Source organism: Anthonomus grandis, chromosome 13, assembly GCF_022605725.1.
Source record: "Anthonomus grandis grandis chromosome 13, icAntGran1.3, whole genome shotgun sequence".
NCBI classification, from domain to species: Eukaryota; Metazoa; Arthropoda; class Insecta; order Coleoptera; family Curculionidae; genus Anthonomus; species Anthonomus grandis.
This window is the reverse complement of record NC_065558.1, coordinates 15,857,459-16,145,816: the sequence shown is the minus strand read 5'-3', so window position 1 is coordinate 16,145,816 and position 288,358 is coordinate 15,857,459. Positions and strand designations below refer to the sequence as shown.

The following is a 288,358-nucleotide window of genomic DNA, read 5'->3' as shown; positions in this document are numbered from 1 at the left end:
TTATCAAGGCTATGGTTATTTGTAAAACATAATAGCTTAGTCTTTTGTGGAATGATAATGTCTTCCGCAAACAATGTAAATTTTCCCTGGATACAGAGTTGGGTAAGGTGATTTATATATAGGAGAAAGCGTATTGGTCCCAATACATAGCCCTTAGGGACTACCCAGTCGACAGTTTTATATTTAGAAAACTTGGACCCCACACACACTCCTTGACAGCAAACTTTTCGATATGAAGAAAACCAGGTTGCCACAAGGCTCCTGAAGCCATGGTGGAAGAGCTTTCGCAGCAAAATCTCGTCACTGTCGCAGTCGAAAGCTTTCGACAAGTTACAAAACGCAGCAGCAGAAACTCCTCCACTATTGATCTGACAGTAAAGATCGTTCAAAAGACAGGTGCGTATATTCTCCTGAAAGCTAAACTGAGAAGCACTAAGAATATTATTGGATTCTAAAAAAGATACCACACGACCTGACTGATCCTGATCATCTTCTCAATGAATTTTGAAAGTGTGGACAAAACCGATATGGGTCTAAAATTTGATGGTTCATCAAGAATGCCCGTCTTATGAACTGGGATAACCTTAGCCAACCCATGATGCATCAATAGCTTCAACAAGGACATTCAAAGTTATATCTGGTAGATGTTAAGAAATATTTTCTCATGCTCTCCAGCTGAGTTTATTTTTCATTGAAAGTAATATTTGTTTACGCTCAGCCAGGGCTGTAGGTCTAAACAAATATGAATCCTGATTCCCATTATCAGGTAAAAAATAACTTATGGGATCTGCTGATGGCGGACCCAGATCTTTGTGGATTTTCTCAGCAATTTCAGTAAAAAAATTATTAATGTCATAAGCAGGGATGTTAGGTACAGCCTTAAAATGATTGCTGTGTGCTTGTCTAATGTCGTTCACAATTCGGCAACTTTCTCCCGACCTGTTTGTAGCCTTAGATAGACGAATTAAAGGATCGTTGAGTAACGCCATTACTTTTGTTGTTTAAATTTTTTAGCTTTATCTAATAATTTTTAGGTGTATACGATTTTGTCACTCTTTTGAGGTTTTATTATAATCAGCAAAGTTTGCCTCAAGTAAATTAAATATGTTTGGTGAAAAAATATATTACAAAGGAGACAATAAAAAAAAATTACATTCCCTCTGAGTAGTTGTGCTTTGTCATAAGATGAGAGGTCCGTAGTTCTATATGTATCGCTATCAGTTAATATCGAATAAGCTTCGATTTACGTCAAATATGACGTAATTTAGTTGTTAACCGTAGACATTTTCAGCATGGCCAACTGCCTATATAAATTTAAATTTCCCGCCTCTGACTCTGTTGATAACAAATAGTCATATTGCTCTGTGTTAACCAAGCTTCATTTGTTATGGCATTTAAGATGTGCATCTGACAACGATGCTTAATCGTATATTTATATATTAAGAAATATTTTCTGATATTGCTCTTCAGACTGAGTCTCTTGGAAAGTGATAATATTTATATCTTGATGACGTGCATCGAAGTTTATTTGGTATGAAGTATATATGCTTAACTTAAGTTTCCTGCTTAAAAATACGAACTAATTTCAATAACTTTTCAGTAAATCAGATTTAAATTTTTCAATAACCACTTTGGGTCAACAATGATATACTTTTCTCTATTCCTCTTAAGGAGTTCTAAGAAAAATTATAATGCAGTGTAAGAAATATTCAATGTAGGTTAAAGCCGATATGGCAATTATAAGAAAAAAAATTAAGGAAAAATTTGATGATGGCAAAACTTCTTAAAAAACCAAGGAAATATTTTTATGAATCATTATGCCATGATGCAGCATATTATATAATTTCTAATCACTTCTTACCTAATACTTTTTTAGTCTAATTTACGCGTAACCAAGCAATCACTGTCAAGGTAATAAGGCAACAAATTACCTTGATCGTGCACAAAACGATTATTATTTATTAAAAAAAAAGAGAAGATATTCAGCGTTCTCTCTATGGCAATTAATCATCCGGGGCAAAACGTTCCTGTCCTCCTTAGGGACCGTCTCCTCTCTCCATACTCGGATCCCGGTCTGATTGATTACTGAGTCGAGTTTACAAGCGTGGTGTTCCTTGTTTTATCGCCATAGTTTATTATCAGTTACAAATGAGTGCGTTCGGAGTTATTTTGTTCACAGAGCTTGAAAGATTGACAGTTTTATTGTTTTTTTTTACCATTACAGCTAAGGCCTTATAAGTGTTTTGAAAACTTTTAAGACAAATATAAATTTTTTAAATATTGTATAAGTGTTACTATTCCTAATAGATTTACTATCTTCTTCTTTATGTTTCGGATATTAAAAAAAATATTTAATTTTTTAGAATATTTATATATGAAATAGCTTATGCATTTCATAAAATTAATTTACCTCATCATACCTAGATGTTTATTTGGCAACTTCTAGTTTTTGTTTTCTTGTCAAAATTTGTTTAAAATATTTCTATTTTTCAAATTTTTGATATTTTCGTTACTTTTTTTTCAAGTTCCTGCTAATCAAATTCTTATTTTTAATATATTTTTAAGTTTTGTTTCATTTTTGTCGGGTTTTATTTAGTCTTTCAATATTCAATTAACCCTTTCTCCCTTTTTCAAATTTTCTTTCATATAAATTTGGTTTTTCCATTATAATATTTACACATATTATCTCATATTTATGTTATATACATATTACATACTTTTCATGCTCAGAAAGCATAAATACATTTACAGGTATTTATGCTTTCTTTTCTGGCATAGACTGCAAACTTCTTTCTCTTTTAAGTTTCTAATGATTAACTTTTATAGTGCTATTCTCCAATATGTCTTTCTTTTTATCATTATTAATTATAAAGTAAGTACCTGGAATTTTTTACAATTTCTTACACCATAATCACTCACTTGGTTGTTAATTCGAATAGGTAATATGCAACTTCTCCAGTTCCATATCATATATAATTAATCTATATTATCTCTTTATAGATATCTTCAGATATTTCTCTTAAGGCTAAGACTATTGGGAAGCGATCATATTTACATCTTTTATTATTTTTCCTAATATTTCCTTTCATATTTTTACTCAATACTCTTAGAACATTGAAAGACTAGAATTAGTAAATAACCACTTTGTTTAAGTTCAATATATGCTCTATCTAATTTTGTTTAAAAAACATCAATACTTTGACGAACAACATAACATGTTTAATAATAATAAAATACTTATTATTGTTATTAAACATAACACATTTGAGTGTTTTTGTAAATTTATATGATGGTAATAAATGTGAGTTGTTTATGCCACACCATGGGAAAAAGGCGGGAGTTCAAGCTGATCTTTTCACAAGTACATACTGTGAATGTAGTAATAAGTGTAATGTCATAACATCATATCAAAGGAGAACCGGCATCATAAACGTAGAATAGGGAATCATAGAAATAAACCTAGTATGGATTTCCTAATGAGTAAAAACAAAAGTACTCATCTAAACTAAAGTACAAAATCTATAATAATTATAAAATATTTAATTTTCTTAAAAATGCTTTTTAGGCCTTAGCTTTACTCTAATCACAGATCTAAGAACACAATTCGCGTAGCGTATGCTCTAATGAAGTATGTTAAAAAAACGCACAAAGAATTCATAAATAGTAATATTGTAAACAATTTAAAGCATAATTTATTTATTATTAATAATAATATTTATCATATAAATATCGATGCTTGAAAGGAAAAAGGTCATAAGCGACATTTTTTACAAAAACAACTTTTAAACACTACTAAATGCGATTTTTTTTCCTGCGTCGTTTGGACTACTTTTAAACATGCTACGATTATCTTTGTGTCGCTTAAGTCAATCATGAATTTTGAAGAGTATTAAATCTTTTATTTACCAAGAGACCATATTTGTGACTTATTTTATTATAAGTGTTACTTAGGTTATCTACCAACAAAAAAAAACAGTTAAGTCTTTTTAAAAACCCAAATTTTTCCCATGTGTGGCGTTTATCCTGGTTTACCTTGAAAACATTATTCAAAGGGAAGGCACTTGAACTGTTTTTCCTTTATCGTGACAAAAATCTATGAGTTACTACTTAAGTAGTTTTACCTAAATTAAAAATTCAAGAATTATGGCGCTTATCCTGTTTTACCCAAAGGTAATTCCGAACTAAATGGTTTTTAAGTCATTTTATTTGATATCATAAAAGAACTATGTGCTGGTTAAGAGATTATTGCAGTATTGTAGGGGCCTGTTTTTTTAACAAAGTACATCGGTTTGTGTTCGGACTTGTCGTTTAGATAATATGCCTTCGTTGTCCTGTCGTAATTAAAGAATGATTGTTTAGTCGCTTAGTACGTTGGCAGCAGTGGTAGGTGAATTTTGTGGAAACGAATTTAGGAAAATACCTCCATGAATGTGATATCCTTAGGCTTAGTGAAGTGAAGTAAGTTCTTTTTTAATATTAGTGAAGAGAATTTAACTATTAGATAACTTATTTTATTATTTATTTAATAAACAGTGTGATTTTAGAAAACAATGAATAACGTTAGAGGGAAAATGTTGGTGGATTTAGCCAAACGCTCAATAAAACCTTGTGAAAGCAAAGAGAAAATTCGCAAAAATCTACTAAATTCAATTGACTGTCACAAGGTAATTATCATTATTGCATCTATTTTTTAAAGAACGTATTCCCAAAGCGCTATAAAGTCATAATTTGTTTTAACTTGTAATTATTTCAGAATACTCCTGAAGAAATTTGTTCACCTACGTTAGTATGTGAAAGTGCTTTTTAATTTAAATTATCCTTTCAGAGGTTAATACCGACAATATTTATGGATTCCCAACAAATTGTTTTTGAACAGTTTGGTGATATAGAATATTCCATCACAGAACTGATTGATGATGCTCCTTCATCCGCAAAAATACCGGTTACCTCAGATCATTAAGCAGAATTACTAACAAATCAACCCACTAATAGTTCCTTTCTAACTCATAGTGAACAAAACGTCTTGGAAACAAACAACATTTTAAACAGTCCTGGTCCTTCAACAGTCATAGAAAGAAAATCACTTCGAAATAAAAAACGAAAAACTTTGGCATACATGGATTATTTAACTGAAGACGAAGCTTTCTTAGCAGAGGTTTATGGAATTGATGATTCGGATTTATGGGAAGGAGAATCTGATTCTTCATCTAGAAATAGTTGTGAACGTTTGGAAAAGAAGCAGAAGCAAAAAAATGACAATGAAGGAACAGGTAATGGGGTGAAGGAAAGTATTGTTAACTGGGCAGTGTTATTAAAAAAGAAAATAAAAGGAGAGTTAAAAAGAAAGCCAAACAATCCGGTCAGGAATATACAAGAAGCGACGGCACTTTAGTCTCTGCCAAAAAACTAAGGTCCCATCCATGTACAGGTAAAAAATGCGGCAACAACTGTGAAATTGTGACTGTAGATAAAAGAAAACAAATTTTCGATCATTTTTGGAGCCTTTCTTCAGGACGACGAAAAGACTGGATAGTTGGCTTAACGCAGAACTTAATCCAACTATGCTCGAAAATATTCAAATCGCGTGTATTTGCCGCAGGAGTTTAAAACTTATCTAATTTATATCAAGTGTACAAAAAGGTTCACCTTACACAAGGAATAGACGTTGTTGGGGAGAGGGTGTTTAGGAATGTTTTTAACGCAGATTACAATATTGGATTCCACATTCCTAAAAAAGATAAATGTCTTCAATGTCTCAGATTTGAGAGATCAGATATCACTGATGAAGTTATGCAGCAAGCAAAGATAAAGCATTTAGCTGAAAAGGAACATTCCTACAACCGTTTTAAAGCACACCAGAACATTTTCAAAAGCGACTCTGGAACTCTTTGTGTAAGTTTTGATTTACAGAAAGTGTTGAATACACCCAAAGGCGAAAGTATGCTTTTATACTATTCACGCAAGTTATCGGTGTATAACCTTACTTCTTATGAGAGTTGCCCACGTAATGTATTTTGCTATTATTGGGACGAATTAAATGGAAAACGTGGAGCAAATGAAATGGCAACTATTTTACACAACTATATTTGGTTGGTTGACAAACGTGAGTCTGTTACTCGCTTGCTCTTATACTGTGATTGCTGTCCTGGCCAGAACAAGAACCGGACTATTCTAGCTATGATACATGCGACCCTACAAAATTGTAAATTTATTGAAACTATCCAAATAAACTTTTTACTCACAGAAAACTTTTTACTTTGTTGAGAAATACAAAACATTCCATAATTTGGGCTCCTTCCCAGTGGTACACAGTTTTCGAGACAGCAAGACAGAATCCAAGACTCTATAAAGTACAATATTTGACCTATAAAGATTTTAATAAGTGGGATACGCTAGCAGACAAATATTTTAAAGGAAACCTCTCAGGAAAAATAAGCAAAATCCGTATATGCACATTTAAGAAGAAAGATAATACAATAAACCTATATACAATAATAATTAAAAATTCTATGGATAAGGAGGCATCAAGCTTTGATATTGAAGTTCAGTCAAAAGTAAGAGTAACTCCAAAAGGTTGTTATAAATCCCCTATTCCCATATCAAGGCTAAAACATCATGATTTAGTTAAACTATGTACGAATAAGGTAATTCCAGCCCTGTTTCATAATGAATATGTCAACATTCCTATTATTAATAATGTAAGGGATACATTGAATGAAACAGACATAGAAGATGAAGACATTTTCCAAATGTAATTTTTTTTGTTTATTACTTTTTTGCTTTTGCCAGCAATTCAAGAATCCAGTGTTTTTTCTACCATAGATTTTTAAAGTTAAAATTCATTTACCAAACGTGAAAAGCTTATTTTGTTTATTATTAGTTTCTTACTTTAGTTTTAAGATTTGATATTAAAGAATTCAATGTTCTTTTTTCTGCATTTTTTGTCATAGATTTGAAGATAAAATTTTAATGGTTTTTTGATACTTTTCAATGCGTTTCAAATAAAGCACAACTTATATTTAGACCAATTGAAATTTACTATTATAACCAAACTAGCATGTGTTAATTATACGAGTACCATTGATTGACCACGATTTATTTATACACCCCCGGAGAGTCATTTACATAGGTCATCTTTAATTTTTTTTCATGATGGTTATCTCACATTTTTTCTTGCTTTGCGTTTTCTATGTGGCACCTAACCTGTTTTACCTGCTTTAAATACGAGGTCTTATTGGTGGTTAAGACTTTTTACATCAATTCATATTTCATAATTGTTGGATTTAAGTCTTTATACTTGAATGTGTTTTAATAACTAATTTACTTAACCGACTTATCTCGGCCTCATATGGAATTAATAATTATTTAAACTAAGGAAAAGAGAAAGAATGACCCAAAACTTAAAATTTTATTTGCAGTTGCCAAAATTATAAATAGCATGAAAAGTTATAAATAATTTTCAAAAAAAAAAAATGCTTAAATCGTCCTGCTAGAAAATCAATAAATTGTCGCTTATGACCTTTCTCCTTTCAAGCACCGATATTTTTTGACGACGTCACTGGTAAAGATTCCTTGTGTCGGTGGAATCAACAATGTGATCGAGCCGCGTTACGATGTTGTTGCCTTTTTCTCTAATATGCGTTATCCGCATTTATTTAACTTTGAATAATGACTTCTTTATAGATTATCTTAACATGTTTTGTTAAAAAAAATGCTTCATATTTTATTAAAAAGGAACATATTAAAAAGTGTTTTTTTGCCATTTACACATAAGCATTTGGCATCATTACATTAGAGATGTTGCAAGCAAACAAACTGCACATAGTTTGACGGCAATGCTATTCCAGCATTTCAATGTTTTAAATCAAAACTACTTAAGTAAATAAATTGTTAGAGTAACTTCTTATACTACTTCCTTGTATTGTTGTCTTGTTCGTTATTTTTCTTAATTTCTTTTGTGTCTGTGTGGTATAGTTTTCATTTCTTATATTTGCTTTATTAGTTATAATTGCCTGTATGATAGTTTTCTTCATGTTTATCTGTGACATTTATAAGATTTGCTTTTTCTATATTTTCCAAGTATTATTGTTATTATTTGGATTGGTTTTACATTTTTTCCATTTTATTCATAAAGCAAATCACCACATGCCACATTTGTTATAAAAGGGAAAGTGATGACGAAAAAACTTGATAACGAAATGGGGCGAACAATAATATCACAAAGCAAAAATTTAAAAACCTCATCTATATTTATAGTAATATTAACTTATATTATTATTTGAAGAAGTGAAATAGTATGACCTCTAACAACAGTAAGGATTCATAAAAGTGGAGATTAACTTCGAATGATATCAAACTTTCAAAAGAAGCATGAATCGCCGAATATATCACTTCAGATAAGAAGTTATGTGGCGAAGACCGTTTCATAGCTCCAGGTAAAAAAAAATAGTTTTTACAATGGCACCAAAGCCATGTTCAGAAAATTTGTATATTCCAGGAAACATCCTCGTATATACAAAATTTATATGTCGAAGAGAAAGAGAAAAATAATGCCTTACCTACATATTATTCGTATACTTGGGATTCATCAATACCTCTTGTGACTTTACAGCACCATATCGTCAAAGATATCACAGGCTCCTTCAAAAATCATCTTCTTTACGGTGACGGATAGCGTGTGTAAGTAGTACCTTTTGAGAAGATTTGAGTAAAACTTTAGTTTTTCTTTGTAAGTGACACTGCGTTGTATGAAACCTTAAAGATACCGCTTCAGACATAGTAGTAGTAGTAGTAGTAGTAGTAGTAGTAAGGGTGGGGGAACTAGAGCTCGGCAAGTAGGCCTGAGCAGTTCCTTTTCGCCAACCCCAGAATCACCCACCCCTACGCCTCCACTCCCAATGCGTGGTCTCCACTGAGTCGGCCCGTGCTTTTAATAAAGGCTTGCACGTTGTCCCAGTCCAGATCTTTAAGATCTTCCCGCTGGAGTGTCGTTGCTCCGAAAATTTTCTTTCTAAGGCGACTCCACCTATCACAAATACCTAATATGTGGTATGAAGTTTCCTCCCCTGTACCGAAATTCGGACAGAGTGGGCTTTCTCTCATACCAAGAAGATGTAGATGCCTGTTTAGACTGTTGTGCCCGGTCAGGATTCCCACAAAGTCTTTGATTCTTTGTAGGGTCTTTGTTAGCAGTCGCCTTGCTTTAGAGCCGTCATGGTCTGGTATCATTTCCTTGGCCTGTTTACATCCTTCTGTCCTTCTCCAATTCTTCCTTGTTTTTTCCCAGGCCCAATTATCAAGTGCCTGGGAGATTTGTTTTTTGCTAAGACCGAGACAAGGTTCGGGGCCTACGAAAGGGTTAACGGAACCTTGTCTTGCCAGTTCGTCGGCCCACTTATTGCCCTCAACACCTTGGTGTCCTGGGACCCACCTCAGTCTTACTTCCTTGTGTGCTGCAAGCCTTTCCAATGCGTCTCTGTATTCCTGGACTAGCGCTGAGCTGACCCTGGGATTCTGAATCGCCTTGAGGGCAGCTTGACTATCGGAGTAGATGCAAATCCCCCCATTACCATTTAATGCCTCTCGTTTGTTCGCTACTTCGAGTATAGCAAACACCTCCGCTTGGAAAACTGTGGTATGTTGCTCTAGCGGGAAGGATTCCCCTGTGTTCGTTTTCATCCTGTACTTTCCGGCTCCGGCTGAATTGGTGCTTTTCATCCATGATCCATCTGTGTACCAGGCCTGGAAACCACTTGGCTCTTTAGTTTGGTTCGCTGACCATTCTTCCCTTGTCGGGATTTCGACTTGAAACTCCTTCTTTAACCTTAGTTTGCCACTTTCTGTAGTGCATGTTCTTACACATCCTGAGAGCAATCCCCTCCCTCCGCTCTCTCTCATCCTCTTATACGCCGCCATGGCCTCCCTCTCAATCCAGACTGGGAGGTCCGGTAGCCCAAGAAGAATATTTAGATATAACTTTTAAGCCGAAAAAAGCTTTACAGCTATTACTTATAATAGCCCTGATGTAGTTACAAAAAAGTAACTTAATGGATGATTATAGTTTAGCAACATCTTGGAGCCGTTGTAACTAAAATCCCTTTTACCCGTGCAGACCTCCTTGAAATCTCCATTAGTAGTTTCGTTCTTGCTTTAAAGCGTATATTACAAAATTTATTAAATTCAATTTTCAACGCGTCCTATAATTAATAAAGAAAATCACTAAAATAACAGTTTGCATAAAATCCAAAATACTTTATTTAAAAAAAATAGATACACAAGCTAAGTTTTATTTTCGTCACCACTTTTACTATCCTCCTTACTACTATAACTAACGTGAAAATTACTGCCTTTACTCTCCCTGATATTCTGGCGTGTCTCGGGGTCATCCCGAAAGATTAAATTATAATACCTCACTTCCATATTATTTACATTCATGAGCTCTACCAATAATTCTTTGGGCCTACCAGTACCATTCCAGTGAACAACTAAAGGCACCAGTTGTTCCTCTGAAAACACGTCGTTTATGGTAAGGGTTGGTGAGGGTGATGAGTAACCTTCAGGAAGATTTATGTTAAACTCTGCTTTGTCTTCGTAGATGATGCTGGGCAGCATGAAACCTTGAGGGTATCGCTCCAAATAGAACCTCATAAGACGAAATACAATCGGAGTGTCTGTAGGAGTATAATTGGTTAGTTGATTGTATAAAATCATTCAATTAACTTACCAAAGTACTTCTCAAAAATCTTTACAATTCCGGGTGTAAGGAATTTTGTAATCATGTTCTTTGTGCAGTTCCAGAAGGCTAAATTCTTGCAGGGTATGTAGCTCAGTAACATCTTGGGACAGTTGTAATTAAAACCTCTTTTGCAAGTACATGGCTCTTTGAAGTCTCGATTTTTTAAGTTTATGGTAATAATTTCTGCCTTATTTTTATTGGTGTTTGCAATAATGGTAACTAAAACACAGAAATCGCCCACGGTTTCGTTACAAAAGTAGAGATAGAAACGCATGACTCCATGGGATAGGAAACAGGTACGTAGAATTATATCGGCTTGACCTAGAAAGGAAATATTAATAAAAGCATTATATTATGTTTAGAAAGTTATGAACAAGGTTAATAAAAAAGATAATAGATGTGAATCCGACTGGATTTAACCTCGATTAGTTATTATTATAATGATTTAAATCACGGTTTGTGCCGTTCTCAACCGTTGAACATTTTTCTAAGACTTTTTTTTGATTTAGGATGCATACTCTTGGACGCTTTCTTGTATTCTTAGCATTGCTAACTGATTTTTGGATGGGCCGGTATAGGCGCCGATATTATTTTCAAAGATAATTAGGGTCGCAAGAATTATCCGGTTTCATACATGAAATATTCGGAAGTTTACTTTATGAAAATTAAATAATGTTAGTGAGAATCTTTAAGGCAGGAGACAAAAGTCAACTCACCAACTACAGACCTATTTTAGTGATAAATATGTTTTCTAAATTGTTTGAAAAGTGCCTTAAGCAACGATTTGTCGAATTTTTTGAAAAAAAAATATAATAACCAATTTGGATTAATATATCTATAATTTAACTAATATTACTAACTAATATATCTACGGAAGACGCTATGTTTACACTAATTAAAAATGTTTATTCCCACAATAATAAAAAGACTCTAGCAAACTTCTTAGATTTATCAAAGACGTTTGACACGGTTGCGCACAATATACTTTTTGAGAGGTTAGAAAAAGTTGGTATAAGAGGGAGGGCACTGCTTCTAATAAAAAATTATTTAACTGGTTGGAAACAGAAAGTAAACATTAACAATGTTTATAGCGAATATGCGACCATTACTACGGGGGTGCCCCAGGGTACGGTATTAGATCCTATATATATCCTTGCAATGTGGTATCATATGCTGATGACAGCAGTTATTTTCAGCTAACAATTGGAATGAAGTATATGATCGGGCAGAGTTGAGGTTAAACAGAATTTACCGTTGGCTAGGTTTAAGTAAAATCAGTGTAAATTTTGAAACAACTAATTTTATTGCTTTTTCCCCCACAAATGCAGATCAACCGAAAGATGAATATTTAATACTCCATGCGTCAAATTGTAGTAAAACCAAAAACTGTAACTGTGTCAAAATTAATAAAGTCAATTAAATAAAATATTTGGGTTAGTTATATATAGTTATATATAGTAATTATAGATAAAAATTTAAAATGGAATGAACATGCTGTCTTTTTGACCTCTAAAATTAGAAAATTAATTTACAAATTCATTCAGCTTAGAGATATATTTAACAGAAAATGTAACAGAGATACGGGATTGTTGTTTGGGGAGGCTTATATGATGCAAATCTGAAGGTTCTATCAACTTGTCAAAATAGTATTTTAAAAATTTTATCGAAGAAACTTCGTAGATACTCTACATTGTTATTGTCTGAAGAGTTAAATGTCTTTAACATTAGAAATTTGTATTTTTTTTCCTTTTTAATATTACATTATTTAATTATCCACTTTTTCGTTTTAGTGTTGGCACCTCTGTCGTCTGGCCAACTTTGTCCATCTTGCCATGCGCGTCATTTCGTAAACAAAGAGTGAATCGGTGCACACAAATTGATTATCAATTTAGTCTCGATCACTCTCCTCCAAACAAAAAATAAGTAGGTACATATCTGTACCTCAGAGCCAAAGTATGTTCAGTCACAATTTGGCGTTTTTGCGATTACCACGCCAAATTTTTAAATGTTAAGTCATCTATACATAGCAATTTTTTACCACTTGATAGCATTTTCCGTTACAGAGTTAGAAATTTTCAAACTAAATTAAGTCCACAGTTTAACAAAGGCCAAATCCAATTAAGTCTACTTAAAATAGTTTTCCTTTTAGAAAATATCAATCCACATTATATTAAGTGCCTTAAAATTCTTTGGCTTAACAAAGTTGGCAACATTGCACTATGTTAAATTACATGCAAGTTGTAAACAGTTTTATTCAGCCAGTTAAAGTGTACGCACTGTTTTGAAATTTGCTCCTTAAATAGCTTCCCCAGTGTGTAAAAAATGAATTCTAGAACCCTGGAAATGTTATCAAAGTGTGTTCCAGAGAAAGTTTTAGAGAAGAAAATGCAAGGTTTTGGTAAGTATGATTTTTTTTTAGTATCTATAATACAATAAAATAAAATTTAGGCCAAAATTATATTAACAATCATTTTAATTTATTATTAAGTAGAAACTGACTTATCTGAAAAGGACTATCCTTTTTACTGACTTAATATTGTTTATAGAGTTTTATAGGGTACATTTTTAATTTTAAGGAAATGCAGGACAGGCCAAAAATTGCAGTGAAACTACTGATTTGAACTCAAGCAGCATTCTTACTGACACACGATTAGAAACTCAAGGTTTGTATTTTTGTGTATTACTTTTTTACTGACTTAACATAGTTTTGGCTTTTTTTATACAAACTTTAGTCATGACTTAATATCCTTTTCGTTAATGTTTTTTTCATAAAGTCTGTCTAATACAGTAAATTTTAAGAGTAGAAATTCACCCGTTATTTATACTTTGTATTCGTTTATTAAAACCTAATTTATTAAAACAAAAACTTCTAGAAGTTAGTTTTTAAACTAAAAACAATAGGAGGTTCGATATTTTTTTAAAATTTTTTAAAACTATCTGATACAATTTTTATGTTTTGCAGAGGTCTTAACGAAACCGATACAAGTTTTGGAGCCGTTCAAAGAAAAGGATCAGTTCAAGGAGACCGGACCTGTCCAAAACCTGTACTTCAAGAAAAAAACCAGGACCTACGACAGGAAAAATTAAGAGATTTTTTTTCTGGTGGGCAGATACAAAATGACGACATATTTACTAATCAAACCATCGTCCATCATCCTAAACAGGATTTTAATACACCTGAATGCAGTTATTTTAATGTAAATGATGCATTACTATCACCAAGTAACTCGGAGAGTAGGAGAGCTCAAAGAACTAAAAAAAAAAGTTTTTGTATCTTTTTTGTATCTTTGGCAGTGACGACAGTGTTATTGACCCAAATTTCGAAGGTGATGTTGACAATGAAATAAACAGCGATACCGAATATGAAAATGAACAAAATACGGAAAATCTAAATGAAAAAAGAACAAAAAAGAAGAGACCAAATAAACATCTTTGGGAAAAAAATATTCAAAAGCGAAAACGACTATCAGGAGTAGAATATGTAACCGTTTCCAAAAGAACTATTAAAGAAAAAACTTTAGGACCTGCATGTGGTGAAACATGTAAATTGAAATGCAAAAACCGAATAAATGAAGAAATGCGTAAGACTATTTTAAGAACCTTTTGGAACAAAAAACAAACAATTGATATGGGAAGACAGTTTATTGCATCTCACATTCAAAAAGTATCTGTTAAAACCAGACGGGCAAGAAATAATGTTCACGAGGGTAAAAGGCAGCATGCAAACAATTATGTTTTTTGAGGAAAACAATGAACGCATCGCAGTATTCAAAAAATTCTTTTTAGATACACTTGCTGTATCTCAACAAACTGTTGATACTGCATTAAATAAAAAGAGATGTGGGGGCATGATTTCTCCAGATAAAGAGGAGATCATATTCCAAGTAATAAAATCCCAGAAGACGTTCGCCAAGGTATACGCAATCATATTGTGAAATTTCCCACTTACACCTCCCACTACTCCAGAAAAAGAACCGAAAAAAAATACCAAGGAAATCACCTTAATTTATCTAGAATGTATGCATTGTATGTTGAAGATTGTAATGATATGACCTTGCCATCAAATCAAATAGGTAAAGAGTGGCTTTACAGTGAAATTTTTAATTTTGAGTTTAACTACTCGTTTAAATTGCCCGCAAATGATACTTGTGACCTTTGTGATAAGCTAAAAATTCAACTGCAAAATTCAGAGTCACTAGAAACAAGACAGAGTTTGCAAGCCCAATACGATGAACATGAGAGAGATGCCAATAATCGGTACAGGTTAAAATCCAAAGACAAAATACGCTCAAGAAGTCGAAATACTGAAGAAGTTGTTATGGTTGATTTGGAAAAATGTTTGCCCAGTCCTGACTTGACAAACTCACAAAGTCTTTATTCACTCAAGCTTTGGACATTTAACTTTACGGTACATGATTCAACTTCACAACAATCTTACTGTATGATGTGGGACGAATCTGTATCTGGTAGAGGGGGAAATGAAATTGCATCCTGTATAACACAATTTGTAAAAATATGCGACTTATCAGATAGTATTCAAGAACTAACAATTTGGTCAGATAATTGTCCATCCCAAAATAGAAATCTGCTGATAATAATGAGTTATTTTTGGATTCTAAAACAAAAACCCACCTTAAAAATTTTAAACCACAAATTTTTGGCTAGAGGACATATCCATTTGGAAGCGGACAGTGATCACTCGATCATTGAAAGGGAATTCGCAATTCAAAATTATTACTCCTTGGGATTGGCAACAAATGGTCCATCTTTGTGGTACAAAAAAAAATTCAATGTTGTTGGAATGCAATCCTTCGATTTTCTAAACTTTTATTTTATTTTCTAAACTTAAAGTCCTTGTATCCTCTGCTCCATTTCGTTTGAATAAAAAAAATTCATCTAGGGAGGATTTTCTTATTTCAAAAGTAGTGCAAATACAAGTAAGACAGGGAAAACCGGGGATTTTGTACTATAAAAACAGTTTTGGTTCAGAATTTTTAGAAGTCGATTTAAACCGACAAACTAGGATAAAAAATATCTTCCCAAGCAAATTACCTTGCCTGAAAAATGGTCCAAAACCGATTTCTAAAAAAAAATATGATCATCTACAAAAATTACTTCCATGGATACCAAATCAATTTCACGAGTACTACAGGACCCTTAGACACAATAATACAGTACAGGAAGAAGATGATGACTCGGTGTAAACTTTATAATTATTTGTGTTGTTTCCTACAGACATTTAAGTCCTACTCTAATAATTTTCTATTTTATAATATAACTTGAAAAAAAAGTAACATTTTTGTTAACTAACATGGTTTGGTTTGAGTTTTGTTTCACTGTTTCGACTTAATATTAGTGTTAAGTCTTAATATTAGGTTAGTCACTTAACAAAAAAACAAAAAAAATTAAGGCAAAAATCAAAACAAATTTAAGTAGATAATATTTTTTGTAACATTTGTGTGAAATTTGGAAAAAATTGCTGAAATAGTTACAGATATATGATAAAATAAAGTCACAAAACAACTTAACATGGCTTTCCTGACAAATGGCAATTTTTGACTTAACGTAGTTTGGCACTGGGGTACTGATATATAGGTATTTATTTAGATTTATTTAGCTTTAATTATTGGGTAAAATATTGTTTATTATTATACTTATTAGTTATAGTTATAATTATGAAGTTTTGAGGTATTATTGTATTCTAATTTATAACTTATATGTAATATATTTTGATTTGATTTGATAATATATAAAATAATTGCGGTAATTCCTGAAGTTTACTATTTGTAGTTATACACATAGTAGAGTGCAATTATTTTACTATGCTTCAATCTTGGTGATCTGTTTTGAATTAATCTTTCAAATATTCAATATTGGAATAGTTACTATTTGCCGTCGTCGAACACATTGTGCGACATATCATTGAAAGCAGCAGAAAATTGTCTATTTAACTGGGCTAACAAAAATTAGATCGGTTGACCTACAACTGAATAGTAAGCAAAATGTATGGAAATAATGAATATTTTATAGACCTCAAACTTTGGTATGTCAAATATCTAGGGGAGAGTGGTACACAATGACACAATTTTTAGTAAATCCACTCTAGTGTGCGATTTTAACGTTTCAAAAATATGCATTTAAGATGTCGTTATGCGTATATATATTCCTATAAAATTTAACAGTTACTGAATAAAAAAACACAATTAATTACATAGAAATTATTAAAAATATTTATTTCTGCATTTGTATCAATGTGTACCGCTAGTGGTACAGTTTGAAACATAAGGTAGTTTACAATAAAACACATTCGAATAAATATATTAATACGAAAAATCTTTATGTTTTTACGTTTATATCAGTGTACAATCATATTGTTAAACTCTAATCCAAATTTATAATAAGAAAAAAACCTTTTGTTCTTTATACTTATAGGTTTCGGTAATAACATAACGAAATCCGATTTCAGTCCCGTATGAATATCAGGAATATCCGGAAAGTAAAATGAATTGGACACCTTAGCACTTCTTCTTAAATATGAAATTTTAAACTCATTAGAATTTATGACTTCCAAAATTTTAGCGACATAGTGGATGTTATTTTCAAATTTCACTAATATAAATGAGTCTTCTAAAATTGCAGTTGTTTCGGTAATTGCAGTAATCGTGTCATCTTTCTGTTACTCCATCATATGATATTGGAGATCATCTAAGGTTAATTCATCATCCGAAGAGTCCGCTAACTGTAACTCTGAACTTTCATATTCCGTTTCTGATTCACTCTCACTTGTCTTTTTCTTTTTTACTTTGTACGTCCTTTTTATACTTTTTCTTGTCTAAAACTTTCGATATATTTCGCTTTACTTTTATCACTGTCTTAATATTTGGGATTTTATTTTTTTCTGTTTTGTAAGTAAGCTCTTTCATTTCCGGCGTGCTGGTTAAAATAACACTTTTCTTCGATTTCCGTGTTCGATTTGAATTTTTCCTGGGCGCAGCCTTTGGGAATCCTCGAAACTCAAATGACGAAGTAAAGGAACTCTCTGATGTCGACGCTATTTCAAACGTTGAGTTTTCCTCATCTAGTCCACATTCCCTAATTTTCGTTGCACTAGATAAATCAGCGCTGGAGGTAGCTGCAATGCTTGCTGACGATATATCATTAATAATAGTAGCTTGTATTACCACCATTCCTTTTTGTGTATCGTCGTTTTCTAAATCATCTTTTTGTCTGTCAGTAAACGAGGATGAAAGAAAATCAGCTTCCATAAAAATATTTTTGTTAAACGGGTAGATTGCTGTAGATTTGAAACCGTTTATAATATTTTCAGGAGTCATAGATTTTGAGTGAGCTATACCGACACATTCTGCAATTTGGTATAATATCATAGGAACTCCAGGATGGTTAAGAAGCCACGAATCAATTGCACTGTTGTAAAAAATTTTGAAAGAATAAAATACTGACTTATCTAAAGGCTGCATCTTGTTGCTTGTGTGTGGAGGTAGGGTTAAAATAAATATGCCATTCGATTTTGCTTTCTCTGCTATTTCCAAAGACATATGTGTTTCGTGATTTATATGTGTTTGATGATTTGTGTTGATATGTGTTTAGTATTTTATAAGGTTGGAACTTTTTTATTCAAATTATCCGCTATTTTACGGATATACTGTATAATGTGTAATATGTAATTAATGCTACTTAAACAAGATCTGTGAATCAAACTATTTATAGAAAAACTCCAGTTTTGAGCGAATTAGTGAAAGAAATTATTTGTGAGATATCGGGGAACAGAGCATATTTTTTCTGAAAAGGATAGAGTAGTGTACTGGAGTGTAGCTAAGTATTAATGCTTCTTCAGAAGCAAGTGATGAAAAATTATTGCTTTTCTTATGAATTCATTGCCTTTCATGAGGCTAGCAAAAATTAAGCTCTCTCTGTATTTTTCCTCAAACTTTCACTCAACCATTTATTTTAACGATTGGAACTAACTTTTATAAGAATTAATCAATGAAGACTATTTGACAATCCACTGAAACTTTAGATGCTATTGTGGTCTAAACCATAAAACTTTAATATGCCAAATGCTTTTTACACTGGATAATAACATGGACACTACAAGAATCCAAGTTTGGTCTACCACAGGCCTTTGGATTTTACATCTGCTTAAAGACCTAAAGTTCTTCTAGCAAAGTAGATCAATATTTCTAAAAAATATTTTAATAAGAGCGCGAAATTTAAATTGCGTATCACATTTAACAAAACGACAATCAAAATGTCATATGATTATGATGTGATAGATCAACAGTTCAGAGATAGGGGGTTAGTAAACACAGTGGAACAAGATGTCCCATTAAAAATTATTTTCAATACAATGAAAGTTTAATTGACACCTTTCGTAAAATTCATCCAGTGAAGAGAATAATTCATAAATTTTACTGGTTCAGTTGTGAGGTTCTAAAGTAATGTCCAGAATTTAACTGACTTAACAATTACGGTCAGCAAACCATTAACAGCGACAAGAATTCATCAAGTGGACCAGAGCAATCTACGGATTTTGCAGATAAAACGCCATGCCAATTTGCACCTCCATGGCTTCGTTAATAGGCAAAACTATTCATTTCATTAGATTCATGAGAAAGAAATATATCTATAACGTATTACTCTATGATGTGCATTTTGTTATGCACGAGTTTGCTCGTGTCCATGTCACTGCCTTATTTGTTGACCAGAATTGGCTGTTACCGTTGATTGAATAATAGGTACTCATAACTACTATTATTCAATCAACGCTGTTATGCTTTTGCTTGCTTAAACGCCTTTAAACTGCTGGCTTTAGAGTTATTTGAAGTCACCGATTTATGTGACTGAGGTCTATGTATTCAAATTTGATAAATGTAATATAATGAAGTGACAATCAATATAGTCTAAGTCTGACATTTTCCGTCATATATTTAAAGTTTTCTATTTTTTATCTCTCTTGCATACATACAATTATTTTATAAGTTTGTTTTGAACAGCCTCGCTTCAAGCAGCGCCAGCGGTCGCGGGCATATTCAGAGCCGTAGTGTTACGAATTTTACACAATTTTGAATTAACTTCCTTAATTTAATTATTTTCATCATATTATTAAAAATTATAATTCTAATGCAAATTCATTGCCTACAAAACGATCAATTGGATCTGATTTACCTGTTTCATATGCTAGCCGTAGGTACTTTAAATCCCGCTGAACGTAACTATTCTACAATTGAAAAACAACTTTTATCTAGTATGGGCTACAAAGTAATTTCGTCCTTACCTTTGTGACTATAAACCACTTTAATGGTTATTCTAAATTTAAGAGCTTTACTCAAAATAATCAAGATGCAGACTCAAGCTTTATATATGAATTTACATGAATTATGTATAAATTTATAATTTAATATAAGAATGCACTTTCACCACCAAAAAAAGAAAATACCTCAGGGAAATCAAGAAATTCCCTTCTACTTATACAAATATATTCTCTATGTATAAGTAGTAACTTGTTACCAAAAATCACTTATATAAGTATCATGTACAAAAAAAAAACAGACAACCGGATACGAAAGCTGCATCTATAACTGTGATACTAATATTCTACACTTTTATATTAAAAATATGTTTGATCCTCAATATGTAATTTTTCATTACACTTAGTGCGTAAACTTCATTATCATGTAATGCACAATAATGCCATATCTAATTATTGATTCAATCAATGTTTTGTAGATCATAATAAGTTTTATATTATTAAGACATTTTCGCAGCTCATAGAATATATGAATAAAGCATCTAATCTTTTTACTAGAAGTCACAGCTTAATCATGCTACTTAAAGTTCTTGTCAATTTGTACTTCTGAGTAGATTAGTAGGCAGAATAGTCTTCTGCTACTATTCAGTTCAAGCACATCAAGCAATTTTTGATGCGGCACTATATCAAAGGTCTTGGCTAGGTCCAAGAATACTGCAACATATATGTTATAATATATTCAACAATAAATGTCTACTCCGCAAAAAACCGCAAGTTGTGAAATATGCAAGCTCGGTTTGGCCTCTATACTATAACAAACATAAATATTATCTGAAGAGGGCGTAACGAAGATTTCTAAGACATGTTGCATTTAAACAAAAAATTCTTTAAGACATGGTTAGTTATTCAAAAACTTGCAAATACTAGTGCAAAGGAGAGGTCAGCAGGGATTGTGTATTCTATATAAGCTGCTAGTTTTATAGATTCTCCAGAATTGCCTTCTTTAATAGGGTTAACTAAACATCGCAACAATGTGAAAAATAATAATATATTGTAAGTTAGATGTCATCATACCAATTATACTGCTATTATTCTCCTGTAACTATACCAACGTAAGTGTAAGTGTGTTCAGTTTACACACTTTCCAGGGTATGTAAAGTTTCACTTTTTACGCACTAGTGCGTATAATTTATATTTTGTCAGCAAATGTTTCGAGTTTTTTTTACCGTAAAGTCGTTTAAGTACGTAAAGTAATTTGATATTTTTGATTTTTTTTATGTTTTCTTCGGTAGTAAAAAAAATGTTGTATAAGTGTGTAAATTTCTCTTTTTTTAATCATGGGAATTGTCAGTTTTTTTGCAAAGTTTCCCATTCATCAAAAAGGACCATTTTACACACTTGTTATATAAATAACTATTTTGGTATTAATAACTTGATAATTTTTGGCAGAAGATGAAACCTCATTCTTTATAAATGCAATCAAAGACGACTGCATTTTTGCTTGTATGGCCTATATATAGTCATAAAGCCAAAACATTTGTACAATAAAATTAACAGATCTGTCAAAAATTCACATAAAAAACTATCAGCATATTCAACAATCAAACAATAATTCACTATTTTCACATTACAAAAACGTACCTTTATCGCTAAACTCGCACTCGCCATTCAGTATATCGATTTCCCTGGGTATATAATTTTGTTGCAGCGAGGCGAACGAATGCATATCGGCATACGATTTGGGTTGTTCCAGGCAATAATAAATTTTCGCCACGTAATTTTTTCGCCCGTAAGGGGTTTTAATGGGGATCTTTTGTCTCGTCCATTTGTACGTTTCTACCATTAATTTAATTTCGTCGGAAGAGGAGGTTTGAGGCATCCCTGTGATGGATACGGCTTGACTTTGGGCGTATTGGTGCCCGGTCGTTTCGCCCGAGAGGACGAGTATAATCGAGGCCTAATGTAAAAAAAGGATAAAATCATTAGTCAATTATTTTTTTTTTCAACCAATTTATTATGTTTTTTAAGGAGTACAATATTTATTTAGGTTCAGTGAAATCAATATTTATTATTAAAGGGGCACCTATAAAAAATTTGATACCTATTTTTTCCCGGGAGTCATTTTAAGATTCATGAACATATAAGTTAGCAAAAATAGTGTTTTGTTTTGAGGCAGTAGAAGTCGGTGTTCTCGGTGAAGTTAGTATGAACCCTACATTAAGTACCAGAAAACTTTCTCATGTAACAGGAGTCTCGCGGACCACTGTATATTATTAAATAATCCCAACTATCTTTTAAATGTTTGCTTCTCAGACGGATGTTCATTTTTTCTCAATGACACTGACAATCGTCGTAATTGTCGATACTGGTCCGACACGAATCCAAGGATCTACCATGAGGTTCATACTCAACACCCTCAAAAATTAAACGTTTGGGTTGGTATTTTTGCTGATCACATAATTGGAGTATTTTTCTTACCGGGAAATGGAGATACGTACTTAGACCTTTTGGAGAATGCCGTTAACCCAGCATTGATTGAAATTATGGAAAACGACCAACGCAAACTGAAGAAAAATGCGATATTTCAGCAAAACGGGACTCCTCCCCATTATGCATTACCAGTACGGCAGATTCTGGATGAAACTTTTCCTGGTAGATGGATTGGAAGAAGGGGTTCTATCGAATGGCCCGCGAGGTCACCCGACTTATCTCCTCTTGATTTCTTTTTGTGGGGACATTTAAAATCGAAAATTTGTGCCACCCAACCTGAATCGTTACAAGATTTACGGAACCGCATCATTCATGAATGCCAACAAATAACACCCGATATTCTTCACAATATCCGGGAACACTTTAAACAGTTACTACACTATAGAAGTAAGCGGCGGACATTTTTAACACTTAATAAGGATATGCGCAAGGACTAAACAACGAAATAAAATTAGATTTCTCTGGAACCCGCAGCTCAAATTTAAAAAAAACAAAGCGTCATTGTAAAGAAAATTAAATGCCTTTTCAAAAGATGTATCACAACACACCTCCCATTAAAAAAAGGGTGTGTGTCGCCCCCACTAAAGAGTTGAAGTTGTGGGGTTAAAAATTTAAACAAAAAATCGTTTTTCTAAAATCAAAAATCGCCGGATGCGAGCATTTTTGTTTTGTAAATCAAGAACCTCTAAAAACTAGCGCTAAAAGTATTAAACAATGGTATCGTTTCAAAATCTTTGACAAGCTGTCATACTGCGAAAACTCAAGTTAGCAATTTTAAACTTGGCAGTTATAACTAAAATAAAAAGACCTTTAAAATAAGCTTGACACTTGACCCCCACTCCTATTTAAAATTTTGAGGGTGGTTGCAACCACCGCCAAGAGGTTAATGTTCAGGGGTTGAAAGTATTAAAAAAAATGTCCTCCTAAAAAAAAGTCCCTTTAAGAATTGTTTCGATGGGCCGTAGGTGTAAAAATATGTATCTTAACGCATATATACATATATATGAATAATAAAAGATCATCTTTCCATCTATCTTTATCGGAAAATTGAGTTTCGAAAAGATGTTCCATAATTTGAATATTCGTTTCAGCGGTATCTTGACGCTGCCTCTACATAGAACGGCAATGTATGAAAGATCTTTTACATAATAAGTTCGCAAAGTATAACATAATATATACCACTCTCTTATTCTCTCTGTTCTCTCTGTTCCTCCCTTGTCACGGGTTTATTGTTGATAGATGTCAAGTTTTAGAACTAATGGTTTCATAAATATTTGGCGAAGTTCAGCAGTGCTGTTATTAACGGAGTATACAAGCAAAAGTTAACATAAGTTACGGCAACTAATACCAAAGCATCAAAAACAAAATAAAATTTCCAAATAATTAAAATTATAAAACTTAATAAATATAATAACCAAAGTAAACAAACTATAAATTATACAAACAATTTGAACAAAAATTGTAATAGATGCACTATTTAAACATTGTTTACATTTTCTTTTAAATGTTAAGTAAAGGAAGCTAGACAGTTACAAAAAATATCGGTGTTGGCCAACTTAGGTAACAAGTGGGAAAATGAACGTTGGAAAAATTCTTTCCCATGCTAAGGAATATTTAAGAACCGATTAAACCGCTTCGCCAGCCCAGGTGCAAATTTGGACGATCGCGAATTTTCAACTACCCAATTTCACGGTATTTTGCACTAATATGCTCTTTAATATTTATACCACATGTAAATCGTACACCAGCATTTTGTACTTTTTGAATGAGTTGGTAAGTTTAGCCGTTAAATCTGTCCCAAGAATTTTTTTATTTTGGTACAAATTTTTTAATGCGCCAAAAGACCTCTGTACCATTTTAACAATTTGGTTTTCAACCCTTAGGTCTTATCTCTATAATAATTAAATTATTAATTAATTTTTATACTTATTGGCGATTAATAATCGTTGTACTATTTAAAGTAAGATTAATCCTATTTTACAGTGTATCTTTGATGGGTCCGAGAAACCTAATTGCTAATTTATTAGGATTTATTATTACTGGTTCACAAAGCTTAATTATTTCAAAAGATATTTTATCTTCCCCAGAAGCTTTTGACTGTAAACTATTTAAGAAAAATCTAGTTTTAGTTTCAGTTACCTCCCTTAATCAGAAATAGCTATTAATTTTATGTTTGTTTCGATGATATTTTAAAGTAGTATCATTGTTTAAAAGGGAAACCTGGAAACGACATATATAAAATGTTTATTAATATGCTCTGCATCTTTTAAATGTAATGGCAAATTTAAATTGATTTTTTTCTTGTTACAGACATTCATTTGGTTTAAAGCAGCGTTACTCAAAGTGTGCTCCGCGAAACCTCCGGTAGGGCTCCGCCAGCAGTCATAATAAATGAATGCATGTATTAAAGTGGACCCTATAAGAATAAAATTACCTAAGATAAAAATAAACAACCAAAACAAGACGTCTACTTATAGGTGTTACTGGTACATATACGAAAATTTAATATATGTATTATTAAGTAAATGCCCGACCTATTATATCGAAATGTTACGAATGAACAGCGTTACTCGTACGCCGCCATTCGCCCCCGGACTATAAGCAAACGAATGACCTCGATTCGTCGCGGTGTTTCTCGTGCTCGTGCGTCGACGCGTACTTCGGCGAAAATCGTCTGGCTCTCCGAAGTTTCTGAGGAATTCGAAATAATTCGATGGTTGCTGGTATAATATAAAGGAGGATTGTTTGGCGCGGAGAATTTATTAATCAAGCGACGTACCACAAAATTTACTCACACCGCGCTCAGTATTTTATGTTCGCTTGTCTTGTTGTTCGTAATGGTTGTAAAATCTTGTGTAGCAAAAAATGTGGTTCGCTTGGAATACTTGGATGATGCGTCAAATTCAAATCAAGGTGATATAACGGCGTCAAGTTCTAGTTTTATGGTTTCAAGTTCAAGTAGTAAAACATTTAATGACACACTGAAGGTGAAAAATTAAAGTATGACAAATCATACATTAATCTCGGATTTGTTGATTCCAACCGCTCACCTCTTTGTATGTTGTGCAGCAAACTTCCTTCCTAATAGTTCGATGGTACGTGCTAAGATGCGCCGACATTTAGAAACTGTACATCCCGATTTCAAAAACAAAAGTAAATAATTTTTTCTACGTAAAAAAGAACAATTATAAGAAGACAAAAAACTATGACGTATGCGACTCAGACTGTGAATGAAAAGGCCACGGAGGCATCGTATTTGGTTAGTTACCGCATTGTCCAAGCAGGAGAAGCGCACACTATCGCTGAAAAGCTAATAAAACAATGTGTAGTAGACGTAACAAAATGTATGCTCGACGAAAAATCTGTAAAGCATCTTTCTACAGTGCCGCTTTCAAACGATACAGTTACGCGCCGAATTGAGGATATTGCAGCAAACAAGAAGTGGTTTCACGGCTTCAAAATAACAAATTCGTCTTGCAAATGGATGAGTCAACTGATGTTGCTGGACTGGCCATCTTGCTAGTAATTGTGCGATATCCATATAAACATTCACTCGAAGATGACTTGTTTATGTGCTCATCGCTGCCTACTAATACAACCGGAGAAGGCATTTTTAACACGATTAACATATTTTTTGAAGAAAACCAACTCGATTGGAATGATTGCAATGATATTTGTACCGATGGAGCCAAGGCAATGACAGGTAGAACAGCAGGAGAAATATCACGAATAAAAATGACAGCGCCAAATTGTAGTTCCAGCCACTGCATTCTGCATAGACAATCACTCGCGGTTAAGAAAATGCCGACAAATCTAAAATTGGTTCTTTATGAGTCAATAAAAATAATTAATTTTGTTAAGTCACGTCCATTACAATCCCGATTGTAATGGACCCTCAATATTATGTGAAGATTATGATAGCGATCATAAAACAGTATTGCTCCTTACTGAAGTGAGATAGTTGTCTCGGGGTAAAACTTTGATAAGGCTTTTTGAACTAAGAATAGAATTAGAAGCTTTTCTTATAGATGTTCCTTTTAATTTAAAAGACCGTTTGTTCAATTAAAGCTGGTTATTTAGACTAGCATTTTTAGCAGACATGTTTGGAAAACTTAACGAATTAAACCTGTCACTGACAACAGTTTTCAAGCTAACAACAAAATAACTGCCTTTAAAAGAAAATTAGATTTTTGGATTACTTGTTTTGGTAAGAGAGAAATTGAAAGCTTTTCATTGCTAAGTGAGTTCCTTAGTCACCATAGTCTTAGTGATACAGAAATATTTCAAAATGAAATATTTGTTAAATTGATGCAATATCTCAATGATCTAAAAGGGACTTTTGAATCTTACTTTCCTGAAGAACAGAATACAAAACTGAAAATAAATTCATGGATTCAAGACCCTTTTTCATCTAAATTGCAGAAGCCTGAAAATATATCAAGTCAGATCTATGAATCATTTTTAGAAATGACATCGGATACAAGCATAGAATAATTGTTCAAAACAATTTCACTAAATGATTTTTGGTGCAGGGTTCGTGATGAATATCCACAACTTGCCATAGAAGCTTTGAATGTTCTTCTGCCGTTCCCAACAACGTATTTGTGTGAAACGGGATTTTCAGCATATACAGCTACAAAAACAAAATACCGCAATAGACTGGATGCCGAACCAGACATGAGAATTCAATTCTTTCTTCTATTAAGCCTGACATTAGCCAGTTGATGAGGAATAAAAAAACAATTACATGCCTCGCATTAAATAAACTTAGTGTTATCATTTGCTTACTAACTCACTTCTTACTGAATCTATCTTTTTTGTATGATTATTAATAAGCAATTTACATACAACTGCTTTTGCTTTTAGTTTAGAGTTTCGGATTCCGATAAAAATTTAGTTTTTTAAAAGGGTTCCGTCACAAAAAAAGTTTGAGTAACACTGGTTTAAAGTATGCCAAAAGACTTTCTAGTTTTGGAACCATGACACATATTATGTATGTTTTTTTTTCGTTACGTGTAGCCTTTGTAAAAATATTGTGCATTCTTTTATACTCTCCTAACCAAAAAGGTTTTTGTCTGTTTATACTTAGAAAATAATCTATTTCGTTGTTTTTTTCATAGGACATAGGTTAAAGTTATTATTAATATTTCTAGGTGTTTTTATATGTATACAGGTTGGAGAATCATAAAGTATAGATCATAAAGATCATAAAGTATAGAGAGGTATGGCAACATGCACGCATGAATTTTGAGCACTCTGCTACTCGTCTGCTACGTCGTTGTTTTTCAGTACGATCTTAGTAAGTGATTTTAATAACTTGGTAATTGATGCAGATTTACTTACATTAGTGTACAACCCACAAAGAATCGTAATATCAAAATTCTAATATAAACCCTGATAAAAATTGAAAAATTTAAACACTAAACAAAAATAAAACTAATACTTTTAAAACTTAAAAAAAATTACTTCTATAAAAGCCTCAAACTTAGTCTAAACTTTAATATTTGGATAAATAATAAGTTAACCTATTAAAGCCATTTCGTACTTTCAAAAGAGTTTCTGGTAAAATGGAATTGGCATATTTAATATATGTTTATGTCTAATGTATGTCTCGTAACTCCACTAAATTTGTTGGCCTACTAAATTTGTGTTTTTAAATGGGCTTCTTAAGATAATCTCAAAAATAAAAGACATTTGAGGACAAATATGGAGATTTAGTAGGCCATAAGTATTTGTTAAAAATTGCTTCACCATAACCACATTATGAACAGGAAATCCGCCTTAATGGCAGCAAAAAACATGATTTTGAATTGAAAACGTCTGTACTGATGTTCCCAAGACTAACAACGCACAACGATATTGGTTGGATAAGGATCATGTTCCCATGTAATGGAAAAGAACATTTATCTGAAATTTGAATATTTCATAAAAAAATTTTCATTTGCTTCTCCAGGTTTTACAAATTTTCATTTTTCGCCACTGATCTTCAAGGAATATCTCTTGAGTTTTGGAATATTTGAAATATTTGTATCCACATTTTTTCCAAATACTGGTAATAGCATTATGGTTCATATCCAGTTTCTCTCCAACACAAGTGGATTCAACACTTGATTGTGTTGAATACTACAAACCTTTATTCCAGTCGTTGTTACTCCTGAGCTCTTTCATGTTTTTGTACTACAAGGTGGCATTTATGAAACTCTTGAAGAAGACAAAAGGATGTCTCAAAATTTAAAACCAATTTTAAAAATATTTTTGGCAAGTAATCGGTCTATTTTCAAATGTAATTAAAAACAAATCCCCATATTGTACTGCCGAATTGCCTCCATAAAACCAATTGATAATTTGAACTTGTTCTAAAGGAGTGTAAACAGCCATAATAGATAATAATTCAATAATGCAGCAAAATGAGGCATGCCGATATTTTTATTGTAAAAAATAAGAACAGCAGCTACCTATCATAAGACCGGAGGTGGCCGCTCATCGACGAGAGGAAGCGGTGCTGTCATTACTTAGGACAATGCGTAATCTTCAATTCCTCAACATGTATATTTGTCATTTTGTGGTTGTGTTGTATAATATTAATATATTGTTACAACCTATTTAGATTTCGGATTTGCTTGGTTGTTAAAGGATTTGTTAAATTATTTTTGAGTATTATTTGTTGAAAGGTTAGATGGAAGACCCCTATATGCAAATTTGTTAGTTAACTGTAAGTTACTGTTATTGTTTGACACTTTCACCCCAAAGGTTTAATAAAATAGCTACTAATTAATATATGATTTTGTCATAAATATGTTTATATAAATACAACATAGTCATGTGCTTAAGTTTCACTAAAGAATCTAAGTTTAATTAAAAACTTACTTTAAGAACTTTTTTTGCAAAAAATGTAAGGTTTAAATTCTTGCTTTTCTTGGGTGGTATGTTTAAGGATTGACTCTCCAACTCAAACAAGCTCTCATCTTCACCATAAAAAAAGGCACTGTAACTCACAGGAATCTCACCGCAATTTTGAATTGCTAGACTACAAACAGCTGATTGTGATAGAGGCGCCTCTACTGACACCTCATTGATAGGATAAAAATGTGGCAAGACTTCATAAAGATAATTCACTAAAAAATTATATCTGGCAATTCATGCTTTTTTTAATAAAATATTTAACTACCTATGAAGATGATTTTAATGATTTTAGCATCAACGAGGGTCTGCGGATGAACCTCGAAGCTAAGCTTCAGAATTTTCCAGGCTTGGGTCACCCTGCATGCGTTGTGCATGTTCTGTTCTAGAGTCTTGGGAAAAGCGTACATATCATTCAGAAAATCTATTAAATAGGGACAGTAAGCCAGAGTGAGGGTGCCTAAAGCCACACTGAAACATATGGAGCAACTGAAAAAAATCAAAGTTTTAAAGGATAATATTACCAAAACCAGGTACTTACTTACCTCTTTCCTAAATTAAAAAAACTCTTGAATAGGGTGGGGTTTTTAAATTTTTCGTTGGGCCATAGTAACTGTCTTTGACGATTATAATGGTATTCGAGCCACAAAACTATTTTAGCGTCACAATCCAATAATTTAGGGAACCGGTTAATGTTATCATTATAGTACTGATGAAATTCTTTACTGTCTTGTTTAATAAAATTAGTCTCTCCTGCAGCGTTACATGACATTAAGTCATTTTTTGGATACAATATTCTTATTTGGACTAGGACCTAGGATAGAAAATGCTGTGAGATGTAAAGAAAAAAAATCCCATTTCAGTGAGATCAGCTTCACTCAGGCTAATCCAGGCAGACTGAGAGCTTCATGACGCCCATATTATTTTTTTTTTCAGGAAATAAGAGTATTTTTTAAAAGTATTAAAGTTTTGGTTGGCAATTTTAGCTTTTGTATTTTTGGAATTTCCTATTCTTAGGTTTGTATAATTTTCATATTTTTTCAAGAAGTTTGGCTTCCTCGAACTTTTGCCCTTTTCGATACAGATTCCTTAAGAAAATAAAGTCATTACTTTAAAAACTTTGGATTTTGGTGCCTTTGAGTTTATCCATCTGGATATTGAATCCATTATAGGTTCACCTATTCTAGAATACGCTACATGTTGGGATGCTTTGTACTTGTGTTCCTGAACTTATTATTAGTTCCATTTTGTATTATTAGGTTTGCCTAAATTTTAATTTTTAACTAGGGTCAGATGAATTCTTAGGTCTAATGTTCATCTATTTTTTATATTTAGCCTAATATTTAGCTATTATGGGTTAGTGTTCTTGAGCTTTTATTTTTCAATTTGTGTGTATGGGTTTATTTTTCAAGTGTGTCATTTAAGGTTATTTATTTTAATCCACTATTTCAGGTAGTTGATGGGGCTTGTGTGTCTTTCAATTGAAATATCTTTATTGTCTGATTGTGCTTCTTATCACGTATGTTGTCGAATTTTTATTGTTAGGTTTAAATTCGGGCATTAATTAATATTGATTTTTCATCTAGCATTTGCAACAAGATTTCAGAAGAAAGTTTTTTGGGATTTTGTCCTTAGACTTAGAGTTCGCTTGGCGCAGGCATTTTGAGCATTACCTGCTTTTAAATTTATCAATTTTCATGTATAAGCCTATAATAAATAAAAAAAAAATTCAGGCAGTTTTTTTTTGTATCAAAAATTAAATTCTGTGATTTTTATTTAGAAGTCTATAAAAAAGCCAAATTGAAAAAAAAAGCCAAACACTTGGCCACAAGCCTTTGTACATACATCACATGTATAAATCAAAAAGAAAAATAAATAAATTAATATGGTCATTAAGTCTTGTGCATAACACAACATTTTTGACAACTTTTAATCCCTTAAAATAGTTTTTGTATCTAAACTCTAGTTTGGAGCAATAGCAAAAATTGCCAGGATTGGGATCCGACATATTCTTAACAAAGTGGGAGTGTCAGCCTGCAGGGTAGTAAGAGCCCAAGGTGGCCGTTCCGGAAAGGATGAAGGATTATGATGTCCATGGCTGTTGCAAAATACTTGTTTCCTGATATCCGGAGTAATACTTTTAGAAGGAAGATTGATGTTTTATGATTATTAGTGCCTCGAAAAGCTTGCTGGAGGTGAAGGAGGACATAAAGATTGGATTCTGATCGAATATATTGCTGAGGTACTTGGCATGGATAAAAAAAAATTACTTGCATCTTCTTGGTATTGACTGTTATTACCAATTGGTTTATCCATTGCTCGAGCAGTCTTTCTGGAGCAAAGATTCTATTTATGTACTCGTTGAGGTGGTTGGAAATCAGTTTTGTAGTGGGTTCTGATGTTGATGAAAGGAGCTGAGTTTAGAGTGCGTCAATAGCTTTCCATCTCAAAACATGCTTTCGAAGTTCCTCTTACTATGCGCATGCCCCGTTATTGCCTACTTGTTCGTTTCTCTCAATCTGCAGATTCAATTGGGATTTTTATTTAAAATTACGGAAGGATCTTTCCTTTTCAGCCAGTTACACTAAGTATAAAAAATAAAAATGCCTTTGCGTTGGTTGTTTGCTGGTTCTTCACCTGACTGTGTATAGGAGTTCTATGCCTCACGAGCCTTTCAAACGACAGGAAGAATTTCCACTAAACAAAAGCCTTTGATCCCGATAGGAATCCTAGGAGAATCTATTAAACTTCCTTTAGTCCTTACCAGATACCAAAGAGATCAACTAGATCAATAGGGTACGTAAGTAACCCAGAATGACAACCAACACCTGAATTGTGTCATTTATGAGTTAAGATAAAGTCTTTTAATAACAATAAATATTTTTTGAGCAATATTGTACAACCTACTTTATAGATAGTAAAACACAAGTCCATCCAGCGTTGCTTACTGAACCGAGAAAATTCTTCCTGTCCAAAATCCTCATCATCCTCTTCACTTTTAAATCCGTTTTTATACTCAGTATAGTCGGCAAACGTAAGCAAATGCTGAGGCTTTAATCCGGCCACACGAATCCCTTGACTTTTCATAAAAGAAATCGCGTTTCTGTAGGTCACATAGCAGAAAAGAGCCTTGTTTTGAGGGTCTTTGGACGGCATAAGACTGCAAAAAAAATATATGTAATTTGCGTATATAAATGTAAAATTTTTTTTTTACTTATTATCAATATATTTCATAATAGATTTGTTTATTAAATTAATGAGCAATTGCACCAATGGTAGGTTAGGATACTCTTTTTTACCCAAAGGTCCTGCAGCAGGTTTTTCTTCAGATGCCTCAACTGGGTACCTGCAATGTTCAAATCTATAAATTTGGTCAAAAGATATTTCTTTTCTAACCTAGCAATGGTATCCGGAATAATATAATAATTCGTGTAAAAAAAACCTTGAGTAAAAATCCATCTTTCCATGATGGAAACCAGGTTGCGCAACATTTCTGCATAAGGTGATTTATCTTCTTCGATTGGAAAGTATGGATAAGTGGAATCTTTAATTATGCTAGACTCTGACATAAAATTTACTACAGCGGCTTTGTCTGCACTCGCATAAATTTTGACTTTGGTTTTTACTGAACAAGGGCATGAAAATATAATTGAGGTTTCTATAAAGCAGTCTGAAAACAAATAAATAATTTTTTAAGGTTGTATTGTAATTACATGTAAAAATTTACCTTTAGTGGGCGCAAACTTAACGACGTACCGAAAAACGCTTTTGGATTCATTGTGCTCCTGTCCTTTCAAAGAAAATTCAATTTCTGAATGATTATGTTCAAGCATTATGGCATGATTACAGGTATGACCCAACAGATCCAAAGTAATCGTTCTGAATTGTTTAATGCCATATTTCGATGGTATGAAATAAATCGAATTAACGTCACTAATGGTACGAGGCTTTAAATTTTTTCCATTTAAAGTCAAATGATTGAACGGTTTAGTTTCTGAATGATCTTTTACGAATATAGGGACTTCTTCTGCAAACGTTCCGTATACTTCCGGTACAAACCGAATATTTAAAGACCAACTTTCATTGGGCTCCATAAACCGCTTTAATAGGTTATTTTGAACAGTTTCATCCTTACAATCTGTGATGATTTGAAACGGTTCCAAATCTTCTAATTTAAACCATATCTAAAATCGGATTACAGATTTTATACAAAGTGTTAAATGTACCACCCTATATAGTATTTTGGCCACTATAGAAAACATAAAAATGTACTTAAAAACTAGACACAATAAACCTATTTTTAGGAGCCAGTTTGCGTCTATTTCATTGCCTAGGTTTCAATTAAATATACGTTAGCATACGTAGGATACAAATACGTTTAATTAAATTACTTTAATCCTTTGCAGAGGTTAAAAAGAATTTTAGTAAAATATTGTTATTTATAGAGATAACTATTATTTGAAATAAAAACAAAAACACGTAAATTCTATACAATGTTTTTATGTGATCCCAAAACTAAAAATTGGTAGAAAATATTAAACTGTTGCATTTAGAAAAGGCTAAGTTTGGGTAATCACTTTTAAACAACGCCTCTGATTTTATATTCAAGCACACTAATGAATTCTGCGTAAAATATCTATCTAAAGCAGTCTTCATCTTTTTTCTATCTAATACACGGTGAGAGCTAGTAATTTAGAAACTGAAACTTTTCCTTGTCACTCAGAGGTAAAACGAGTTGTTAGACTAATTCTGTTTGTAGCTCTCTTAATTTCACAAAAATGTGGTGTCGGTTCGCAAAAATCGTAAAATTCTATAAGGAAAAATTTAAGAGATGCAATAAGGTCTAAAATGGGACACAGTGTACATATTCAATATCCTACAAAAAAAGTTTAAAATTCACAGTTAATTTATAGACCCTCAACGAGCTTTACAAAACAATTACAGTCTCACATCAGCGTCTGTGTGTACTGTAACTTTTCTACTAAATTAGTCTAATGAACTTGCCTAAGACGCTCTGGTAACAATTGCCGATTCTCAAAAAAAAATCTATTGCAGTTAAAATTTCTCTGTCTTTTGTCTTTAATGTAATAAAACCAGTAATAAATCGCAGTTATTATATTATGTATATGGTGGCCCACCGAAAAGTTCAGCAAGGTTTGGGGCCCTTTTTTAAAAAATAAAAAAATGCTCGGATCCGTCAATTTTTGTTTTTAGGGAGATAATTTTTTTTAATACTTTTAACCCCTTGGCGAGGGTTGCAACCACCCTCAAATTCTTAAATAGAAGTGGGGGTTAAGGGGGAAATTCTCTGGATGAAACTTTTTCTGGTAAATGGATTGGGAGAAGAGGTGCTATCGAATGGCCCGCGAGATCACCCGATTTATCTGCTTTTGATTTCTTTTTGTGGGAACATCTGAAATGGAAAATGTATGTCACCCAACCTGAATCATTAGAAGACTTATGGGACCGCATCATTCATGAATGCCAACAAAAAACACCCTATAAGTATTCTTCACAAGGTCCGAGAACACTTTCAGCATTTACTGTACTATTGTATGGGGGTAAACGACGGACATTTTTTTTTTAACATTGAATAAGGTAATGCGTAAGTACTAATCAATAAAATTAAATTAGATTTCTCTGAAACCCGCAGCTCAAATTTAAAAAAACAAAGCTCTATTTAAAAGAAAATTGAATGTCCTTTCAAAAGATGTATCATAACACACCCCTTCCCATTTAAAAAATAAGGGTGAACGTCGCCCCCCGCTAAGGAGTTGAAGTTGTGGGTTAAAAAACAAAAAATCGTTTTTCTAAAATCAAAAATCGGGTGCGAGCGTTTTTGTTTTGTAAATCAAGAACGTCTAGAAACTAGGGCTTAAAGTATTAAACAATGGTAGTGTTTCAAAATTTTTGACAAGCTGTCATACTGCCAAAACTCAAGTTAGTAATTTAAAACTTGGCAGTTGTACCTAGAATAAAAAGACCTTTAAAATAATCACTTAACCCCCACTCCTATTTAAGATTTTGAGGGTGGTTGCAACCTGCAGTTACAGTCCCGTAACCTGCTTTACAGGTAGAATTTCCAAATTGTGAGCTCTTCAACGAAGCCGGAATTTTAGGAAAATTAGATTTTAAAGGCGTGACACTAGCTTCTACATATTACTGTTTAATTCTGGGTTGCAGTTTCCCAAATTCTAACAAACCCAACAAAGGCTATTGTCTCTGATTTTTACGGTTATCAGTTGGCATTATTTTTTAATCTTCATTGGTTATTGAGCCGTCTGTGTATTTTGCCTGTGCTTTTAATATTGTGTATATTTTAGTATTAAGGAATGAAGAAATCGATTTGACCTATTAAACGTTTTCTATTTTACAGCTTACAGCTTTTATTTACTCTTGTTCTATGGAGATATGGATTGGCAGTAGATCCAGAAGTAACTCCATCTCCCTAGAGGTTGTTCTTATTTCTCCGGTTATACACAAGCCACAGGCATGCTAGTCTTTGGACCTTCCGCAGTGTCCTGATTGCTGTATCTTGTGAATTTTTTTCAGTAACGCTTATTAACAGTAACGATTAACTAATAACTGATTAAATACAGCTTTTTCTTTAATCATATACCTAATAAACCTACATATAAAAGTTTAAATTCTAAATTTGACAGTTTAACATCAAGCAAAACAATACACATTGCAAACACCCCAAAAACAGATTACATTTTTTGTTAAATAACAAAAAATAGAAAAATTATTACAGTAAATAAATAAATAAAATGATCCCAATACCAAAAATTGTAATAAATTACTCAAGAAAACAACCATTCAAAAAGTTAAAAAAGAAGAACCTAAATATATACAGGGTAAGTCGGGAGGAACCCATGAAACTCCAGGTGAGTATTATATATATGAGAATAATTAAAAAAAACCCATAATATACTCTTGCATAATATGCAATTCTCAAATAAAAAACAAATGTTTTCAAAATATAGCGTAATTACAAAGAAACAAAATTTTCTACATTAACATGGTTTTAATTATAGCGGTGTTTTAACAAATGTTCAAAAATACTTCGAATAACATTCTACTAACATTCTTTACTTCGTCTGCGAAGGGCTCTTTTTGCTTTTCTAACTGATTCATGCCTTTCTTCTGACAAACACTGCCGCATTTGTAATGCGTTGAATTAGGGTTCGGACATGTCGAAGATACATGGATGAGCGCGGTGGAGGTCGTGCTCAAGGCTTACATCGATGAAGCGTAGATGTGAATATACCGAAGATGCCTTTCGTTCAGTGTTCTTTAGGGTTTTTTCGGGCAAGTTAACTTTAAATTATAACTATGTATAGAAGGAACAGTAGTGACGACAGTGATTGCATGCCTTTAAGTGAAAAGTGGTGAATCATTTGTAATTTCTCAAATCGCCAGTTTTCATCTCATCCTATAAACCGAAAAAGGCAGTACCTAGGAAAATACCATCATTTATTTAAAGGGATTTCACTTATATTTCAGAAACACCAATTAGACAGACTTTATGCTTCCATTAGAATAAGTCTAGATACATTTCAATATATTTTTGATAATACAAAAATGAAAATTGAACTATACAATTATTGCAACTATCATACAAACCCTATTTCAGCTGAAGAAAAACTGGTAGTGATTTTAAGGTAAGTAAACTTTTGATTTATAGTTTAATTTACCTAAATGTAATGTTATTCACATCTCAACAAGAAATTGTTAAGCTTCGGCGAACTTCACATGGCTTGAAAATCAACAATAAACCTGCACTTTACCACGCGATGGACAGCTCAATCGCGATGCAAAACAAACTACTCGCTCTTAATGGCGGTGAGGGTGAAAGGATGCAATATCTTTGGTATGTGCGATCTCATAAGAAAATAAAGGTTTGTTTTGACATCGATATAGCGATTTTTTAAACCAGTCCCACAAACAATAGTCCAATGGTGTGAGGTCTGGAGATCTTGGAGGCCAACTAATAGGACTACCGCGACCAATTCAGTAAAGTATCGGTAACAGTAACGCAAGTTCTGTCGTGACATTGACCATACCACACTCCCTATTTATCGAAAATTTATGCTTCTATTTGTGTTTGAGTTGTGAGTGTTATTGATACCATCACAGGTGAATGTTTTGCTTTATTGGTAACAAGTATACGCGATACAATAGGATTATTATTTATCCATCCACAAAATTGCATATGCCTAACATAATGTTCCGGTTGTAGGTGCTGTACACACTGTACATGGTATGCATATAGGTCTTGATCGCGGAGCGTGTTCTGCGGAATGACCAATGATGCCATGTTGCATCATCTTCTACCAACTTCAGAATATTTTCTGCTTCTTTTGAGCCATGTCGAGTGGCTCGAACAGATGTTATGTTAGTAATGGATAGAGTTCCGGTCTTGTAAAGTTTATTAAAAACTCTTAAAAATATATTTTTGTTCGGATTTCTTTGTTGTGGAAATCGTCAACAGTATTCTTAAACAGGAGCTGTAGAGTTTCAATGTAAAACAAATTAACAAAAACCATATTGGCATATTCTAAATTTGATAAGATGTGTGGTATTTCATACGACTTTAATTGTACGAACTCGAGAATAGGCGCGTCAAACCGTAGCCGATCGATAGTTCTAGCCTGGACATTTATCCCCGCTTCCATCGATACCTCACAACAGAAGCCGAAATCATGCGAGGCGCCGACCGCATCGCGATGGCAAAAATTCCGCGCTGGGGCACGTATTTTGCATTGATTCGAAATAATATTTTACTGCAGTTATTATTGTAGTTTATAATAAGATTATGCATTTAAAATTTTAAACTACCAAACTATTTTGATACTCGCTTCGAGTTTTAAAAAGAATAAAAATTCGGTATTTAAATTAGGTGGGTAAATTAACAATTTTAATTTTAACTTACATTTTACAATCTTAATTTTATTTAGAATAATGCCTATCTCTTGCTGCATTCCTGTTTAAGCTCGGAAAAAATTAAAATGGATTTTACATTTTTTTTTTTGGTTTTTTTTGATTATCTTCCGAATCATTCAAATTTTCGATTTTTTAAATAAGCAACAAAAATTTGGCGTAGGTACCTACCTAATTTCGTTTTCGGCATTAACATTTTTACGAAAAAGTAATACAGCAATGCAAAAACTTTCCCATAGCAACCAAGATAACCCACAAAAGTGTCAAAATAAGTTTTTGAAAATTTGTTTTCTTTTTCAATAATCTTTAAAACCACATAAAATATAATATATATTTTTTTATATGGCATATTCTTTTACAAGTAAATAATGTGCAACTTTGGGGTAAATTATCCATTTTCGTATTTTGAGGGTAGACGAATTTGAAACACCATTTATGTATATTTTTCCAATAAAATAAATAATAAAAAATATTTAAAACATTTATCATATACCTAAAAATACGTAATAATAAAAAAAAATATTATCTTGTAAAATGTAAAATATTAGGTCCCGCGGTATCTCCACTTCGTCGTTCCACTGTACGGCGTGCGCCACCAAATCTCGGCTTCAATTTTGACGCTACGAAACCAGTGTCACGGCTAGAAAGGTCGATCGGCTACGGCCAAACACACTGACACTGAGACTAGCACATGTTAGAACAACAAAACGGACCAGACAAAAATATTTGCGATAAACAGTAAAATCTTTAAAACATTTTTATTACGCTATAACTTAAAATCAAATGACAATCAGATAAGAACATAGGAACATGAGTTCTTTAAAATGATTTTCACGTGTACGATACTTACATGGGGTTTAGTGCGTTTCTAAAAGTAGTAGTAGTAGTACCAATAAAGCAATTTTTTCTACTTTTCAGTAGAAATGATGTAAAGCTCATAGGTTTGTATGTCTTTACCGTTTGACCTAAAGTTCTAGTACGTACACTAGACAAGCCTTTCTTGTACTCATAACCCTTAACCATGTAGTAGGGATGTAGTCTTATAAGATGCTCTAAAGATTCTACATAGGTATGACCGAAGGACAATTATATCTTTATTTTTATGTAGTTGAAATTCATGCAGCGCCAATTTCGTACTCCCATACTTAATTATTAATTTAGCAATCTTTCAGTCAGATTTAATTGGTTCTGTTTGTCTATTCTATTTCGTAATGAAGGTCGAGTCTAGAAAGTGCAGATATAAAGACTCTTCAAGGCTCTCTTCTGTAGACTTTGTAAGAATCCCATCGGTTTTCTTTATACCTAGTTCGTTTGGTAGACTCCTCTTTGTCAAGAATTCTTTGTGCTCTAGCACAAGTGAAAATATCTGCGATTTCCTTTGTACCTTTATAATAAAGTTAATAATTGACATATTTTCTTATTTATTGACTCTTCGGTTTCAAATACTTAGAAAAACGGAATAATAAATTAAAAAAATATTTTAACTGCCTGAAAAATGCGTTCTTGCTATTTTATGGCGGCCTCTATCATTTCCGGTGCTTCTATCTGCAAATTCTTCATCCGAGTCGGCTTATACTAATAAAATACTATCGGGCGCAGTCAAGTGGCATCTAAGGAGTCAGGAAGAAATTGGGTTCTGGATTGATTTGACTATCCGGAAGATTTAAAAAAAATGTGTTTCCCGATCTCGCAAATGCCGGTTTTCGAACCAATCACATTTTTGTTAATTCCATATATTATATGAAAAATATTCACATAAGTGAATATTTTTTTCAGTTTAAACAATGACGAAAAATTATAAAAAATTCACAAAATATTGAAATTGAAAAATGGAACAAAATCAATATCTTTAATATAAACATGCCATATTCTTACCTCCTGAGATGTTCCACTAACATTCTCAATCACAAATTCGTCCAACACTTTCTTTGGAGTTTCAAATTGAAACTCCAAGTCGCTAAACTTAAGCCACCTAGATCCTGCGGTGCATAATATTTTCAAGGTTTTCAGCTTTTCTGAAACCGGTCGACTTATACGACTTTTATAAGGGCTTTCTTCCTTTCTCATATAGGTATCGCATAAAACGCTTTCTTTGACATTTAGCTCCACGGGACCAAAAAAATTATTAAGCATATAAGGGAGATAAATGCAATAAACCACTGGTTCTTGAGGGTGAAACTCTAGATATAGGTCACGACGCTCTTTTGAGGCTAAATTTAGCTAAAATAAGTTAGGTTTTAATTTAAGGTCTATAGATATAAAACTTATTTACAGATTTATCAGTGATACATTCTCCTGCTCTAGTTTTAATATCAAACTCAGGATAATCTTGAAGCTGAAAAGTGACCAAGCTTGCAATATCCCCAGTGTTCATTATTTTAAACGGGATACTAAGGGTGGCACCGCTGGGAATTTTTGGAATTTTTAATAAATCTGGTTTGAATGATATTAAGGATGACACCACATTACCCTTAATGGTAATATCCTTCTCATATTCAGATTGTAGGATTAGCTTAACTGGAATCGTGAATTCGACTATCTAAAACAATGTAATATTTGTTTCAGCAGTACTGTACAAAAAAATTAAAGTACCTCTTTAAATAGAACGGTGACAGCCAAAGTAACATCCCCTTTCTGTAAAATTATTGCTTTCGAAGGATTAATTGTTAGCTCAGGCACAGAAAAATCTTGTTCGTATTCAATAGTTAGTGTAACAAGTTGGTCAGACCTATTAAACACAACCAACTCTTGAGTTATTGGAGTATTTAATGGGATATCCTTGAACGTAAGAGTTTCATTGCTTACTTGAACATTAGCTTTCTTATGACTGAAACGAACCTAAGAAATAAATTTTGAAATCTATCAGTCGTAGTTGGCTATAGCCGTTGACGTTTTGCTGATCATGCTAGCGGCTTATTTTCTGTACAACGTTAAAAAACTCAGTAGGGTGAGTCTTTGCAATCTTGGAAGTTAAAAAGGAAGAGTTTGAGGTAGGCTATTGAAACTCTTTGTCCAAAAAATTGCTTTAGAAGAAGTTGGATTTTGGGGGTAGTAGCTGGAAGGGCAGTTTTCATGCAAGGCAAGTGTTGTCTTAAAAATTCAGAGATTGGATGGACACAAAGTCAATGGTCTCAAATTATGTTTATTTTTTAAAAAACGATTACACATGTTCCGCCCTAAGGCATCATCAGATCTAAAAGAAAATAGAAAGCAACCCTAGTATAAAAAAGCAACAATGCATAGACACAAATTACAATGTTGAGATATGACTTACCGGTAAAGCTATTCGTTTAACACCACAAACATTTAAGTTAAAACAAAAAATTAATACATAAAAAATAAAGCTGACTGTGTATTATATAATGTTTTGAATTTGGGAGTTGTTTTGTTACATGCGTCTAGACTTGGAACTGACTAGTAAGTAGTCCTTTGGCTGTGTTTTGGATATGGAAGGGGTAACTGTGGGAGAAGTTATTGTCAATTTTAGTTAAAAGATCTTTTTCTCTTCTTTTCCTCCTTTCAAGCAAATATTACAGCAAGAATTGCAAAATATCATTAAAATATTAAAGAAAGAGATTCTTTAAGTATTAAAGTACGAAGAACAATACTTTTCGAAACAAATAAATAATATTTATACTGCAAATATTGCAACTGCTACCGACGGGGTCTGTGTGACCCGGCGTTAGTGTTAATACGCACTTCCTATGTAACCTTGGTGGTAGGGGAGCTGTACGTCCAGCTATTCTCCTATTAGTGCTTCTCTCGGAGATATGGTAGGTTTTGTTGATTTTGCCAAATTCGAAATAATTACGTAGTTGGGTCTCCGTGACCCGTCTGTAGTACTTACGTAAACAAAGTGTTATCTCATTACACAGGTATGTACTCGTTTTTGCTATTATTTTTTGTGTAAACTTTTGTTAATTGTTTAGGCAATTTCTAGATTTAAATTCAGATATGTTATTTTACTGATAGACTTTTTTTTCTAGGTAAAATGGCTTCTACAAGCAAGCAGCTAACTTCAGCGGAGCTGGAAGACATTCTAAATAGCGAAGAGTTTTGGGAAGAGTTGAAAGATGTAAATGAGGTGGCAGAAACTCTTCAAGAAGTAGAAAATGGATCGCAAGCCGCACAAACATTATTTGATCATGCAGGCGAAAGTGATTACGACGAAGGTGACGACGAAATTTACAGTGAACACGATACGGACAGTGAATTTGAGACTGAATCTGTGCAAGAAAATACCTCGTCTAGTGACATCGAAATTGAAAATGCTTCGAGTAACCAACAGCCACTTTCAACATATCAAAGTCAGCTTGGTATGGAAAAGATTCCACAAAATGGGCCAAAGAACCTCCACAAAGATCTAAGGTAAAATCCCATAACATTATTAGGGTTTTATCCGGACTGAAAGGTCCTGCTCGACAGAAGGAACCATTGAGCCCCTTAGAAGCTTGGAAATTGTTAATAACTGATGAAATGTTGAAAATTATAGTTGAGCACACAAATACAAAACTTGACATAATAGCCTCAAAATACGCCACCTTCAAACGACGTAAAAACTCTCACCAAAAATTTGCTTCATTGGTAAGACAGATAAAATTGAGATAGAAGCTTTCATCGGTCTTTTATTCATGCAGGGTATATTTAGGTCAGGCCATGAGGATTTAAAATCATTATGGGCAACAGATGGAACTGGGAGGGATTTATTTAGATATACAATGTCCCTTGCACGATTCCTCTTTTTGTTAAGCTGTTTAAGGTTTGACAATTATCTTATAAGGTCCGAGAGAGTAAAAACTAATAAGCTAGCTGCAATATCCGATCTTTTTGAAGCTTTTGTGAAAAACTCTCAGCAGAACTATATTCCAGGACCTCACGTAACTATAAATAAAAATGCCGGTTCCGTTCCGGGGAAGATGTGCATTTAGAATGTACATACCTAATAAGCCTGCAAAATACGGGCTAAAAGTGCAGATCTTGGCCGATTCCCAAACACACTATATGTATAACGCTGAGGTCTATACTGGAAAAAATATCCAACATGAAAAAAAATCGCCATTTTCACATCCAACTGATGTCGTTCTTCGGATGATCAAACCTTTGACCCCTGATTGAGAAATCCAACCGAAATGTCACTGGAGATAATTGGTATACATCAATGGAGTTTACTAATGAGTTAAAAAAACAAGGGATTACCTATGTAGGTACAGTCAAAAAAAATATAAGCATGATCCCTCCAGAATTTTTACCGGACAGAAAAAGGTCTGTTAAATCTTCAAACTTCGGATTTACATCGGACAAAACAATAGTATCTTTCGTCCCGAAGAAAGGAAAATCTGTTGTCTTAATATCGTCAATGCATCACGACAGCACTATTGATGGAAGTACTGAGAAACCTAAAATAATTATGTTCTATAACAGCACCAAAGCAGGTGTAGATGCTTTAGATGAAAAATGTGCAACGTATTCCACTTTTCGGCGAACCCGTCGATGGCCAATGGCAATTTTTTACTGTATTTTGAATGTGCCTGGTGTAAATAGTCGTATAATATATCAGTTTACACGTGGAGAGGAAATAACTCGCTACAACTTTCTGAAACAACTAGGTATTGCACTATATACTCCACATATGAAGCAAAGACTTTACAACCAAAAAGTTCCCCGGAGATTTCGTTGCATCGCCGTCGATATCTTGGAGTAGATATGGAGGATACACCTACACAACCGCCAACCCAAAATTTATCAAAGAGAAAGAGGTGCTCAATTTGTCCTGGAAAAAAAGATAGGAAAACAAATACATGTTGCATTGTGTGCAAATTACCGGGTTGCTATCGACAAGTCAGAGTGACCCGTCGATAGCAGTTGCGGGAAAACTATTTGTCAGTAACAGTTACGGGTTAATCCTTATATTGAATGATACCACTTAACTGAATCTTTCACCTTATGGATGCATGGATGGACGTTGAAGCTATCTCTCTCTTTAAACCTTTAACTTCTATAAAAAAATTCTATGATTTTCAATTTAAAATAATACTCTAGCAAGCGCCAGGATTATCAGCAAAATGTCAGCGATTCATATACTGAAAATTTTTCTTTAACAAACCTCGATAAGTTCTTTGCATCCACTCTCAGAAATAACAGATATTTCCTTAACAGGACTGTAGCCAACTGTAGGATTAAAAGTAATCGTTATAGCCATGTTTCTTTTAGAAGGAATTACTCCAGTTCGGGGAAAAGCTTCCAAATGAAAGAAGGCAGTGTCAATAGTAAATCCCACGTCACTATTAATGGGGTTTCTTAGTTCCAAAATTGCTGTTTTCTCAGTTGGTATTATGTTAATGTTCTTGGTTACACACTGAACAGTGTTCGCCACGATTGTAGCTAACACCGTCACAACCAGAACATGAAAAAAATTAATGTGAATAAACACAGGAATATGATATGTGCCCCCGGGCTCTGAATGGAAAATAAACTCCACCGTATGTTGGGAGTTTGCTTCTAGAATGAACTCGTGGTCAATAATGCTTATGGAACGATATTTGGGTTTGACTAAAATGTGCACGGCCATTTCGTTTTTGTTTTCTATGGTGAATTGATCTGAGCATTCTGTAAAGGCTGCCAGCTAAAAAGAGATTTAAAAAAATGTAGTTAAAATACTTTACTTTGTGCCTGTAATTATAAATAAATAAAATAATGCTGACTTCATTTTTTGAACTATTGATTATCTTAACTATATTTGCGTCAGCGAGTGTCAATTCGCAATTGAATGGACATGTTTACTAGAAAAAGCATATGGTTTATGCAAAAGTATAGGCCATTCATATTAGGTCGGAGCTACAAATGGATTCAGATTGTGAAGTACAGGAGTGATTTATAGTTCCTCTAGGAGAGTTTTTAATTTTAAGTCCTAACTAAGGTTCTATTGGAAGAATCCAGTTTTGAGCAATGTCATACTTATTCTCAGATAGGTGAGACTTGACTAAGCCAACGTCCGTCTGGCTAGTCCTTATAGTATATCTACAGAGAGGAACTAAATAGAAAGCTTTCTTGACCTCAAGATTTAACTCAAAGATTTTAAAAATGAAAGACAATACTAATAAAACAAGGAGCAAAGAAGGGACAACAAGGTTTAGCAAACGTTTATAAAATTACAAGACTAACAGAGCAAAGTTGTTTTGGCCAGGTGAATTAAAATACTTCTGAAATATTTCCGGAAATCTCTTCAATCATCTCTTAATGAGGCTTCAAAATTACGGTATCAAAGATGTTTACCTAATTTTAATTTACAGAAATGGATTGATTTTAAGATAATGATTTTAGATCGTATCAAGTTCCATACTTCTTCCCTTCTTCCCTTTTAATCTGGTTCGAGGGAATGCTAATAGTAATATGAAAAAAGTGATTATTGAAATTAGGAATTGTGAACTCAAACACGTACACGTACGTGCACGTGTTTGCACAAATACGTACTAAAGACGTATTTTGTACGTACTCCACAACATAATGTACGTAGACAGTACGTACCCCAAGAGACGTATTACGTACTATGGACGTATATAGAAAGTCCACTTTCCGCAGGATTCTACTTCATATGTACGTAATTCTAGGACTTTTTAAGTCATGTTTTGGACATAATATGACGTATTTAGATTGTTTACACGACTTCTTTTTTTGTGTGGTGAAATGTATTTGAGAGAAAAAATAACTCATTTATGAAAAACTGAAAATATATTGATTATAAAAAAATACATACAAATATAAAACAAAACATGTGTATGTCTAAAAAAACAAAACAAAAAATGAACGTTTAAGAAAGTGCATAAAACAAATATCATTATTGTTCTTCACAACTATTGTGGAATACAGTCTTCAATTTTCTTTGTGCTTCCAATACCTGCTTGTAGTGCTGAACTTTAAAATAATATTTTAAAATAGCAAATTATCAAATAATTAATATAAATGCTCTTACCATGAATTGGGCTAGATCGTAGTAGATCCTTCCTATCACTGCGTGAACAGTAAAAGTTAATTTAAATGTAATAAGAAAATATTATTTTAAGCCGCATTTTGATAAATCCTAAATTCACGGGAGTGTAAACTTCCCTTCGTCGGCCTTAAAAGCCAACTAAAAGAAGGGAATGTTCTTGCTTGCTAGGTTATTAGCTTTGCTACTAGGCAATCTGCCAGCACGATTTGGAGATTCGGGAAAACCGTCGGGTATGTACCCTGTTTCCCGAATCGATACCTTTCACAAAATTTAATACTTAAATAGTAAAACGGCAAGGAGTAGGAAAGGGTTTTAGAAAGGAATCTGAAGGATAGGAAAGGAAAATGAACGACTACGTGTTGACTGGGTGAAGGATGACGCGGAAGTGTGAAGGGAATGTTCATTTTCGCATCTGCCACTTGTCTTAAACACTGTCAACAGTGTCAACTCTCTAATGTTGCCAATTACTTATTTGACAGTCAGTGGGGACAACAAAAACACTGGGTTGCTTTTGCGATTGATCTTGATAATTTTGATATATTACTATGACAAATACTTCATTATCTATAAATATAAGGTGTTTTGAAAATAAATCCTATACCTAATCACTTTTCGACCAGATCAACATGTAAATTAACTAAATGTATAGGGTATGTTAGTCCTTTGGAAAGAGGGAATCTCGATTTGACAGTTGTTGTCTAATTTGTATCGAACTCGTTGACTTTTTCTATCAGAGCAAAGAAGCATGGAAATGGTAATTTTTAATTTAGAAATATTGAAAATAAAACTAGAACCATAGAATTACTTAAAAATATGTATATTTGAAAAAAATCTTTCCTAGCAAATAGTTTTCTATACAGTTTTTCTGTATAGTTTTATATGTACATGTATGTGCGTCAGCGAGACGTAATTCATGTACGTACGAACTACGTTTTCAAAAGAACGTACTTTATTTTATATACTTTATTTTTATAACAATGGACGTATGGACCTAAATATGACCTAAAAATTACGTACCCAGGACGTATGATGCTGTTTGAGAAGAACGACTCTTGTACTTTGATTCTCTCTTGTAGATTGAATAGAAACAGATCAAAAACAGAGAACTCTATCGATGCCAATTTAAAACTGACAAAGTTCATTTGAATAGAAATATCTAGAAAGAATAATGATCAACGAAACATTAGTTAAAAGGTATTGGATGTAAAATTTAGAAGAAGAAGAACAAATGAAGATGACAAATAAAAAAAGTTATAATAAAATATTGCAAAAGTTACATAAAAGTGAGAGTAGGATGAATTGGAAGGAAAATAAGTAGCAGGATATACTGATATCAAAGGTAACGTGGTGCGGATTCATTATTGACCATGATGATGAATTCATTTAGATTCCTCGAAGAAAATCATTTTCTATGACAAGTCACATTTTTAACTAAACTTATATGTCATTAATCAGAACTGCCGAACTTGAGGTTCTGAAAACCCTCGTAGAAAGAAATATTTAGATTACCTGTATGCTAATTTTTTAGCATTTTTAATACTGGACTTATAACGCCTTGACGAAAATGTCTGTTCCTCATATTCATTCAACCATTCCACGACATCTTTTTCATGTTTCTTGTTGCCCCTATACAAATTTTCGGTAACTTTTATCAGTCTCTCCATAATTAATTAATTATTACACTCCAATATTGCACGAATTGTAACGAAGTAATATTGCACTGTAATACTGCACGAACAGAGAACGCATTAACGGATTGTTGACACGTGGTCAGCCTATTTAATAGAAAAACAGCGCCAACCACATTGCAACAATCCGACTTGTGTTTTAGCACAGTCCAACATTCTGACCCTAATTTTGGCACTTCGCATTTATTGGCGAAACGAACTTAAATCGACCAATACATCTCCATTTGAACTAGCGGAGTGCTTGGAACCTCAGCAGGATAAAATTCATGTGAAAGAAATATGTTTCCAACAAGCCGATAAAACCATCTATACAGTACGCCAAACAGTGGTGTTACTTTAAATCAAGTTTCCAGACCCTGTCGGCTTGGCAAAGAAAATTGCTCATCATGATAATGCAATCTAACGTCAATAAGCTTCTTCCTGGGTTATTTAAAGGAAACATATATGTAAACAAGCCAAGCGTCAAACAGTTTATTAAAGTTACATGTCTTAATGAAGTGATGTGATCCGTTATCGGTGAAATAGAACCACATGAACATGTTGTCTGGAATTTTAAGAAACAAATGACCCTATATCAGATGTTTCATGGTTACTACAACTATTTTATTTTTAATAGCAACTGTTCCTACTTACGTTAAAATACAAATGCTCACTTAATTCGAAAATAAATGTGTTTTACTTAAAAATCCTTATTATTGATTATAAAAGTCTTACCCGACCAAGTTGAATAAAGGGTGCAGACACGATAACTTTCTGAAGCTCATACGGTGTCAATGGAATAAAGAGATTATGTTCTTGCTTTTTAGTTTGAGATTGACAGTCTTTATTCTTGTATTTGTATTCCAGTAACAATCTTTTCTTATTTGTAGTTTCATAATCATCAAGGCTCTCTAAAGTTAATAGAGGCTTTTTTTTAGAGAGATTTCTGATGTAATTTAAATAATAAGAATCTTTAGTGTCTTTTAGACGTTGTTGTTCTGGAGTCAAATCATAGTCCACGTCTACGGGGGTAATTAGTCTTGGAAGTTGAGTGAAAATAGTTTTACAGCTAAAAGATTTTAATAAATATACTTTAATAAACATATATAAAATTGCTTACGGTATAGGATTTTTCCAGGGCCTCAGCACTTTTGGACGATCATTAGGAAATGCTATTAGAGCATCGTTATTTTTATTAAATACCACCAACTTCTCATCAATAATCGCAGTCTTCGGCATTTTCATATTTGTATTAAATCTTACGTCTTCAACTAAATAGCCAACCTCGTTATGGTTTTTCGGCACGATACCCGGCAAGAAGCCAGGTTTTCGTTGCTGATTTCCCTTATATTCCCTTTCATAAGTTACAGTATATAGCACCGGTAAATAAATAGTTTTTAACTTAATAAAAGTTTGTTTCTGCTGAAATAAAACATCGAAAGCAACTCTCGTTTTGGCATCTCCAATGGCGGTGGGTTTCACTGTCAGGGTGGCCTGAACGATTTCTTTAGGGGGAAGCACAAAGGTTACTGGGTCAAAATCTATATTTGCCACCTAAAAGTTTAAGGTTTTTGTTAACATGATGATTTATATTTATAAAAATATAAATGTGTTATTGGATTATTGTATCATTAAATTGTCTTAATTTTCTTTCAGTTTTTTCTCTGCTGCTTCTACTTGCCTGTTTGGTTGACGTTATTCACATTGTGTTTTTTTTAGTATTCATTTACATTTTAAAGCCTCTTGATTTTAGAAGGATTTTTTGGCCTTCAATTCTTTATTAAAAGTCTTACATTATTTACTTCAATCTTAATACTTTTTCTATATGTGGCTGTAACTTCATTCCGAATTTTGGTTTATTGACTCAGTAATACCCGAAGGCGGCTTGTGGTTTATTTAATGGGCGGTCAAATAATAATGTCTTTTTAAGCAATTTTATTAATCTATGTATTAATTCTACATGTTATTTTTTGTGCCATTGTCCCTAGTATTTTCGAAAGAATTAAAAATAAGATATTTCCTTAAAATATACAGTGACCGCCTAAAGTTCCGCATAAATTCGATAAAAATTAGAGACATGATTTTTTGAAAAAACGCTCGGACCCGTTGATTTTTATTTTAAGTTGCGCATTATTTCACATAAGTTTTTGTATACAGGGTAAAACAAAAAAAAGATATGACGTCATCGGGTATTTTTGTAAAAGGAATGCTATATTTTTTATTGCATTTATGAAATATAGGTGAAATTCCAAGCAAGTTTCGTATAACACACATTATCTCAAAACTCAACTGTTTGCGAAATATTTACATTTAAATAACAAGAAAACAAATAAGTACGTCTATTTACAAATTAAGGTAAAATCGAGGATGAAAATAATGTTATAAACACTGCCAATTGTTTCTATTTCCACGGTTGCACTTGTAAAGAATCTCTATTTTCGAATGTCACTGTCAGTTTGAAAATTAATAGTTTTTATCAGAATGAATTATGGCTGATTTAACAAAAACTCCCCAATACCCAAACCATCCTATTTCTCAATCAACAGTTAGCCGAATAGAGCACAAATTCATAATTTCAGGTCATGTTAGGGATTTGCCAAGATAAGGCCGTCCAAAAATTTCTGAAGAAACAAAATTAAACGTTCTGCTCCCGTCAAAGAAAATCCAAACAATGCAACTTCACAAATTTCAGTTGATAATAATATAGGCTGAACGTCAGTAAGACGCATCTTAAAAGCAAATGAATACCACCCTTACAAAATTAGACTAATACATGAATAAAATAAGGACGATCCTAATCGAAGAAACTAATTTTGCGAGCAAATGATGAATATTTGCAATAATAACCGTTAATTTGTGTTACGAGTTTTGTTTTCAGATGAAGCAACTTTTTGTTTAAACGGTGTCGTAAATCGGCAAAATTGTCTGTACTGGTCGGTGTCAAATCCACACTGGGTAACTGATGCTCGTAAACAGTACCGTAAATCTATTAATGTTTGGGCTGGTATCGTGGAAAATAAAGTAATAGGGCCATACTTTTTCGAAGAAAACTTAACAGGACAACGCTATTTCAATTTTGTTCAAGAAGATCTTATCCCTGCTTTGGCTGCCCAGACGAACAAAGCCCTGCTGTCCCGACAGATAATTTGTGGTTTCAGCAAGGCGGCGCACCGCCAAATTTCTTTCGAGATGTCCGTAACTACTTGGATACAGTGTTCTCAGGAAGATGGATAGGGCGAAGAGGGCCAATAGAGTGGCTGGCCAGATCACCAGACCTAAACCCCTGCGACTATTTTCTATGGGGGTACCTGAAAAGTAAAGTTTATATTGAGAAGCCAAACAACGTAGAAGATTTGAAAAATAGAATTAGATATGAAATTAGACGTATATTACCCGAAATAATTGATAGTGTTTTACACGAGTTTGTAAACCGTCTTGCTTTCTGCCAAGAAGTAAATGGGGATCCGTTTGAACACTTGATACATTAATAAGAGTTTTCACAGTTTATAACATTTTATCCTCCATTTTATCTTAATTTGTAAATAGACGTGCTTACTTGCTTTCTTGTTGGTTAAATGTAAATATTTCTGAAACAGTTGAGTTTTGAGATAAGGTGTGTTATACGAAACTTGTTAATTATACTTGTGTGATATACTTGGAATTTCGCCTATATTTCATAAATAAGCGTTAAAAATGACCGTTTACGTCATATCTTTTTTTTGGTCCACCCTGTATATAAACATTTAAGTGAAATAATGCTCAACCTAAAATAAAAATCGTCGGGTCCGAGCGTTTTCTCAAAAAATCATGTCTTTAATTTCTATCGAATTTATGCGGAACTTTAGGCGGTCACTGTATTAATTGCTGGTTTAAAACTATTGTTTTTGTTAAAATCAGCTACGGATTTAGGACCTAGCTGATGCTCCTTTAATTTTGGAATTCATGTCTTCGAGGCATTTTGAACTATGCTCATGGTTCTTCAGCTCTCATGGGTATAAAGTAATTTTTTATATGTTTCAGACTTTTGAACCAATGTTAAAGTCCTTGCTTAAACTAAGGAAAAAGGAAAAAAAAACCTAAGCGTATTATTTGTTATTTTATGATGAGATTTACTCGTTTAATTTTAACTGTACCGTTCTATATGTGCTTTTGTTTTGATAAATCTCGTTTTTAACAATGTAAGTATGCCTTAAAATTTGTTTTTATTCAATATTTTACCAATTTTTAATAAGCGTAGTATCTATGTAAATATTTTCTTTTACTTTTAGTCCTCAACCTGATGATCCGATAAGATTGTAATCACGAAACCGGTCGTCAGAATAAAAACGAATTTCTGGTGAAATAAGACCTTTATTTTCTACCCTATTTGCTTGCAAATACCTATAAAAAAGGAAAAAAGTCCGGTGGTGCCAGATCTGGACTGTAAGATGGTGAGGCAACATGCAAACCTTGTGCTTTGTATGAAAATTGCTTCTAAAAGCTCGTCACTACCACATCTAAGTGTTCTATACGCTTTCCCGATAGACCAGCAGAAAGAAGTTTCATAAGACCTCATGCCCGTCTGTGTGAGACTGGATCTGTGAATGCTCATGCTGAGCGCGTTGGTAGACCGAGGGTAATAATGACGCCACCTAGAGGAAGCAATTCTGCAAGCAGTGGAAGACGATCTGTCAACTAGCACGCGAAGATTATCGTTACAGTTTAACATCAGCCACGAAAGTATTTGGAGGGTTTTGCAACATATTTTCCTGCACGATTAGAGTTTTGCCAGTGGTTTCTTCAAAAAACTGCCCAGAATCCAAATTTTACGGCTAAAATTCTTTTCACAGATGAGGCCTGTTTTTCACGGGAAGCCATCAGAAACTTCCACAATAACCATCTTTGGGACTTTGAAAATCCCCATGCCATTGTAGAAGGTGGACAGCAGTTTTCCGAGAATGTTTGGGCCGGAATTATCGGTGATCATCTTATCAGACCGCACTTTCTCCCTCCTAGGCTGAATGGTGATATCTACTTACAGACAATTTTTAGAAGAAATATTGCCAGATTTATTAGAAGACTTACCACTAGCAACAAGAAATACCATGTGGTTTATGCACGACGGTGCACCTGCCTATTTTAGTCTTGTCGCTCGAAACTATCTAAATGATACTTTTGCTCAGCAATGGATCGGTCGGGGGGGACCTCAGCTATGGCCAGCATGATCTCCAGACCTGAATCCTCTGGACTATTTCTTTTGGGGATATCTGAAATCGCTTGTTTATGCCACGCCAGTTGTGGATGAAAACGATTTGAGAAACCGGATTGTAAACTCTTCTAATGTCATACGCAATACACCAGGAATTTTCGAACGTGTGCTTGTGTGTGATATCTGAAATCGCTTGTTTATGCCACGCCAGTTGTGGATGAAAACGATTTGAGAAACCGGATTGTAAACTCTTCTAATGTCATACGCAACACACCAGGAATTTTCGAACGTGTGCGCCAGTCTATGGGAAGAAGATTGCGTGCTTGTATTGACAGTCGTGGCTCTCATTTCGAGCATTTGATTTAATAAAATTTTGATGATATTTAAAACTAAAGTAAGTTTTTATTATTTTTTACGAAAATTAAGCGATCGTATTTTTAATTGCTTAAATTTGTACAAATATCTCGCACAAAAAAAATGGTGGCGTACACAAACAACAAATAAATTTTGTATAGATAACCATTTGCGACGCCACTGCATTAAAATTTAAACATCAAAAATAGTATCTTATTAATTTTTGTTTTCTGTCAAGTATGCGTTTTGCAAAAAAAATTATTTAAGGTTTTTTCTTAGTTGTTAAATAATAAACATGCTGGTAATTTGTCAGTTAATTTTAAAGCAATTTATTTTTTTTATGGAGGCCCGAGACGTGCTGAGATATGATTTTTAATTATTTATTTCTAAACGAAACAAAAAATTCTATGTTATACGCAAAGAATTTAAGAGATAAAAAAGTTTCATTTTTAGATGCTTTATTTAAAACAAATATCATACTTACAAAAAATGTACCGGGCGATATTTTTTTTACAAAAAAATCATCCGACTTTACCCTTGGGCACGTCCCTGACATTTCTAGGCCAGATGTGAGAATTCAAAAAGGTACCTTATAAAGTGACTAACCAAATGTAAAGTTTTCAACAAATTCGGTAAATGCGTTTGTGAGATATTAATAAAAAATCGATTTAAAAAAAAAAGTTAAACACCCTGTATCTCGAAAACGAAGCATTTCCGGACACATGTTTATATGAACTTTTTTACTTAATTATGACAAGGAATCACCCCTTCAAATTAAATTCATCACTTACACCCTGTATACAATAGTTATGGCATATACGATTATATGCCTTTGATGTTATTTTTATTATGTCTTTTAGATATACGTCTGTTGCGTTAGGTAAGATAAAGTTTTAAGTTTTTTTTTTTGGACACTCATTGCCAAAGTAACGTAATGAAGAAGCCGCTACTACTAATAACAAAGAGAATTAGATAAAACTAAGCTTTGTTCATCTTTATATTCGTAAAACCAATGCATGGTCTACCTAATTAATTTCACTTTTTATCCTCATTATTTATTTTTCTATATTCTAATTTTCTTTATCATTTCTATCACTTGAGACTACAAGACTGTGGTACTAAAGTTTTTGCTGCTTTTGCCTAGTTTATTGATTTTTATAGCTTTGTAAATTCTTATGGATATGATATAAAAAATTTAATCATTTAAGGATTTTCAACAAGATATAGATTCTTTGCAATTAGGGTAAAAAATACTACCTATTATTTGGAAGAGTCGGCGTGCTTTTGTTCTTTCTAATTTCACATTATTTTCTTCGTGTAAAGAAATAGAGTTTTGAATTCTGGAAGAAGTTTTTTCGTATTGGTATAGAAATCCTTAAAAATAGAATTTTTCAAACAATTGATTCAAGAATCAGAAGTCTATAAAGAGCGTTTACCAAATATTTCAGGAAACGAAACAGAATACTGAAATGTCTCTAAATAGTAACACTTTAGTAAACAAGTTTTCTTCAAGTTAAAAAGAAAAGTTCTTCTTAAAAAGGATACAAGCCTTCTATTAATCATTTTTATATTGCAACAAAAAATATCAAGTAAATATCAAAAAAATGCCTCACGTAGCAAAAAAAGTGTGTTAATTTAGTACTCTTTTGGGAAAACAATTTGCTTACTTTTGTAAATTGTAATATCAGCGGCAAACTCTTAGAATTATTAATAAACTGCACCGGCTCTTCAGTACTTTTATATAAAATAAGATTAAGCAAATTTAGTTTGGAGGGTACAATGGTGATATCTGGCAGTTCAGTTTCACCATAGAGTATCATAGTAAGAGAATCGCCCAACAGATCCATGCCTGATTCTTGATTAGATTCTGGATCAATTGTGGTCACAGAGATTGATTCTAAATAAAATACGTTAATTAAATAGATAATTGTTTTTCAATTTAGATGTATTACCTAATACTTGGCTTTGATTTTCATTAAAACGGTTCTCAGCGATTATAGATGCCTCTGAAGTTTGGAATTTCTTAACGTCCACTATGGCATTACACATATAATAGCCTAACTTGTTCTTGGGTTTTTGGGGACAAAATCTTTAAAAAGTAAAATAAATTTGGAATTCAAAAAAAAACATTCGAAGTACTTACTTTATATTCAATATAAATCTGTAATCTCTTATCAGCCGCCCTTCCAAGGGGGTAATTTCAAACTGCCTCAAATTATAGTCATGTTCTTCTGCTTGTTTATAAGGCTATTTTATAGTTTAAATCAAATAATTAATTTAAAAAAAAAATATAACTTACATATTTATTAAGCTTAACTCTGCCATTGACGCAAAACACTGCTGATGTCGAACTGTGGTTCTGGATAATAACGTTTCTATGCAATTTCACCCCCACAAACGTATTAGGGAAATTTAGAATTAACATGTTTTTATTTGAGAAGGGATATTCTATATCCAACATTGGTTCAATAAAGCGTCCTTGAACATTAACCTTTTGTAGTGGATCCGTTTTAATCCAGAACTCTTGGTGAAATTCTCCCTCGCAGGTACCAAAAATTTCCACGGTAACACATTTTGTGTCACCAGGCTATTAAAAACAAATTGAATTATGAAATCAAGGTTTGATAAACTGCTTTAGAAACTGAGTCAGATAAACATAATAAATTATGTTGCTCAGTATTAAGAAGTCGTAGAGAAAGTTTGCTTTAATATGCTTAAAACCAAATAAGGAAAAGACTATTGTACATAAACAAACATATTGTACAGTAACATAATAGAAGGGATAGTTGTCAAATGTCGAAATAGAGTAAGAGGTGAAAGAAGGCGACTGTTCATAAGCTACTGAGAGACATCACCATCTTACAAGATCTCAAAGCTACACCCCCAACAGATCACCTAATAAAGTTGAAAGATAAGAGCCTAGTCACTGCTTTGATTCGGATTACTTACTCCACTCAAGCTTTCCCCCCAAATGCCCTCTGGCGTCTTCTGAGTCAACCAGACTACTAAGATTCTACGACTACAACTTTACGGTAGTCACCTGAATAGTTTTAAGTACGATAGAGAAATAAAAACGTATATTTTATTCTACTAATAAATTATGAGTTTCAGACTAATCATCATGTCTTTGGTCGTTTTGATTACGTATTGGCGTGTAATGGGTAAAGGCAATACAGAAAAGCCGACCCAAATTACAACTTTACCTGCATGTGGTGCTACCTGCTAGATAACCAACGAGGCTCTGTCTCTCCAATGTCCGTCGGAATAAACGGGCGCCTCTAAACAATCAACAGCTTTAGGTGATACATGAGCTGTAGATAAACAGGGCAATTCCATGTCCTTGGATGAAGAAATTGGTCCAAAAGGCGGATGAACTAAATAAAGTCAACGGCATGGAAATGCAGAAGGCAACGGGAGGCCTCTGCATTAAAGATCTATACTGATATCCTTAGGACATTCGTCCAAAAATCTTATAATGCTGGATGAACTAATAGTCCTTAGTCCTGGCAGAACATAAATGATAAAACAGGTGCGAAGAATTCTCCAGTTTCAGCTAAATAAGATTACAAAAATTGCTACCTGGAATATTAGAACGTTATACGCAGCAGAAAAACTACACAACCCAACACAAGAAATTAATAGGCTAAAGATCAATATTTTGGGAGTAAGTGAAGTCCTATCCTATCACTATATTAGTTAGTTACTTCTCAGTTAAAGTTATTTTACTTCTCAGGAAACAATAATGACGACCCAAAACACTGACATGGAGTCGGAATACTCGTAGTTAAGACAACTTGAGAACTCAGTAAGAAACTTTATTCCTATCTCTGAAAGACTTTAGCTGTGAGGCAAACCAATCAATATTAACATTGCTCAGGCTTAGGACTCAACAACGGACAAATCAGATAACGAGATAGAAGACTTTTACAAACAAATAGATAGAACCGGATGAAATCAAAACAGTAATAGGAGACTTTAATGCCAAAATGAGTGGGGGCGGAGTAGAAACTGGAGACCATGGCCTAGGTGACAGAAACGAAAGAGGAGAAAGATTAGTCCAGTATTGTGAGGAAAACAATTTAATTACTAAAAGAAGGAAACGATTGCGGAATATTAGATAATAGACGGGAATAAGTAAAGGGTCTACCAATAAGAATGATATAAGTAAATTGCTAAAAAATAAAAACGAATTGGTTAATTTCTATGATTGATGTTTCATGTTGTAGTTTATTATGTAACATTATGTTTTAAACAAAATATCATTAAGATGCCCACCTCGGCTACGGCGGCAGACGTTTAGACGATGAACCCAATTTTCAATCACTTTTTCTAACAAGTTGGGCTGAATTTCGCGAATAACCCTAGTTATGTTAACTTTCAACTCATTGATGGTTTGAGGATTGTTAGAATACACCTTCGACTTCACATATCCCCAAAGAAAAAAGTCCAGGGGAGAAGTCTACAGGACCTTGGTGGCCAGTTGATATTGCCATGTCGCGAAATTATTCGAACTTCAAAACGCTCTCTTAATAAATTAATTGTGGCTCGGGCGGTGTGTGATGTTGCTCCGTCCTGTTGAAACCAATTCTGTTCAAAGTCTCCACCATCAATTATTGCAGGCCAAAGAAAGTTTGTTATCATGTCGTGGTAGCGCTCTCCGTTGATTGTCACAGTCTTCATCTGAAAAGATGATTTGTTTTCCAAAATCGGCATTTTGTTCCAACTGCAACAGGGCCCAGTCGGTAAACGTTCTTCGCAAACCATGGTCAGCAGGCTTCAATTCTTGAGTTAGAACCATCTTATATGGATGTAGGCCTAAGTCTTTCTTCAAAATGGCCACAGAGACATTGGTGAAATGCCTAATTACTGAGAACGGCGCAAAACAGACACATTGTTATTCGCGTCAATACTTTCTCTTGCAGCGGCGATATTTTTAGCGGTCCTTGCACTTTTTTGTCGCGTTGGTGGCTTATTATCCAGAAGAGTGTACTCCCGTTCAAACTTATTAACTGTGCGCCTTATTGCAAGCTCAGAAGACCGTCCACGATGGCCAAAATCTTCTCTAAGAGCACGATAACAGGCTCTAACCGATTGTGCATTTTCGTAATACCGTTTCACGATAGCTATATGTTGCTCTTGACTTAAACGATTTATGATGAAATATCAAAGTATACTTAACACAACTGACGCTTGATCCGCGTTTTGACACATACCATTTTGCACACATGGCCCACTAAACTTCTATTACTTCTTTTTCTTGGTAGACCCTATAGTTTTCAAGAGCTCCAAAATGCTGCAATTAAGAGTAACATATGATAAAGGCTTAAGCGAATTTGCATGGTACTCGAAGAAGAAGGTCATGCATTTTTTACTGGAGATCATAACAGATTTTCTTAAATACTTGATACTGGTTCGTGCATGCCTAGATAAGCATTGAAATATTAGTTTAGTATTTTAAAGAGAGTTAACACAAGCAATAGCAGAGAAAGTTTGTCGGGATACTGCGTAAGACGGGAAGCAGGAATATTAGCAGAAGCTCTTCTTATTGGAATCATTGGAGAATTATTCTTTGATGACATGATGACAGAATTGAAGCAAAAAATATGATTTTTGCGAAGAATTATAGAGTTCTCGATTAAATAGTGTGATTATTTAAAACCAAGATGGCCGACGTGAGTAGTTGTTGTAAATGTCGTCGTGGGTTTTCATCAAACTCTAGTTCAGTTGAGTGTAGTTTGTGTAATTCTTGGTTCCATAGGGGCTGCACGGGCCTTTCGGTTCCCAGTTTTAATAAAGTTGTCGCACAAGCTAGGAAGACTGGTTCACACAATTGGTGTTGTGAAAAATGTGCCGCCGTTAAGGTTAGGTGCCGTGCATCGTTGGCGCCATCCAATCTGTTGAGTGACCCGGATCAGGTTCAAGATCAGCAGGCATCTTTGTCGGGTCGAATAATGTCTGGTCATCAGTCCGACTTGTTGCCGTCGCCTGCGATCGCCAACAGCGATTTCGTTACAGCCCGTAAACGTGTTTCGCAGCCGTATGCTTCGAACAGTGCACAGGATCAATTCGCTGAAACAGCTGACGACTTTTCGAGGTTAGGAGAGAAAATTCAAGATCGTCTAGTAAACAAACAGAATATTGAGATGTCGGATGTTGTTTTGATCATATTAAATATTTTTAATGCTATTAACGATCAGAACACTAAGCTGACATGTCTGTTGGATGAAATTAAGGCTATTCAGACAGGCGACCTTGGCTCAGTGGTATCTGAGCTTAAATCTGAGGTCCAAGACCTTAAGTATGAGTTGGATCAATTAAAATCTCAGGGGGTAAGTAAGACTAACATGGCTGCTGAGCAGACCCCTGCAGATATTTACGAGGAAATGCACGAAAGAGCTTCCAGATCCAAGAATGTTATTTTTTATGATGTCCCTGAGAGTAATGCCGAAGAATCTAAAGTTCGTTTAGATCACGACAAGAAGTATGTAACTGAGTGCTTTCTAAGACTAATAATATTACCTGTCCAAGTTTTAAAGCCTATCGTCTAGGCAAATTGAACAAAGACAAATTGAGACCTTTAAGAGTGGTTTTCCCTAATACTGAGCTGGCATCCTCTGTTTTAAAAAATCGTAAATCACTTGATAACCTTCAAATTAAAATAAAAATAAAAGCTGACCTAACACCTATTCAACGTAAGCAAGTAAAAAATGCTTATGAAGAACTTACTTTGCGCTCACGTACAGAACAGAACTTATGCATACAATATTTTAATGGCATTCCTAAAGTGGTCCAACAAAAGAGGAATAATGTTATTAAGCAGACTCCAAAAAACTAGATGTATACTTTCATAATGCAGGTGGTTTGCGAACTAAAATAGCTGATCTGCGGAATGCTGTCAACAGTTGCATATATGATGTTGTGATTTTGGTGGAGTCTTGGCTTAATGAAGATTTTCTAGACTCGGAGTTAGGGTTCACTGACTTCAATATTTTCCGTCAGGATCGAAGTTACACAAATACAGGGAGGCAAAGGGGTGGTGGCACTTTGATTGCTGTTCGTAAATGTTTTAAAGCCAGGTTATTACAGACCAGTGATTCAACCCTGGAACACATCTTTGTGCTTGTATCATGCAGTGACAAGAATATCATTTTTGGTGCTGTCTACATCCCTCCTGCTTCTCCTTTATCAATTTATGAGGAATTTGCCTCTACATCCATGGATCTTGTGAGTATTCATACTAGTTGTGATATTCTATTTTGTGGTGATTTTAATCTGCCACATGGAGGAACACTGTGAACGGACTGCATGTTGAGACGGCTGAGTCTATAACATCTGCAAATGTGCTATGTAGTTGTTGTAACTATCTTAATCTTAAGCAGGTGAATGGCTTGCCAAATCTGTTTGGTACTTTTCTTGATCTGTTTTTCTCAAGTTTGTCAAATGTTAAAGTCATATATGCCACTGAAAATTTATCACCGGCATCAAACCACCATCCTGCTTATGAAATAAGTATTCCTATTAATTGTGATTTTAGTCTTAAGTATGATGTTTATTATTATGATTTTGTAAACTGTGATTTTGTTGCCATTAATAATTACCTTGCTTGCATGAATTGGGATACTGCTTTTAATCAGAAGGATATTAATAAATGCATTGATATTTTTTACAATGCTCTGTATTTTGCTATTGAGATGTTTGTTCCAATTAAACATTTTAAATCATCTAATTTTCCCACTTGGTTTAGTAGAAAATTACAGAATCTTGTTATTCAAAAAAAGATTGCTCACACAAAATTCAAAAATAGTAAGAATCCATGGATTATGTTAATTTTTCAAATTTGAGGAATAAATGTAAAACTCTTCGTGATGAATGTTTTAGGTCATAGATTGAAAGATTAAATACTGAAATTTCTCATGATCCTTCTTCATTTTGGAAACACATTAATAGATTACGTAGGTCTAATTCATACCCCAATAGCATGCATATGGAAGCCGAGGTTGCTGGTAATGGTCAAGATATTGTAAACTTATTTGCTAGGTATTTTGAAACTACATACAGGCAACCTGTCCGCAAGGCTCCTGACTATAAATTTGATTACAGTCTGGATTTAAATCGCATCTCTTTTTCTTTATTGGATATATTTGATGAAATCTTACGCCTTCCGAACAAACATTCTTTTGGCCCTGATGGTATCCCATCTGTTTTTCTTAAAAACTGTGTGTGCACTCTGAGTAAGCCTCTGCATCACCTTTTCAATCTTTGCTTGACATCAGGCAAATTTCCTGATTATTGGAAGGTAAGCTTTTTAACGCCAATTCATAAAAATGGGGATAGAACTGATATTTGTAACTATAGAGGTGTGTGTATTCAGTCTGTAGTTCCTAAACTGTTTGACAGGTTGTTTTCTGTGCAATTTTCGTGGCACTGTAGGCGATTGCTTACTGATCATCAGTATGGTTTTTGTCAGGGTAGATCTACGGTGACTAACCTGTTGACTTACCAGTATGATTTGATTGGTGCTTTTGAGAGGTCTGTACAGGTCGATAGTGTGTACACAGACTTCTCAAAGGCCTTTGATAGGGTTGGTCATGAACATCTGGTTCAGAAGTTTGGGGCTATGGGCCTTGGTAGGACTTTGGTCGAGTTTTGTCACAGTTTTTTGACTGGTCGCACACAGTTGGTCAGGATAAGTAATTATATTTCTAATGGTATTGAAGTATCTTCAGGCGTGCCTCAAGGTTCGCATATTGGACCGGTCTTTTTTAACTTGTTCATAAGAGATTTGAGTGATGTAATTGTTCATTCAAAACATCTTGCTTTTGCTGATGATTTTAAACTGTATAAAGCCATTGAGTCATATCTTGATGCTGAGCTACTTCAATTGGATTTAAATAGTGTTGCTGAGTGGTGTAATAGCAATAGTCTGGAACTGAATGTAAAGAAGTGTGTATGTATTTCGTTTGGTCGTTCTAATAAAATTATTAATTATCAATACACAATCAACAATAACGAACTCAAGTCAGTTGATACAGTTAAAGATTTAGGTGTTCTTTTTGATACCAAGCTAACTTTTTTGCCGCACATTTTGGATATTATTAACAGGAGTATGCGTAGTCTTGGTTTTATCACTAGAAATAGTGTACATCTTTCACCTTATTGTTTCAAATTACTTTATTACTCTTTGGTACGTTCCTTGCTTGAGTATGCGTCTGTAATTTGGTCCCCTTATTATGATTCTCATATTGAACACCTTGAGGCTGTACAAAGAAGATTCTTAAGATCCCTTGCTTATAGAGCTGAAGTTAATATTTTTCGTAATTATTACATCGACTATAATGCTATCAGTGTCCAATTTAATATCCCTAATCTTGAAGTCAGACGGCATTATTTTGATGCTTTAACGTTTTATAAGATCTTAAATGGTTTATATCATTGTCCTACCATCTTGGAAGCAATTCCTTTTAACACCTGTCAAAGAAGGATCAACTCTTCTATGTTTCGTTTACCCTTTCCTTCGGCCAACTATGGGTTTTTTTCTCCACTGACTAGGACTTTGCGTTTCTTTAATGAAAATAGTTTGGATCCATTTTCCGGCGGCTTACGGTCATTCAAATCAAAAATAAATAATCTTACACTTTAACCTACGTTCCTTGGATAGTGCTAAGTTTTTAGCCCTGTTGATGACTGTTTTTTCAGAGGTTTTATCTTGGTATATATATATTTTTTTGTAATTCTAGTATTGTATTTATATTGCTATATTGTTTAGTATTTTGTATTATCTATTTTGTTTTTGTAAACTGGCTCTGCCGTATATTGAAATAAATAAATAAAATAAATAAATAAATTATTTGGGTATTGGTCTCATTATCTTGCTCTCAACTTGGTCTCATAATGAGATCAAGTTCAGTTTCAGTTGTTCATGTTTAAATAATAAATAGAAAATGGTAAGATAAATTTATTTTTGGCGCCAATTTGGACGGTAAAATCGGCTTCTAAGAAGAATTTAATAGCACTTTTAGCTCCTTTTGTGCATAAGCAGAGCAATGCACAAAACGAGCCGAAACAATGACGAAAATATGAATTTATTAGGGAACAGCGTATAGAGTATTGATATTAGCCTAATTCGGTCATTACCAGCTGAAAATCTGATTTTGCAAATTTACAGCGGATTATAAATTTCATTCTTTCGCAACATTCTTTGACGACTATTAATTCAGAAAACGTGACTTTAGTGTAAAACTAAAGTCTAAAGATATTACTATACAAATAAATATCTATAAGACAAATAGGTTACTAAGGTAGAGGTTACTGAGGTTTGTCGTTACTTATTCCTTTTTTCCTAAAATAATGAGATTTTTTCTTGCTTCATGACTGAGAATATATAAAAAATGAATTAAAGGAGGATGGAAATATAGAATATAGAGAGATAGTTGGGCCTCTGATAGATAACTTTAGTGATATATCCATGAAAAAAACATTGCATTATAACGTGGGACTGCATTAGTCAACAAAGCTTTTAAATAAGCTGATAATATCATTGTATTAAAAATATATAAAAATAGTTTGGTCAAAAATTATGCTCATAAGACTTATCAGAGATATATTCCTAAGTTTATTAACCCACCTGCACTGTTCCTCTGGTAGGTTCTACCATTAGATTTAAAGGATTTCTACCCAAATCAATAGAAAAATGAGATTGCTTCGTACCACTATTCTGAATCATAATTTTTTTTTTATCTGACACCATGCCTACATCGATTTCGCCATAATCCAAGATTCTCGGAGAGACAGATATTTGAGCAAAGCAGGGTATCCTAAATTATTAATACCTATATTTTTTTAAATAAAAAATAAAATCAATCATCTTACACTATAAGCTTATACCGAATACATTCATTATCAATATAAATATCCATACTGGCCTGGGGCACCGCAGTTGGCGTAGCGTATAATAATTTAATTCTTTTAGTGATGCTCAAACCAGCTGAAAGAACCTTACCAATAAGTATTGGCTTAAATCTGAATGCCTGAAAGAAGTACTAGCTTTAATTAAGTGTTTAAAAGAAATGTTAAAACAACTTTAGATGATGGAGGTCCTATTCTAATATTCACGCTATTTTTTCTCAGATTGGTAATTTTCAAAACTTGATTAAACATCTTGCCATCATAAGCATCTCGAAAGTACATTTCTTCTGGGTCTATTTGCACTCCATTTACTATCAACGGTTTGGTGATGATCTTAGTAGGAATGGTAGAACTTTGTTCCTACAAAGGCCTTAAATTTAATTAAACGTACAAGTTTTTTATATTGGGAAATACCTGCATACAAGCGATCCATGAGTAGGAGGAGACGGATCTTATTATATCACACATTTTAAGTACAAAAATACAATACAACTCAACACAACTCAAATGAAAAAAAAATTAAAAACTGACAGAACAAATGTCACATAATACCTCAAGCAAAATTTGGCTTTTTGTCGAATTGAGTAACGACAAATCCATGTAACTGAAAAAAGTATCATACGTGCCATAAGTGGTCTGATTGGAGTCCACCTCTTTGTTTGGGCACTCCAGAATCTGTGAATCGAATTGTGATGCATTAGAATAGTCGATTTCCTGCAGCAAATTAATTTTTGATCCTTGGGATTCTTGAGAGTAACATGTCATCGCTGCTAATTTGTTATTTGTTTATTTGTTTGACTGACAGTTTTGATGTTTAGGCAAGAGATCGGTTAAGAAACTTCGATTTGGTCTTTGTAATATATTGCAGAATACACTTATAATTAATTTGATCTTCATTGGCAAAACCAGATTAGATTTCTGGATTTATTTTCTAACGTAGAATTTTTCGATTTTGGGATCTGCATAATAACTTCGGATTCGGTATTATATGGTGGCATAGTTTCTATTCCGTAAACTTCGATTTTGCTGCAACGCACAACTTTCTAGGCGTGCTACAATGGTGTGTGAAAAGGAACGGTATTATATTTAATAACTACTTACTTATGCATACAAACAATGTCACGGTCTCATAAGCAAATCTTATTGGCTACACGTGTTTTGCCCTGTATGAGCAGGACATCATCAGGCCTTAAGACCTACACATACAATGACAACAATGTTGTTAGTTTTAGGCCCTCCTCACATGGGGAGACTGAAAAGAAACCGTAGTAGCTTAGATACTTAGAGACTGGGCGACTACACTACTCAAGTTGTTTGTTCTCCTCACATAGGAATCAGGATCAATTCAATAGTTGGTTGTTTATTTCTGGATTTGCCTTTAAAGTGAAAATGTCAAGTTCTAGTAGCGAAGAAGAAGCAATTGTCCTTTATTATTATCATAGGCGATACAGAAAGAAATGTAGAAGAAAATTCTGGGTCCATCCGTACATTGAGAGAAATGTTAACTGCAGATTGTTTGCTGCTGCGAAAGAATTGCAAGAAACTGACTCAAAATTCCGTGCATGTTACAGAATGGAGAAGGAGACATAATTGGAACTTATAAGAATAATCACTCCTTTCATCACTTACAAGGACACCAACATGAGGGAATGCGAGAGTCCTGAAGAGAGGCTATTGATTACTTTAAGGTAAATGTCAAGTTCACATTGCTTCTTAATATTCTTTATTATGTTTGGTTTTTTTTATGGAAAATGTGAAAATATGTACACAGTAGAAATTATATTAGAATACAAGATATAATAATAAGATATAATAATATTATATCCAGTGCACTGTCCTAAAGCTTCTCGAACAACGTTATAATAATCGTTTTTGGCAACATCCGTTTCGTTTGGCATTTCGTTTTGGGGTGATCAACTGTCAGAAACTTGATTATTGGTAGCAGTAGATATTGATGAATGTGGTGAAATCACAAGCGAGTAGGTTGGGGTTTGTTGATAGGTTTGTACACTCAGAGGTACATATGGAGCCGGACTGATGATATCATCAATAAGTTGCAAAACTCTACGCCTTAATGCCTTCATTTGAGTGTTCGTCATGGGTTCAATCTCAGGCAGGATACTCAGTAAAAATGTTCTTTTCCCATCTTCTGGTTTTTTGTCCCCTTCATTTGAGGTATCGCGAAGTCTTTTAGTTTTAGCTTCTAGATAGTTCTCGAACGCCTTATCTCCGTCTGGAATTGTCCGTTTCTGAGCTTTTCGGGTTGTTATACGTAGGTGAGACCTAGTAGAATCACTTGATACTTCCTGAGAATGTCCAGTTTCTGTACTTTGTGATGAACTTTCGGGTAACTGGCTGGAAGGGGTGGGTGTTGCTGGTGACAGCAGCTCTTCGGTTTGTGATTGATTCTGTAATAAAGAGTCCGAATTTTCTTCTTCAGCCGGTAAGCCATCTGCAGACGACTCTTGTTCCGGATCTAGTGTAGACAGTTGGCTGGGGTTTGGGGGTAAATTTCCAGCTGGTGTACATAACGTTTTGATGAAAGGAAGTGTAAACTGCATGACTTCTGCCAAGTAATATGGCTTTTTATTTTTGGTGCCTGAACCACTGGGAGAGGGTTTTATATGCCGGACATAAACAGAGCGAAGATTCTTCCATTTCTCCTTGCCCTCACGCACTGCAAAAAAAAATCCTTATATAGAAATAAAAGAATGTAGAAATGATAGGTAATTAAATAATAATTATTATTAAGATCTTCACATTACAATATACGGGGTAGGTATTAGTTAAGTATGTACAGGGTGTTTCTTATAAAATTATATTCCCCCTTATTTTGGTCAATTTTGACGTACCCTGTAGGTGAAAAAAATATTTTTTCTAAAAGTTCATTTTAAATCATTAAACTTTTCTATTAAACACTTTTTTGAGAAACATCAAATAAAAAAGATAAAGGGAGGTCAATAATATAAAAAAACACCCTGTACATACTTAATTAACACCATGTATTATGTATTGTGTAAAGTACGATTACGTCAATAATTTATTAACATGTTTGCGATTTGCGATCATTCAAGAAGCGCTGCCTCCGACTGGCAACACTTAATATAATATGGCAAAATATGATAAAAGTTAAAATTATATTTTCTCTTTTGCAGGTACTTGGCAACAGGATGCACTTTTGTATCACTTTCGTTGTACTTTGCTAGAGGAGAGAGTACCGTTATTTTCATCGTACGTGAAACTACTAAAGTAATTTGGAGAGCTTTGAAAGATTCTCATATGGCTATACCAACTGTACAGAAATGGAAGACCATAGATCAACGTTTCTATTCACTGTGGAATTTACCGAACTGTCTAGGTGCGATAGATGGGAAGCACATCCGGATTGAAAAACTACCTGGCACAGGATCAACTAATTTCAATTATAAAAGTTATCACTCTATAGTCCTATTGGCATGCAGTGATGCAGATGGGTTTTTCACTGTCATCGAAACCGGGTACGCTGGCAGAAACAGTGATGGCGGAATATTTCGTTCATCTGCTATAAAACACTGGATTACAAATGAAAGACTAAATATACCTCAGCCTTCAACATTGCCAGATGATTTAAATGAGTACGCTTTCCCTTACTACTTTATTGGAGACGAAGCTTTTCCCTTGACTCCATATCTACTACGACCATACCCTCAAAGAACTCTTGATAACGTTAAAAGAATTTTCAATTACAGATTGAGCAGAGGAAGAAAAAGCATAGAATGTGCTTTCGGCATGATGGTCCAAAAATTTCAGGTACTCGACAGGGCTATTCGCTGTCGGTCGACGGCAAGAGTAATTGATATACTCGTAATACAAGCCGTTTGCATTCTTCATAATTTTGTTCGTTCTATAGAAGGTATACTATATACTTAACCGCAATCTGACTCCGAAATGACCGATGGCACTACTGCAATAATACCTCACGCCCTCGTATTACATCCACGGGCTACTGCAAATGAGATCAGGAATTATTTAGCAAACCACTTTCTCACTCCTCGAGCTTCGCTACCATGGCAATGGAAATATTGCACATAAAAGTACTTTACCATGTATAAAATATTTATCAGAATATAAACTAAACTGCAGGCACACTTTTCATTTATGTATTTTATTTAATTTAAGATATTGCGAGCTTACCTGTGAGATCTACTACTTTGCCGACTTCACTCCAAGCTTTGTCAGTGATATCTCTTCTTGAGTACCCTTTTATTTTAGAATTATAAAACAGGGCGGTTTTCCACTTCTTGTACGAATTTTATATTACTAATTTGTTCCATTTTTAATCGCTGCGCTTAAGATACTGTCGATACTGAAGTAGCACAGCGACAACATGTTGGGTCGCGGATACTCGGATTACGTTCGTTTCCTAGTCGCCGCGATTCGAGTAGCTCTGTGTGGGTGGCGCCATTGAAATACGCAAACGGAGTTGTCTAGTCGCCCAGTCTCTAAGTATCTAAGCTACTACGGTTTCTTTTCAGTCTCCCCATATGAGGAGGGCCTTACAGTACTGAGGATTTTATATTACTTATAAAAAGGCCTGATGATGCCCTGCTTATACAGGGCGAAACACGTGTAGCCGATAAAATTTGCTTATGAGACCGTGACATTGTTCTTTGCTTGTTTGTTTACATTTTGTGTGGTCTCTTGGAAAAAAATTGATGAGGATTTTATATTACTTGCATGTAAAATTAGGATTATTAATTTTTTTTGACTGTTGTATATGGGTACATGTATGGTTAAATGCCCGATTTAAATGTTGTTGCTTCACATATAAAAATATACATATTTCTGTCAGAGTGTTTTTTAAAGCAAAAAAAAAACAAACAAGAGTTAATTTTTGTAGCTTGTGAATATTTAGATATTTTGGCGATTTTTCTTGTTTATTTATAAATATTTATATGCAGCTATTAATTTGGGAGTCAATAGACTAAAACATTTTCTTTTTTTCTGTGATATTAATATAGCGAATTTGGTTTTTTTGCTCCACACTGTGGATATTATTTCGATAATATTATATTATTAACACTCAGGTCGGATTAGTAAGAATTAATTTTTAATCTTTTGTTTTTTTAATATATTAAACTTCAACATATCTACTAAAAATTATATAAGTATGCTTAAATATTAATATTTATCTAGATGGGATTGGTGCTGTGTTCATAATTAACTGTTGATTAAAATACGTAATTTGTTTAATGTAGTATGCAAATTGCACATATTAAACTGCGATCTATTAACACAGGCTTTAATAATTTTAAAATCCTAGTATTTGATAATAATGAATTTTGCGCCTTTTTTTTTACGAAACGTGGAATAACAATACGCAGGACACCCAAGTTTTCGAAATACCAGGATAACATTTTTTTAATTCTAATAAAGAGTTGTATAGAGGAGGTGGAGTGGGTGTATTTTTTAATAATAATAATAATAAGAATTTATTTAGCAAAATGCTACAAGAAAACAATCTAAATCTTATAATGTAATAACATGCATGAAGATCTAAAATATTTAATTACGACATAATATGTTGTACTATGTAGGTATGCGAAAATTATAATAACAATAATGTATCCTTGACTATCAAATATACACAATATAATGAAATAGTTAAATCGTTCTGCTCCACTTTCTCATCTTCACAAAATAACATAAACGCCGAAATTATTAAGTTTGGCTTTCATGTATCTAAATCTCTGGAGAACATTTGTTATAGAGTTAAATTAGGCTCTAAAACTATTGCTATAGCAAATTTTTATAGACTTCTACATTTCAACATAAACATACACATTCAGGATTTTGATAACATTTTATCAGAGCTAGCAGTACATTATGATATCGTAATTTGTCTAGGCGATTTTAATGTAATTTTTTAGACCTCGACAACCCAGTTATACTTTGAGTCTTATAACCTTTTCCAGATTTTGGAAGAACCTACCAACAAATCACGGTAGTAAGTTGATAGATCCCATTTTTCTAAGGGGCATAGTTTTGGACTCTGGAAGGCAGTAACTGTTCAGATCATAGATTGGTGTACGTTAAATAAAAAAAAAACAATTTATTGTGTTTTTAATTGCCAAAATAAAATCAACTTTTACAAAAATAGTAAGTTTAATGCCAATACTTTTTCTTTTCAGTTGTCTACAGTTGCTGATGTAAGCAAAGCTTTACATAGCATTAAAACTAACGCCTGTGGCGTTGATGGCATAAGAACGAACATGCTATTTGATATTGATATTTACACTTCTTTACTCTTTTATTGATATTTACATTACCAATATTGTAAGTTCATGTATTGAACAAATTTTTTTTCGGATTCCTAGAAGACCAGTATAGGGTTTCCTCTACCAAAGAACAGCAATCTAAAAATGCGTAACCATCTGCAGGTAATCTCTTTACCATGGGCTATGTCCAAAATCTTGGTAAAAGTATTATACAGGGTGTCCCGTAATTAATTGGACATAGGTTAATGTAGGATACCTGACATGAAAATAAACCGTTTGAGCTCAATATCGCTTAGCAAAATGTTATTGGTTTTCGTTCTACATGGTGTTAAACCTAATTTTTTACCAAACATTTATTGAAATATTTTGGAATCCACTGGACAGATTAACCTAAAATTTGGTGTACTCTTATTATTTGGAATGAGGAACACGAATATGATATCTATTTTCCCATTATCACTAGATGGCGCCACATACAACAACATTGAGTGATTAAAATGGTCATAACATTTTTGACCTACCTGTACGCACATTTGCGAGTAAAAATAATAAAACAGCATTTAATTCTAGTCAAAAAAGGTATACTTCTTTGATCTCCAAAAAGTAGACCGTTTTCGAAATAAACGCATTTTTGTATTAGGTTGCGTATGAACAAATTATTATCGGAGTTTTACAAAGTAGGCTGTGCCTAGGATGAACACATCATAACTAATACCTGTCAAGGTGAAGTAATATTAAGTAAGTCTTTAATTTGGCTAAAGCTCGTGTTCTTGTTGTGTTATTTTCGCTTTAAAATGACGCGTCACAATGATTTTTCTAATGCTCAGATGCGGGACATGGTATGTGTATATGCTCAAGAAAATTTTCGTAGTCGAAGAGCAGCGCAGCGTTATTTGGATCTGTATCCGGATAGAAGGCAGCCAAATCATCAAACATTTAAAGCGATGTACGATAGATAAGGCGAAACGGGCTCATTTCGTTCAAAAAACGTAAATGCGGGAAAACCAAGGATAATTGGAGCACATATGGAAGATGAAATTTTGGTTCGTGTTATCGAAAATCCTGAAACCAGCACAAGACGTATTGAGGCAGCCACTGGTGTAAGGAAATCTTCGGTGTCCAAAATTATACGCCAAGAAAGACTGTATCCGTATCATTTCACTCCAGTTCAAAATCTTCTTCCTCAAGACTTTCCTACAAGAGTCCAATTCAGTCAATTTTTAAGAGAGCGCCAATTGAATGATCCATTTTTTTGTTATAAAATTTTATTTACGGATGAAGCCACGTTCACAAGGAGAGGTAGTTTTAATTGGCGTAACAATCATATCTATTCGATGGAAAATCCTCATGCTTTCTAAGAACACCATTTTCAACATGAGTTTTCAATAAATATTTGGTGTGGTATCTTTGGGGATTGTATTGTGGGACCGTCTGAATTGCCAGCTAAGCTTAATGGAGAACGTTATCTAAATTTCTTGAGGAATGATCTACCCATTCTTCTAGAAGATGTGCCCCTAAATTTAAGACGTCACAGTTGGTATATGCACGATGGTGCACCGGCACATTATTCACTGCAAGTCAGAAATTACTTGGACGAAATTTATCCTCATAAATGGATTGGTAGAGGTAGTGAATATCCGTGGCCTGCGCGTAGTCCCGATCTTAATCCCTTAGATTTTTATTTCTGGGGCTACTTGAAATCACTTGTGTATAAACATAAAATAAATAACCGTCAGGAATTGTGGCAAAAGACTGTGGAAGGAGTCAATACCATCAGGGCCCAAGAAGAATCATTGTTTGGAGTCAGGCAAAATTTAAATAAAAGAATTAGACAATGTGTACTAGTGGATGGTGAACATTTTGAACAATTTTATAATCAACAGCCTTTTCTAATTTTATCGATGTTAATTAAATTTTAGATTAAGTGTTCATACGCAACCTAATAAAAAAATGCGTTTATTTCGAAAACGGTCTACTTTTTGGAGATCAAAGAAGTATACCTTTTTTAACTAGAATTAAATGCTGTTTTATTATTTTCACTCGCAAATATACGTACAGGAAGGTCAAAAAAGTTATGACCTTTTTAATCACTCAATGTTGTTGTATTATAAAAAGCGTTCGATAAAGTTTAACATCATAAACTTATCAAAATATTTACAGATCTTAACATTGATAGCCGGGACATCAAAACTATTACCTATCTCTACTGGAAACAAATTGCAAAAATTTGCGTAGAAGACAGACTCTCGGAAGAAGTAAACATTTTGCGGGGAGAACAATATCTGATTCGCTAATGATATTATTGTAAAGGCAGATAATCTCAAAGATTTGAGCATTAACAGTGGTCACAAGCGATATTATTGATGCATAAAATGAGGGCTTGAAGAGCGTCTTGGTACTCCTTGACTACTCCAAAGCCTTCGACACGATAATCAATTACTATTAGCAAGGCTCGAACATTATGGATTTGACAATAATTACTCTTTGACTTTTATTACATTGTATATTCACAATAGAAATCAGCAAGTAAGACTTGATAATGAGTTTTCAAATGGATGTAGGGTGCTCTCTAGAGTCCCTCAGGGGTCAATTTTGGGTCCGATCCTCTATATACCGCCGATGTTTTAAGATCTTCTCAATATTGCAAGGTCCAAGCGTTTCCCGACGATACACAACTTTATTGCCACTTTAATTGGTGTCTATATAACACATGTTAAAGAACTTAATATTCGAAAAACAAATAGAACATTATAATCTGACTCATCACTAATTGTTTCTTTTTACTCTATCTACCCGAGGTGTATAATTTTTATTCGTATTTTTCGTTTTGTTTCTCTTTTCTTTTCTATTTTAGAAGTATATTTTGAGTTTAAAACATGTCACTCTTACATATATACAAAACGCTGTTTGTTTGCTTATTTTTGATATCTAATTTCCTAAGAAAATCCTCCTGAAAGAAGTTAAGTTTCAGTAGCCATGCGCCATACCAAACGGCAATCGCACTCCCTCCTGGGGAAAGGGGGATCGTTCACTTATCCCAGATATCTCAGATATCAGAAAGATGAAGTTCTGGTGGAGTCCTTTCCATGTTGCCGGACTCTGTTTTTTAACTTTAATTACAAATAATAAACTTAGACTAAAAGTAGACGTAGAAAAAGTAGAAAGACTTTGTTCTGTATCAGCTTATAGATGCTTTTCTTAAGGTTGAGCAATTTCATGTTTTCGACCCGGCTCATTGGTATTATTCGTATCTATTGTTTTAGATCACTGAACTTAAGAATCTTTTAATTATGTTCTGCTCTTAGGTTATTATTATTGGGAATATCTGCACCAATAAAAGCCTATTGTTACTTACTCGTTGTTCTTTAAGTACAGTGCGATCTCAATACAATTTGTGTTGCTCATTTTCAAGAACTGGTTCCAGCTTATAGTTATAATATGGTACTTTGGCTGCCGATAAAAGGTTTAGTTTTTCTGCGAGCTCTTGATGCAGTATCTTTGCAACTAGATCATGTCGTTCTTTATATTCCGTTGGGGCAAAAGTTTGACATCCACCGGTGATATGCTGAATAGACTCCGTTGTCTCACATCCATACTAGTCACTTTATACCGTCGGGTCACTTATGACAAACTTTAAATAATTTCTTGTTGGTATTGCTTGATCTTGGATAGCCACAAGAAACCCTTCAGTTTCGTGGAAAAGCTGTTCCGAAGTCAACCAGTAGTTCGACGCCGCGATCTCGAAAAGCACTGGAAAACCACTTCCGTGTAGTGGTTTTCCCATCCAAGCTTGCATTTTTTCTTGCTCGGTGTACGTTCGGTGTACGTTGATTGCACGGTGTTCGTAGTACGTTCTACGGCACTCCGCGGATGATGCTTATTGGCTTTCGTTAGTAGTGTTCTAGAAAAAGTAAGTTAATCAACTTACTCCATATGTATTAATAGCTTTAAATAGGTTTCTTCTGTTAAGACTTATTTTAAGAAGTCGTCGCATTCTTGTAGTGAACTCAGTCAGCTCATTCTTTATAGTTCTATGATCTATTTTTTGCACCTGTTTAATCCTTGATATTTATATTCTTCTTCGTCCATAGCATTAATTATCTGACCGTTTACTGTTTGAAAGTCACCTGGTTGTAGTTTACCCTTAATAATGTTTACAGTTCGGCACTTATCCAGTCCAAAGGTCATTTCTATATCGTCAGAGAATTTTTCCACTATTTTAAGCATCTGATCTAGTTGATTTCGTGTTGCTGCAAGAATTTTTAAGTCATCCATATAAAGTAGATGGTTTACTCTTATTAGTTTTTATTTTTCTTTTTTAGGCCAAATCCGTACCTAGTTGAATAAGTCGTATAAGTTGGTTAGATAGTGGATTCATGGCAAGGCAGAACCAAAGTGGACTTAAGGAACCTCTCTAGAATATACCCCTATGAATAGGAATCATGTTAGTGCCAATGATGTTACCAGGCACCTGCAGTTTTATTGATGTTCGCCAAGATGCCATAGCGAATTCTAAAAAGGAAATTTTGTGGTTATCTATTTTGTACAATTCAAGTACCTTAATAAGCCATTTATGTGGAACTACATCAAAACCTTCAATGAAAAGCATCCATGTATTCTGCGAAAAGGTTTCTCTTGTTGTTAAATGCCTGCTTGCAAACTACGGAGTCGATAATTAGCTGTTCTTTACACCCCATGGCACCTTTGGTACATCCTGTCTGTTGAGTCACTATGATGCTATTTTGGTCACAATGTCTGTAAATACGTTCTGTAATGCAAGATCTAACATAAAGATATACTGATCCAACAAGGGCAACGGAACCTATAAATGATAGGTTTATTCGCCTTCAGTTATTACGAAACCCCAATATTACTGCCAGCCAGCTAAGGAGCTAAGAAGTGAGATTCAAAATGTCCATGGCGTTATAGTGTCACTCAAATAATGGGTGCGAGCTATAGCTCCAGTTCTATTCCGTAAAAATTGTACAGGAAGATTAGGATTAAAGAAAATTAGAACTAACGAGCGCGAATAGGAATGCAATTTTTTACCGATGTATGACGGTTTGGTTTACATTCCTGATTCAAGAAGGTAAACGATGTGGTGAGTACTCGGCAACGCCTGTTGCTTGCAAACCATCAAGAAGTTAAGAGATAACAAGACAAAGCAGATGTTTGTTTTGATAGATTTTGGGACTAATATGGTTCCATTGAAGGGTTTTTAACGACACCGAATATCGGAATAAAATCCTGAAACCCATTATTTATTCATGGACTACAAAATTTGGTGAAATTATGGTCTCATGTACGACATTGCAGGCCCGCATGCTCAGAGTTCTGCATTGCAAGAGCCGCTAGAAACTATATTTGAAGTAGCAGAATATTCAGGTATTGCAATGGCTAGGGCAATGCCCTGACTTAAATCCTATCGAGTACGTTTGAGGTATTTTGGGAAGGCGTGTTTTATATCAAGTAATAATGTTCCAGACAAGAAAATAGTTGCTGAACTGTATGCAATAGCAATGTCTACAAATCGAGTAAAACGACATTGACAAATTAATTAGAAGCATGCCAAACAGATGTCGAGTTAATATTAGCAACTATTATAAAGGACTTATTACTTTAAATTTTCCTAAAATTTTGTTTTTTTGAAAGATGCCAAATAAATCAAAAACAGAATCGTCAAACTGCAACCCAACTCAAGCGTACCTCTGGACTGCGTTGGGATTAGGATTACCTAATCCAACCCACTTTAACTAGTGTCGAATAAAACAAAAATTCGACCCAAATTGGGTTAGTTCTAATCAAAACCTATTTGTAACCTTCAAGACAATATAAGTTTCTCCAAGGCAAAAATTTAAAAGAGTTGCAGTCTTTGTTGGGGTCAGTTTCGGTTGGCTTGGAATCTGAGTTGGGTTAGTTCGAATCACAACTCCACCCAAACTACAATGATATCCCACTCAACCTTAGAAAATAATTGGGCTATAAATACATTTGCTGTTGCAAATTTTGTTCATAAAATATACATCCTAGATGTAAACTACCTTTTATTAAAAAAAATATATTTTCTTAAAATTCGTTCTAAGAAAATATATATTGACTATAGACTTAAGCTTCACGTGTAGTTCATAGGTATATTACAATCAATCCATCCAACAAGATATGTAAGTTTAAAAAATTCATGCAGCCTTTGTTTTTTGCCAGTTGTTAATAGTTTATGAGGAAAGCTTAAAGCAATAATATGTATTCTCATCCCTTGCCTTTTTTTGAGAATACGATAAATTGTATACAAAAATATATAAGACAAAAAAATTAAGTGAAATAAATTCTTTATAATTCACAATGAGAAATGAATCTATACAACCAACAGGGATAAAGTAAGAGGAAGCCAAAATCACAAAAGTAATTTGCTTTTTAGTAGTTTTCTTTTTAACGTTGCACTTTTCACACTTTGCACTGAATTGCGGTGCAATTTACTTTAAAAATACTTTGTTCGATATTTCAGTTTTTGAATTTTATTTATTGAAATTTTCCAGTATGGTTCCTAGAAAAAGATTATTAGTTCTGGACCAACAAAGGTTTAATAAAACTATTGTTCTTTTTTTTCGTGTACTGGATTAAAAAAATTTCAGTATCGCTTCTGAGATACCTAATTTATTAAAAACAATATTCTAACTGCTTTTTGAAGAAAAACTGGTTCCGGGTATGGTCATTATGGTAATTACTGTTTTATTGTTTCCAACACGATAAAAGAGAATAGAATTTTTTACTGGTAGCGCATAGTTTAACCTTAATTAAGAAAATTATTGTTAAAATAAAAAAATGGTCATAAATTAAAAACAATATATTTATTTATACTATTAATAAGTATATTTTATTATAAGTTTGAAATATAAATGTGTAATTTGAGGTTAAACAAAAAATGATTGGGGAACCTATCAGTTTATACTTGAAGATAATTTCTATCTAAAAGTTCGAAAACTACATTTTTTTTTATTAAAAGATAGAGCCTTATTTCTAAGCCTCATCGTCAGCTTAAGATTTTCTGTAGTAAGCCAAAGAGCTGGTTACTTTAAGAATTTGATAATAACCATGTATATCAAATAGTTGGTTTACTTTTTCGTTAAAAAACTTACCATTTTCTTAGCGGCACATGAGAAAATATACTCAAAATCAGGCCCGAATTTTAAAAAAAATGCCGCCCTGGGTACTGTGAAAAATGCCGCTCTTTTTTTTTGCGGCGATTTTAGCTTGCGAAGTTAGGGTAGGTAAAATCGTATGCTGAGGTTTGTTATTTGTTGCTGGTCAACTGATTTATTTTGTACATTTACGTTTATATCACAGATGTACATATTATTGTGTTTTCTGCAAAACAGGAATAGCTAAATAAATAGTAAAAAGTGACAAGATTCTATTTTTGGCCCTGTGAACTGTGCCTTATCAATAACGATCTAGAAGTAGCAAATTCTATTCAAGTTTCTACAGATAAAAATATTTGTGTGTAAATAAACTTATATTTTATTGTTCGATTTATCTCTTGCTTCATACGATCTGTCTAAATAAATAATTTTTTAATTCCATCTTTTTTTTTACACTTTTAAGAGTCAAACGTTCCTTTTTTAACCTAAGTTAACTTTAAGAAAAAACTAACATAACTTTTGAAGAACTTGAAAGAAGAACTCACAAATCTGTAACACTACTTATATAATAACGTGTCGTAGTACTGTAGTTGAAGGAAAACTCTGTATCTGACCTCTATGGTAATAAAACATCCTAGCTTATCATTCTTTTTATTGTCCCGACGAGTGCGGTTGCTAGATCAATTTGCATATTAGATTGCATATTATCCAAAACTATCATATTGAAAAACTAGTAAAATACTTATTTTAAAAATTAATTTGTATCCAATTAAATATAATTTGCTTTCGTCTTTTTTTTATCACGAAGAGAGGTTAAGACAAAAAATATATAAAATAACAGGAGAAAAGACAAGACGGATTTTATTTTACAGACTTGTTTGATCGTATAGATTCTAGAGAATGAAAATATTAATAACTGTTTCGAAAAACGATCTGACAGCTATAGAAATCTAAAGATGTATATGATCGTTTATGATCCGAAATGTGGTCCATTTCAAGAACTCCGTTTCATCAACCAAGGACACTACATACCATACATTCAGTAAAGTGTTAAAATAATTATTAATAGGAGTTGAGCTAAATCATATTTTTTTTTAATATTTATAAAGGAATTTGAGCTAATGGAAAAATCTAATAAGTTAATATCTAGGTCATCTCCAAAATGAACCAAATCAAATAAGGGTAAAACTTCTACTAATATATCATCACATACCTCCATACTACGGACCACATCATTATCAGATGGATTTACGGACCTTAGACATAACTTCTTGCCATCGCAATTAACTGCAACATACACATGTTTAGGTTGGTCATTATACAATTTCATATACAACTTTAGCATGACAAATTTAATAAATTTCTTAGAACATTGAAAGACTTTTTTTAAAAGATGTTAGAATGTTCTAAGATAGATTTGCTAATAACAAAGCATACCCATCCGCCTCTACCATCCCTATTCCTCCTACCAATATTATAATTCTAAACTTTACCAAATCAGCAATCTCAGGCTTAAACCGTCTTTCCGATAGACCTAATAGATCAAATAAATGTTTTAAGATCATTTCAGAAGAAAGATCCAATTTCTTTACGTAAGGAGCGAGCATTAAAGTGGGCGAAGTGAGTTAGCGAATCTTTCACATGATACATTCTTTGTGAAAGTAAACGAATACATTCGCAAATACTTATGTAAACCGAGCGAATATTTTAAAGTAAACTTGTATATTTGATTCTATATAGAAAACGAAATTAAACATTTGTTTAATCTATGTGTATTAAAAAGTAATTTTCCTTAGCCTAGGTCTTTATATAGAAACAAGGATAGTGTCAGTAATCAAACCATCTACCGTTCCAAGCTATCAGTTTCTTCCAAGCTTCTAGAATGGTTGCTAAAAGATTAAATGGTCACTTTCTTTGAGACTAAAAGCTTATTTTAGAATAACCAGTTTAGGTTTAGAAATAATACATTTTCTTCGTTAGTAATTAATAGCCTTACAGATTTTTTAGCGGCTGAACACCTATGCCATCTTGGATCTAACAAAGTGTTTTGATTGTGTTTCTTTTGAAATATTGTTAAATAAGTCATAATACTATAATTTTAATCCCAAGAGCACTGACCTCATTGAACTGTACTTAAATGATCGCCATCAATATGTTAAATTCCTGAAGAACTTGTCAGAAAAGCAACTTATGGCGTAACCCAGGGTGCGGTTCAAGGCCCTTTCTAATTTTTGGTTTTTATCAATTATTTGACTTTGAATAGACATCAACATAAAAACTCCTCCTTATATTTTGCAATAAGATCTTCTGTTTCCGTCTTCTTAAGTGTTGAGAGGATATAAAGGGTTGTAAAGGGTGTCCCAATAGGAAGGCACGTTTTGAATTGCGCAGCATTCTTTTTTTATATTTTTTTCGGTATACGGTCGAACAACGAATTATTATTGTTAAAACACACTACAAATATGGTGAATGTTTTGCGGAAACAGTTCGTAAATTGCGGGGCATTTTTGGTCGACACGATGCACCAAATCACACGACCGTCCAAAGACTAATAGATAAATTTGAACAAAATGGTTCTGTCATGGATGTAAAAACACCAGTGCGTCACAGTACTAGCCGTTTTGTTAAAAATATTGCCGCAGTGGGTGAAAGTGTTGGCGAGAATCCGGGAACATCTATCCGTCATCGTGCACAGCAGTTGCACATTTCGAAGAGCACTACCCACCGAATTCTAACAAAAGATCTTCTTACATGCCTATAAGATTCAATTGACCCAAGAATTAAAGCCAGTGGACCATACGACGAGCCGTACATTTTCTTCTTGGGTATTGCAAAAACAACAAATAAATGTCGATTTTTCGAAAAAAATTTTGTTTTCCGATGAGGCACACTTTTACCTTAATGGCTTTGTTAAAAAACAAAATTGCCGAATTTGGGGCGAAGAAAATCCTAGAGTCATTCATGAGAAGAAAATGCATCCATTAAGAGTCAGTGTTTGGTGCGGACTTTGGACAGGTGGAGTAATTGGACCGTACTTCTTAGAGGACGAGGCTGAAAATGCAGTTACCGTGAACAGCGAACGCTATCCTAATATGCTCACTGAGTTTTTATGGCCTCAATTGGATGGTATGGACACGGGCGGTATGTGGTACCAACAGGATGGTGCGACATGTCACACTACACATGAAGCAATTCAATTGTTGCAAAGAAAGTTTCCCGGTCGTGTCATTTCACGGAATGGAGACCAGAACTGGCCCGCAAGATCATGCGATTTAACGCCTTGTGACTTTTTTCTTTGGGGTTTTTTAAAATGCCTCGTATACGCTAATAACCCAACAACAATTCCACAGTTGAAAAACGAAATTAGACGTATTATTAGCTAAATTGGGCTGTAATTATGTGAAAATGTAATTGAACATTTCTCAAAACGAATAAGAGTCTGTCACGAAAGTCGAGGCGGCCATTTGCCAGATATTATTTTTCACGTTTAATTGCAGTGTATTAGCTTTACATTAAAATATAAATAACACTCAGTTTAAAATAAATTATGACTTTTATTTACCAATTAAAACGTGCGCTCTTATTGGGACACCCTTTAGTATAATTGTAGTTATTTATGGTTAGTTATAGAGAGTGTCCTTGGACGTGTGCTTTGACCCGTGGATATTGTTGGATTACTTAATTATCTCGTAAAATCGATGGTATAACTTTTCTCATTAGAAACCTATCAGGGACTCAAGACAAACACTTGTTATGGCTTATTATAACTACAGGTCACCTAACAGGTTTTATGCTATTTTAAATTGAAGACATTTGTTTAAGGGTGATGGCTGCAGTACAATATAGAGACTTCTGTAGATATTGCTTCGGTGAACTCAATATACTCACTTTTCTGTCTGACCTATGTCAAAAGAAACATCTTTTTTCAATTTATTTAATGAAAATATTAGCATCACTAGAAACAGCAACAACCTGATACGACCTTTCCATAGAGTCAATAGCTCTAGGAGGGACAGTGACTATTATGGAAATAATTTTTTAAATAAATTACCAGAGCATATTGGTAACATGGAAGAAAATATATTTATTAAAATACGTCTAATAATAAAATCATTTTATTCAGGAATAGCTCGGCTTCGATTTTAATTCTTGTGATATGCCTGAAAATATTTTTTAATGTCTACTGTGTAATTGAATGTTTTAACTTTGAATGCTGAAAATTTATAAAATGGAATTCAAAATCTGGTAAAACGATTATTTTATTTTTGTAATATTTTATAGACTTTTACCGACTTGTAGAAGCACTTACTGTGTAAATAGTACTAATAAATATCGTATTTGACGTATTGATTGTCTGAAGTTCAACCACACTGTATAATGCAAATGTATATTGTTTGTTTTGGTGGAATTGTTTTACCATTCTTAGCACTTTTTATGATGCTCTAGGGACTATTTAACCAAAAAAGGGATCTCCAGAACAGGTTTGAAAGGGGGCTTAGATATATATGATCGCCCTAAAAGTAACTATTTAAGTTAGATTCACGTTAAGCAAAATGTGTATTTCCTTAATATAATAATTTCCACTTATGTCGTGAACGTAATAAGCACATTTCTCAAGGAACTATGAACTAAATTGCACGCAACAAAAGACCTTTTCCGTCTCACGATAAACGCATATTGTTTGTTTTGATTGTTTAATTGAATAGGTCAGAAAAATGACTTTATTGTTGTATTATCTAATATCGCGGAAGAAAAAAATATAGATTTTTAACCAATGCTTAAATTAATTTATTAAATTATTAGTTCTGTTTATGCAATAATTCCGTTTAAATAACCGTGAAAAAAAATTAAAATAAATAAATAAAATGCATATTGTTATTGTGGAGGGGTCATTTTTATATGTTTTTATCGAATATTATTAATTTTAATGCGTTTATTAACCTTGAAAAGTAACAAAATATGAATTTAAAATAATGAAATTTTTAATAAAAATTATATTATGCTATAAGCATTGCTAAACAAGTCTTATATAAAAATCAAAGAACGAAATACAAATACAAAATTCAATAATGCAACCTATAAGCATATAGAGAATAAATAAGAAATAAGTAGAAAAAAGAATGTTGAAAAAAGATTGGCTGAGACAAAATTTATTTTTAATGATATAAATGGAGATAACAGAAACACGTAAAAATAAGGAAGGGGGAAGGGAAAAAAAGTAAGAGTATTACGGAAAAATTCAAAATGAAGAATGAGAAAAAAAAGATAATTTATTAATGACATAACTAGCTACGACATAATTGACTAACATTAGTGAAGACCAAATGTGAACGTATGCTATATTATAAATAAAATGCTATAAGAGCACATCTATTACTACTATCTATTTTCAACTATACCAAATACAAACCGTAAGTAAGAATTTTAGATATTTTGAATTTTTTTTTGTTTGTGTGTGAAATCTAGGGTTCACAATACAGTGATATCGCCTGATCGATATCACTACATTTAAAATCAAAGAACTCTTCATAGGCATATAAGTTGTAATTACAGTAGATTAAAAGCATATGCATTTGAAATGAATAAGAACATTTTTTCAAAAATTATCATGTAGTGTAAAATTAAATTTCAACTGCCTGGAAGAGTTTTTTTTTAATTTTTATCGAAATAATCTCAGAAAAATAGTTAAAAAATTTTGTACTTTTTCAACTGTTTTTACAGGACATTTTTTTGGCATAAAAATGACAGGTGACAAAAAAAAACCCAGAACATTCCAAAATATTTATAAATCTTGTTTGATTTTAACCCAAATTTTCATTTTTTTCTTAAAAAATTAATCCATTTAATGTAATTAGACATCACAAACCTTAAAAACAAACCGACAACTCTTCGAATCCCCCCCGTGTTCCTACCCGAGAAACCAAGATGGCCGCCAAGAGCTTCGCTTCGACCAATCAGAGAGTCTTCTTACGTGATGTCACACTATGGCCGCCAACGTTACCAGAGCAGGTCAAAAGGTAAAAGGGGTAATTTTTTAGATTTAATTAAAATGTTAAAATAACTTACCCTGTATACGTTTCATGGAAAAATTGATAAAAGCGTTTATGTTTTACCTATCTATTATTGATTTATAATACCTTAGAAACGGAATATGTTATGGTAGTAATAATACCTGCTATCACACCTAGGGCATTATAAGCGGGCATTATGATATTGCCCGGAAATTTTATTGCTTATCCAATTTTATTTCTCTCATAATAAAGAATAAACATCCATTTTATACAAAAATAATTTTAATGGACAATTTACAAACTATACAAAATAGCGTTAGTGCTGCCACCTCTACCATAACAAAAAACACCGACCATTCTATAGTGGAATCAGCTACATTTTCCGGGACATTTCAAAATTGTAATTTTTATTTTGGAAATAAAGTTTTTTATTAAATTTAAAGCGCCTAAATCTTCTTCAATCATAGTAAAACTTTTTGAAGTTGAAGTTTTAGTTTCTGGTACCTTTATAACCAAAACCGTTCCTCTATCTTCAATATCATCAATGGTCATTTTGACCAACTCATCTCGTCTTAAACCTCCAAAAACACGCATTACCAATATGACTTTGTGTACCAAGTAGATATCATCAGGAGCCTTCTTAATAAATTTTATTATTTGTTCTCCTTCCAAAACTTTAGACTTCTTCGGGACATCCTTTCGACTTAACTTTTAAAAAAGATATGAGACGATGGTATTGCGAGATGTCTATATTTTTATAGACCATTAACATAGACCTTAGGGTAGAATACTTGGTCCAGAGAGAGTTCGGACTGTATTTTTCCGACTAAAAATATTAAAATTTGTTAAACATATGAACCTATTAAAATAAAATCAATAACTTACCAGTTCCTGAAAGTATGCCATTAGAACGGTTTCGGTTATTTGAACAATTGCGTTGGCATCTTTCCAAATACCAAATATGCCATACTCCCGATCATACTGTTGCCTTGATTTAACTGGCAAAAGATTTTCGGTCGCTTTTATGGCCTTCTCCCTTATATTTTGTGGAATTTCTTCCATTTTAAGCAAATATTTAAACAAAAAATGCCAACTGACTAACTGACAGAAACATCAAAGTCAAACTTAAATAATCACTGCAAGTCACTTGATAAATTTCTATAGGTAGGTATGTACGTATACCTACCTGTACTGGTAGACCCTATTTTTTAATTAATATTAAAATTATTTTTGTTCATAACAATCAATTTTTAGGTAAAACATAAAGCATTGTATGCACCACGGGCATTGTTTGACTCTAATGCCCATCAGGCGGAAACCTAACCTACTATTTCCACCTTCCGGGCATTATCGTCCTTACAATGCCCTTGATACATAAATAGCTATTTTGTTCAATGATAGACAGTGCTTCTTTTTTATTTTATCATTCTTGACGTAAAAGTGACTGGTGACAAGTAAATTACGGGTTTTCCCAAGATTTTCATGTCTTTTAGTGTGAAATTGAATTTCAACTGCCTGGAAGAGTTTTTTTGAGAAGTAGAAGATTTAAGAGAGAACAGAGAATATAGTCGCTCTATAACAGTGGTCAAAAGTTATTTTTCTGGGGCACACCTGTAGTAACTTTTAAAGACTCTGGCATAATATTATCTACACACTGTATGTTATTAGTCGAAAAATATAACATAAAGTGCATTGACTTCGCAGAAAAACGGACACAAATTGACTTGAAAAAAACACAGAATGCAATAGTCAAAGGCCATTGTAAAATCCATTTTATCATCAAGGCTCCTTAAAATATAGTCACATGAAAGGTGCAGTTGCACATCCGTATCTTACCTTTGCTTTAGTAAAAGAACTTGGTTGAATTGATCGAAGTTTATAATGCCATAATTAAGAGCCCTAGATAAAACTGGTAAGTGACAGATGAAAGACTAGTAACTTTAAGAATGGGAACAATATCAGCTCGTTTTCAGGTTCTACGAAAATACGACCGCTCAATTTAAGTGATCCAAAATCGAAGGATAACAAAGTAGAATCAACTTTATAATAAAACTATCAAAGGCTCATTGACATTTTTCAAGTTTTCTGAAAAAAAAAACATAAACTTAGTTCATTCCAGTTATTTGAAGTAATTTCCAGGATTTAAGAATCTACATGTTTTTAAATGATATTTTAGTTATTTTAATTCATTTTAATCTTCTTCAATATTGAAAAGACATTGAACATTTGAATCGCCTAGTTCCAAAACCCAACAAATTAATTTTTGATTAATGCCGACCAATCACAGCGCGCTAAAACCACAGTGACAGGTCCTTCATGTTCTTCGCTTTTAAAAAACAATGCGTTTTTATATTCATGGACTGAAGAAAATGCTAATCTTAACAAAGGAGACAATCAAATTGCGAGCGCGGTTTATCCCTTTCCAGCCCAAATTATTATTTTTTGAAAAAAAAAAAATTTTTTTAGTTTAACTATGTAACAGGGCTGTATCTAGATAAAATATAGTGAAAATAATTTTTTTCTAATATTTGGTAAGAAAAAAAAATTATGATTCCATATGGAGTCAGTGGATTTATTGTTATCTCAGAAAAGAAACTTGGAAAATTCTTAAAAGTAACAGGCTAAATTCTTTAGTCAAAGTAATAAAAAAAAACCAAAAAGCACACCCTACATTGTATGAAAGTCTAGAAAACAATTTTTGTCTTTGGTCAGACATAAAGCAACTTGACATTTACTACATTGAAGTCTACTATAAGCCTTGATACAGTTTCGACATCTCTTTTTGGGTTCAATATGTGTCAGTGATTGATGTTATCAAACCGTAGGTCATCAATTGGATTAAAATTAATCTTTTAGGAGGCTCAGGAGTTTGATTTCCAAAAATTACCGGAGAGTTTCCAGATGTACATGATGCAGGTCTCCCTCTTTTTCTGATTATAGGGTGTTGATATATCAGGGCATGTGCAATTTCGGATCTAAATACCAGTAACCTCTTAAAGGTTAATATATTCTTTTGATCACAGTGTCTTTGTCTAATTGAAATATTATTCGTAAACAATATCTCCTTACACCGAATCTAATTCGATATAATGCCGCAATCATGTCATTTAGGTCTACACCCCCCATATTCTTATTGTATTCCTTGATTATCGCTGGCCGTTCAACTTCAACATATTTCTTGTCAGCAACAGACCATCTTTTCACTCGTTCCAGAGGTTCGATTCCCTTGTAATTTGAGGCAGCATGCACAGGTTTATTATCATACCATTTGGCGACTATTATATTTTGATTGGTATCCATTTTGTAGTCAAATGAACCTCGGCCTCTTAGTTTTAATTCTTTGTCTGATATAAACTCACAGCCAGGCATACGTGCAACTCTCACAGTTCCTATGGCTAAAAACCCCAATTCCTTTAGGTGGCATAGAAGTAAACCAGTTGTCCATAAAAACCTTAAAATTTTCATTTCTAGGCAGCTCCTTACACAGCCACACTACAATATCACCACTGATGCCCAGAGTACTTTCATTTTTTATAGTACCCTTTTCTACATAAACCTCAAAATTATATACAAATCCACTACTGCCTGCTCTGGCGAACATTTTTATTCCCCATTTGTGAGGTTTGTTTTTTACGTATTGTTTCAGCGAATTACGACCTTTGAACGGAATCATGATCTCATCCACAGAATTGAATTCTTCAGGTTCTATCTTGGAAAAATTACTTCGCACATCGTCAAGAAAAGGACGGACTTTGAAAAGTTTGTCGTAGCCTTCTTGGTCTCTAGTCTTCATTTTGGTATTATCATTGAAGTGTATATTATTTCTCAATTTATCAAAGCGATTTCTAGATATTACATCTATATTGCCTATTGGCGGATATTTAGTTTCCTTGGCCCAATAGATTCTGTAGCTTGGCATTTTTACTATACCAATGAGAATTTGCATTCCAAAAAACATTGAAATTTCGGCAGAAGTAGTTTTTAATGATACACCGTTTTTTTGCAACGAATACATATTGGTTTGTTTTACGATATTTTTTATCATATCGTCATTTATAAATAATTTGAAATAGCTCATAGGGGACATGATTTCATCCTCAAAAATACTATGATTTACATCGCATTGGTTATTACTTTCACTTATGTTCTTCTTTTTCCAGATGGGCTTAGACTTTTTTTTTACACCACTGTTCTTTGTTTGGACAGAGAATAGTACAGCCAATGGTATGTCATCTTCTTCATCGAATAGTTCTTCATGTGTATGCTCATCAGGGTCTCGTTCGGGGTCTTCTAATTCAAAATGACTATCATTTTCTGACGTCTGTGGGGTTGGCTGTTCTTTATCTGGGTCGAGAATTCGTTGCAACCTGCAAACTTCATCAAGGTCATCGTTGTCACTTATTAAGTCCGCGTCTAAATCTTCACTTTCCAGTAACAGCAGTAACCTATTTTCATCTTCCTCTGTCAAACCAGTTCTGGACATCTATAAAAATACATAATTACCCTTGAAGCCCACTGACGCCAAATGGAATCATGAGAAAAAAAATCACTAAGACTTACAAAAAAGTAATTGAATCATTAATTTATTTGTGACAGATACTGGTATAAATACACTAACTACTTATATTTTTTTTGTCATAGAATCATTTAAACTTATCTTGGAAAATACACACAAACTTCACAGAAACTCTGCAAAAATTACCGGCATGACCGAACAGATCAAAATTATCGTCTCGTATTGATTTATTGGTTATTTTGCAAGAGTAGCAGCACTTACGCCATCTATACATAAAGGAAAACAACCAGGCATATGGCATATGGCCATATGGCATCATTGGGCTGGAAAGGGTTATCACAATCACTGCAATACAAACTTTAAGGGCATAGATACAGTAGGTTATATAGCAGAAGGATCTGGAGGACAAAATAAAAAATCCATTATGATTACTATGTGCATCAAATGGTTAAGTGTAGATGCACCTTGCTGTGTCAAAAATCTGGAACTTATATACCATGAAGCTGCTCGTTTATTCCTCCAGACAGAGTTTTTGCACGCATAGGAAAAGTTATTAAAAAAAGATACCATAGTATCTCCACAAGAGTATCTTACAATATTTAAAGATCATGGAACCGTTTATTCATTGGGCCGTTATATTGTTTATAACTGGAAAGAGAATACCCAAAATTCAGTCAAACCTTCTGCTCAGTGGCATTTTAAATTAAATATATCTAAAATATTTTTCCTAAGGAAAGGAAAAAATAATAAGACAATAATAGTGTAAGGTGAACAACCCTGCAGGTCGGATCTTGGTGCTTACCCATCGGTTTTTAAGAAAATGAAGTCAGCAGCAAGTATCTTACAATCAATCGTATTAAGTCGAAGAAGAACTTAGTAAGAAGAACCTGAAGGATGTAAAGGCCCTGTTAGGAAAAAATTATTCTATTGTCTTTTTTTTAACTTGGTAAGAATTTGCCCAGTATTCTTCTGATGTCAAGTTATATATTGGGTACCAGGGAACTCCCTAATTTTGGAAACTAACTATAAAATTCACTATACAGGGTTTAGAAAGTTTTTCTTTTCCTGTTGCCTTAAAATTAATTTTCTTTATATAACTCACTTATAATGATGTTTTTGAGAAGTACGATAAATGATCTTTAAAGCTTTATTTTTTCATCAAAATCTAAACCCATACCTTTAAGGCTTTACAACCCGGGGTGGGTCTTGGCTACCTCAAAAATTTTCCTCCATTCTCTTCAATCCCGAGTGGTTTCTTTCCAGTTAAGCATCCCTAGGGTTTAAAGGTCCTTGCTTATATTTTTTCGCCATCGAAATTTTGGGCGTCGTAACAACAAAATATAATTTTTTTTGTTGTAAGGGGTTTCATCCCATACCATTTGTCCCAACCATCTTAATCTATTTGACTTAATTTCTTGTACTATACTTGGGCTATAATATAGTTCATATACTCAGTGAATATAGTTAAATTAGAATAAACCTCGTTGTTCGCATTGTATACCGCCATATTTGTTGATCCCAGACTGCTCCAAATATTTTTCTTCAAGGATCTTCCTTTCAAAATGATTGAGGAGTAACGTGTCTTATATGGTCATGATTTATGTTGCGCTAGCATAAGTTACAACTGGTCTTATAAGAGTTTTATATATATTTATTTTTATTTGCCTGGTCAGGATTCTTAATGGCAATAATTGCGTAAGTTGCGTAATAGTATTTATTTTCTTGTAGTATACACTGTCTTATTTTTTTTAACGTTATTATCTGATATGTTATTAATGTCCCTAGGTATTGAAAAGACTATACGTACTCATCCATGGTAACATTTTGTCATATTCGATCTCGTCTTGTGTTTCGTGACATATGCATATACTTCGTCTTCTCGTCGTTGACTCTTAAACCTATCTTTTTACCTCTCTTTTGAGTTTTATAAGGGCTTCCTTCACGGTAATAGTATTTCTTCCCACAACATCTAGATCATCTGAATATGCTAGAATCAGTGTGGGTCCGCAATTGCCGAAGATGTTCATATCTAGTTTGGTTCCACTATTTTAAATAAGGCTAGTATCAGTGCCTTCTCTTGTTTAAGACCAGTTGGTATATTAGATATTTCGCTACATTGACCTTCAATTTTAAATGTACCATATGATTTTAATATATTATATGAAATGCTAACTGAAAGCTAACATTCAAATAGTCTGTATAGAGTAGTTTTTAACGCAGACCTAAAACGACCCATCGAAGTCAACCCTTAAAACATTTGTTTCACCCCGCTAGCGTGTAGAGGCGTGAAGCGGGCGCCCCGCAGCGTGATTTATTTATTGTTTATTAAAAATATCAAGCGGAGAAGCCCCCGGGAGCCGTTTGATAATTTGATTGCTGCAACTAGCACGACCTGGGGGAGTAATTGAGAGCCTTTTTTATTTTTATAACTTTTGTTGCTGCTGGTGCTGGTCGTAGGACCTTCCCATGAATATTATAGGAGTTTGCAATTTAAATGATTTTAACATACCTCGGGACGAATGTTCCCAAAAAATGTGTATAAAGTATTCAGTCTGAATGTTGTAATATTTTGACTACATGTATTTTCACATTTTGTGAAAAATAAAGCTTGCACAAAATGGCATTTATTTTGTTTAAGATTGGAAGTAATCGTCTCAGGGGCTAACAGAGCATTGTTCACATCTCCAATTTTAACCTATCGAATATAATCGAATAAAACATGAATTATTAAGAAATCTATAAAATATTTAATTTACATAAAAATGCTTTCTATTAGGTAGGTACCTTTACTTTAATATAGTGGATTAAAAAAGCGCATAAATAGTTCATAAACGGTAATAATATATTTAAAGCATATTCTATTATTAATAAATATTTATCATGTAAATATTTTTTAACGACGTCACTGGTAGTGATTCCTTGTATTGGTGGCATTAGCAATGGGAGTAAGTAGCGTTGCCAGTCGTTATCTTTTTCGCTAAAATACATTATCTACATTAATTTAACGTTGAAAATTTATTTCAGTAAAGAGTATTTTAACACAGTTTATTTAAAAAAGAAATTATATTTTATTAAAGGGGAAGAGTGGTATTGTTTTGTTTCTGTCAAAATAAGCGAAAACTTTTGATGATATTATAAAATATGTTTTCTTGCAATTTTCTACATAAGCAATTGTCATCCTTGGAATTAGTTCTAAGATTGAATCTATTATCAGTAAAACATCAAATCCTTAAAAGCAATAAATTTCTCAACCTCAAAAACAATCTGACAGTACCAATACGTTGACATACGACTTTAATGGCTGGATTACGTTTTTAGAGAGCTGTTGCAGTTATTAAATTTTAGGAAAGGGTTTCTTTTGTACACCACTCTCTCTACTCTGCTACCAAAAATTTATTTATTTACAAATCTCGAAATTTCTGCGCCATCTTTTGTCAATACACGGTGCAATATGCTGTCTACGTGTCTCCCTCAAATTCATACCTAACCTAATGCGAAATCGATATAAGTGGTCGAAGTCTGGTACAAAATCTGACCAACAAGAAACGAGTGTTAGATATATCGGAAATAAATGTTATTTAAGGAATATTCTGATCTTAAAATATTGACAAATCAATAATAATACATTCTCTGATATTTTTAGAATTATTAAAAAAATATTTTTACAAATACCTTTCTTGAAATATATTTCGGAAATATTGATTTTCATTTAAAATTAGAACTGATAGCTCCATATTTCTAAAGCATCATATTCTTAAGGAACTTTAAGGGAATATTTTAAGCTAAGGGAAATATAAGAATCGAACCCCTAAAAGATTCTCAAAACTTTTTCAATTGTGTAGAGCCAGGGCGTCATTACTTCAAATCCATATAAAAGCTGAAATTCGAGAAAATCTCTACAAATTCGTCAAAACTTTTAGCAGAAACACACAGCAAAAGTTTTCAAATAACACCAACTAGAGCCTTTTTAAGTAAAAGAAGAGTAAAAGAGTAAATGCTTTTATCATAAATTAGGAATAAGTTATTTAATGCACTAAGTTTTAATAGGAACTTATTAACAATTTACCATAGCTATTTTAATCCCCGTTGTTTCCCTTGAAAGCCCTTCGTTTGATCTTAAACGAATTATAAGCAAACAAGCTTGGCCTTTTTAATATTTAATACGACTCGTCCGCAAGTTAAGTACCTTGGAGGGTTGGTTTTTCTTATTAAACTGCTGATGTTACCCTTAATATAAGGGATATATTAATAGAATCCCTATATACATTAAAATTTGTTAAGACTTTAAAATTACGGTTTTACGACCATATTTACTTGCAGCTAGTAATAAATCTAAATTTAATTTTTTTATCTCACGATAAAAGGGCGTTAATCCCGACTGTTTTGACACCCTTAGGGATGCGATAATTGTCTCTAATCGTGACATATTGAACGTAGTAAAAGAGCGGATATATTATAAAAGGCCAGGGCAGTATTTTATACGCGTGTTGATGGGTAAGAGATTTTATTTCTGGTGGGCATATGGGTTCAATTGGGCGGAAATTTAAAAGAGGTATCTATAAAGTTTAAAGGGTTGTGTTACAAGGGACAATGCGTTAATAAAATTCTACTATTTAAGATTTTCTCAATAAACATAAACAATTTCACCCTTCAAACATTTCACCTTTCACAAAATTAAATAGTAGATCAATAAACAAAATCAATATTCATACAAAAAATGCATTTCTTAAAAGTACTGCTATTAGTCAAATTTGGTAATAAATTGAAACTGAATGTTACTGGAATATTACATAAATATTCTATGACTTTTATTTTTCTTTTTATTTTAATAGTAATCTGAGACAAAAACCAAAAAACCATATTTTTCCAATATGACCATTGTTAAATTTTTATGTCAAAAATATTCCATTAAATATTGACTTCTAAATAATTTCTAGTATTGGTTTAGTCAGATTTTTTTACCAATCAAAATCCAGTACTTTGACCACTTATAATGATTTGGGTTTTATTATTATCTTTCGGGAAAATTCAAGACATGCACGTAAACACCATATTGTACCAGAGTGTTGCCAAATAATATTAAATAAATTTCAATATCTCTAAATTTATAAAAAATTCAATAAATAAATATTTGATAGTAGAAGCAACATCGTGGTCTACTAAAGTAACTCTTTCCTAAAATTCAATTACTGCAACGTTCATCACTATTGAGCATTTTTCCTATTCGTTTTGGTGTGAATTAACACATTCGATGCACAAAAATAATGAATTGACTTATTTTACATGTACACACTAAACACAATCTAGGACAACTAGACAAAGACTTAAGATAACTAGAATTATATATTTACACTGTATTCTTCAGTAGTATTCTTAAATTATTTAAATGTTTTAACTTTTCATACTTCTTGTAATAAATCTGATCCCTTAATTTGCTTGCAATCGACGAACAAACATTTTCACACCGCAATCAGATTTTAAGGGAAGTAAATTTTTTTAAGCGAAAACCATGAGTCAGATGAAAAAAAACAAGAGATTAAATTTGCTAAAAAATGATTGAGGATTTAAAAAATAGTTTTTATTTTAAGAAAAAGCAGTGGCGTAGTATTTTTTTCACTAAAAATATTCAATATTCTTTCTATTCTTAGAAGACCTGTAGGACGTCACTGGTAGAGAAAATATTTCTTTTTGCATATTAAAAAATGAGTCTTGATGCATAGAATACATGTATCAAATTTCATAAAAATGTCTACAATATTGTTTATGTTATTATTAAGAAACTGATTTTTTTATAAACTTTAACACTGTATCTCAAAAGTTAAGACGTTTAGGACATATGTTCATAGGAAAGTTTTTTCTTAAAATGGGTCCAGGAATCACCCCCTAAAATATTAGCACGTCTTTAAAGAACACCCTGTATACTCGCTAGACCATGGATCCGGAAGACTTGCTAACCTTCCACGTGTTTTCAAAGATGTCGTGCGATGTACCCGTTTACGTCACCGCGATGATTTCGTAATGACAAGGAACAGCTGATATTTGCGGCGTTGTCACATCGTCATACTATTTAATCAGCAGTGAACGCTAAATTAGCCAATTCCTTGGGATTGGGTTAGAAGTAATTAGTGATGATTTGGGAATCATGTAGTTTGGCATCACTTCTAATATTTTATTCTCACTTTTCAGATTCAGATTATTAAAATCTTTTGATGGCCTATTAACTCGCACTGACTGAGGCTATATTCCATTCGTTGTAGTTCTAATCTGTCTGTCTAATATAGTTGGGACATGTAATTGGAGATATGGTCATACTTTCTCAAACCGCATATGAATCTGGAACATCAGTTTTCAATTATTTGAATTTCGCTTTATCAAACTTCAGCACCATAATTAAACAAGCAAAGAAGCCAGAGAGTTCCATTCCTTTTGAAGCAATAGCACATTGAGATGTATAAAGTAGTCTCAGGGAGAGGTAGGCCTTAGTAACAATTGAACAATTGAGTTGATATACTCTCTAAACTTTAGTTTATTATCCAGTATTATGCTAAGATGAGTATAAAACTCTTGAGAAAACTCCTCATTGTCCATATGTTTATTGTTCCCAAAGGGCATCAAATGATATCTATTTGCATTAACCGCCAAATTGTGTTGCGGCGAAATTTAACTTATTTTTTCTAAATTTCTACTTAGGAGACTTGCTGGTGCTAATGCTATTGGGTGCAAAGCTGGCATATATTTGAGTGCTATCAGCAAATGCACGTAATTTGGCATGAATATGGTAATTGACAATTCATACAGTATATATGGAGAAGAGTAATGGACCCAGTACAGATCCTTGGGGTACCCTTGAAATGACTAATGTGTAAGTGTCACTATTAAACTTTACCCTTTGCTAACGATGACAAACGATGATGTTAAGAGTTTGACAGCTTCATTTGGTCAACCATTATATTTCAATTTAGCTATTTATATATCGTGACTCACTTCTTTTATCAATATTAATTGCTTTATCATCAAAGAGATCATTTAGTACTTTGGTGGTGCTGTGGCACTGAATCCAGATTGATGTAGGATGTTATTGGCATTAACATACTCAAAAAGTTGTTTATATAATAACTTCTCAAATAATTTGGATAGTGCAGGAAGGATGCTTATAGGCATTGGATCAAAGAGGATTGTCGGATCATTATTCTTTACTAACGCTGTGACATTGCAATTTTCTAAGCAAATGGAAAATGAGCTACATTCTATACAAGAATTTATAATATATAGCACATATTTGCCTATAAAAGGGCTACCGAACTGCATTATTGGAAATATTTCATCACGCGAATTATTGTTTAATATAACAGCACACGACACACGGTAGAGGATTTATTTGCAAAGCGCACAAAATCTAACTTAAGATAAATCTGTTAAAGCTACCTCACAATGATTATCAACAAGCAGTTCAAACAAAATTCCAAGCAGAAATCATCCCAGTAAATTATAGAGAAGAGTCAAGGTGGAATGAAAACAACTATTGTTCAGATGATCCCACAGAAAATTCCAAAGCTTCATTGTAGACACTTAAGACCCTCATAAAGTCAAGTCGTTCAACGTCCAGGGTCAAAGTAAATTATTCTGGGTAAGCAGTTTCTTTATCTGAATTACTGAAGCAGCAGTGATATATATACTAGTTCGGTTAAACAAATTCTCGCTGATCAAATCCTAGAATAATACAGAGGCATATTATCAGTAAATAGATTTTTATTTGAGAGAAAGCAACCGAAAGAATTTTGAGCTTGAGAAAATCTCTCTTGAATATTAAATTGAATTCGCTAAAGCTGTTGTAACAATGTTCTTAAGAGGTTGTAGGCTTAAGAAGGTGAATCCTTTATGCACGAAATACCCTATTTTTAAACATAACATTGAACTTAACTGTTTAGATCGAAAATGAGCAACTAAGAAATGGTCTTCCAACGAAATTATTCAAAGATCAATCAAGGTTCGGGTGTCGAAACCGAACGGGTGTGAAAAAAATATTATCAATATAAGAAAATATGTTACAGTATTGCAGGTAAAAGTTTAAATCCACGAAAGAAATACTAGAAACAACAAAAAAAAGTTATTAAATCAGACAGCTAAGCGGCAATAACTTTAATTACTTAGAAACTGTTGCTCTGTCCATTAATTTGACTATAACCTGGTAACCATTTTGAAGCTTGACAGGAAAATTCGAAGCGAATAAATAAGCTAGAAAGTTACAACTTAATAGACTTACAGCCATTTTGTGGTATCGCAACTAGAGTCAACAGAAGTCGGAGTCAATGTCACGGCTTTCAAATGTATTTAAAAGTAGAGTTCTACAATAAACGTTATCAGGTTGTGGTAGCAAAAAATATATTAAACTACGAACTCCAACTTATCCAACCAAATCTACAAGCTATATAAAACAAAATTTGTTAACTCAGATTATATGGTTAATTTTAAATTAAAATAAATACCCCTAACAAAAAAAAACAAAACTTCTTAACGAGTTATGCCCCTAAAAACTCTAACAATTCAAAAACCGCTCAGCTTAACCCTGTAATCCGAAAAACAAAAGATCTCTTCTTCTCCCCCGAAATATTAAAACTCATACACAAAAAATCGCTCAACCCCAAAATTACGATATACCCACCGGTGCTGAAATAACCATAAAAAAAATCTAGCGACAGATACTGTCCTAAAAAACCCTTTTTAAGGGTGCGGGGGCGTGACCGTTATTGTGCGCCTGTCCCCATCCGATCCTTCCCCCCCAACGTCATACGAGGGGTGGTTGACGGTATATTTTTCATAATGGCGTCCAGTGAATCTGTGGATCGGGTCGGGGGTGAAACGCGTCCTTATCTGGAAATTAAAGAGATTCTCCTCTCTGGCAAAGGCAAATTGAGAATTATAGCGGGTTCGTATGAGACCAAACGTAAGGAAACGAGAATTAATGCCGGATTATCCGGGATTTCTGGCACTGATTTCGGCCATTTATGGACTGCTCCACTGTGATATTTATGTAGATAGGGGGGTGTTGTGCGAATGGAAATGGTGTCCCCCAAGTAATAACTAGTCTCATTTTAGGTAATTTTTGTGAATCATTTTTTCCATAAATTATATTTGTAATTATAGAAAATTATTATTTTATGATAAATGTTTTTTTAAGAGACGTTAAACTATGTACAGCTATCAGTACATAACATAAGACGACATACTTTACTCAATTATTTTCAGGAGCTACAATATTAGCGAATTTAAGAATTTCACTAGAGAAAATTTAAGGGTGTGTCAGAGGTACATGTAAAGAATATTTCTAATCTAACTTATAAAAAAAAAATATTTTTGTAGATGCAGATTCTTATAAAGAAATTCAAAAATAACACGTATCAATACAAGACAATATTTCTGGTATATGTACGTAAAAATTTAATTTTATAAAAATACCATACTAAGAAATATTAACATTCTCAAAATGTTTATTAGAATGTGAAATAGCACTAAAAGACTTATATTTAAATTAAAGACAATAATTTTCTAAATTTAAAAAAAAAAAAAAAAGATTGTTTTACACCAAAACCATACAGGGAGCGTCAACAAGACGTACAGCAAAGGTAGCGTCTAAAGTATAGGACATAGAGCAAACAGTTCTATTACAAAGTTGTAGGGTTGCCAAAAACTTATAAACTAAAAATACTTTAACCTATATAGGGTAAATCACAAAAAAGTTATCTAAAAAGTTTATTAATATAAAATATGTATTTTTTTAAACGGAATGCTCTGCATATTATCTCACGAGATGATGAAACATGAAGAGAGCATTACTTTGACATAACATTTTTAACATTTGCATGCTGCGTTGCCAGGTAATTAATTTTTTTTGTCTTTTACAGGGTTTGTTTAAAAACTGTAACTAACTACAGATTCAACCTGCATTTACGAAATTTGTACCGCTGAAATACTTGTAAGGGGCGAGTGATATTGTGTCATTTTTGCATTACAGGGTGTAAAATTTTTTGAATTTATTAAAATGAAATACGCAATATCTCAAAATTTTAAAACGAGATACCCGGTATATTTTTATTTTATTAAATGTATCTGTGAAATACATTAATTTTTGTGAAATATTTTCGTTTATTGTTCGTAAGATATCTTGAGTTCTGTGTAAGGTAACCATGCGTATTTTAAGATTTTTTATTAAGATTGCTTGGTTGCTAAGGTTGTAAATTTTGCCTCTTGTTATGCAGAGTGTCTCATAAATAATGTTAAATAATTTAACAACAGATTCCGTTAAAAAAATGAGGTTAAGTTTAAATTTTCTAGAAAGTCAAATACAACCAAGATATAAGATGATAAACTTAATGTAATTTTTTTCAATTTTGCCCTATAAATTAAGCTTTTATTCTTTGTTTATAACAAAATTTGGACAAAGGTTTTTTTATATGGCAAATCTTAAAACTAACCTTTTTTAAAATCAAGAGGGCGCCACCAGCAACATTTTGATTTTTTTTTAACTCCTTAACTTTTTTAGGCTTGACATAATTTAATTTTGTATTTAAAATATACATTGTGCAACACTTTTGCTTAAAAAAGTTATATTTAAAAAATCTGGTTAATCGTATTAACCCTTTTCGAGATATTTTCATTTAAAGTCTTTAATGCACTCAAAAAAATTACGTTCATAAACTATTTGAATTGCTTTATTACACTTCGAATGAATAATAAAATACAAAATACAAATTTAAAATAAAAATTATAAATATTTGCTAGTAAATGATCGATATGACCTTCATTTGGCTCAATAAATTTTAATTTTTTTTTCAATTAAAGATCGCCGAATATTAAAAAATAATTGCTCATCTCGAAATGATTCAGCAGCAGTTAATATTTTTAATAATAATTTACTTTAATTTTATGTATCCCTATATGCAAAAATCCAATGGGTTAAAGTCTAGACTTCGTGCGGGCATCTTGACCGCATCAAAAATTTTAAATGTAAATATTTCGAAAAGGGTGAATCATAGCGGGATTTTTAAAGTATGACTTTTTTAAGCAAAACTGTTTACACAATGCATATTTAAAAAAAAAAAGGTTAAATTATGACAAGCCTAAAAAAACGGAATTTAAGGGTTGTTGGCGCCTTCTATAGCAATAATTTTAAACAAGGTTAATTTTAAGATTTGCCAAATAAAAAAAAAAAACATTGTCCAAATGTTGTTAAAAACAAAGAATAAATGTTAAATTTCTGGCCAAAATTCAAAAAAATATATTAAGTTTATCACCCTGTATCTTGGTTGTCTTTGACTTTCAGACTAAGAAAATTAAATTTAATCTAATTTTTTTAAAGGAATCTGCTGGTAAATTATTTACCATAATTTATGAGGTACCCTGCATAAGTAGATATATGTTTTTTTCTGTATATGTACTTCAAAAATCATCTTAGTGAAATCTGTCTGAAGGTCAAACAAGGTAAACCAAAATTCAAGCATTCAATTTTCGACCGAATCGAATTTGAATGCATTCAGGATTCAAGTGCTTCAAGACACAAAATGTAATTATTTTAATATTTCCCAATCCGTACAACTTGGATGGCTAAATATAGACTAAGTGATTGAAGTAGTGAAAATTAGCTAAATTATAACTAGAGGAAGTGTGCCTGTGATGGACCCCTTAAGAAATTATTGTTACCATTTCTTTAGTTTTGTTGTTTCAATTTTTTTTATACAAAAATCAATCTATCACTGGATGTCAAATATAGGAAAGAGTGAATTTTGTATTAATATATATATTTTTTTAATAATGAACGCCTTTAAAAAAAAATATGAGGGGTCCATCAATGGCACATTATGTGCCCATGTTGGCCCCTGTTGTAAATAAATATTATTTTATCTTATTAACTTCTTTTTTAAGCTTTAATGAAAAAAATAATTTGTGGGGTACAAAAATATACATATAAACTCAATAAATTAAGTACATAATTCACAAATAAATGATTTGCAACGGTAACTAACACCCGCACACTCAATGTGGCACCACGATTTACATACTTGACAGCGAATCTACTTTTCTTTGCTACGTGAGTGAGAGAATAACTCGTTGCAGTAAATGCAACTGGCATCATATGTGCCTTCTTTGCCTTTTTTAAGGAATTCCTCCAAGATAGACTCATCTTGGTCAGAACTGTCATTTTCAATGACAAGTTGCCGTTTTACTGCCCTACCTTGTTGTTTTCTTAGTTTCGTTTCCTTTTCAGTAACTTTTTCTTTGAGTTCTTGAATTTCTGGAGTGGAATTTAAATGATCAGTTTTTGCACGAGTTTTGCATTTTCTTGTTTTAACGCCCCCAGGTACCGCTTGAGATGGAGGTAAAATTTCTTTCAGTGACACATTTAAAACTGAAGATGAAGAGGTGTTAAGACCAGAAGTACTTGGTTGATTTTGAATGTCTAACTCGATGGTACTGAGTTGAGCCTCCAATGGAATCTGCCTATCCGTTGCTAAAGCTGGTGCAAACTCTCAATCTTCAAAAATATCGGGATTAAAAGAATGAATTACCGTCTTTTTAAATGAATTTATTGCGTTAGATGGAATAGCACTCTTCAAAAAGGCTCGATTAAGAAGGCTTGCTATTTTATATTGTGTGACTGCCTTTCCTGGGTTTTGACGCAGCCATAATTGGATTTCCTGGTCAAAATAGGTATGAAGAGGACGAAAGAATCCGACATCTAATGGTTGAACGTGATGGGACCAGTGCTCCGGAAAACAAAATACTACAACCCCGTTTTCTTTAGAAAACTGTCTAGAGACAAGGCTTTTATGGCTACTGTGGCCATCTAAAAGTAAAAGAACCTTGTTCTCATTAGATGCCTTTGAATACCTTACAAAGTGCTTTAGCCATTCACAAAAAATTTCAGTGTTCATCCATCCTTTTTCTTGCACAAAAGCTATGCTACCAGCGGAAGCACCATTCATAAGCTCATCATTCATTCTTTGACGAGGATAAATAAGAGCAGGTGGAATATAAGTACCTATGGCATTCAGTGCGCACACTACAGTGACGTGGTACCCCCGCTCTGCACTGCTGAGTGCCCCAACTTGCTTGCGTCCTTTTGCAACGTAAACTTTCTGACATTTCTTTTCGACTGTGGTCGAACCTGACTCATCCATATTATCTATGTTTTCCGTAAGAAAGTTAAACTGCTCTAGAGTATTAGATAGTGCTTGAAAATAGGCTTGAATATTTGGCTTGTTAAAAGCCTGGGCTCTGGCCAAGGACGTGCTTTCTGGGCATCGCAAAGATATTCGTGGGTTACGTCTTAAAAATCCCCTAACCCTCTTCCAACCAGCCATTTTTGTTTCCCGATTAAAATAATGTTTTATATTATTCCTCTCGGCTACTTCAAATACCATCCGTCGCAAATCTTTAGAAGTTAGTCCAAAAAATTTTTTTCCATCCGTTTTTCCATTTCAATAATATGTTCGGCAATGTCCTATTCGATGGCTTTAGAGAACGTTGCTTTTCGTCCTCCCAAATATCCTTTAGAATAGTCCCGCTTAGCCAAACGTCTTCTTAAAGTTGTCTTCGGTACGTTAAAGGTTTTGGCTGCTAACTTAAAGCCCATATTGCTATTTCTTACATTCTCAATAGCCTGCCGCATGTCATCCTCATCCCACTGTTGCCTTTTTTTGGATGCCATATTCAAACCTAAATAGAAAAAAATATATCTATAGAATAATTAAATTTGTATGTTGTTGCCAATGACGGACCCCTGGTCCATCATAAGATAATTTCAAGGGGTCCATCATAGGTTGTTTAGCACAAATCACATAAAAATTAAAAAAATAAAATAACCTCAATTTTTTCCCGGTAGTTAAAACGAAACAGTTTTCCTAAACAGCAGTGAGAAAAACAGATTCTAGCAAATAATAAAACAAAAGTTATCTAACATTAGGTTAACCTACTTTGTTATATCAGTACTTACCAATTTTAACTTTTTTGTTTATTTTCATAAAATCACTTTATATTTGCACGAGTACATATAAACAACTAAAGAAAAACTTTAATCAACCTAACCAATGCGACGAAAATGTATTTTGCGTGGTAAATTTAAATATTTAACTAGTCGTCCATCATGGGCAGGGATCCATCATAGGCATATTTCCCCTATATTATTTTTATATATATGGTTTTTTTGCACAACAGTTTAAAAAAAAAAATATTATTGGGTAAAATAAATTTCTAATGGTTTTTGAGGGACAAAACGTTAAATATTGCTTACATTTTTATCAGACTTTTTCTTTCAAAATTAGTAGAACTTAAGCTGAACATTTTTATATCGAGTCGAATTTGGATGTGCCTAAACTATATAGTTCCAGTTTATGCCTTTTAAAATGTAAAACAGGGATAAGTAAATAGTGGGCTATGATGAACTTTTTACACAAATATAAAAAAAGGCGATTTGAGATTTAAAAAAATTAGTTTAGAAAACATTAAATAATCAGAATTTCTATTGCGTTTACTCTCTATAATCATCCTGCTTTGACAATTTCTTTTAAAACTTTCCACTCTTTCGCTCGCACTTTTAATTTGTTGCTTGATGCAGACTGGTTGTCCGTCTTGCAGTCTTCTGACGTTGACAGAGCTTGCAAGGAACTTTACAAAAGACTTGATTCAGCTTTTGCTGCTTCAGCACCTTTAAAACAACGAAGACGACGGCGATTTCCAGTATTGTTTTCAAAACAAATTATTTCTAATATCTTTAAGAAGGAAAAAGCATATTATCATGATTATAAATCCTCTCCAACTGAATTTAATCTTTCCAGATACAACAGGCTTCATCAGATAGTAAAATCTCAAGCCCGTGAGGACTATAACTCATTTGTGACCCAAGCCGAGGAGAACATTGTCACTGATCCCTCATCGTTTTGATCTTTTGTTAGAGCTAAGAAAGGTCACTCTTCACTCCCGTCTATCATGTGCGATGCCAATGGCAATTCTTTTCAAGGAACAGAAAATATTGTGCCAGCTTTTGCCAAACTTTTTCAGAATGCCTACAAAGAGCCAATCAACCTCGCAGAAACCTATCCTCCTTCTAATTCCTCAGACCTCATTGACATTCTTCCATCAATGACCACTGAGGAAATTATTGCTGCTAGTCGGATGCTAAAAAACAAGTTGACAGCCGGTCCAGATGGTGTTCCAAGTTTTGTGGCTAAAGACTGCATGTTTGTCCTTTGTCAGCCTTTATGTCATATTTTTAACCTTATTTTGAAAACTGGCAAATTTCCAGGCGTCTGGAAATATGCTAAAGTAATACCAATTCACAAAAAAGACGATATAAACAGAATCGACAACTACCGACCCATCTCCATACTTTGCAATTTTTCCAAAACTTTTGAAACTATTGTTTATAACAGAATTCTTCCCCAAGTTCAATCACTACTCTCTATAGATCAGCACGGTTTTATTCCTAAAAGGTCGTGCATCACTAACCTCTGTAATTTCTCACATGACTCATTTTATTTTTTCAGCCCTCGATAGAAAAAGTCAGGTTGATGTGGTGTATACTGATTTCCGTAAGGCTTTCGATCAGATAAATCATAGCATTCTGCTGGAAAAATTGAACAAGCAATTCAACTTCTCAGAAAGGCTAATTTCGTTGCTTTCGTCATACCTTATTGACCATCTACAGTTTGTTGAGGTGGAAGGTTGCAGATCTAATACCTTTGTTTCAACTTCTGGAGTCCCACAGGGATCCAATTTCGGCCCACTTCTTTTTATCTTTTATATTAATGATCTTATAGAATTGATTTCCTGCCTTAGACCAGCTTATGCTGATGATCTGAAAATATTCTGGTGTATCAATAGTATCTTGGACTGCTTGTTCTTACAGAGTAACTTGGACCTAATTAGGGGGTGGTCCAGTCGAAATCAGTTATGTCTTAATATCTCAAAATGCTGTGTGATCTCCTTTCACCGAACCAAGGATCCTGTTTTGTTTAATTACGATATAGACAATCTGTAGAAGTACTTCTATTAAAGATCTAGGGGTTGTATTCGACGATAAGCTCACATTTGTGCCACATATTGAACAGATAGTGACCTCCTCGTTGAAACTTTTGGGTTTTGTCGTTCGAAATAGCCGAATGTTAGGTGGATTTAATCAGCAATCTCTGGCCATGAGGAGAACAATTCATTTTGTAACATTCTTATGGAAGTTGGTCAATAATCAAATAAATTTCTCCTCCTCTCTTGAACGATATTCTATTTCATGTACCACGATTTGCTTCTAGAGCAAATATCACTTTTGCTTTAGATCGCGCCAGAACTAACATTAGGTTTCAGGATCACGTATATCAAATGTGCAGAATTTGTAATTCAGTATCATCATGTCACAGGTGTGACATATTTCTATGCTCCATAAAGGTTCTAGTTTTGTCTCTGACAAACCAACAGTTACCATAATTCCTTTTCTCCTCCTTTTCTCCATTGTCCCATGAATCCCTTTCTTTGTTCATTCTAATGTTAATTTACATCTCCTTTAATTTTGATATATACATGATGTTACTATAGTAATTTAAGTTTTCCTTATTTTTCTTTATTTTTTTTTCTTTTTGTTATTTAATTTATAGTAATTTAATACTTGTTTACACTTTCAAAACATTAATTGTAGATTTTCCTGTAACTGGGCTTTGCCTGTTGGAAATAAACTGCTAAATAAATAAATAAATAAATAAATAATATTAATTACCAGTAACAAATCAAAAATTACTAAAAGGAAAAAAATACCTATTCCTAATCTAATGCCAAATTTACAAGCAGGTACTCAAATATATAAATATTGAACTAGACTTTCACGCAGCACAAATCTAAATACTAATAAATTATTTCTTCTTGAATCGCGTTTTTGCCGCTATTTGTTATGTCTTACTACCTTAAATCACGTTTAATCTTAAGTAAACCTTCGTAGTTATCTAATGCACTCTAGTAACAGTTAGTTATAATTTTTAGGACGCCAGCAGCACCGCAGAAAAAATGTCAATTTTGGACCAAGCTAGGAGCACTTTATCACATATCCCGGGTCTCCCCCCGCCCCCTGGTTTAATGACCCCCCACGCCGCCGACGGTCCTCCCAACTCAGAAGTCCTATTGGCCCTTTTAGCTAGAAATAAAACTTTAGAAGGTAAGTAAATTTACACATTATCGTTACTAGCCTTAGTTGCCCTGTGTATAATGTTTGTCAGGTTTGATAGATCTATACAGTTCCAGGGCATTATCAACAATTTAAGATGATTTTGTATAAATTATAATGGTTGTATAATATATACAGGTTGGAGAATAGATAGTTACGCATAGAGTGCTCTCTGCCACTCGCCTTACGACATTGATTTTCAGTAGAACGTATTACTTACTATACAATTTCGCAAAATACTACGCGAAAATGCATGCATTTCTAAAATATTTTTCTGATGTAGGCATTACATATACACTTTACGTACAACCCACATAGAATCGTAATCTCAAAATGTTTATTGTGCTGTGCATTGTATATAATAAAAATTAAAGCGTTAGTTTAATAACAATAAAATATAAACTTTGATAAAAGTAGAAAAATTAAGACTCTTAAAAGTAAACTTATAAAAATTTATTCTTTAAGTAACAGGATAAAGCAGACCATCTTCTTAGGCTAAAAAATAAGTTAACCCATCATAAAAGCCATTTTGTAAGAGAATTTTCCGAAAAGTTTTTGCTGAAATAGAATTGGCACATTCAAGAATTTTTTTTCGCAACAGCTCTAAATTTGTTGGCCTACTAAATTCGCGTTTGCAAATAGTTGCCTTAAGATAACCCCAAAACTAGAAGTTATTTGGGGACTAATCTGGAGATCTAGGAGGCCATTTAATATCACCAATACCACTAATAAGACGGTTACGAAAAATATTTGTTAAAAATTCTTTTACCACAACCGCATATGAGCAAGCCAGCCGTCTTGTTGAAAATAGACCGAACCGAGATCTAAGTCAAGAAGGATTTGAATGGCAGAAAGAACTTGATTTTTTTGCCTTCCTTTGTAATGGAAAGGAAGATTCATCGGAAAATAGAATATTTCGAAGCAAGTTCTCATTCTCATTTGCTTTTTACAAAAAGTCTTCAGGAAACATCTCCCGAATTTTCGGAATATTTAAGACATATGTACGTTTTTGTCAAATAGTTTTATGGCCTATAGCCTCTCCAAGACTCCTACATAATCGTGTTAAATTCACCTCTAGGGCACTACTAACCAGTTCTTCCAGTCGTTTCTGCTTCTAAACCCTTTTGATAGAAGGTTCTTGTACTTTAGTGTGGCATTTATGACAATCTTGAAGACAAAAGGCTGTCTGAAAGTTCGAAACCACATTAATTTTTTTATTTTGCAAGGCATCACTTAAAACAAATCCCTACATTGTACTGCGAAATCGCCTCCATAAAACCATGAAATAATTTGAACTCTTTCGAAGGAGTATAAACAGCCATAATAATTTGATCAAAATCTAATAGCGCTTTAAAATTCAACACTACAGCCTGCCGTCACACACAAAATGAGACACGTCCATATTATTATCGTTATTGTGTAAAAAATAAAGACAGAATATTTATCAGTTATGGCCACAATATTGACCCCCATATATATATTTTTGCTTGCTCTATTGTTAATGTTACTCACTTTATATTTTGCTGTATTAGCCAGTTAAGCTTATAAATTTCCATGCAACGACCAAAAGAGGGAGAAAGTAAACTTGAGGTCTAAGTCTCATAAATCAAGCGTCTATTTTAGGTTACGCGTTTCGCCGCATTAGGGCATCATCAGACCTAAATAAAATTATTAAATACAAAAATTTGAATTTAGATAGGTATGTCTTTTCTGTTCCTTTCTCTCTCCTTTGGTCATATACTTAAGTCTCTTTGAGAGTAATGGATGATTATTTTGAATTCCATGTAACGGCCTTATGCCTTAATCGTGCATTTAAAACGTGCATTGCATAATACGAAACATAACCTCTAAATCAGATGACCAGAGGCGACCGGTCATCAACGAGAGGACGCGGTGTAATCCTCAATTCCCCAACCTGAAGATGAATATTTAATATAGATACTATTTCCCAAAGAACTAGTTGAGTCCAAGAATTGTTGATTTTTGCATCAAAAATTACCAATGAAATTTGTCGTATAAAAATTGTGGGTTATTTATAAATCATTACTTAAAAAATGTGTCGCTTCTTTGAATGAAAAGATATATATATACATTGTGTTTCAATTTCGACTCTTAATATTAATTATAAATAAATAAATAATGACTTTTATTACTTTTATTAGGAATAAAGTTATACGTTTATTACTTTATACTTGAGATATTTATTTATAGCGTTTAGGTTTGACGCTATAAATAACTAATAATGAAAACTTAAACTGAATCAAAATGTCTCAATCTTTTCAAAATCTAAATTCAGAATTATCATAAAATTTTGGGAACTTACTTTAAGAATATTATAAGTTAATAAATTAGATTATTACCTTATAAAGCGTCTAACAAAAAGAATCTCTAGAAAATTGTTATATTTCGTGGCTATTTTAGAATGTTCTTCTTTTGGAACTAATCTGAATTATACAGGATGTCCGAGACAAAACAGCCACCCTAAAAATCTTGAAAAATAAATTGTTTAACCGAAAACTTATTTTAATACTGAGCGGGACACTTATTGACACAAATTACGTTTCTCTGGCGTCATCCCCTCGCCCCCCAGAGTCTCCATGTCTATTTTCTTAAACGGGAATAGGGATCGAGTAATACCGTGAATTAAAGGTAATGTTATTCTCTACATAGTCCTATTTTAATTTTTTAATTTTATCAATTGGTTCTTCGAAGCTATACGGCTCAACTTTCTTTATAACGACTGGACTGCATGGTTTACACGTAATCATCGGCTCAACATTTTTAACAATTTGCCTTATCCGACTCTACCTAAACCATTTTTCTTCAACCCATCACTTTGGATTTGAGGCTGCTGTCTGATACTGACATTTTGTCGATGTAGTATGACTATTCCTTTATATTTCTATTTACTGATGAGGGGGATGACCTATTTATATAATATAATTTATTATATTTGACTTCCAATCAAAAAATCTATACTAATAGTACAAATAATAAAATTAATTTTTTTCCAAAGAAATATAATCTTAATTCTAATTTTTGCATTAACAATTATCCTTAATTTAATCTCAAAGAAAACTTTTAATGATCGAGAAAAAAATAGACCATTTGAATGTGGATTTGACCCCAAAAATCTAGCACGTCTACCGTTTTCTTTACAATTCTTTCTAGTTGCTGTCATTTTTGCTATTTTTGACGTGGAACTAACTCTTCTCCTTCCCATAATTTTAGCAATAAAAATCTCTAATTGAATTAGATTCTCTCTAACCTTAAACCTATTTATTATTATTCTATTACTCGGATTATTCCATGAACAAAACCAAGGAAGTCTCAAAATCGAACCCTGAAGTACACCTGAAGTGGCCATTATTCTGACCGAACTGTGACCATAGCACTTTATATACTTTAAACTCTCAGTTAAATAAAACTTAAAAAAATTATTTAATCTTGTTAAAAAGCCACAATACTGGTGAAAATTACCTATAAGACGGTCAAATGCCTTTGAAAAATCCGTATATATTAAGTCTATCTGAGAATTTGAATGAAATGAATCAAAGGAAAAAATAATGGCGGTAACAAGATTCGTGGTAGTTGATCTACCTTTCATAACCTCACGTTGTCCAATTCCAATTTAATTTTATATGATATATAATTAAGAGTACCTACGTTCAAGGCACTTAACATTTTTTTTTATGATTCTTATAGGACAATAATTTTCAATTTAATTTTTTTTGTCCTGATTTTTATGAATATAAGTAATCTCCGGCCTTTTCCATAAACTAGGAAATACCTCAGATTTTAAGGATATATTAAAAAGAATATCTAAGAAGTTGACAAGTATGTAAGCACAATCGGAAAGCAGGTTTCTGGCAAACGACATATGCTGCGTTCTAGATTTTGGTTGCTAGATATCGATCGGACGCTAGCTTCACACATATGAAAAAATATCTAGAAAAAATCACAAAGTGGCAACATCGGATACTTGCTTTGTAAACATAGAGGTATTCTACGTTGCCAAGTTGCTTTTTTTCATCAACTTTTTTGTTAGGTTTGGAATCTTTTTTGTGTTCTGAAAAACTTGTTGATTACTCTCAAAGTATATATTATTAGTCAGCAAATGAACAAAATTTTTAAAGAGTATATTTTTTTACCTGTTACAAAATAGAACAAATTAAAAAAATATGCAGTGATTTAAGAAAAATATATATTAGATGAAAATTTGGAAAATCGATTTGACATCATTGTCTGAGAGATGGTGAACTCGAACAACCCCTATGGTTTGCAGCTAGGTTTAGTCCACGCATTCAATGTTTTAAGGTTTATCCAAAAGATGTTGCCTCGAGGTTTTTTTAGTAAACAACATTGCTACAGACTTGGGATTCATCTGCAAACTGTTTTAATTATTGATCGTATAGATTTGACAAGTCATCATTCAAGCAGTTGCTGGTGGTATTAGGGTTTGAATAGTCATAAGTATGGGGTTTTGAATATTTTATACATTAAACTAAATTCAAAGTATAAGTTGAATAGAAGGGGAACGAGAATACTGCTCTGTCATACTCCCATATTGACACTTTTTTCTTCCGAACATTCACCATTTAAATAAACTTTTTGCTTTCTACTTGTGATAAAGCTTTTCACAAGCTCTACAGCGCTTTTACAAAAAAACAAACACACACACACACTACAAACTAGGGAAGCGTATCAAAAACCTTGATATAATCCAGCATGACAAGGATTAATGACTTGTTTTCATCTAAATTTATTATAATTAGAACGAAAACCTGATTGCTTTTAGGAAAGAACCGAATGAATTGTTAAGAAAAATATAATCTGTTGGTCAAGACACTTCTCCAAAATTCTGGACAAACTGGCAATCTCTAGATAGGGCGAAGATCACTGTACTTTTTAGGATTTGTGACTTTGGGCAATGGCGGTATATTAGCTAGTTTCCAACAGGCTGGACACTCACCCGCTCTTGTGCATGAATTTATAATACATCTAATGTGCGGTATAATAAACAACAAAATAAAATTCCCAAATTTAGATTATCACGACCGATTACTTTAGACTGAAGTTTAGCCAAAATATGCCTAATATTGTTTCGCGTCACCTAAACAAAAATGACTGAGTTCTATATTATTTTATTATTACGATAATAATTTAAAAGATCATGATCAGCCCTAGTATAATAGCCCTAAAAATACGAACTTATTTCATTAAGATTACTTAAGTTTTTGGGAACTGTAGTTAAATTAGGGTTTAAAATTTCTATTTTTTTTAAATTAATTCCACATTTCTTTGTTGTTTGGCAATGCATAAATTTATAATTTAAGAAGGCTTTTTTCTCAGCCCTTATTGCTGTTATTGTATAATATCTAAACTGCCTATAATGCAACCAATGATTGATGTTTTTTGTCTGTCTGAATCTATTTAGAGCCTTATTACGGAGTCTGGCGCGAAGCTTGTCGAAATTTCTCATTATTGATATTTTGCATATCACGATAACTAAAGCTACAATTAAATGGTTTTTTAGTTTTTTCAAAATGCAAATTACAGTGTATCAAAGAGTGATCAGATAAAAAACTATTATATAAAATATATAATAATTAGGTTCACTCTTAAATTAAAACAAAAACAGGATCACTCTTTACGTTGGAAGCACTAATAAGATACGCTTATAAATACAATCAGGACTTAAAATAAATAATTATTTTCTAAAAGTAAAAACAGGTGCGGCTTCACGCAACTCCCTCGAGAATCCTTGTTCAAGTCTGTCTAATTTATTTCCCGATATTTCGATTCGCTAATGGGATCCCTCAGGAGTTCATTAGTTAGCATTATCTGGCTGAGGCAAAACCCAAGTTTATGAGAGGGGGCACAAAAATTATTACTTTAGAACCATTCTGCTTATGTGCTTATATCAGAACAAGAGTGTTTTATGTCACTATTTTACCCAAAAAACATATAATCAACCCGCCCACTCATTTCATCCTTTAAACCAACAGTTGTCCAAATTCAATGGTGCTTAGTAAAGTCGCGTGTCGCACGTTACGCTCATCGGAAACCATTGTCAATGTTACAGATTAGGATCAGCACTGTACGTGCTTCAAAATAGAATAAGGCAGATTCCCTTTATAGGGTGTGTACTTAAGTCCCTTTGACTTGCATATGCAAGGGCCGTGAGGGTCTTAATGTAGCGATTTGTTTGTTGTTGCAATTTTGTTAAGTGGTGCCTTGTTAATTTATTTGTTTGCACTAGGTAAATACATAAACAGGGTGTCCTTATTGCATTTACCGGGCGATTAAAAAGTATTACTAAAGCAACAACGAGAACATTGATGATATTTATTTATGGCCACCTTTCTCGCCCTTTATGATAGTATCTAAGAAAATTATACAACGTTTTGTCTTTTAGCATCCATTGCTTACTTTCTTGTTCTTAAGGGCGACATATTGAAATACGAGCCCTGTCTCAGTGAAGTTGGCACAACTATCAAAACTACGTTTGTTTATGAAATTTGTCATATTAGCATAAATGTATTAAAAAAAAAAATATTTCTAATAACATACGATATTTTTATTTAATATTAGCCTAAAATATGGCATATTTTGTAATAGAGAAAAAATATTTTACAAGCATTCAAAAAAACTGCCGATTAATAAAAATTAATGAAACCAAATAGCAGCAAATCATCACTGCGTTACGTCGCCTTTTCGACTGATTACTGCTTTGATTTTGGCATAGTGTCAACTAATGTTTGGCAGCCATCTGTTCCAAATTCTTTTTCATAATAATAATAATAATCGTCTTTTATTCAAGAAAAAAACAACAGATTGACAAATATTACAAATGAAAAAAAGGTTTAGCCTAAGGCTACTCAAACTTAACCCTAATAAATAATAAATAAATTTCGGTAATCATACATAATAATAATAAGAAAAATAATATAAAGATGAAATATTATAAAGAAATAATTGTTCCCACCAAAAAAATACTTATACCCTTCTTTATACCAAATACGGGGGAGATATAAAACTCACAACCTGCACCAAAACAATACTTTACACAAACAAATACCCTTTATGCAATCGTATAAAACTATTAAGCTACTTCTGGAGCACACGATACTAGTGAGTTAAAAAATAGGAGCTCAACTGAGGCATATAAGATCAAAACCCGCTAAGTCCACTTTACTTAAATTTTCATAAAAATTCAAAAACTATTTAACTAACTTTAAAATCAGCTTTAGGGTTAAAGTTTTGTTTATAGATTCTTCGATACTATTAGACTCTATTTAAGTAAAAGAAAATATCCTGAATTTTACCCGAAATTCAGAAAATGGAAATAAAAAAAGTATCTTCAGATCGCAAAAAGACACACTTCAAGTAAAAAATCTAAACTACTAAATCTGGAACTATTTCTACTGGTTCACAGAGATCGTTTTGTCATCCACATCGATTTCATAATTTTCTTGCGGATAAGTCCCTCCTAGATATTTTTCTAACACTAGCTTATAATAATCTAGAATACCAAAATCTTTCCACTGGGCTCCATAATGTTTAATTAATAGCGATGACATCCTGTAGTTTATTAATTTTTGGTGGTACAGTTTCTATTGGCAAGGGATTTAAGGAATCTAGAGATTTTCCTTTTTTACAGACAGATTTGCTTTGATTAAGGTCAGACATATAACTTTGTTCTCCCCTTATGGTCACGGTATTATTCCTCCCTCTTTTTAATATGAACCTTTTGGACATATTGAATTTAAAATGCCACTTAGATGGGGGATTTAAAATTTCCTGTGAAGCAGATTTCCAGTCCATAACTAGCACATCTTTACCCAGTTCAACAACTGTTCCATGTTGTCTAAATATATCCAGGTATTTTATAGGTTCTATTATCTGTTCAATATTTCTAATGGATTTCTCAATATCACCAAATACCCGGTCCGGAGGAATATACGAGTGTCCAACAACAGGAAAGACAAGCTCTAGTTCTTTTATAGGTGCAGTACTCAACCATTTAAAACACATTGCCAACATGATGCTGTTCTTATTTTGTCCTCCGAATCCATCAGCGACAAGACGAACTTTTTCAATACCATCAAAATTACTATGGTTTAAAGTATAAAAAACGGCAGATGCAATTTCATTTGCTCCTTTGCGTTGTTTATCCTCAGTCCATGCAAAAATCCGAACATTTTCTGGAGTAAGTGAAGAATGAGAGTGTTCTGTGACTGTTGTGAAGTTATATATATACAGTTGTCTGCTGTAGTATACACTCTGATCTGGAATTTTGGGCAGAGTTAAATTCTTTTGACAATCAAAACTTATATTAGCAACCCTTCTTTTTTTTCTCTCAATTTTGCAAAAAAAGCTTTTGCTCTCAGTTTGTGAATTCGAAGTTCAATCATTATCTTGTTTTTCTTACTGCATCTATTTCCTCTTTTAGCTTTTCTCCAAGCTCCAAACATTTTGAACATACAGCAGTACGTGGAGATCCAAACCCTATGTTAAAATGGGTATTAAAAATTGATCGGAAATAACTTTCTTTTACCTGAAGCTCCAGAGAAGCCTCGCTTTTGTATAATTTCCACAAACGCCGAATATTTAGGCTCCTGGGTAAATAAACTCTGCATGCTGTTTTGCTGCGGCAGTAGTGAGACTCAATAGTCTTAAATTTTTTTATAAAGCTAATTATTGCATGTTTTCTAGGCTGAAATTATCTTTCTTTTCTATTTCTACCTCGCCTTTCTTTTGCCATATTACGACTTGTGAAATATCGATGCAAAACACCTTTTACTCCATCTGGGCGAAGGCAAAGTACACCTAAAAAACTTTCACGGCAAACTGGTACCAAATTATTATTTTGATTCTTTGGGATGAAATACTTGCACGCAAATTGTCGACTGGATGTTCCCTTGTTATTTCGACGGCGACCTGGTACCTCTATCTGGGAGAACTTTATGATAAAGATGTCTTGACCCACCTTAGTTTGGTTCTCGTAAAAAGCATTATGAAACTTTTTAATATTTAACATTGTCAAAGTACTGCATCTATAACTTTTAGTACAATGTTTACATTTTGGGTATTTTGGTAGAGTTACAGCAGAATATCTAAAAGAAGAACACACCATTCTTAGTTTTTCTTAACTTTAAAAATGTAAAACAAAACTCATTACCTTCTGGTCTTTTCCACATTCCTTTTCCAATTTTCTGGAGCTCGCTGCCTCTTTCTAGCCTTATTTTGATTTACTACGACGATTTCTTTCGTGTTATCGCACATTACTTTTATTATACTTTACTTTTTTAAATTAAATAAACTTTGAAAACATACTGATGTCAACCGCAAACGAGACGTTTCTGACAGCAATTCAAAATAATAATATCAACGGAATACTATTTTGACCACATGACCACCTAGCTGAGTATCTGATTGGCTAATTTGAATTTGGCGGTATTTGAAAATAAACCAAGTTGGATTTAAGGGAATTTGAAACTGAAGATGGATTTTGTTACTGAATTTCTGTTCATGTGGGTAGATATTTTTATGACAAATATAATCATGTATATAACATATTTTTGACTAAAATTGGATTTAGCGGGTTTTGATCCTATATGCCTCAACTGTTCTCTAAACAAATACAACCTAAATCCTGACTTAAACTTAGTCAAATTATGAAGTAGTAAATCATTGTTTGTCAAGGAGTTACAAGTTTTAATTGCATTATAAGTAAGACGTCTTGTATGTTCTCGTATTATGTCGAGGAATAATAAATTTAAATTTATTTCTGTTATTTATATTATGGACGCTCAAATTGGTTTTAAATTTATTTTTTAGAGATTTAGATACGAATTTTAAATTAGTAATTAAACTGTGCATAAAAATACTCAAATGTTAAGTTCTACGATTTGACATATTTAACCAGTTCAAATCATTAACTTTATGCGATACGTGATCTGATTTTCTTAAATTAAAAATCAGACGAATACATGTATTCTGCACCTTTTGAATATGATATTGTTCCGCTTGACGAAGACAAGGGCCATAATCAGCATAGTTAAAGTGGGAAAGTACAAGAGTTTCACATAACATTGCCATTAACTTGATACTTAAAAGGCTTATATTGGAATATAGTTGCTTAAGCGATATTTATATGACCTTTGTAGAAGTTGCTTAACATAATCGGAAAAATTAAGCTGACAGTCAAGTATAAGACCCAGATTACGAGCAGAATTACAAAATGGTAATATTTGATCATCTATTTTGATTTTAATATTATTTTTTAAATATTCGTTTTGATTTCTTTTGCCAAACAGCATAAGTTTTGATTTTGATGGATTCAGTTGAAGGCCGTGTTTTTTAGAGAGATCTTTTAGGTTATTTAGTTCATGATTAATAGTTTCGTTACAAGTAACAAATTCTTTTGAAGAGAAGTGATGGTACATCTGGGTATCGTCAGCAAAAGCTTGTATCTTTCCGATATGAAGAGAGCTTATAAGTTCAGACGTGTAAATAATAAAGAAAAGTATACTCCTGATAGTATGGCACTAGACTCCGAGTAGACACCATTAACAAACACTTTTTGTGACCTGTTAGAGAAGTATGATGCGATGAGTGACAGTGAGTCGACGTCAAAACCGTAATATCTTAGCTTTGCCAACAGAAGATTTATAGTGTCTCATAAAGTCAGTCAAATAATAAATCACAAGGTTTCAATCAGCGATAGATCTGGACTACTCAACGTTAATTTTAAAGCTGGAATATTGTTTTCCAACATCCAATCTTCTACTTCTCTGGTCAAATGGCAAGCGGCACCATCTTGATGGAAGATACATTCGATATTGTTTACGCGCATTTATTCAGTTTGGGGTATTAAATTATTTTGAAGCACATTAATGTACTTCTCAGCATTCATAATACTTCCGACAAAGTGTAAGTTTCGCACTCCACTTGCTGACATGGATCATAACAGAAGCCGAAAAGTTAACTTTTTTTTTTAAGACAGTCATTCGGAAACACTTCTTCTTTAGTTCTTATGAAGCGACTTCTACTATCACCCAAACATACTTGAAATCTGGATTTATTGCTCCAAATAATTAAGTTCCGTTAGTTCGAAGGCCATAATTTGTGTTTTTTGGTCCACGCTAGTCAGTTTTTCTTCAGAATCTTTGTCAGTAAGTGTTTTTCTTTTACCTAAAAATATTAAATGAAAAACTAATAATAAAAAAAATAATTTAAGCCTACCTTGTAAGTTTTAAACCCCAGTTTTTGGGCACCTCTGTGACAAGTTGCTCTTGAAAACTCTTTTGTGGTTTCCCGATTCCATAATAATTTCAATTTATTATAATTAACACGCCGATTTCCCTTGATAAATCGTTTTAAGGCTCTTAAGTCGGTATTGGAATAACGCGGTCGGCTTCCAATTCTGGGTTTTTGAGCAGTAGATCCCGTTGTTTTGTACAATTTATTCAAAAATATTTCGAACTGTATACCGCGATTTGTTGATACTGTCAGCGATTTGGAAAGCATTTTGCAAATGCAAGTGAATGATCACTTGCAATATCAACAACACCACTGCATAAAATCGGCCTCTTAGCAACGTAAAATGTCATAATTTGTTTTAAAAAGCCTATCTATATTTTATCGAAGCGCATAAAGGGACCATTAAACTTAAGTTATCTCCATCATGTATTTTGCAATACACAAATCATTTTGCAAAGAAGATAGTTTCGAAATAAAAACGCTTTAAAAATAGCTGCGTCGGTGTCGTTCTTTTGCCATAAAAATTTAGAGAGAGACCAAAAATATTATATTTGAAATAAAATTTTAATTAGCCCTAAATAAATTCAGAAATATCATGTTTTGGGGTGTGGGGCCAACTTCACTTAAATAGTCCATTTAAGTTTAAGTTCGATAGGTGTATCGTTTTTGCTCCTTTTTTATGGTAAACACCCTAAATAATTATTGGATATTATTACAAACTTATTTTAAAAAATCTTAATATTTTCCAAACTCATAACGAAAAAGCTGATAAGCTTCTTTGCCAATAATGACCTTACAAGTTTCCTAGTAAATACGGCCGTTACGAAAATATTAAGTAAATTTTTAATTAAAATCTTTCTACCGTCAAGCCTATTTACAAAAATATAAATAAATTAAAAATTATTACAATAGTTATATTGATTTTAGTTCCACGTAAAAGCCTTGAGCTTGATGAGTTTAATTGCTAAAAAGATCCTTGTGTTACAAGTTTTCTTGTAAATATAACCCTTCTAAGTAATTTTTTGATGGGTTGTAAAAAATGTTGATGCTGTCAAAGGCTTTACAAAAATCCAAATATTTAGTAAAAATTTTTGAAGTTTTCGTATAAACTCTGATGAGTTTCTTTATCCAACAGTTATTTCGGGAACTTTCCCCATACGAAATGGGTAGATTTATTGTTTACATGAAAATTAGTTTTAAATATCAAGATGTTCATCATGGAAACGGTTGAAATTAAAGGGGCTATTTAAATCTGTTATTATTCACTTCATCTGTTATAATTCAATAAGGCGCCTATAAAAAAAAAAGTTGATGATGGTTGCCATGAGATGAAACATTGAACGAAATTGGGACAACAACAAAAACAACTCTTTGAATAATATTTCATTAAATAATAACTAGTGGATTGGTCGTCGATAAAACCCTAGTCTAATTTTTGGGGATTTATAAAGAATTTTGTGTACCTGATTCCTGAAATAACTGAAGTTAAGATAAAGATTTAAGGCAAAGTAGTTTAAGTAGTTTACATGTAAATTAAATACTTTTGAATTTAATATTATTTGCTCCATTACAAAAATAGCTAGAGCGTGGATCTCCAAGGTAACATCCCTATGCCAACCATACAAAATTTAACTTTTTTTAACATAACGTATTAATTGATTTTTTTTCTATACTTTAATAATCTATACCTGCATTTTTCTTACTATCTCAATTTAAAAAAATATATATATAAATAGAATATGTGCTTTTATTATAGTGAAATTGAGAAATAAAGTAATTTTCACATAATGATATACCACCCACTAATGACAATATGTATGTTTAACGTAAAACTGATATTACCAATTAGCATTTATAATATGATTTCTATTACAATTAAAAAGTTTGAACTAGCTTAGTTCAGATTGAGGTTGAGCAAACATGTAATTGTAAAAATCCCTAAAAACGACTGATTTTAGTAAATTTCATCGCATTAAAAAGAGAAATTACCATTATTATTGTGTTGATTTACTGCCTCTTTTCACGTTTTGGACAACTGGATGACCTAATAAAGAATAACCAGAACAACAATATTCAAGAAAATCTCTTGAAAATAGGATGTCAATTATGTTTTCATATTTTCTTTATCTGAAGTAGACCTTTTTCGTTCTTCTTCAAATGGTATCTTGGTATCTCTATAGCTGACTCTATAACTCCTTAGTAATTTTGTTTGCAAGTATTGTCTCATATCTGAGATGATGTTTAAGATTTGCTTTCAGGCTTACTCTAGAAGCCTTTTAACAAAAATTGATGACTTTATAAACTTTTGTTTTTAGCTTAAGAACTATTATATTTTTTGATAGTTTACCAATAATTATCGGCTTTGTTAATCCAATTATTTTCAGCTTTATCATTTAAATTTCTTTACCCAATTTAGGTCCAAGGCACACATCTTCTTGTGTTTAATTTTTGCTTCGTAAGGTTTTATTTTATTAAACTTTCATAATTTCATTCAGGTCTTTATAGGTCGAGCTGAAAAGTACCAGTGCACCGCTCTATATCTTCTACATATTGTCAGTGGTAGGTGACGTCAAAAAGCAATCACTTCTGGTTGAAAAACTTAGAGGTAAGCTAAAAATCTACTTTGGACTCTGAAAAGTGATCTGCTGAATTTTCAGTTTGTTCTTAAAGCTCTTTATCATAATTCTGCTTAGCAGTGTACGGGGTGTTTCATAATTAGTGGGACAAACTTGAAGGAGTTTTAGAAGGCTTTTAAATAAGCAAGTCTGCGCAATAAACCCCTATCCGAAAACCATTAGATTTTTAGATACAGGATGAAATTAAAAAAAAAATCGTATTTTTCACGATAAGTTTAACGTCCCTGTAGATAATTCCACATTAAAAGTAAGTAATTTTTTTCCTTATAATAAATACCGTGAAAAATATTAAATGGTTAAAATTAAAAATTTAAATTTTAACGAAAAATAAATTTCAAACAATGGATTTTATTTTTTTTATGTGAAAACGGTACGTCGGAGAAAACAAAGCCAGGAGACGAAATTTACTCTAAATTAAATGAGGATTTAAAAAATATTTTTTATTTGAAAAAGAACAGTGGCGTATTATTTTTTTTTTTAAAGTTCACTAGGTTCTAGCCTCCATGAACTCTACTGGTAAAATAAAAAAATAAATTATGTTTTAGAAAATAGTACTAAATGCATAGAAACTACTTAGTAATTTTTAGAAAAATATCTACAGACAAATTTATAGTGAAAAATTAAATTTTTCTTAAAATGTTTTCATTCTATATCTCAAAATCTAATCATTTTCGGATAGGGGCTTACGGCACAAACTTGCTGATTTTGACGCCCTCTACAATCCTTCCAAGTTTGTCCCACTAGGTATAAAACACCCTGTATATGGATGGATACTAACCCATGGAACAACGAAGTTAAAAAACGCCAGTAAAACATGAATCGCAATAAATGTAACTAGAGGAATAACCCTGTGAGAAGGGATTACATTTCCAGCCATCCAGTCACCTCCTTAGGGGTCACTTTTATATTTTGTACGATTGGGGACACATTGACAGATCTATTCTTGCACTCTAATGTTTTACCTTACGTGTACAACCTTCTTTTAATATTTTGCGCAAATCTTAACCTATATTTTATTTAGTGCAGCTTGTTAAAGTAATTCGGAGTCTGGATTTTTCATTATTGTTGGCTAAAGCTTGACTTAATCTTAATACTTCCGTGGTTAGATTGCCCTTAATTATATTTTCGACCGTTTTGCATTAGAAGATTCATTAGTAATCCATCTGTCTGGAACATAGAGATCTTATAAGTCAATGAATTTGCACAAATTAATGTCTCCTTATGAAAGCAAAAGGGTTTCAACACACCCGCTTTTGTACGAAAATCCGAACATTTGTCCCTTAATATTCGTAAGGATAAAAGCGGGTCTTTCATCGCTGATCCATTCATTCATTCATTCGAACCGATGATTATTATGCCCTTTGGGGCTTTTCTAATCAAACAAACCCCGCATCGACTGACGACGGTGACTTTTCACAACAATGGCCAGGTCCAGACCAGGGATCTCGATTGAAGCCCTAAATAGAATGTTGTGTTGGTGGATTATCAACGTTAGTATATGAATACAGGGCTGGAATGAGAATGATTTTTATAGCTTTCTAGTTAGTATAGATTTTGAAAGCTAACTTATCTTTTATATTACAAAATATTGATTTTTTGAGAATTAGTAATTGCATCAGACGTGCTTAAAAAGCAGTATTGTGAATTTTATTGAAATTCTTGAGCTTCATCTTTATATTATTTTTCTGAACCAAAATAACTTTCTGAAGATAATTATTTACCTAAGCAATAAGAAAAAGGATTAAAACTAAATGCTGCAAAAAGACTGTAAAATGAACAGGACTGTCTTTTTTCTAAATCCATCCCGGTCCTGACTATTCCACTTGTGTACATCCACCATTCAACCCCGCAGTTAAGGGTGGATTTCACCGATGTATTGTATCATCAGGCAAGTGAATTTGGTGACGCGTGTTTATTCCGGCCTTATTGTTTTCCGTTATGCCTTTTCGGGGTGATTAAAGGGGGGAGAGAGGAGTCCTTCCCTATGTTTAAATATATTGGCTTTTCGGGTGGCGAAAGTTTTTTTAGATTGATTTATAAATCTCTATTGCGTATAAATAAAATATGACGTAATGACATTTGATTAAATTAGTTAAACATTAAGAGAGATATAATTACTATTTAAAGAGTAAGATAATAACTTGGTTGCTGAACCTTTTTTAGCCCTTCTTCATTTTTTTTTAGTTTTGTCACAAGGTCCGTTTTTTTCCGAAAGGTTTATTCTTTGCTATAGTCAAGACGGTAGATGGCTCCCGATTTCGGGTATTATTTCATAAAAATCAGGACTAAGATTCGTAATTCCGAACTAACTTACGGGAGCTTATTTCCGCCAACTTATCAGCTTGCACTCCTTGGTATTGCTGTATTCTCTAATCCATCTACCTTGTGTATTTTCCTCAGTCTAGGTACCTATACTCCTGATCCAGGGTTATCGGGGCTAAGAGGCCCTTCCATCAGCATTTTCAAAGCGTGTACAGGGTAGATGCAGGCAATCTCTTTTTAGTCTGTCACTTCTCTACTGTTTTTTTTAGTTTTGCCAATATTTGTTTTTGGGAAATAGTGGCATATTTGCTTAGTGAAAATGACTGACTGTATGGTATGCTATGGTACGATATCAATAAATCTGTTTTAAATGTAACATGATTACCAATTTTCCTTCGTGAAGAGTTTTATCTTAAAAGTTTAAACAAATGTTAGACATCAGGCTTATTAACAAGTACAATAGATATATCATCAATTCTTTTATGTACATTACCTTCCTGCATTTTCAGACTAAAAGGTATTATTTTTAATGCTCAGGATGATGGACAGATGCCTGAATTTTTCGAAGTAGACCCTCTCTTTCTCTCCTGTCGTTTGTTACTTCCGATATAGAAAATATTAATAACAAGGCAAATTCTATATTAAAGGTTAATTCGTTACATTCAGGTCCCGTTGACTACGTGATTGTCATTCACAGGTCATTCATGCCTTTTTTTACCTTAAATCACTTTGTCATAATGGTTCGCTCAATGCCGGGATCGATAAGTCCCTAATTTTAATATCCTAAGTGTAATGATATAGCTCTTTTCTATGTTCGTCCATTATCTACTGTCATCCACCGTAGGAATTTAGTTGCACTCGGTATTTAACACAAAGATAGATAAGTCCTTATATTCGTTCAATTACCGGTTATAGTGTAGTATAGTACACCTACCAGTTAATATTAAACCACAAAATCATAGCCGCATGATATCATTATTATGCCACTGAAAGTTGTGAGCTGGTAGCTATTAGTTTATATCTATCGTTCTGCATACTGCTCTTCTAAATAATTGCCCTGCTTTGTTTTTTATTTGGATGTGACGAAACAAGTGATTAGATATTCTACCAGCAATCATAGCACCAGTTGAATGTAATACATAATCGGATACTTAAGTTCCTTTTCCTGGTGGAGAGTGTGAAGACTGACTTCACCAACTCAAAGACTTAAGTTTATTTTTATCTGCTCATAATCTAAATATGCCGGATCTTCTTAATGAGCCAGTTACTCTCCTGGGTATTAAAATTGATTCCAATTTGTGGAGGATGCACATAAGCCCAATGTTATTTTTTTTATATACCTCTATTATTTTACAGGGTGTTCGAAAAATAGAGGGAGATATTTCAATGGGTTATTCCTTGTGAAAAAATATGAGAAAAAGTTTCTATAAACATGGGTCCGAAAATGCACAGTTTTCAAGATACAGGGTGATAATTTTTTTTTTAATATTATTTTTTTATTAATATTAGAAAAAATATTTACTCAATTCTTTTGAAATTTGGCAGTATTACTTGTTGTATTAAAAGGCTAATTTAGCTCTAATTATCTCGGTTTTTGTGATGGAAAATTACAGTTTTGGGAAAATGACAGACATGCATGTAATAGACGAATGCAGAAGCGTTTCCTCAACGGCAACTTCCAGATAGTAAAACCTTTGAAAGCGTAGACCGTAGATTGCGGGAAAGTGGTAAATTTTCTTATTTATTTTTCGTGATGTTTTTGACAATAAAGTTAGTTAGGAAGTTTTGCCATTCCCACCAATGACAGAGGCCGGCCGAGGTCCGTAAGAACGCCTGAGTTTGCGGAGGCAATTTTCCGTGCCGTGGAAGAAAATACTGGTGTAAGTACCCGGACTATAGCAGCTCGATTGAGGGATAATCATTCCAACAGCACTGGGTCGCAGGTTCTTCAGGCATTACTACCAAGAGATTTTCTGCCCTGTTTTGCAGTTTTGCCAATGGTATTACGAAAAAGTTAATAATAACAGAAATTTTAATAAAACCATACTTTTTACGGACGAAGCTGGATTTCGGCGTGGTGGTATTGTTAATTTTCATAATACTCATGTATGGAGTGACGAAAATCCCTATGCTTACGTATAATGTCGCCACCAAGAGCAATTTTCTTTAAATGTGTGGATGGGTGTTGTTGGTGACAATTTAATTGGGCCTTTCTTTTTATCCTTAGGATTAAACGGCGAATCTTACTTAGAATTTCTTTAACAAGAATTGCCCGTACTGCTGGAAGAAGTTCTTCTAAATGTACGTAATCAAATAACTTTCATGCACGATGGAGCTCCTTCTCATTTTAGCATAGCGGTTAGAACTCATCTCAATAACACCTTTGGGGAAAATTGGGTTGGAAGAGGTGGACACTGACTTAAATCCAATAGATTTTTATTTATGGGGCCACCTTAAAAGTCTGCTAGTCCCATTCAAACAATAGAAGAGTTAAGAAATAAAATTGTAAATGTTTGCAAAGAAGTGAGAAATAGACCTCGAAGTGCGTCGTTTCATGATTTGTCGAGTGAGAAGGTGTACAGAAATGGATGGTGGACATTTCCAACATGTGTTATTGTTGTTTCCACATAGCATGCGATATCCACTGTATATACCTATAAAGTCCAGAAAGTGCAAAAAATATCGTGTATGTTCCATGTATATATATTACACATTGATTATAACTTTATTTTTTTATGTTCAAGTATAAATAATATATGTATATATTTTGTGAACATTAGCGTCGCCTGCTAATATCTATATCTTCGATATATACATCGACAATGACGCCTCTTGGCGTCATTTAAGGAAGGACTTTATGTCATCCTGATTGGTAAAAAAAAAACAGAATTTTAAAGTAATAAAAGTAGTAAAAAAATAAAAAAGAACAGACAATGTCGAGAATTATATTCCCGGGATCACCTGCACCTGTTGTACAACAAATACGTACTAAGGCGGCTTGCTTTTTAAACCAAAGCCAATTAACTTTAACTAAACTCTCACGTGACTAAAATAAGATGTGCAATTGACTTTTTTTAATTAAGCATACAAATTGGATTAGATCAAGTATATTATTTCATATTTTAAGGGTTTAAACATCGACAAGAATTAATTTTTTTATTTGATTTGATTTTAAGTTAAGCAATAAAATCATTAATTTCTATTAGAATGCCCTAAGAGCCATATATAATTTCAAATATTTGTTATATAAGTGTATGTAAAAAGCTACACTGGTTATAATGTAATATTTAGTTCTATTTGTAATGTTCTGCCGCCCGAAATATACCGGTTATATACAAAAAAGTTTTATTTTATATAGCGTTTACATCTTGATCTAATCTTGTTTATAGATAAAAAAAAATACAGGAAAACATGGCATATTTTATGGGCGCGAACTTTTATTTATTAGAATTAAAAGTTGTCAGTATTTTTGTAGCGAATGTTTCCTCCTGTTCTCCTTCCTCCTCTTTTAGGGTTTTCTTGACCAACGAATATCTGTTTATTTTGTTATACTTACAAATTAATAAATAAATATTTATTTGGAATTTAAGTAAAAATATTTTTTCTCGATATTCAAGTCCTCAAAAACTATTTTAAGACCTTAAAGTTACTTGCTATTTTACTAAGGTCATTTAAAATGACCTAAAATAGTCTTTAAACGTCATCCTATGTGAATATTTGACGTCCTCCAGAAGCGTTTTTCGATTTTGTTTAAGCCTTTATTTTGGATGTGACATTTGTATGTTACCAGAAAGTACGAAAAATTATGTATTCAAGACGTCATTTTGTTACCTAGGAAATTATGCATATATGGTAAATCCAGAACATGTTTCATGGATATAGTTTCTATATACTTTAGAAATATTTATTATATATCCTGGAATAATAAAAATATATTTGTATATTCTCTAAAGATACATGTAACAGATACATAGAATATAATAGATGGTTATGGGACATCTATAGAATGTAACCCTCGAATATAGTTTCAATATCTAGTATATTCAGGATATACACTGTACGTACTAATAGTATATTCCATGTATTACCTAGTGTGTGACAAATGGATATTTATTTCATATCCATAAAATAAACAGAGGATTGAAGGCACCTGTGTGTGATTTTTTTACCAAAAATTAACCTAAACCAATTTTGTCCAGTGGCATGCAATAAAATCGGTATTTAGTTTTATTATCGAAAACGAAGTAAGATACGAAAAAAATACAAGAAGTAAAAAGTTGTATTTTTAAATGCTTAATTAAACAACTAATATTAAAGTTGAAAATAAGGCAGTGGCGTACACTTTTTTGCCAATAATATTTGCTAAGATGTCCCCCGGGACGCCACTGGACCTTATAATTTTATTTTAATTAGGGCTAAATTAGCCTCTTAATACATAAGTAATACTGCCAAATTTCAAAAAAATCAAGTAAATTTTTTTTTTAATAATATTTCAAAAATTAATATTTAAACAAAATTTATCATCCTGTATCTTAAAAACTGCCTATTTCCGGACCCATATTTATAGAAACTTTTCCTCATATTTTTTTACAAGGAATCACCCATTGAAATATCTCCGTCTATTTTTCGAACACCCTGTATATGAGTATAAGATCAATCTGCGCACACTATTAAATCTAAATAATTCTAAAAATCTCCACATATACACAACCAATAATTTAGGACACACTTTATTCAGGAAGTATCTCATAACTACATTACAGAAGATTTCCCATCATCCACAACAAAACCGTCATTTTTGAAAAACTATAATTTCCCTAAGGGCCCGTAACCAAAGCCGGTTTCCACGTGTCCAAGTCACGTGTCGATAAGAGCCCTTTTTGAGGGTGGGCCGCAGCAGCCACTTTGCCGCACCGACATGTAATTATATCTCATATACGAGAGGCTTGACAATTTGATCTGTAACTGTTGTACGAGGTTTTAATATGATAATACAATGCGTGGGGCAGGGATTCACACGGTTATTATATTGTTTTTAACTGAAGGGCACTATGTGTTTAACTTTTTATCTAGGGGGCGCGAACCTGATCCTCTAGGGTCTGGTGGGAATTTTTTGTAAGTGAAGAAGAATCTAAGAATACACGTTACGTTATTTTGAAGCGTTAATGATTAATTAATTTTTCTTGTTCAGATACCTATCCATTCTTCTTCTTCTTCTTCTTCTTCTTCTTCTTTTTCCGAGCCCTCTTTTACTCATTACCTTTCCTTGTATTTTGGTTTCAGTAGGGAGTGTCGAGCTTTATTTCTCATAACATGTCCCAAGTATTTTAGTTTTCTTTTTTTAATGGTGTACATGACTTCTAGACTTTCTTCATTCTTCTTAGCACCTATATTTTTAATATAAGCTGTCCTTGGTATTCTGAGCATTCTCCTATACAGGGTGTTCCATTAATAATGTTAAATATGTTAACAGCAGATTCCTCTCATAAAAATAATGAGGCTAGGTTAAATTTTCCTAGTCCGAAAATAAAATTCATCCAAGATACAGGGTGATAAACTTAAGTAGTTTAAGTTTTTTTTTTTGAATTTTGTCTATAACTTTAGCAGTTGTTATTTGTTTTTAACTAAATTTGGCATTTGGCGGGTTTTTCTAATTTTATTAGGTTTTCTTAATTATCTCATAAAGGTCACCACCAGCCTTATTTTAGTCTTTTTTAAACTCTTTATAACTTTTTTACACTTTGTATACTGTAAAGTTTTATTATAAATTTTTATTCTGCAAGTGTTTTCCCTTAAAAAAGGTATATCTTAAAAATGTCGCTAGGATTTACCGTTCTTGAGATATTGTCCACAGACAAGAGTTCTCCAACGTCCAGAAAGATGAGACGAATAGACAGATAAGAAACGAAACAACAAAACAGCCGTAACAATAAACCACCAGAACACCAAAAGACTATTGGAAAGCATCAGGATTTTACAAGGAAATGTGCAAAGAAAAATCGTGTCTGGAAATCTCGCAAAATCAACTGCACAACGGCTGGGCTGCAACATAATGTGTCTCCAGGAACCAAACAAGAAATCAGTTGAGAGGCACAAAGGTTTATGCATCTGGCAAACCTGAAAGAAACGCAGTGTTAATAACAATAAAAACTTACCTATATTCGCAAGAGAAAGCTACAAAGATTTTGTCTGGGTCGAGCTAGCATCCCTGTCTGTCTACTCTGTATACCTATATATCTCCCAACATCCCACTCAGGACCTACGATGAGTCTCTGACCTTCCTAGTTACCCATGTGAGACAGAAACTCTCAACCAACAAGATGCCGGTATTGATATGCGGAGAGTTTAATGCAAAAAATGCGGCTTGGGGTGGAACAACTACCGGCCGTAAAGGAGAACTCCTGGAACAAATAATAACTGCCAGTGGCCTGATGATCCTCAATGACGGAAGGCATCCAGGACTGGTCCGCCACAACGGAAGCTCCTAAATTGACCTCACAATCACTAGTGAAGACCTCTTTTGCCGCGGCGTCTCCTGGAAGGTGCTAGAGGGTGTTGAGTCTCTCAGCGACCACCGTTTATCTTCATACAAATCGGCAAAAATTCACAAATTACAAACACCCGACGATACATTAACTGCCTAGACGTAAATCAGTTCTCAGCAAAACTAGAACAAAAGATCGCAGCGGGGCTAAATCCTGAAAGAATAAATGAAACAATACTTACCATCGAAAAAACACACAAATCTTCACGCCCTCGCCGATATACAGACCAAAACTGGCAGCTTCCCTACTGCTGGACCGATGAGATCGACACGGAGATAAAAAACTGCAAAATAAAAAGACGAATGGACTTAAAACTTGCAATACGCTCAAGAAAAAATGACTATTTTTCTACTTCAAGTTGAGAAAAAAAATTAAGTAGGCTGTGTCTAACAAAAAATGAAAACAAACAAATTATTTATTTTTTTTTTTATAAACGTTATTTATTTTACGTTTTTTTAGTTACTATGGCGCATCATAGCTCACACGATTAGTTACTTTATTACCTTTTATTGCGTTATTTTTGTTAGTTATTAATTGTTACTTGTTGCGTTCGTGTTAGTTCCAGTAGTCTGTATTTATCACTTTAGGTTAAGATGCCTAGACATCAATATTTTTCTAATTCGGACACGCGAGATATGGTTTGTGTTTATGCCCAAGCAAATTACAGCGGTCTAAGAGCTTGTCGACGTTATGCGCAATTGCAGCCAGATTTTAAACTCTTTAAAAACGTTTACCAGAGACTTAGGGAAACGGGTTCATTCAGGCCAAAACCAGATGTTGGGCGTCTAAATAGACGTAATGTGGACCTAGAAGAAGAAGTGTTAGTCCAGGTTGCTAAAGATTCAGAAATAAGTGTAAGGCGTATGGCGGCAAGAACTGGAATTAGTAAGTCCTCAGTTTAAAGAATTTTTCATAGTAAGCGTCTTTATCCATACCAGTTTACGCCAGTACAAAATCTCTTGGAGACAGATCTTTCAGCGAGATTAGATTTCGCCCGCTATATCCAGGAACAATAAAATCAAGATCCCCGATTTATTAAAAAAAATATGTTTACGGATGAAACGATTTTTACCCGTCGGGGAATTTTTAATTTTAGAAATAAACATTCATAGGATATTGCAAATGCAAACCTCATTACTGAAAGACAGTTTCAACATGAATTTAAAGTTAATATTTGGTGTGGTATTATAGACAATTTTCTTTAGACCTTACTCCAAATCTAAACGGAGAATTATATTTAAACTAGATGAGTTGCCTTTAAATCTGCGCCGAGATATGATTTTTATGCAAGATGGCGCTCCTGCACATTTTGCTAGACCCGTGAAAGAATATTTTAATGCTAATTTCATCTGGATAGGACGTGGAAGTCAAAGGCCTTGGCCCGGACGAAGTCCTGATTTCAACCCATTGGATTTTTGCATATGGGGATACATGAAATCCATCCATGAAATCCAACAATTATTAGAAAAAATTCAAGCCGCTGCTGAGTCATTTCGAAATAAGCAATTATTTTATAAGATTCGGCGGTCTTTTAATAAAAAAATTTTAAAATGTCTTGAGACAAATGGAGGTCATGTGGAATATTGGCTGGCAAATATTGATAATTTTCATTTTTAAATAATTATTTAGGTTTTATATTTTTATTTATCAATCATTTAACGTGTAATATAGCAATTTACATAGTTTAAAGCATGGTTTTCATGGATGTCTTTAAAATCTTGTAAATATCTAGAAAAAGAGTAATCTTAGAGAAATGTTTTAAGTATACCTTTTGTAAGCAAAAATGCTTGCAGAATGCATATTTAAAATAAAAAATAAAATTATACAAGGCGTAAAAAAGCTATGGAGTTCAAAAAACCACTAAAATGTGGCTAGGTGTGCTCTTTATGAGATAATTAAAAAAAACTAATAAAAATAGATTTGGCATATAAAAAAACCTCCAAATGCCAAATTTAGTTAAAAACAAAAAACAACTGCTAAAGTTATAGATAAAATTCAAAAAAAGCTTAATGTTTATCACCCTGTATCTTGGTTGCATTTCATTTTCTGAGTAGGAAAATGGACTAGAAAAACTACTGTTAAAATACTTACCATTATTTACGGGATACCCTGTATAGCTACATCTCAAATGCTTCTAGATTTTTAGTGGTGGCTTCTGCAAGTGTCCAGAATTCTATGCCATACAATAATATAGAAAAGACATAGCATCTTAAGTGCCTTATACTGAATGTGGTATTACTTTCCAGTAATTACCGACAGCATAATGTTAGCTGCTAGACTTGATATTATTGTCCAGGATAAAGTAAAACAACATGCCTCGTGATTAATATCTCTATTGCAACTGTTGAGATATCCTTCTGAAAAAGTAACATAGGAAAATTTAAGCAAATAAGGATAAGAAAATAGAAGTGCATCGTATTTGGAAAACAAAATTAAAAATAGTACCCATAGTAATAGGAGCACTGGGATTTATCTAAAATAATTTGAATACCTATTTGAAAATGCTCCTTGGTAAACCACAACATTCCACATCACAACATTAAGCACAAAAGATATATAAACTGCACATACCATTAAAAAGGCGCTACTAGGCAGATCTTTGAACCCTTGTTGAGTTCTGGTTCATTTTTGATACTATTCACCATGTTGCCTCAGCTTGCTCGATTCTTACCAAGAACGAATACCTTGAATGTCTTAACAGTTGCCGCCAACTTCCATCGGAATATATGTAAAGAATACGCCATTAAAGTAATCGAAAAATCGTATAACCGTAAACTTGACCCTATAGTAGATACCATAAATGTGATCTTAAGAGGACCAGACTCCATATACTGATCCAAAAATAACTTGTCCTGAAAGATAAAGTGAAAAAACAACGATGTTTGATTATAGATATTGCTATTTCATCTGATTATAAGATTAAGAGGCTAAAATACAAGAACTTAGAGATATGAGTAGAAAGACTATAAAATGAATAAAAGGCATGAAGACAAGATTCCATCTGTGGTCATTAGAGCAACAGGGCTTATTTCACAGTACACAGGCTCAACTGTCAAAGAAATCTCAGAAAAGCACTAGCGGTATCTACTGAGTCTACAATAATAGGTTGTCGAAGACTGATATAGAGGAGATTGAGAGGAAGACCAAAGCAACCCTCACGACGTTTCGAGCACACCACCCTCAGTCAGCCATCGAAAGACTTACTCTTTCCAGATCCAAGGGTGGCAGAGGACTAACTGATATTTCTTTTCTTGATACTTCCTCACTATGAGGGAAACCGCTTCTCTTCATAGAGCAGTGGTGCTAGCGGATAACGGATACACATCCTTGAATCTCCGTGCAGGTATAGCAGAACAGATTACTGTAACAAGATTAGAGCAGACAGCCATTAAAGTTAACACATGGAAGCAGAAGGCAATACACGGAAAGCACCCTCACGAACTTAATGCCAAACATGTCGATGATGAAACTTCTGGTTGACTCGTGGAGATCTATTTCCTGAAACTGAAAGCTATATGATGGCTATACAAGACCAAGTGATTGCTACAAGAAATTACCTTAAGTACATTACTAAAGATGAGAAAGTAATCGACGATCGATGTAGAAAATGCCTGCGTGTACCGGAGACAATTCAACATATAACATCAGGATGCACATCTCTATCAACTGCCGAATATTTGCACCGACATAACTGTGTGGTAAAAATTATTCATCAAGAACTGGCAAAACTTTATCATCTAATTGGCGAAACTTGCCCCTCTTACCAGTACAAACCAGAAACTGTACTTGAAAATGACGACTTTCGCCTCTACTGGGACAGAACTGTTTTGACCGATAGGACGCTGACTTCAAACAGACCAGATATAATCTTAATAAACAAAGCCCAAAAGAAAACCTTTCTAATTGACATAGCAGTGCCAAATACCAATAATGTGCTAGAAACGACAGTAAACTTGCTAAATACGCAGATCTAGCTCACGAGATAAAACAACAATAGAGGCAAGATAATGTATATATACCCCCTCTAGTTATTTCAACCACTGGAATTGTCCTTTTAACACTGTCCAAAAACCTTCACGCATTGGGTCTTTCCTCTTGGATGATTGTCACTATACAGAAATCTGTTATACTGAATATTGTTCGAAAGTTAATCTACCATAGCAAAATTCATCCTGCATTCAGGCCGATGAAATTGACAACACCGCTATCAGCGAGTTAAAACTGAATATTAATAATAATAATAATAATAATAATAATAATAATAATAATAATAATAATAATAATAATAATAATAATAATTAATAACTTATACCACTAAAATCTTAACTAGTTAAAAATAGTTAATTTTTAAATTAAATTTAAAGCAAAATAGACAACAATAGACACATACAGAATAATATTAATAAAATGCATTGATATATCATGTAGTACCTTTAAAAGCTTTTCGAACCAAGATAGATGATCCAACTATCTTCTGTAAACGTCTGAAATTTGCCCCGGAAGTTAAAAACTTAAGTGTAATTTTTGACGCACAACTATCCTGGAATCCGCATATTGAATACCCAACAAATAAAAGCAAAATGGCGCTGATGGATATGATGATGCAATAAATATGAGCTGTAGAGACGTGTTGATTTTTACATTACATAGTATAATGGTTGTACACTACTGTGTTAAGACCCAAATTAATCTATGGCTCATTAATTTGGTGGTCAAAAGTTGAACCTACTAGAGCAAGAACAAAACTATACAAACTCCAAAGACTTACCCGCCTACAGGAGCAATGGGTAGTATCAAAGATTATTATAGCTACGCAATATTATACGCAATATTATAGCTACTGCGTAGCTATAATCTTCTTTGGTAGTATGCAACTGCTGCCATGGCAGTTTTCTTAATTTAAACTTTTTCTTCTTCTATACCTCCTACCACTCAATATCATTATTAAGGAAGCGACTAGAATGAGGGCATACAGACTTCAATATATTGCCAACTGGAAATGGAAAAACACACAACAGGTCATAGAAGAATAACAAACACAATCACAAATTTTTAGAGATGAAGAGTGATACGACCAAAATCAACATGAATAAACCGTTTCTATCATAAAACGAAAGGAGGATAAAACGAAACAATCACTTATCCAAAACAATAAGTTAGTATGGTATATTGATGGATCAAAGATTGATATTGGAACAGAAGCAGGTATATACAATATAACAAGGCTTAACCCGAGAGTCAACTTGTTGCATCACTCGGACAATATACCACATTATTCCAAGCAGAAATGTAGGCTATAGAGATGTGTCTAAAGGAAAACGTGAGAAGAGGTGTGTGGTGTGTCCACCACATGATAAGATTATTGATAAGCTGATTAGAAGACATAGGTTTAAAGTTAATCTTAAAAACTCTACCACATTTCGAAAAGATGAATAAACAAATTTTTGTTGCAATACTATACGATCTTATCTTGACGAGAGGCTTTGGTCTTTGAAAACCCTTCAAAGACTTAGGTCTAAGAATGGTCTATCAAAGTTCGGCCAAGTTACGAAATCTTTTAGAAAACCCAAAGGATAAAATAAAAACCAGTGCAAAGTCTGGAATTTATGAGATTAATTGCAACAATTGTGATAAAAATTACATAGGACAAACCAGAAGATCAATTAATGTCGTGTGGCTGAACATATTTTAAATACTGGTCACTTTGTAGGGATAGACAATATAAAATTACTTAAACCAGTTAATAACAATAGAAAATTAGATGCATACGAAAGTTTAGCAATATTCAAAAATCAAAAAAAAAAAACATTCTTAACAGGGATAAAGGTCCAATCCCTTATAGTCAACTATATAGATTAGTTACTGTTTAAGATTTGTTTGGCCTTGCTTCAATGCTTTGTTTGCTCTATTAGTTACATCATTAGTATATAAGGAGATTTAAAAATAGTTTTAGCACAGTCTAACATATAACATATTGAAATCTATATACTTTGGTTTTAGTTTAGTTTTAATCTTCTCTTAAAGATGCTAACATCGTTAGCGAAACACGTATCAAGAGTACAAATAAAGAGTTTTGGTTAGTGGTAAAACTGTCTCGTAGTTTTAACTCACTACTTTTGTTTTATCTAATCAGATAAGTGTCTCTTATCTGATTAGATGAAATATTTAAGAAATAAAAATTTCTATGCGTTGATATTATATTGTGAAAGTAGCGACAAGGATTTTGAATAGATATATTTTTAATAAGGTTTGTGTCATTAAATGATTTCGAAGATATAACCTGATTTTACAGCATGATTTTTAGGTGTTTTTTTTTGTCAGTATTATTTCACTTTTCTTTTTGACAATTTGGAAAGGTGTTTTTATTTAGGCTCATTTTGGATCTTTTAATACTTCTTACTATCCTCTCTAAAGAAATTTATCACAAATATAAATACAGAAGAAATCCAAGAAATAGTACTGGGTTGGCTATTTTTAGATAAATATGTTTTTGGTGAAAAACCTAAAAATAAATGCATGAATAAATTTATTAAAATTCTGATCGACATATAAAGTGATATCATTTATAACTGAAAAAGATTCTTTTATACTGATAATTTCTGATACCAGTCTTTTTTTTAGTTTTGTTGACAACCATTAATCTTAGTACCATTAAAATTAAATTTGTGCAGATTATCAAAAGCGTGTTTTGACCAAGCGCATCTTTTTTAACGATGATGTAAAATTAATGGGTTTAAAGCTTCTCCGGTAATTATGAAGAAAAAGGAAGATTCTTGTTCCACTAGGTTGTAAATACCTTGTTGAGTATTTTGTCTAAAAACTATATATTCCATTTTGTAGCTTTTATAAAATAATGAAATTATTTGTATATTTTAAGCCTCTATGCTTATATTATCAGTTTTTAACTTACTTAATGAAAAATTAAGGCATTACCAAAGCAATTATTTCCCCTGCATGTAACCATAAGCATGTAACCATCTTTATTATGCCCACGAAAATGCATCTTAAAATATCCAGCAATCACCGTTCTCTCGTCATTATTTGGTTTTTATTTAGACTTAGAAGAGGACCTAAAGATGAGATCTGTAAATAATTATTATATTTAAATTTAGACAACACAATCTTCAAATGCATATCTCTATATTTTTATTTAAAGAGGAATCTAGATTTTTACAAATGATATAACACTGTTATCGAAATAATAAATATTGCAATGTATTTTGTACCTAAAAGTCAAGTAATTAAAAAAGTCAAATCGGTTCAAATCAGACGATTTATCTGGACTTTCCAAAGGTCATCTTCTTGCTGTCTGGAAAATCATTGTCTACTATTGCCTAGTTGAAGAATATATTAAGGGTCTTATTGAAAAATATACTCTGATTTCACCCAGTAAGCAACGTCTATCCCTATATCGAAATAATTTTCAACAGCTATAGTAATTGAGAAAGGATTGAATATTAGAGCCAAAATAAAGGAATTTTTTAAATGAGCTATATACATGTAGTTATGTATTTCAATATTATTTTTTACATATTTTATTCTATTTTATATTCGAGCTGAATATGACAAAGCTGAATATGATGTAAAATTTACAAACAATTCTGATTGGGGAAGCTAAATACAGGACATTTTCTGGACAGTTTCAATTTTACTTAAAACCAAGGGCCTAACATAGTTCAGGAGCTAACGAAGATTAATGCAGGGTAAAATCGAATAAGGGCGTATTTCCTGCTGGAGTGTGCGGTTTTTAATATTTCCTGCTGTTTGCCACATGACGGTCGCGTGCCGTTAAAAACGAAAACCCAAAAGTGACTAGTTTTGTTGTTGTACGAGTCATCTGGACTATAAGGGGTCTCTTCGGCCTAACATCTGCTGTAGAATACAATATATTTTGACTTACTTACATTAAGGTCAATAAAGTGCTAAAATTAAAAACAAGAATTTTTGTTTAAAAATATAGATTAATTATTTAATTAGTACATAATTACCAAAGATATGAATATCAAACCCTTACATTCATATATTACTACTCTAAAAAATAACTTTACGTCTCAACAAAAAAGTAGGGTCAAGGTCATCGGAAAAAGTGAACTTACGCCCGTATGCACCGTATATACTTAATCTGGATTATGGGTTTAAGCTCGCTTAGTTCGAAAATTTGTGATGCACCGTATGAAAAGAATCGTTTAAGCTTTCGATTACAAGATCCATGGAACCTAACCTTCCTCAGGTTTAGTCCACGATTAACTGGTTTTCTAACCTAACTTATGTTTTGTTGTGGTTTCCTGGTTTGTTCTCAGTTTGCTTGAATTGAAAATATTGTTAATAAATATGGTGGTAAACCGCATGTCCTTTTAGTTTACTGTCTACCCATATCACTTTTATAAAATGGATTTAGAAGATGAACTGTTTGTGGATGATGACCAAGAAATGCTGGATATTATCAATTTCGGTTTTCTCTGACGAAACTATGAAAGAAGTGAATATTTCGACAGCATGGACAATTTATCATTTTTTCGTCGATTTCGCGAACTAAACAGACTGTTTTAAACTTTTTAAGTGAAATTGAAGATCAGATTGAGTACAACAATAACCTGTAAGTTATTTAGCGAAAAAAAAATTGTCCCAGAAATGCTTCAAAGTATTCTTATGACTATAATTTGTTTCTCTTGTAGCAACAATACTTAAACACCAATAAATCAGTTGCTAACAACATTACGATTGTATTCTTGTGGCAACCATCAAACGGCAATATCAGATGTCATCAAACAACAGTTTCAAGGATTTTCAGAAGGGTTTCACAAGAGCCATTTGCCTCACAAGGCTACATCACATGAGAATGCCGCAAAATGAGCATGAAAAGTTAAGAATTTTAACAGACTATTACAATATTTAGAGGTTTCCTAAGGTGATTGGTTGTGTCGATGGTACTTACATTAGAATTCAGTCGCCTGGTAAGGAGTGCCTTTTATTTTTAAACCTCATCCATTTTAATACCTTTATAGTCTCGAAATGATAGTAAATCATGATTTTAGGAGGAGATGATGCTGAGGTCTTTAGGAATAGAAAGGGATATTTTTCTATTAACACCCAGGTTGTTGGAGATTCACAGCTAAAAATTTAAGATATTGTGGCAAGATGGCCTGGTTCTGCACATGATTTACCTGTTTTAAATAATAGCAGGATACGTGCAAGATTTGAGGGACAAGAATTCCAAGATTCTGTTTTACTAGGCAGGTATAAGAGTTACAGAACATCTTTTCATTATATAAATTTAAAATTACTGGTTAATTTTACTTTATAATTTCATTTCTAGTACTCTATGTACGACTTTTTGTTTAACAGAGTTGTTGAGTTTGAAACTTTTGTTTAAAAGAGTAGAGAGTTGTTGTAATACATACTTATATATTGGTTGATAATTTTAGGTGATGGTGGGTATGCTAACCGCAATTATTAGTACCCTTGTTAAATCCCTCAAATCATGCAGAGGAGTTATAGGCTCATATTAGGACACGCAATACTATAGAAAGATTATTTGGTGTTTGGAAAAGGAGGTTTCCTATTTTGGCTTATGGATTGCGATACAAACCAGAATTAGCCAGTGACATAATAGTGGCCACTGAAATATTGCATAATGTTGCAAAAGAAAACAATGAAGATGACCACCTACCACCTCTAGCAGAAAATATAAATGCAGAAGAGCTTAATTATTTAATTGAGCTTGGAAATATTCCTGATGTCATTGAAAGAAGAAACCCAGGAAACCGTGATGCTTTTGACCAACGCAGACATTTAATTGAACATTATTTTATACATCTTTAAGCATAAATAAAAAATAATTTAGTCTATAATAAAATAAAAAATAGATAAAGATTTTTTATTAGAATATTTCCCAGCAAATTTTATACTTCAAAAAACAAATAAGTTAATAACCAAAATTGCACTTATGCTATAGGATTAAACTTGCTTATCCTTATTAAACTTGTACTTTTGCAAAACCCTAATATTAATGATATATAATTAGTGAGATCATAAAAAATAAATATTAAAATAAACATAAAACTAAACATTTTTGGTCAATATTAAATTTTGTTAAAACAAAACAAGTCCAAAAATATTTAGATGGTTGAGGTCACTGTATTAAACAGTGATTTTTTATATGTAATTTCTGTCTTTAATAGCTCTATTTTCGGTAGCTTTTCTTGCTTTTGCAAGCTCAAATTATCTTCTTCCAACTTTAAATTTATAATTTTTAGTTTATGCTCCCCTTGAACAAATTGTTTGGCCTCAATTGCTTGTTCAATTTGTTTTTCTATTAAAACTAATCTTCTGTCCAATAAGATATTATACTTTTCACTGACATCAGATGATGTTAAAGCATGCAAGTCTCCAACGCGTCTTCTTCTATTTGATTGAGGGATTTTATTTTTTCTTCTTACATTTCAAGGAGTGCTCACTATTGTACTACTGGTAGTAGCTTCACTAGTTTCGCTATGAGGTAGGAGTTTTGAATTAATGGGTTTTTGTAGTACTGCTGGAGGACACCTAGTACTTTTATTATAACAGATTGACTCAGGTATTATAGCCTAAAATCTATTTAATTAAACTATTTGTTATGCCTAAAAATATATTATCCTTACCTTATTGCTATTGTCAGTAACATCTGTTGAAACAAATTCAAAAATGTTAACATCTTCAACATTATTAGATTTGCCCTGAATGTCAGTCTTCTTTTTCTTGAGAATTGGTTCAAAATTTTCTTTTTGTGTTATTGTCAGGCTCTCATCCTCATTCTGGTTAAAATAGTTGTCAGAATCAAATTCAGAACTAAACCCTTTCACAGATTTTTCATTTGGAACTTGTAACAATAGATTGTCTACTTTATTGAGAACTATGTCAGGGGCTGCAGGTCCCCCTCCAGTTAAATAAATCTCCTTCTTGTATTCTGCCATTTTTTTCCTAATATCCTTTTTTTATTGTCATACAACCTTTTAAGTTGGTCGTGACTTCTAAATGCCAAAACAGGCGTTGAATTGTTAAACTCAGATTCAATTTTTTTCCATATTTCAGCTTTCTCTTCAATGCTAGTTCTATTAGTTTTTTTATCTTCTAAGACTAAAGCGTATTTCATGACAATGTTCATTAAAGATTCTTTCTCCGCGGGTGAAAAGTTGGAGATTCTTGCCACCTTTTTTTCTGCCATTATAAGCAAAAAAATTGCCAAAATTACTTAATTTTTACTACAACTTATGTTACAGTTATAATATAAGTTTTTTTTTTGTTTATAATATCCACTTTTATTTTCTTTTAGTAACCTCAAGATCTCATAAATCCATCTGATGTGCTTTTTTTTTGAAAGCTAACAGTGTTGCCATATCATAATTCCAGATTAGATAATTCCCGTACGATGCATCATAAACAAAAAAGATTAATGTAATCTCAATTAGCTAAGTACGTTTATGTTTTAAAACGGTGCATACGGGCGTTAATGGCTCAAACAATATCAACATGTAATAAAAATTATCTACTTTATTTAGTAGTCTACATTTTTAAGAAATATACTGTCGAAATTATGACGACTATTTTTTTTCAAAAGCAACTGATTAAAATCTTAAAAAACCAGACTGCGTTGAAAATAGGATGTAAAGGGTGTTTTTTTAGAGGCGGAGATCTTTCATTTGGCAACACTGTTTTTTATGACAGCCGACCTGACAATTCTGGATTATTTTTAAATTAGTTTGGTTTGGCAATTCATCATGAACAGACTCACGCCGGAGCAACGTTTCCAAATTGTTCAAATTTATTTTGAAAGACATGGTTCTGTTCGAGAAACACATCGGGCATTACGTGAGTTTTATGGTGCTCATAATCGTCCTTCAGAGAGATTAATAAAGTTCGAGAAACTGTTGATCGTTTTCACATTAATTTTACTCTAGTCGACAATACGCATCCCGTAAGACGCCGTACAGTGCGCACGCAACAAGCGATAGCTGCTGTGCAGCATAGTATTGATATTAATGATCCAAATGTGTCAATTCGTCGTCGTTCTCAACAAGTGAACTTATGTCCATCCACTTTATGGAAAATTTTGCGCAAAAATCTCGGATTGCGAGCATATAAAATTCAACTTGTCCAGGAGTTGAAACCACAGGATTATCTTTTGCGCCGTACATTAGCTGAATGGGCGGAAGGAAAGATTGCTGTTGATCCACGATTTCATATGAAAATTTTGTTCAGTGATGAAGCACACTTTTGGTTAAATGGCTATGTAAACAAGCAGAATTGCCGAATTTGGGAGGATGAGAATCCACGAGCTATTGGCGAAAAACCGTTAGATCCAGAAAAACTAACCGTTTGGTGCGCTTTATGGGCCGGTGGAATTATTGGTCCTTATGTCTTCTGAAATGCTGATGGTCAGAATATAACAGTAAACGGTGAGCGATACAGAGACATGACAACCAACTTTTTTGTGCCTCAATTGGAAGCCGTTGCAGGCGTTGCATAAATGTGGTTTCAGCAGGACGGTGCCACGTGCCATACAGCGCGCCAAACAATTAATTTACTGCAAGAGACATTCGAGCAACGAATAATTTCAAGGAATGGACCTGTAAACTAGCCAGCTCGTTCGTGCGACTTGACGCCATTAGATTATTTTCTTTGGGGCTATGTTTGTCAGCTAAACCCTGATTGCCGACGTGTGATTGCCGAAATACAGCCTGCAGTACTGGAAAGAGTGTGTGAAAATTGGACCTCTAGATTACGCCACGTACGCGCCAGCCGTGGGGGTCACATGCCCGAAATCATTTTTAAATATTAATGCCAAAAAAAATTCTTTAATATAAAAGCAAATTCGTTCATATCAATAAAATATTTTGTGTTTAATTTCAATTTAAAGTTCTCCGCCTCTAAAAAAAACACCCTTTATATGATACCGTTTCATATAAGGTTTCACTCGAATCATTGTTCCATTTAGGTTTTTAAGGGTCAAATTCACCCTGGACAAGGGGCTGAAACAGCAAGGTTCAAAATGGCCTCAAAGGGCCGCCAAAGCTCAAATGTATTTCACCGTTTTGCTAAAAAAAACGTTAAAGAAATATGAATTTTATGCAGGACCTTTGATTAACCCTGTATAATTTCAATATTTTGATATATGTGAATATTGTGTAATATCTGACTTCTATATATAGATTATTCCAAGATTTTTTAAAATCAATAAAAGTTTTCAGAGAATCCTTTTTGCAATTTAAGAATTAGCATTTTTACAATCAAAAGAGTTAAAAACTTCATCATTCAAATTTTAAAAGTAAATAAGAATTGAAAAAAACTATCAAAATGACAAGCAAAAAATTAAATAATTTTTAAAAAATTGCATATTTTTTCCAATATAATAATCACGAATTGTAAGTACACCTTCTTTATTATAATCTAGTATAATTTTAATCACCTAATTACTTATTACTATTTCTTAATAAATAATTTAGGGTTATAATGTACTTCACGATTCTCACATTTAAATGTTAATAACAATGGTATAATAATGCGTAGTATTATTATTATTATTTTTATATTAATGGCTAATTAATACCTCTTAGGTTCAATTGTTTAAGAAAAACTTGTCGTGCATTATTTTTAATTTAAAAACACTTGTCATACAGATTATTACTATGTATGTTAATCAGATAATGCATTTTTTTCTCAACTAATTAAATTCTTGCAAATTAAGTAATAAGTCATGATTTGCATACGTTTTTTATGTAAATTGAGGGTACCGTTTTATGCAGTAGAAGAGAACTTTCGATAAGCATTCAACAGGTTGAAAATCTGATAATCAGGAAAGTCAAATAGAATAAATACCGTATTCAGCGTAAAAAATATTTTTTATTTTCTTTATTCTTTTTGACTTTCTTGATTATCACATTTTCAACCTGTTGAATGCTTATCGAAAGTTCTCTTCTATTGCATAAAACGGTATCCTCAATATACATAAAAAACGTATGCAAATCATGACTTATTACTTAATTTGCAAGAATTTAATTAGTTGAAAAATAATGTTTTAAAAAAATTATTACAGGTAAATCACTATACTGTATGATAATTTAATTTCTACATAATTAATATGGAGCGTTCAGTAGTAAATATATTCGACAAATATTTAAACAATTTTTATTTTGAAAAAATCATTGTTTATTTCTAAGATTTAGTACTGATTGTGTAAAAACTTTGCAACAATTTTATAATTTTTGCAATAGCCGAATTACTTTTACCAATTTCTGATATTTGACATTTAAAGTAATAATAACAATTGGAAATAAATAGGTTTTCTTTTTTAGCTTCTATTATACTGATCAATCAGTTTTTCTTAATAAACATTAAATAATTTTTATTTACTATTTACAACATTTTAATCTAAAATTTCCTAAAAGAAAAATACACTATATTTATTATAGGAATAATTAGTTCCCAGACTTCAGCTCAACATCAAATACGGAAAACTCTTATTGAAGTAATAAATAAAGCAATAGGATGAATTATCAGAGTTAATTTGTTTAGGGATTGTGATGTACACTGGTTTACTATAAAATAGCGAAACTGCCAATAAATTTTTTGCTTCTATTATAGACTTTAAAAAAATCCAATGTGTATTTACCTAGAAAAGTCTCCGATAACTATCTGAGAACAAGAAGTTGTTAGGTTTTTAGGTACCTGAATAAACCATATAACGTCTAATTCTTAGGTGGTAGCTACAAACAGCGTCTGTTTATCTACAAAACCACCCTGTAGATACATTAATTTCCCAGGAAAATCATGATTATAAGTGATAAATACAACAGCTGTGAGTACGAGCACGCCTTCAATAGGGCAGGGGTGCTAAGAATCTCCTGATCAACTAGCGTCAAATTTGACTCATAACAAATACATAAAATAAGTACAAGGATCATAAGGAGTATATACAAACCTGGAAAAGAGCACAACGCTCTGAAATAGATGAAAAGACTTCTTCTTTACGTGCCATGTTCTCTTAGGACATCGGATTATTTTTTTTTTTAGAAAGATTTTTATTTTATTAGCAGCAACACGAAAAAAGCTTGTAGAATTAACACCATACTACTTTCTCAGGTTTTTCAGCCAGGAAGTCCGTCTTCTTCCTAGACACCTTCTTCCTTGGATTTTACGGTACTTTTCCCCTCTCATAACATGTCCAAAATATTCCAACTTGCGATTCTTTATAGTAAACATGATATTTAGTTACTTCCGTAGACGAGCATGCACCTCGGTCCATAAATAACACACACCACTTTTTGTATTTAGCGTATAATCAATAACAAAAATTGCTTCCTAGCGCATTAGGCCGGGGACCATCGTCAGGGCTTAGGACATTGTCAAAGCAACGACTCTATTAAAAAACGGTACATAGCATATCTTTGCCCATGGTTTTTTAAATACAGGATGTCCATTTATAAACTGACATATTTTAACTGCTTATAAGTCGAGAACGAAAAATTTTCACAGAACTTCATCAATATTTTTAAAAGTTTTTTGACAGTGTTGCCAAGTTTCAAAATTTACCTGAAATAGGAGGAAAAAAATTGATGATTTTCAAAGGCCAATTTCTCAAAAATTTTAGAAAGTATGTAGTATGTAGGCATTCATATGTGGAACAAGTTACCGGATTACATTAAAAATAGTTCACCAAAGAAATTTATTGCATATGTTAAAGAAATTCTTCTTAATTCTCAACTAACATAGGCATCTTAACAAATTCCCACCACCAAATTTTTATTAAAAATGTAATTTAATTATATTTATTTAATTGCAACCATATTATTTTTGAGTTCTTACTTTTTAAATCAACACTGATCTTGTTGATCTTGCAGGCATAAAAATAAAATACCTATTCATTTTTGCGTCATGTTGCCCTGGTTTTCCAGCCTCGGCTCGTGCTTTTTGCTGCCCTTCCTTCTCTCTGTCTATTGCACAAATAGTACCTATATTAATGTAATTGATATAGTGAAATATTACCCTATATTTTTTTGCTTTTAGCTTTTATATGTTTTTAGGGTTTAATGACTTATTTTCTAAATAATTATAATTGGGAAAGTATTTATTCTTGTTTTAGTTGTAATTAGGTTAGTATGTTTTAACGGTCTGAGCAGCACATGCGCGCTAGCTCGTGTATGTGTTATCGGTTGTTTTTATAATCGCAGTTCAGTCCGCATTACTCTTAGCATTGTGTAAATTCTTGTCATAAATAAAATGTAATTTTTTATGTACAATGTTTAAGTAGTAATAAAAGTCTTTTGAATTTTAATTTAAATTTGAAAACGTCGGCAGTATTAAAATCGAAAACCTGAGTTTTATTTGACCCCAGATCCAACTCACTTAGCAAGAAGCTTAAAATATTTTTGGGTCACAAAAAATACAACAATTCATTAGCCTAATACTATTTACAGTTATAAATTATTACAGACCCATTGCTCGCCCTTACAATTTTATTTTTACTTGAGGAGCAAAATCCCTAAATAACAGATCATATTAGCAACTTGAACTGCAGGAACCTCACTGCTTCAATTCCAGCAAGACTACTACCTGCTTTGATTCTCAATCCAAACTTCACCTCAGTCTTATCTTAGTTATTGTAAGCTTCGACAGCTGTGCATTGAACCATTTGCACAATCCTCTACTGGAAAAAAAAAGGCTGCGATAACTAAAAACTTAGTAATAGTAGCCCGGAAGTGTCGATAGCATAGAGAACAGGTCAGCAAATTAGTTATAAGAGCAGGTATAAAATAGTACGAGGAACAGGACGTTTTTATTGTTATGGCAACTAAAACTCTTAGTAGCTTTTTTACAACTTCTCCTATGATTTAGGTAACTTAATTTTTTGGTTATTTGGAATAAAGAACATTGTTGCAGTACCCACAAATTTTATTTAAAATTTTAAGTTTGTTGTTAATAGAACTAAGTGTTTAAGGTACCATAAAGCAAAAAGTGGTTACACGAACTGTAGTTCTTCTTCAGTAAAACTAATAAACTCAGTTTTCACAACTAGCTTTTCTGGTTTGTTTTAATCTTATTCTTCGCATCAGCAACCAATAATTTTGGTCACAATAACCAATAAATTTGTGTCGTGATAACGAACTGTTTTTGATCTAACAAAACAATTTTAGTCAAAAAAATAGTTTTGTTATGATAATCAATTATTTTGTTTGTGACAAATTAAAATCTTAGTAATGCCAACTAATAATCTTCGTTGAATGCAAATTACGAGCCAAGCAAAATGTCTTTAAGCCTTTGTAAATATTTTGTGCACTTCATGATTAACAGATTTAAGTCTATAAATTCGTGAGCGTCTTTCCTCCATATAATGCAGGGCATAAAATGTATGCACACGTTTGAAGACATTTTGCTTGCTTAGTTTAGGATCGTCTTAAACCAAAATACTATATTTTTACAATCGTATCATAACAAAAAGTATTAATTGTTATAAAAAAAAATAGATGGAAAAGTACTGGACTAAAATGATTATTAAAAAAATATTTATTCGAAAATTAAATACACAAAAATGCCCTTTTAACTAAAAATCAATAAAAAAAAATATTTACAAAGAAAAAAGCCAATATTCCTCTCTGTTGAGATGCCCATCGCCCGTCGTTTATGTCACCCTATATAAACACTATTTAAAAATAAAATGCTATAAAGGTAATGCAATATTTGAAAAATCACAGGTACTTACCTTCAAACGCATCTAAATCAGTTTCTAGGCACCAACTCATTAGCTGGAATTTGTAACTATTATCAAAGTTTACTGAATAAAATACTATACTATATTTTATTCAGTAAACTTTGCTATTATTGTCCATTTCAGTAAAGGTGATTTCTTAAGCCGAATTTACACAAGTAGCTAAAGCAAGTTACTAAATTTATTTACTTGTATGGTGTAAACAACTTGATTTAGTACTTGCGCTTGTATCAAGTACAAGTGTAGACAGGTTTTTTAGTCGAGTTCATAAGTACAGACTGCGACGTTGATTTTTCTCTTATTTGTGGCGTGTTTTAAAAATGCCTCGTTGGAGTGAAGAAACAACAATAAAATTTGTAGAAGAGTATCGAGAAAGGCGATGCTTATGAGATACAAGGGCTACCATTTACAAAAATAAACAAGCTCGGGACTCGGCGTATAAGGAAATTGAGAAGATCATGGGGATAGAAGGATTCGGAGTGCCTGAAATCAAGAACAAAATATGGGCGTTGAGGTCAACTTATTCTCAAGAAAAAAAGAAAATAAGGGACTCTATGAAGTCAGGAGCAGGATCGGAGGATATTTATGTCTCCAGTGTAAAATGGTTTAAGGAAATGGACACATTTTTACGTAACGTAGAGGCCTACGCAGGATAATTTCAATGTAAGTGTATTGTAGTAATGTTCATATTATAAGTAATTAATCCGATATTGTACATGTTTCCCCCTCCCGTAACCCGTAAGTATCAATTTGTTTGTATAAAACCCTATAGAAAAATAATAGAAAATCATTTCTTAAAACTCTCTTATCATAAGGAAAATACGTATACCGAACAATAATTTCCATATTATATTATTTATATTAAAGTACAGTCAAAATATCATCCGTTACTGCCATGGCACCGCACCTTCGCCCATAAAGTACTGGCAGAGTCGATCTCGTAGTTGCACATCTTGAAGAATGATTAGGATGCCATAGGCTTTTCAAAAATGCGAAATCTGTTAAGCAGAATTCCGAAAGCATTTTCTACTATTCGTCTTGCCCGCGAAAGGCGGTAATTGAATATTTTCTAATTTTCCGAAAGTGCTACTTTTGAATACGCTTTCATCAAATACGTTTTCAGTGCAAATGCATTGTCACCTACAATGAAACCACCATGTGGTAATAAACCATTCTCTAGGGCTCCAAATAGAGACGATTGTTGGAAAACTCCACCATCGGATTGTTTTCCAGGACATCCAACATTTATATAGGAAAAACAATAGTTGTCATCTATCAGAGCTAACAAAATAATGCTGTTAGTACCCTTATAATTAAAGAATTTACTGCCACAATTTGCCGGTGCATGAATTGTCACATGTTTCCCATCAATCGCACCGTAACATTTGGGGAAATTCCACTTCAAACGAAATCCCTTCTCAATAACGTTCCATTCTTCTTCGGACTCCAACACCTAAAATAATATGAAATTTACTGCTGGTTGCATTATCAGTATTACCTGTATTTGAGTTTGGCTAATACGGTATTTCAGATACAACGCGAAGAAGAAGTTAATGAACAAAAACGAGAAAATGAAGAAGAAATAATGGCTGCAAGAAACGAAACGTCTCAGGAAGTACCGCAGAAAAAAAATAGAACTACGTCAAAGGCAAGTTACTGCAGTAGTTAACGACCTAAAAAAAATAAGCGAAACTATGACACATGAACCTGCCAATGAGCATGAATACACAGCTTTTGGTTGCAGTGTTGCTGCACAATTAATAACGTTAACTCCTGTTTCCGCCATAAAAGTACAGGAACGCATTCAGTCTGTTCTGACAAGTTTTAAACTACAAGACCTCCAGGCCCAGAGTATATACAGATACCAGTAGTGCTCACGCCTCATCTTCCATCTATACACCACTGCAGTCCCCTACATATTGCTACATGCATTCTTCGCATAGCGATGGATCCACAAATATAACTCGTGCAGAATTAGTTGCTGATGGTATTGTACGATCACAGATAATAGCAAAAGCTTTTTCCAACATTTAACATGTTTTGTTCATCAACAACTTTTTCGTAATAAAAATATTTAAAAATAATACTTTTATATATTCTTTCAGACTTTCATAAATAGCATTACACACCTCGGGTACAAATTTGGAGATTGCAGGTGTTGACACACGAAATAACCTCTGCAAAGTTCTATAACTATTTCCTGTGGCTAAATAAGACAATGTGATTTCCAATTTTATTCTAGTTGGAATAGCTGATCTCATTACAGTGTTCTTTTTCGTAATTTGAGGAGCAATTTGAGCCAACAATATATCAAAATGTTCTTTAGACATCCTTAGCCAATTTGTATATTCTGGTACGTCTTCAGCTGCTAATTCTCTTAATAAAGTAGATGAAGCACCATATATTTTTCTTTGACTCAGCCATTTTTGTTCATTTCTTATGCAAGTATTTCGGATAACTCGTCACATACTTTTAAAATACAATTCCGCACTGTTGCACGCGTAACTTTTCCGACCATGTTTTATTAACACTAAACAACTAAACAACAAATCATGTAAACGCTCACAAAAAAAAGGACTAAATTTTAGCTACTTGATTTAGTAACTTGCTTTAGCTACTTGGCACGTGTAAATTCGGCTTAACAAACATTAGTTGTTTGAACCAGGTTGTCACAACTAAATTTGTAGTGATGTTTTGGTTGTTTTTTATTGAACGTTCTTGGAAAATAATGAAGAATTGTTTCCTCAAATAAATTAGTATTAAGATATGTTATTATAAAAAAATAGTCGTTTTTGAAGCTGATAAAGTTAGTTGTAGTAGCTTGCAAGGTCCAATTAATTTAAAATCGCTGGAACAATAGAGACATAAAAATTGAAGCAATAAATTTTATAGTAATAGCAACTAAAAAATGTCAACTAACATGTGTAGCTAACTTGTTTTTCTCAGTGTGAAACCATCAAGGGTTCCTACTACCAGACTTTAAGCTCTATAAAGAGTAGCAATGTCATCATTTATCCGCATCTTACACCGCACAAGTTTCTTAGGTATTCTCTACAAGATATTTTAAAAAGAGCAACATATGTGTTAATTTTTTGACGAAGGATCTGATGGGATATGCAACCAAAAGGCTTTCAAAAGGTTACCCTAACTCAAATACTAAATAACTAACTAAACCCTAACTAAAATTATTTAAAATTTGCACTTACATATTTCAATAAATACAATATTGCTTCAGTAACTGATTTGTCCTTTTTGAATCGAAATTTTGTTAGAAGCTATAAACTTGTGTGAGGCACTGTATGTTTTCTAGAAATGGAAGAAAATTGTTCAACTTGTATATTCAATGCATTCTACCCCATCATCATGCCGACCCTCCCCCGCTTTCCTCCGTTAAACGCACCCCCAGTAATCACGGGTGCGGCCTATACAACCGTCCCCTCTTTCCCCCCTTCAATCGGGGGGAACGATGTTGCCTTCCCCACGCATTCACTCGCTTTTCCCCCTTTATTCGTTTCCCCTGCGCGTTTCTCCTGTTTGGCCATTTTGTCAGCTATATACGGAAGAAAACGTGTATCGATATTTCTGTTTCGTGAAGGGATTTAAGTGTCGAGATGTGGATATAAATTATTAAATTAAATTATATTGCTTGTATCTAAACAAAAAAGAAACATATAATTTATGTTTAGGAGCCCTGTTTTAATGTATAAGTATCATCTGCTCTCTTAAATGTAGCAGTTTGGCTTCCGTGTTCGTCCGTGCTTAAAATCATATACCATCTGCCCCCATTTCATGATTCACCCAAAACATAAAACCCTATAGTCATTTTTATTATACCTAATCTGCCTTTTTGATCGCTAAGGCAATATGTGATTATGATTAATGTATAGTGGCAATTTTTGGTGGATCCAGCAATAAAAATGCGATAATCTCTTCACAACATTAATAAAAATCAGAAGAAAAATCAGATTTCTGCTTTATCCTCTACAACTTTCTCTTTAATTCTCAAACAATTTTTTGATAAACATGCTTCATTATTATTAGAGAGATTTTTAATTTTCTTTATTATATATAATACTTATAAGCGTAATTGTAGCATTTCTTTTTATTTTGTAATTATGTATATAAATAATTTCTGACTCATTTCTACCTTCACATTATAACCAAGTTGTCATGTTTTGTTGTAGTGAAATGGTGGTTTTTGTATAAAATAAGCCTCATAATGTGACAAAAAAAATAAATAAAATAAAATACAAAAGAAAAGAAAAAAAATTATATAATATTTTATACATTTAGACCTAAAAATTTATCAAATATACAAAAATCATGAACGATTCTAATAAAGTTATAGATTTAATGTAAAATAAGCAATATTACGTAAGAAAAGTGCAATTTCAAAATGGTTCAGAAAACAATAAAACTAACAATGTAAGAATTTCTCTTATATTTGAAAATGATAACTTACATCCTTACACAAATATCATATAATATCACCTAAATTGATAATTCACGTATGAAATGCATTAACTTTTGATATTTTCAGATATGCTAATATGTCTCAAATACCAGGATTATAAAACATTGTAATGAAATTACGACTTTCATATGTAAAGAGTGAATATATATTAGAAAAATATAAGCTTAAAATTATTTAAATTATAACATCAATATACATAAGAAATTAGTGGTGATAAAAACATTAGAAAAATCAGTAGCAGTACTATTATATTCAGAGATGCGAATATCAGGAATACTATATCATTAATGCAGAGCCATGGTAAAATGATGCTTCTCAGTTGTAGCAATATATAGAAGTACCAAATAAAATAAGTTAGAGACGATAAGAAATAACAAATCAATATTTTAGCATGTAATCATTACTTAAATTATTGAAGAAAAATAAAATTTCAAATAACCCAGGTACCTAAAATGACACCAGGATTTTAAAGAATGAGAATGAAAATAATAGATGTAAGAAAAACAATTATTCAAGAGACTTTGAGAAGTAGAACAATAGGTAATCGTGTTATGGCCCATATGAAGGAAAGCCAATACTCTATATAAAAATGAATTACCCTTTTTTAAACAGCAGTATCATACTGAAATGCCCTTTATTAAGTATCATTAAAATATATATTTTCTAAGTGCAATGATTCAGGTAATAATAAGAAATCAAGTTTGGTATAAATGAGGAAAATTAAAAAAAAATGTTTCTGATTCATGGTTTATCACACTCCTTTAATGAATTTTAAATATTTAACTCCATCATTTTGTATCTTTTTTTGTAAAAATAATCAAGATTGATATAAATGCCTTGTTTATATTATAAATTTATTGATATTTATAAGTTTTGAAATAAGTAAGTTGTCCACGAGAGTTGTAATTAAATGAAAGCAAAATTATAAAAAAGAATATTTTAGGAAAATATGTCAAGGCGATTCAGGTACGCGACCAAAAGTAATCAGTTACCAGAAAAGAGAATAAAGAGTAACGTTTATTATTATTTTATTGCATTGCTTATTATAGTTTTTATCCTGGTAGATCCAAATCTCATAGATCTTAATTCAAATTCAAATTCAAATTCAAAATTGTTTATTTTGCCAAAAGTAAAAAATACATGTATCATTTAGTTACACATAATATACACAGTTGACAAAAAAGGACCAATTCACGATTACAAAACCGGTAACAGTGACCGCTGAGCGGACGCCTGTAGCAGCTCATCAAAATTTCTTTTAAGACATACCTCCTTATTGCATTTCCAGATAGTTCGCTACACCAAGTTCTCTAGAAATGGCCCAAATGAAACTCCAAAGATGGTTTATACACCAGAAATAATCAGACAAACATATTGCGTTCATCCTATATGCGTTTATTAAGAATCTTTTGCTGAAAAATTGTGAATATCCCTCGATACTAACGGAATTTCAAATTTGGCTTTTAAAAAATCCCCCGCGAGCGAGTAGAACAAAACCCGTTATATTTTTTGTCCTCTTCTGAAAATGAAGGTATAGATAAAAAAAAATAAAAAGAAATCTATATATTTTCTTTATTTTCGGATATGAAAATTCACACTTACAAAAATTACGAGGGATTCTAACGAAATTATGATATTCATGTAAAGTGAACCAAATTACGAAGGAAAAATGAAATGGATAAATAAAATGTGGTAAGAACATTTAAAATTGTATTATTTCGTAAAAAAAAATTTAAACCTAATAATTCATCTTACAACTTAATATAATGTCAGAGATTTTAATGGATAATTAAGATTTCCATCTATTTTAAGTTAGTGGCAATAGCAAACAATAACTTCAGTTATATAAAAATCTTCTTAAGTCATATAAAAATAATGATTTTGTATATATTTAAAGCAAAGATAATTCACAAAAATAAAACAAGAAAGTGGAACTCCTGTGGAATTATATTATAGAATATTCTGAACAATGAAGGCTTGTAAAAAATGCGAAAAACCTATTAATAATGACCAGATTGAAGAAGACTGTGTGCTTTTGTTTAAAAAAGTACTTCTACTTACCAACAAATGCATGCAGCTTAAAAAAGAAATCAAGTCGTTGAAGGGCGAAATGAATACAATTAAGCAACAAAAATCACAACAATGATTGCAGGTGGTATGCAATCAATAATGCATGAAATTGAAGACCGAGTCGAACGGGCCAATAATTTGATGGTATATGGTATTCCGAATCGAGAAGTACTGGTATACAATACCGCACTTACGCCAGTTTTCGAAAATCTTGATTTAACTCACAACATCCGAGGTAAAAATCCGAGGAGAGACGAAGAAAAGTAGCCATGCGGCAACCAAGTTTAATTAAAAATGCAATTAAGAGGCGCAATAGAATTATAATAAATATAGAAATAAAATAAAAATAGGCTAGGTTAATGATAAAACCAAGCGATAGCATCAATTTAAAAAGGTTATCAACTACTTTCTGGTGAGCAAAAACGAGAGTTTGATTTAATTATTAAAGTTGATAGAGAGATACCTCAATCAAAAAACAGAACGCGGTAGATTCATTATGAGTTTATTATCATAACTTGAGTAACCTTAGATTGGACCAACTTCGTAGTGCAATATTACAATCCAATTATGATATGATCATTCTGATAAAATTCAATAAGTATACAATCTATAAAGCATATGTTTCAAGTTTGAAGACGCCACGTTGTTTAGTATTTGTTTGGCAGCCATTAAAAGTGAACGTTTTCAGTGAATTTGTGAAAATAGAGTAAATTGGTCATCGTTATGTGATACAATACTTTTATTTGAAAGCCCTCAGCCCAACCAATATAAAAGCTGAACTGGATTCTACTCTGGGTGAGTCTGCTCCTTTGTTAACAATAGTAAAATATTGGGTAGCAGAGTTTAAACGAGGCCGTACGAGCTGCCAAGACGCGTATCGCAGTGGTCGACCAAATGAGCTGACGACTCCAGAAATTTTAAAGAAAATTCACAAAGTGGTACTGGATGATTGTCGACTGAAAGTGCGCGAGCTAGCGGACATAGTAGGTATTTCAAAAAGTGTGGTACATCGCATATTAACTGAAAATTTTGACCTGAAAAAGGTGTGTGCAAAATGGGTGCCACGTTTGCTCACACTCAAGCAAAAACAGTGTCGTGAAGATGTTTCAATTGAGTTTTTAGCGAAATTTAATAGCAACAAAGCAGAATTTTTGCGTCGTTTCATAACCATGGATGAAACATGGGTCCATGACTTTTAAACCTGAGACAATCAAAGCAATGGATTCAAAAGGGAGAACCGGCTCCAAAGAAGGCGAAAACCGTTTCATCTGCAGGCAAGGGCATGGCGTCGGTTTTTTGGGATGCGCGTAGAATAATTTTCATTAACTATCTTGAAAAAGGTAAAAGTATCAACGGCAAGTATTATGCGAACTTATTGCAACGTTTAAGCAAAGAAATCAAGCAAAAACGGCCGCATTTGGTTAAGAAGAAAGTGTTGTTTCATCAAGACAATGCACCAGCTCACAAATCCGTTATTGCAATGGCCAAAATTAACGAATTAAAGTTTGAATTGCTACGTCATGCACCCTATTCGCCAGATTTAGCCCCCTCAGATTATTTTCTGTTTCCAAACTTAAAAAACTGACTCAGTGGTCAAAGATTTTCTAACGATGAAGAAGTAATGTCTGCAGTTAATGGCTATTTCGAGGCGCAAGACAGTTCTTATTATAAAAAGGGTATCGAACTTATAAAACATCGCTGGGAAAAGTGTATAGAGCTGAAAGGAGAGTATGTTGAAAAATAAATTATTTTTTTTCCAAAATATTCATGTTTTCTTTCTTGGGTCGGGTAGTTCTGGGACCACCCCTCAATTAACCTCAATGCTACATTATTTTCATGATGCAATAAAATAATTGATAAATAAGAAAATTATTCATTTCACAATAATTACATTGCATATATAGTGCTAATAATGTTAATTGCCTAACAGGCCTGTAAGTTTATCATCAATCCACTATTGCTTCAACGTATCCACCTTCTCTTACCATACAAATTTCCATTCTAGAAGAATATTCTCTCAATACATTTCTGATTTTATTCGAAGTTATACCCTGAGTTGTTTCCGTAGTAATTGTTTCCAAATGTTCTATGTGTGTAAATGGCCTGTGTTGATATACCTGTTCTTTTAAGTAACCTCCAAAAGAAAAAATCTAATAGGGTTAAATCTGAGGACCTAGTTAGCCAAAAAATATCTATGAATTAACCTTCTATTAAAGATATCTTCAAGGTATTGTCTTACTTCCATCGTACTATGGCATATTGCGTTGTCCTGCTGGTACCATACCTGTTGTCGTTCATGTCTTGGAAAATCGTAAAAATCGTATCGTTGAGAAGTTATAAATTGTCGAAAAAAAAGAGCCAATTATTTTATTCTTGTAAATGCCGCACCAAGGGTTACCCAAGTAACAATTTTTAGTCACCTAAGTTGAGATTACTCTTATTTTCAGTAGTTGCAACGTTGTTCTCAGTGCAAAATTTAGTTGGTTTTGCAAGGATGTTTATTTTCGACCAAACTTCGACGGTGCAGTACCTGTGTTTCAACTTTTGTAGAACTCCGCTGTTTTTACAACGTATTTTTTTACTACATATGGTAGCAGTAGTAATATACACTTAAAAGACGTGCAGACGTGTACAATTTTTCGAATCAAAAACCCAGTAAGAACAAACAACGTTACCTCATCGTTAGCGAATGGGTATTACATTGTCTGATCGTTTGTGGTGAGCATTTTTCGCTGTAGAGGGAGCTTTTTGACACGTTAAGAATTTTAGATGATGAAAAGCAAAGTTAGAGAGAATAAGAGGCAGAAAAAATATTCAATTCAACATACTTAATCTAGATTTTTATTTTTATATTTCATTTTTTGCTTGGAATTATTGGAATTTATTATTTTCGTATTGCTTTTGCTTAAAAAAATGAAGAGATGTAAAGACTTTAAATATTCTGCCACTTACTACAGACGCAAAAAAAAAGTTGCAATGGAAGCAAAAATGCCTGCAACTAGCTTACCTAAAGGTAATATATGGATAATGTAGAATCAATGGAAGTGGCGGAAGATAGCAGTGAAAAGGTTTGTATTTATGTATGTTTCTTATGTAACCAATAAAAAAATTATTTCCTTTTTTTTCGAAATCTGTTATAAATTTAGAGCGCGCGTGTTATTTAGGGCTAAAATAACATTTTCTTACAGTACATTACCTTCCGTTTATAAATTAAGTGCTTGTAAATTCTTCAAAACAGCTATTTTACCCGTATAATTCACTATATTAAACTACATACAAAACAAATATTAAATTAAGGACTGTTCAAAAGATGGATTAAAAAGGCTTTATTTTTGGAGTAGCTGCCTACTGGAGTTATCTATTAGTTTATGGTTAAAAATTAATTAAAAATAAATCAAATAATCCAAAGATCAGTAACTCTAAAATGTTGCAAGAGCGTTTAGGAAGTTAACGGGTAGTCACTGCGTAACGTTGAGACAACCAGAAAAATCTATTTCCAATTGGTGTAAAACGAGGTTGTCTATACAGTTAAGAGAACGTAACAATACAACGTTGCAATTTTCAACGTTGTCGCGTCGAAAAATAGCTAATTGGGTAGTTTTCAAATAATATTGTTCGCGAGTTTTAATCGTAAACTAAGGATTGGAGTCATTCCACCGTCGTGAATTTTGCGAAGACACTGTTATATATGGTGGTTTAGATGAATAAAACTTGTTCTGTTTAAGAATTATTGCCAGTTTTATCTGGAAGTGAAGACACTGTAGAGTTTTCCACTGCAGATAGCATTACATTCAACTTCATCTCTTCACTTATAATGATTTTTTGACTGTTAAACAATTCTTGCTATCAAGAAATTGTTTGTTTATCAGTGCATCCTAGATTTCATGTATCGACAGGTACATTTCCATTAATACTGTAGTTAAAAAAGAAAAAAAATATTTTTTCCATACATTTTAATGTAAGTTTATATTTGAACGTAGTTTTTGTTTCTTATCAACTTTTCCTAATAACAATTTTCGATAATGTCAAAAATAAAGGTACTTTATTCTTGAGCAAAATTCATATTTTCTGATATATCTCGTATGAAGTGATTTTTTAGTATTAGGAATTATTTTTTTTTTTCTTTATTAACCAATAACAGTGGATTAGTAATCTATTACTTACTTATTATTATTATTAATTTTTATATTTTTCTTATGGTTAGGATATTTTTAATATTTTTGAAAATGGGGACATCCCATAAATAAATAAATATTTCATGGAGAAAACTGCAACAACTGAAGCAGGTTATCACGCATACCTATTTCAATGGTTTTCAGGAAGAAACTATATTAAACGTCTTTAAGAAAGAAACTGAATTCACCACCATGTTTCATGGTTTCGTAAATACCATATACAATAATTAGAAGATCTTCTTAAAAAAATCATAGCCTGTGGTCGTAAAGAAAGGAAAATGTATAAGTATTTTATGAGGACCAAATAAATTGCGAATGCACTATAATTAAAAATTGTCATTAGCAATTTAAAGAACATCTGTATTACAAGCTTTTTCACATCAGCATATATTTTGGAATTAACGGCATGTAATTCAATGTATACCCTGCGTAATTGTTGCGTAACAAATTAGTTACTATATGGTCTATAAAAAAAAACAATTTGTCGTAACCTAATCCATGCCAATATCAAATATTTTATTTTTCATTTCTATAGAAAATCGAGCTTTATAAATCACTTATAATGTAAATATGTTTTTTGTTTCAAAAGTGAAAAGAATACAACACATTTCAAAAACTAAGATACTTTGCAATAATTATTTCAATATTCCTTTTAATCTCCATACACATAAAACTTTTATAAGCGAAGGAAAAAGTGAATCCTTAATAGTATTATTTCTTCTGGCAAAGGCCCAAACTTCGTCTCAGATTAACCGGAGTTTGGCCATTAATAATTCAATGGAGCCGGCAAAGATTTCCTCGTCTGTCGTTCGTAAAATATAAATTCCTTGGGCAAAAGATTCCAAGAAGCAGGAAGAAAACATCTAAGAAATGTTTACTTTAAATTTCGACTTAATTTTTTAGTAAATAATGGAGCGAATAATCATAAAAGTAAATGTTTTAAAGTAAACGAACAAAATTTTAAATGCGAGTCATTTAAAATTTTGTCGCGGTCACTTTACAGAACGAACCTGATTGCAAGAAAAGTGTGCTCCTGAAAATTTGGTTCCTTCAACGCTGCCTTACGCTAGAGATAACATCAAAGTTTGTCAATTTGATGTGCTCTATGCGGACGGAATCTTCATACACAGCTTTGAATGTCGCTAAAAGAACTTCATTACAATAAGTTAAACTAAGTGAACTCTGAATTAAAGTATTTGCAATTTACCCTTACTCTCTTGATCTCTTTCTTTCGTAGAATTTTCTGCTATTGATCATAAGCTTAAAGATGATGTACAATGTTTTGCAAAAAGGACTTTATATAGATTGAATGGGAAACTTCATAATTTAAGACATTCACAAAGGCCAGGGAGACGTGATAATATCGGATGTGAGCGTGAACTGGGTAAGAACAACTTTAAATTTCATAAAGGTTTTTAATTTTGTCAAATGTTTTTTTTTATGCCTGAAGAAGAAAATATACTTAATTTAAATATAAAATTTAATTTTTCTTAAACAAATGGGACTGTTAGGGAGGTTTTGGCAGTGGAGGCTAAAAGCATAATCTAGATATTTAACATCCCTAATAAAAACATCCTTAGGGCTAATATCATTAGATTTCTGCATTAAGAAGGCAAATATTTTCCATTAAATAATGTCAATAGAACCCACTTCTCTTAAGAATAAAATTAAATCTTATAACTTACTATTGACTAAAGTTGATAAAGGTTTTTGCTTGGTGGTCATGAATAAACCTAAATATGTTGCTAAGTTGACTGAGTTTCTTTCATCTGATGACTTTGTCCGATTAATAAAGATCAATGTATTTTAACTCTGGAATATTTTGGAACTTCCAAGTCTAGCTTATACCCCATAAACCCTAGGACACCATTTTTGTATGGTTTGCCCAAAATACTTAAGGATGGTTAGACAGTTAGGCCTGTTATTTCGTTTGTGGATTCGCCTTATTATAAATTGTGCGCGTGGCTCAATAATGTCTTAAGGAGGACTACTGGCTTTTATAACGTATATTCTATCAAGAACTTAATGGAATTTGCAAATTACCTAAAAAATATTCTAATCTCAGAAAACGCCATTTTACTTTCCTTGGACGTTAAAAATCTTTTCCCAGCATACCCTAACAGGAGTGTATTTCATAATTGAAAAACTCATTAATTCCACAAAACTTCCCAAAACTAGCCACAGATAATTTAATTTCCCTCTTTTCTTTAGCTCTACAGTAGAGTTTTTTTAACATGAGATGATTCACCACCATAATCTTCTAATTTAAAAGCTCTAGTAACTTCGAAATGTACAGAAGATCTCCATCAGATTGACAGATTTTAACAGTTTTGAACAGATGTTTAAACAGAAAACAGGTCTTGCTATAGGTAGAAGATCATCTATCACTTTTTCTTACCGAAGTTTTTATGAATGACTTGGAGGAACCGCTTATGTCCAGCCACTTTGGTTTACATATAAAAGTTTACAAAAGGTACGTGGACGATGTTTTTGTTCTATGGGTGGGCAGTGATGAGGTTCTTACCAATTTCTTAACTTTTATCAATTAATTTTTTTAAATTTTTTTCACATTTGCTTTGAAACGGGAATCAGATTAGAAATTTAGATCTGCTTCTTTAAAGAATCTCTTTCGAGATTTACAAAAAACTATTACTCAGTGATAATCAACATAAGTTTGTTGCTTTTAATTGTCTATTTTATCGCCATTTTTAATTACCTTTACCGAAGCCTACCTTTATAAAAGAATACAATATAAATAAAACCATAGCTTTAAATAATAGTTTTCCTTTAAAAAAATTTATAGAAGCTTTAATTTAAATTTTATAACAGGTACAAACTATCATACCATGTAATTATGCCTCCTAAAATGACATTGGGCAAAATTTGAAAAATTTTAGATGTTTAAGCTATTTTGGCGGGCATTTTCCAACAACTAGTCAAATTTTTTAAGGCTTTTGGTACTATAGCTTTTAATACAACTAATACACGTACAAGTCTACTTTTACGACCCATCTTTTGTCAACGGGACACAATTTTTTGGTTCCTGAAAATGTGTCGATTGTGTGTGATCCAGCAGTGCCACAAAGCTCTAAAAAGCTGGACTTAAAAAGATGGAAATCACTATAGCCAAAAAGAGCCCCATTCAACGATGCGCAAATGATATTTTCACCTTGAAGCCAGGCCTCATTTTAATTACATTAATAATCTTACTTAGTCTCACGCTTACTTTCTTTCATTTCTAAATAAAATACGCATATGAAAGCCATACGCATATGAAAGCCATTAGTTCAAACCTCATGACTGACCGACTTTTATTTTTATTTAATTTAATTGTTTATGTTTTTTGTAAAAGGTATGTTGTTTTGGTTAGGCGGTTGGTATCAGGTGTATGTATTATTAGTCTTCCACCGTTTAGGAAATGCTTTTGAATTTTTTAATTTATATTTAAGATTTATCTTGCAATAAGGTTTACTTCATGTTTTTAGGTTTGAGGATGCTTAATTCTTTAAGCAAAACATGTGACCGTTTTGATAATTAAAGTTATTATACGACTTTTAAGACCGAAACTTTGTATTTTTTCGCCTATTTAAAAGTAAATGGGTTGTTAGGCTTATCCAAAAACTCCCCAAAAGTGCCAGTTGGTGCGGCACATTACGTACGACATCGACTTTTATGGGGTTGGTTGCATCGCATTAATTCACTTTCACTCTAAGCTTTATTTCCTTCTATATCGTTTCGCTCCATTTGAATAAATACTCCGTATATTGGGTCGTGTACTTATCGAATTAAATTGGCCCCGATGGTGCCGGTGCATTGCCGTTTATTTATTTGCATTCATGGCTAGATTTAAGGGTCGAAGTGGGTTGGATCAGGAAACTGTGAAGGCCTAGAACATTATTAATTCATAAAGTTTGGTTACTTAAAAGGGACTTTTAAATGGGGTATGAAGAAAGGAAATATAGAGATTTTATTTTGGTCAATGTCAATTGTAAACAAATTACGTACAGATATGTACTAAAGTAAAATGATTCAAAGTTGAAGAAGTAGTCCATTCTTGCAGTGGAGTTAATAGATGAATGGGTAATTAAAAGTATTTCAGTCATTTTCCACTACATTTGTTTAACAACTATTGATCCAACATGTTTCGGATATATAACATGTCCATCATCAGGGATACTATAAAAAAACCAAGGTAACTTATAATTTCCATTTTCCATTTTGTAAAAAGCCTCTTTTAAACATAATCCAATCCTGTACATTTTAAGGATCTGAGACTAATTAGTATTTTACCTGCAGTTTCCAAAATATTAGAAAAACACATATCTAATCAATTAACCATTTTTTTTTAAATCAATATGCGTAATTCCTGATTGTCAGTCTGGTTTTCGAAAAAAAATCAGTACTATCACATCTCTAGTAAAAGTCATCAATGATATTAGAACTAATCTGGATAAAAAAGAAGTAATATGCGTTGGACGTTTAAATTTTAGTAAGGCTTTTGATACTATTATTCATGAAATGCTTTTAGCCAAACTAACATATTTTGGATTATCTAAGGATTTAATCTATTTTTTAAAATCGTATTTTAAAAACCCAGCGCACTGTGTTTGTTTAAAAACAGAATTTGGCAATACCATCAAATCCAGTTTTTTACCTATGAATGCAAAGGTACTACAGGGATCCATATTGGGGCCACTCCTTTTCTCTGTTTATGTAGTAGATGTGCACAGTGTCCTTACACAAGCCATAAGCTAATGACTGTCAAATATACCTCCCTTTTTCTCCGAGTGATTTTCCCATATTTCAACAAACTTTTAATGAGAAAATTAACATGATTAATCAGTATGCGCAAAATCATAACTTAAGACTTAATTCAAACAAATCATCGATTATTGTTTTTGGTAACAATAAAAATCAAGTAACAGAGTTATCTGACACTATTAATATTCAAATAAATGACACCTCTTTGCCAGTAGTTACTGAAGCGAAAAATTTGGGAGTGTTTTTAGATAATGCCCTCTCATTTCAAACTCACATTAAACAAAAACTTGGTATAGTATATATGCGTTTAAGGAAAATAAACTACTTAAAAAAATATTATATATACCACCAAAAACTAAATATTATCTATGCAATTCTCTTGTTTTATCAATTTTCTACTATGGAGATATCGTTTATCATAATTCTCTTACATTAAGTAACTCTAAATCTATTAAAAAATTACAAAATACATGCATGCGTTTGATATAGCTTTCAGAAATCCCATTACCCCACATTTAAATAATAATTCAATTTTATCAATGTTTAATAAACGCAAATATCATATCAAAAAAAAATATCAAAGTGGAGATCCACCATATCTAAGGGCACTTTTTAGTGCTCGTGACTATACTGACTCTACTAGAAATAAAGCTGATTTTAATATTTGATTACATAAATCAGCCAATTTCCAAAAATTATTTAGCTATTTTGCAATACAGATGTGGAATAGTCTTCCACATAATGTAAAACAAATGTCGCCTAACATTTACAAGGACTTTATTAAATCGCGTCTTCTGGAGGAACAAAGGAGATATTTTAAACTTATTTATTTTAAGCATGTTGATATATTTGTATTGCATATGCTTTAGTAGTTTAAAAAAGTTCTTCATAATTTAAATTATTTTTTACATTATTTATTTTTTGCTGTTGTTAATGTTCGCCTTATGCGTATCTTAGGTTTCCACTAACGATTAAAATTTACATTTCATTACTTTGTTTTTGCCTGGTTCTCGGTGTTCTTTTCTTTTTTGCTCCCTTTCGCGCCTCTTACCTTTAGGATGTATAAGTTTTCTTTCTAAGTTACACTTTTATATGTCAGAATTATATTTAATTTTATTTTATTTGTTAACCTGGTTCTAATATTTTATATTTGAAGTATACCTCTATATTATAACTTGTAAAGTATTATAGAAAGCAGGGCTCAAGCTTGTATTTTACACAAGCTTTTATTTAAACGAGTCTTGTGGATCGGTTATATAGTCGCAAGGTGGTCCTTATTTGTCATATTTTTTTATTATTATTGTGTTGTGACTCTGTATCTTAAGGACAAATAAAAAAAATTTGAAGCTTGAAGATTAAAACTAATTTTTAAGGTGTTAAATTACCAAAGGTATTAAAATTACTTCCACAAATTAAGGGGTTCTGTCAATTCATATAAAGACACTAGAACTTCTTATAGTTCTAGTGCCTCAGACAAAGTTAAAAAGAATAAAAATTATATCATTAATAATGATAAAATGCTTAATTAATTAACAAATAAATGGACGTGTGTGGATGAAATTTCTAGTAAATCTAGTTTATTACTTTTATGGCAGAACTTGTTGTCTAAAAGATAGTTGGCCAGATTTGAAGGGCAAAGATTGCATTTTCTAGCCTTTTCGATTTCTTTATAATGTTCCGTAACATGAGTGGATTTTTTCTACCTGTTTGGCCGATATAAAAAATGCTAGAGTTACCTATTACTGGAGCAGTTTATTTGATAACACCCGATTTTTGGTCAGGAGGTACTTTGTCCTTTGGATTCACTATAAAGGATTTCAGAGTATGTACGATTTTAAAACTTGTATTAATAAGCCGAGAGCCAAAAATATTTTTTAATTTATGCTATATCGGACCCCAAAAGGGCAGTGAATAATATTTGATTTCTTTACACAATTAATTTTTGTTAAGTGATTCATTTAAATGTTTGTAATAAATTTTATTTATAAATTTCGGTGAAAAATTATTGCTATTTGTAATTTTTTTAATGATCAGAGATGAAGTCAGTCTTTTCTAGGGGGACTGAGAAAAGTCTGGAAAAATACGAATGAAATGAAGCTAGTTTATAGCTATGGGAGTGGTTGAAATTATAGGGGATGGTGCTATCAGTACTATTGGACTTACGATATATCGAAAATTAAATTTTATTGTTAAAGCGTTTTAAATTAAGATCAAGGAAAGGTAATGAATAATTTTCCTCTATTACAAAAGTGAACGTTATTGAAGGGTGTAAAGCATTTAGACACATTACAAAAGTGTTTAACTCATCTTTATCCCTTTGAAAAATGGCACTAGTATCTTTTGATAAATAAGATGTGGTGAAAAAGAGGGCTGTTTTTAATTTTCTTTTCCAAATAAGACATAAAAACCTCTGCTAGCAAAGGAGATAAGCTTGAACCCATAGCGACGCCCGTATTTTGTTGGTAAAAAGATACATTAAACTGGGAATAAAATTGTTGTAGAACTAACTCAACTAAAAGACATAAAACATCTCTCACCAACAATACACAATTATCTGAGGGGATACTTGGAAATAGATTAGAGACGTCAAAAGGAGACTAGAAAGTTTGTGGGTTTAAAATGATTTAGTTTACAAGTTGTGAAAATTTTAATCAAAATGTTCTGGTCTGGTGCCTTTATTTTTAACATTTTAGCCTGTACAAGCACATCATAGATTTTGCCAGTACAAAACTAATAAAGCTAATCATTCATAAAGACAAAAAAAGATTGTCTTTCATTTACTGATCACCGTTATTTTTATTTAAATGAAATACAGAGAGAAAAATGTGACTTAAACATATTTGTGGAAGATATTAATAAAATAGATCTTTTAAAATCTTGGAAATTGGTATATATCTCAACAATAAATAATCTGACTAAAAAATCTATCAATAAAGAGACCTGAATTGATCACAAATTTTTAAAATGCGAAAACTATTTTAACTTTTTTAAACGCTCTTTTATCTATTTTGTAAAAGACAATTGAGTCATGTACTCGAGATAAAGAATTAAAAGATCAGAAGTTTGAAGACAGGATTAAATTTCTCCCGCTTTCATTAGGTCAACTAAAAGGAAAACATTGCTTTACAGAAAATCCTAAAAATATACAGCTTAATACAGAATTTATAGCATGCCCTAACTTAACCAATTTACTTAAACAAGAAAAACTAAACTTTTATAAAAAACATCTGGAAGACAATAAAAATTGTCTTTGTTATGGAACTGCATAATAACAAAAATAAGACAAAAACAAACAAAGTAAATTGAAAATAATAAGAGCTGCTTAATACAAAATGAATATGAAATTGTAACAAACATTTTTTGGTAATGTGGGCAACAACTATTCAAGAAATGTCAGGGAATGTCAGACATAATTGTCCTTCTATAAATTAATGAGAATCTTTGTTACTAGCTCTATTTATAGAGAGAAGAAAGCCTTCATCTAGTCTGAATTTAAACGGAATATAAAAAACGCAAAGGCTCTCTGGAGTACATTAAATAAATTAGATAGGAAAAAAAGTATATTCAAAATTAGGATTCCGATAAGATTAATGATTATTTAATAATTCACTCCTTAGCATATCTCCCGCGATGAACTTTTAGTTTACTTTAATAGTACCAAGCTTAATGGTGTGAAGAATTTAATTTTGTATACGTAAACTGGTGAAAACGATGTGTGTCATATAGTTCAGAATATAATAACCTGCTGAACTGATGGGATATCTTCGAAGAATATTTAAAATTTGCCTACAACTTTGTAGCAGAACGCTACCAAATATGATTAGCACCTCATTTCTAACTTATATAGTTTTTGATCATTGGAAACAAGCTGTTTTACAAGATGGGGATTCCTGTCTCGAAAAAACCCAACATTACAAAGTTACTGAGCTATGCCAAAACTATCCATAAGCATTTTAAATGTTGTATAGAGAGAATCGTACATAAAAAAGAACTTAATTTTTATATTGATTTCCTTAATATTCTTTAAGTAAGCAATTAAGGGTTACAATATACAGGGTGTCTCACGACGAATAGACGCGATCGATATTTCGGAAACTAATTTTTCAAAAATTTTGAAAGTTTGGCAACATGGCACAGTCGATGGGGGCTACACAACTAAAATATTTTGACAGTTGTGACGTTTCCGGTTATACCGGAAGTAGGTGTCAACTTCGTTATTTTAAATGGAACACCCTGTATATTTTTACATTTTTGGCTTTTACGTGAAATTCTAAGTATATTTTATATATAATGTCCTATACCTAAGTGTAACCGTTTTTGACATATTTTTAATTTCATGTGAAAAACTATGTTTATAAGCCCTAACATAATTACCGATTACTCCCGTTTGTTAGCCTTTATTTATTGGTTAGTTTTGGTTTTATTTTAGAGGAAGGACCACTTTAAAAGACTACTTTAAAATTTGGCTAAAAAAAGATACAGGGTGGTCAAAAACTAGCATTAAAAATTAAAATGAAAAAATCATTAAAAGTCAATTTTTTTAAATGGAAACTCCCTATTTTTATAATTTTTTCATAAAGACAATTAAAAATAAGGTTAACTTTGTATAAGGTTATCTAGTCCAAAAATTTATAGTTTCCGAAATATTGGCAGTTTAAATTTGGCCTAATATTAAAAGCCGCATAGTAACACGGCTCAAGGATTGTTGCTTAGTTGGGCATGACGGTTGTCATAGTAACCGCTAGAAGCGGCAGTAAGATAATGGATTATATGCATTAAATTTATAAGTTACTTACTATTTAAGTTTTCTTCGTAAAAGTGTAATTTAATTAAAAAGTGTACATTTCTGTTATAATCCATTATCTTACTGCCGCTTCTAGCGGTTACTATGACAACCGTCATGCCCAACTAAGCAACAATCCTTGAGCCGTGTTACTATACGGCTTTTAATATTAGGCCAAATTTAAACTGCCAATATTTCGGAAACTATAAATTTTTGGACTAGATAACCTTATACAAAGTTAACCTTATTTTTAATTATCTTTATGAAAAAATTATAAAAATAGGGGGTTTCCATTTTAAAAAAATGACTTTTAATGATTTTTTCATTTTAATTTTTAATGTTAGTTTTTGACCACCCTGTATCTTTTTTTTAGCCAAATTTTAAAATAGTCTTTTAAAGTGGTCCTTCCTCTAAAATAAAACCAAAACTAACCAATAAATAAAGTCTACTAAAAGGGAGTAATCGGTAATTATGTTAGGGCTTATACACATAGTTTTTCACATGAAATTAAAAATATGTCAAAAATGGTTACACTTAGGTATAGGACATTATATACAAAATATACTTAGAATTTCACGTAAAAGCCAAAAAAATAAAAATATACAGGGTGTTCCATTTAAAATAACGAAGTTGGCACCTACTTCCGGTATAACCGGAAATGTCACAACTGTCAAAATATTTTAGTTGTGTAGCCCCCCTCGACTGTGCCATGTTGCCAAATTTTCAAACTTTTTGAAAAATTAGTTTCCGAGATATCGATCGCGTCTATTCGTCGTGAGACACCCTGTATGAATGTCTCCTGGACTGCTGATCCAGGAAAAAATTAGAAAACTTTTATAAGGTAATTCTAGTAGATTAATGAGAAGAATAATAGACTCAGTAGATTTATTCTCCACAAGTAGAATAATAAAAGAAGTTTTTACCTGTCTTTTAAGCTATTTATTTAAATATGACAAAGCGAATATTTTGAATCAAATTTTGGGTTACTATTTTGATTAGCATTTGATTCAAACTTTATTTGAAAACTAAATAAAACTTTAATGTTATGAAGTTATCCAGAAAAAACTAAAATAATTATTTCTTTGTTTTATTATTTACTTGACATTTATTTTCAAACGTTCTGTAATATGTTGGGAGTTTGGGGAAAGTTGGAAATGAAACATGCTACCTTAATGAGTTACTTATTATATTGGGTATTACGTCACTTATAGCAAAAATTAATTTAGAAATTTTTATCTCACACGCTCAACAATTGAAAAGAGGAAGAAAATAGACTTATTCACGTATTTAAAAGAAATATGAACTTAAATCTGTAACGATACCGTTCGATATACTTATTTTAATTTAAGTTCAATAAGTTTTAAATACAATAATTTACTTGAGGTATATTAGATTTTTTATATACCTAGGAGCTGAGGTTCAATCTATTAATCTCTGAGCTCGTTTCTTCTTTTCAATATCCTACCTAACTTTGTTATGAATATTATAATTAAAAAACGATAAAAAACATCAAGAAGACCTACTTTTTTTTTAAAATACCTAATTTGAACCAACGTTTCGGTAGTTATATCTACTACCGTTATCAAGGTAATTAAAGTAAAATTAAATTAAATTAAAAATAAAATATACTCAATTTTTCAGTAATCCAGTCTCATCAAAATTTCTTCCTAATTCGAAAATACTTTATATACTTTTTTATATGTTTTGACGGTTTATAACTTATTTATAGTTTATTGACTTAAGAACGGCTAAAAAAGTAACTATATTTCTAAAAGCTTTTACTGATCGATTACTGTTTATACATTTTTCACATTACCAATGTAATCATAATAAGTGCCTACGTGATGGCATAATTAATATGTTTTTAATAACATTACTAATCTACTTACAATAACCTTGACTTAATATCAAAACCCACTAACTAACTAACCTACTTACAATAAGCACGGTATAATATACAGTATGTAATAATTATATTAATACCTATACTACACCTCCTATGCAAAAGACAAAAAATATATACAATATATACAGTATTTATTGTTAGTTTTTTTTATTAAAAATTATATAGGCGGGCACTCAAGTTAGATGTTTTTACTCTTTCCGGTAAGTATTTTTTACTGATAACCTAATATTGATAAGAGACGTACTAATCCTCTATAAAACCAATAAAACTCATCATCAAAATCAATTTTTAATTTTTTATTCAATCCGTGCATATAGTATAATATTCCAAAAAATAGAGGGTATGAGGGCTTAAAGATACTCAGAAAAATTTTCAATAAGAGGTTCTACAGGAATATCTATTTTAATGATATGGCTTTTTGAGATATTTCAGGATTTTTTTCCTATTATTATAAAATTAACAAATCTTATTGTTTGAGCTGCGCCAATAATATCATTCATTGATTTTAATTGATTATAACAATCACAATAAGATATGTCATTATAAGCAAGATGTTTTTTTACAAAATATATATTTTGTGGAGAAAAGACTTCCTTTGAAAAAAATCTCCCTTATTAAACATTTACTCTACTTCTAAAAATAAGATATTGTCATTACACTTATTACTAATATATTTATTAAATAATGTTTCGGTATTGATAAGCATATTCTATGTCAAAAAGTTTTAGTTCTCAATTAAACCTAAAACTTTTACCCTGAACCTGAAGAGTTTTACTTAAGTTCTATAAAGTCGAAGTTTTCCAGTTTTGGCTATGATATTAATATAATGTAAAAAGTTTGCTTTTTATAGCATATTTAAATAAAATTTAACAAAGTTGAAAACTTATTTTATTATTACATATGTAAAGAAAAAGCTACTCTACAATCTGTTTTGGCCATTAAAGCTGTAATATAGGACTAAAGTTTTTATAGAATTATGCAATCTTTTGGTAAAAATATTCAATAGTGACATATATTTTTTTTATTTAAATTAGTTCATAATTTTTATTGCACTAATACTGATTACAAAGGTAAAAGACGATAAAAAATCTGTCATGCCTATTATCACAGTCTAACAAAATTAAAATTGAAATCTATGTACTTTGCTATTATCATATTAGACGTTTTTCTCCACTTTATTCAGAGTTTAGTGCTCCTAATTTGATCAAACAGCTTTGTCATTTCATTTTTATTACTTTATTTGTAGGAGAAAACCTATTGCATAGGAAATCGCAGAATAATTTCCAAAATTTGCATAACAATATAAAATCGGATAGATTGGCTAAATGATTCAATAATTAGAATTACATATTTGAATTACTGAATTGCTGAAACTATATAAATTTTATTGAAAGAACTCGTCCATTATCTCAAAGAGACTTATGTAACTAGAGAAAAAATGAAAACTCCAAGTCTCAGTCTCAAAATGATTGAGAACCCATTGGATGATGACCCATTTTGAGACTGAGACTTGGAGTTTTCATTTTTTCTCTATATAAATTTTATGCTGAGCTAATTACTCGAAAAGGGTGAGGAATCAGAGCGCACGGTATAAAAATTATTCATCCGAATTGGTTTCTATTACCTCCCTCAGTTGGATAATGATTTATATGTATAAGACGCCCTATATATCCTGTTTCTACAATTCGATGTTTCATCCTTTGACAGCCTTCATAATTTTTTTTATATAAACTTATATTGACTTTCCTCTATTCTTTTTTGAATCTCCTTTAATTTTTTTTTCAATATTTTAAATAGTATTTTAATCCTGAGGCTGATCTTATATAGCCACCAACACAAAAGCTTGCTACATTTGTCTAAAATCATTTTAACTAATTATCAACTATTAGTTTAGTATTAGCTTAGGTTTAAATTTTGTTCCTAGGACATGATCGTTCATAGAATAGGTCAAAGATGTATGTGGGTACGGCCAAACATACATACTGCTCTTTAGGATAAATGTAATTTTTTATTTTATGTTATTAGTAAATAGACTTATTTTGTATAAGCGGAAACATCGATTGATTTTAAGTTTGTAGCTGTCACGCCGCGTTCTCGCTCCCTCTCTTACGACATTGCGAACAAAACGTTTTGTTTTCTTCGTTGTATCTTAATTCTAAACATATTAGTGTAAAATAAAAGTTTTAAAAGGGAATATGATCAGTTGTCAATGATTAGCTCGAGGTTTAGACAACCATATATTTAAGTTTTATCAGAACAAAACTTTTTAAATACCTACAAAAGCTACGTTTACAACGTGTGTATCAAATATTTAATACTTGGATCAAATGATGTTATGAGGACTATTTTGTCGGTGTAAATTGCAGCGCACTAAAATTTGATACCCGAATTTGATGCTTCCCAAACAGGGTAGGTTCAATTATTTTTTTTCGGTGTAAACACATAAGGACCTATTTTAAAATACCAAAATGACAAGTTTGACGTTTTATTTGATGTCTTATTTTTTAATACAAAAATAAAGAACAAGAGGAAGAGAAGGACAAGCGTAAGCCTTAAAAAAATATTATATTATATTTTTTTTATAGTTTATTTTTATTATTTTCAAACAACAATAATACTTTTACAGATTTAGAGGTTATGTCCTATAATTCTTCATCTAAACTGATAAACTCCCTTCAACTGACATCTTACAGATAATCCTGCACTAATTTAACCCTCAAAAGCAATGTCTGTAAACCGGGCTGTACTAAATAAAAATAGTCTATCATTTGATCCATGGACCTAATTGATCCGCGCGTTGTGAACGTAACTAGTTATTGTAAAAACTTGAAACGGTCATTCTGCATGTGCTGCTTGAAATAGTTACAATAGTTATTAAAAGTTTCCGAGTGGAAGTTCCTAAAAGCCGTTAAAAAAGCAACTTTCCTTTAATTGACTAACTAAACCAATTTTAAATCTATCTCACCATATATAGAAAGGATATTATTACGATATTACATGATATAAGTACATTTTCAAGTTCTTAATCAACAACACACTATATTTAAAAGGGTTTCACAATAAGAATTACATATTTTGTTTAAATTTAAAATTTTTGATTTCATGAGATTTAAATCTAAAACAATAGATCATAGGGAGAGGGCAAAATCTAATTCAAGTAATCCAATTTTCTATCACTATGTATAACATAAGTTATTCAATTCTTCTTGAACCTCTTGCATCAAGAGAAATCATTATTTGAGAAACATTATTTTTCTTTCAATAAATCAAAGATTTCATCATGAGAACTACACCAACTACAGTTTTGAAGGCAATGCTGTAATCTGACGCCCTTGGATAATTACATCGGGGAGGTCATCTTGTTCACAACGATTCGCTTTCGCTCTGTTAGAATCAATATGAGTTAGACATTCACGTGAAAAGCAATTAATCTGTTTCCTTTATTAGAGGGCAGAATAGACTCTTTACTTTTACTCATATTACATTACTATTACTAAACTATGATACGTAAACGTAATGCAAGCATTAGGTAGTATGCCTAAAAATCTTGACAAAAGGGTGTATACTGACACAGATTATCGACAGGCAGTTCCTGTACTATCTAAACCAAGCCTGTCAGAATTAGTGCAGTATTTTTCCACCGCACCTTAAAAACCTTCAACCAAAAACTAGTAGAGAGTTCAAGAGATACAACCACAGTAGGAATAACCGGACTGCTAATTGGCCCAAAAGGCCAACGCTCTTAACTCTTAGCGGCGCCTAATTTAGTTGGTAAAAAAATACTTGGGTACTAAAAATTACGTTGCATGATAACTTTGGAAACACTCTTTACGTTTTCCCAAGCACAAAGGGACTTTACATATGGAACATACCCAATCCGTCCTTACTGGGTTAGCCTTGATGCTACAAAGCGCGCATCTTCTTCTGGTACTCCTTGTAGGTTGATGAGCAGATGACTGCTGTCTTATTTCTAAGGGTACGTAAGGTTTATATTTTTTTTATTTCAACATCTGATGGTGCAACCAAATTTCTCTTTCGATTTAAAAGCGTTTCTGAGATTAAACCGTTTATGACACTTAGTCTAAAATCTTTAGCAGACATTTTTGGTAACTCCAACCTATTATAAATAATATTGGAATTTACAATTGATGTATCTAATAAGTTAAAAAATGTTCGATGCCACCACTTTTTACTGCGACGGTCAATCTTGTAGTTAGAAAGTCTTTGATCAAATATGTCGACTCCATGCATATATTAGAATTGTAATCGATTTTAGATTGAGGGCATGGAATTTCAGTAATTTGTCCACTTCTTTCTTTTCTTTTTACTGTTCCTACATCTTCTGGCTGATGAAAATTTAATAACATGTGAGCACATCGACGGTCTTTCCACTTTGCAGCTTACAATCCGGTACTGCTTGTAAACCATTGCACATCACCGCGTTTCAAATTCTTGTCTGGTTTAAATTTTGGCATATGACGACGATTAACATTTACGGTTCCAACATCATGGATTTTTCTTTCTTTCAATTGTTGAAATAGTTTGACGCTAATAAAAAAATTATCAACATATAACACATGGTCTTTATTTTCTAAGTGTTTTATCAAATTTGTAACGACTCTTGAACCAAGGCACTTTTCTATCTCACCAGTAGGTGATTTTCCAGTGTATAAATCAAATTTTAGGCAATAACCAGATTTATCAGCTAACATCCACATCTTATACCCCCTTTTGATTGGTTTTTTTGGCATGTACTGCTTAAGGCTACTACGACCCTTAAATTTAATCATTGACTCATCAACTACAACTACTTGATTAGGAATTAGGCATTTTTCAAAGTTATGAGTCAACAGTTCTAGCATAGGGCGAATTTTATAAAGCTTATCATAGTCTGGGTTAGATTTTGGAGGCATCAGAGAATTATTATTTAGATGTAGATGACTCAAGAGCCATCCAAATCTTTTTTGGGTCATTACTGAACTGATAAAAGCATCATGCATTTCGATAGCTGGGACTACGTTTGATATCCATTAACAAATTTATGCCCAGAAAAGCATTAATTTCACACTGATTTGTAGGGACATAGCTTTTCCCAGTTGACAGTTTTTCCTGCTCGGCATGAAGATTTGTTTGAAACACTAAAGTATCAATAAATTCCTTAGTAATAAACAGTTCAAAAATCATATACGGTGTTGGATCATTAATGTCTTAGATAAACTGAGGAATTCCAGAAGGTTCGGTAAATTGAGGAAGAGGATCAGGTCTATGAACATTAGACCAAACAGGAATTTTACCTTTTGACCACATTTTACCTTTCCGTTGTAGTTCGGAAAGGGGGATATAATCACTTGGATTTTCCATCTCAGAAACCGGCAGATCTTCTTCCATATCTGTAATAACTGTAGCAACTAAAGTTTCGTCCTCTATATCGGAGGAGGCCATATCAATTTCTGACACAGACCCCGAAGGCAGTGTATTGACATAAAATGTGTCGATTTGTATATTGACTTCATCGTAAGTCAAACCTCCTACCGTCTTAAATGGCAATGGCTCCATACCTGCAAGAAAATATGTAATAAGGTATTTTAAAATTAGTGAAACTCAATATTCTAAGTGGAGCGGTGGTAGTAAAAAAGGACCACATAAAAACAATGTTTTTTTTTACAACATACTAATAAATATATGTAAATTAAATATCTATACTTACTGGAATGATGTAGGCTATCACTTTTTGCAGGATCTAATAGTATTTATCAATTTAGACACAGATAACTAACTTTTGTTTATTTTAACCTCAAATTTAATTCGTAACAGGTGTTTCATCAATGCTGCTATCCACCGAATAAAAAATCTAACCGCCAAAGTAAAAAAAAATTATAAAATGTCCACGGAGCGGGCTCTAATAGGTGGTTTAAATTTTGTGCTTCGGCAGCGCATTGCAAAGCAACATCAAAATATGGTCTATTTTTTGAACCACCGAGCCTTTAAACCATTAGTCAGGGTGGTTTAAATTTTCGACCATAAATACTTAAAGAGTTAAGCCACTAGATCCGGAGCCTTTTGTGGTTCTGACTATGGTAGACATCCCATTAAACACACTCTCATATGATGATACCAACGCTGCAATAAGTCAAAGGAGCATCTCAGCTACCCGGACAAATCGGAAGAATTTCCCAAATTGTCCCTGACTGGAAGAAATCTAGGACTGGTAACAGCTATTTTCACTACTCACTTGAGACTTGCGCGATCTCAGTATGCAAGACATACTATCACAAAGACCAGACAAAAGGGCATATACATTGCGATTATTCTGCTCTTTCATCAATTCGTAGCAGAATTCTCGGTTTATTCCAATCCCTTGTATTGATCAGATCCCTCCTCGGTGAAGTCGCGTCCTCTTTAATCCGTTAGTCTGAACGAAGAACTAATAGTGGTTCCTCTTTCAGAAAGGCACACGATGGGTGTAACACTCTTTTCTAAAAATATGGTCTGATAATACCACATTCATTTCAAAAACCGCAATTATTGCTAGCCTAAACTACAAATTAAGTTATGACGATGATAGTCAAAAGGCTTTATTTCTTAGGCCAATACAATCTTGTAAGGTAAAGACTTTACATCCTTACAAGACCGAAATCCTTCCTTAAAATATGTCAAATTGTGATATGCGAGAGGTCCATTTCTCCAAACACATTTGCATTTTTTACTTCACTTCCTTTTAACATAAGAGTTTTTTCGTCGCTGTGGTAATTTCCTCATTTTCAATTCATTTACAAATTAAGTAATCGCAAGCACAGTTGGAATATTATGTACACCAAAAGTGTCAACCAAAACTAGCAACGGGCTTGGACAAAAGATTCATTATTTTCATAAAACTTAAATAATAACAGTCGTTATTGATGCATCAATCTTGTCATGAACAACTTTTTCCTAAATGTTCCGTTTCTTATTTCCTACATTTATGACTATACTAATCATAAATGTCAATAAATGACTTTTTAAATCCGTTTATTTTAAATTTTGATTGAGTTAATATCTATTAAAGATCACTTTTTCTGCTTCGCATTAAACCAACAAAACTACCCAGTATTCCATATAAGTGTTCGGAAGCCAGACAAAGCCTAATTACGTCTATCAGTTTCAATTATAACCGGGGACCCTAAAAACCCAAGAAGCGCATATTGGCAGATGGTCCCAGCGGGGGTCTTAAACACCCCTTTTTTCCTAGGAAAACAACTTTGCGGGGGGCTTAAGGGTCGACGCTTGACTTGCCAATTTTTCTATTGTTTCATCTGATTGGGAACAAACATTATTATGGGGGCTTTATCAAACATTAGATTTGTTAGTTATATTAAAGATCAGTGTATTAACATATTTTTTTTTGTGAATATTGAATTTTTTTATCTATTCTATTAGTATAATTTGAGAAACTATAGCAACACACATATTTACTAAGTATATAAAAGACGGAAATCCACCATTTTGATTATCAAAGTATATGATGGTGGGGTGCGTGCTGAAGCACTTATTCATTCTTTTAGTTGTATGATCCGCTATCGATTTCTTTGTCTGTATAGCACTTACACAACTGACACATGAATAGTTACTTTTTTTCATTAACCTAAAAACCCTTCTAAGTCCAATTAGATATTCCAGGCAGATAAACATCGACATTACGATGACATACCTTGGAGTGTTTCCCCATCACTTAATAGTATAATATTTAATCGGCCGATTGATCTATTGCCTTTTAGTTATCGCTTAAATTTATCAATAATTTACATATAGGGGATGTAGAAGATAAATGAAACTTTTCCCACTCTCATCTAAAATCCAAAACTGTTCCTTAATTAACATCCCCGGCAATCAATTAAAAAGTAATAAAAACTTGGGTAAAACGGCCCCAATTATACGTCTAGGTGTACGAGAGCAGCAACCCGATCCAGGAAACACTTTGGGGCTCTAAACGGGGTCAGAACCGCACTTATGAATAACTAAAGAGGCATTTGCTCCCTCCCTTAACTCACTACATCATTTGCTAAATGGACCCGGATTAGGACGCTTTTCGGGGGGGTGTCACCAGCTTATATGGTTCGACTGTGACGCGGCATCAAAGGATATAAGAGATTTATGACAATATTTAATTTTATTGTGTAGAGTTGTGAATTTCTATATTGATGCTGGATATTTATTGAAAAATTGAATCTTGTTTCTATGTAGTCTTTGGAGGTTCTTAACTTGTTTATGTAGAGAATTGCGATAAACGTGATCAACTTAAGCTATACTTTAGTGAAGCTTTAAAATAAGGTGTTTTTAAGGTGGCAAGAGCTTACTTCATATTACTTTCTTACGCCCATATTCACAAAGAAAACATATTTTCTATTTTTTTAAGATTAACAAATATCTTTTTAAGATTTCCTTTTAACCTCAAAAAATCATCTTCTAAGATTTAGATGTAGTCTTGCTACTTTAGATATTGCTTTCTTTCTTGCTTCTGAGTTTAGTTTATTGGAGGAAAGTATTAAAAACTCATTGGATCTTCCTCTAAAATAAACACTTTTTTGTTGTCTTTCAGATTTTTTCCCATAAGTTTTCTATTTGCACAGAACCTTTAAGAAATTACTCTATTAAGGTTCTCTCAAAACTTGAATGTTTCAAATCCTCAATTAGAATGCGAAAGTAGTAATAAAACCAAAATGTAACTTACAAATTCTCAAAAATATCTTATAAGTCTCATTTTCAAATATGTTGATCACCAATTTGACAAATTTGATATTCACTAATCACATATAGGTTTATAGAACCCGGACGTGGATGGATTTGACAAGTTTATATATACTAGATCAAACAAAAAAAAAGTAGCGTTAATAGGATAATTACCAAGTCAATAAATGTTGCTGGAATATTAACAGATATTGCAGATTAGTTATAAAAAATATTTGTTAAGTGCTACTTCAGTATTTCGTGAATGCTCATAGAAAAAACTTCTATTATTAGAGAAACACTATGATATCATTACTTTTCCCCCATTTATTTTTTGGTTATCTCAAAGAGTCTCTCTCATCTCAACTTAATTAATTACAAGAAGTTTATATGTGTTTTCGTCAAAGATATTTTACACACGTTTGCATTTGGATATATTGTAAGCACAAGATTCATCTGAGTACATGAGAAGTAATGAAATCTACTATGTGTCCTAGAGAAGGATACTCTTTTTTCCAAATTATTGGAAAGTATTCCGAAAGGAATAGATAAATAATTATTTGTACGGTGGTAAGTGTCTAAAGAGAGGCAAGCGTCCATATGCCTAGGTCATCATCATCATTATCTTAAACCTAATTTCAATGTAGTGATTTTTCTTGTGGCATCTGCAATACCAGACCTTCGTTTAGTTCCTTGTTTGGGATCCGATCCCTAAGATTGACGCCCAATATTGACCTCTTCATAGCACGCTGCGTTACTTGTATTTTATTTACTATCTTCTTGGTTAAAGTGAGTGTTCCTGTTCCATATATTAAAGTTGACCTAATCTACTTTGGGTCTTGGTTGTTTGATTATCTCGGTCTATACGGAGTTCATGACTGTGATATTTATATGAAGTGACCTGTTCAATTTCACCACATATCATCGGAATTTTTCCACTTACCACAAAATTGAATTAAGTCACAAATTGGGACTTACGAAATATTGATCTCCAATCCAACATTTTTTGAGGTTTGTTGAAGTATTTCTTAATACTGTCTGATATTAAAACGATATCATCTGCAAATTTTAAATGGTTCTTCTCCGTTTATGTTTACGCCTATGTTGCCCCAATTTATTTGTTTACACACAAAAGTCATGAATAACTTTTGCGATATCGGGTCACCCTTTCTGACACCGCGTTCTATTTTAAATTTTTTTTTTATCCTCATGAAGTCTTACATGTGCAGTTGCTGTCGTAGTTGTTTCCAATTATTGCGGTGTATCAATGATCGATTTGGTAATGAGCTAAAGCTTCGAGTATTCGGTGTTGCTATATGGTATCAAATGTTTTCTTGTAGTCTACTAACTACTACTAATATAAGTATAAGTGGCTTGTCATGTTCGACACATCTCCAAACGATTACCTCAAGGTGATCGTTTGACGCAAAACCTCGACGAACTTTAGCCTGTTTGTGCGGCTGGTAACTGTCCAATTTGTTTGTAACACTCCTTGTTATTATTTTCAAAAATAGCTTGTAAAGATGGGATAAAAGGCTAATGAGTCGATAATTTCTTAAATCGGTATTATCACACTTCTTATACTTAAGAACTATCACTGTATTGTGCCATTGAGAGAGGGTTGTACCTTTTAGAAAACAGGCGTTAAAGAGTTTCTGAAGTATGCGTATTACAGTGCCTCCTTATTTAATGGATTCAATAATTATATCGTGGTCTTCAAGTGATTTATTAATTTTATTTTAAAGAGATATGTTTCTTTTACCTTTGCTAGGTTTTCTTCACAGCACCTTCAAACTTTTATTGTTTTGTATAACTTGGGATGTATGCTTGCTGTTATATTTTCTGATATCTTTGTTAATTGATTTAGAGATATTTCCTTGTTTATTTGCTTCAGTATAGAAGAATTTGTCGTGTATTTTTCTTGCATCTCTTTTTTCTACCTCATTAGGTTCCTCATATTTTGGGTTAGTTCTTTGTTTTTAACTGTTTTGTTGTGCCTTTCTTGAGCCTCCTTTAAAGTATGACTCATTTGTCTCCTTAGATCATCTACGCTGATTTTTTACGCTAACTTATTTTAGATTTTTTTAGCTCTTAGCATTTTTAAGCTATTTCTCTTTCATATGCCTTTTTGCTCTTTCCCCCCTAATATTCACCTTTATTCTAGCTCTAGCTACTCAATAGTCACTGCCTACAGAGAACTCGTTTAGTATGGTAATTTTTTTATGGATAACATTCTTTTTATAAGGCATTATAAAATCAATTTCATGTTTATTGTGTCATCGAGACTCATCCAGGTCCATTTTCGCATGTGTTCTTTTTGGAAAACCGAGTGCATAGCGTCGAGTCTATGATAAAGCATAAAATTTGAAAGTACGTCTCCTCTACTATCTTTTTCGCCATAACTCTAAGGGCCTATAGTAGTTTCTGCATCATCCGTTTTTTATCCTAGCTTGAGCCTTAAAGTCTCCCGTAAGAAAAGTGTAACGCACTTTATCCTGCTGCACAGAGATATATATTCGCAGAAGCCTTCTACTGCTTCATCTTCATAATTTATTGTTGGTTTGTACGCTTGTATGATCTTTGCCCTGTATCTTTTATTAAGTCTTAGTATAAGATAAACGACTCTTGAAAGAAATACTGTGAACTTCAATGGTGTTTTGCTTATGGTCTTTGTGAACGACAAAATCCATTCCTTCATGTGCTATATCTTCTTCTCCCCTATAGTGCAATAGATGGTTAGACTTAAGCGTTATCTGATTTTCTTTCTCCCTCCTGACTTCGCTAAGTCCCAAGAGATCCCATTTATTATACTTAAGTACCTGTTCAACTTCAATCAGTTTTTGTTGTGTCGAGAGTAATCGTGTATTGTAAGTGTAAGTGGGTATATTGAAAGTTCTGGATCCATGATAGCCTGATCTTACCTGGTGATTCTTAGCTACTTTAGCTACTTGCTACCTTCTGCTTCTGCTGGTCTAATTGCTACCGTAACCACTGAGCTGCCGGAGACTAAATACCGTTGGATGGTAGGCTTCGTCATTTAATTTGACAAGCAAAAAGGCTTCATCCATTTTCTTAAAAAGACCAGGTACAACATAAACAAACGAAGAAAAATTACCAGGTCACGGTCTCACAAACATTTATTATCGACGACATGTGTTTCGCTCTATTAGAGCATTATCAGGTCTAAAACTAAAACACCAAAATACACATCACATTTTACACAGAAAGTGTTTCTATAATAAATAACTGCAAATTAGAATATATGGCGCCTAAGTAATAAAAATTTATAGTGCAATAACGCCATATCTAACAAAATTGTAACTTATGGTCAAAGTAGATTTTTTTAAAATTTACAGATATATGTCAGCAATACAGAAATATTTTGTGCTTTAATTTTAAGTAATTATCTATTATAGTTAATTATTTATGCGACTAATTATAAAATTCTATTGTTTATTTTTGCTCTGCTCTAAAATTTCAGGTTTACCACTTGTGGCAGTATTGAAATGGATGAACGATGCGTATAATCTCACTCTCTCAAGTATTTGAAATTTTAATATGGCTAAACCAATAACATTTTAATTAAAAAAGCTTTCGTTTTAAACCTCAAAATTTCACGGCATCAACATTGATCAATTGCTTAATGATAATGAACAAAAATTCCTTGCTTACTTTTTGTCCATTCTGCAATTTTTGCATACATTTTCCATACATGATAATATGTAACTTTATTTTAAGGTTTTATATCTCATACACAGGAAATCCACATTTGCCATACACCCTTTTGCCACGCGCCTCATATCTGTTGAGGGAATCCCACAATCCAAGCGCTAACAGTTGTCATTTCCGGAGTTTTACAATAATGATGGCCCGCTTCCGTCTTTTTCACTAAATCTGTGTTTCCGGTGAACACATTCATTACGAAAGTCGCCTATGGTTTATTCATTAAAAGGATCGCGAGGTGTTGGGGGCTTGAAAAGGGTTTTTTTTCACGGAGGGTGATTTTCGTGCTTTTAACTTAATCAGGTTTGACCAGTTGGGGTGGATTCTTGGGAAACATATGGTTATATAATTTAAGGTGTTTTAACCAATGTCTCTTGTACAGCAAACATCGATGCTAATGAAATTATTATTTAGGGAGAATATATGATGCTTCCCTCCCGTTTGATCCCTAAGAGAGATCAGAGCGTTCCAGATTAAACTCCGGTTTGTCGAACGAAGATTTCCCAATGGAGTTGTCGTCCGCGGGCGATTTTTCTTTGAGCTTTTTGTTTGTTCTTTTTAAAACACCTCCGGAGCTTAATTTATTAAGTAAAAAATAAAAAAAGGCGTATACATAACCAACATGAAATAGGACCTTTATAACCATGCTTGAATATATAAAATACATATTAGATAAATATATTTATGTTTATTAAAATTATATTTAATATTCTATCACATGCTATATTACACTAATAAATAAAAAATGAATAGAATTATATTTATTTACAATAACAATTGCAATTTTTATTGTTCAAGTGTATTTGTCTAACAAGAGAATTGTGAACTTAATGTAAAATTCCTATCGTAATGTAAAACTTGACGTGTACATTTTAATTAATTCTTGTTATGGCTTTTGTGGTTCTGATTTATGGTTTCAATCATACGCGATTGCACTAAACGTAATAAAGATGAAGCTGGCCAGTCTTGCCTTATACTAGTATAATATGACGATATTGGTTTTTGCATAAAAACATTAAGTGCTTTCTCTGAGTCTCAAATACTTTAAATTCCAAAGCCTCTGAAGGCTCTAAAATACTATTAAAAAAAATTAAACAAATTATTGAAATTAAGTCTTTGCTCACGAGTAATGTCTAATGCTTAGTCAGCAAACAGATGAATTACTTTCCGTAGAATCTTCAAAAGATATAATGTTATAGGAACTTGTAACACCTAGTAACAGCTGAAAGAATGCGTCCATTTTGCTCAAAGATATATATTGATACAATTTACAACAAAATGAAAAAACTCAAAGCTTTGATCTCAAAAACTATATAATAAAATACATTATTCTTAGCATGTTTTGTTTAGAGAATTCATCAAACCTGTAGCATCAGCTATAAGCATCATCAAATCGAAATTATAAAATACACCTCACGAGTAGACAAAGCTTATAAAAATATTATCTGACTGATCAAAAACCATAACACAAACATACTATCTACTAACGCTGGGAGTAAAATCAATTAACCACAATAACATTTTATAAAAAACTATAAAGATTTCTATTAAGCTTACAATAAAAATTAAAGATTTACATGAGTCATCTGATGATGAACCCTCAGGTTCCACCTCTGCTTAATAGAGATAAGAGCTTTATACCATTGTGTTATCGAAACTTGATATATGATTTAGGAATAAAAGAAAGTAATATGTGGAATAAAGATAAGGCCCGGCTTGAAGGTGAAAACATCATGAACGCAAGTTTAAATGGGGCTTTTTTCAAGAAGGTTCAGCTTTCTACTCTTGTGGCACTGGTTCAACCGACACGTTTTCAGGAACCGTAAAACTATGCCATGTCGTTAGAAGATATGTAACAAAAACAGACTTGGTTTCTGTAATAGTTGTGTCTTTGAATTTCCTACCAAGACTAAGCTGTTTTTGAACCTTAGTGGACACTCTTCGTCCTGACTGTCCTACAGCATAAGTAGCAAAATAATCTACACATTATTGTAGGTTGTAGGTACTAAGTTCCTTTATACTAAGTTATTTTAAAAAACATGTTACAACTTAAAAGTGAGATTCAGATTGAGTTTTTTTTTAGGTCTCAACTGCGCAACCTCAAACACAAAAGTATTTGAAATTGCATAGTTGGATCAGCGAACTGGCGTATTGGATCGTGTAGTTAGAAAAAATAAATTCGAGATCTAAGATCTCACTAGCCACCAATTGATGCTAAGCAATGTGTACTTTCCTTACTAACCTTTTAACTATTTTATAATAAAACATTCAAGGTTTTGAATTAAATTATTTGTCAAGATTATGAGCCCTAGTTTTGTATATCCCATACTAGTTGTGAACGAAAGCTGGCTATTTGGTAAACATAGATTTCAATCTACTACTATATCATACGAGAGGTGATGGAATACGTGTTTCCATTTGGAAATTCATACAGAGTAGAGACATTCCGTCTAGTGAATCCATTGAACAACTTGATTGATTGATTGATTATTGGGGAAATAACTATACTACATCAAAAGTCCAGAGAAACATATAATCTTCTTAAAAGAAATAAATAAGATATACAGGATGCTACAAACTTCTAAGGTAGATAGAAAACGTAAAAAAATTAAAAGGTCATATGAACATGTTGGGGTCCGGAAATGCTTCCTCAGGGAGATGACCTTTAAAAACTATAGTTTTGATCTTATAGCTTCGGTGCTATAGCTACCGCAACCAATCTTGGGACATACATTATTGTTAGTGCGTTTATCCTTTTTAACCTATTAAACAAAAATAATTCTAACCAAAAGGTAAAAAGTAAATTTAACCCCATTTTGTTAAGACTTTGAAATTTTTGAACATGCACCACCGTTTTTGTAAAAATTGACAAAAAGTAAATTAAAATACAGCATAAAAATTAATTACTTGATTAATGCTAAAGTTCATTTGCCGAAAAGCGATAGTAATAGGATGCGTCCTATAATACAAATCCTTTTACGAGTTGTGGCTTGTTTCTACTCTAGGACTGTATTAAGGAAATGCAATTAAATCTATTTATGGGTGATTTTATTAAATTTCAAACATGACATTTTATAGGGGTTGAAAGAATTTTTTACATGGCAGATATAAATTTATGTAATTTTTAAAATTACTTGACTGCACAGCATTGCGGGACGTTAGAAGTTTATTCCTGATTAATTCTCGAGCCTTGTTAATATGCACTATCGCTTTTCGGCAAATGAACTTTATCATTTTTAATAAAATAATTACTTCTGGTGCTATATCTTAATTTACTCTTAGTCAGTTTTTATAAAAACGGTAATATTTACCCACTTTATCTAAGAGAAATGGGGTTAAATTCTCCAAGTATCCCCCTAGTTTCGACGCCCCTTATTAAAATTATTTCTTGTTTAGTCGGTTCAACAAAATAAACGTACTAACAGTAATTTATGTCCCAAAATTGGTTACAGTAGCTAAAGTAGTTTCTATGCTATAAAACGAAAACTAGTTTTTAAAGGTTATCTTCAAAGAGCTCTAGCTCCCTGAGGAAGCATGTCGGGACACATGTTCATTTGAACTTTTCTTTTTTATTGCGTTTTCTAGATTTACCCTAGAAGTTTGTAATATGATCAATGGAAATATGTATAATAGGAATCCTTTAATCATTGATTCCATTAATGTTGTTATTTATTTCAAGTGAATAATATTGTAAAAGTGTATGTTACTAATTCCTTAGCTGCTTAATAATTTCCTCTGACTCTGATTAACTAAAGTAAGTCAGATTTCAGAAGACAAAGTTGCTGCCGTTGGATACCTATTGCCACAACTTCAAACACTTGATTACAAAAATTGTCTATATAGATTTAATTTTCTCTGAGGTAGCAAAAAGTGTCTAAAAGTCTAAAAGTCTTTGTGACTACTGGACTAATGGTATTTTTAATTTCCAAAGCTCCTAAAAAAATATAAGAAATTCTCATCTTAAAATCTAACCCCAGTTCACCACGTCTAATGCCTAACAGCTCATTTAAAGAAAGCTCATTTAGAATTCTCAAAAGATATAATGTTATAGGAACTTGCAAGACGTAGTAAAAGCTGTTTTCAATATGGTCTTGTATAGTATTGTCCTTTAGTCAGACATTAAGACTGCACGAATTGATAAGCCTAACAGGAATGAACATGATGTTTTTAAAGTGATATTGAAGTTGAGTCTCTACTCGAAACGACGCAATCTCAAACTCAAAAGAATGTTATCTTTTTACTGACGAATACTGGAAATCCATTACGGTTACAAGCAATGTCAGGGGAAATATGTTTCATTGATTTCATTAACGGTATTATCTATTTCAAGAGAATAACATTGTGAATGCGCATGTTACCTACTAATTCTCTCATTGCGTATAATTTTTTTTGACTGGGATCAGCTAACGTAAGTGAGATTTCAGAAAATAAAGTATTGGTTTCCTTGGATGCCTATCGCCACAGCTTCAAATTCAAAGACTTTAGCAAAAATGTCTAAGAGTCTTTTGTGATTACGGCAATAATAGTTGTTTCAATTTCCAACTCTGATAAAAATTAGGGTAATTTTACATTTTTTTACACGTATTTCAAAGTGTTTTTACTAAAAATAAAAATAAAAATAATTAGAACTGTATATAAGCACATCAGTGAGTGCATATTTCCATAGCTTATGGCAAAAATACATTTTGAGTATATTTTTACAATAACCTATGTAATAACTCAACTTAAAATTCCTGTGAATTTCCATTTAGAACTAAATGCTACCGTGTAAAAGTGCGCATTACCATTTAAAAATATACATTACAATTTGAAAATACATAAAAAATGTAAATTTACATTGTACTTTGTGGACTTAACCAATACGATTAACGGATGAGGGTCATGTGACTACGAGACCGACGCCGACCACGCTGCAGCCGACTAGCCGACCAACATAGGTCCAAACACGGTCATAAATGTTTGTTTGGATTTGCAAGTGCATGCGTTTGGCTGTGGTTTAAAAAAAAGTGTTTAATATTGTGTAGAAAAAGAAAAAGAAACAGGTAAGTAATGTTTAAGTGCCATAACATAAATATAACAAAATAAGTTAACATACATATGTATGTATGTTAACATTTAGATTTATTTCTAAATATGAAAAACATCTTTATTTTCACCGGCACGAAAAAAGAAAACGGTTTCCGTGTTTTCGTAACAATGTAAGTTGATATTTTCGACATATAGTGCATTTAAAAGTCATTTAAATCGAAGTCATTATAAACCTGTCGTGTCAGGAAGCAAACTTAATGAAATTATTTACAAGTGTTCTTTAGAAAATTGTCAGTTTGTACAAACTAACAAAAGTCAATTTTTAAAGCATGTTTATAATCAGATGAAAAGGAAATGCCTTAAAATGTATGCCTTAAATAATAATTAAATATGGAGTCGAAAAAAAATTATGCAATCCAGACTATGACAAAATTAACCAAATAGAAGGATGTGTAAAATGTTATGGAAAATATTTTAAAGAAGACTTGTCAAAATGAATTTTAGTTTATCATGTAAGAATAATCAAATTATTATAAATTCTTATCATTTTTTTTAGGATCAGCCGGAAAATCCTGAACAATTGTCTCAATATATTTCAATTTTGGTGCCTTGTATATTGGTGACTTGTAAGTATAATAAGTAATTAAAAGCAATTTTTTGATCTTATATTTTTTAGCTAAGGACGAAATTAAATATTACAAAGTCTTTATGGAAAAGCAAGAGATCTATGAAGACACATCATTTATTGAAAGCCTATTAGTGTGTTTTGGACTTCATTTTGTAATGAATCTGATTTTTCCCAAAACAGCAGCTATAACTCTGGAGATGTTACAAAGGTTTCATTTAAAAATTCATCCTGATTCGAACACAACAGCTAAATCCACTTCAAAAGGAAAAGTTCTTACTTTGATGAAAAATCTTACCAAAGCATTTTCATAAATTTGTTTAAATTATTCTATTTACTGTTTTTTTTGTTCTGGGTTAGTGTCTAGAATGACTGTATTTTTGTTGTTTATCTTATTTTTACTTTATGACTGCTAAATAATAAGCAGATGAAACTGGTTTAAGTTTGACCATTTTTGATACCATACCTACTATGAAAACATAATACCTAAATTTATCTACCATTTTCCTAATTTAATATACTTATTATTTTAGGTATACCTATTTTCGTATACATTTTTAAATTTAATGTTTATTTTGTTGTTACGTCTAGTGACTTTTTTTTGTTGTTTATTATACATATTTTTATGTATTTATATTTATGACTGCTAAATAAGCAGGTGAAACTGGTTATACATAATTTTTATTTGACTATTTTTAATGCCATCATACTATGATAACCTAATATATTACCATGTTCCGAATTTAATATAGATACTTATTATTAGGGTAGATATTTTGTATTTTAATACTATGTGTTTTGCTTTTCTGATTATTCTCATTACAAATTTTACAGTTCTCGAGAGTATTTAAAATATGAACATGTAATTAAATTAATTGATATGGTAATTCAGAGTTTATTTAGTATGTTTTTATTTTAAATTTTAGTACATGTTACATAAAAAATATAAATTTGCATGAAAATTATTTTTTATTAACTTATTTTTTAACAGATTTTGTTTAATTAAACTTGGTGAAATAAAACTAATTTTTTTTTAAATACCTAGAGGTTGGATTTTTTTTTTTATTTTTCAATAATATAAAAAAAATTAAACATAATAATATGTATAACAGCTAAATAAATGTACTGTAAATAAAAATCAGTATTTTCATATCCAAAATTTGATATGACTTGAATTGACTTTATTCGTAAAACAATTTCCATAGAAGAAGCTCACGATTCAATTGGTGGTGTGGAAATTATTTGGCAAATAAAGTTAATTGAAGATAAAAATACTAGCATTTTCTTTATAATACAATTATTTAACTGAAAAAACTCGGGGTAATAATTCATAGATTACGTAGGAAATACAATGTGTAATATTACAAATGTTTATGTAAAATTACACACTAAATCTACGTAAGTTTGGTTACATTAATTGGTGTAATTACACATTTTACATTAAATAATTACATTTTTAATGTGATAATCAATAGTAAGTTGTAAATATACATTTAAACTTTTTACATACAAGTAGTAAAACTAAAATGTAAAATTCAGATGAAAATGTAAAATTTCAGATGAAATGTAATTTTACACTTATGTGATATGGCATCAAAGTGGCCAATGATCTGGTGTGTACATTTACATATTTTTTTATCAGTGAATGCTTTTAAAAAAATTAACATCTTGAAATCTAATCCTTGCTTACCAGTAATGTCTAATGCCTAGTCAGCAAACAGCTAATTTATAGTTCGTAAAATCCTTAAAGGATATAATGTTATAGGAACTTGCAGGACATAGTAAACATTATGACCTAAAAGTGACATTTAGGTCAAACCTCTAATCGAATCTGCGCAATCTTAACCTTAACCCACTAGAAACTGGAAAGACAAATTCAAGATCTAAAGTCTCATTAAGCAATGCGTACTTTTTTTACTAATCTTTTAGTTATTCTATAATAGAATGTGTAAGATTTTGAGTTACATTACTTGTGAAGATGACCCCTAGTGGTGTTCATCCCATAGTTGTGGTTGTCAATAAAAGCTGGCTATCCAGTGAAGATAGATCCCAATCTACTAGGATCCATATGAAAGGTGGTGGAATATTTATTTCGACTTGGAAGTGCATACAGAGGCGACATTCCGCCTGATAAGTTCATTGAACAACGTTTGTTAAATAAAAATTGTTAAAAGTTATGAAAATAAATGAACCATTGGGGCAATATACCTATTAAAATAAAAACGTCTTCTCACACAAAATAAATAAAATAATTACAAGAAATCCATTAAATTAGATTTTTTTGATGTCAGGCGAAGCACGTTTCATTTTTTCATCATTTCAGTTTCATCAAGATTGTTATTTATTTAAAATAAATAATATTGTAAATGCGTATGTTAGTAATTCTTTAAGTGCAAATAATTTTCTTTCATTTTGATCGACTAAACTAACTTAGGTTTCAGAAGATGAAAATGTGTTGGTTCCGCTGAAATCCTTTCGCCACAAATTCAAATTCAATGAATTGTTTACATAAATGTCCTATAATGAAATTTAATGGTCAACAACAACGGTATACTGCTAATTTTTTTTCTAGTGTTTATGCTACTACAACTTTCTGATATACCTTATAAAGTCATATTAAATATTTTGTTTTGAAGAAAATAATTTGCAAATAAGTATAATTTTTTGACCACAAAAATTAATTAAAGAACTAATTTATAAAACTTATAGATTACAATTTGAGTGGAAACAAACATAAATGTGAATTAATTTTCAAAACTTTCTGATAATTATTCGTTGAATTGTTTATTTATTTTTAGGAAATTTCTTAATTACTTTAACACATTAAAATTTAAAAAATACGTATTTTTCCTTTCTAAGAAAAGTAACTCTCATAATATGCCAATGTAATCAATTCATTTTTTTTAAGTATATTCACTGAAATAATATCCTTTTATTTTTAAATGAACCTATTTATTACATTTTTTAAAAAAAATTTTTTTCATTAAACATTATTTTAAAATAATTTAATAACTCTAAATAATTAAATTCTAATTAACCGACATAAATAAGATTTTGCTTATAATATATTTTAATTTCTCAAATAATTTGTTTTTTAAATTTATATTACTATTATTTTTTTAAAGGTAATTTTTTGTTACATTGATATAACTAAGATTTTATACGTTTTTTTTATATTTTATTTATTAAACCGACACAACTACTATTAAAAATATTTGTTGTTATTAATTCAAGACATTTATTTTATTTGGAACATTGGTATAATAACAATAACAATAATTTTTAACAATGTTGTATTCTTTCAGTAAATTTATTGACCAATTTTTATGATTTGATTGTTGGATTTCAAGGTGTAGAAAAGTACCAATAATTAATATTTCTTTTCACAACTTTTATTTAAATTTATATTATTAAAAAAAATTAAACAATAGACTTTAAACAAACAAAAAAATTATTTAGAAAATGTTTTAAATTTAATGAATGAATGATTCTGTTTGACAAAAACTATAATACAAAAAAATACTAGGGCACTATAAAGCGCAAAACCACTTGATCAAGGCTAATATAATTTATAATTAATAAATCATTACCATTGTTTATATAAAAACACCATTGAAAAAAAGATTTAAAATGTTATATATTAACGTATAGAATTTTTTATGAATAAATAAAAAGCTTAGTTGTGCGTGTAACATGCAGTTAAATAAATATGAATTTCATTTTAAAGTAATTACATTCCATAAATTCTTGATATTTTTTTAAATTATTAAGTAGATCATAAAAAACCATGATCTGCAATAAATCTAGGTTATAAATTATTGTTAGTTATTATTCTGACATCAAATCAGCGAAGAATCAAATATTTAAATAAAAAATATAATTTTTCACCGTATGTAGGCCTAGAAATTATTGTTTTTAATTTTAAAATATTTTAATATGCCTTTTCCAATATTTTAGTTTTTTTTGTAGAGTATTAGAGTAATTGCTTAACCCCAATTAATTTATTTGAAGTAAGCTCATAATATTAATAATTTGAAAACTTAATAATCCATATTTTAACAGTTGTATTTGCTTGTACATTTAATTATAAATTTGCTTCCAATAATTTCTTTGACATCCCTTTTAAATAAATCATGTGCCGCCACTGGTTCGAACCTTTTATTTCACTATGACTTAGAACTATGTCATACAATAACTATTGCTTCAAAATATTTAGAAAACTCAAATAACATATTTTATGAAACACCTCGTAATTCTTTCCTCAAGTGCATTTCATTCCTTCTCAATTTAAATATTGCAAAAACTCCCTTAATATAATAGGGTGCGGTAATGCACCCTTATAACTCCGCTATTTTGTCATCTCCCCAGTTGTGTAAACTGCCTGGTTTTCCACCCTCAAATTATGGCCCTTTGTATTCATCTGTAAATTGAAAGTAGCCCCATTCTAAACGTCGCCCTAGTGCAAACCTTTTAAAGGTAATATATCAGACTGTGACCGGGCAATTGTGTTGATATTAATTTTAATTTTATTTGCATTTCTTATTAGTTTTTTTTTAGAGTGGGTTGTTGATTGAGGGCCAATCTTTGGTTGTGTGTCAACATCGTGATTTGATTAACAGGTCTTGTGCAGATTTGTTTAGTTATCGTTATCAGTTATATAAAAGGAAGTTATTCGGGATATTATAGAAAGTAAATATTGTCAATATAGAGCACTCGTCGTTCTCTTAGAATCTTTTTTTATTTACTTGTTGTGCGTTTTTTTTTTGGAATGTTTAAACAGTTTTAAGCTTTTTCAAGAAAATTTTTCACTGAATACTCCATTGACTTACAAAAAATGAAAAATTAACTCAACAGTCTAAAACAATTAGTTCATCTTTCTGGGAGAAAACATATATAGATTTTTTAATGGGTAATTAATTAATTCAGCTGCCCAAGTAGTTCAATTAAGTTCTTCCAGCTAATTTTTTCGAAGAACTGACCAAATTTCTCATTTGTTATGAAATTGAAAAAATTAGTCAGTTTGCTGACGTATTCTTTTTTGTATCATTAAAGATATATGCATCTACTGAAAAGAAATACAAAATAAGGTTAACCTATAAGAAAAAAAAAATTCCAATAATTTTGGAAAAGCCAAAGCTCTGGTCTCAAAAAGGTTATATCTCTAAACAAACTATTGTCTAGAAATTTGAACCTAGCGCGCGCGAGTGCTGGCCACTACCTATGACGTAGTCCGCAGTTTCTCACTCCTCCTAAAAGGTTGTCCGCAAAATCTAAATATTTTTCTGTAACCTCCAGAGATACCCACCATGAGCCAGGCAGGTTTACAGTGTGTGGTAAACATCGTCAGATCGATGACAGATTCGCAATAAAAAGTAAAAAACTACAGCAATTGAGTGGTCTTAGGTGGTTTGAATACACGTAATAGACCAAGGAGCGCCTCTTTATGTTCTCAGCTTTACATCCCTGGCCGTTACCTCCTTCGACCGAAGATGCCGGATTCTCTTTTGAAAAATTGCCCCCGGTGAGAATGGGAGTTGTTTTTTTTTACGGAATACACTGGCATAAAAGGATAAACCCTATTGTGCTTGAGTAACGCCAGTGCTATGAGACTGTCTCTTGATATTTTAAAGGTCGGCAAGTTGTAGTGTTTTTTTTTTGGGACTCCTTTTTTGCTCAAAAAGGAGTCCCAATGTAGCAACGTTCTAGGCCTCTGCAGATGCACTTAATATTCAAGAGTTTTATGTCGAGTAGATCTTGGGTATATAGCCTTAGGTAGGCCAGTTCGCAAGAGCATTTATAAATAAAACACTCAGAGTCTGGTCCAACACCTTTCTTCGAAAAAGTTTTAAAGCTGTTATACACCGCATACAGCCTTTTGGTTTTAAAGAGTTCAAGCTTTTGAGAAGCCGCTTTAGCTAGTCCCGTTACAACTAATGGAAGACGGCGGCAAAGTAATCCCGGACATAATAAATTGAAGGAAGACACCATTTAGTGTCATCAGCAATGCTGCAACATGGATTGCTAATTAGGATATTTAAATTGGATTAGTTGGCTTGTCTAGAAAATCGTTGGTGAAAACCTCTGCGTGATGTATCTATCAACGAATGACATTGATCAGTTCCCAATGAAGCTTCCAAGTAAAGCAACGAGAGTTTGTGGCAAACCATAAGAATACAGTTTGTCAGAGTTTAATAATGCTAGACCCTATCGAATGCTTATGAAATATATATCCAGAGCTATTGCACGGGATGGACCATATTTCCTAATAGCCTCGATCCAAACATGCGTGACAGAGGCCAACAGATGTCCTGTATTTTCTAAAACCATACTGACAGTCGCTAATGATATTGGTGGACACGAAGTATTTCAAAATTTGTTGGTTGACAAGTTTCTCCATTACCTTGGCGATTGCCGTAACTAAAGCAATCGGTTAAATCCTTGCAAGTTTTTAATCTAGTGCAGAACCCTCTTCTGTATAAAAGAGAAAATAATTTGCACAACAGTAGTGTCACCAGGATAGCAGATTTTTTAATAGTATTGGAAGATCAGGACCGGTGGCCTTGTTAATGTTCAAACCTTTGAGAACTTGTTCAAGATCTTTGTGATGAAAGACTATCTTAATATTTCTTATCTAAAAGTTGGTGGTGTTTTGCCTTGTGGGTCTGCGGTAGAGTTTGATGCGAACATCTGACGCAGAAAGTCTGCTGCATCTTCCAGTGTGGTCATTGCAATCTTCCCAGTCAATGGTGGAATTTTTGACCTACAGAAAACTTGACCAACTGCTTTTGCTACAGACCAGAACAATCTTAATTCATCTAAGCAATTGCAAGCTTTATTCTTCCTGCTCTCATTATCTTCTTTTTTGCAGGTATCGATCGTCTGCTTGCACGTATTTCTCAAGACAATAGAGTTGAAAAGATTTGCAGGTCTTGGCAGAAATACTTTTTCGCCAAAGGGCGAAAGCGTATTTCTGCGAAGCGGCGTTTTAGGATTTTTCGGTTGATATTTTGAACCACATAACATTAAAACCTGGGGATTCCAGAGCTTCTTCCTGCTATCCAGATAAGTCGCTTCTAATGAAGACGAACAACAACCTTTGTTGTTGTTTTGACATCACTTTCGTCTATGCCAGAGCTAAAATGTGACATATCTTTGTTTGCAGATGTTGGTGCACGGCGTTAATTTAGAGCAGCGTTAAAATGTTAACGTGTTTAGACCTCTTATATTACATAAATCCACTCTTAAATGTTTCACGCCTGGTGGATTCCTCAGATCAGCCTCCTCTTGGAAATCCTAACAGGAGACGGGAAATATTTTGATCCAGGAGGGGCCATCATGCAATTTTTTTTCTTTCCTACCCTGCAAATTGGATACATTGGCATGGCGACGAAACTTGGGTTCCGTATGGTCAATTTACGTGGTCTAAATTGATGCTGTGGTATCTCACTGAACGATGCAGGTCGGACACATCTACTACACTGGTGTGCGCACTACAGGGAGCCTGCAACGTGTGAGGCAGGTTTGGTATGCTCTAAAATTTGGTAGTCAAAGAAAGTTCAAAGAAATTTTAGAGGAGCGTAAAGTGGTGGTTCTTTGGTTATGTTTTTCTGTGAGTAGGTCGGAAGTAGTGTTCATCCACGGAAAGCCATATAACTGGGTAAGGCTAGATACACTGTAATGTGGCCCGGTATTCCAGAGGGAAAGTGACCGCGTATTATTCTCCACGGCCATCTATATCCTAACCACATTGCATTCATACCGTTGATTGGGCTGAAAGAGAAAGGGACCTAGGAAAACACTAAGAAAGCAGCAGTCTAGGTCAGCAGAACAAAGGAAAACGGAGAAGTACACCCAAGATCAGCGAAAGAAAGGTACGTCTCTAGGTCTACAATGCCAAGAGTCATTGTCGGGGAGTTTATGAAGCCTAGTCTAGATTTGGTTTAAACAAGGATTGATTTTAAGCAGGATTTTGTTGGATTACCATGTGTAGGATGCAGAGAAGCCCTCCGTGCTGATCCAATATACTACCTCAGAGGTATGCTACAGTCCTTTATGCCGATTTGCTTGAAAGAATGTTATTCTGAATATTAGGTTGAAGCAGTTATTCCAAATTTTATAAGAAAGTAATCGCGCCAATGCTACGAGTCAACAAAGCGAGCTCTTAATCTATATTATTTGATAAAAAGAGATCATAGGCTTATTGAAAGCTGAAGTCTTAATCCCCTCATCACATTTAGACCAAATGATCACACAATCTAAATTGCCTTAAATACCTGAATGAAATATTGGAAATTGGTGAGATGGATATTTCGTCTAAAATTTATAAGAAACAAAAGTAAAAAAACCATTATCTAACCAATTCCTTAACCACCAACCAAAAAGAAAATAACCCTTTTAAAAAACCACAAAACTTTCTGTTACCGAATTTCGTAGAATTATTTCATCTGGAATTGCTTTTCCAAAAAAAAATTATAATTATGTAAGTTTGAAAAAATTGATCTTGATAAAAATGCCATTTCAAGATGAATAAACGTTAGTTTTTCATATCCCTCAAATATCTACAATTCATTGACTACTTATAGCGTAAAGTAAAAGAACTTTCCAGATAGAATCTGTAGGAGCAATAATGTTTTAAGTAAGCTGAGAAACAATCCTTAATATTGAATAATGAAGAATTCATTATCACTTATATAACATATTATTCTTACTACTTTAAGACTTTTAAAAATGTAAATCGTTGAACCTCTACTGAGGCTGCGACCTTCATATGTTTAGATGCATATGTTTAAGACTTTTTAATCGTTGATTCATAACATCTAATTCAGTAATTAGAACAACCTTTAAAAGTTTAGGCACAATCTATGTTTAATCGCGAAATGTACTTCAATTTTGTAAATGTACTTCAGTTTCAATTGTACTCGATTTAATTTAAATAGAATCCTACCTACTTCGTCAATTTTCTTTAAAAGTATTTTCTCTTTAATAGGATTTTCTTGATAAAATTTGGTATTATAAAATATATTCAGATAGTAAAATTTGCAATAAAAAAATAGCCTGTATTTCTGCATAATATTATCAAAGCCACACAACCATGAGAATAGAGAGATACCTGGGATATGCCATTTAGATTGCTGCATTGTAATTCCTGAGATGTTACATAGATTTTTATATAAATAAGTACATTTTTCAAATCTTTAATTACTTTCTTTGCATAATTCAGTGAATCCAATTATAGCTGTCCTGACAAGTATTTAAATCACTGATATCAAACTTTCTTCTGTTACGTTTGGGACGTTCTCAATGCTCTTACAATCCTCCAGTGTGTAAATATATCTTAAGTCATTGGAAGAATATACTATAAACTGATGTAAAAAATAACAACATGCCACAAACTAAAGATCTAGTGTTATTTATCCCTAAGGAATCCCAAATACCCTTCTTTTGTATTTTACTTACCAACACCAATCATTACGCTAAGAGTAGTTGCTAGTTAAAGGAACTATGTCATTTTCTGTTGTACTATCTAACAAACTATATTCTCTTCACACATATCCTTTATATTCAGCGCTAATCTAAGGGTTCAAAAAGTCTTATGAAACCTATTTGGCAGGGTGGATTTAATAAAGTTAAAAGGTTTGCACAATTTAGATCGATTTTATATACGTAGGGTCGGTCGGTCGCTTTAGGTAATACGGTAAAAAACCCGACCTTTTAGTAAATATTGAAATTGTATAAAGTCGAGTATCATTCTTAAAACTCCCCCACACGTTATATCAGTTACAAAGTGGAGATAAACGGTGGCTAAGCCTGAATTGCATTATTTTTCTGGGGGGGTGTTAATGCTCAAATGGCACAGAAAAACGCACCATCTGTTGACGATCCGGCTTAAAAGAGTCGCTTTTTTGCATAGTATCGTCACTTAACTCAATTTGTCGCCAGACGGTCGAGCGAAAATTGCCAAATGTGTCGGACATTATCGACGCGTTTATTGTTGTTTTTTTAGGGGTGATTTTTGAGGCAAATTAGAAAGAAAAGAAAAGATATTAAATATAAAATTGTCATAGAAATGACGGGGGTTCATGATAGCGAGGAACAAGAAGAAGAAGAGGAAAATTGTCCTTTTTCTATTTTACTTGCCTTCTTCAATATCATCATCAAGGCCTGCATAGATTAGATGACTTGATGTGGAATCATTTTCTCCAATTTTTAAATAATCACATTTTTCTCCTTCCAGTGACGAACACTTTTTCTTTTCAAGCAGTAGACTGATATAGCGTATAGGATCTTTGCGTCCATCGCTATCGTTGTCTTACAATTGCTTTGTTACCAACATGTTACTGTTCAGCTATCTATATCATAAAAGTAGTGGGGCATCTACAAATATTAAGCAATATATTTCTTTAAAAAAATGGAGCTTAAACTTTGTCACTTATAAATATCTTGAATTATAAAATTTTAAATAGGTAGTTAATAAACGTCTACTAACAGATCTATATTTTTGTTTTTTCCTCAAAGTTGAGACATTTGAACTAAAATTTTCACCTTTTCAAATATTACGATGGTTTCTTAAGTAGATTTATAAGAATTGAACGCCCTTCCACCTCATTAAGGCAAATTATTTCACACTTAAGGCATGGAACTGGAATGAATGATTCATTTTAAAATTAGATTAACTGTTTTTGAGGATCTCCAAAGATTTTAAATAACCTCCTTTCTCTATTATTTTCTTGGTTTTAGCTTTATCTCACTACAAAACTCAACTACAAAAATTTTAGTGGTAATAGTATGATTTTGTGATCGATCTAATCGACAGAATGTAATGAAACTGAAACTAGTATTTACGTACTTCACGGACCAAACTTTGATAGTCTTATTGAACCTATAGTTCATATAAAACTTATTTAAAGGGACGATTCAAGATTTTATATCTAGATTGATATCAGTTAATCTAGACTAAGTAGAATACATAAAGTATTTGTAAGTTGAGGTTGAAAAATTACCAGCAAAAAATATTATAGAATCTAAAAGAGCAAAACTAGGTTTCTCAAACCAATAGCAAACAACATTTTTTTAATTACGAATTTTGACAATTAAATGAATGGATTTATGATAAGACTAAGACTGGTATTTTTAGGATGGTTCGAAGTCGAATTATCTATGCCAGTATTCTGGTCAATAGTATTCTAGTTTTCAGGACGTTTTGGATTTTTTTCATTCATTTTTCGCTCTTGGAATCATAGTTAATATTATCAACGCATCCTTTCCTATCTGCTGTCCTTCTTCCTATCCTTCCTATCCTTCCTAGGATCATTTACTTATCCCAGATACCTCCGATATCAAAAGGATTAAGCTCTGTGGTCTGTGGGGCCCTTTCGGTGCCCTTAAGTGACCTGAAATGTAGAGTGATCTCCTAGGAATTTTCGGGTGCTGCGAGCAGTTGCCAGTAGTACTGCCTTTTGCATGTGCTTATATAGATGTTCGCCAGTTCCTAGTTGTTTAAGGTATTCCAGTAGACTCTTTGGTATTACACCCGTTGTCGATATAACAATTGGTATGGTCTGAACATTATCCATTCTCCATTGCCTTGAATTTCTCCATTGATTTGAATTTCTAGATCTCTGTATTTAGCGATTTTCTCAGTATGTTTCTCTTGCAGATTATTATTATTCGGTATGGCTACGTCAATTAGAACAAGGAGCATTTTCCAGGAAAACAAATTTCCTGGAAATTTTATTTATTAAAATAAGATCTGGTCTATTATGCCTTACATGTTGATCGGTAAGTACACTGCGGTTCCAATATAACTTATATCGGTAATTTTCCACTACCGGTTCTGGAGTATATTTATAATACGGAACCTTCTCTGTTGTAATAAGTTCCAACTTCATTGCCAGCTCTGGATGTAAAATTTTCCCAGCTGAGTCGTGCCGTTCTTTGTATTCTGTCGCTGCAAAGGCCTGACATCCTCCTGTTATGTGTTGGATTGTCTCTGATGTTTGGCATCCATACCGGCATTTGTCGTTTTGTACGGACGGATCTCTGACGATGTGCTTGAGATAATTTCTTGTTGGTATAACCTGATCTTGGATGGCGAGTAGAAAGCCCTCGGTTTCTGGAAACATATTGCCTGATACCAACCAATAGTTCGACGAAGCAGTGTCGTCATGATTTTGACTGATCTCATTAGGATGCCGCCCATGAAGGGGCTTCTCCATCCAGATGCGGAGTTTTTCCTGGTCCGTATGATGGTAGCTGGTAGTAGCTGTTGTTTACCCAGATCTATTAATCCTCTTCCTCCAAGGTGGCGGGGAAGCATTGTTCTTTCAGTGGCACTTCGAAGGTGGTGGTTGTGCGTTTTAGTAAGTAGGGTCCTCACTTTTCTTTGTAGCCTTTCTATGTCTGTCCTACTCCAATTAATTACCCCAAAAGAATAACTAAGAGCTGAACATGCGTAGGAGTTAAGTGCCTTAAACATATTTGTGCTGTTGAGATTGGTTCTCAAAACTTGTCTTACCCTTTTCACTTTTTATTATTATTATTATTATTATTATTATTATTATTATTATTATTATTATTATTATTATTATTATTATTATTATTATTATTATTATTATTATTATTATTATTATTATTATTATTATTATTATTATTATTATTATTATTAATATTATTATTATTATTCTGCAAGCTTATATGCTTGAAGTGTGCGTCATGTCTGATCATGCGTGGAGCGCACTAAATGTCCTGATAGTAGGGATCTTCACGTTGAGAATAATAATACTGGGCTGGCTGAATAGTCCTTGGTTTTGTGTGATGTAAGTTGCTTCCAGGAATCTTCTTTTCTTCCGATGTTGCTCTTTGCGCAAAATCTATGTTGTATGCATTGGACCAATCGTGTTCTGCTATTCCTTATCTGGAAACCTCTCCTGTTCGATCCAGTTTTATTGTTCGTTTGTCCTGACTTCCAGTAGTCGCTTTGACTGGCCTATGTATAACTCTCCACATTTAGAGGAGATTTGGTATACACAGTTCTTGGTGCCCAGTAGGCACTCTGGCTTGGTCTTTGATACTAAATTTCGTATGGTTATCTTCAAAATAAAGGCAGTCTTGATGTTTTCTGCATTTTCTGAGCAATTCTTGATTGTGCTATAGTTTTCACTTGATAACGGTTGGAAATACTTGCCAACTGAAACGTCACGCTAAATTTAAAATAAAGACCATAGAAGTTTGAAAATTAGATGTAAGTAGTAGACATATGTTAAATGAAAAAATGCATAATATTATTTTGTCTATAAATTTTCAATAGGTAATACTACACTTTTACACTTTTACAAATTTTTTGTGAAATTTTCTTTTTTACTTGTGATTAGATAATTCCCATTATATTAGAATATATGGAATAATAATTTAAGGCAACCAGAAGGCAACCATTTAAGTCCATCATTTAAAAAAATTTTGAAGACAAATAAACTTTACTTTTTCCAAAGCAGAAGATAAATTGAAGCATCTGCTAAGATTATGCTGTTTAAAAAAATCATATGTATGCATTAAAAATACTTAATCTTAAAGGGTCTTTTTCTTTAGCGCTCTTATACTACAGTATTATTTCGTTACCATTTTTATACATTTTATAATTGGCATATATATTAGTTACCAGTTAATAAGATCTCCAATAGCTTCTAGCGACAATATTATTCTGCAAGTTACACTAATTATATATTATATAAGACTCCTATTATCTGCATCGATCTGGGACTTTACTTAATTAGTATTGGTAAAGCTTCTATGAAGGATAATCTTTAGGCCTTTGTTTTAGATTTGTATAGTCTTATAATTCGTTTGCTAAGAAACTGAGTCTCCATAGATTGAAATGACTAAGGATTTTCTTTCTTAGCTCGTACGGATTTTAAAGTTTTTATCTTTGTTCTCTTTTTTTCATTTTTCAGACCTTTTTTTCTCTTATTCTTCCTCGTTTGCTCTTGTAATCGTGATTGTGATTTTTAACGCAATTTTTTTCTTCTTGTTTTTCATTGCTCTTCTTCCTATTTACTTTTTTTTTCTACATAAATATTTTCAGTACATTAAAAAATGAAGATGAATGTGAAATGAAAAAGGAATTTTATAGGATTTCATTAATTTCATGTTATTACTCATAAATTTTATTTTTTAAGTATACCACTTCTATATTCAGAGAATTGCAAAATACAATACAACTGTAATTCATTATCTACATTTACTGTAAACAAGTTATTCTCTTCCTTAAAACTTAAAGGCGATTTGGCACAACGTGGAAAACAATCAGGCTACAAAGCTATTGGAATCATGAACTGGAGTAGTATAATTATTTAAAAATGCCAATAAATAATGTTTTCTTTACTATAAAAGCATAGGTGTGTCGGTATACTTCAGGAATCAGAAGAAAATAAGGTGTTTCCTGCCGACATCTGTCATACTGAATTCATACTGAATACTGAAGCATTTCTGAATAATTTTGTGATTTTAAGCAGTATCGTCTTGAAAATTGGCGACTTTATGTGTTTTGACATAAAAATTACGAAGTTTGTGGTGAATGTAGCATTATTTATACAGGGCCTTAGTTACACCCTGTTACTTAGGTAAATTACAACATATAAATTGCCTAATCAGTTATGGCTAAAATGACTAGAAAATCTAAAAGACAGTTCAATTTTGAATAAAAAAGGTACTCTCGTTTTTTTGTAACTCTATCAGTTTTTAAGTTATTTGCATTTTAAACATTTAGCGTAAAAAATCCTAAACCACCGTTATTACATTGGCTTAATAGGAATTTATTCTTTTAAATTACTACTATGCTGGGTAACAACAGTAAATACAACAGATAACAATCAGTAAAAATATTAAAAGAAAACTTCAAAGTAAATGCTCAAAATGCCCGCCTTCCAATTCAATACACTTTGTAAGGCATCTCCTTAAAGATCTTTAAATATTAAATAACATTTGTCGATTATTTTTGATAATATTAGCAGCTTCTTGAATTTTTTGTCTCAATTCTTTGATGGAATTTGTGTAATCAAAGAAATTCACTGCCACCCCCATTCCACCGGTGAGGAAAATGTTCATTCAGGTATCGCCGTACTGGCAGAGAAAAATGTGGCGGCGCCCCGTCTTGCATAAAACACATGTTCCGCCTTATGGCTAGTAGTACATCTTCTAGTAGTGGGTTTAACTATTGTTTAAGGAAGTTTAAATAGAGAGGCCCGCTCAGATTAGGAGGAAGTTCAAAAGGACCAATAAAAAAACCAGATATCATACCACACCAAATATCTACCTTGAATTCATGCTAAAAATGTCGTTCCTTTAGAGCATGTGGATTTTCGGAGTCCCACAAATAATTGTTTTTTCAAATAAAAACACCTCGTCTAGTAAACGTCACCTCATCGGTTAAAAGAAGGTCATTAGGAAATTCCTGGTTTTCGGATTGTTTATCTAGCATAAATTAACCAAACTGTAGGCGAACTGGTGAATCTTGAGGTAGCAAATTTTGGACAGGAGTATAGTGATATGGACGGAGATTCTCTTTCTTTAAAACTGTCCAGATAGACGATTGGCTTATTCCTGTTGCCGTACTTAACTGACGAGTACTGAGATATGGATTTTCCGAAATACGGGCTAAAACCTCTTCTTCATCATCGACGTTGATATTTTGTGGAGCACCATTTTAGGTTTTAGGACGACAACACTCTGTTTTGCCTTCCTAAACAGTTTGTGATTTGGTTGTCTTCGATTTGGATATAACTCTAAACACCTTCTGCCTGCACCAAGTCCACTTTAATTTGACTGAGCAAAAACGCAAATCATATCACACATTTCACTGTTGGAATATTCATTATGACGTGGCATTTTCTTATTTTAGAATTTTTACTACAAATAATACACTCTTACTTAGTGACAGTAAAATTGTCATATAATTTCTTTACACGAAAAACTGATAAGTGCTGACCCAACCTACTTGAAAAAAAGTCAATGTAATAACGGGGGCTTAGGATTCTTTACGCTGAAGGTTTAAAATGCAAGTAACTTAAAAACTGATAGAGTTACATAAAATAAACAAAAGTACCTTTTTTGATTGAAAAAAATTGAACTGCCTTTTAGATTTTTTAGTCGTTTTAGCCATAACTCATTAGGCAAAAAAGATATGTTGTAATTGACCTAAGTAACAGGGTGTAACTAACGCCCTGTATAAATAATGCTAAATTCACCACAAAATTCGTAATTTTCATGTCAAAACACATAAGCTCGCCAGTTTTCAAGACGATACTGCTTAAAATCACAAAATTATTAAGAAATTTCAAATTCAAATTCAAATTTTAAATACCCTGTTTCTCGTAAACCTGCAACATTTGTATAAGACATGTTAAGTTCAATCGCCATATTTTGGTGTGTAGTATCTCCAGTTCAGAGATTGTCCATTCTTAATGAATCACCCTGTAGATAAATCATATTTTGTCAAAAGTTCCAAAATGTCGAAACTCTAAATCTACCTGTACGCTTCAATAGTTAAAAACTATCGACAGTAAAAAGTCATCCAGCAATACGGAGATCCTGTTACCTATTATGATATCCAAAGGACAAAGGACATAAGGCACGTCCCCACATCCCCACATCGACCAATCAGCGCTGGTCCACAAAAACCTCGGGCTCGTCCTTTAATAAAATTCACTTATCAGACTGTCAACGGGGTTCGATGGGCGAGGTCATTGTAGGGAAGAGGGTCGATATATCCGAGCCCTGCGCCCTAAGGGCTGGATTCACCCAGTAAAAATCTAACTCTCGGTCGAGTAGGACACTATAGAACAGAAATATGATTTCGAAAGATCGGGAATCGCGGGATATTGAAATAATGTACAGGGTGCCGCCGATTTCGTTGGACGAATTACCCGAGATTTTGTTGTGTAAGTGGTGATTTTCTTAGGTTGTAGTTAAGTTTGTAGGGTGGGTGAGTCGAGTCCTGCTTAGAGGCATATCATCAGATTTTTATACAGTTTTAGAGATACTATATTAATTAAGCTATATTGCACAATTTTATCCTTAAAAGCTAGAATTTTACTAGATGGCCTTTATTATTTTTGTATCTATTGACTAAGAAACATGATTTATTATGTCATTCTATCATTGCCACTTTATCTTCATGATAGTATATTTAAATTTAAAATAATGTTACGTCTTCGGGAAACTTTTATGCACTCCACTTTATGGAAATATGGCCATAAATGTTTGTATTTATTACCTCAGTGAACATTTAATTTAATTCCAAATATAATTTCATCGTTCAGCATATTGTTTCTAATTTTAAAAACGGAAGACTAATAAATAGAACTAAAAGATAATTAAATTAAAGGTAATAAAAATTTCTATTCGCAGATAGTCTTCGAATGTATAAAGTTTGAAAAATAAAAAAAATTGAAATATTTAAAAGCTTAACTTTAAAATATTTCAAAAGCTCCGCAACTTAAATATGATTTAACTGGCTCTGCAATTGATGTCTATAATTAAAAATTTATATTAATAAAAATTAACGTCATTTATAAAGAAGATGGCACGAAAAACTGCGGAGAGGCATTTTTAATATCGAGTGTAGCCTCTACCTGTCCGAATGATAGCTCGCATTCATTTTGACATGCCTAAAATCAAGTTACGAATTTCTTCTTTAGGAATAGAGTTCCTTTTCTCTAAAAAATTTATGTTCACTAAAAAAGGTCTAGAGAAGATGTTGAAAACGACCACCCTATTTCCTTTGATCCAATTATCGTCGAGATTTTTGAGGCTTTGCTTAAGAATAAGATTGAGAATTATTTTGAACTTAATTCTTTATCTTATATAGTGCAACAAGGTGGAAAGAATAAGGAATATTCTACGATCACGGTAGTCGGTGACTTGTTCTTGAGGCAGACCACCTTCTACATGCCTGTTACGTTTAAGAATATCCTAAATTTTATCAAATTAATATTATAATATATATTATAATAAATAAATCATCAATCTTATAATACAAGTAGGTAAATTCTAATTCTAAAACAATCATAATATAATAGAACAATTTAAAATAAAAAGTTAACAGCCAAGTTTTCTATCTAAAATTCAAGTTGCTACCTATAAATGTTGTAGGGCAAAATCAAATGACACCAAATTTTCAGCGATCGTGGATTTTGATCGCGAATTCTGAATTTGAGTTATTTTTCGGGTCTCGGAACCATAAAATCATAACAGCAAAGTATCGCTGTACGGCTGGATATCCCCAAACAGCACAGATACGTATGTGTGGTAAAATGTACTTGGGAGAAAAAATTACTCATTTATAAAAACTGAAAATATATTGATTATAAAAAAAATATAAAACAAAACATCTATATGTCTAAAAAAACAAAACAAAAAATAAACATTATTTATTATTCGCAATTATTGTGAAATACAGTCCTCAATTTTCTTTGTGGTTCCAATTCCTGCTTATAGTGCTACACAAATAAGGAAATTATCAAATAAGTAATTCATTACTACTAAAATAAATAAATATGCTCTTACCATAAATTGGGCTAGATCGTAGTAGGTCCTTGCTATTTGGGATATTAGAAACTGGACTGTTTCTAATAGATTATGTTTCAATGATGATATGATTAAAGTCCCAATACACATTCCTTTTTTTTCCCGTTTTTCTCTTCATGATGCTGCTACTAATCAACAAACTTTGTATGTATCTGTGAACTTGGTTTCTTCTTGAGTGTTACTCTGGATAAAGGTTTGACATGGCAATTTCATGTGGAGGAAATGGCTACTAGACTATGAAAATGTACTTTCCTTATTCGTATTTTGGCTTCGTATCCACTTCTACACTCAAGCCAGCCTAATTTGGCTATTTTCACTCCTTAATGACGTATAATCTAATTAATTGGGGTCATCCAGCACATGTTCAAAATATATGCTCTGCAACTTCCTTGTTTAAGGGTCATTGCATGTGTGGGTTACAGAGATTGTTGTTCGATTTAAGACATCTTAGAGTTCTCACCCTACCCAGTGCTATTCATGTGTGTCTGCTGTCTATCAGAGAAAATCTTTATAGACTTGTGACTCATTCCGATACTCTTTTTACCAGAGGTGAAAGCTCCTTGGTGGCACCATATCATTAATTCATAAAGCAGACAGCAGTTAAAGAGCCCCTTGGAATAACGTAAAACTCTATTCTGGCCTACACCATAAGGAAACCCTTTTGATAGTCTAGGACTAAAGGTACATTCTCTGCAAAACATTCTTGTGGTCTTCGTCACCTCTATCCGGATACTGTAGGCTAAGTCTCGACTCAGAAAATATGCACTTGCTCATTTTCACCTCAGTGTACATAATTTCTGGCAAACTAAAGTCGCGTACCATGATGATGTCTCAGAAGCTCTGGACCTGTCGCGGGTCTATAACTAGCAAGACTGGTTTCACTAAGTCTTCGTCTAACGAAACTAACGTTCGCCTACATTGATATTCCGGGCGTGATGAAGTCGATTTTTGATTCCCGTAGGGTGACAATCTCGGAAACTTTGGAAGATGATAAACCAATTTTAGGTCCTCGTGTATATGGTGCACAGTGCTATTTGATAACCATTGCAGATGTCCCCTATTTTAGGACCAGCAGCAATCTTTGCTGAACACAGCAAAATTTTAATAAAAATCTGTCAAATTTATAAAAACAATTAAAACCGAATGCCATGCAGTTTTGAGAGATAAAATTATGGAATTTTGATTTTAATACACTTTTTATCAAACTCAATTTTTTCATTCAAGTAAACGGATCATTGTTGTTAGAAATTACTTAAAATATGTTTTTTTTTTTTGTGTATAAGTTTTACATTAAGAAAAATGGTTATTATAACAAAACATCAACAAATATTTAAAAATATATTTTAGAATTTTATCAAAAATGTTAATTGCTCCATTTTTCGTGGCGGTAAGTGTAGATCTTTATAGAAAGTTTAGTTTTCTTTAAAATATTTAAAAGTTGCTCAACTTAACATAATTTAAGCGATTGTGCAGCCGGCCTCTTTTAATATTACAAAATGTTACCAATATAGTTATTTTGTTTCGCGTTTGGTTACGCTCAATCTGTACATGCTTGAACTGAATAAGAAACAGTTTTAAAATATCCTAGAAATATTCTACGAGATATAATAGAACATTCGAGGAAAACTTTTGTAATCAAAATGAAGATTTCCAGAAAATTTTCTTACTATCAATAACAGGAATTAAATTTAAAAATAAATAAGTCAGATATGTTGCCAAATAATTTTGCCCAAAAACAATAAAACCAGTAAAGCGGTTATCAAAACTTTAATAAATATTTTTGGTTTTTTTAATGTTTAAATTTTGCAATATTAATGACTTTCTTGTTTCATTTAATTTATTTTGGAAAAATATTTTTTTAAGTTTTTTTTTGAACCAAATTTTTATTTATTTAGAATAATTTTTTTTTTAAATATACCTATAAAAATTAAAAATATAAAAAGATAGTATTGGTAAAAATCATATTTTTTTAATTTATTGCCTATATAATCTTTAACTTTTTATTTTATTTTAATACTTAAATTTTATTTCATATATTATTAGGTTTTTAAAAATTTATTAAATTTGAGATTTTTTTTTTATTGGCAAATACTAAATGCTTAAAATTGAAGAAACAAAACATAATGTAAGCAGAGCGTTTTTAAGCGAGGTATATTGGATTTTCCTCTCCGATTCATGCATTTCATTGCTAACTTCTACGTCGTTTAATCTAATTTCTTATAATATATTTTTTTTACTTAAAAAACTTCTTAACTTTTAGGAAACTAGTCTTCTACTTAAAAATTGCAAGTTGCCAAAACATATAAATAAAATGGTTGTTTGATACATATTATATTCTTCTTATTTCGTATATGTGATCCTTTTTTAGTAGAATATGTATACTAGTGTCGAAAAAAAGGATCACTTGATCACAATTTTCTGCGATTTCGCTATAGCTTTCGACTGTGTAAATTATAATAAATTGCAGCACTACGAGTTTAGAGCAACAGCTTTTGATTTTTTTACGGAATGCACTGGTACAAAAGAACAAACCCTACGGTACTCGAGTATCACGAGTAGCGCGAGTGCTACGAAGATATCTGTCGATATTTTTCTTAGAGTTCTGGAAGCTTCTTAAGTTTCGGAAAAGACGTTCTTTGGGAGCTGATTCCACGGACTTGCACTTCTCCATAAAAAGGAGTCCCAATATAGCGACGTTCTAGGGGTCTGTAGATGCACTCGATATTCATAAGTCGCATCTGCATGTGGTTTAAATCTACCGCGTATACCTCTAAGTAAAATGATATGCCAGTTTATTTACTGTCATGGTATCGATAAAATAGAGTCAGAACCTTCCTTCTATGCGCCAAACTGTCTAACACCTACCATATGACCCTCGTCTAGATGGAATTAAGCAGCTTTAAAGTGTATTTGTGTGCAGAGCTCCATATGTGCAAGCAATACTCAAGAGATGGACAAATCTAAGCCTTGCAAAGTATTTCTTAGTAAGCTTTCTTGTAAAGCTTTTCCCACTACATGATCATGCTAAGACATATTGCTTCTAATATTCATAAGTCATATCTTAATAACAGCTTGTAAGATAGTTGATATGAGATCTTCTTGAAAAAAAAATAGTTAAAAATAATATGCTAAATTCTAGAATCATTATACCTCTCAAGAAGTTGCCGAGTAAGATTTAATTGAAAATCTGCTAGTGGTAACTTTCCTGGATTTTGGGTTAGAAATAATGCATGGCTGTTCAAAACACATAGATCCACAACGTGAAAAAAGAGTTTCTTGTACCATTTTAAAGTTTTTCTTACGCATTCTCTCGAACTTAGCATCATATCAGTCCTATCAACTGCTCCCATATTTTGGTTGTACTCCACCACACATGCTGGTTTTTTTACAAATTCCCTCGTTTTTCTATCTTTTTTAGTCAACTGGGTCATTTCATCCTTGTGGAAAGTTGTCAACATGTTAACGTCTCTTCGATCCTTCCATCTGACAGCTAAAATATTTTCACTAGACATGGATTTTGTTTGATCCTTGTCCAATCTTCCTGATAGATCCGGTATTTGCTTTCTGGTACTCCTAACTATACCACATGTGTTTGTTTTTTTTTTTTTAATAAATAGGTGGAAAGAGCTGGTGAGGTATACCAATTGTCAGTATAGAGAGAATGGCCTTTGTTCAAATAAAATTCCATTAATGTTGTTACAACCGACCCTGATATGCCAAGATCTTGATACAACTCAATTTCGGTTTTTGAGCCTATATATATGATAAAATATAGGACGTAGCCTGTTTCACAATCAGACAGGAGGAACAGTTTTATGTCAAAACGATGTCGTTTTGTTCGTATGAACTGCTTAAATAACAGACGTCCTTTAAAAAGCATTAAACTCTCATCAACCACCAAGTTCTGGAATGGAACAAATTTCTGGGCAAACGTAGTTTTAATTTTGTCAAAAATCTCTCAAACTTTGTGGAATGAGTCACCTTTAATTTTTTCGCCATTGTCTGCAAAATGAAGCATGCGTAATATTATTTGAAAGCGGTTTCTGGACATCACTTTTCCTTATATCGGAGTGTATAGTAGTTCATCGGTGGACCAATTCTCTACTAATTTGTTTTTTCTATGGCGAGCAGCAAGAAAAAGTACACCAATAAAAGTGAGGAAATCTTCTTTAATAAGTGGTGTCCAAATTATTTTTTTATTTATTTCTTTTTGTTCTAAGGCATATTTATTTGTTTCAGTGATTATCATAGAGTTCACTTCATCATTCAAAAATGAAAGAAAATAATCTAATTCTGTCAAAGTATTTGTCATATTTTCCACACAAGCGCCAGAATTTGAAGCGTCAAAGTCATGGTTTAAAGGAATAAATTTGCGGTTAGACCATTTTAAAGAAAAATCTTCATGTAAAGCGTTCTTTACCTCTCGCATTTCTCTATTTTCCAGTAAATTATTGCCCTGTTCCTCAATTATTTCATTGTCACTTTCACTAAGTCTTTTCGGGTATATCAATTCGTCAATTTCCTCATCACTACTTGCCTCACTATCCGTTGGTACATACTCACTTCCACTGTCAGCGTACGGATCCTCAACAGAATCCAGACACCCTAGAATATTATTTATTTCGTCCTCTGCAAGGCCGCAAAAACGATTATTTTCTTTTTCGCGATGTATTCGGCTCACTCGACGCCATTTTATATCCACTGACTACCGTACCTACTACAAGCAATACTGGAACAGAGTAAAAATCAAATTACCTTACCAGATCCATGACAAACAATCCGATAGGACATTTTCGGGTATTTTCGCTAATGCGGAATATATGCGACACTGGTTCTAGTGCCACTTGTATTTGAACAAAATAATACGACAATGGGTTTAGAAGCACCTCAAGGCTGTCGTATGAATGTGGCGATGGGTCTACAAATACTCTTAAATAAATTAGGTGTCGCATATATGAGGCAGTGGGAATTCCCAACATTTGGCCGGTGAACGTATATATACGGCGGTGGGAAGGAAGGGTTAAAATCCGACTCTGCATGTTTGCAATTAGTACAATAGTTTACTTTTTACGACAACTTGGCAACGTTTATATTAGTATACGCCCTTTTTGAGTCGCGTCTCCGATACGCACTTTCATTCTAGAATACATGTTGTGTGACTTAATTTGAGCATATTGTAGCGTTTTTACCTTTTCACGCAATTACACTACTATAAACACCATCACTTAAGAAATCTAGAAATATTTATTTTTACCGTATTTATTTGCTACTATTTATGTCCGCTTTAAATATGGCGCCAAAATTCTGAATTTCACTGTACTGAACTGACTCCCAATAGTAACGCGGCTCCTTTTATACTCGGCTGACCATGATTCCGGAAGCTTTACTGACCTTCCACGGGTGTCCAGAGACATCGTGCCACTTGTGTCATTCTGGAATGACTGGAATGAGGATTCTGGAATTGCGTCATGTTGTAGGACCTAAAAAGGGGCAATGAAAAACTGTTTTTAGTTTTCCGATGTCCCTTTAAATAAAGTCGGTAGAAGGTAAAAACGATGTTGACAAATTTCGTTTTTTTTTTCGGAAAACTCCGGAAGTATCCGGAAATTTAAAATTTTTTTAACGTCATTTTATTAAACTCTAAATTGCGCAACTTTGCCTCTATTTAACCGACCCCGTAACTCTTACGGTTTCCGAGATTCCAATGACCACCCTTGAATTTAGGATACCCTGTACCGAGCCCTGTACTTAAGGAAAAACGCTGATGATGATTTGTTTTTGTTCAACACGGTAAACATAATTGTGCATTATTTTAAAGGAAATAAAAAGTTTTATTTGGTATCCTTATCTAAAAACTAAAAGTGTCGTGTTAAAAAATAAGTGAAGAAACTATTTTGCTAAACTATATTAGAAACAGAAAAAATTAGCAACTGTAAATCCGGTAAACATTTCTTTATTAACGACACATTTTTTTAAAAAAATTAACCGACATTTGTATATCTTACCGTTTCCGTAGTGGTATCATCACCTATAACCGGGTACTATAAAGGCTCTATAGTAATTTATTTTGCATACAAGGGTACATATTTAAGAAAATATATAAAACATCTGATAGCATCACTAATAAATGTTTTGAAACTTAGTTAGGTATAAAAAGGCTGACAATTGATCTCTAAGACTGTTTTCCCTGTACATATTTTAAAATTATTTAAAGCCCTACTTAATTTCAGCTAAACTAAACTGCACAAACAACGCCAATTTAAAAGTTTTTCTCATTTTCCAGCGACCATTCCAAAATGCGGCGGTTGTCACGAACTAATCTTGGACCGATTCATCTTGAAAGTTGCGGAGCGCACGTGGCACGCCAAATGTTTGCAATGCACCGACTGCAGAATCCAATTAACCGACAAGTGTTTTGCCAGAAACGGTCAACTGTTTTGTAAGGAGGATTTCTTTAAGTAAGTATCAGATCTTTAATAGACTTGCATCTTCTCTTATAGTCTAATCTTTTTTTTCTGTTTTAATAATATTTATCTCGCTTTCTTTTCTACCATAAACAGTCCAAAAATTACTATTTTAAATATAATCTTTGCTATACTACAAATTGTACTGTAACCCAGATGCGAAATTAAAAAAGGGGTCTTAGACAAATCGCATGGATGACGAATATTTCGATCCTGGGACAAGCAGCTTCAGACAAACCGCATGGATATAGAGTATCGTGTTTATTTAAATTGAATAAGCTTAACCTACATTTATGTAGTTCGGATGATGCTATAAAACGATTAAATTAACTATAAGTATTCTTAAATGCAATCAATTTAAACTAAGTAACGAATAAAATAATAAATATAGCCTACGAATAAATCGAAACATAATAGACGGAATAGTTCTCTACTTAACATGCTGTAGCTAGTGCCATAGATTTAATGAGAAAATGTCTCATTATATCTCTGTTAGTACCTATAATTGTAGTGTAAACACGACGGAAAATCGCAATAATAATCCGTATTCGGTCAGAGCTTTCGCATCTGTTATCATCGTTTTTTCATCATCTAAAATCCGCTTTTCACTACACAATATGTATTTCCCAAAATATAGACATACCATAGATCTAAGAAAGTCATTATAAAAGCTAATCCCTTACCGCAATAACGATCTTGTGTAAAATGTGTGAAATTCTACCAATGGGTCCAGATGCCAACCTAGAAAACTACAATAGCACTATTTAAATATTTTTAGGCATTTAAATTATATAGTTTTAATTTTATCTTTAAATTGTAATGTTATGTAAGTCTACAAAATACAAATGTAGTAAATAAGTATAAAAATATGGTTGAAATGAATGGTTTTAATTTTCGAAATACAATAAATAGTCAAAATCGATTGCCTCGATATTGGACCACATACTAACGAAAAAGACAAGAATATAATTATATATTCTTTGGTATATGTACATATATGGAATATGCTTTCTATTGTATAGGTATATGTGTTTTATCACACTACAGGATCATAAAGCATCAGATCATAAAATAGAGTTCTCTACAGTGAAAATGATAATTTATAAGATAAGTAAACAGAAATTAACTAAAATACACCTTGATGTAGAATAGTGTAAGCAAAACGTTAGAGAATACTTAGGTGATCACGAAATAAATAAATTCCAAGAACTCATCAATGTCGTCAGCAGAATAAAAAATAAATGCACAAGAGTAAAACCATTAATAAATAAGAAATAATAATGAGTGAGTCACAAATGAATATGTAACAAAGTTGAAATAAAGAGACAAGCTATTGGGGAGATGGAGAATAATACAGAATGACTACACTGTAATAAAATATTAAAAAATTAGAAATAAGATGTTTTTAGACTTTGGAAAATACCTAATGAACTGTGCAGCAGAAACTTTAATAAAAATAAGCTAATAAGCAAAATGAAGAAAAAAATAATAGAGATGACTGTATTGATGACTCCGAGATGGCTGAAGAAATAAATACATACTTGTATAAGTATAGATCAAAAATTGGCTTCAAAAATAAAGCAAAAACCAGAACTGTTACAACGTTCTTACACACAGACTGTTCACAGAGGAAACGGAACAAGAAACTATTATACTTCAAGAAACAAACATTAAATAAAGCGTGAAAGATAATTTGTGACATTAAAAGTGTACACCTGGTATAGACGGCATAATAAAAAAAGACAACTCTATTTAAAAAAAAAATTTTATTAAAAAAAGAAAACTGTGTACATGTTGATAAATCAAACTAACAAAAAAAAATTAGAACCTGTGATAAAAATCAATAGTAAAATCCTGAATAAAATAAGTGAATACAAATATCTGGGTCTAGTAATTAATGAAAGAATAACATGTACTACAAATATTCAAAATATATTGGACAAGGTTTCATAAATGTTGGGTGTAATAAAAAGGTGTATAGGTACTCTATAACAGTTTTAATGAACCTCATAGTAATATTTATTGTCATGTTAGGAAAATACCAGTGTGGACTTAAGTAAACAAGTTAAGTAAATAATTTACAAAGACTGCAAAATAAGTTAATAAACACAATTTTTTCTTTAAGTTAGCCCACTCCCAGTGAAAATTTATATAAAGAGTATCTATTTATAAAAATAGGATAGGCTTATACATAAAATAATAAAAGCAAATGTAGAACTTAAATCAAACAGTGACGTGATGTACATAATTATAACTTAAGAACAATAACAAATTTAAGAAGTAGATATGCAAGAACAAGAAGAACACAGGAGTGTCCGATATACAAAAGTGTAGATACATATAATAAGTTACCAGAAATTAATTTTATTTGTAAAGAAAAGTCTACGAGCCGTTACTTCAAAAGACATTTGAAAAACAGACTGAGAATTATTTATTGCCTTTATTTTTTTTTCCAGAATATTTTTTTTGTTAATTCGATGTTATGTTAAAAATATTAATTCTCAGTTATATTCATATATAATTCTAAATGTACAGTTATATTTGTAAGTGGTTAGAGGTCTGAAATAAATAAACTAATAAACTAAAAGAAAAAATATAAAGAATGTAAGGGATTATTTTCTTTAGTTACGTTTATTATTGTTTCTTTTGTCCGTATATAATTTTCAGAGTAATTTTCCTAGAATATGCAGTAGAGGTATTAGTTCAGGTCAAGAATACCTGCAATTATTTTTGTTTTGGATTATACTAAATAATATTTATTTTCTCGGTAATTATCTAAAATCTAAGGTCGGTAAAAAAGGTAACTATCCCTACATTTTTATATGCTGATGGTTTGTTTTAGAATTCCTTTAGATGTTTGTATTCATGTAGCTAAGAAGTTACTTATTACAAATTAAAAAATTTTCATTCGTTGGAACACATGGATAATTTAAGAGGATCTACGAATTTTGAGACAAAATATGGTAAAAAACAAAGTGAAAGCGTGATGTTTTATTGGTTGACACAAAAGAAGTAATTTTTGATGTTTATATTACTTTTCTAGAACGTGGTTTTTCAAAATATAATTCAATAAAAGAATCACATTTGACAAAAAGACCTATGCGCACTGTGTAGAAAATCATTAGGTTTTCAAAAAACGGCCCAGTTCGCCTGACAAAAATGGAAAATGAAATACCTACAACATGAATATATGAAGGATAATACGGATATTGTTTATTTAGATGAGATATGGTATGACTAGAAAGAAAGAAAGAAAGAAAATGTGCTATATTACGTAAGAATAATATTGTATACAAGCATCCTACAAGCTAAAAAAACAAAACAAAAATACAATTTCAAAAATTGACAAAACAATGAACAAAATTAAACACAAGAAGACAAAACTTTTTGAACATACTTGAATTAAAGATAACTAAATTAAACAATCAATTACTAAATAAAGGTAAGCTTGTTGACAAAACTAAGAGAAAAAAAAAACTTTCCAACATGTTCAAGGTTAAAACCTATCATTAAAAAAGTCGTCCAGGTTATAATATGCCATAGCCAATAAAAGCGTCTTTAATTCTCTTTTAAATTTCTTAACATCCGATATATGTCTAACACATAGAGGAACATGATTGTAAATTTTTTTACTTATGTAAATTAATGAGTTTTTGGTAAGGGAAGACGTAGGAATAGGTAGGGGAACATCATTTACACGACGAGTCAAATGGCCAGTGTCAGAGGGTAGTTTGGGAATTTTGTGAATAAGAGCAGCTGTTTCTAAGATAAAGAGTGAAAAAAGAGTTAGGATTTTTTGAGAAATGAAGAGGGGTTTGCAAGAATCTCTTAACTTAGCAGAACATAGGTATCTAACTGCTTTTTTTGAATAACAAAGACAATGTTAAGTAGCCCCTTATTGGTTAAACCCCAAAAAGGCAAGCCATACCGAATATGAGATTCAATAAGTGAAAAGTACACTGAACGTGCAACCACCCCTCCCAGCTCTTGTTTTGCCATTCTTACTGCAAAACATCCAGAAGATAATTTCCCAGCTAAATGTAAAATATGATCTTCAAACCGAAGGCGACCATCAATGGTAATTCCTAGGAACTTGCAGCACTCTTTATTCTGCAAGAGGGAATTTTCGTCAAATATCAGACCCTGAACATCGCACTTAAACCCCATAATAGACGTCTTTCTTACATTAAACACGAGCCTGTTGGAAGCACACTATCCTGATAAAATCTGAAGGTCTTCAAGGATACAAGTCTTAATATAATCAAAATTTTTATGGCTCCATAGTATGGTGGTATCATCAGCAAACTGAACTACCTTGCCCTGCAGTTTCAATGAACTCAAGTCATCCACATACAGTAAAGATAACAATGGTCCCAACACTGAACCCTGGGGAACGCCGCATTTTAGGGATTTAGAAGCAGACAAACGCCCAGACACTGTAACCTTCTGAGTACGATTTGATAGATAGGACTCAAACCATCGCAACGCTACGCCCCTAAAACCATATTCATCGAGCTTAGATAACAGTATTCCATGATCCACACAGTCAAATGCTTTGGATAGATCACAAAACACTGCCGCCGATGACTCTTCAGAATTCAAGGACACATAGACGCTCTCCAAAAAGCTAAAAACAGCATCATGAAATCTAAATGTTAGCAAATTACTATAATTAATGCTATGCGACAAAAAATGGAGTGATACCAAATGCATGATTTAGCCGTGTCAACCATAAATTATAAAAGCTTCACTTGTCATACACACAAGATGATACTATATCTGAATTGGTCACGGGCCATACAGGAATGTCCTCTCCTTCTGATGGGCAGTGACTGCATGGCTCTAGTGACTGTGGACTGCGAGGGATTCGTGACGCACATTGCAGGCAGAGAGGAGTGGCAGCATTCCAACAGACCTGCATTGCTAAAAAGGGGGACCATATGGTACACAGATGGCTCCAGAATGAATAACAGAGCTGGATCAGGGCTTATTGGTGGGATCCCACATACCAGTAGGGCATACTCGCTGGGGGAGCACGCCACTGTCTTCCAGGCCGAAGTATTCGCTGTATTAAAATGCGGACAGAAAATCCTAAGCTGCGGACACCGCAATACAGTCCTATCAATATGCTCGGACAGCAGAGCTGCCATTAAGGCTATCACGGCCGCAAAGGTAAGCTCCAAGCTTGTACTAGCGTGCATAAAAGTCCTGAAAAAACTGGTACAGGTTGGATGCAGGGTCCAGCTCGTCTGGATACCTGGCCACGCAGGCCATGCAGGTAATGAGGAAGCGGACTCTCTTGCCAGACTGGGATCCGCGAATGTGCCGATGGGACCGGAACCCATAGTTGGTATCGCCAAATGCGTTGCGGTCGCGTCAATGAAGGGTCTGCTGGACAAGTGGACCCACCGAAGATGGACTGAGTCCCCTGGTATGAGACAGGCCAAAGCGCACATAGGTGGGCCCTCTGCCTGCCTCATCAAAAATCTACTACGCCTAAAAAGACGCGAAATTCGGCTAGTGACAGGTCTTTTAACCAGTCACTGGCACTTAAGAAGCCATCTCCGTACTATCGGTATTGCGGACAACCCGGAATGCCGATGGTGCTGTGAGGAGGATGAAACCATTGACCATGTAGTCGGGGAGTGCCCAGCACTCACGCGCGCTAGGTTCAAATACTTGGGTAACACTTTCAGTGTACCGAGCGACTTTAAGTCCTTCAGACGAGAGAGCCTTATCGGTTTCTCTAAGGCCGTTGGGCTCTGGTAACCCCCGGTGGGGCATGACGGGTCCATCAGGAGATCTATACGCACAACTGCCTTGGCAGCTCATCACTGTTTCGTCAATTCACTTTATCTGAATTATTTTAAAAACGGTTTAAAAATAAATTATTACCTAAGTTAGAATACCATTTAGAGGTATACCAAATAGTATCATAGTAATGAATGCGAGTTAGCTTAGTCGAACTCTTAATAAAAGTCCTTGTACCAATGACACCATCCGGAATTATATGATGGATATAATAATATTTATTCTGAGGAAAATAATACGAGAAAACAATTGCCTAAAATATAAAGATACTTTTCAATGGAAAAAAACAATATTATTGTAATAGTTTGGCGGCAGAAATAGGCCATACGATATTGCATGTTTAACCCAATTGAAGACATATGGCTTGAGCTGAAAACATTTGTAAAAAATGTTAGAAAAATCGAAAAATCCTACGTAAATATAGATCTAATAGACGACAGTGAAAGTAAATCGGAATTATTAAAAAAACTCATCATTTATTTTTATTGTAATAATGTAGATATCTAAATTACAATACTGTGTTTATATTTATTTTGTATTGTACGAGACGAGTCCGGCCTTGCTACCATTTTGTCGAAGTCTGATCTCATCAGTACTGAATGATAATGACTTTCTAAGATATTTGGTTATACTATACCTTGAAATAGTCCGTATACCTCTATTGCATTAAAAACTCACAACCTTTTCGCAAATGTATATTGTTTATGCCCTTATGCTGTGGGTGCAGGCGCTACGGAACGAAGTGCGCAGGCTGCGAACTCGGAATACCCCCGACCCAGGTGGTGCGCCGTGCCCAAGACAACGTCTACCATTTGCAATGTTTCGCATGCGTGATGTGCGCCCGCCAATTGAACACCGGCGACGAATTCTACCTGATGGAAGATCGGAAACTGGTGTGCAAACCGGACTACGAAACCGCCAAGTCTAAAGGTAAGATTTCTCATGGTTAAGTAATGACTAGTAAACCTTTTTTTCTATGACATACTCATGGTAAGTTGCTAAAAGCTTTGAAATTACCCAAAATCGTCATATTTAAGATCTTTGCAATTTCTTATCCATTGTCAGTTTATTCGTAGAAATGTGTGAGTTAATTGATCGGATGGTTCAAATTAGCCTTATTTTCTTGTTTTCTTGTAAGTCCTGATTTCTGTAAAGTATCTGGTTAGATATATTGCATGAACACTCATAGTATAACATATTTAAGACCCTCAGAAAAATGAGTTCATGAGCCTCACTTTGAGTTTCCTTTTGGAAGGTTTGAATATCCAGTAATTCAGTAATAGCCAATAGTAGGCAGTTAAATCGATGAAGCTATTGCTGATTTAAAGATTTTTATTGTGTACTAGGCACTCTAGTGGATCATAATATAGTCCGTTCAAGATTTTGAAAATCTCTAAACGTCCTCCCATAAATCTCCTTTCCTTCAAAGTTGATAGCTGCAACCTCTGCAGTCTCTGGGTTAGTTAGTCTTTAATTCAGGAGGGATTTTTATTACTCTTTCTTATACCCTCTCTACTTTTTCTATATCTTTGATATAATTTTAATGTTTCCTTTCTTTTTTAAGTATTTATTATAAATAATTTGTTATATCTAAAATATTAATTTTATTTTAAAAAGATGATTTTATTTTTATGTATATCTTTTCTACTCTATTATTAGAGTTTCTCTGTTGAGTGATATATATAAAATAAGTAAATACATAATATGGGTTCCACACTATAACTGAATATTCAAGTTTTGGTCTTTATATAACTTTATTATTTCCTATCTTCATTATTTCCTTTAAGCGATTTTTAAATGGTTGTTTTATGAGGTAAATGAAAGAATTGTTTCTTTTTACAATTTTCACAATATTGTTACGGATTTTCCGTGTGTTCAATAACTAAGCACACTTGAACACTAAACTTTTATTCATTACTTCCCTTACAATCACTTAATATTTCTAATCACTTATTTATTATTTAGCGTACTCAATTTACAACTGTAAACTTCAACTAAATATCGAAGCAAGTCCCTATATATACGCAATAAGATTCTTCTACTAATTTCTGGAATTATAAACGAATATAAGTCGATTAGAATAATCTAGCTAAGACACGGCCGTAGTAAGGCAAACTTTGTAACAATATGATTTTTCCATTCCAAACTATTGTAACTGTCATTCCTAGGTCATTCTGCTCAAAAAAAGCTGCGACGGTCATACTATTTATCCTGTATTTCTTGTTTGGGTTGTTTGATCCGATTCTAATTATTATGCATTTGCAATTACAACTTATTTCATTTTATTCCTCTAAAAGGAAACCATAGGACAGATTTGCGCTCTTTGGGATAATTTCTACTATTTGTTTGTAATTCATGGGTATTTGAACCTGAAAGTTATGATGAAGAGAAGTCGATCTGATCTAACGGAACTCAGGACAAAAGTCATTTTAACTTAGGAGAGGCCTAATTTAAGAAAAATTTGTGTTTGTGTTAGAGAAGCTCTTACGAGACAGCCACCAAAGCCCCTTCTTAGTTTATAATTACTTTTCACTTCATGTAACTATAATGCTAATTCTGATAAAAAATTTTTTGGTTACTTCTTCTTGTATATACGTATTCTTGTATATTTTACACCTGTCTGCCCTTTTATGGTTGTTTGATCTTTATTAAAAGAGTAAGATATTTAACTAACTAAAAGAAACCAAATTGACTCATATTTTCTGACTTTTTAAACGTATTCATTGCCAAAGCCTAAACTGATTTTGCTTTATTTTAACTCCATCAAAGGAATCCTCAAAACTCTTAATTCGCTTTATTCTATATATTTCCCGCTTCATAATTCTTGATAATTCTTCTCCTCTGTCTTATTTTTGGCATTAAGCTTTCTTGTTCTATTATTAGAAGAATATTAACAAGTGAACTGTCCAGCTAAATACTGAGGGCTTTTAGATCCAAATACGTGCCATATTTTCTGCAGAGCTCTAGGTTACTGGATCTATTCAATATTCAGGACAAAAATTAAACTTATAAATAGTTTTGTATGCTTCTCTCTCCGCGTTTTCCCATTTTGCTAAGAGGAATATACAGTTTTGATCATCAATAGAATCTTTCAGGAACTTTAGTTGACTTTACCAAACCGCTTAGATTAATCTATGCTGATTCCATCTCGCTACTTTCTGTCACTGTACTTTAATTCAGAATATATCTATTGGAAGATTTACTTACCTGTTTAATCACAAAAAGCGTAACTTAAGTTGGAAAAATATTAGATAACCAGGGACAAAACTGACGTATATTTTTTCACCACTCTATAACATTCAAGGCAGTGAGATATAAGAATAATTTGCGTCTTAACTTTTTTGCGTTTAATCAATTAATTTTACTAAGCGGGTAATAATGGATTTGAATGCATGTTGTTGCGCCTCGCGTCACTTTCTATTTAGTCGATTTCATAATTTTAAAAATTGTTTAAGAAAATCCACGTTTTATATGCGTTATACAATAAAAGAATAAATATGATTTTAGTCAACTCTCATAATCATTCATAAATTATTAATTATATTTATTCTAGCGGCGGAATGTCTAGACGGTGACCAACCCAACAAACGACCGAGAACCACAATAACAGCGAAACAGTTGGAAACCCTGAAGACGGCTTACAATAATAGTCCGAAACCTGCTAGGCACGTGCGCGAGCAACTGAGCCAGGATACGGGTTTGGACATGCGAGTGGTGCAGGTCTGGTTTCAAAATAGGTAAGGCAATTTCTAAAAACTTTGAAGAGTAAGCAGTTCGAATGAATATATCTGTTTTTTTTCTGTCTACTCTATTTAAAATATCTTAAATGTTTAATACTGACCAGCACTTAAAAAAACGATACAGTTTTTGTAATTTACTGGAAAGCAAAGACGAACTCTTCACTTAAGAAATATTTTAAATTTTCTTTTCATGGTGTGTTAATATCAAATGTAAGAAAATTAGACACTAAGCGAATAATATTCGTGGTATTTGCCGATGATTCTTTCCTCCTTGACATATCGACAACACTGAATTGCATCTGATAGACGATTCATTTCCTGACCAACACAGATCAGTGGACCATTCTTATTCAATACATTTATTTTATTATGTACTTATCTTCATGTTCTTAACTTCCAGGAGAGCAAAAGAAAAAAGATTGAAAAAGGACGCAGGCAGAACCAGATGGAGCCAATACTTCAGATCGATGAAAGGCGGTTCATCACCCAGACACGATAAACTGTTAGATAAGGACGACATGAAGGTGGATCTGGACAGCTTTAGTCACCATGGTAGGATAATCTTTATACATATAAGTGTATTATATATTTAAGTTTTCTTCTTGATTTTTGGATTACAGATTTAAGTGACGACAGCTACGGCACTGTAGTGAACATGTCGATGGACCAAGATGGATCGTCCCCGCACAGCGGTATTGGAAGACCGATGTTCCTTCATGGGGCGGCTTCGCCCTCTTACCTTCCAGGACATACCCCACCACATGGGCATGAGCATATGGGCTATCCGGATCATTTAGCTGTCTATTCTGGTTTAGGTAGGTTTCGTTTTTAACTCGGTTTGTAGCCTATAAATGAGTTGAATCTTTCTTACAACCAATCAAAATGGACGTGTAAAAAATTACTTAATAAAAATTCTACTACGTTCTTATCGCTTAAAAAAATTGTTTAAAATTATCACCAATGTGTTTATTATATAAACATTGTTTTATAAGATGATATCGAACTTCCAGTTATTTTGGAGTAAATAATTTACCTTTAAAGTCATTGGGCCTTCACACAGATTTAGGGATAATATTGCCATTAGGTATACAATATATTTATACAACACTCAAATTCTTCAAAAGAAGGAATATACAATTTCGTCTCTAATATTAGATGTTTAAATTATTGATTTTAGTTGACGTAATGATCAGCAGAAAAATAAATTCAATTGCATGTAAGGAATATATTTCTTTTATTTCATTTAAAGTAAAGTTTAAAGGGAAATACGTTAAGAAGTCTTAAAGTAAAACGAGTTTAAGCATACGCCTTAAACTTAATAAACTGATGTTTCAGCAAACACACAATGCTAACACAGTAATAGGTCACATCCCATTAATGTCGTCAACTATTGACGTCATTTAGCACTAGGATGTTTAGCTTGGTTGGCTCTAGCTAATCTAGTTCTTCTGGAGTTATGTTGTTATGTGCAAGAGTTTTTAGAAGATATTTCTTTTAACTGTATAACTCTTATTTTAACTAAAAACTAAATCAGCAATTGTCAGTAAGAAATCAGGAAAAAGGGAATGCCATTGTTTGTTAGCTTTTACTAAAGGATCAAAAGTATGGGCCATTCGTAGGACAAGATTTTAAGGTCCCTACAGGCAGAAAAAAAATACGTTAAAGAGGTCTTGAAAAAGAAGCGACTTTAAACCTTAACCTTAAACGCTTTAAACTGATGCCTTGATAAACACACACTGACGTCAATACAACGTGTAGAATTGAATACCATCAACGAATGAGAAAGACGTCAATAAAAACGGTGGGGTGACGTGATGATATTACAATCCATTGACTTTAACAGCTATTGACGTCATTTTGACAATTCTAAAACGTCAAAAGAGCCCTGAAACGACGATATTATGACGTCTAAAATATGACTTTAAGAAAGAGTAAAAATATAATATATTTTACTATATACATTGATTTATTGCAATTATTTCATTTTAACAAGATCTGTTTTGTTTTAAATTTTTCATTGCAAAATGAAGAATGCTATAAAGTTTCTTTTTTCTTATAAGGGACTAAGAAAAGCATTTGTTAACATAGGATTTCTTAACGTTTCTTTTAAGTAGATTCCTAACTTTAATAAACTAAACCAAAATTAACTCTTATCTGCTATAAGAATACTCTTTTTATAGACTGGATCAGACTATTTCGCAAAAATTGTAAAATAAAAAAAAATAAGTTTTTAAAAACACTAATATAAATAATATAAATCATAAATAATAACACTGAGGATGTATATTAATAATTAATAAAGCTGCCGTGAACAATAATTATTTACTTTCTTTGATGTGAGTGGCCTAATCCAGGCGTTTAAGAATGTGTATATGCTGCGTACTAAACAATTACCAATAAATGCAAATATCAACACAATGCAACTTATTGATAAAATTAAATAATTACCACACGCTTGCACCACATCTTCAATTTCTTCCTTTAAACTGGAGTGTTCCTGGACTGCCGGAAAGAGAGTTTCCTAAAACCTATCCATAAGTCAGGCGACAAAATCTCTGCTACCAACTATCATCCCATGCTTAGTGCAGTCACCAAGGTATTTGAAAGCTTAGTATGTGACACAATCACCACCCTTTTTAAACTCCTACTAATTAATCAGCAGTTTAGCTTTAAGCCATGCAAATCAGGGATATCAAGTGGTATATACAGTGTATACTGTATACACTAATTTCTCCAAGGCGTTCGACAAAGTATCCTACAATATTTTCTTGCATATACTAAAAATGATTGGGATTGATGAAGCTTTATTGTTTTGGTTCAAAAGCTACTTACCGTAGAAATATTAATAAGAAGTTTGGTAATAAAAGTTTGGTAAAATAAGGCACATTCTTTGAAAAAATAACAAGTGTAACAAAAACAAAACATTGGCTAATTATTATTATCAACTAGGAAGTCCTTGTCGGCATCACTGTTATCGACTGGAGATTCATTCCGAATCCTCACACCATTCGCATTCAAAATAAGGGTCTTTGCTGTCTTTATTACAGAGTCCACAAATCCAAGCCCGACACTTCGTGCATTGTATCCAATCAATTGCGCCTCTGTAGTCTTTCCAATTAATCTTGCAGATACCACACTGGGAGTTATTAGTCTTTCTTTCTCTCTTGCTTTTTCTGGTAGGGAGTTGCTGAGTGCATGGCAAAACGCTAGATGAAGAGGGTCCTGGTTCTTCGGCTGTAGTTCGAAATTCCTCAGGAACGGTTAGAGGATTTTCAGAAATATTAGGGTCTGTAACAGTGCGAGACGCATCACTTCCAAGTTCGACTTTTTTTCCCCTTTTGCGTTTTTTCTCAACCCCTTTTCCACGGTGCTCTTTCAACAAATCAACGAAGCTGTTTCCTAAGACTCTTTCGATTTCTGCATCTTCTAGTCTACCAGGAATGCGCTTCAAAACTTCGTCGGGATTTGCAGGATGCAAACCAGTTGCTCTAAATCCTGATTTGAGATTCTCTGCTACATTTTGATTTACCCCTTTCCACAATCTATCCAGTAGGTTCGGAAATTGTTCTTTCGGGATACAGCCTTGGAACCGCGACTCCTTTCTTTACTGACCGAGAATCTTTCTCCATTTTCTTTTCATAGGCGCAAATATAGCCACATCAAGAGGCTGCATTAAATGCGTGGCATTGGCTGGGAAGGGAGTTATGTAGATGTTATTTGTACCACATGCCTCTATCACCTGTGGTGAAAATTGGCTTGCCAGGTTGTCACCAACGAGAATCATCTGGTCGTTATTTTCTCTGGTGGATTCGACGTGAGGCAGGAAAAGCTGGAAGCACCACATTTCGAATAAGTTCTTGTAGAACCATCCGCTCGCACTGCTCGCATATTTTGTTCCTCGTGGTCCACCTTGCGTCCAGTTGTCATAAAGATTCAAAGCTTTATATACAACCATTGGTGGTAAAAGATCTCCATTAGCATTTCCACAAACCATTAAACTGATCGTAGCCCGGGAATGCTCCTGAACGATTTCCACTCTCTTCATGTTCCCTGGCACTACCACCTTCCTGGACCCAGGATCATCTGTAACGTTGGTTTCATCATAGTTGTACAAATTTGAGTTTTTCACTTCTCTAATTGCTAAGTCAATATTTTTTTTTTATTTAAGAAGATTTTTGAATATTCGAACATTTTTTCCTTGTTTGTCCAAGAATTTTTTTATTACGTCACGATCAACTTTTTTGAGAGGAAATCCCCAATTTGCTACAACACCCAATGTCTTTGAAATGAGAGCCTCTTTTTGATCACTTAAAACCTTTGGTCGACCAACTGATTTCGAGTGTGCACCAAGAAGTCTTAGACCTAACGTACTCTGTTCTACTTTGAGGTTCGGCTGCTAAGTTTCGGCTGCTAATTTCCTCGACATACCCGCATTTACTGCATCTACCGCTTGGCGCAAGGCGTTCTCTGAGTAATTCCGGTAATTTCTTGCTCCCGGAGTTTTTTTGTACGTATGAACCGTTTTTATACTTTATTTACCTGTAAGAACAGAAAGCCGGCGATAAAATACAAAATAACATAACCTAAAAAAAAAGTAAAAAAAAATACACGTGGTGTGCAAGTTACCCCGGGGTGGGCGAGTAGCCCCACATTACGGTACCTGATCCTAGACTCATTGTTAAAATCGGTAGTTTTCTGGAGTCTCTCATCTTGAGCTACTTATTTTTAATATTATTATTAATGATATAGATGAACGTTTCACTATTTGTAATCTATACCAAAAGAAATGATATGAAAAGTAATACAGCTAATTGTACTATTATGACTTTTTTTCGTTCTAGAAATACTATTGATTTCGACTACATGATCAGTCGCTATACCCTTGAAGGCTTTCTAGATGCTTGGTTTTATTGGGAGGTGTACTGAGGACTTCACAAATACTGCCGCTTTAAAAACACCGCTTTTTACTATGCTCTGGTCCCTCCTCATTTGACTGTGCTTCCTATGAATGGTCTTCCTTCTATGGCTCTTCAACAAGTTAGACATACATTTTTAAAACAAATAGCGCACAAATTGATTATGCTGATCTTACCACTTTTTAAAAAAATTCTACATGGGAAATTGGTGGAAAAACTACTAGAGCTTTAGAGCTACTTTAAGAAATCAATATTCGAGCTCCACTGACAGCAAGAAGAACTACTGATGGTTTTCCTACTCCAGCAATTACTCTTTTCTTTGTACCTATTTATAAAACAAAAACAAAATTAATCAAGCCAATCCTATTTACCTGCTTAGGCAAAAGATTTTAAATAGATTGTTTTAGAGAAGTTTCCTTACCATAACAATGTAGAAACTACCAAGAAATTTTTTTTCTAGGTCAAGGTCCTCCTCCTGGAATGATGCACGGAATGCCCCCGGGCGGCCCCGATTCCGAACTAAGTAACGACAGCAGCCCTAGGGGATACCCCGATTTTCCCCCAAGCCCCGACTCGTGGCTGGGGGAGCCGTCCAGCGCACATTACTGACCCCCCAAACACAAACTATATCAACTTATTGTAGATAGGATTTTTAAATATTGCGTTATTTATTAATTATTGTACTTGTATAAAATCAACTATACAAAAAAAAAACGGTTTTTACGGGGTGTTTCAAATCTTCTTTCTGTGTTTTTTCTCTAGTCTGTGTTGTATTATTTTCTGTGATTTTATTTATATTTTAAACAAAGAAACTCTATGTACAAATTAATGTAAATAATATTTAGTTAGTTATTGTATATAATTATAAGCTCTTGTCACACCTATATATAATTTATGGTAGATTATAGTCATTAAACTCTAGTCACCAAAGCAGGTATTTTATAGTAAGATTGTAAAAAAATGGTGTCATCATCAGTTCTAGTCGTCCCTTATTTATTGTTTATTTGTAATAAATTTTATTTATTAAATATAAACAGAAACGTGTCTTTTTGACTCAACTTCTGTATTCCAGTAAATAACGTCTACTATTTAATATCTTAGCTTAATATTGACTTTTTGATCCAGAAGTGCTCAGGGAGAAGTATTGTCCCCAATCCTTTGGTACCTAATAGTCGGCAGCCTTATCGATTAATTAAACAGGACTGGCTTATACATGTAGGCCTACGCTAACGTCCGGGTAATCCTTTGCCCGGACAAGAACGTCGCAACTATGCAAGGCCCAATGAAGAGGGTCCTGCATATAGTGGACAAAGTAAAGTTCCTATTATTCACGAGGAGATGTAACTTTGGTACCCCACCTGTTGTGTCTATGCCCAGATAGCACAAATATATCCAATGAATATCCATTAGATATCACTTTTTGAATAGAGGGACTGTCCGATGGATATCCATGTAAGGACAGCAACTATTAACTTGATATCCAGTGGATACTACGAATAACAAACTCATGTAAATCCTTTTGGACACCATTTGTGAATACCCGCTAGATTCCAATATCGGATCAATTGATTAATGGTACTGTGGGTACCAAGCGATAATCCTAATGGGTATCCTGTTGGGTACCATATGTGCGCCTGATAAATATCATTTTTGGATAAAGCCGAATTTTGAATAATATACGATTATTTCACATATTGCTTTCATCTCTTGACCACTATCAACTTAGTTTTTCCTTAAGGCACGCTACTTAATTGTAAGCAAATATATGTATGAGATTATAGGACTTGTTGAAGTGTGTCATTTTTTCTTTTGCGGTTTGGTTTGATAAATAATTATCAAATCTAATGACGCATCCATATATGAAGGCTCCCTGGAACATACAACATCTTTTAATAAATATCTTTAGTCATGCCGAAATTGGTATATCCACTGGATAACCGTATAGGTTACCGGATAGTCTGGAATGTATTTGGACAATTTATTTGGATATGCACTGGAAGGTTTGTGCTATCTGGGTGGGAGACGTGCAGTTAAAATACTCCAGGATAATTCGATGTTTGGTGGCCTCTCGTTTGGTGGACATGCAAGTAGAAAGCAAAAAATTTGAGCTTAACTGGATAGAGTCCAATGTCTGGCATGCCTTAGCATAACGAGTTCCATGCGAAAGGAGTTAGAGATTAGAGCGATTGAGACTCTGTTAAGCTTTCGCTCCTCTACCTTGTGGTGCAATTCGAAGCAGTGAGGACTGCGCGTAGGCTACACGTCCTTAGTGGTCATGCAAAAATCGTATCACAGACCGTACAGGAATGTTCTCTCCTTCTGATGGGCAGTGACTCCATGGACCTGAGACAGTGAATTGTAAGGTTTTTGTGGCCCATATCAGTGACAGACAAATGGTAAAGGCTCCAGGCCTACATTGCTAAACAGAGGGACCATCTGGTATACAGATGGCTCCACAATAAACAATTTAGCTGATGTAGGGTTCTGTGGTTCTTATGACCCCATACACCAGTAATCAAAGGACATCGTTGTCTTCCAGGCTGACGTACACGTTTCGAGCTGCTCGGACAACAGGGTTGCCATTAATAATAATATTCATTAGCCTTTATTTTCAATAGGCAACTTGCCCAATAATAGGAAACAGCTACAAAACAATGACAAATATAGTTTAAACAAAAAATAATACAAAACACACCCAAAAAACAAAATAAAGTTACAATAACAAAAATTATTCAAAAAATTAAAACAAATAACTATTAATATAATATATAACAAAAATTAAGAAGATAATCATATATTCAGCAAAATTAAATTAACTGCAATATACCTACTAACTATAATTTAAATAAATGGGTCTTAATCCCAAGAGTAATAATCCACCAAGATATCGATAATCATATGAACCGGGGAGAATTTATATCACACATGTGACAGATTCGATTAAATATAGCTCATATTGTATATATTGGCGATTTTAACAGGATGTTAATATGAGGCCTTGGCAGAAAGAAAGTTAGGGGATGTCTAGCGTTAAGCCCAGGCTCCATGAAACCTACACCAGAAAAAAGTACAGGACTATCAATTAATCCATTCAGTAACCCATGCAGAAATTTGACGATTTGCAGAAGAGAAGATAATTTTTCTGAGATGTAATGGATGTAGATTGAAGCGTTCCAATAGTTGCCAATGATCAAACGCTCTAACTGGATATATGCCAACCTACCTGAAGGCCAAATACTTAGCTGAACAGATTCAATGAGATTCAATATGATTCTGATAGAACGGGTTCCATATAATGCAGCGAAACTCCAATTTAGATCTCACAAAGCAACAAAAAAGCAGTCCTAATGTATATTCCAAAGTAAAACTCTCAGAATTTCTAATTATAAACTTAAACCTGCTCAGAGGTCACTTGCCTATGTTGTTGAAGTGTGGAACGAATGTAAATTCAGAATCAAAGGTGATACCAAGTAATTTGCTCTAATCTAGTCAAAATAGTACCAATAATGAAGTAATTAAAATCTAATGGTGGATTTGAACTAGAGTAACTGACCACACTACATTTAGCCGCATTCAAACCTAACCTGTTATCAGCGCACCATACCTCCAATGCATTCAGGCAGCTCTGAAGAAAAACATAATCCTCCAAACCATATACATTCAAATATAACTTTAAATCATAAATATTGAGACATATTGAGATCTACCAATCAAGTAGGAATGAAATAAATTAAATAATCTCCCTGAAAAACCGAAGGCTTTTTCGAAGTCGGTATAAATAACATCGCCTTGAGTATTAACATCAAGTGATTCACAGATATGGCTAGACAGACAGGACATAGGAGATGAGCTCTTTTGCATGACTGAATAGCGATCGATTATTTCAAAATTTTTTAAGAAGTTACAGAGTAATGAGATTGGCCTGTAGTTCACAATTTGATCAGAGTCCCCAGCTTTTAAAATAGGTATTATTTTAGCAGTCTTCCGAATTTCAGGAATCTGTTCTGTTGACAGTATTAAGTTGAAAATGTAGGTCAGCGGATCAGCCAAGACACCAATGCAATCTTTAACGAAGAAGCTAGGTACACCGTCTACACCAGATGTTAACTTATTTTTGAGTTTTTTACTAGCCAAAATAATCTGGGAAGCATCAATCAGCCTTGAAAATGTTAAAGTGGGGTACATTACCAGACGTCGACGAATGGTTAATGAAATTTGATTGTATAAATGTCTCACGAAAAAACAATGCAAAGCATTAAGGCTATTACGGCCCTAAGGGTGAACTCCAAGCTGTTACTGAAGTGCATAAAGATCTTGGAGGCACTGATGCAGCTTCTTTGGGTGCCTGGTCACTAGGCTATGCTGAAAACGAGAAAGTGGTCTTCCTTACTAGATTGGGATCTGTGAAACGCCTGATAGGTCGCGGTGTAGCTTAAGGCCGTTGAAAAGAGGATGACACTGCAGCCTACGTTATCGCATACAGATGGGCTAGATTTAAAGTTCTGGGTATAAGACCTACAATTTACTCGCAACGTCATTCAAGCCAGAGTGCCCCATTAGTTTTTCCAATGCTCTTGGCTTCTGATGGTAACCCTCCACCTTAGAACATGAGAGAGAGGAGAGAGAGAGAGAGAGAGAGAGAGAGAAAACACCTTAGAACATGAGAGAGAAAATGTTCTGTTTCTTATAGCTTCATCAGAACTAGAACAAATAATCAGGAAGTCCAGTAGGTCCTTTTACATCATTAGTTTCTATGATATACTTTTAAGAAAATATTGTAGTTTTATACTGTTTTAAAAGGCACGTAGACCCATCTTAAGTTCATAATTGTTTATGTCTAAGTTCTGCTAGAAAATACAAATATTAACAATAGATTAATGGTTTTGTGTTATCTTAAAAAATTACATTAGCCTAAATCAAATTATGCACTGCTAAAATTTTTGAATATTTTAGCAAAAACTATAATATCATAAATACGAAAGTGGCATATTGGCGATGTGTATGTTGATGCGGTGAAATAATTAAATTGATTTTGGTGGAAAAGGACTCAGTTTCCCCACCCTAATTGTTTCCACCCCTAAGTGTTCAGTCACCTTCGCGACTATGGCATAGTGTACAAAAGGATGACATGAATTAAATGGTACATTTAGGTAAAAACGCCAGTTTTGCACATTCGTAAGCTGGAATTGAACAGACGACATGTAAATATAAGATCTATAATTAAAAAAATGTTGACAGTCATACGAGTAGACTCCGTAATAAACTGTTTTGAATCACAATTGTGACACAATGAAATTAGCTGAGCTATGATAATATAATACGATATAATAATATATTCTATCTATAATCTATCTTTTTTTTTATAGTGTTTTGAATTAACAAATTGGTGCTATCTTAACATTTTTCATTTATTGATAAATGATTGATGCTGAGTGTAACAAAAGGATTGTTTGATGCATGATGTAAAGTTGTAAGAAATCATAAAAAAGTTGATTGCAAAGGTACTATCAGACAATATACACGATACAGGGATATTAGAGATTCTGTTCATTAAAATATATCTATTTGTTATTGTTTTAATGCAAGAGGTACTAACTAAAAATTTTCGCCCAACATCTTTTCAAAAAATTGGGTGTTTGGGTTAATTTATTGATATTAGTGATTTGATAGAAATTTAAAAACATAATTTCTACCAAAATAAGAGTTTAATTAAAATTTTTATTGCTTAGAGGACATCGTGTCCCACCAAAAAGTAAATAAATTGACTGCCTTTTTTCCTCTCAGTGAAACTAAATACAGGGAAAAATCACTTTATGTACGGCGTATATTAGTAGGTGCCAACACCTCCAACATATTACCTAGAAGTAATTTCCCCTATTAAAACATTTATTATTATTTACAGTTATTGATGTCGTACTACAATCATGTCTGATTGGTTACTGCCAGCAGTGCTGCCCAAGTACTCGAATACTTTTACTCGTATTTGGGTTACGGATAAAAAATACTACTCGTGACTTTTACTTACAAGTATTTTTATTTAAAAATACTCGTACTCGTACTTTTAAGTAAATTTAAATGTATTCGTAAAATTCTACTCGTAGAATACAAGTATTTTATACGAGTATTTCATTTATGTTTACCGCCGAATATCGCGCGGCGCCCGTCAAAGAAATTTGCCGCTATAGTGGCGGTGCGCATTGACTTTTTAGCGGCCGTGCCGAGTTATTTACAGAGACAACCAACTTGTCTCTGTGTCTGTCTGTCAACTTGTGTCTGTTGTTGGTTGTCTCTGTTATTTATTTATTTGAGTAGAGGGTACGGTGGCAATTCTGGAGATGGATTCAGTCTTTAATTGCGCTTTTTATGATTCTGTTTTTATCGGTTCAATTTTTTCGTTTTTTTTTTGGAATATTATGTATACTTACATACAGTACATAATATTGGCTTTGTACCTGGTAGCATAGGATATTGTGTTGTGGCTAGCTATTATCATAAAATTCGTATCATACCTATTTAGCACTGCACTTGTAACGAAGAAGGTTGGTTGTTTTTGTTTTTATGTTTTGAAAACAATTTAAATAAAAGGTACTTACCTTTTTAGGTATTATATTAGATTAGGTTTAAGTACAAAAATGGAAAGTGGAAGTAGTGCCGACTACAGTAGCTCTGATAGTGAGAGTGTTGTAACTGTAACACGCGTAACACCTAGTACTTCAACAAAAAAACGCAAGCGTAATAATTGTGAAAATATAGCTGAGGCTGAGAATATTACTGAAACTCCCAATATCTCCGATGGTGACGATGATGAGAATCTGCAAAACATCCGAAAAAGAATTGCAAAAAATGCCATTCTGGACGGGAAATTTTTTGAGGTAAGAACTACTTTTATTTTTGAGCTTTATGATTGTAAGTAAAAAATATTCTCTAGGTCAAACAAATTATAGATTTTAACCATATTCTGACGATTTGTAAAAGTTGCCAACTGAAAATTAAAGAAATAAAGGGTTCCGTAATAACCACAACCAACTTCGTCAAACACTTAAGAACAACTCATCAGAATGGCTATACAGAGTATATTAAATATAAAAATGAAAAAAAAAGAAACTGCTAAAAAGGAAAATAAATTAAAAAATGCAATAACTAGTTCTGCAGCTGAGCAGTAAACTACTTTGCAAAAATATTTTGCAAGACAACAAGGGCCAAAAACAATAAATCAAACAGAATTCGAAAATAGACTGATTAGATTTGTAATTAACACCATGAGTCCATTATCAATAGTAGAAAATCCAAGTTTTAGACAGTTATTTGATGGATTTAATCTTGAATTGGTTAGCAGAAACACTTTGACTCGACGTATCTCAGAACTATTCAAAGAAAGGCAAGCAAAATTAAAATCCGAATTATTGAATATTCAATATGTTTGTACAACGGCTGACATATGATCAGGAGAAAAAAGAAGTTTTATTGAGGTTACCTGCCATTGGATAAATGAAGACTTTAGCCGTCAATCAGTGACCCTGGCCTGTCAGAGATTTAAAGGTACTCATTCATACGATCGAATCGCTAGTATTTTAGAAGATATACATATGAGATACGGATTAGACACAAATAAAATCGTTGCAACTGTCACCGATAACGGGTCAAATTTTGTTAAGTCTTTTAAAGAATCTGGAGTTACACTACCTGGTATGCTTATTACTGATAGTTTTTTTGATATTACCGAAATTAATGAAGGTAGTGGAAGTGGGTCCGATAAAGAGAACTTTGATGATCAAGAGGCTGAGGAAATAACATTTGAAATCATTGGAGATGACGGTAAAGTTATCAACAACATAGACTACCCCATCATTTACGCTGTGCAAGTCACACTATTAGTTTAATTTGCACTACTGACTGCAATAAAGCTATAAATGGTATAATATCCATTAAAAAAATTGTAAACGGCAAAAACAAAATGATTGATTTGTTTAAACGGTTAAATTTAAAGAATTGTTTTTTTTGAAAACGAACTTTTTACGAACGAAATATTTGGGAGAATATTGTCAAGTGATGGAACCATTAGCAGCTGCTTTAGATGTGTTGCAAGGTGAAAGTAATGCGTGTTATGGTCTTTTGCTACCATGTTAAGCTTCACTAAAAAATAAACTAGACAAGCTATCAAAAAACAATTTTAAATTCGCATCGCCGTTAGTTAAAGCATGCCTCGATGGATTGCAAAGTAGCTTTAAACTTTTTTTTACAATAGGTGAACAAGTACATAGCGCTATAATAGCTTCGGTTTTACACCCTCAATTTAAGTTACACTGATATAATGTTATTAGTAAAACATACCCTTTGTCTCCAAGTTTAACATCAATAGAAAAAATGGTGGTAATCCAAGCAAAACATTTTATTGATAATAAAAAAATATAGGTGAAAATTCTAAAAGGATTGCTTGTGAGTCTGTACATAATTTTTTTGATTTTGATCATTCTGAAGCACCTGATGCTGATGAGAACGTTCCGGGGACAAGTTATCCTCAGACTGAATCCAGTTTTTCGAAAAAAGCAAATTTAATTAAAAACCGAGCCGAATTAGAGTATTTAAGGTATATTAGTGATTCGCGAACAAATTTAAATGTGCTTGAAGATTACCCGACAATAAAAAAAAATTTTAATTGAATACTCCACTTATCTCTTCCGCACCCGTTGAGAGACTATTTGCGTTTGCCACAATAATTAATAGTCCAAGGAGGCATGCTTTATCTGATGGCAATTTTGAAAAACTCGTCGTTTTAAAGAACTATGTTAAGCTTGGATTTTATGTTCAATTAAGATTTTATGTTTGGTTTTTAGTTTTTTAGGTAGTTGTATTGCCAAAAAGCGTTTTGATATTTTTTTTTTTTATAAAGATACTAAAAAGTTTAGTTTAGTTTTAAGAATAACTTGTTTGTGCAATCTATTATACAAAAGTGTGCTTATTTTCTACGAATGTTTAATTTTAAGAATTTATGTTTAGTTTTCAAGTTCCTAACTTTCCCAAAAAGTTGTGATATTTTTGTTATTTAAGAAATAAACGTTATTTAGTTTTTTTAGAGAAAAAATGTGTGTTTTATTTTTGTTAAATTATAATGTTTATTAAAAAAACTATGTGCTGTGTAAAAAAAAGCTGTTTGTACTATGGCAAATAAAGATATTTTTTTATTTTGTTTATTTTTCAAAATCTTTTTACATTTTCCAGTTTTTTAATAGTATTCGTACTCTTTACTCGTACTTTTACGAGTACTACCCGTATCCGTAGACTGCGTGTGTAAAGTTACTTACGAGTAAAATACTTACAAATACATTATTTGAGGACTCGTACTCGTAGATTATACGAATTCATTTTTTTTTTACTCGTGGGCAGCACTGGTTACTGCCTATTCTTATGTGAATCAATTCCCCCTTAAAGGTTGTCTCCCGACAAAACGCTTGTCATTTGTCAAATTGCATTTGAATTTGACATTGACAATTCTTGTCATAACACGTCTGTGATGTCTGCGTCTGTTTTTGTTGTAATTCTTGAGAAGTTTTGTGTTTTTCTAATTATAAAAGGACATATTAAAATTAAGGAAAAAGTCGATCAATGCTTACTAATGCCTAATTATATTATTTCTGCGTAATATATCCGATATGGCTTACGTGAACGTAAAGGATTGGTCTGTAGAGCAAGTCATGTATTGGCTTAAAGGTAGGGGGCAATTAAATTCCTGTTTTTTTAAGTTTTATTCCGAAAACTCCCATTTTTAGGCTTGGATAATGTAATATTTCAATACCAGGCTTGCTTTCTTAATAATGGGGTGACTGGGCATCAGTTATTAAACTTCAGAGCAGATGATCTTGACAACTTGGGTGTGAAAAAATTGGGGCACCAAGAGATCATCTTGGAAGCTGTTGAACACTTGAGAAATTTTGTATGAAATAAGTAATAACCTAATTTATACTTTTTTTAACTTCATTAACTTTTAGCATTATGAGCTCGATAAAGAGAACTTACAAATGTTAGCGCTTAAGTTGTCTTGTGCAGCGAATTCTTTATATAAAGAACTGCTATTAATAGATGAGAAAAGTGACTTTTTAAAGACTCAAGTTATGTCTGATGTTCACAATATTATTGCTGCCATAAAGCCTTTAGTGTTATGGCTTGATAGGTACTTTGCTCCATTTATTTTTTCATTATATACACTACTAAATGTTTCATTATAGATCCCCTTTTACCAAGGAAAAAGATTATATAGAAAACAAAAAGGAACTGTTAAGTCTTAGTTTTGATATGGCCTATATTGCCCATAGAGGAATATTCTCAGAAAACCCTGTTTTAACTATTAAGAAAAATTGTGATAAACTAGCTAAGATTGCTGATTATATTATTCAGGTAAGCCTTTTTATGAAAAAATTAGTGTTTACTTTTGTCAATTCTTTGTTAAAATCCAATTTACCAATATTATTGTCAACTATTCAAAATTTAAAATTATTCCAGGAAATTGCACAGGAAATATTTTGGGTGGGTATATAATTTGATGTGAAAATTAAAATTTTATGTTCATTTTGACCTTCATGTTAACTATGTATATTTCTCAGTACTATTAGTCACTTGATATTTATTTTTTCTTGTTAATGGATATTAAATGCACTTTATTTAATGCACAAAAATTTTAATTATTGCATGTTTGTGTATAGACATCTTTCTACTATACATAAGAATTTTTGATTAAGTGTAATAAATAATTCTTTTTACAAGTATAAGTGGTTACTTCCGTCATTCTCTTAGACTATAATTAGGTTTTTAATTCATTAGCTACATTTACAATGCGCAGATCTATTAGATCAAATGATTGTGTTGAAATTACTATTTTTATTTAGTATAGCCCAGTTTACAAAATTACAACCAGTTAAATTAGTGCAGGATTATCTCCAGGATTAAAATGTCACTTTAAGGGAGTTTATCAGTTTAGATGAAAAATTTTAGGATATAACCTGTAAATCTGTAAAAGTGTTATTGTTGTTTAAAAATAATAAAAATAAACTACATTTTTTTAAGGCTTAAACTTGTCCTTCTCTTCCTCTTCTTTTTTATTTTTCTCTACAAAAATAAAGACCTGGTAAACTACCATCTAATAAAATCTCAAACTTGTCATTTTGATACTTAAAAATAGGTCCTAGGTGTTTACATTGAAAAAAAATTAATTTTATCTTGTTTGGGAAGCCTTAAATTCGTGTATCAAATTTTAGTGCACTGTAATTTACACCGAAAAAATAGTCCTGACGTCATTTGACCCATGTATTAAATATTTGGTACATGCATTGTAAATGTAGCTATTTTGTGAGGCACATTACTTAAATGAATATTAAAAATTTAATTTAAAGTTCCAGTAAGATGAGAGGCTAATAACTTATAGCAGATAATAAATAACTTATAATAAATAACAGTACATAATTCTTATTAACAGAATCTGATAAGTAAGACAAAAGTGATAGACTACAGATTGATCAGGTTCACTTAAAATTAAAATTGACATAAAAATTGTGGTCATATAATAGGAAACCACTTACCCTTATCATACATTTTATGGTCTGTGTAAATAATAGTCCTTTATAAAACTCAAATGGGGTATAGGCAAACATAAATCATGTTCCTAGTGTGTTTGATAAGTCCTGTTATTTGGGAAATTAAATAGCTGATCATGAATAAGATATACAATGTTTCAAATCAAAAAACAATTAGCAAGATCCAAAAAAAGTTGTTTACAATTAGTTTGTGGATGTACTAGGCACAATGATGTAATAGATCCTTTTCGTAAGACAAAAAACTCTATTAAAATATTTTACATTCAGAAACCCTAAAATGGAATACTAAATATAGAACTTTTCTACTAGAAAAGCCTGAGTTTAGTTTTTAAAATATTTGGAAGCTTAAAGGCAACCAGGTCCATGTCTTTTACTTGAGTTGACACAGTCTGAGTTTTAGATAGATTAAAGAAAAGTCAATAAGGTGACAGGGAGTCTTGACCTTCTTAATGTCAATTACCCTCCAATTTGTTCTAAAAAATCAAGATTTATGAAGTTATTGATATAAATGAGGAAAAATGTTGGATTGGGTTCATACTTGAGGTACACCATTAGAAAGGATTTCTTTATCTGATGATGTGCCCTTTATACAGATTAAGTTCTTACTTTGTTCAAGGTTGTCATCTTGGTAGACTTATTAAGTATAAATGATATTTGTTTTGGAGATTAGTCATGGTGAACCATTAACTAACTGATTGTATTATTGTCTTTGTAATAATATTTGAAAATATTTATATCAGCCCTATTATGTATGAGATCTCAGAAACACTCATTGTGCTGCCTCAATGTGGTTAGAAAGATAAAAGTAATTCAGATGTCAACCTGATATGATTTACCATCCAGATAAACTAATGTTGAATTACTTATTAAAATATGTGAAAATAAATGCTATGCTGATCTTTGCAATTACTTTTTTCACCCTTTTCTACTCTGTTGTTTAAAAGGTAGAGTGACAAGGGTCCAGTCGGAGTACACATATAGTTTAAAAAAAACATTTTCATGTGTCATATTTTAGGCAAGAAATTAGTAATTGAATTTTTTTAATGAAGGTTTATTAAAACTATCATTAAGAATTTAGCGTTTGGTGCTCTCGATATTGCTGTAAAATGCCAGGAAAATAGATTAACTCTAATTGTTAAAAAATTATTACAGTACATATATTATACATATTTCATAGCTTCCATAAATGGAGCTGAATTACTGAATATTTCGTTATTTTTCACCAATAATTAATTTTAATTAATTATTGGTGAAAAATATAGAAATATTTTAAAACACAAATATTATAAGTAACAATATTTTCAAAATTTTTATATTGAATTGAAAACATATTTTTGTTATTTCATTCCCTATTGGGTTATAAAATCATGTCATGGTTATAAAAATATAACCCAACTAAATTAAAATCATTTCAATATTTCGTGTAGTACCCCTTCTCCTTTATAACATCTGCACATTGTCTTGGCTTGGACTCAATTAATTTCATAATATAGTCATTGTTCACTTCTTTCCAAGCCTTTTCCACTATTTCAAAGAGAATATTTGTATTAGAGCATGTTAGGTGCCTGATTTTGGTGTCAATGTAATGTCATAAATTCTCTATAGGGTTTAGGTCTGGCGATTGAGATGGCCAGACCATTACTATTATTTTTTCTTCGGATAGCCACCTCTTAACAAATTGAGAAGCATGTTTTGGATCGTTGTCATGCTGAAATATGCCTGTTACTGGCATGACTTCATCCATATATGCCGCTAAATGTGTTTGCCGAATGTCTTTGTATATGAAACGATCCATTTTGCCCACTATTCTTACTATGGGTCCCATGCCACGAGCTGAGAAACATCCCCATACAAGAATATTTCCCCCTTCATGTTTAACTGTGGAGCAAATGTACTTTTTGTTTAATCTTTGTTCACTGGGGCGTCTGACGTACATCACTCCATCAGTCCTGAATAAATTATATTTAGATTCATCACTAAATACGACTTTCTTCCAATCAGCTACAGACCAGTGGACATGAGATTGAGCAAAGTGAAAACGAGCCTTGACGTTCTTCTTTGAGAGTAACGGTTTTTTGGCGGGGCGACGAGCAGGTAAGTTGGCATCAAGTAATCTTCTCCTTACGGTGCTGGAACTGAGGTTTACTCCTCCACCCTCCTTTAATTTTGCCAAAATTTGGGAAGAAGATAAAAAAGGATTTTCTTTGGAAATTCGTAGCAGCTGCCTATCCATCCTCAAATTTGTTTTTCTGGGTCTACCAGGAATGGGCGCCGGTGCAGCTGTTCCAGTAAGGCGAAATTTTTTGCAAACTCTGGATATGATTGACCTGTGAAGCCGTAAGCTTCTTGCAATGTCACTCTGCCTAACACCATTTTCATAATGCTCCACAATAATTTTTCTTACATCACCAGAGACTGTTTTTGAGCAACCCATTTTAAGTTAATTCTGAGATTCAAAAATAACAACTTTACAGCAGGTAAATCGATATTTAACTGATAAAATAAATGCGAAACAAGAATGTTGCTATATTTATGCACATTGTCTAAATAAACAAACATGAAGTTCCTTACTCTGCATTGGCATTCTTATGATATCTCGGTATATTTATAAATAATACAGAGGCGTGTACTTAAAAGTAAAGAAATAATATGGAATAAATAAAGGAGCAAATAATCTTTTTGAAAACATCGCTTATTGCTATATTTATGCACAATACTGTATCCAACAAAAAAAAAAATAAAAACATCACTGTTACCAAAAAGAGATCTCTGTATAAGGCTATTTTTTTTAATTAAAAAAACATAATCAAACTATAACAAGATTCCAAATCATTAGAGAAAAGCACCTAATTTACACTTAAACTGCATTTTTGGTGCTTTAAATATTCTTTATATTGGTAGGGTTGCTAACTTTTTTAAAGCTGCATCACCCCTATGACTCTTTCTGTATTTTATATCAAAAATAAGTCTCACATTTGTTACATAAGTAACTAACATACCTTGTATATTATTTGAATCTTAGTAAAATGGTTTTTACCAGGTTACTGCCAAATCTAGAAGATTTATAGTCGGCTTATGAACTTGGGTTATGAAGGTGAAAAATAAATATATTTCTTTTTATTTCAATTAGACTTTGTTTCCCCAGTATCTATTTTCAATTACAATAAATTTATGAAAGTTAATAAGAAAATTAAATAACCCTTAAAATACCTTTAAACTGAATACCTATTAAATTCAGATCTAATTTAAAACTGTTTTTCTAAGGATTATATGGTCTATAAATTTTAACGACCTCTAAAATACTGTAATTGCATTTTTTAAAGAACATTTTTATGGAAACAAAAATTAGTATTTCTAAACATTTTTAAGGAAATATGTGATCCTATGGTGCTCCAACCCGCATCCCTAGACCTAGCGACATTGAAAAAGAAGGAACAAGATTTGGGCTTCTATCTTATGCCCAATTATCATGCCATTCACCAGATTGTTGATATTAAATTTGGGACTCCCGCTCATGGTAGTACTAAGATCGAAGAAGGTACTCCTAATTTGTTTTTAAAAGTTTTTCTTCTAAAGCACTTAATTTTAGGTGATGAAATAGTTCAAGTAAACTACCAAACCGTAGTGGGTTGGCAGGCCAAAAAAGTGATGCTTCTATTGCAAGAAGTTTCCCCTGAGGTTGTTTTAACATTAAAAAAACGACCAAGGCATTCGAAGGTTTATGGACAGATTTATATGAAACCCTACAGGTTGCCCAGCAGGAAAAAAAGCAATGAGAATTGGTCTAAATGGAATGATAATATGCAGTCCCCTCGGCTGTTGCCTATTATTAATTTACCACCAATTACAGTCACTAAGTAAGTAAGGCTCTGGTTTAATTTTTTTTTCTGACATAATGTGTTATTAGATCTGAGGAGGAAATTAGTAATGTGGAAGCTGAATTGAGTAGCAGCGATAGTGAACCTCCAGATAGTCCACTGGAGGGTAATTTTAGGATGTACCCAGTAAAGCCCAGACCGATTTTACAGAGAAGGAATACTATTACCGGTACCACACCTACCAATAAGAGGCCTACAACGTCTATTGATGAGGTAAGAATCTCAAGTTTTTTGTTTAGTATAAAGCAACCAGGGGTAAACCACCAAATCTTGACAGGGTACATTATAGTAAAGGTTAAGTTAACCAAGTAATGTGTTGTTAAGTTCAATAGATTGTTTTCTAATTTATACTTTTATCAAAACACATTTATTTACGTGTACTTACAATAAATTTTTGAGTTTGTCAAGAAAATGATATTTGAAAAATTCGTTAATATGTTTAAGTCGTAGTTTAAAAAACACTTGATGATTAAATCAATTTAATTCCATACTAAGGAGTTTATGGGTAAGACAGTACATTGATAATAAAAAATAATGGAGACATAGATGGAGTTTGCAGGTTTAGGACCAAGAAATCAAAAACTTCCTTTTTTAAAAAGGTGCAGACGTTTTGACGTTTATTTACATCTTTTTCAAGACTGTTTACTGTGAAGAATTGCATATATACCAATGGCAACAGAACAATATATGTAGATGGGCACATAAATGTGATTGTACTTTGAACAAACATAACATAATCGACAATAACTTTTTGATTTCTTGGTCCTAAACCTTCGAACTCCAGATACGCTACTTACTAAGGATGCTACTTTTAGTCAATAAAAAATAACTATAATACATAATAGGACCACTTTATTGCATTAAATTAACATGGTTTTAAGGCATTAACTACTACCCAGATAATAATAATTTCGCATTTTTAGATATCTATTTAGATGTTAGATATTTACTTTGAGATCAGCACAAATTTAGGGAACTTAAACTCTATTCTATTAATGGAATACAGGACATTGTATTTATTATTGGCTACTATATTAATAGGTGATTTAAAAGAGCTACAGGAAATTTAAAAAAAATCTATACAACCCAATTTAATATTTCAAAGTCAAAATTTGTATTTAACGGGTATGAAGTTTGGTTTATGACAATAAAAAAATTATTTATTTCAAATGTTGTCTGCAATTGGCTTTGAGGGAGTCCATTTGGTGCGTCCAATTTTCAAGGACTCTTCCGATCATATAGGCTGAAATTCCATTTATGAAGTGCATTATGTTCGCGTCCAAAGCATTAATTGATTGCGGTTTATCGACATATCGACCTTTGACTTTAATAGCCTCAAAAAGTTGGTAAGCAACCTTTGGTTAAGTTGTTTTGTTTGTCCTGGAACAAGTCCAAAACTTTAAATTAAAACTCCAAGCAGCCGATGAGCTAAGACAAGAAGCAAATCACTACATGCTTCAATAAAATTTCTGACATTCCTCAAACGAATTTCGAAGAATTAAATCTAGTAATTAAATTCAATAATTAAGAAATAAATGGATTCAGTACAATAGAACTTACCTTTTCTATGTTTAACCCGTTTGATCCAGTTAATTTACTGAATTTAAGAAGAAATGTTTATACTGAAAAATCATAACTTAATTAGATATTTAAAATTACACTAATTCCATCTGATCACGAACTTAGTAAATATACCTGGACTGCCAATTCAATGAAAAGTAAATGACCACTACTAGACGGCTGCCATTTTGCGTGATTGTGTCCTTTCGATGTTGGTCACTCTGACAAATTTTAGTTATGCCAGTTCTAGGGAAACAAAACAGTTAAAGTTTTTGGAAGGTTATATTTACAAAAATATAAAATAGAAAGTTACATATAGGTAAGGATTTAAGATAGTTGCGTTAGACCTGTGATTTTTCTTGTACTTCTTTAAGAATTTCGTTAAAATTTATGAAAGAAAGTAATCCTCACCTAAAATGAGACAAAGTTTCAATCCAAAAGTTCCAATCAACTTGGAATAGATGCACGCACTTTAAAATATTCGTTTTATTATTTTGATATTCTTGAATCTTATAAATCTATACTTAAACTTGAATCTTATAAATCCTAATACCATGAATGAATACGATTTTGCTTGTATTTACCTAACAAATTCAGTTAAAAACACTTTTATTTTCTTTCTATTTTTACTACTACGAGTTTTACTTTCCAAATAATAGGTACAACCCTCTATAAAAATCAGAATATAGATGATTTTATGAGGGTTTGTACTTAGCAAGGGTTTATATAGTAAAAATATATTATTCTATCATAAACAACACAGACAGACAATTCACAATAATTCGGTTTTGAGAAACAGCGAACCAAATACCTTTTAATAAAGATGGTGATACATTATTCACATATTAAATAAGGAGGAAGATGCATAGCCTGTTCCAGACGATATACCCAAGCGTCGTTTACAAATCCCAGGCACTGGTAATTTTTGGGTATCGTGGCAATAATTGGGTATTTATATATTAGGGGATAAGGACAATAAAATTTCATAGGTAATAAATATGAAGTGCTTTCATTTTAAAACGAACTACCCTTAATAACTTAAAAAAAAAATAAAAAAAAGAGGTGAGAAGGTGATTGACATTGTTTTCTTTTGTTTTTTTTAACAAGTTATCAAGGATGGTTTGTTTTGAAATGAAAGCATCGTATAGAAATTTACACAGACATTCCGAAGCATACGTAACCTATATTTTGTCAACTTTAAAGAGAAAGACTGACCTTTCTTACTCGTAAAAAAATTAATGAATAATATTGACAATTAAAAGACCTTTGTCAATATTATTCACTCATCTAAAAGTCATAAGATCTGTGTTTCTGTAAATAATCACGCTCTTTATGAAAATAAATGTGCTTAAATATTTTAAAGTCATCAGTCATAAAAACTAGATTTTCAGAGAGCTGCACTTAATTTAGAAAAGCTAAATGCACTGAATTAATCAGTCAGTAAGTTAACATTCAACCAACTCAAATATTTACATACAGTATCGGATAAAAATTAAGCGACGCTATAATATTCCTAAAAAACTTTGTGACTGTATGTATAATTAGGAACAATTTTGTAGTATCAGTACATACTTTGTTAATCGTATTTAAACATTATTTGCCTCTTGTGATGAGTAGCAAGAGATTAGTAAATTGTTGTATGTTTTTATGCATTTTTTCATGGACAAAAATAAAGCGACTTGATCGATATTGTTCATACCATTAGTAGATAAACATCGGTTTTGGTCGGTATCAAATCTAAATTTTGTTTAAAAATGCCTCGTGGTAAAAGTTTTTCTATTGATCTTAAAGAAAGAATTATTGCATCGTATAAGATGGGAACACCACAATATGTAATAAAACAAGAACTAAGAGTTTCAAAATCTGTTGTGTCGAGGACCATTCAGAACTATCGAATTAGAGGAAAAGTAGTTAACCGAAAACAGACGGCTAGACCGAGAAAAACTTCAAAGAAACGGGATAGAAAAATTAAAAGGATCTCCCAGGCAAATCCTTTTCTGTCAGCAAAGCAAATTCTAGCTGAAGCTGGGGGCTCTAATGTTTCCTCTCGAACGATACAGCGCAGACTAGTTGAAGCAGGCTTAAAAGCATGCAACCTACCAAAAAACCGCTTCTTAGTAAGAAGAATATTAAAGCACGTCTTCTGTTTGCAGAACAACATGCTCACTGGACACCAGAGCAATGGAAAAAAGTACTTTTTAATGATGAGTCAAAGTTTAATTTGTATAAAAGTGATGGTGTTCAATATGTTCGTCGTATTGCAGGTAAAAGACTTGACCCAATGTATGTCCCAGGTACTGTAAAACATGGAGGTGGCAACGTGTTAGTGTGGGGTTGTTTCTCTGGCTATGAAATGGGACCAATTTCCCAAATTGAGAGCATTATGGATAGGTTTAAGTATAAATATATCCTTGAAAATGTCATGCTACCTTATGCGGAATGGAATATGCCACTACGTTTTGTTTTCCAACACGACAATGATCCAAAACATATAGCAAAATGTATAAAAGAATGGTTTAATGAAAATAAAATAGCCATTCTTAAATGGCCAGCCCAATCGCCCGATCTTAACCCGATCGAAAACCTGTGGGAAATTGTGGATAGGCAACTTAAAAATAAAACCTATAAAAACAAAGAGTACATTTTTGAAGAAATTAAAAATGTATGGAAAAATATTGATCATGTATAATAATTGATAATTTAATATCTTCCATGCCTCAAAGGTGCCGCCAGGTAATCGCAAATAAAGGCTTGTGGACTAAATATTAAGGGCGCAATCTGATATGTTTTCTTTTATTTTTATTGTAAGCGTGGCTTAATTTTTGTCGTATAGAAATATTTAACTTTTCTTTTTATGATCTTGTTTATACGGAGGAATTTTGGTATGTTATGTAATAAATATATGTTTAATGATGAGTGTATTTGTTTTATTTGAGTTTTAATTCTTCTTGCGTTTTTGCTTTTTTAATAAAAGAAACAAATGGTATCGTCGCTCTATTTTTGTCCGATACTGTACATACAGTTATCCCAACAGATTTAGTTAAGATTTATTTAAAATTACCTTAACAGCAGAATCTGTTAATATGTCTAAGTTATTTACCATGGATCCATTGGTTAGGAATCCAAGTTGTTAAGCGGCAAATTTGTGATAAAAAGTAAGTATTGTATAATTAAATAAAACTTCAAAATAACAAAACTTAAGAAATAAAAATTCAAAACTTTTGGTTATAGCGCATAAAACAAAACACTACTTGGTTTATAATATTGCTTTGAATTTAAATCCCCTGTTCTTTTATAAATATGAGCAATTAGATTAGAATTATTATTTAAATAAGACTGCGTTTTTCAGAAAATTAATTGTTTTTAACAGCAAAAGGCGAAGAGAGAAAAACGGTAAATCCCTTGAAAATATTTGCTGGTATCATTACCTTTTTTTGCCTTTAATCTTACCGGGAGTAAAAACAGATGTGAATTACTGAGCAAAGGCATTTGATACAGCTTGATCTGATATTTAACTGTTTCTTTAGTTTCTTTGTCCCTTCATTAGTTATAACGCCTACGGTCTTCAATAGATCTACGAGTTTATTTGCCCTATTTTCAAAATATACCCTAGTAACGACCGACAGTAACGTTGTTTATTTTGTTGTTATTACTGTGCTTTTACCTTTTTATAATTTTTTGATCTGATTTTTATCTTTTCATTTTGTTTCTAGAACCTGTGAAAAAGACAAAATAATTTTCGAAACATTGGGACAAACTGAATTGAGCTTTCTTTCCGCCCAATTTCCCACTAGTACCAGAAGTATAAGTTAAACTTTACAAATTTATACAATATCTATTATTTTTCCAATTATTTTCTAAAATTTACAATATGAATAGTAGAACAGGAGAACGTATTGATGATATGATAAAAATAGATCCGGTTGCTTCTACCTCAAAAATTGCAAGAACTGAGATAAAATATAAAAACTTGAATTAAATTTGCCTATGCAATATTTTTACTTCAAACCTAGCACCCCTGTATTTTGGAAATGAAGCAATTCGAAAATCAGTTTATAGAAACATTTTTCTTATTTTCACCCAAGGATCACCACTTAAATTCTTACCCTATATTTTATTTATTTATTTATTTAATCACAGTATCAACAGCCAAAAGCTACTTACAGATACCAACCTAATACTAAGTAATATAAAGTATACTAAGTTAATAGGAAAAAAACAACTAAACACTAAAGTAAAATGTACCAACTAAGTCATATCTGACATCTACATAACACACATATTAAAAAAATAATGTAACAATGATTAGAATTGCATGATTAAGAGTATTTAAAGTTAAAACAAAAACAAACAAAAATGTACGGCCACTCGAAATTCTCTTTACAACAGGATAAAAAAAAAGTAAGTGAAACAGGGTGTTATTTTGATTTCAGTTTATTCGTGACGAGTGTCCTAAATTAATTGAGACTAATCGAATCAATATATAATATAATAATAATAGCAGAGTTTATAGATGGGTGAGTTTTTGTAAAGGTTTTTACGTGGATATGCTAAGTAAAACATTCTGGAATTACGACAATTTATTTATTTTTATTTATTTATTTATTTATTTATTTATTTATACACGGGATCAACCCCATTACAAAAAATATATATATTTCTGAAAAAGAAATAAAAGCTATACTACCTAACCACTAATTGTTAATTAACAATAATTATCAGACTTAATCTTAATACCAAGGATAATTAAACCGTTTTACAAGTAGTAACAATATTCTCTCAAAATCAGAACAATTAACAATGCAAAATTAGCTAAGAAAAAACAAAATATATTATTATCAATGACAATGATGAAATGTATTTCAAAAATTCCCAAAACTTCAATTCCAGTAGAGTTTACCAGCCTCAAGGTCCTTTCGACAGGCGAGTGCATAGTATAGTTGGTACGATGATAAGGCAAAAAAAAACAATCGATTTGCCCTCAGATTACGGTATGAAATATTATATATATATATATAATATAATATTATATATAATAATATTAAATGAAATCCTATTAAGTAGTTCGGGACAAATCACAAGGCCATTCAAAAGTTTATAAATAAACACCAAATCATTCTCAGTGCATCTCTTAAGTAAACTCCGCATATTCAGCAAGTTCATTGCTTCATCATAACAATGGTCATTAGGAACTGGAATGCGAAGTTTATAAAGGCAGAATCGTAGAAATTTATTTTGAACCCTCTCCAGTGCCATACAATTATTCATGTACAGAGGAGACCAAATTATTGATCCATACTCCAACAAAGAGACAACAAGTGATATGTACAACCTTTTGCAAGTTTCAACTGACAGATCCTTACAATTGCGCAGGACAAAACCAAGGACCTTAGATGCTTTAGTTATAATAGTATTTACATGGGTATTAAAATTGTTCATCAAAAAAGATACCAAGGTTCTTTACTACTTCAGTGTACCTAAGATTAACATTATCAATAGTATAGGAGGAAGTTACCCGTTTGTTTCTTTTGTAGAAACTAATGTAACTGCATTTACCCAAATTCAGAGCCAAACTATTACCAACACACCATTCACACAATCTATTCAGATCATCTTGCAAGAGAACCATCTTGTTGTCTTGTTCTGAACTAATCACCCTATAAAACTTTAAATCATCGGCAAATAAGAAAAAATTACAATTTTTAAAGCAAACCAAAATATCATTAATAAAAATATTGAACAACAGAGGAGAACAATGACCACCCTGTGGAACCCCAGAGGTCACACTGATAAGATGCGACCTAGCATCCCCAATTTGTACCTGCTGAAATCTGTCAGCAAGAAAACTTGCAAACCAGGCCACCAAACAATCTGAAAAACCAAAAAGTCTCAATTTTTCTAATAATAAGCTATGGTTGACACTGTCAAATGCCTTGGAAAAGTCTGTATATATTACATCCACTTGTTCACCCCTCTCCAAAGCACTTAACAGAGCACCCTGATACAGCAACAAGTTTGTAATAGCAGACTTGCCACGACTGAAGCCATGCTGTTCACTTAACAGAAGTTCTTTGCAATAAAAATTAATTTGGTCATAAATAAGACTGTCTAGAAGTTTTGGGATGGCAGACTGTACACACACACTCCTGTAATTGATCATTTCATTAGCAGCACCACATTTAAATATAGGCGTAATAAAACTGAGTTTCCACTCGGATGGAAAAACTGTCAAGTCTAAAGACCTACTGAATAAAATAAAGAGGGGATAAGAGAGGGCACATACACATTTTCTCAAAAAATAATTGGGTATACGATCAGGGCCAGCACTAAGTTTAAGGGGTAATCGAAAGATCTTATCAAAAATTAATCCAATAGATAATTTAGGATTTGGAATAGTCATGTTTACACCAGCATGCCGAGAAGGTAAGACATTATTATCTCTATTATAGACAGTAGAAAAAAACCTGGCAAACCCCTCTGCAATTTGTTCACAACCTGCAAACTCCCCATCATTATATGTCATCAAATCAGGAAGCCTATTCGTTGTTCTCCCATTATTAAACTTATACCAAAAACTTTTGGGGTTTGTATAAAGTAACTGGTCCAAATTTGAAATAAAGTTCTGGTAACAAGTCTCCGTTAGAGTTTTGCACCTAGCTCTAAGATCTGAAAAGACTTCGTAGTCTGCAACAGTATGACTAGACTGATATTTTTTATGTGAAATTTTCTTTTGCTGGATCAAGTATTTTAACTCCCCTGAAAACCAACTGGGAAAAGACGAGGTTTTGAATCTCTTAAGAGGCACAAACAAAGCTATAGCCATATTCAATATATGATAGAACTCTGAAACCGCATCATCAATATTAATTACATTCAAAACATTGTCCCAATCAACTCCACACAAATAAATATTAACACCCAAATAATTTGCATTTCTAAAGTCATAGAAGAACTGTAAAAAATTTAAAGTTTTTTCTTTACCATTGTTAAAAGTTAATTCAAAATGATAAGGCTTATGATTTATCATCGCCTTATATCGGAGACAGATTTATCAAAAACACAGTCAATAGCTTCACTCACCACTAGATCATTCCTATTTGTAAAAGTGAGATCAAGAAAGGCATTTCTATCATTTGGCACAAAATTCCTTTGAAAAAAGTTAAGGTAAGAATAAAACTCCCCAAGTATTAATCCACATGAGTTAGGTGGGCATCTAACAACAGTTTCAAACTCATCATTTTCCCAAAGAGCATCTGGAACATTAAAATCACCAGAAATAATAAAGTCAGAGTTTGAAAATTGTTGCCTGAGAATATCAACTGACTGACAATGTCCTTCATAAGAATCCGTATTGGACCCAGGTGGGATATACACCCCACCAATTACAAAACTCACATTACAAAAAAAGCCCACATTACAAGCTAAAAACAATTGCTCAACTGAATTGTACTGTAATCTAAGTTTTTTGGTATTTATAAAGTCTCTAATGTAAATTAATACACCTCCACCTCTGCGTTTATTGCTTGTAAGAGACGATCTATCACAGCGAAACAGATTGAAAGATTTCACAGCCAATTCAGCATCCGAAAAATCATCAGAGAGCCAACTCTCAACAAATATTAAGATATCATAGTTAGAACATATAATATTATTATGTAATTCCTGAAGTTTAGTACGTAAGCCATCTACATTAAAACAAAAAACTTGTAATGGGGCTACTTCAAGTTTTTTCGATGATTCTGAGCATGTCTGTTAGTTGTGATATAAGGCATATTGTTTCTGTATCTGATTGTTAAGTTTTCTTCGCCATCACTTTTGCGCTTGTTAAGCTCATCAAAAATCTTAGCCGAGCACTTTCGTTGTAGGGGGGTAAGGTCACTTTTAACTTTGAATGCATGCCCAGAAGATATGTTCGCAGCCTTCAAGACTAATTTAATCTGTTAATGGCAAAGGGGATATGACGAAGAATGTTAGGACAATCAATATTGTTTTTCAATGTTTTATAAGTAGTTATTAACAAGAATATTTTAATTCTCCTTTTACTCAAAGAGAGCCTGTCAAATACCGACAATAAGTGTTCATTGTCGCAACCTCTAGGGGGATAAACACTAATTTTCCTGTAATACATACACTTCAGAAACCTCCTTTGCACCCCTTTAATCAGAGCCGTCCAAACGTTATATAGGGGAGACCATATGATGGAGTTATACTTCAAGATTGGCAACACCAAGTTATCAAAAAGAAGGAGGCTGACATCAATGCTAAGCTCCTTGGTGGTTGGTTCTAGCAATAAAGTTAGCGGAAATATTTTGGGCACTGTCAAGCTTGGACAAAATGTTGGAAGAAAAAGATAACTTACTATCAAAAATAACTCCCAAGTCCTCTTGTTCAGTTACTCTTTCTAGTTCCTAGTTTACTAATATTTTAATAAATAGCTACCTCTAATAGTTTCTTTTTGCGCGAAAGTTGTTGGAAAAGCTTGGCATTATAACATTTTTTTTAAATAAATTTTAACTTAAACCACAAAAACCTTTTACATGGAACAAATTTATTTGCAAATCGGGGTTCGTTTTTAGACTATTATACTGCTTTTAATTTTCGCTTAAAATAGATTAAAACATATTTACAAACCAATTAATATTTATCTATATAAAACGAATATTAAAACACTTAATAAACCAATTAAAAATCAATAATCGTCCAATATTGACATTATACATATTGTGTAAATATATTAGTTTTTTTTTATATTTAGCCGGCAATGAACTAAACTTCCTTCGATACCCTATGTGGTCTTTTAATGTGTCGGCGATAAGAAAAATCAACAATTGTTTATCTAAAAAGCAACAACTTTCAATTCATTTATTTACGCTCTCGCTCACTTCCTGTTGAACCCTGATAAGAACCGAACAGTTTATTAATATTCTGTGTCTATTTGTGCATTTTGTGTTGTAATGTCGCAAACTTAGATCTGGATGAGACCTGGATTAAACAGTAGCGAAATTAATTATGTTGCGGTTTAGTTATGTGCTTCTATGATTCTTTATTGAGGTTAGTTTAATTATAGTTTAAAAGTAGAGGTAATTTTTATATAATTTTTCATGTCTTGGTATTCTACCACTGAAAGTGTCTACTAAAGTTAACTTTTGTGGCCGATTGTGCAAATATTATTAGTAATTTAAGTTCCATAAATCGTGTATTATCTATGTTCTCGATCAGGTAAATCAAATAAGATTATCCGAAAGTCGTATTCCAAGATCTTCCAAATTTTGAAGATAAATAGAGCTTTTTACAAAAATTCTAGAATCTTGATATCCAGAGAATATTTTCAAAAATCTCAAAATTAATTTGAAATTCCCAAAAAATTATGTTAAAATAATTTTGATATTTAAATTACACTATTAGATTATAACATATTTGCGTTCTTTACATGCTTTAAAAAGGTCTCTGTTATTAATCGTTCAGCCAAAACTAAATACTAGTTTTATTCTTTAATAATAATAATAATAATAATAATAATAATAAACGTCTTTTATTTAACAAACAAATAATTTACAGTTGTGAGTATCATTCATACATTTCTATAGGGATATAAGAGAGGCGAAGTCTAGCCATGTGGCTACTCTTACTTAACCTACCTAATCGCTCTGAAGTGAAAATAAAATAATATCATGCAACTTATTAGCGAATAGCTCTTTAAATGTATGCACACATTGTAGAAAAAAAAAGTTACTTAAAGAATTATTATATACAACGACAAACTGTGCGATACAAAAGACCGTAATATAGCTTTATCCAGTAGCAGGTAGAGATTTTCTTTAAAGAGTAGATAGTTATATTTTGAAATAATTTCAAAGCCTAGTCCAGTTCAGCATACAATGCCAATACCTGTTTATAAATTCTTCAAATATATTATAAGGTTGGTTTATTACACAAGTTAGATACACTTTTCCTGGTTATTATCCCATTTTTTAAATTTTTTTTTAAGTATTGCTCATTTTAACATGCTCATTTTAAGTGTCTTTTTGTCTTTAATAAGAAAGAAAAAAAAATCCTTTCTTATTCATGGTGAGTTTGTTGATTAAATAAAAACAAACGCATTTTGTATTTAAATTTATTAATATTAAATATTTTAAAATTATCAGGTATGGAATTATATAAGGTGATTGCATTATATGAAAAGGATCTTTTATACATAGATGTTTTATGTAACGGGGTGGAAAATTTGTTTTTGTTTCTAATATTTTGTCCATGCATGCTTGTCCTTGGCAGAAATTTATTTTTAAGAGTATTCGAGGTGTTAGTGGTATTGAGAAGCTTATGCACAAAATTTGAAAGATGTAGTTTTCTACGGCTTTTCATATTTAGCCAGTTAGATTCTACAATTTTAATATGGTCATGCTTCCTGATTCCATATATCAATCGACAGCATGCGTTCTGTACCCTTTGTATTTTTTGTTTATCGAGAGCTGTAAGACATGGACCGTATATAAAGTCACCATAGTTAAAATGTGAGAGTACTAATGTGTCGCATAAACTTTTTTTCAACGAGTAGTTAAGAATGTGCCGATTATTATATAATAATTTCAGCGCACAGAAGCTTTTTCTTGTATTCTGAACGTGTGCACTAAATCTGAGATCTTCGTCGATAGTTAAGCCAAGATTTTTTGCGCTGGAGACAAATTTTAATGTAGTATCATTTATTTTTAATTTTAAGTTGTTTTTAATAGAGTTTCTTTTGATTTTGCTGCCAATACATAATAGTTTAGTTTTGTCAGAATTTAAGTTTAGGTTATGTTCAGCAGATAATTCTTTAATTACCTGAAGATCAGCGTTTATTTTATCGGCCATTTCTTGCGATTTGTTATAATCAAAAGAGACATAGATTTGTGTGCCATCCGCGTATGCTTGTGTTTTACAGTATTTAGGTGCGAGAATTATATCCATGGTGTAAATAATTAATAGAAGAGGTGATAAAATATCTCCTTGTGGCACACCCGACAGAACATCCAATGCATTCGATGTAATATTGTTATAGACCACCTTTTGCGACCGTTTGCTTAGAAATGAATTAATTAATACTATTATTGTTCGACTATTATGATGTAGTTTTACAACAGTGCCATTACTGGTGCAGTTTCCAAGCCTATCCAAAAACTACAAAATTTCTATATGAGGTTTCTTGTCAATATCATACAGAAATCGCATAACTGTCATAGAAGTTTTTCTTCATTTTCATTTAATTACAGTAAATAGACGAAACTATGAGGGCTTAAGAACCAAAGCGGATCATCCCACAAATTTTGTTATATTGAGATAACCACTAATTGTTAAACTAAAATATTAAAAGGATGTAGCGTTTTTATTTTTGCGCTACTAATATAAATTACCAACTATTATGGTCATTTGACTTTAATATTACAGGATCCTAGTTGCCGTTTTTGTCAAATTATTGTGAAAAATGCGTCTTTTGTTCACTGATCTTCTTCCGATTTGTGCGATTGGCGCAATTGCTGGCAATGTTCAAGTGACAATATTTTCTGGTACGGCGTAATTAGGTCGTACTTGACCTTCCTCATTCTCTTTGGGTCTGAGAGGAAGCATATCATCCATCGCGGTGTTACCGTGTCAAAAACATTTTGGGGCTCATGTATAGCCAATTTTGTTAATTTAAATTACAATAAGTTTCATCAGAATGTATTAGTAATTCCAGCTGAAAAACTGATACTATTTTTAATTGATTTTCTTTCAATTACCCAAAAAGGTGCCATGTGCATCGTTTTGTTTGTTACGGTTTGTGCTTTACCCCCTTGGTTGAGTGTTTTTTCCGAACTGGGTGTATAAAAGCTAAAATGCTGATGGATTTCTGAAACTTCTACTAAATGACTTTGGAGCATGGATTTACAGCGTTGATCTCGTTTAATGTTAAACTACTTATGAAACTTAGGGACAAGGCATACCGAAAATTTTTACGACATAAAACTTATGTCAAATTACAACAGTACAGAGAACTTCAACATTTTACAAAACATGCTATAGCCCGTGAAAAAATTGCATGCTGTATGCACAATTTCAAGAGAAAAGGAAAATTTCTATAAACGAAATAGACATGAGTCATTTATGTCCGAGTTGAAGTTCAGTATAATTGATGAAGAATCTTTAATACAAATTTTAAATTCTATCAGCACCAATGCTGCGGGCGAGGATGATTCGTGAATTATTGATATTAAATTTTGTTTTCCATATTGTTCAAATTCAAATTCATTTATTAGTGCCAACATACAAAGCATTTCCACAAGTCAACAAAACAAAAAATACATATATTATAAATACTGCATTAAAAATATCAGGTGACACAATAATAATTACAAAATGTAATTTAAAAAAAAATTAAAACATTAACTACAGATAGAACTATATACTATATAGGCACATATTCTACACTATATAGGCTCATGTTTAAAAGTAATGAAAGTTTAAAAATTCATCTACTGAATAAAATGAGTTTTCGATTAGTATATTTCTCAATTGGGATTTAAATTGCAAAAAGGGTATTTCTATAAGTCTGCCAGGTAGCTTATTAAAAAGCTTAAGCCAAAAACCCCACACCACTCCGACACCTAGTCAAGCCTTGATATATGGAGGCTAGTCTGTTCACATTCCGCGTTTCGTAGCCGTGGACTTCTCCATGCACTCTATATTGTGATTTATTTCTGTGTACCCACACAGATTTTTAAATATATAAACAGATGGTAGGGTAAGTATGTCTAGATTGGTAAAAACATGTCTACAGTCATCCCTAAAACTCAGTCCACCCAGGATTCTAACAGCCTTTTTCTGTAGAGCAAATAACTTCTTTATATGAGGAGCATGTCCCCATGCTAAAATGGCGTGAAACAGGATGGAAAGTTCCAAAATAGGCTGGCCTTAGGCCGTGGGTCAAGAGCAGCTAGTAAGACAGTGGAAAGCATATACAACAGTTCCACATACCACAGTTGCACATACAACAGTTGCACATACCATTGAAAAAGAGGGTTTAAATGGACTCCTAAAAATTTAAGTGTTGAAGTGCTAGCCATTTTCGAATGTCTCATAGTGAAAATGACTTTATTTGTCTTTTCTGCGTTTAAGTGTAGACGGTTCTTGTTAAATCACTGCTGCACTTGATTGACTGATTGTAAAAAGGCTTTAATAAATATTATTAATACTTGCATACTAGACAAACAATATCTAAACTTATGGAAAAAAGCGATTATACTTCTGCTACCAAAGGTATCAAATTTAAAAGAACGTAGAGATCTTAGACCTATTAGTATTTTGCCACCTATATATTTAACCAAGATTGTATCCTATGCCGACTCTAGAAATTTAATTCCGCTTGGTCAGTCCGGGTTTAGAAAGAACATTAGTTTTACCTGAACGTTTAAATTACCAGCCTTTATTTATTGGACTTCAGGAAAGCATTTGCACAAAATGTTGTCAGCCAAATTGCACTATTATAGTTTTTCTGAATATGCTGTTAATTTATTTAAATCATTTTTAGTTGAACATACTCAATGTGTTCTTCTTAATAATGGACCGAACAAAATCAAATCCAGCCATTTATCAGTGACCACTGGGATTTCCCAAGGATCGATCTTAGGACCACCATTATTTTCATTGTATGTTGCCGATACGGAAAAAACAGTAGTTAGTTCTAAACTGCTACAATTTACAGATGACTCGCAACTATATATCTCGTTTAATTATAATCAAATAAAAAAATTTCAAGATCGATTGAATGAGGTTGAATGTAGATTTTAATAATATTAATATTTATGCACAAAGTAACAACTTAAAACATAATGCTACAAAGTCATGTATAATTATGTTTGGAGAAAATAAAAATCAAATAGCAGATATTAGTGATAGTCTTAAGATAACAATCGATAATAGACGGGTACCTGTTGTCACGGAAGCAAAGAATTTAGGTATTTCCTTTGACACTAAGCTTACGTTTAAAGCACATGTTAAAAAAAAGTAGGTCTCAAACAAAAATGTTGAATGAACATTTCCAATAAAGCAAAATCTTTATCACTACGGTGGAGTAATTCTCAGAATATATTAAACATAAACTGTTACAAGAACAAAAGCAAAAAATCATTTATTGTCTTAGATACTAGAAACATAGCATAGAAACGTCACGATTACTATACAAAGCAATACATATGGTAAACGTATTCCTTAATCAGGAATTTCTCAAAATATATGAATATATAATAAAATAAAACGATGTATAAAACAATAAACATTAAAAAGTTATAACATTGATAAAATTAACATAACGTTAACATATATTTGGTATGCAGTATACACTCTAACATTTATAACATTTTAAAAAGGTTTCAAACTCTCCAACCATATAAAAAACATCGCTGAAGAGCAGTATTTTAACTTTAGTTTTAAAATTTACTAGCGATTTTGCCAATTTTACTTGTGTAGGTAACAAATTAAAAAGATGGCTTCCAGAATACAAAGGAGATATTTTATAAAATTGGTGAGCATGCTTAGTGAGAAGTAAGTTGTTTTTACCACGAGTATTGTGCTGATGTCGATCACCCAATGTAATCAATTTACTTTTATTTTTAAATACAATTTGAAGAACCTTTAAAATATAAATACCCGCCACTGTTAAAATCCTTTTCTCCCCAAAGATTCTTCGACAAGAATATATGAATGGTATATTAAATAAAATCCTAATTATACTCTCTCTATATCCATGGCCCTACCCCATAATACTATGCAGTAACCCAATACCCTGTAAACAGAGCCATATTACACATTCATCAGTTCATTGATATCAAGTGAATTTTTAAGTTGATTTATAAGATAGACACTCTTTAATTTTTTACATAGAATATTAATATGTTCTGGCCAGTCCAAGTGTTTGTCAATCATTGTGCCTAGAAATCTAGACTTTTCTGAACACGACTAACTAAAAACAAATTTATTTGGCTTTCTATATTTAATATACAATTATATTATTTCAACCATATCAGTTTTCGCATGATTTAGCATTAGTTTCTTCGATTTACACCAATTATTAATTCCACTTAGACGTGACTGGACTTTGCATTGTAAGTTTATCAAGTCCGGATCAGAAATAACAGCTGCTGTTTCATCACAAAATGAAGATCTTAGCCCTATTAATAAAGTCTGCTAAGTCATTTATAAAAACTGTAAAAATAAGCGGTCCAAGTACACTACCCTGTGTTGTACCCAGGTTCAACACAAAATCTGCAGATTGTTCCTTAAATAGTAATGAAATAAACTCAAAGTCACCTTCCGATTTTACCAATTTGAACTTAATTTCTACCCGTGACTTGTATCATGTAGTGTTGTTCTCTGCTTCTTTTTTGGTTCTTTTTATTAGTGAATACACAAGTGGATCTGATGATGTCTAGGCAAAACACGTGTAATCCTCTGACTTTAGTTAAATAAATTTTGAGTTTATTTCATTACTATTTAATGAAAGCCGGTCTCTTTGAGAAAAGATGGACTTTTTCTTGGAGATTGTTCCTTTCTTATTTTTATACATTAAACTGTCGGTCAAGAATGATCAAAACATTGAATTAATATTCCCTCTAATCCCCACTCTCTCCAACTTCTCGCTCACAAATGTTGGGTCCACTGAATCAAAGGCTGTTCATTTCTGTCAATGCATTCAAAAATGTGCTGTGTTACTTCTACTTCAGCACTCTTTGTGGATAAGCCTCTGCGAAAGCCTTATTGCTTAGAGCAAAAAACGCTATTCGCAATAAGAAAATCAGTCATTCTATCATGAATCACTTTTCCAAAAATTTTTCAGAACACACTGAGAAGAGAAATAGGTCTATAAGTTTCTAAGTTGCTTTGTTCGTCCCTTTTAAAAATTAGAACGACTACTGAGCTTTTTATCTGGTTGGGAAACAAGCTCTTTTCTACCGAGGTATTGATAATTATAGACAGTATTGTTGAAAGTTGATCAGAACCATATGCTTTAAACCTGACTCATTTTGTATATTAGTTTTAGTGTTTTTATTTTCAAATTATATAATTTGTACCCTGGAAACATCTATTATGATAAAAAGTTTAATTATCTGTATATGTAGTTAATGGATTTAGTAGTTTGGTATATTAGTGGGTGAGTTGAATATGCTGAAATATTATAATAATTTTTTTTACGTAACTTTTATAAGTTTTTTCTCTCTCCCTCTTCAGTTTGTTGCCTAGTTTTGGCTCTCATCTATTATCTTTAAGAATTTTTCAACTTAAGAATTTTTGTCATTTTTACATGTTTTAAATTAGTCTAATGCCTAGATAAACTGCGAAGGAAAATCCCAAATGTTTTTAATTCAATTGAGGCATTCCACCAATTTCACTAAAAAACTTTCGCGTACTACTGGATACAATATTTAAAAGTACTTACATTTCACTCTTAGACAAGCCCAAATTGAACAAATTTGGATTAGTCTTTAAAGTTAGAGCCATTTAAACAATTTAATTTTCACTACCTTTCCCTACTTTATAAAGGTCGGTACGCCAATGAGTTTTTGCCTAGGTTTCTAATTATGTTTAAAAAAAGGTACCTTAAGGGCTTAAGCTAACATTTTCCGGAATTGAATTATGGACCTTTTAATTACGCCCACTAGTGGCCAAATTTCAAATTTAAAAATAATTTTTATATTTATCATAGATTTTAAACTACTACCAGCTGAATTTTAATTAAATTTCGCAAGCAGGTTATTGTAGCCGGTAGTTTAAAAGTTATGATAAATAAACAAATAATTATTCTTACACCCTGTATCTTTGTTATTAAACATTTCTAAGAAAAATTTAATAATGAAAGTCTATTTTTTTAAAATTCTCTATCATGTTTTAAAATTAATGACGTTTAAACTGAACCACCTGTATATATTAAAGGAACATCGCATAAGACTGTATTTTTAATTGAAGTGAGCTTATGTAGCGGTTCTTTTAAGATCTATATACATACTTGCTAAACCCGCAATATTTGAATTTACTAACTTAATATTTTATTTCGTTTTGATGCCCATTTAATTTAATTTTAGTATTGGGACTTGATTCAGTCACGTGGCAACGCAAACCGCAGCCAGTACCACATCGAAGGCAGTAAATTTATCGAAGAAGATTCCCGATTTTTAAGAGATAAATCACAATCGTGTAACGTCGGATTGGACTCGAGTCCGAGACCGACTACTGTTATTGGCCTCACGCACAAAAGCTTTCGCGAAAGCTTCAAATCGAAGAAAAAAGTAAATTTCGAGGAAGAAATGCGCACGAAGTTACAAAAAACCAACTTAAGCGACGAGAAAAGTGTTAGCATTAACAGTCTGTCAAGCGTGCAAGACGAAAATATCTCTTTTATAGACGAGGGTAAAGAGTTAACGGATCGGAGCAATATGGTCGCGAGTGCCCCGCTCATAAAAGATCCGATTTTGGCGGATATTAATGTACATAATATAATAAAGAAGTTTGATGAGCCTAAAAACGTTTCACCACCTAAACCTAAAGTTTTGCCTAGGAGCATAATGGGGAAGAAAGAGCCTCCGGAGGTGCCTCAGAAGCCTGCGGTACCACCTAGAGCTGCAACTACGAAGCTTCGAGGACGGTTGGATAAGAGCCATAGTACGCCTGCGTATGATTTGACTGGTAAGTTTTAGAAAATTTTTTGACTATCATCACTCCATTTCGATTTCGGACTAATTTTTGAATTAAATATCTTAACTTTATAACAATATAAATGTTTAACAAGTTCTAAACTACATCTGCATATTTACGAAATGTTGCCTAAGCCAAAAAAAGAAAACGTTTAAGGCTAATATGCTAGCAAACACAAGATTCGATTGCCAAAAATAGATTATAATTGACAATTTGTCGTGGCATTTGTTGAATTGCTTGTCGAACAGCTGCTTCAAGTTCTTCCACTGTAGTATGATTAGTGTGATACACTTTATCTTTTAGGTATCCCGATACACAGAAATTAAGGGGCGTCAAATCAGGTGAGCGGGCAGGCCACGCAATAGGACCTTGATTTCCTATCCAATTATTTCCATAGTATTCATTTAGGTAACTAAAAATAATTGCAGAATTGTGTGCAGGGGCGCCATCTTGTTGGATCCACATGTTGACCATGTCATGAAGAGGCAACTCTTCTAAACTAGAATCTACGTAATTTTCAAGAATTTCTAAGTATCTTGGTTCTGTTATCCAAACATTAAATCTTATTTGATGGTAAACCTCGCGGTTTCTAAATAGATTTTCATCGGCCCAGTAAATATTATGTCTATTAAAGACACTACAATTTGTAAACTTGCTTTCGTCCGACTATAACACTTTTAAAGGACATCTAGGAGATTCCTGGCATTTTCTTTAAAACCAGTTGCAAAATACTGATCGTGTGTCTAAGTCTCCTCTTTAAGTTCCTCACTAATGTGCTTATAATATGGGCGGTACTTAAACTTTTATAGAACTCATTGCGCGGTACTTGATACTTCCACGTTATCCTCGATTTGCCGAAACGATATACGCGGATTTTCCAGGACACTTTGCAGTAATCAATTTTCTAAATTTTTGTCGCTTTTTCCGTTTCTGTTGGCCTTGTTAAATGAACCATACTTCAATAAATTATCTCGCAATCTACTAAAAGTCACTAAACCTAGTTGTCGTCTTTCTAAAAAGCGCTCATTGTACATTTCCCACGCTCGTTCAGCATTTCTGCGGCACAATATGAAGCAGTTATATAAATCTACCTTTTCTATTTGTTTATCTATTTGTAAATCTCTCCATCTTAAATTTATTGTTGAGTCAAGAAAGTTTATGACAAAACGAAAATCTATTGGGGTTAAATCCGGTGGCCTTGGGCGTCACTCAATCGGTCCTTTTCGTATAATCCATCTGTTAGGAAAAGCTGCATCTTGAAATTGTCAAATGGCGATGGCAAAGTGAGGAGGTGGCCCGTCTTGTTGAAACCCTATCTCGTTATTAGGTGTGTGTCAGCTGCTTGTGGATCTCGGATAAGTTCAAACGGTAGAAAGTCCAAGTAGCGCTCTTGTTGTATACGCAACCGGTATCCATAATCAAGCATGAGTATTTCAATTCGTTCTTTCTGAGATTAATGCATTTTATTGAAAAATTTTGAGTGAAATATCAATTAGTATAACAAGTATACTCACAAATATATGACAAACCGTTATCAGGTAGGTTCTAAAATTGGAAACTGTTTGGAAGTAATAAGGTCTACTTACTTTCTAAGAAATCACATAAAAAATCAATGTTGGCGTCATAGTTTCTAGTTGAGACACCTTGTAACTAAAATTTTCATTGCAAAGGACGTATTAAATCAAATGGATAACAAATTAAATATTACTTGCAATAAATCTAGAATAGTTTTTTATGTTTAACTTCATGTTTCGTTAGTCTGTTATGTCATATTTGACAAACCATTGACTTTATGCATATGGTTTGCTATACAAAAGGTATTCAGCATATATCATAGAATTGTAAAACGTCCTAATATATACTACTCATATATACTAAACGTCCTAATTTTTTAAAATGTTTTATTTTAAAAAATTAGTGTTAACGCCATTGTTTCTACTTGAAGTACCCTGTATGTAATTTTTTTATTTCAAAAAACGTACAAGTGATAATACTAATCGATGTAATGAAAAAATTACCTGAATTTTAAATGAATTTGTTCTTTTCATCGTGATTGCACTGTATAACAAAACAACACAAAAATAAAAACCTTTGCTTTTTATTACAGAAGAAGAGTCTGAACTCACCACTTCTCCAATAAAACCAGCTTCAAAAATCGACAAACTACCGGACGTTATCCCAAAAATTCCTGAAACTATCACAGAAACTTCTCCAACTGCCCCAGATTCCCCTAAAAATTTCACATTTTCTTCTATAACACCAGCACCAGAAACTGAGACAGAAATAAAACCACCTTTAGAACCCCTTCCACCAGAGGTACCTTCTCCAGAACAAGAAACTTTGACCATGATGGACGATCTGCCTCCTAAACCTCCACCGCGCAAGTCCCTGGATAATTCAAAACCGGAATACCCCGCGAACACCCCGAAACCCATCATAACACCCTCGAAAAAAAAGATTTTCGAGTTTCCTGAAACGAATGTGGATCCGAAACTGGTAGGAAGTATCCAAAGTATAAAATCGGTGGATTCGAATGACTATTTAGTGCCGGTACAAGTGAGACAGGTGAAAAAGCCTAATTTCGACCCCAAGTGTTCTTCAACTCCCGTGGGGAAAGTAAGGGATTATAGTGAAATTGATGGAGGGAATAGGAGTGGAGAGTGTAAGGTTTCTCCCACAAACAGTATCGTGAAAGCGATGATTTCGAATAAGGGAAGAAGTGCCAAGAAGAAAAACAGTTTGCTTGCTAGTAAGTAACGATTTTTTACAAAATTACTTTTTTTTTTGTGAGTCATTTGATCATTTAACACACAATTGAGCCAACTTTAAATGGGAGGGTCAGATAATAATGGATTTTATTGTTGCATTTTATTTTAGGAACTTAAAAAAAAGTTTCCAAGAAAAATTTAAATAATCTTTAGAGCCGTTTTTTTAAAACACTCTTCTAAGTGTTCAAAAAATTTAAAAAAATACATTTGTTTTGTAATTAATTGGCTTTTAAAATATAAAAAATGTTAATTAGTTATTTTTTAAATGTATGTTTTATAACAATATACAGGGTGGCCCATCGGAAACGTACCGCAAGGCATTACAGGGTGGGAAAAAAAAATTTCGGCAAAATCCAAAAACACGTCAAGTATGTTGACAACTTTTGACATAAAAACCATTTTAAAAAACTCAATCCCCTAATCGGGAGTGACATCCCCTAATTTTTTTTAACCCTTATGTGACTGGGAAAAAAACACCTTCTAAGGACGGCGTGGGTACCCGGGTACCTACTATGTATATTATATAGAGCCGTGGCTTTTTCTGTGAATTTCTACCCTTTTCCCTATTTCTGCCGCCTCGGACTGTTTATGTTTTTGCACAAGATCAGTTCATATTCGTCAGTAACGCGTTGTACCTACTTGAGTAGAGTTTGAATTACGTTAAATCTAAAGTATTTTTTATACGTTAAAATGTCGGATAGTGAGGCCGGTCCTAGTCGAAGCGATAGTGCAAGAGGAAGATGGCGGAAGACAAGGTAAAACAAATATATTTATTATTTTTATTAGGTCGAGTAGTTTTGCTTAATACCCGTTTTGTGATCTCTGATGAATCTTGAAGATTACTTCAAGATTACAAAGTCTGCTAGCCATAGCTGCAAATATTTTTTCACTTGCAGTACTTGCACTTCTCTACCAAGACGAAAACACGTTAAGTACGGTACACCAGGAATCGTGTTGCCGAAAAAAGCATGTAAATAAATAAATTGTCTTGTAGGAACAACATGAAGTGTAGAACATTTTATTTATGGCTGCAAGTATATGAAATTTTTTTATGTTACGAGAAATCAGAATACTTTTACGTAGCTATAAGCGAATTACTTGTAACTTGTAGACTAGTTACAATTGTAAGATTTGTATTATCGACCTCAGGAGGTGTTGCCAGCCTGACATGGTTTGCTTAGGGGACATGATTTCTCAAATGCATCTCTGATAGCCTCTGTAACTGACTCTGTCAGCACTTTGAGCTCAAAGTCGTGTTTAGCCTCTGTTAGACAGTTATCCAGGCTGCGTTCTAGTGTCTCTTTATAAAGACTCCAGTTCATTTTCCTGGGATTCCTGTAAATCCTCGGTGTTGTGTCCGCAGATTTTAGTTCAAACCTTATATACCTGTGATCTGAAAAACTGGGTTCGTCAGATACGTGCCATCTTGTCACAAGGTCACAGAAGCGTCCCATGCTTAGGATTAGATCAATTACTTCTCTGCGGAGTACGTTGACAAACTGTCAATTTACTTTAAAAAATGCGTCTAGTCAAGCTTGTATATACACCTCTAATATTTTGTGGGTTCATCGTTTTTTATGTTTTTAATATTTTGTTAATTGTACGGGAGTGTTTAATGTTTTTTCTCGTTTGTGTATTTTAATCCATCAATCAATTACGTCTATATGAAATCGTGTGTGTTTTTATAGGAAGGTTTAATGTTAAGCTTCACAACGTAAACTTGTTTAGTTTTTTTTGTGTTTTTAATATTTTGCTCCTTTTTTATTTTTGTTTCTTTGCTCTTTTGCTCTTTCTTACAAAGAATTACGTATCTCTTTTAGCCCTTGAAAAAGACGTCAATAAAAGTCGAAACGTCGGCCAATATTTATTAAGAAGTTTTATTTTATTCGTAACCCAGTACTTCTAAACCACCAACAAAAGAAAGAAATAATGTTTGACTATTTTGCATAACAGAGAGAAGAAAGGTGACAGTAAACGACCTTAGTCCGTCCGACATCCAAGGCTACCTTTATCAAAGGTTCCGGAACAGACACAACCAAAACGTCCATTGGGAACAACGCTACTTCGTCCTCATGGGAAATTGCCTCTACGGCTTTAAACTTAAGGAAGATCCTCGAGCCGCTTGCCTGATATTTTTACATGATTTTACTGTGGCCGTGGCCAGTGAAGTAAATATAAAACAAAATAATTTTTTCTTGTAATCAATTAATTTATTTCAGGTAAAATCGCGCTCGAATGCCTTTAAAGTCTACCACACCGGTACCGTATTCTACTTTTCTGCCGAGGATCCTGACGCGCTTCAAACGTGGTTAGATTTGATCCGACCCGCGTGCCTTCAATCCGATCCGACCACGAAAGTGTTCGAATCTAAACCCTATTCAGAAAGTGACGATTCTGACGTGGAAAAACCGCGTTTAAGTCACTCAGAGAAAAGCGACTCGCTGAAGAAATTCGGATCGTTAAAAAAGTTCAGTCTCAGGAAAAGTTCTGAGGCAAGCAATACTAGTTCGAGCAGTTTGGATCGGAAGTGGTTTTTTAATAAGTCTGCTGGTGGGGTTAGTGCTGGCGTTAATCAGAAGAGTAGCGTTCCAATACCTACTGCGCAATTTAGGTCTTACAGGTAAGCTTGTACACTGTGCCAAAGTTTACTGAATAAAATACAAGTTGCTTCACTCGGCGAAAAACCTTTTATATTTCGATCTCAAAGGCAGGCCGCCGAGCTCCTCGCCGACGGGGAACTAGCAAAAAACGTAAAGGGGAATTCTGGTAAAAAATAGCTATTATTTTACGAGTTTCGTCTAATTCGAACTGTAGGGGAAGACGGAGCACGATTTTATAATAACTTTATTATCTGGCATAAAATTATTATTTAATGTACCTACTTGGGAAAAATATGTACAGGGTTGTCTTTTATATTTAGACAGAGCCTGGCTCGGTTACTATACGAGGTGGAAAAAAAAGTTTGATATAAAAGTTATAGGGTTTACCCGTAGCCGATCGATAGTTCTAGCCTGGACACTTATCCCCGCTTCCATCGATACCTCACAACAGAAGCCGAAATCATGCGAGGCGACGACCGCATCGCGATGGCAAAAATTCCGCGCTGGGGCACATATTTTGCGTTGATTTGAAATAATATTTTACTGCAGTTATTATTGTAGTTTATAGTAAGATTACGCATTTAAAATTTTAAACTACCAAACTATTTTGATACTCGCTTTGAGTTTTAAAAAGAAAAGAATAAAAATTCGGTGGGTAAATTGACAATTTTATTTTTACTTACATTTTAAAATCTTAATTTTATTTAGAATAATGCCTACCCCTTACTGCATTCCTGTTTAAGCTCAGAAAAAATTAAAATTTTTTTTTTGTTTTTTTTTTATTATCTTCGGAATCATTAAAATTTTCGATTTTTTAAATAAGCAACAAAAATTTGGCGTAGGTACCTACCTAATTTTGTTTTCGGCATTAACATTTTTACGAAAAAGTAATACAGCAATGCAAAAACTTTCCCATAGCAACCAAGATAACCCACAAAAGTGTCAAGAATAAGTTTTTGAAAATTTGTTTTTTTTTTGTTAATAATCTTCAAAACCACATAAAATATAATATATATATTTTTTTATATGGCATATTCTTTTACAAGTAAATAATGTGCAACTTTGGGGTAAATTATCCATTTTCGTATTTTGAGGTTAGACGAATTTGAAACACCGTTTATGTATATTTTTCCAATAAAATAAATAATAAAAAATATTTAAAACATTTATCATATACCTAAAAATACGTAATAATAAAAAAAAATTATTATCTCGTAAAATGTAAAATGTAAAAATTATTAGGTCCCGCGGTATCTCCACTTAGTCGTTCCACTGTACGGCGTGCGCCACCAAATCTCGGCTTCAATTTTGACGCCACGAAACCAGTGTCACGGCTAGAATTCTCGATCGGCTACGGTTTACCTTAAATCGCCAGGAAATGTTATAAAATATAATACAGGGGTATCGCAAAGTTAATAAAAAACACAAAGTTAATTTTTTTTTAATGGAATTCCTTGTATATGTTTACTTTAAATGAAAGACATTTTTTTTTCTAATTTCAAAAATATATGAAATGTTAATATTTAATTCATCATTTTTAAAAAAATTTGGTTTTTTGAAAAAAAAACCTTTGAGCCTTGTTTCTTTAAATATTTACAAATGTTGTATATGGCCGCCATTATTTTCAACGCAGTTTCTATAATCTTTGTCCAGTTTTAACAGAGCAGTTGAAATATATTCAGGGTGTTCTTCATTTAAGGAGTTTATACTTCTTTGATTTTTTTCCCTTAATTCCTCCAAATTTTCACTTCTTTCCTTATAAACTTTATTTTTAAGATACCCCCATAAAAAACTATCTAGAGGAGTCAAATCAGGGCTGTTTGGTGGCCAGTTAATGGTACCATGGGTTCCAATCCACTGAATAAAACGATTATTTAAAAAAATCCTTGCTGGCCTAAAGTTATGAGGCGGGGCGCCATCTTGATGCCATATAATATTGGTATATTCTCTTAAAGGTATTTCTTCTAATAAAGCTTCAATCTCATTTTCTAGAAACCGCAAATACCTATTTCCAGTCAAAGATCCTTGAAATATAATGGGTCCAATTATTTGGTTTCTAAGGGTACCACACCACACATTTAATGACATTCTGCCCTGTTTTTTTATTTCGACGTATGCGTGAGGATTTGCTGGTGCCCACATGTGAGTATTTTTTCTATGATACATCCCTGCTGTTGTAAATACAGCTTCATCCCTCCACAAGATTTTATTAAAGATATCGTTATCTACGTTTTTTATATCTAACATCTGATTACAGTATGTTAGCCTTCTTATTTCATGATTATTTGTTAATTTTTGTACTGGCATCAATTTGTAAGGATGATATCCATATTTCTGAAGAACTCTTTGAATCTTAGATCTAGAGCATTGAAAGTGTCTACTAGCATCTACGGTTGATAAATATGGTTTTTCTACAAAAATCAAAGCATAAATTATAATTCTTATAAGGCTCTTAAATATAAAATAACTTTTTACCTTGAAAATATAATAAAATTTGTAGTTCTTCATCCGCGTTAGCTAAAACTGTTCGTTTTTTTCTTTGTAGATTTTTGTGGTTTCTCATACTCCTTTCAGTGTAATAAAAAGTGGACCTAGCAGGAACTCTCATTTCGGGATGAATACGGTGATATTCAGCTTGCGCTCGAGCAACATTATTGTTGTTTTTGTAAAACAACCTCATAATTTCAAACTTTTCTTCTTCGGTATAACCCATATTCAAAAGAAATAGCAGAAACATTGACAGTGACAGCCCAACAAATAACATTATTTATTTTATTGTTACCGATAAACACCATAGCAACGGGGATTCGGGTAAACAGTTGTTTTATTTTTTTATTTTTTAAAGATAAATATTGGGAAAACGGCTAAACCAAATATTAACATATTATATATTTTTGAAATCAGAAAAAAAATGTCTTTTATGTAATGTAAAAATATACAAGGGGTTCCATTAAAAAAAATGAACTGTGTATTTTTTATTAACTTTGCGATACCCCTGTATTATATTTTATAACATTTCCTGGCGATTTAAGGTAAACCCTACAACTTTTATATAAAACTTTTTTTTCCACCTCGTATAATAACCGAGCTAGGCTTTGTCTAAATATAAAAGACAACCCGCTAAATTAATAATACTTTAAATTATTTGTTTTTATAGCCACCAAACTAAATAAATTTTACATTATCAAAGTTTACGTAATTCAAGAACTAAATGGTTAAATCTTTTTTGTTAATAATTAGGTACCTAGGTGTCTTCATTAGGATTTATTTTTAAATCAAAGTCAAAAGTTTGTGTGAAAAAATGCATATATTACTGTTGCTAAACGTAACAACTAAAGATAGACATAACTATAATATTATAATAATCGACAAATTTGTAATTTTCATTTTTCCTCCCTTACAAATCGGGTTAGGATTATGTACTGTACAAATAATTTCTTATATCTATACGTGTTGTTTTCGTCGCTCTTGTGCAATTTTAAATAGAGGCGACCTTAATATTTTTCATGTGACGACGCTGGTGTAAAAATACAAAAGTCTTTTGCTGTTTAAACGTAAACAAATAAACTTACCGATGAAACGTTAAATTTGGATTTTAATGCTCTACTCTCTTTACTACACAAGAATCGTGCACCATGATCGTTAATTTTAGCATTAATTTTCTCCAAAAAAGTACGAAAACAACAAAAAACTAATAAAACACACTCTAAACACAAAATACTCATTACCCTTAGACTCAATAATTTAAAGCGTTTATTTGTTTTAATTCCTTGGTAACATCGCTCGGGATTCATTCATTCATAATTTTTGACAGAACTCGAAAAATAGTAAAACGTGCGTAACACTGGAGCGCAACGTTGCCGAAGTGACGAAATTTTTTAATGCTCCAAGATATTTTTGTTTTGACTGCTGCTTTTATTAATATTTTTGCTTTTAAATTAAGTCGATTTTTCTATGAATTTTATTAATTTTCGATAAGTTTTTTTTCATTATAAGCTCAGTTATGTTTCCGACTCAAATAACCTTTAAAAGGTATTACATTTTTTAATACTTAAAAAGCGGATAAATAGCTCTGGCAAAAGTGCAATATTGTAAAAGAAGGACAAAAGATTGAGAGGAAAATATATTTTGCCATTTTAAAATGTAAACAATGTAGTCTCTTAAGCTGGATTTATACAGACCAATAAAGTAAAATAAGAAATAAAATAAGAGTTAAATGTACAAAACTTCCATAACGCATTTACATAGCAAAATAATATAAGAATAAAATAAGAAGTTGACCAAAATCCAACTTTCATATTTTATTTTATGTGAAAACGAAACTGCGCACGTTATTTTGATCACAACACACCCTCTCATGCCAGAGAGGTACTATAACCTGGCATGTAATTGGTTACCCTTATTTCTTATTTGTTATTTTATTATATATATAAATATATAATTTATATATTTATATTTTCATTTTTCGGACATCTAAAAAACATTAAACCACTTCCACGCTTTGTAAAACAACTGTCTACCTAACAATAAGTCGACAATTTAATATAATAGATTATAATAATTTGCCAGTCCACTGAGTCCACCCGGTACAACTAGTAGTAAAACGCTCGCACATCAAAACGATTTAAACTCTACTCACTGTGTAACCCAACAGATTCGATTGTTGGAGCGTCGCCCGGCAAATGAAGTGAGGGGCGGTGAATAGGTAATTCGGCGCGTGGAGCCGAGTGAAGCAACTTGTATTTTATTCAGTAAACTTTGACTGTGCCCTATTTTGGTTAAATCTGCAGTATTCATATTGATAAAGAGTTGAAGTTTTCGCAATCTTTTGCCCCTTTTTTGTGAAGCTTTTAATGTCACAAATAAAATTGTTTGACATTAAAAGCTACAGAAAGTTCGTACGTTTCTAAGATACAGGACGAAAACGATAAGTTTGACTTTTTGACATTACTCTCCCTATATGAGATTTGATAACTTTTCAAAGGTTTATGTACAATGAAGTAAGATTAATTGGTTTCTGAGATTAGGCCCAAGTTAATGATAATTGGCCTCCTTCTTTGGCTAAACAATAAGTTAGCCTATCATAAAAGCCATTGTGTACTTTCAAAAGATTTGCTGGTGAAATTAAATTGGCACATTTAACAACTTTCTCTCACAACTGAATTTGTTGGTCTACTAAATTCGTATTTGTAAATGGTAACGCTATAAATGAAAGTTATTTGGGGACAAATCTGGAGATATAGGAAGCCGTTTAATATCGCCAGATCCACTAATACGTTAGAAAAAGTATTTTTTTTTTATTTCTTTACCATAACTACATTATGAGCAGGAGAGCTCTTTTTTTGTTAAATAGATCAATCCTATGGCTTAATCAGGGAGGATTTGAATGGCAGGAAAAACTTAGTTTTGCAGCAGCTTAATGGATTTTTAGAGGTTTAAAGTTCCTTCAATAAAAAATGGCCCTATAATAAGAAGATCTGAGTACGGAATTGAAAACTTCTGTGCTCATTTTTCCGAAACTAATAATGAAAATAGAACATTTCGTAAAAAAAAATATCTTTCCATCATGGTTTTATAAAATTCTTTCTTCGCCACTAGTTTTACGGAAGTATCTCTTGAGTTTTGGAATATTTGAAACATGTTTGTACCCATGTTTTTCCAAATACTGGTTATCGTTTTATGGTCTATATCCAGTCCTCTCGCTTCTAGGGCACTACAAATCGTTCTTGGTCCTGGTCACTTTTCGACGGAAGGTTCTTGGATGTCTCAAAATTCAAAACTGCAGTTAAAATTATGTTTTCGCAAGAAATTCGTCTATTTTCAAATGTAATTGAAAAATCCCTACAATTTACTGCCGAATTGCCTCCATAAATTCATTTAATAAATTCAACACTTTTGGAAGAAGTACTTTAAAATTTAACAGTGCTGCGTGCAGTTACACAGTCTGCTTTGGACAATGCGTATTCTTCAATTCCCCAACCTGTATATAATTAATTCACCTCTATGCTTTTTTTTCATCTTAATTTTTTAAAAAAGTCAATTTATCAGTAGTACTGACGATACATTTTTTTTTTAATAGAAAAATCCGAAACGAACCGACGCACGCGAGCGTGCGCACCGGCAACTTTACCTCACATGTGCCGATGTTCGGCAAACCCTCGAATCTGGCCACTCAAACTCAAAACAGCAGTGTGCCGAATCTCACAGTTGTAGAGCAAATATTAAGGGTACCCGCCGTGCTAGACTCTAATATAAGTCAGCCAAAGAGCTTCGTGCACGCCAGCAATCCCAGTTTGGCCACTAGCGGGGGCCCTAGCGAATATGCCAGTACTAAGGTATGAAAGAAATTATATAAAAACCATAAATTATAACTCAAATTCAATGATTAAAACCAATTTTTTCAGACTGCAAAAGAATACAAATCAGGAAACGATAGCGCTTTATCGGGTTTCGTAACATTAGAAGAACTAATGATCAGACAATCGGAAGAAAGCAGGAAAAATCCGCATAACGAATTTGATAACTTGCCACAAATCAATCTGAACCTAATCAAACCGGATGTAGTTTACGGCGAAATCCCTATAAGAACAAAACTGGTGACCTCTGAGGACGTAGAGGTATCAGAAACGTGTCCTTTGACGAGATCCTCATCTCAATCGGAAAAACACGAGTCGAGCAGTTCGTGTTTCGGTAAAAGACTCGGATCATTAAAGAGAAATCAGAAATTGGAAGAGGGCGGTAAGATTACCGCGACTTACCCCAAGATGGAAAGTAAGTCAAATAGGAGTCTGCCCAGGATGTTAAAGATGCAAGAGAGTACTCGGTAAGTAGGAACAATAGGATATTTTGAATTCATCAATCATTGGAGCTCAGATGTTTATGTTATGTCATTCTTAATATGCCAAAATATGAACACCTTGATATTTTTTAGTGAATGTGACGAATACACCCTCTCAAACCTGCACTATTCCTCGGATCGAAATCTGATATCGGCATCAAGAAAAAAATCGTATGAAATGATCTACTGTCCCGAGACCGTTAACGAAAGTCAGTTCGCCCAAAATCGTATGATCGATGATGCCATGAGCTACGAAACGTCCGCGAAAAAATCCAATAAAGTGAAGAGGCAGACCAGCTTCGGATCGTCGTTCGAAAAGAAAAGTTCCAAGAGTTTACCGGGTTTTAATAGTCGAGTTGGAGATTCTTCTAGGTAAGTAGTTTTTGTAGGATTTTTAGGAGGAACTAAAAAAATGTTGGCATTTTTATGTAATCCAATGTTCGATAGTAATAATAGACTCTAAAAGTGTTTACTAGGACATGTCTTTCTTAGATTCGCATATTAAAATGGCCAAATGAACCTCGAAGACACTTTTAATCTCGATAATTTTCACAAATTTTTGTCTCATAGTGTAGTCATGTTATTACTATATCTGCGACTAGATACAAAAGGGATTTTGTAAGCAAACAAATTTAATAATCACTTTTGTGAAATAGAAACGGCATAAATTAATTGATTATGCAGAAATTAGGTTTTACTTTCAAGGCTCAGATCATTACAGTTCATTTGGCGTTGGAATTCTCTCGGAGTTATATCACTATATCTAGTCAGGCATATAACAACGTTCTAGGAGCCCTTTGTTATTTTTAATATTATGATATTTCCTGAATTTTAGTGAATGCCAACAGTTATCGAAATAATATGGGCATTATTTTAATAACTGCTGGCAAAATTACAAAGTTTTTTAGTTTTGATGTTAATATTTAAAATTAAGTTCATAGATGTCAAAAGGCTAATTTTCCAACATTATTTGAGGATAGTTTTCTGATCCACTATGTTTCTTTATGAGATAATCCAATGCAATTGTCTTGATTTAACCAGAAATGTAAATAATGATTTTAATCATTCTATATATATTTAACAGACAATTAGGTGAATATTTCTATCACGTAAAGACTTTTCTTAACTCACGCATTAATTCGACAGATGTCTACGAATAATTATCTCGAACATCCTCATTAATACTTGAGTTATGTTGTCAATTGTGTTTAATTTTTCCCAACATAAATTTTAGTCTTACAAGTTTTTGCATCTGCTAAAATTTAAATCGCAGGTCCTTAGTATCATATATTCGGAATTCACAACAATCTCGTAAAGAGTACCAACATTTCATCAAGTAAGTTGTCAGAAATTATCCCGGAGAACAGTTTTCTTTGAAGTTTTTACTAAAGGGGAAAAATACTGGAAATAGCGACAATTTTATTGACTTTTTTTCATTTGCCTCTTGTTTCATCGTGCCTTTTTCCCGTTTCTTTTTAATTTTTTTTAGACCACTAGATTTTCATCATTTCTATTCTTTGCTGCAGGAACTGTGATCGATAAACATTTCTACATCAATTTCTTATCAGCAGTCTTAAGAATTTATATTCCGGCTTTGATTTTCTGTACTCTGTAGGCCAAAATTTTGGAAATTTCCATATTATTTTCTTTATTTAAAAAGTCCTGGAACTTAAACTATCTCTTGATATATTCGTCGCTGTTGTAGCTGAAAATAGAAAAAGATAACTTTTCTAAACAAGGTAGATTTCTTTTGTTAGACCGATATCTTAGTACACATCTTTTTATAATCTTCCTTCTATATTTAATACTAAATATAGAAGGAAGATTTTAATGCAGGCGCAGTTCAATGGATTTAAAATAGCCATGAATGATTTTGTTAAAATAATGTTTTTAAAGATAAAAAATTTTATCTTTAAAAGCTTTAATGTCAAGTGCTAGAGTAAATTCAATGCTGAACTTCACGTTATTATACGGAATGTTTGATTGGGTAAGGGAGATATTTTAAACGTAAATGGAAGTTATACCAAGAGATTCTAAAAAATCCATAATTTATGGATTTATCGCCCTTTATGACCAAAATACAGGGTGGTTTAGTAAAAATGTAATTTTTATAATTCAGCTTTCTAATTTCTGAACAACTCGGTATTTTTCCACATTTGGTGTGTTTACTTATGACCTACCTTAAACTTAGGACTAAAAAAATCCTGGTAAGACTGGAAAGGTAAATGTTTTTTTTTACAAATTAAGTAAGGAATATCATATAGTTAAAAATGTATGGGTCACTTTTTCACAGAAAACTTTCATATGCGAGTGTTTAGGTTGAATTAGTGACTAGAAAAATGTTAAGGGCGTAAAATAAATTGAGAAGATCTGCATTTATCGCTTTTTTTCTAAGATTAAATTACTTACTTCAATTTTATCTATTATTAATTCTATACGTGTATTTGTCAAAAAAATTACAACTTGTGTTAGGATCATTCATAAAAATATCTTGCACAAAAAACATGTGTTATAATTAAACAATTGTTTATTTACAACAAAAAATGTTAAATAATTAAATAAGTAAAAGGGTATTTTTGTTAAATTAAATAAATACAGGGTAGTATTTCATATGCATTTAATTATCATTTCATATGTAGATGACACTATTGTCTTTTTTAACTTAAACTCACGAGAGGCGACAAGGCAATGAGCACAAAGTGGAGTTGTAATTGGAAAGAAATGGCAAAAGAAATCCAAATGAACCTTAAATTTTCACAAAGCAACTGTACTGCATTCTCAAAAACCTAAACTAATTTCCCATGATTCTTACATATCATAAATCCAATTACCAGTTAATATTAATAAAGCTACAAGTGCAAAATATCTACAGTGTGGCTAACCCTTAAGTGGGATTAAGGATTAGCCACCCCTCTAAAATGTTTGTTTCTTGACCAATTTTCAAAAACTTTTTTTTGTTGGATAGATGGTCAAAAATGGCACTTATGAGCCAAGTTCGACATTTAGAGAAAGCAGGTCATGGCCTACTGTATTCAAGTTTGAAGTGCGAAAAATCGAGAAGTAGTATTAGCAATATTTATTTTTGAAAAATGATACTGGATTATTGTTCAGGACCACTTAAAACATAAGTGTACCAAATTTGGTTATGATAGTATACAGGGTGTTAAAATAAATTGGAGTCAAATTTTTAAAAGGCGCAATAACATTCTTAATCAAATATGAATATTTTTAAAATTCTTGGCTAATTGGCATGCGCCTTGAGAACATAAAGGTTGGAAATATCCTTAATAAACAACAATCGATCATATTATCATACTATTTTGGGCTCAATTTGTTTGTTTTTTTATGAGTTTGTTAAATTTCAAAGATATGATTGTGTCTGGTTAAAAATTATTTTGTGGGAATTTTACCCAATTGAGCTATGAAGGAAAATGTTCCTGACAGTTTGTCAAAGTTTTCATGCATTTAGTTCATTTTGACTGCTTATCGAACAATTATGGGTGATTATAATTTAAACGAAAGAGTTGAAGTAGTGCGGCTTGTTGGCGATGGAGTTGAACATTTCGTGAAGCTGCGGCGGAATTTAACAGGAGACATCCTGGTAAAAACATCCACCATTCAACAATAGCCAGAATAAACTACGGGTTTGATCAGTCTGGTTCAGTAGGCGGAGTACGTCCTCATTTATATCGTAATCGAGCAAATAATAATAACCAAATAATTCTTGAATACTTTAATGTTGCCAGTGCCAACTTAAATTTCCAAAAATTGCATATGGAGGTGTTTAAAGAAAAATAACAAGAAGCCTTTCAAGTCTATATTCCTTCACACTTTGGAACACGGGGATGAAGAACGCAGGATGGAATATTGTTTGTGGTTACAAAGCGAGTATTTGGCTAACCCTACATTTTTGAAAAATGTTTTATACACCGATTAGGCAACATTTACTACAAACGGCATTGTGTCATCTCAAAATATTAGAATGTGGAGTAACGTAAATCCCCATTGGGTGATACAATGTAAAAGGCAGTATTCGCAGAAAATTAATGTATGGTGCGGTATCTTGAACGAACGTATAATCGGGCCGTTTTTCTTTAATGAAAATCTAAATGGACTTAATTTTCTTCGATTCCTGGAAGGTGATTTTAGTGACATAATCAATGATTTGCCGTTAGCCGAAACAAGAAACTTACACATACAATTTGACGGTGCGCCTATCCACAATGCAGTGGTAGTGCGGAATTGGCTAAATCAGAATTATCCGAATCGATGGATAGGACGAAACAGTCCATTAATTCAGTGGCCAGCACGTTCCCCCGACCTTACTCCCTTAGATTTTTCTCTTTGGGGAACCCTTAAAAACAAAGAGTACAAATCAAGACCGCAAACTCTATAATCTTTGTGAGCGCATTAGACAAGAGTGTAATGAAATAAGCAGGGTACAGTTAAGAAGGGTGGTAGTAAACAACAGAAGACGCATAGAAAAATGCATAAGAATTAATGAAGGACATATTGAAGGAACTAATATTTAGTTTTGTGGCATTAATTTTTAAATTTGAGTGTTAGCAAAGATAAAATACTAGTAGTATCTTTGGTGTTAGGTAATTCCTTAAGGTAATTATTTTCAGTTTTTGCTGCTTAGCCTACATTACATTATTAAGTAACTAATGAAGTGTGAATTGCAACCTAACAATGAAATAAAACTAAAAAAATTATAAATGAAGTTGTTTTATTGTGAAGCCCAAAATAGTATGATAATATGATCGATTATTGTTTATGGAAGGATATTTCAAACCTTTGTGCTCTCAAGACACATGCCAATTAGCCAAAAATTTTAAAAATATTCGTATTTGATTAAGAATGTTATTGCGCCTTTTAAAAATTTGACTCCAATTTATTTCAACACCCTGTATACTATCATAACCAAATTTGGTACACTTATGTTTTAAGTGGTCCTGAACAATAATCCAGTACCATTTTTCAAAAATAAATATCGCTAATACTACTTCTCGATTTTTCGCATTTCAAACTTGAATACAGTAGGCCATGACCTGCTTTCTCTAAATGTCGAACTTGGCTCATAAGTGCCATTTTGACTATCTATCCAACAAAAAAAAGTTTTTGAAAATTGGTCAAGAAACAAAAATTTTAGAGGGGTGGCCAACCCTTAAGTGGGACACACTGTATATAACAATTAATTAAAACAAAACTTTGGTAAATCTAGACAACATTATTTTGCATTGGAATTTGTAGTTTTATTCGAGATATGAAATACCAGAATAAATATAGACAGACAGCTAATTCATTCCATGGACTCTAGAGAGTTTGAAACATATCTTTTAAATAAGGCTCTAAAATATATGAGTAAATTATTATCTAGAAATATCCGAAGTGTTAAACCTAAAAAAAATTATATATAAATAAAATAAATAATAAAATAATAAATAAATTTCTGAGAAAAAATGTTATATGCTTGGTCTAGGTTAAAGTTATGTATTAGATTAGGCACATCTTTTGTTTGTTTATAATTTTATGAACAAAATTAGTAGAAATTATAGACTCTCCTTTTGCTTATATGTACAGAGGGTATGTACAGAGGTTATATGTATTTAGGGTAACATTATGTTAGAACCTGAAAAGCATTACTATAAATATACTTAACAACTAAATTACTATACTTCTAAAAAATGTGTCATTGTTAAACTAAATAGATAATTTAAAAAAATTGTTACAGATATAATATATCATTATACAATATTGTATCATGAAATATGACAAATTTTTTGTCATATAAAATCTAAAATATTTGAAATTTTTTTGCCCACAGGACTCGTCTCAAATCAGCCATTCAGTACACCCCAATCACGTTTCCGATGAGTCCCGATAATAAATCGGGACCGAAATTCGCCTTCGAGCTGAATTTGGACGAAAAACAAACGAAAAGTGGCGGAAAATTTTCGAAAATTTTTAGTGGAAAATCCGATAAGAAGGAAAAAACATTTTTGGGCTCTCCCAAACTGCACCGAGCTATTTTTAGGCGGCAACAGTCGGGATCAGAGTCCAATTGGGCGACGTCTATTTCGCAGGTAAATAGGTCATTTTATTTATATACTGGGTGCATCTAGCTCGATTTCTCTTCAACTGTAGGATGTTTATTATACCTGTACATGTTGAAACTTTTTTTCAACTGTGTATTAGGACTCGTTAAAACAAAAAGCTTTTTCAAATAGATTTGCGTATTAGGCATTATACCGATCAGTTAGTGTAGTAGTAACTATCGCCTTTATATTGTGGTTAAACATAAATTGGCAAAACCTAAAAATTTTCGAAGTGCGTGAGTTTTTAGATATTACTTTCTCAAATAGGTGGATCGGTCGAAATGGAACTGTTGCATGACCACCAAGTCGCCAGACCTAAATCCGTGTGACTTGTTTGTGGGGATTTATGAAAAGTTTAGTTTTCAAGAAGCCTGTCAACTGATTTCAATCGTTGTGGTGAAATTAATGATGACAACTTTGAACACTTTAGTTAAGTTAAACAGAACCGTATTGGACACGTTTTATAATAATTCAATTCTTTTAGTTTTCAGTTTTTTGAAAAAGGTTAGAAAAACTGCTTTTATTTTCTATACACAGTTTAAAAAAATAATCAACTTAGGAATTGGCGTGTTTAATTAAAATGTCATACAGTGACGGCCAAAAATGAAGAAACTTTTAATATTTTTATTTTTTTCTTATTAAAACTAATTCGAAGTAATTGTAAATAATGTTTATGGTTATATCTAGTAGTGACGAAAATAATTAGAAAAAAAATATTGAAAACAAATAATTTATTACAAAATATGCAAACAAAATTTATTTTCTCAAAATAAATGGAGAAACTTTTTATTTTTATGACATAATTATGTTATAATACAAAATGTGGATAAAAGCACACTAATACTTTGTGGCATAACCGTTATTCTTCACAACTTCACTACACCGTCTTGGCATAGATTTAAGAAGATTGTGTATAATATCTCCGGAAATTTCACTCCATGCTTCTTTTAGGACTTGGAATAATTCGTCTTTATTTCGGAACTTTTTCGGATTTTTTTGTTTAGGTGCTCCCACAAGTTCTCGATGGGATTTAAATCTGGACTTTGAGCTGGCCACTTCAGAACTTGAATTTGTTTGAGAGGCTATGAAATTTTTAACAATTTTAGAAGTGTGCTTGGGGTCGTTATCATGCTGGAATTTCCAAATTAACGGCAAATTATCCTCGGCGTAGGGAAGCATATTATTCCTTAAGATAATATTGGCTATTCATGGTCCCATCTATTCTCACCAGTGGACCAACGCCATACCCGGAAAAACATCCCCACTCCAACACATTACCGCCTCCATGTTTGATTGTGGGAATAGTGTACTTTGGGTTGAATTTTTCATTCTCGGGACGTCTAACCCATCTCATACCATCTGACCCAAATAAATTGAACTTACTTTCATCTGACCATAAAACGTTTTTCCATTGATTATAGGTCCAATATAAGTGGTCTTTTGCGAATCTTAAACGAATTTGTCTATTTTTCGTTGAAATGAAAGGTTTTTTTACCGGTCTCCTGGCTTTTAAGTTGGCGCCACATAAATGTCTTCGAATAGATCGAAATGAAAGGGAAATGCTGGGATATGCCTTTTTTATATCTTCGGCGGAGAAAAATGGATTTCTTATAGAACATCGTCTAATTAGCTTGTCAGTTGCAGATGTTGTTTTTTTGGGTCTACCTGGCTTAGAAATGCTGGAAGTAGTGCCTCTAGTTTGCCACAATTTGATTTGCTTACAAATGACACTTTTATGAAGATCAAGTTCTCTAGCGATTGTTACTTGTTTCACTCCCGCATTGTGCTTCTCAATTATAAGTTTTTTTATTTGTTCAGATAAATTTATACCTCGAGGCATTTTAATACTAAGTAGGCTTCTTCACATTCGAAAACAAACTGCTTCAAACGAGACCTATTTAATTTAAAATATTTAATACAAAAAATTTACTATTTACATTCCTGTGATAAATATTCAAACTGTTTTGGTATGAATTTATGGCTTAGGCTAAGATAAACATTTTTAATACATGGTGTCACAAAAATTTTGAATAGATTATTAAATTAGAAAATAATGTTTACTGCTTATGCTTCGGCCTCCGTGGGCGTCATTAATAAGCCTAGAGCTGCTTTTTTACATTTTTTATTTAACTCATAAATTAACAAATTAAACATAGCGTTTACAACAACACAAAACTTATCGAGAGCGAGGAGAGCAGTGAGCCAGCAGTGGATGGCGGTATCGAGACGAACGAACGAACTGTCAGAAGTTCTGCTTGCGCGAAGGCTGAAAAACGCACACGTTTTGTCCAATATTGTCTATCTCTTTTTAACACATGGAGAGGCGCCGATGACTCAAACAAATAAATTAAAAGTTTCTCTACTTTTGGCCGGCACTGTATCTACAGGAATATAAAAAAAAGTATTAAGGTTTCAACAAATAATTTAAAAATCATATTGTGCTATAGGAAAATCGCCCTAAGTGAAGTTTGGTTTTAATAATAAGAATACTAGTAATAATAAAATTACTTTATTTTATACTCGGCGAAGTCCAGTACAATCTGCTCAGTTTAACCCAGTATGGCAAATTTCATGAAATAGATTTTTAACAAAATTTTAGATATTATTCTACATCCTTTAATTTTCGATATAACAATATAAATAAATAAATACAAGGGTATATATGAATTATATTAAACAAGTATAACCAAAAGTAACAACATATTATACTTTTAGCTTTGTGTGGGCTCCTCCTGTAACAAATACAATTTAAATGCCTTTTTAAATCCGTAAAAATGGTAAATCATTGCCGAATCGCCAGTGAAATAAAATTATAACTTTGATTTGGCAGTTTTGACAAATAAACCTGAAAATAAAATATTAGTGAAGGGAATTTTCCAAGTTTGACAAACGTAATTAAACAGTTACATCTTTTTTATGTCTACTTCTTGATGTAAATTTTACATCTTTTATTAAATTGATAAAGTGAAAAATTATTCAAATAATTTTGTTTATAATAATATTGTCTGGTCATTTAGTTATTAGCTCAAAGGTTGACGTATTAAGATTTTCTAATTGCTCTCTACCTGGTTTGAAAAATTTACTTACTCTGTTTTGTTAACCATTTCCTAGTGATAACAATTCTTCCTAAAACCTATCATTCAAGTTTGTTATGTGAAAAATTCAATTTTTTAATATTAAAAATGTATATGTTACGTAGGAGGGAGGGTCAAAAGAATTTTAGAAAGGCTAAGGTGGGACATGGCACAACACGAGTTGGGAAACACTGACCTTAGATTAATAATGCGTACATAGAACTTGAATAAAAAAAAACCGAAAGAGTCATAAATACTTAACCTCCATAACTTTATATGTCGTATGTCAAAAATTTTCTTATACAATTACAAAGGTAGTGGCATTTTACAAAATAGCCAGTTTTATTATACAGGATGTCCCATAAATAATGGTAAATATTTTAACAGCAGATTCCTTTCGAAAGAATATGAGTTTAAGTAAAATTTTACTAGTCCGAAAGTCAAGGATAACCAAGATATAGGGTGATAAAATTAATGTTTTTTTTTTAATTTTGGTCATCAGCAAATTTTAAAATTAACCTTTTTAAAATTATGTCATAGAGAGTGCCAACTGCAACATTTAGATTTTTTTAAATTCCGTAACTTTTCAGGCTTGGCATAAATGCTAAATTTAGGGCCAAATTCAAAAAAAATTACATTAAGTTTATCACCCTGTATCTTGGTTGTCTTTGTCTTTGGGACTAGGAAAATTTTACTTAACCTCATTTTTTTTTCAAAAGAAATCTGTTGTTAAAATATTTACCATTATTTATGGAATACCCTGTATATTGACAGCTGTCAAAGATTGAAAAACTAAAGTTCAATTCTTTGCCAATTTAAACTTTTTTGTATAATTTCCCTTTTGATTACGCCACCTTGTGGTAGAGTCGCGAACTTTTATCCAGTTTTACTTCAAAGCTCTTAGATTAATTAGTGCTGAAATATGGTACCTCACCAAGCTGTATATTTAAAAGACAAATTTATCTTTGGCAAACGTATTATGATTGCTCAAAAGTCGACTTTTTTATGTGCAGCACCGTACTTTTTTAATATCCTCTTTATGTTTTCTCCTCTTTCCATCCTCCCTTGTGGTTTTTAAGCTGCTTGCTGGATATCGTAGCATTTATTATAATTTTCTTACAGCCAGTTTGCCTGTCAACAAGCTCCCCGGCATTGGACCATTCGCTAATGCACTTGTCTCAACCACTTCCGCCTTCTCAACCTCAAATTATAGTGAAGCCACACGTGGATTATCCCGGTCTGACTTATCCTCCGGTCTTCGAACCGGAAACCTACTCTTTAGCCGATCCCGAAAAAAATATCAATTTGCTGAGAAATAGACAAAAAAATGACTGATGTACGGTCCTTAAGCCGCAGTAGATCACGGCTCTCTTTATAGTGATAAATTAAGGGAGACAATAAGTTATAGTATAGAGTTTTATTATTTTATTTTAATTGGTTTGACATTCCTTAAGCGATTGATATTATGTATGCCAGTGGTTGTTAGTATTCTAAACATACATATCGTTTATGTCATTTTATTATATAATGTTTTGCCTATAATTTACGGATATTATATATTACCTGTTTTTACAGTATTATAAGCTATATTAGGTTTATTGCCGATAAATGATATTTTTTAAGAGTTATAATATATTATGTGATAGTGCCAAACTAGAGACTATGAAAATATATAAACTTGATTTATATTCTGAGTTTTTTTTTTGTTTGTCTAATACAGAACAGACGATCGATACCTGCAAAGAAAAATATTATAATAAGAGAGTGAATAACAAATTTTTCAAATGGAACAAGAGCGTTCTGGTCTGTAGCAAAAACACTTAGTAGAGGTTTCTTTAGGTCAAAAATTCCATCATTGACTGGGGATTCCATTGCAATGACAGCAATGGAAAAGGCAGACTTGCTGGTCAGATATTCGCATCAAACTCTACCGTAGACCCACAAGGCAAAACACCACCGACTTTGCCCAGAAATGCTTCCTCGATGGCAGAGATACTCTTCCGTCACAGAGATCTTAAAAAATTGCGCAGACTTGAACACCAACAAGGCCCACCTAATATTTACTAAAACAGCCCTGATGGAATACTGCCAATAGTACTAAAAAAGTGACTTTTTCTCTTTAATACAGAAAAGGTCTCTTCCGTGTAGACTAAAAATTTGCGCGGGTTTAATTAATATCCAAATTATCTCGGTAAGAATCGTTTTAAGTCCGTTCTCGTGGGTGACTGAAAAGTTTCAGTTTCTTATACATCTTGCTATTTAAAAAAACGGAAAAGTTGGTGACCGATTCGAGAATATTTTGGTGAAGCCCTAGAAGTGTTGGAGTACTGGAGACTGAAATATCTAGACTGCCTGTGGTACTGGATGAACTTAAAAGAGTCAGGACAAAGTTGGATGTATTACAGGTGGAGATTACCTCATCTAAGATGCTATTGGCTTCCACTGGCAAGTCTCAACAACCACCACTGACTCAATCAAACGCCGAGGCTAGTAATGTTGTGTTGCAGGAAATTATGGAGAGGCAAAATAGTAACTGCAATTTAATGCTTTTTAACCTAAAGTCCGAGTCGTCTGAAGATCAGATTTTCACAGCAGAGATCTCTACTCTGCTGAACGATTGTGTGTGGCCGTAATATTCCTATATCCAAGACGTCTAGATTTGCAAAACCCAACCGTAATGGCTGTAGACCAGTTAAGGTCACACTGGTGAACCATCGGGATGTCGGATTCCTACTGAAGAACAGGACTAAGTTCTCAGAAAGAAATATATACAAAGATTTACATTGAATCTGACCTTACCCCAGCTCAGTTGGAACACCTTAATAAAGTCAAGGAAGAACTAAGGCTGCGCAGGGACCGTGGTGTGGATAACCTCTTCATCAAGTATAGCAATAGTATTCCCTTAATAGAGGCAAAAAACCAAGGGCAACGACCCCCCTCCGCCCACTCCCTAAAAAATCTAGTTACTTGCTATTACCAGAACACCCGCAGCCTGCGCTCCAAAACCAATATCTTCTTTAGTGCTGCGTCTACTTCTGGCTATGATATTATCTCTATCACAGAAACTTGGCTCCAAAATGATATACTTGATATTGAAATCCTTCCCAACTCATACTTAATGTACCGTTCTGACAGAAGAACTGATCTGGTTGCTTCATCAAGGGGTGGTGGTCTTCTACTGGGGATTCTAAACCACCTCTCCTCGAAAGCCCTCGACCTCTCTGTGATCAGTCAAGAAATACCGGAAATTCACCTGGTAGGATGTAGAGTCGAATTTAATCACTTTATACTGTATATTTTTGTACTGTACATTCCTCCTTCCATCGACTCCGTGCATTAGAACGCTTTCTCGAAGCCTTTTCCATGGTTAATGCAATCTATTCTGAACATGTGATTATCATGGGAGACTTTAATGTCTCCGCTTATATTGAACATTCGGTATCTCCCAATAGTAAAAATCAACTTCTAAGTAATTTTTTTGATTTCCTGAACTATAAGCAATTCAATAACGTAGTAAATAACAATCTTCGCTGTTTCGATTTAATCTTTGCAAGCTTTGATATCTCTTTACTTAACAGCGGTGCATCTCTTGTCCCGGAGGACACCCACCATTCTTTTCTGTCGTTTGAATTCCTCTCTCAATAACCTACCTCTTAATAAAGCTGAATTAAAGGAATTTAATTTTAGGAAGGCTAACTTTCCGCTATTGTATCAGCTGCTGCTAGACACTGATTGGTCGCCTGTCACGGTGCAGCAGGACGTCAACTCTGCATGTGATGTTTTTTTATGATATACTGAACAACACTTTCTCTAGTCAACCAGCAAATTTTGAAATACACAGATATAGGTCTCCTGGCCATCTGCTGGCCTATGTCATGCATGTTTGGACCAAGACTATCGAGAAATATAGTAAATCCCATGCAATAGCTCTTTGAAGAGTTGGAATGAAAACCTGTTAAACAAACTGTATTCTTGATTTGATTTGCCACCAACTCTCGTTGCTTGGCAAGAAAACGTCCTCGAGAACCGATCCATCCAGGTTGTCGTTGGTGGACACAGCTCGTAGAAGTTTTAAATTAACGCTGTTGTCCGTCAGGGATACATCTTGACCCTACCCTCTATCTGTTATATATCAACGACCTTCTCGATAAGACTTCTAATCCAATTTACAGCTGATGGCATTGTCATTGGTCATTGGTGTCTTCCTTCAAGTCGCCCAACCAGATGACTTCAGCTTACATCCAGTGTCATAGGCATTTCCAGGTAACAACTATTTATTAATACCGACCTACAATACAATTTTGTAGTGGGGTGAGTGCAATCTGACTGAGTTTAACGCCGCTAAGACTCTGCTGGCTGCTGTATTTAGAAAGAAGGCTGCCTCTGCCGCTCCAAGCCATTATGTCCGGGATTGCTTTGGCGCTGTCTTTGTCAGTTCGCTTGTTAGATGTGGAGGTTGGCACCAATATGTCTTGGCATGATCATATAGCGGGAATAGCAAAAACGGCTTCTCAAAAACTTGGGGCTCTCCTTAAAACGAAAAGGCTGTATCCACCGTAACAGCTTTTAACGCTTTGAAAGACTTAGATTTGTCCATCCCTTCGGTATTGCCCTTACATACGGATCTCTGAACATAAAACACACTTCGAAGCTGGTTGATTTTATTCAGAAGAGAGCCATACGTCTTATAGAAGATCCAGAGATAACTAGAATCTTAGACAGATTAGCGCATAAAAGTAAAGTGGCGGATCTGACTGTCCTTAGTTTCTTGCTTCTTATTAACTGAGTTTTTTTTTGTTTTTTAATTATTATAAATTCTTGTAAAAGTTTTTCTAAAATGATGCTGTGTAAATATGACGTATGATTCTTTTTTTTCATATTTAAATTGACGAATTCTACCAAAACCGTTTTTTTTTATTTACCTGTTTGTCCGAGACATCCCGGCAATCTGCGCATGGAATTCTATATACTAAACCGCTTGTTATTTCATATTTCATATTTTAGTTAATATCTAAATTTTTATTTTAATAAATATTTTAATTGTTTGTTTTTTTGTAAAAGTAATAAGCTTACGATATAAACATGGAATATTGATGTGAAAATGGAAAATATATTCTTATTTAATACGTATTGCAATATTTTCTCTTAATTATTCTTAAGAGCCCTTAGATTTTAATGACAATGATGTTTTTGAAGGTGGTAAGACAATAAAGAAGTATTAACTAATTTTCAGAATTTCGGAAAGAATAGCAAACTGATAATTTCCCCTTTTTCATCACTATATTTAAATAAATAGTAATAAATAAAAACGATTTTATTTTAAGCTCGGTGAAGCTACACTCGCCGGCACAAAATTCCGCCACCCTGAAATGGCCAAGTTTGATGCTTTATAATTTTTTTATTTCGAGTATATAAAGAAAAGTTTTATGACAAAGAAAACATTACATGAAGAAAATAATTACATACATTATGTCCATAAAGAAAAGATGTTATAAATGAATAAATTTATACTTCACAGCAGTTCTTTCATTTTATGTTCAAACATTTTAGCATACATATCTTCAAATTGAAGTATTGATTTAGAAGTTTAACTAAGGTATAGAAGGATAAGTAATGAATCATGGTTTTAGTTATTTTAGGTACTTCATAGCGTAAATTAAAGTGTGTTCCACGAAAGTGAACCAATTCTCCGGGATAATTTCAACCAGATTTGGAAGACTTTTAGTTTTGACCAATTTATGAAGAAGGCAAGCAAAATGTAATTTTTCTTGATTGGAAATATTTAAAATTTTAGTTCGAAAAGTTTATCACTGATATGATCATGGCATTCAAACTGGCAAATGAATCGTATGAAAGATCTTTTTTCCACTTTTGGAATTTTATTCTTAATAATAATAATAATAATAATAATAATAATAATAACAATAATAATAATAATAATAATAATAATAATAAATAATTTTTATTTGCAAACTCATAACTATACATTTATTATTTTATGCAAATAAAAGGCCAACAAATTCAGAATTCTGCCAAGGCAGATTCTGGAAATGTACAAACGCTTGTAACAGACTAAGTTTAATTATACACACCTACTTACCCAAAAAATTTACAACATTTACATAGTACCTCTCACAAAAAAAAAACACGCACATTAGTTACCCACACCAAACACAGATTTTTAGTTTTCACCCATACCCAAACTAACAATATTGACCCTTCAATATTTTACGCAGATCGCTGCTGACTCATCAGACGCACCATCATTCCTCTGCGAAAAGTCTGAACAGACACCAAACCCAACTCAAAATTTAAAATTTATGCCCAAAGAGTTCATCTGATATGCAAAATTATAGAAAAAGGACCTTTTAAATAATTGAGTCTTATGTCTTGGAATATGAATTGTGTTTCTAATATCCAGTTGACTGACGTCCAATTCACATCCCATCTACTTACATTAATGTAGCATTGTTACTCTTCGTTAGGTATGA

At 32.6% G+C, this 288,358-nt stretch overlaps 3 protein-coding genes and 2 long non-coding RNA genes across 9 annotated transcripts; 3 read left to right on the top strand and 2 right to left on the bottom strand.

Annotated features, from left to right (window-relative positions):
• Positions 1–10,236: 10,236 nt before the first annotated feature.
• On the bottom strand, positions 10,237–65,228 carry LOC126743564 (cilia and flagella-associated protein 47-like). 3 transcript variants are annotated; one of them, XM_050450708.1, is made up of 24 exons: positions 64,990–65,228; positions 64,612–64,797; positions 64,402–64,559; positions 64,157–64,346; positions 55,832–56,119; positions 55,676–55,779; positions 55,485–55,621; positions 55,200–55,429; positions 49,111–49,544; positions 48,726–49,059; positions 44,440–44,958; positions 40,929–41,174; positions 40,609–40,875; positions 40,212–40,556; positions 33,121–33,577; positions 32,790–33,063; positions 32,608–32,739; positions 32,301–32,553; positions 29,939–30,207; positions 29,662–29,882; positions 29,361–29,608; positions 21,645–21,960; positions 10,724–11,056; positions 10,237–10,670 (listed from the first exon to the last, which is right to left on the bottom strand). In XM_050450708.1, the coding sequence occupies exons 1-24, from the start codon at positions 65,200–65,202 to the stop codon at positions 10,279–10,281; spliced, it is 6,546 nt and encodes a 2,181-aa protein (XP_050306665.1). In that variant the 5' UTR covers positions 65,203–65,228; the 3' UTR covers positions 10,237–10,278. The 3 variants fall into 3 exon arrangements, with proteins under 3 accessions (XP_050306665.1, XP_050306666.1, XP_050306667.1); XM_050450709.1 differs by having other exon boundaries at positions 64,852–64,996; XM_050450710.1 differs by lacking the exons at positions 55,200–55,429; positions 55,485–55,621; positions 55,676–55,779; positions 55,832–56,119.
• Positions 65,229–66,143: 915 nt separating this feature from the next.
• On the bottom strand, positions 66,144–68,759 carry LOC126743572 (uncharacterized). Its single transcript, XR_007662925.1, has 2 exons — positions 68,611–68,759; positions 66,144–67,114 (listed from the first exon to the last, which is right to left on the bottom strand). It is a non-coding gene; the product is annotated as an uncharacterized LOC126743572 (long non-coding RNA).
• A 28,404-nt stretch (positions 68,760–97,163) lies between these two features.
• LOC126743570 (LIM/homeobox protein Lhx3) lies at positions 97,164–226,752 on the top strand. Of its 3 annotated transcripts, none has more exons than XM_050450722.1 (8): positions 97,164–97,453; positions 105,377–105,548; positions 211,119–211,293; positions 217,838–218,040; positions 220,664–220,847; positions 221,251–221,402; positions 221,471–221,665; positions 226,227–226,752. In XM_050450722.1, exons 2-8 carry the CDS (start codon positions 105,401–105,403, stop codon positions 226,373–226,375), a joined length of 1,206 nt encoding a protein of 401 aa, XP_050306679.1. In that variant the 5' UTR covers positions 97,164–97,453; positions 105,377–105,400; the 3' UTR covers positions 226,376–226,752. The 3 variants fall into 3 exon arrangements, with proteins under 3 accessions (XP_050306679.1, XP_050306678.1, XP_050306680.1); XM_050450721.1 differs by lacking the exon at positions 97,164–97,453 and adding an exon at positions 100,139–100,730; XM_050450723.1 differs by lacking the exons at positions 97,164–97,453; positions 105,377–105,548 and adding an exon at positions 203,048–203,187.
• Positions 185,423–186,909, top strand: LOC126743574 (uncharacterized). Its single transcript, XR_007662927.1, has 3 exons — positions 185,423–185,645; positions 186,188–186,257; positions 186,308–186,909. It is a non-coding gene; the product is annotated as an uncharacterized LOC126743574 (long non-coding RNA).
• Positions 226,753–235,262: 8,510 nt separating the features above from the next.
• On the top strand, positions 235,263–283,555 carry LOC126744085 (uncharacterized). The gene is made up of 16 exons (XM_050451430.1): positions 235,263–235,474; positions 235,534–235,697; positions 235,753–235,934; positions 235,990–236,158; positions 240,721–240,889; positions 240,941–241,208; positions 241,259–241,442; positions 259,880–260,480; positions 262,597–263,238; positions 265,211–265,425; positions 265,477–265,877; positions 271,937–272,192; positions 272,262–272,680; positions 272,789–273,067; positions 278,523–278,781; positions 282,990–283,555. Exons 1-16 carry the CDS (start codon positions 235,417–235,419, stop codon positions 283,200–283,202), a joined length of 4,479 nt encoding a protein of 1,492 aa, XP_050307387.1. The 5' UTR covers positions 235,263–235,416; the 3' UTR covers positions 283,203–283,555.
• The last annotated feature ends 4,803 nt before the right edge of the window (positions 283,556–288,358 follow it).

What these genes read in the sequence shown, in the direction of transcription:
- LOC126743564 (XM_050450708.1), bottom strand. Translation starts at nt 65,202, where the DNA reads ATGACATGTTACTCTCAAGAATCCCAAGGATCAAAAATTAATTTGCTG. An exon ending in TGATATTACAATTTACAAAA is followed by an intron (nt 49,545 to 55,199) that starts GTAAGCAAATTG and finishes TTAAACTTTTAG; the next exon opens with GTGGCAAATATAGATTTTGA. An exon ending in CCCTGGAAAAATCCTATACC is followed by an intron (nt 49,060 to 49,110) that starts GTAAGCAATTTT and finishes AAAATCTTTTAG; the next exon opens with CTGTAAAACTATTTTCACTC.
- LOC126743570 (XM_050450721.1), top strand. An exon ending in TGTAAGGAGGATTTCTTTAA is followed by an intron (nt 211,294 to 217,837) that starts GTAAGTATCAGA and finishes CTGTGGGTGCAG; the next exon opens with GCGCTACGGAACGAAGTGCG. An exon ending in GGACAGCTTTAGTCACCATG is followed by an intron (nt 221,403 to 221,470) that starts GTAGGATAATCT and finishes TTTGGATTACAG; the next exon opens with ATTTAAGTGACGACAGCTAC.
- LOC126744085 (XM_050451430.1), top strand. Translation starts at nt 235,417, where the DNA reads ATGGCTTACGTGAACGTAAAGGATTGGTCTGTAGAGCAAGTCATGTAT. An exon ending in TTGAACACTTGAGAAATTTT is followed by an intron (nt 235,698 to 235,752) that starts GTATGAAATAAG and finishes ATTAACTTTTAG; the next exon opens with CATTATGAGCTCGATAAAGA. An exon ending in GCGAATATGCCAGTACTAAG is followed by an intron (nt 272,193 to 272,261) that starts GTATGAAAGAAA and finishes CAATTTTTTCAG; the next exon opens with ACTGCAAAAGAATACAAATC.